We start from the raw sequence: 288,358 nt of genomic DNA, 5'->3' as shown, positions 1-288,358 counted from the left end.
GCTAGCCTTCAACCTCTAAGGAGAAGGAAAAGCACTCTTTCCTCTGAGAAAGCAATTCCCCTCCCTGGACTGGATAGTCCAACACCTTTGTAGCATGGTTAGACCTACCAGGGCATATGCCCCACTACCATAGCTGTCAGACAGCCAGGGTCACTGCTGCGCCACGATGAGGCGCTGAGGTAGGATTTTGCAGCAACATAGCTGTCAGATGGTCAGGGTCACCACTGCACCATGATGAGTACAATTATTTGTGCAAAAAGTAAATTAGTGCCAAGAGATTAAATAGCGCTAGTGAGAGAAGCAATACAAGATGTGAAAATATACATTTTGTTACCTTGTTTTTTACTAACAGTCCCATAATGCTTAGCACCTAGAAAGCAGTAGTGCTCTTGATCTTCAAAGCCATTTATAGACATTAACCACATATCAGGTTAGTGCTTGTGACTGTCAAACAATTGAAATGAGAGATTATCAAGTGCTTATGAAATATATCTTTATGCTGTGAAATTCCATTTTTTCCCTTTGTCCTGTAAACATAAAAACAGAAAGCCTAACCTGTAAAGAACGTCTTAAAAAGAAAGAAATTAGCAATTGTGTTGTGATCCTTCCTCTCCACTTTCTTTACAGACAGGGAAATAAAGGAACAGTTTCTAATACTTAAATAAACCCCTGTTATTGTATCCTCTCCCTAGTATTGTGCCCCTCACAGTATGGCCCAGTCTCAGGGAGCTTTTAAGAGGCAATGTATTCCTTTCCAATTGCTCCATCTTCACTTTCTTTGAGGAATCAGATCATGAGGATCCTTTCATTAACTTATAACCTCTAGATTTAAAAGTCTTAGATATTTCAGTTCTCCCCACAGAGCTGATGCAGTCAGATTTCTATTTCTAATGTCAGAACTTATGATCTTGAGCATCCCATTGTCATGTTAAATATTCTGCTCCAGGGTACAGTAGGAGCTGATGTGCAGAATCAAATGTGCCAGCACTAAAAAGAAGGTAGAGATTCCCTTCCACCTGCTGCTTTGAATTTTTGTTGATGTCATGAGCTACTTTAACTTAATCTAGATTTACACTAATAAAAAGTCTATGTTGAAAGTTGACCCCCTCCATTAGACTTCCCATGCTATTAACACATTGAAGCGCTTATAAACTCAGCCTTGTAGAAAATTTTCTCCAATTATAAAGATCTCCATGGCTCTTTGCTTGCTCAGAAATTCTGTCATTTTGTTTCCTTTTCCATTGTCAATTTCTATTCCAAACAAACCCATAACTCCTTTTGTTTTCTTTCCCCATAGCCACTTTTAATATTAAAGTCCAAATTAGTAATGTTCAATGTTTTAAATCAATCTAGCTGAAAATCTTAAAGTCCTTACATGTACTTTTCAAAACAGTGGTATTAAAACTACACTTCTTGATTTAGATCCCACTGTTGTTGGGTTTTGTTTGTTTGTTTTTTAAATATTGCTTATTTTTACTATGCTTTCACACAATGCTGAGTTTCCACATGGTATTTGTAAAGGATGAAACCATCTCATGCATTGCTGTCTGTAACAATAAACACTCTTTCTTTTTCTCCCTTAGATTATATCTTCTCTGATCATTGATTTTAATGCATCAGGAACAACATCTGTATTGCCATTATAGAGCAGACCAACAATATACTCAGTTCCTAGTCTTGTCTATAGTGGTAAGCCATATCTGATGTGTCAGAGGAACTTGAAAAAGCTTATAATGGACTTAGCCAGTGTTGCCTTGATACTAATTGGCAGAGGACAGAGTGTATAGGGTTTTACATGGATCTCCTGGGTTGGATAGCAGGAGAGTAGGTCACCAAAGGGTGGCATGTGAGGTCTCTACCAACAGCCAGCACCCAACTGGTCATTAAAATAATTGCAAAATGTATGGATAGATAATATTTAATGAGTTATACATCTATACTGGAAATCATGTTCTTAAGGTCTTGGAGTTAAAGCATGCCACTGAGAGGCAACATACCTTGGAAATGTTACTTTCATGCAGGAAATAACAGACGCCTATCTTCCTATTTAGCCATTTCTGTATTGGGTGGCTCACAGTATACGCCTATCTGCAGACCCAGCCAAGTGCAGACTGAAAGATTGCAAAATCTACAAGAGAAGAAATCTACAGAAATAAACAAACAGCCTGGGGTGTCCTGTTTATGAATAAGATAATGGATTGGTCTGTTAGATTTTGGAGTGCAGAGAGAGAAACTGAATCATTCACTGAGGAGGCAAACTAACAGTGTACTTATCTCATAAAGAAGGGTCACAGCCAGCCTGACTGTAAAGCACTAAATGGATTTTGGATGAACAACACTCTACAAGACTTAAGGTATCCTGTTAACTAAGTCTACGCTCAAGAATAGATGTTATGATTCAATTTTACATGCAACCATTTTCCCAATACTTCTACTTGCTACTTCCTGAATCTATGTTTTGTTAAATAGATTTATATTTGGTTTCAATATAAATGTATCGAGGTTCTGGGTGTTAAGCAGAGTGGTGATCAGAGATGGAACTGGTAAGCTGGGGTGTATTGTTTCTTTGAAAGCAGCAAATCTGTGAATACTGCAAGAGTACAATTGACTAGGGGCTGGATACTCTGGGAAGATGCTCAGAGGGGTCAGTGGTTGTGATGTGCCAATCATTAACCTCTAGAGTGACAGTGAGGACCACGAGGCCTAGAGGAGTGCTTGGGTGGCCCGTGGCCAGTGGAGTTAGGGAGCTGAGCCATGGCAGGCACAGACAAGGCTTCTGCACACTAAGGATAGGTGGTAGCAAGGTGCCTCACAATCCTGGGTACTCCCAGGAAGCATCACAGCCAGTTGCACAATACATAGCGAAACAAAGTTCTAACCAGCACCTTTCTTTCCCTGTTTTATGTCTGTAATGACAAAACAGGCCTATTCACTTACTGACAAACAAACATTGTTGCATAGCAGACGTAACTGCATATGCCTTTAGTTTAAAGAGGCCTGTTATAAACATACAATTCCTGGACTGTTCTGTTTCATGAATGCATGTCTGCTGCCTATTTTTTCCAATCGCCCTCTCCTCTCTCCCCTCCTTCCCCCTCCCTGCACATGTATCAACAATGCACAAGAAGCTGCCTTCTTTTAGATGGTTGCCCCAAGGCTGAAAAAAGAGGAGACATTTCAAGCAGTGTCAACCCTTTCCACTTTAGCTACACAGAAAAGTGAGGAATTCCTCTCTCACGTTCAGACCAGCCAGTGTTACAGAGACTGTAGTTTTCTTTGGTGTAAATGACAGAAGGAGAGAGACACTGTAGCTGTATTTCAAATTAAGTCTACATTTGCAAGAGAAACATTCAAGTAACAGAACTTTTCCTTCTCAGGTGGAGATTCCAGTCCTATTCTCCTCCATTCTTTCTCTTCCTAACAGAGGTTGCAGTTCTCTCTGCACTTTTTCCAACCTCTTCTCCTCCCACATCTGCCACAAGATAGCATAGCTGCAGCTGGGGTATCTTTGTCCCTCTATCCTAGAGAAAGAGGAACTCCATTATTCCCAGCACATTACAATAAATCCAGAAGACACGGTGTCAAGGTTCCTCCCCCACTCTGAACTCTAGGGTACAGATGTGGGGACCTGCATGAAAACCTCCTAAGCTTACTTTTACCAGCTTAGGTTAAAACTTCCCCAAGGTACAAATTAATTTTATCCTTTGTCCTTGGAATATCCACTGCCACCACCAAACTCTAACTGGGTTTACTGGGAAACGTAGTTTGGACACGTCTTTCCCCCCAAAATCCTCACAACCCTTGCATCCCACTTCCTGGGAAAGGTTTGGTAAAAATCCTCACCAATTTGCATAGGTGACCACAGACCCAAACCCTTGGATCTGAGAACAATGAAAAAGCATTCAGTTTTCTTACAAGAGGACTTTTAATACAAGTAAAGAAATCCCCTCTGTAAAATCAGGGTGGTAGGTACCTTACAGGGTAATTAGATTCAAAACATAGAGAATCCCTCTAGGCAAAACCTTAAGTTACAAAAAAGACACACAGACAGGAATAGTCATTCTATTCAGCACAATTCTTTTCTCAGCCACTTAAAGAAATCATAATCTAACACATACCTAGCTAGATTACTTACTAAAAGTTCTAAGACTCCATTCCTGTTCTATCCCCGGCAAAAGCAGCATATAGACAGACACAGACCCTTTGTTTCTCTCCCTCCTCCCAGCTTTTGAAAGTATCTTGTCTCCTCACTGGTCATTTTGGTCAGGTGCCAGCGAGGTTACCTTTAGCTTCTTAACCCTTTACAGGTGAGAGGAGTTTTTCCTCTGGCCAGGAGGGATTTTAAAAGGGTTTACCCTTCCCTTTATATTTATGACAGACGGTCCCTGCCATAAGGAGTTTACAGTCTAATTTAGATACAAATAAAACAATTCATACACATGTTATACATGGTGGTGAGTATGGTTGGGTGATGGTATCGGAATCTTACAGCAGTCAATGCTATTATTGACTTACTTCCTCTTTCCTGCATTCCTGGAAGGGGGTGCTGAGCTCAATTTGCTTTGACAACCCTTCCTGTCTTATGATAAGGAATGCTTGGGAGAAATGTACTGCAGTGGTCCAATCAAGGAGATGAGGAAGGCTTGGACAAGAATTTTAGTTGTGGAGATGGAGAAAAAAACAGTTGATTTTGAAGATGTAGTGGAGGAAGAAGTGAAAAGATATTGTGAGAACTTGGGTGAGAGAGAATGAAGGAATAAATCAGAAATGACCTTAGTGATGTGAGCAAGAGTGGAAACTAGTAAAGACAGTAGAGTTGTCAGAGTTGGGGAAGGATGCAAAGTTCAGGTTGTTTTTTTTAACCTGTTCCTTTGAGAAGCAGCAGGCATCCTTGAGGATACATTGTCGATTGAGAGATTCCAGGTGAGAAAATAGATCTCAGAGTCGTCAGCTCAAAAGTATAACTGATACCATCAGAACAGATGAGATCGCCTGGTGAGTGAAAAAATGCCATTTCATTCAGTTTTGCTTGTTTTGAAGTCTGAAAATTGACTCACAGCTCAATGACTCAAGCACCTTGGTTTTGATTATAAATTATCTATCAGACAGTAGAGGTGAACTACATTTTCCGTGAGCTACTCTACACTCAAAAAATTGCAGACTTCTACTAGATTCTGAATGTTAAGCTTATTTTCCCTCATAATAATTCTTCCAAAATTCATATGTAATATAATGGTGGTAAATGAACTTTATTTGTAAATGTGATTATCTGTGCCAATTCATGTTTTTCTCTGCATCCATATACCTATTTTTAGTAATTGGTGAATACTTTCTTGGACAGTACTTACAGATGTTGTAAGAAGGTAGTTTACTGAACTTAGCCTCCTAAATTGTTTTAATTAAATATAATAATACCTGTCACAGGGTGCATTCACTCATCACTGGTCTGGCAACTCCTCCTGGTTGCTCAGGGGATTAGCTCTTGAGGCCAATGCCCCCATCTGCGGTTTGTATGCCATCACTCTCTCTCTCCCTGTGCTCGGAAGCTCCTCTCCCACTCCAGCACCCTCAGCATCTCCTTGTGACTTAGCCCTACAGATCATCCAGCATTTCCCCCTTCCTACTGCCTCAGTTCTATGCCATACCCTCGGTGACAATCTGGGCCTACCCTCTTCTCCGGGTTCCAGTCCAGGGACCCTCAACTCAGCAGTTCTGGGCTTCCTCTCTCTGCCCTCACTACTCCTTCTCGGGACTGCTCCCTGCCACTCTGGTTCCCCTTCTCTCTCTGGGTGTACCAGCTCCAAGAACTTTCCTCCCTCTTTCCAGGGAGTGACTGCTGTCTGCCTTTCTGAAGCCTTTCCCAGCCACCCCATCTGTAGCCCTCTACCTGGCTTTCCTATATGCTGCTAAAAAAAATGAGCCTCTCTCTAATTAGTTGGCTCCTGCCTAATGTTCCTCTGTTTGCAGCCTGATTCATTAATTGAGTCCACCTGGCCCAATTCATCTCTTCCAGGGCTAGTGTGGGAGGACACCCCCAACACAATACCCCATACATATTGCCATTTTAAAAAGACAATTGCGGAAATTTATATGATATCACTATGAAACTCTGTATGAATTAAAACATTAGGGCCATCTATTTGTTCGATGAAATACTAAGATACTGTAGAAATATTTTGACTACATTAAGAGTTGCACTAGCCCAAGATTTCCAACGATAAGTCACTTCTCCACTCAAACAGATTATTACATTTATAATTGTAATAATAATGTAGACGTATAATGTATAATAGTTCACTATTCGTAAATTGCTAGGCAGAGATACATTATGTATCTAATTATTAGATCTAAAAAAAAAAACAACAATGCCTAAAAGCAGTGATCAAGGTACAGTTACATGATACATATACCTTGTCTATCAGCTGTGCTGTCATTTCTAGATAAAATGTGAATGATTGGGACAGCTTGATTTTATAAGGTACAATGTGCAATAAAGTAAAGGTGAATGATAATTAAGTATAGGTGACAGGATTACACGAGGGACTAAGTGGCTTTAGAATGGATTAATCTTCCCAGGGTTATTTAAATCAAGAGAAGAATATTGCCTATTATATTGTTCCTCACAAAAATACAGTTTTACCTCATGCTACTTCCTTATTAAGCAAACTACTACATTTGATCTACGCTAGTATGATTGAGATATTAAATGCAAAGAAAGTCAAGGAAATCCAAGTCATATTTTCTTTGGGAACCATAAATCAGCACCTTTTCAAATATGTAGAGTTTTTTATTACTCCAGTGCACAATATTACATGGGGTGCTAACTGGCATGGTTCTTATGTGTGTTTTTTTCCACTTGTATCCTCATGTATGCTGCATATGCTACTGATTGCTTTAATATATTCCAGAACAAAAAACTTTGTTTCAAAACTCCGTTATAAGGATGCTGAGTGAGAGCAATGTATCATCTGACATCATTTACAAACCCCAAGCACTTAAAACCAAGAAAATCAATAAATCAGAAGATCAGAAATGTTACATTGTCTACACAAACAGATTATTCTGATCAAATAAATTGAATAATATTGTATCACAACCTTAACTCTGACCCAAAGGGAAATACAGTAATATTCTTTCACCTCTAATCTTCATATAAAACATGCAAAAAAAAAAAACCTTTTGAAAAATAAAAACAACCAAACACCTAACTCCTACCCTGGGATGGCCTAACTTTTCTGTATTTAACTTATTTTATGCTCTTTCCTGTCCCCTACAGTTTAACCCCTTCAGGATGACTATCACCATGGCCACAACAATAATGCCCACAAAATGAGCACCCACTCAGCAAAGTGTACAGTCACCTTGTACTCAGAAGAGTCACCTCTGAAAACACCATGAGCACATAATAATATCAGCTCCATTAAGTGCACAACTTCACATTTAGATGCCTATCTTGGACTAGAAATCTGGACCTATATTTTTATTTTAAAGTCATGTCTGAGCACAAAGGTTGAATGCAATAAAGTGTTCAGCATCTAAGAGGTAACTGGGAACACTTAATTCCCATCTATTAGCAGGCTTTCAGCATGATGCAGGATGACACCCCTAGATTGCTTCTAACTTGAAGTGATTTAACACCCCCAACATCCAAAGGGCGTCTAGCTTTTCTATTGAGATAGCACTATTCAGATTTGAAATATTCCATTTTATACACTCAAAATGGTAAACATTTCATGATTTTCTTAGTTTTGGCTTATTCTTTGGGTCTCATTGAGATCTACGAAACAAACCAAGTTATATATTTCCATCTTCAAATGCCATTTTTGTTATCTGTGCTGAAAATTTCCAATCAGAGCATATTGGGAACAATATTTTTTCAGTGCCTACCTATGAAACCCCTAGGCAGCCTTCATTCTGAATAGTAGGAATGAAAATTTGTGCCCTGAGGAATTAGTTTGACAAACTTATGATCAAAAGTAAAAAGGAAGGATGAGAATGAAATTTGGAACTCAATCTCAACTATAGCCCTTTAACCCATTTCACCCTATATGTTTCTGCTGTTATAAGCATATATAGTAACCGTTTTTTTTTTTTAATAGATATAAGAGGGTTTTTTTTATTTTGGAAATAATACTAGGTTACGATATGAACAAGAGGATGAAAGAAAAGAAATTATGGTCTGGATAGCATTAAAAATAGGATAAAAGATAAATGAGCCAGTAGTATCCCAAAGGAAAGATTGACAATGATTTTACTAATATCCTTGATTGTTGTGCTATCATTTATAGAAATGGTTTATAAAAAAAAAACAAGATAAATATGTACTCTCTGATTGGTTGATGACTTTGCTGTGACAGAAAACTTAGAACTCTGATCTGCATTATTAGTAGATCAGGTCCTCTTTATAACTCGGGTACAATTTGCAACTTAGATTTTGCCAATTTCAAGCCCCATTAAGCTTTCTTGTTAAAGTGATAAATTATATGATCCACTTCGAAACACTCAATTCATTAATGTCTGTTTAGATATTATAGAGGTCAATAAAGCCCTATTTTCCCACAGAGGTAAGAGTAGATAAATAGAATAAGTACTGAAAATTTATATTTATCTTTTTGAACTGTCATTTTGCAAATTCTGTAGTGTTTTCTAAATAGTAAAAAGATTATTTTAGAAAGTAAGCTGGAAATAAACACTCTCCTAAATGTCTGACTAATACTAAAAAGTCATCATGGGAAGTGGGTTTGTTATCTGTTTGGTTTTATTTTCTTTGTTATGTAGCTTTTTTTTTTTCTTTTTTCTTTTTTTTTTTTTTTGGTTTCTAGCATTTAAGGGTTAGGAAATAATTGGAATTATTCTGAACATGATATATCTTCGGTAAAGTTACTCTTTTTTTACATTGATCTGAGAAGAGCATGAAGTCCAGTGAATCAAATAATATTGCTCCATGACTATGGAGATGAAATAAGTCAATGAATTTCAGTGGAGTTACTGCATATTGAAACTGGTTAAATAAAGCAGACTTTGGCCCAATCAGTCAAATTCTGTTTAATGTTTTGGCACTATGTATTGTTCTGTTTGTTTTCATGGATACAACCTGAAAGCAGAAGTACACCAAAGAAAGATTCTTACTGAGAGAGGTTTAGGTAGAACACATTTTATTGGTAATATATTGGAACAAAAAAACCCCAAAACCAACCAACCAAAGCAAAAACAAAGAACAAAACTGTCACAGCCAACAAAAGGTATTTCTTCAAGATCTAACCTCCTATGCATTCAAGCAACCAGAATTTATAACATTTTCTATATCAACCTCATCTCATAATTTCTGACAATGTTAAATATTGAAAATAATTGAAAGTAACGTTGATCCATTTTTTTAAGTAATAGCCCAAAAGACAACAATAAAAAGTTAGTTGTAAAGAAATACGTCTTGAATAAAATAAAATTAAAAATACTTACCTGCCAGATTGCCTTGCTATTAATATCATAGCACAAAACTTGAAGGCAGGAAGACATTTAATAATAATCTGACTTTTCTTGAGCACCAGAGACCTTTCCAGAGTCAGTGGTAGTATGTTATGCACTATTTTGAAACATTCCTGGAAGATTTTGTTTGTATTCAAGTTCATCTTGTATTTTTTATATATACAAATGACTCTTTCTCTGCTTAGCCCCCTTTGGGAGTCATATAGCCATTAAATCTAACAGGAAGGAATACAGTCACTTGTGAGGTATATTAAAGTTAAGGAATGGGTGAAAAAATGGGTATACAGAGTTGTTCATCAAAGTTTTCAACTCCTTGCATGTAATGTGTTCTTGGATGAAAACCACTGTTTATGTCTTAAGCATGATTTCCTTAGAGAATGTCACATCAAGATTATGATAATTAGAGAAAATTCCCAGTTATGCCATGAACTATGAGCCTCTAACCCACAAAAATACTAGCTGCTCAAAATATTAGGTAACTTTAAAGCACCAATGTCACAGCCTCATTCTGAATTAAGACTTTTGTTCTTGTGCACGTGAGTGCCTGTGAGGTTATGTGAAGGTGTCCCAAGAGGCCACGGCACTCACATCACTGGGGACCTGAGAGGCCATGGCATATATATATAGGATATAGGATAAAGTAAGGAGAAAATCCCCCACAATCTTTCATCAAAACAATGTTCCAAAGAGTCAGATAAGTTTAATGCCCAAAATCTCTTCGGAGGCAATTCTAGAGGACAAAATACCTTCCTTCCTGTAGTCCATTCCTAGATGGTCCCATTTCCCCAGGGAGACCTAGAGAGTCTCTGCATTCATTAAGCTTGCAGACATTTTGTATGTGCTAAAGAAAATAAGTAAGCTACTATCCATGCTTTACCCCAGGGAAATCTGGCCAGGGTTTCCACTCAATGTCTCAATTCAGCAAAGCACTGGAGGATGTGCTTCATGGTTGACAAATGAGTAATCCTGTTGGTTTCAGTGGAATTACTCAAATGTTTAAAGTTCAGCACCTGCTTTGGTGCTTTGCTGGACTGGAACTAAACTGAATGAACATCCTGTGGTCCATGCTCAGGGCCATCCTTAGCCACAGGCAGAACAGGCAGCTGCCTAGGGCACCACTCTGCCTAGGGTACCACTCTGCTGGAAGTCCAGACAGACAGGAAGCAGTGGAGCATGTAAGAGCAGTGATGCTGAGTCCTAGAGAGAGCCGCATGCAGCAGTCTGAGGGAGGGGATTGGCTGCTGGGGTCTCTGGGAACGGGAGGGGTTAAGGGTGGCGAAAGGAGGAACTCACCTGTGAGTGTGACTCTCTCCCCCGGAGTGAGGTGGGGCAGGCTCGGCGCCTGCAGTATCCTTTGTTGCCCCCCCCCCCCAAAAAAAACATCCATTCTTCTCCCCTCCCCCCCCCATGGAGCATCCCCCCTTCCCTCCTCCCCTCCGGCAGGGCTGGGTTGGGTGAGGGGAAGGGGGGGGCTGAGTGGGTGCATGCTGAGGAATGAAAGTGAAAGTAACTAACTTCCTCCGCAGCCAGCCAGGATTGGAAAAGTCACAGGCAGCTGGCTGGGCCAGATAGCATGTGTGAAAAACCAGTATGGGGGTTGGGGTAGGGTCACCAGATGTCCCACTTTTATCGGAACAGTCCCAATTTTTGGGTCTTTTTCTTATATAGGCTCCTATTACCCCCCTCCCTCTGTCCTGATTTTTCACACTTGCAGTCTGGTCACGCTAGGCGGGGGTAATTGGTGCCTCTATAAGACAAATCCCCAAATATCGGGACTGGCCCTATAAAATCAGGACATCTGGTCACCCAAGCTGGGGAGTGCGTCTCTCCCCTGGGCTGGCAGCAATCCATCTCATCCGGGGGGAGCTGCGCAGTGCAGGACGAGCTTCTGTGGCTCCGGGGTGCCCCGTCCCTGAGATCAGATGCTGCGCTAACTTCACCACGGTCTGTTGGGCTGCTGGTGGTGCCCATCGGTGTGTGATTGGACCTGAGGCTTTGCTGCTGCTCTTGCTACTCTGCCCCCCAAGAGGTGGATTTAGGGGTACTGCAGTTTTCCACCTATCTCCTCCTCTACTGCAGCTGTTGGACCAGCAGGCTGGGACGTGAGTGAGCTAAGCATGAAAGCAGTACTGTGTTGCCATTTAGATAGTCATTTATTTTTTTTTTTTTTGCCAAAAATGCTTGCTAACAATCCTGAATCCAATTTCAATATTTAAAAAATATATAAATCAATATCTTATCCGAAAACAGAAAATTAAGTTGTTGACAATTATTAGTGACAAGTTTGGTTTGGGGCATGGAGTGGGCCAGTTTTCATCAGAGAAACAAAAAATGTTGACTGGCTTTCCTATAGCCCTGTTACTGCTAAATGGAGCCCTTCAACAACTGTAATATGCTCAGCTCCTTACTAGTGTATAGAGTGACCATATGGTGTACGCAGAGTCTCTTGCTTTTTTACCCAGTGAATCAGTGTAGCTTCTGCCAGCCCAGAGGCTGGGCTGCCAATGTCTTACGTTTTCACAATGTTTTGTCCAACTTTCATAAAGTAAATACATGGTTAATATGAGTTAAAAAGGCCAGGGATGCTTCCTTGTGAAGAATCTGTGCAGCAGATCATGCTGGAGCTGTGAAAATGTCAGTTTTTGATGGAACTTTAGAAGCAGTGATTTGTCATGTATTTCTGGCTGTGCCCAAAATGTGCTGCTATTGCTAATGTCTTTCCAAACAAAAATAAGGCACAATAGGACTCCTGTCACATTTCTGTGCTGCCTTAATCGAGAGGAGATGATTCTGTGCTGACTTCATTTTGGTCACTTTGTGCTTTACCTGAAAGTAAAACTAGGGTAATATTTTGCCACTTTGGAAACCCAGCTTATTAAACTGGATAATGCCATTGACCTATTTACGGTGTAAGGTTGATAGAGAGTTGTAACTAACATTAAGACTGATGCCCACTATACATTTAAAACTAAAAAGTGGCTTTGTAAAAATGACTTGGGTTTCCAACTCTACTGTGTCTCAGTCAGGGCGGAGCGCCTTGTGAGGTGTCTTCACACTAGCTCAAGGTCACAGACTCACAACTATCCTATATTAGTTATTTTAAATAATATTTCTGATAATCTGATAATTTAAACAGCTATTTCTTTAAAAAAACCATCCATATAAGTTATGTCATATCGAAAACAACTTTCCAGGTCACAAAAAGGGAAATGGAAAGATGAAATAGGATTAGCTGTACAAGCACAGAAGGGTTCTATACTTAAGTTTGTACGTCATGAAAACAACAAAGTTGATCGAGATCATCAAGTAACTGCCGAAGAAAATATTTATGCAGACGAAGCTCAAGAAACGCAACAACACACAGAACAATCATTTAAACAGATACAGACACAAAACAAGAAATTACAACAGTTGAAACTGTACTAGCACGGGATATAGATGACATTGGCACATGGCCGCAATCTTTAAACAACGCATTCCATTCCATTATACTTGAGAGAGGCCGTGGGAGAATAAAAGGTCTTGAATATCCTAAAGACATTAGAGATAGGAAATTCACAGAAAACAATTACTACAAAAGACTTTCTAATGGTGAAATTGTTAACAGACGGTGGCTTGTGTACTCTAAATTCAAGGATGCTGTATTTTGTTTTCCATGCAAGCTTTTCAATAGTTGCAATTTTAATATAGCAACCATGGGTATTAATGATTGGAAAAATCTTAGTCACATATTACTGCAACATGAAAAGGCACAACACCACATTGAAAGTATACACAAATGGTGTGAGCTGAGTGTAAGGTTAAAAAATCAGACAACTCGTGATGCCCAAAATCAAAGATTGCTGGAGTCAGAGAAGCAGCATTGGCATCGTGTTCTTGAACGTCTATTATCTATTGTTGAATATCTATCAACAAACAATCTTGCTTTTAGAGGAAGCATTGAGAAATTATTCCAGCCCCAAAATGGCAATTTTTTGGGCCTTGTACAACTGCTGGGAAAATTTGACACAGTGATGAGTGACCAAGAATTCAAAATGAACTGATCATGCTAATGAGTGATAAAGTGAGAGACAAAATTGTTTCATTGGTTACTTTGGCAAAATATTTTGCCGTAATTCTAGATTGCATTCCGGACATAAGTCATCAAGAACAAATGTCATTAGTAGTGAAATTTGTCGCATTAGTGATTCAGCACAGATTACAATTAAGGAATCATTTATCACATTTTTAGACGTAGAGGACACTACAGGTTTTGGACTTCTTCAAGCTCTCCTTGATGAACTAAAATGAATGGGATTGTCCAAAATGAACATTAGAGGACAAGGCTATGATAATGGTGCCAATATGAGAGGATGCATTTCTGGCGTGCAAGCTTGCTGGCAGAAAATCCATGAGCCTTTTTTGTTCCGTGTGCATGCCACAACCTTAATTTGTTTTTGTGTGATATGGCCAAGTCTTCTGTAGAAGCTATTTCTTTTATTGGTTTGCTGCAACGCATTTAGCTCTTTTCAGCTTCCACTCAACGATGGCAAATATTCAAAGCACATGTCAATGGTATTACCGTTAAGCCTCTATCTGAGACACGCTGGGTAGAAAGTGCAAAAACGTTGAGATATCAATCTGAGGAAGTTTACAGAGCACTGGTTGCTATTTTGGAAGAAGCCAGAGATCCAAAAGCTAAAAGTGAAGCACAGTCATTGGCCTCTGAAATATCCAGCATCAAGTTTCTAACATCTGTTGTAATCTGGTATGACATTCTTGTTAAAATCCAAGTGTAAGCAAAATAATGCAGAGTCCAATGATGCAGCTTGATTCAACATTTACCTTACTAAACAACACACAAGACTTTTTAGTGAAATACAGAGAAAATGGATTCAAAGAAGCACAGGTTACAGCAAGAGAGCTTGCACAGGCACTTGGTATAGAACCAAAATTTCCATGTCCAAGTGTGACACGAGTTTCAAGGAAAAGACGGCAAGAGGAATACGAAGGCGCAGATGAGCCCACAGACAATCCAGAAAAGAAATTTGAGGTTGAGTGTTTTAATGTTGTGATGGATAAAGCAATATCTGCCATTGATGAAAGGTTTAATACCTTACGAGCACACCATGAACGGTTTGGATTTTTGTATGACATAACTAAAGTCAACGAAATAGGAAAACAAGAGCAGCAAATGACAAAGTGCAAGAACCTAGAGAGCCTCCTAAAGCACGGTGATAGTTTTGATTTAAATGGACTTGAACTGTGTGAAGAATTGAGTACATTGTCATCAATGTTGCCACATGCAAAATCGGTGACGGACATTATACAGTTTATTCATATCAGCAAACTTGTTGACATATATCCTAATGTGTACATTGCCACTCGTATTCTACTGTCAATTTCTGTAACAGTAGCATCAGGAGAACGGAGTTTCTCAAAACTAAAGCTCATTAAAAACTATCTCCATTCTACAATGAGTCAGGAATGATTGACTGGTCTTGCTATTCTTGCAATCGAACAAGACATCACTTTGTCTCTGTCATACGATGACATTATTACTGATTTTGCAGCCAAAAAAGCCAGAAAGATCACTTTTAATTAAAAACAAATCCTTGTTTCAATACCTCTTCGTAGAAATTTCTAATAAAATGTTGACAAATTAAAAAAATTATATTATTTGCATCATTCTGTCAATAAATCAGATTTTTTTCTGTTGCACTACTTCTTTAGTGCTAGTCCACCAGCATTACAGGGTGCTTAATTAACTTAAACTGTTTTTAATAAAGTGCATGTGGCAAGTTTTCCAATACTGTAAGCTTATATTTGTGTTGCTAAGAGCAAGTCAGGCATAGGGGCACCAGATTAATAATCCCGCCTAGGGCACCATAAATCCTAAGGACAGCCCTGTCCATGCTTCCCTCGGACTCAGCAGAGCCCCACTGAGCCTTTTCTTTCTTCTGGGCAGTGTTTAATATTCAGGCCCCTGGGATTTAGTACTATCAGACATAAAAGAGATTCTCCCTCTATCAGAGAAATTAGCATTCTGCAGTCTGCCTCCTACCACCTCTTTTTCACTGTTCCTTTCCTGATCATTCCATCTAGTTTGTTACGAATTATTCCAGTTAGGACACGTACAGTTCGTTTCTAGGCTGAGGCAAACAAATAAAGACAGACTGCAGAGTGTCTTAAAGTTTGTAGGTTTATTACGCTCGAGCGTGGTACCGCTCTGTTATGCAGAACGGGACCCCGATTACAGGTTACACAAAGATTATATACTGTTGGCAAAACATCCTGCCTGTGTGTTTCGGGGGGCCTAAACCAATAAACAGGCCTTCTCCTTATCTATCACCAATCCCCTGCAGCCACCTTCCCCATGCAAAAAAGTTGAAGCGGCAACTATTTCAGGCATGTCGGCTGGTTCCTGTCTCCTTTGTTTCCCTTATCTTGAAACTGTCCAGCTGTCCACCTTGAAAGATCCTTCCTTCCTTGGTACATGGTGTGCTCGCTTCTAGTTAATGGCTGACAGGAAACTCAAAATGGAGTCACATATGCTAAGTAGGCTGATTTCCCCTAACAGTCCCTCCTTTTCTTATGTACGTCAGTAAACTATACCAGGGCAGAATAACCTCGATGCAAGATTAAAATTTGCCGACAGCACATACTACAGCATACAAAGAATAATACAAAAACAGAAACAGCCATAAGAATGAGGTACAAAATACGCCTTCCCCAAGCCCCCAAGTCTGGCAGCCAGGAGGTGAGCCAGCTCCAGGCCTCATGGAATCTGGTACTGGTGTCATCAAGGGTGACACGGTGAAGCAAGGTGGCCTGCTGCATAAGGGTGTGGATATCGGTTTCCACCCTGCGGTGTTGATTCACAAAGACACAACAGCTTGAGTTAACAAGAGCACAACCCCCCGCCCACCCCACCCCCCACGGTTTGCAAGGAGATAATCCAAGGCTAAGCGGTTCTGCCGTGTGGTCTGAGATAACTGAGTCACCTCAATTTGAAGGGTAGACAAGGTGTCTGCGGTGGCATTTGCCATTAATTCTAAGGCTGCAGAAATATTAACTATAGCCTTTTCCAATTCACTCACCCCCACCCAGGGCAAAAACCAACTAACAAAGGAGTGAAAGGCTGTAGGCCGTTCAGAGAGAGGGTTTAATGGGACATTTCGTTGGTTCCTCCATACCAGGTTCTGAATCTCCCCTTGGCCAGGGTCTGGTGTACTGCAACAGCGGGTACTATGGCTCCTAACGTGCATGTACCACACCAACCTGCCGGGAGGACCTTATAAGTTGTGTGGTTGCACAACCAGAACCAGCCTGATCCCTCAGGGACCGGCCATGGCGCCCTGGAATACTTGGGGGAACTTGCTGCACCAGAGCCAATGCTGGTGGTATCTTTGCACCCTACAAAGTTACCCACAAAAACAGTATTTTTGAAATTGTTACGTCGTGACACACATAAAGCATAACTACCTTGGACCACCATATCAATAGACCAAGTTTGGATTGTAACATTCCAGTTAAATGGAGTGTCTGTCCATAATCCTACCTGGAGGGTTCGGTTGAGAGGGATAGGCACCCCTACCAATGGGATTCCCTGACCTATGTACGTGGGGGTATGAATACAGACTCAACACTGTGTTCGGTTAACCCCCTGTGCTATAGCCTGGATTAAATCCAGGAAGCTGTTGCCTTCCCATCCGTGTACCAAACTCGGGAATAGAGAGGGAATTCCACAGGCCACCCATACCAGTATTTGCATCCTCCCGTGTACCATGCAAAAAACAGGACAACAAATATAAGTCCGAGTAACAAGAAAACAAGAAGTCCTGATGGAATCTCGAGATCCCAATAGTTGGGGAGTTCAGCCCAGGGACTGCCAGAGGTGTTCATTCACGGGGCGGCTTGTCAGACAGCTCGTCGGGCCCAGGCGGGGGTCCCTGTGCCAACTTAGTGTGACTGTGATGGATCCAGGAACTTCTACCTGCAACTTTTAAAGCAGAATAAGTATATAACAGAACCTGGTATGGCCCCTCCCATAAGGGTTCCAAGGGGACTGTACGGGGGAATTTTTTTACCACCACCCAATCCCCTGGTTTGAAGGAATGATCCTGTAACCCCAATGGCGCAGTTTGAAACAACTGAGCAGCAGACTGGTTATTATTGAGCTCTATTTGTTCGATTCATGCGCTCCACCTGCCCTGCCAACTGGGTGTGATAAGGGTTGTGAAGTTGTCTCGCAATCCCCAGCCCCTCTAAAATCAGGTACAGCCCCTCTAAAATCTTTGCAGTGAAGTTGGATCCTTGATCCGAGACGATGACTTCAGGTACTCCAAATCTGGGCACGATGTCTTTCAGCAGAAATTTTACCACAGATCTGGCATCTGCTTTTCTGGTTGGTACTGCTTCGGGCCATCCGGAAAGTTGATCCGCTATTACAAGGAGGTGGCGAAACCCCAAGCTTTTAGGCATTTTTGCATAGTCCATCTGTAATCGCTGAAATGGGAAGTTAGCCCAAGGTCTCCCCCCAGTGTTGGCATCGAGCCAAGACCGAGCAGAGAAGGCCAGGCAAGTAGAGCAGGAGCCAAGAACTCGCTTCACCGCCAGATAGACATGAGATGCTGCCCAACATTTAAGAATAGCAGCTGCCATGGCCTGAATGCCGTCATGACCCAAAGAATGAAAATACTGGGCGGCTGGGAGCAGATAGTGACGGGGGAGAATAGGTTTGTTCCTGATTCGCCAAACCTTATCGACACCTTCAGAGCCTTCCCAACGTTTCCAGTTGTGGAGCTCATCAGGCGGCACATCAGCATACAAGTGCGTCCAGTCTGTCAGCGGGAAGGACATATCCAGAAGAAGAGTTGCTGACACTGGGAGGGGCTGAAGGGCAGCAGTCTTTGTGGCCGCATCAGCCAAGGCATTACTTTGAGAGACAGGATTCTCAGACTGCTGCTGAGCATAACAGTAGACAACAGCCAGTTCGAGAGGACCTTGAATGGCGCCCAAAAGTGCAGAGATTAAAGGGCCATTTGCAATCTTACTTCCTGAGGAGGTTAGAAACCCTCACTGTTTCCAGAGCTGGCCCGTAGCATGGCAAACCCTGAAAGCATATCTAGAGTCTGTATAAATGGTAACAGATTTCCCAACAGACAACAAGCAAGCCCTAGTAAGAGAGTGCAATTCCGCTCCCTGAGCACTAAAGGAAGGTGGAAGGGGGGCTGCTTCTACAACAGTTGTCTGAGTAGTGACGGAATAGCTGGATACCCACTGGCCCTCCAAATAGAAGGAGAAGCCATCGGTAAAAAGGGACAGGTCTGGGTTTTTCAGAGGGAGGTCGCATAAATCCAGGCGAGGCTTACCACTCTCAGCAACGAAGTCCATACATACATGGTGAGGCATGCCATCCTCCGGAAGGGGTGTCAGTGTAGCGGGGTTGAAGACGTTGCAGCGGCGAAGGGTGATGTTGTCAGCGGCCAGCAGAATCAGCTCGTATTTGTGTGCCCGCTGCGGAGACAGCACCTACATTGTATGCTGTTTTAAGAGAACCTCAACCTCATGGGGGACCCAGACTGTCAAAGGGTGCCCCAGAACAATAGGGCGTGACCATTCTACCATAAGGGCTGCAGCGGCAATGGACTGCACACAGGAGACTGATCCCCGAATGACAGGATCTAATTGTACGGAATAGTAAGCTATGGGGCGTGGCCGATCCCCTAGGTACCGCAATAGGACACCACTGGCCACTCCCCGCTGCTCGTGACTGAAGAGAAAAAATGGTTTACCGTAATCCGGGAATCCCACGGCGGGTGCAGAAATCAGGGCTTTCTTTGTGGATGCGAAAGCGGCTTCCATCTCCGGGGTCCAGAGAACAGGATCAGGGTTAGAGGTTGTGGTGGCCTGGACTAATGGTTTCACCAATTCCCCGAAGGCCACTATCCAGGGTCAGCAGAACCCCGCAGCCCCCAGGAAAGCCCGCAACTGCTTTTTGTAGTTGGGCGCGGGTAATACTGGATTGCCTGCACCCTATCAGGGGAGAGTAAACGCTCTCCAGGCCGAATCACAAAACCTAAATAGATCACCTGGGTTTGGCACAGCTGCAGCTTGGATGGAGATAGCTAATGCAGTAAGCAGAGTAACAGAATCAGCTAAACACGCATTATAATCAGAGCTAGCAATCAACAAATCATCCACATATTGAACGAGAACAGAGGAGCTAGCAAAACAATGTCTTTCAAATCATTGGCTAGAATTCAGGAAAAAATAGTGGGGGAGCCTGAGAACCCTTGGGGGAGGCGCATCCAGGTTAGCTGCTGACCCCCCAAATGAATGCAAACAGATATTGTGAGTCGGGGTGCAAAAGAATACTGAAAAATGCAGCACTCAAGTCTACAACTGTGAAACAAGTAGCCGACTGGGGAATCAGTGTCAGGATAGTACTCAGATCAGGGACTACTGGGTGGGGGGTTATAACATAGCTATTTATCGAATGCAGATCTTAAACGAACCGATAAACTGGGCACCCATCCAGGCCTGGTTTGGGTTTTTCACAGGAAGGATAGGAGTATTACAAGGAGAACTGCATGGAACCAAGACCTCCTGGGTTAAGTAGCTAGAGATAAGAAGGGAAATACCTTCCTCTGCCTCCTTCGGCAAGGGATATTGTTTTACAGAGGGAGGTGGCCCATCCCTCACCTGCAGACTGACTGGAGTACCTGATTTAAGGAGGCCCACGTCGGTGGAACTCACGCTCCACAAATTGGGTGGAATGCTGGACAATTCTGTGGGGAGATCGGGAACCGGGGTAACCAAGGCCATAAGAGAAGCAGCTGCCGAGTCCAAGACGGACATGCGAAACCCCTCAGGGGCACAATGTATGTGGGCTCCCAGCTTGCTAAGCACATCCCACCCAAGAAGGTTAGTGGGGCCTTCTGGCATAACAACAAATCTATGTGACAACTTTAAAAAACCCAGCTCCACAGGGATGTGGCAGGATAGGAGAGCTGAGCACGGGTTGCCCTCAATACCCTGCACCCAGACCTTGGTATTAGAAAGAGAGCCCGAAACAAAAATTAAAGTGGAAAGGGTGGCTTTGGTATCCACCAAAAAGGGTACAAACCGTTCCCCAATTTTCAAGTAAATTTGCGACTGCAATCCAAGATCCCACTCCAACTCTCCCACGGCTCCCAAAATCTCCGCCTCTAGTCACTGGGGATTAGCAAAGTCCTGGGGAGCGTTAGGGGGAAAGGAGGAACTGGTATCCGGCTGATCCTGCCAAGGAGCCCCTCTTGGAAGCAGGGGGCATTCCCTTTTCCAGTGCCCCAGTTGCTTACAATAATTACAGTTCCCATTCCTTGTCCCACCCCAGCCTCCTCCCCGTCCTGTCCCGCATCTGCGTTCCCTCCCCACTATATTCCCGTGTCCCTGCTGGTGCTGATTCCCCAAGGGAACCTGCAATGCGGCTACCAACATACTTACTTCCTCCTTCTTTTGCTTACATTTTTCCTTAGCTTTTTCCTCGTCCCTACCATTAAACACAAAAGTGGCCAGGCGAACTACTTCACTTAGGGGTTTCCCTGGCCAATCGGGAACGTGTTTAGTTAAATACTTCTTTATGTCCGGCGCCGCTTGATCGACAAAGTAAGAGACCATCATCGTGCGGCTAACCTCGGCTTCTGGCTCCACCCCTCCCCCATACATTCTAACAAGCGGGCCAAAAATGCAGATGGGTGCTCGTTTAGGTCTTGCTGGCACTCTCTAATTTTTGACCAATTTGCCGTCTTACTACCCGCCCTACGGATGCTCTACAGGAGCCCTTCCCGGGCAGCTGAGAGGCTGGCCCGGCCATTGGGGTTGTCAGGATTCCAACCTGGATTGGCTTAGGGCCAAGGGGTGCGATTCTCAGCGTCCCCCGCCCAACGCCGATTAGCGTCTAGAATAGAACACCTCTCGTCGGGGTAAATAGGGTTTGCAAAATAGCCTGGATGTCTGCCCAGTCAGGTTAAATGCCGTAAAGACTGAACGGATAGTCTGTAGGACTCTTTCCAGATCGTCGCGCAACCTCGGCATCTGTGACTGCCAGGTTACCAGGTCCCCAGGGCCAAAAGGGCGGTGGACCGTGATGATAGTGACACGGTCATTGCCCGTCGCAACGGGCTGTTGTATCAGGGGCGCTTGAAGCATAACAGGGGGTACGGTTAGAGACGGGTATTGAGGGGCAACAAGAGGAGGAGGAGGGGGAAGAGACGGAGGAGGGAAAGCAGCATAGGGTGGAGCAGAACCCGCAAGCGGCATGCAAACCTTAGATCTGGTACCAGAGCCCAAGTTGAGGGGCGTCCCTTATCTCGGGCGTATGCCCAATTATTCCATACATATCAATAATCCATTTGAGCTGGATGCTTGTCCTCCAGCTGTTGTCTAAGGCAGGTTAATTCATCCTGTCCAAAAGTTCTGTCAGGTGGCCATCCAAAGGGCATCTGAATAGTCAGCGCTGGCCACTCAACTTTACACAAAATTACAGCTCTCCTTTTACCTAACCTATGGGTACCAGAAATATTTTTGCAATTCTCGAGAATCTCAGCCAAAGGGGTTCCCCTGCTCACCCTCTGCCCAGAGCCCATTCTAGGGCTACCAAAAGAATGCCTAATGTGCCACCTTATCTCCTAAGCGATGGCCCACACTCCCGTTCCTTGGAGTTCTTGAAGGTGAACTCACCCGGTGCCAGCTGGAGTTGTCCGAGGGAAGGAGTGTGGCTTCGCTTACAAGGGCGAGCCTAGAGTCCCATCTGGGTCGCCAAAACTGTTACGAATTATTCCAGTTAGGACACGTACAGTTCGTTTCTAGGCTGTGGCAACCAAATAAAGACAGACTGCAGAGTGTCTTAAAGTTTGTAGGTTTATTACTGAGTGTGGTACCGCTCTGTTAAGCAGAACGGGACCCCGATTACAGGTTACACAAAGATTATATACTGTTGGCAAAACATCCTGCCTGTGTGCCTCGGGGGGCCTAAACCAATAAACAGGCCTTCTCCTTATCTCCTTATTACCAATCGCCTGCAGCCATCTTCTCCATGCAAAAAAGCTGAAGCGGCAACTATTTCAGGCATGTCGGCTGGTTCCTGTGTCCTTTGTTTCCCTGACCTTGAAACTGTCCACCTTGAAGGATCCTTCCTTCCTTGGTACGTGGTGTGCTCGCTTCCAGTTAATGGCTGACAGGAAACCCAAAATGGAGTCACATATGCTAACTAGGTTGATTTCCCCTAACAAGTTGGAACAGTGAATTTATTACATTTAAACAATGGACTAGTTATAATACTGTTCTTATTCTCTATATCATAACATATTGTTAGTCCTGCCTTTTTAATGGAAACAAAACCCCAACAACAACCATGAATGTCACTATTTAAGGAGATTCAGTATGCAGCTCCCCTTATGCAAATATATGTGGAGTTTATCTTTTTGTGGCACAAGAGTAGCACATATGAAGTAGCTAGTGGCAATTCTTTGCACAGAAATCTGGAGAGTTTGTTTCATTTTGATGAGCAACCAAAAGTATTATGTCACATCATTAGCATATTATTTTGCTCTTGGAATGTGTGGCGAATGAAATTGTAGGAATAAATATTTTCCCAGAGAGTTTTACTAGATAAGTTACATCTTTGGAGTGGTACAGTAGAAAAGTATTTGACTAGGTTAGTTTACCTTAATAATACCAGATGGCTGTGTGCATTGTTGAAAATGTTAGACACTTCTCATATAAGGTTTTTTGGAAGAACTCACTGATAGAGGAAAAGTTATGTTGAGAATAGATTGTTAGACTGGTAGTCAGAAAAACAATATTGTTTTCTGACCACATTACCTGTCTCGATTAACTTTGTCAGTATTTGTGTAGCAGCAGGAGAAATAAGGTTTCACAAATATTCCATTAGAATTGACCTTGATGATATAGAATAATATGTATATTATACAAAAAGGATAATGAATAAGTTGAGGGGCAGGCAGCTGGGTAGAGCTGAAGTCAATTAATTTACTTAATAAGATGCATATACTGCATATGAATAATTATGTATCTATAATGAAACCAATATATATATAATACATATAACAGTGATAACTATATAATGTAACTAATGCATACTATGTATATAAAAACTGCACACAGTTTGATTACATACTTCTCCATGCTTGGCTTGCATTCTTAGATTTTAAGCTCTGTAGGACAGGGACTATGTGGGCAGCATCTATCTGCAATAGTGCACAAAGTACGCAATTAGAATGGAGCCCCATTGGGTTCAGTGCTGTAAAAATCCCCAAGAAACACGTCACAGGGAAAAAAATCATTGTTATACATCTCCGTAAGACTAAATGAGCAAAGATGCATGATAGCTACCAAGTTATTGTGTGTACTAATTCATTCATAGCCCATATTGACAGAGATTGCACACCTTCATGAATGACCTACTCCAACCAAAAGAAAAGGAGTACTGCCACAAGACTACAGACTAACACAGCTGCTACTCTACTCCAACATTGCACCAAAGCAGTCAGTTCGTCAAGTCAAATTATGTTACTGTATAACTTATAATGTCAAGTTTGTTTCTGAGATAAACCTGTTGCTTTGTGATATGCCACATAATTACATTTGAGCCGGATTTGTGACTGCTTCATGAGTAAATATGTACAGGGGATGATTTTCTTCTACAGCAAAGTTTCAACAACACTGCTCACCTAAGGAATCTTTGAGTTAAACTAATCAGGAACAACTCAGAATATTCCAAGGCAATATGTTAAGTGATCCTGACACAACAAAATTGACAGGTACATATTGACAGATAGTATGTGTCAAGGTCAAAATCAATTACTTGTAAAAAAAACCCCTGTGTTTTCCCCTTTGCCTGATTTGACATCAGTATGTTGCCATATATGGATTTAATCAATATTTGGTGAGATAATTTAATTTTTATGTACCTAAATCTGTTAACTAATTTTATGTACCAAAATATCACCTCATATATTGTACACCTAGCAGTAGATTTCTTATTGGTTACTTTTTAGCTAATCAATTATACGGTTTATAAGGAGTGTATACATTTCTTTTCATTTAGTATGAATACTGCCATGCCCACATTTCCTGTGGAATGGCCAAAATCTACTGGAGAAAGTCAGGACATAGTTCAGGCAAGAGTCTCAGTAGATCTTCAGTAGTCAAGGCAGCCCACCAAATTACATCAGCTGAGGTTATAGCCTCAGACTTCTCCCAGAGGGACTTTGGCCCACTATGGACTATGGAGCTGAGCTATATGGTGTCTGACTCAGTGGTGCTTAGAGAAGAGAAATGGTTTGAACTGGATGGGGTAGGCTGTGCCCATGGCTCTACACTCCAGAAACTTACAAGTTACTCCTGACTATGATGATTTTCTTCCAAAGTTCTATGTGCAAGATTCATCCCTGTTACTCATTCTCTGTTATTATTTTTAGAGATTCATCCCATAAAACTACTAAATCTACATATGGGGCCTAATTCTTTGCTCTCAACTCAATGGAGCTACACCAATCTAATGTTCGTGTGAAATCAGAATCAATTCTGTATAAAATTATAGCTATGTATAAATAATAGTCTGGCTCTTATATAAAGCTAAATTTGACTAAATATATGCATGTCATGTCATAAAAAACTAGGCAGATTGATTGGTTTATTAGCATTTTGCTAATTACTGCCATATGCAACTTTTATAATGAGTACACCTGGAAGTAACAGAATATCAGACTAAATAAGATTTGCTTTCATATAATTGCAATAGGAGTCAAATTGATGTGGCTGAGCAATAAAGAGTAAGAGTATAGAAAAAGTTTCAGAGTAGCAGCCGTGTTAGTCTGTATCCGCAAAAAGAACAGGAGTACTTGTGGCACCTGTTCTTTTTAGTATAGAAAAATCCATTCACCAGAAATCAGATTCCCAGGCCAAATATCATTACTGAAATGGAACACAAGTTAGCCAAGGGAATGTGGGAATTTCAAATAGTCAAATATATCAAGATAATTTTAAAAACATCTTCAAATATAATTTACTTTAAATGGAATTACTGGTGCTTAGCACCTCTGAAAATTAGATCCTCAGTGTCTGAACTTTTGCACCTAAAATTGGAAAACACTTTTGGGAGATATGACCCCAAGTTACTTGTCTAAAGCAACACAGCAATTACATAGCAGAGACAGGAACAGAAACACATGACTCTTCTTCTGAGGATCTACTTTTTGCACACATATCTTCATTTCCTGGTTGTGTGAGTGGTCTGCAGCTGAAGTACCTCACTGCATCCAGAAGTCTGTTTGAACAACACATTTAGCTCAACCAAAAGTAGGGGGAAGAGGGATAAATAAATCAGAAGAAACTCTGTTCTTGTGTCACTTCCAGCTCAAGTTTCAAAACTCAGAGTGGCTAAGCATGCAATATTTTAGGTGTTTATGCAAATGAAATCACTGAATTTTTTTTAGATTCATCCATTGGTATTTATTTGCACATGTTAGCATGCATATATAGAGATGGAGCAGATATCTTACTTAAACTGAAGAACTTCTCCTTATGGTAATTATTTCAACATATTGAATTTATGAACTGAAATTTGGTAGAAATGTAAAATGTGTAGAGGACTGAGAATTTGACTGGGAGATAAGAATGCCTGGCCCTGATTCTGGTCCCATGTACACTCATGGGCACTACATAGAATCATAGAATATCAGGGTTGGAAGGGACCTCAGGAGTTCATCTAGTCCAACCCCCTGATCAAAGCAGGACCAATCCCCAACTAAATCATCCCAGCCAGGCCTTTGTCAAGCCTGACCTTAGAAACTTCAAAGAAAGGAGATTCCACCACCTCCCTACGCATTCCAGTGCTTCACCACCCTCCTAGTGAAAAAGTTTTTCCTAATATCCAACCTAAACCTCCCTCACTGCAACTTGAGACCATTACTCCTCATTCTGTCATCCGATACCACTGAGAACAGTCTAGATCCATCCTCTTTGGAACCCCCTTTCAGGTAGTTGAAAGCAGCTATCAAATCCCCCCTCATTCTTCTCTTCCGCAGACTAAATAATCCCAGTTCCCTCAGACTCTCCTCATAAGTCAGGTGTTACAGTCCCCTAATCTTTTTTGTTGCCGTCCACTGGATGCTTTCCAATTTTTCCACATCCTTCTTGTAGTGTGGAGCCCAAAACTGGGCACAGTACTCCAGATGAGGCCTCACCAAAGTTGAATAGAGGGGAATGATCACGTCCCTCGGTCTGCTGGCAATGCCCCTACTTATACAGCCCAAAATGCCATTGGCCTTCTTGGCAACAAGGGCGAACTGTTGACTCATATCCAGCTTCTCGTCCACTGTAACCCCTAGGTCCTGTTCTGCAGAACTGCTGCCTGGCCATTCAGTCCCCAGCCTGTAGCAGTGCATGGAATTCTTCCGTCCTAAGTGCAGGACTCTGCACTTGTCCTTGTTGAACCTCATCAGATTTCTTTTGGCCCAGTCCTCTAATTTGTCTAGGTCCCTCTGTATCCTATCCCTACCCTCCAGCATATCTACTTCTCCTCCCAGTTTAGTGTCATCTGCAAACTTCCTGAGGGTGCAATCCACACCATCCTCCAGATCATTAATCAAGATATGAACAAAACCGGCCTGAGGACCTACACTTGGGGCACTCTGCTTGATACCGGCTGCCAATTAAACATGGACGATTGATCACTACCTGTTGAGCCCGACGATCTAGCCAGCTTTCTATCCGCCTTATAGTCCATTCATCAATCCCATACTTCTTTAACTTGCTGGCAAGAATACTGTGGGAGACGGTGTCAAAAGCTTTGCTAAGTCAAGGAATAACACGTCCACTGCTTTCCTCTCATCCACAGAACTAGTTATCTCATTATAGAAGGCAATTAGATTAGTCAGGTATGACTTGCCTTTGGTGAATCCATGCTGACTGTTCCCGATCATTTTCCTCTCCTCTAAGTGCTTCAGAATTGATTCCTTGAGGACCTGCTCCATGATTTTTCCAGGGACTGAGGTGAGGCTGACTGGCCTGTAGATTCCCGGATCCTCCTTCTTCCCTTTTTTAAAGATGGGCACTACATAAGCCTTTGTCCAGTCGTCCAGTACCTCCCCCTATCGCCATGAGTCTTCAAAGATAATGGCCAATGGCTCTGCAATCACATCCACTAACTCCTTTAGCACTCTTGGATGCAGCGCATCCATCCCCATGGACTTGTGCTCATCCAGCTTTTCTAAATAGTCCTGAACCACTTCTTTCTCCACAGAGGGCTGGTCACCTCCTCCCCATGAGGTGCTGCCCAGTGCAGTAGCCTGGGAGCTGACCTTGTTTGTGAAGACAGAGGCAAAAAAAAGCATTGAGTACATGAGCGTTTTCCACATCCTGTCACTAGGTTGCCTCCCTCATTCAGTAACGGGCCCACACTTTCCTTGACTTTCTTCTTGTTGCTAACATACCTGAAGAAACCCTTTGTGTTACTCTTAACATCTCTTGCTAGCTGCAACTGCAAGTGTGATTTGGCCTTCCTGATTTCACTCCTGCATGCCTGAGCAATATTTTTATACTCCTCCCTGGTTATTTGTCCAATCTTCCACATCCTGTAAGCTTCTTTTTTGTATTTACGATCAGCAGGGATTTCACTGTTAAGCCAAGCTGGTTGCCTGCCATATTTATTATTCTTTCTACACATCGGGATGGTTTGTCCCTGTAACCTCAATAAGGATTCTTTAAAATACAGCCAGGTCTCCTAGACTCCTTTACCCCTCATATTATTCTCCCAGGGGATCCTGCCCTGAGGGATTCACAGTTTGCTTTTCTGAAGTCCAGGGTCCAGATTCTGCTGCTATCCTTTCTTCCTTGTGTCAGGATCCTGAACTCGACCACCTCATGGTCACTGCCTCCCAGGTTCCCATCCACTTTTGCTTCCCCTACTAATTCTTCCATTAGCTTTAATGCAGTTACTCCAGATTGACACCAGTGTGTATGAGAAATGAAATAGGGTTGTTGAGTAATGGGCTTCTGCTCAAATTATAAAAAGAGGGCTCTGATTTTGGGTTTTGGGTCAGGCCAGATGGCTACAGGAGAGTGATAGAAGGCAGATATATTAGCCCCAGGTTAAGTAGGTCCCTTTTCCCTGGGTAAGGTAACAGGGAAAGTTCCAGAACAATCAGGAACCTTCTGGAAACAATGAATACAGACAGGCTGATTAGAACACCTGCAGCCAATCAAGAAGGTGCGAGAATCAATTAAGGCAGGCTAATCAGGGCACCTGGGTTTAAAAAGGAGCTCAGTTCAGTTTGTGGTGCACATGTGAAGAGCTGGGAGCAAGAGGCGCTAGGAGCTGGGAGTGAGAACGTGTACTGTTGGAGGACTGAGGAGTACAAGCATTATCAGACACCAGGAGGAAGGGCCTATGGTGAGGATAAAGAAGGTGTTGGGAGGAGGCCATGGGGAAGTAGCCCAGGGTGTCGTAGCTGTTGCACAGCTGTACCAGGAGGCACTCTAGACAGCTGCATTCCACAGGGCCCTGGGCTGGAACCTGGAGCAGAGGGTGGGCCCGCATTCCCCCCAAACCTTCCAACTCCTGGACAGACACAGGAGGAGTTGACCTGGACTGTGGGTTCACGAAAACGGCCAAACTGAGGGCTGCTGTGAAGCTCCAAGGCGAGCAAATCCACCAATAAGCGCAAGACCCACCAAGGTAGAGGAGGAACTTTGTCACAGTACCTTAATTTTAGATGCAAAATTGTAGATACCCTGCGCCTCATTTTCAGAGGTGCTGAGGACCACCAACTCCACTTGCAGTCAATGGGAGCTGTGGATGTGATGTCTGAAGCTGGGCACCCAAAAATTCAGGATCTCAAATTTAGAGTTTACTTTGGAAAACTTGATATTTAGCCTTTCTGTGTTTCAAGTGTGCTTCCTATATAATAGGGCTAATGATAATCACCTCCTTAATAGGGATGTTATGAGGATCAAGTAGTTTGAAAACAAAATTGTCATTATTATCGAACAATTTTGTTGATCCAGTGCTCTGAGGACCCACTCAGGATCAGGGTTCCATTGTGCTCTGCAGACAATGGTAAGAGACACTGCCTGCCTCAGGGAGCTTACCGTCTAAGAAGACAAATAACATCTAAATAGAGAAGGGAGAGAGGAAACAGTATGCTTCAATCTATACAATGTTTATATACAGCTGTACAGATGAACTGTTTTGTTTGTTAGTTATCAAATTAGAACCAGTTATCCCTAAGAACCAGCAACACAGCCATCACTCATTGAATAATTTCTTTTAACCTTTAAGGCAAAGTTGGGTCTTCAGAAGGGATTTAAAGAAGGATAGCCCTATCGACTTATAGAGGAAGGAGGATTGGCCTTTCAAATGTAAGGGAAAAGAAAGCTTGGAGATTTTTGTGTGAGAAGCTGATAGATAACAAGTGGCAGAGTTCTTTGGCTGATGCATCCTGTTAGCCAATGCTGGAACTTCCTTGATTTCTACAGACAAAATGTTGTAGCTGTGATTTTTTTTTAACTCTACGATGCATATATAAATGGAGATAGGAATGGTCTTTTGGATAAAGGCATTTAATGTCTAGTCCACAAAAGTCCAATAGGAGGAACCCTAAGGACAGCCTGGTGAGAAGTCATGGAATATATACTGTATTGTTTCATTGTTAAAGCCAAACCTCAGGAGTTGGCGAGTTTGACCCTATACAGCACATACTGACTTTATTTGGAGCAGGGTTGGAACACCATTGATTCAGAAAATATTAAGTTCAATTACTTTTAGGAACAAGACTTTTTAGAGGCTGCAAAACATGTTTTGGTGGAGAGTCCTTATTTTCACTTTTCCCCCATTGTCAAAATTAGAATAGTGAAGTAAAACATGTCTGTCCAATGTGCACATAAATTGAAGTATGCCTTTTATTGTCAAATTGGGGGGGGAAACATTTCTCGTTAGAAGGAGAATGCTTATTAGAATGCTACAGAAAGAAATGTTTTATCTGAACTTATTAAAATTCCTCATTACAGTGTAGCTACTGAATATTTTTATTTAATGACAGAAACTATCATTTATTAATGGGGGTCAGGACTGGAAAAATACACATTTGCCATTTGCTGTTATGAATTTTGGAATATATCATTGAGAACATTGAAAGGTTATAATGAAGATTAGAACAAACCACAATGGTAAAAATGTGACAGTCTGAAGAATACAGAGATTCTTTATTTCAGAATACATTGTTTCATATTTGACATTTGAATGTAGCAGTCATATTGATACAGAGGTCAAATATGAACTTGCAAATCAGAATGCATGAATAAAATGTCTGAGTTAAATGTGTTTGAAAAGAGCTAAAAATGGGGGAGGAGAATGCCAACAAACTATTTTTTTAAATGTAAGCATACTGAACAGCCTGTATCAGAAGAACCTGACTGTTCGACAGTAATAGCCTAAAACATTGCAATATCACTACTGTAAGCTGTAATAATTTAGAAAATATCTGTAGAAAACTAAATATTTTATAAGAAAAGTAATTGTAACTTAAAGGGTGAATAGGAAATGACTACAGATGTTGGATGATGACATTGGCAACACTTGGTCAAACTGCCAAAAAGATATGATTTATTTTTATGAGATAAACTCTGAAGGAGCCTTTTTAGAGGGTTGTCCATAAAACGACAGCTACAGAATTTACTCTAACCTTGCAATTCGGAATTAATCCTAATATGTCTAGGTAGGTGATTGGTAGTGTAGGTGATTGGTAGTGAAGTTTGGCTAAGTTTGGATGAGGATCCAAACTTTGGAGCCCTCCTTGAAATGTTCTGAGCATTTCTTGTTTGAGCCCTTGTTCTCTGAAGGCTGGCTATTGCTACTGAAATGTGGAACTTGGGTGTACAGAACTGTTTCTACAAACATGCTACATATGGCTATTTAAAGGGAAGCAAGAATGGAAATAGTTAATATATATACAGAATTGTGTGCTGTTGTGGGGTAAAATATAAAATGTTAATTTTCAGATCCTTTTCCAGTATCATGGGAATTCAAACGATAGGTTGGAAATATAGCATTCTTGTTAGCGTGTTCTAAGTTCCTAGAAAATTCCAACATTTGCTGGATACTTTCAGCTTTTTACATATTTGTAGCAGGTAATTAGATGAAATTGAGGCAATCAATGGAATGCTTTGGATTCAATGCCAACATAATTTTTTACATACCTTCATAATATCAGCTGGGTATTCAGTTCCCTTACAGTTAACACTTTCTTCTCAAACTTTCTTGCTTTTGTAAAACTGGACCAACTGGCTTAAATTTGACTGGGAGAATAAGTTGCTTCAATTTACACTCTGATGCTGTGCTGTTGGATAAAATCAGAATGATTGACTTTTTAGGGTTTTATTCTTTTATCTGATGTTATTTAGTTATAGCAACCACAAAGTCAGTAGAGTTCTTGATGTATGTACAAGTTGATACATACATACCTTCTCATTGGAAGGGCAAACTGAGACAATTAAAACAAAAATCTATGTTCTAATGATATTTAAAAGTTCAAGAAGTTCATATAAAGGCCCTTTCCCTCCATATCTCAGTTAACCTTTCTACTGCTTCGCACCCTCAATAGACCCTCCCTTCAGCCTCCCCTACAAATCCATCAGCAACCTCCACTTTCCATATCTGCCCAGCAGCCTTTCCCTTAAGAGGAGACTCATGCTCTCTATGAACTCTTTCCTAACTGACCAATAGGGTACCTTCCTTTCCGATCAATGGGAGCCCTGACTCAGATAGATGTCTGTGATAACTGCTAACATCCACAAACAGCAGTTACCTCTCAGAATAATATAATACAACACCTTCTGAAGGTATCAACATCTTGTAGCTTTTAACACCATGTAGCACCCCACTGAACCCAAATAAATGTTTCATATGTATTGGGGGGAGCGGAATGTTAACCACCCCTTCCTCCCCACATTATAGTTTAAAGTTGATAAGTTGTGGCCTTCCACTTTGAGATACAGGCACAGAAATATATTTTATTGTCCTGAGTGTCCAGGCCAAGCATCTTAAAGAGTCAATGGGATTTTTGTTCCTAACTCCCTTAGACATTTTTGAAAACCCTAAATAAATCCACATCGTACAAATATTTGTAACACTCTCCCTTTGTGCAAATTAAATTTCTGCTACACAAATGTTCGCAGGAAGTGAATTTAAAGGGATTACAAATACAATCAATGTAAATTAGTCATGTTTAGTCAATAAAAGTTTGGATAATTTTGAAAATGAACACTTCAAGCTGGGTAAATTCTGCTCACTTCTTGTTTATGTTTACATCTGTGTTGTCAACTCAAACATCATGACTGTGGGGACAGCTGATCCAACATAGTATCTACTGAAACGACCACTGACTGGAGATAGAAACAAGTTTGCAATTAAGTTGTTAGGGAGTCACTGGATATTGCCCTAATCTTGGAGAATGATGGGTTGCTTCCTTTTTCTGACCTGCTTTATAGAAAAACAAGAGAATTTATGGTTATTTTTCTATGACCATAGTAACAATAAATAGTTTGAAGTGTATGATGGAGAACAGAGTAGTCTATTGAATTGCTATATAAAGTTAGATGGAAAAATACATTTCAGAAATCAGGACATCAAACACAAATACCAAACCATTGCTATACTAAAAATAAAGCCTATTCAGCAGAAAAACAATATACTATCCCCTTTTTTTGTAGCCACTCAAACAAACTGAACCGTTAACAAAGAAGATTGATAATCAAATGAATATAGTTCATGTATAATGCTGCAGTGTTTGCAGTTCCAGATCTTTGGACATACAGGGGAACCATTTTTAAAATGTGCAATATTAGGCCCAGGTCTCACATTATTAATTACAGAAGCACACTTTACATTAAAGCTGTTTGAATTATACATGGCCAGTTATTTACCAGATAAACTTAGCATCCCCTTTTCAATGTTTACTTGTTATCTGTGATCAAGCTGTGATTGTTATTAATGTGTTCCTTATTTATAATTGCTCCACTAATAGTTTGTGCATGCATTTGTTAGGCTATGGTTTGGTTTGTAAACTGGTTGCTACGAGTAAGTTGATTTACTACCCATGTCACATGTGGATCTAATTCACTTGATGGTGTTTGTGTTCCCTCAATGAATGACCAAAGCCTTGTAAAGAAGAAAAAAAAAAAAAAACCCTGGAAACCTCTGTGAATGCTTTGAATGTATGGTACAGATAATAAAAAAGAGCTTTTCAAAATGGCCCTGAGAGTCCTTGACTGGAAATATATGGGCCCATACTGAGGAGGACACAAGCAGCTTTCTCACCCACCCCTTTTATTATACATTCCCATGCAAAGGCCAGAGCAATTATAGAACAAAACTAGTTCACATAATTATTCCTGACCCTTTTGTGGTCCATGATTGTTGTGAGTTACAATTTAGTCATTTGAATATTTACAAGGAAGCTCATAAACCAGCCAAGGATGCTGGAAAAGTACTGACAGGTTTCTTTTGTAAAATTATTTGCAAATACAATTTTTCATCATGCACCTGCACTACTCTTTCAGAAGAAAATGTATCTCAGGGAGCTGCAAGTGTAAAACAGTACTTATGTCCTGTTGTAATAGCTGAGCCTAAAAATTTACCCTAATTGTGACATGAACTTTGAAAAAGAGAGTTCATAAAATGTCATAATAGCTCATAACACTAAACAAGGAAAGTTGTGAAAAAGAGATGGAGACTGAATTATCCAAAACAGAAAGAGACCTACTGATATAAATCAAGGACTGTGTCAAAATTATGCCCGATAAACAAGAACAGTGTGAGACAGGAAATCAAGTAACCAAAATTTGTGTGTTGGGAATTAGGCCTAATGAGTGGACAAAATAATGAGGGGATGGGCTACCCATCTCTCCCTTTTGGAGTTTATTTGTTTTTAAAAGGCTTTTTGTTGCGGGGGTTGGGGGAGAGCTGGCTATGGTAAATGCTAGCTGACTAAAAGATTGAGGAAAGGGAAGGAGCAGGCTTTACCATGCTTGCCACTCCTCAGTGTCTCCTGGCACCCCAGACCTTTATCACCTAATCGTGAAAGATGTCTTGACTAAACCGGGCCAAAGAGAGGGAAACAGATGAAAGTGCCACTCCATCAGTGCCACTAAATTCCAAACACCACCTGGGATGGAGACTTCATCTTCCCACTCCAAAATGTGTTCTTTTTCTTCCCTACCTTATTTCTTCTCTTTCCCATCTGTCATCTTTTCCCATCCATCTAATAAGTGTCTGGGTTAGCCAGCCACGATTGCATATTTTGCAACACTACTGCAAGCCTGTGACTAGAAAGGCCGCTCAGTGCAATACCCTGAACAGCCCAATGCTGGTACAAGTTAGTCAGCTCTCAGAGTGGCTGATAAGATTGTGTGCAGTGCCTGTGTTTTTCCAGCAGTGAGATTACAAGTGAGAATCAATATCAGAGATGGAAGCTGCATTTTCTGTCTTTGCTGTTCTCCTCTTTTCCCTTTTGTGTGTTTGGTTTTTTTTGCCTTCCAGGAAATGGGATCGGACTTTAACAACAATAGCAATAACAACAGTTCCAGCCCATCTCTACTAACTTCTCTTCTTTTCTCCTAAAAGGACAGTTATTACCATCATTTATACCATCTAAGAGACTGTCAAACAAGAGCTTTTTTCCCTTCTAAATATTCTTTCCAGCTAAAGGGAAAGGGATGTTGTTAAAATAAAATTCTTACTTAAGTTTAATTGTTTTTCCTTCCTTTTCTTTATATTTAACAGCAGATAAGAATAACGTTTAATGGCTTGTTTGCCATGGTGCTAAACAGGCTGAAGGCTCTGTGTATCAAAACCTGAACCTTGTTTAAAACGGTTTAATGTTGGATGTGACTGAGTCATGTAAACCCCTTTAACTCTTTGGGCCCATATATTTCAACTACATTAATACATCAGCCCTCTTCTGCCCTGTCTTATACTAATATGTGTAAACAAAGGACAAAGGCACTGTGTTACATCTGTCCACAAGCAGATGGGGTGAAGAGATAAGGTATAGAGCGAGTTAAAGTGTTACAGGGTATGGTGGGAGTGTACTATATGAGCATACACTGGAAGGCTGCCTGGCTCCTCTCTCAAACCAAGGTCAAGCAGCCAGTTAGGAGGGGCAAAGGGGGCGTGGGGGGGAGGCATAAGAAACGCTAAAAGCCAAAGAAAGGCCTGGCCTTGGGCAGAACACAACATCACTTCTTACCCCTCTCATGAGGTAGAAAAGGGGTGGGATGAAGACCACAGACCCATAACCTCCCAAAACAAAACATGACCATAAATTGTAAAAGGTCTGACTAGGGGCGTGCACTGCAGGTATATTTGGGCCTGCTGAGGAGGAGGAGGGGGATAGGGAAGGGGGAATAGGGGACAGGGACACAGGCAAGGCTCTGAGGCGTCAGAGTTGGGAAGAGAGATATGGAGTAAAGACTCTCTGGTGTCAGAGCTGGGAAAAGAGATAGGGGGTAAAGGCTCTGTGGCATCAGAGCTGGGAATGGAACACTGGGAAACAGACTCTGCCAGCGTGTAGAGCTATGGATATGCTTGCTTGGAAACTAACCCCAATAAACATTGAATTGCCTGCACTTCGGACTTCTGGTCTTCTGCTTTCTGTCCACATGACAAGAACCAAAGGAAGGGGATGAAGGGAAAGCTCTCTAACATCCTGTATTGTCACAATGGTCCACAATTCTTCTGAGAATTCTTCTGAGAACCATGAGTGGTTACTTTGATTTTGTGTGTGTGTGGTAATTTGCACACTAATCTTTTTTGTTAATGTCTCAGTTTAGGGGGTAATTAATGGAATGTGCCATAACAATGGTGATAATGGAAGGTTTCCCTGAATAAGACTGGCATATTCCTACCCTTTACCTGGGGGATAAAGTTAGCAGGGAGGGCAGGGGTTACCGGACCAGGGGGCCATGGCCCTCCCACTTTTTACCATAAGGGAGAGCGATGGGGGAGGAGGGATGAAGAGCAAGCAGGGAGGTGGGATTTGGGGGGGAAGGTGGCACAGAAGCAGGGTCTTGGGGGAAGAGACGGTGTGAGGGTGGGGCCTCAGTGAGAAGGGGTGGGGCACGGGGGGCCTCAGGGGAAGAGGCAGGCAAGGCCTCAAGGAAAGGGTGGCATGGGGAAGGGCCATGGTTTGGGTGCTAGTGGATCCCCCTACTTTTAGGGCACTTCTGCTATCCCACAAAATCCAAACCAAATCAAACCAAAAACATCCAAACACAGTTGCAGGAGATAATGCACATAGTTTCTCACAGACACATTAGACTATTATCAGTTGTATAATGGTCTTAGGACCTGATCCAAAGCTTGATAAAGTTAATTGAAATTCTAGTATCTGAATCTGGCCCATAGTGCAAAACTTTAATACCGCAGAGTCTTGTAAGTGCTCTGAGTCATACGGCAATCACAGCTCATCCTAATCATGTAGGGAAGGACATTACATGTACATTATGGGCATTTTTCACCCAGTGGATAGTCACATCACACAACAAGCACTCTTGGCTTGAGATCTTCATAGTCATTTCAATCACACAGCATACCAGGGTTATTTCACCATTAGATCATGTTACATTTATCATTTTATCTGATTGTACATTATGGTCACCTCAATCACAGTTATCCAGACTGTTCTCACTACAGATTTCAGATGCTTTCCACATACCAGTGTCCAGTGACTGGGCCTGATTCTGATCTCATTTTCACTATGCTAACCCCAGTGAGATCAGTGGACTTACTCCTCATTTCTACCTTGTAAGTTAGATCAGACATGAAGCCCACTCTTCTCACTGCATCTAGGATCCTCTACTTGTAGTGCTGTAGATGTGTAGAGATTGTCTCTCCAGTTTATGGGACACTGCAGAAATGTCTAAAGAATCTATAAAGTATATTATGTAGGTTTTATTCCTGTCTTTGCTAGAATATAGCAGATATTTAAAATGTATCTGATATCTATTATCCTCAATAATAAAGCTATAAACCAGAGTGAAAAAATACTTGTAATGCTGTAACCTACTGGTGATTGTATGTTACAGGTCCTCTCTGTGCCAAGTTGTAGAGGATATGAGTTGATGGTAGAGCACCCAACTGCAGTGCCTTGCCTCTTTAGCTCATGGGTTACACTGCCATACTTCATCTCAAACAGAGACCATTGGTACATGGTTTGTTTTCTAGTGCATAAAGCCCAGAACACCCCCTTTATCATGTGCAGAACCTTTCATCCCAAGAGGGATCAGTTCTGATCCATTCCCTCCCCCTGCCAGTCTATTGGCATGGTCTAAGTGATAGGACTAGTATTCCTATTAAATATTTTTTTCTCTGTGCAGAACAAATGTCCGCCAGAGCTAATTTAAAACTGATGAGGACAGTCTTTCCCATTCCAATTTCCTGCCCTTCTGATCCTCCTTTCCCCCCCATTTCTTCTATCCCCTCATTCGAGATTATCATTGTCATTACATTATTATATAATGTAGCATTGAAAGGTCTGTGTTATGCTTGTGTATTCCACATTGATTTTCTATTCACTGATGCCTTAAGAGTGATAGTATTGTTGGACTGAAACTGAGCATATTGGAAAGGGTATTAAGGTGCTGGTGCAGTTGAATGTTGTGAAGGTAGTGGAATAATACTTGAAAATTGAACGGCATTGAATATAGATATATGATTTCCTTGCTTTTTTTTTCCCCAGTGTGAGGACAATACATGAGAACTGAACATCATGGTTTACAATTTTTTTCTTCTGTGTGTGAATTATCATGTAGTGCAGTAGGCAACAAACGTTAAATAATAAAGGGAAAGACTAGCAATAAAAGCAGCACTGAGATCAACAATCACTTTCATTAAGGTGATCCATATCATCAGGGGAAGCTGGATCCAGGTTTCTGTTCTTTTGACCTGATATCAACATACAATATTTGAAATATACAAGTGAAAAGGGTAGGAAACAACCACAAAGGGTTAACTCTTAACAAGAATGATGTTCCTAAAGGGAAAAGGATACAAACCATAGAGAAATGCATCAGGAATAAATAATTCTATGTGTGATGTCACTGTATGTCAGATAATTAAACAATAACAAAAATTGAGAGTTAGCACGGCAGATTGCTCTCTTGAACAGAGCCCTGATTAAGGAGCCATGTGCTACAGACAATGGATACAACTACTACAATCTCACACAAAACACTTGGTCAACTAAGGCTGTGTCTATACAGTACCATAGTGGACCAGAGTATTGAGGTCTAACTGCCCTGTGTGGACTCTGCTGCCGCAAACTAAAAGGTACCTAGTTCATGTTAACATAGTCCTATTTGAAACAGGATTATGTTAATGCCATTCACACCCCTATAGTCTGCATGGTGGTGCAGTGTAACCAAACCCTTAGAGTTAAGGCTGCTCATATGCATGTCTATCAATTAAATCACTGGAAATTTAGAAAATCATTAGTTAAGGAAACATTAGCATCCAGATAACCCACATATTACCTATGTTTACAACCACACATACCAACAGTACACAACCACATTCATAGAATCATAGAATCATAGAATATCAGGGTTGAAAGGGACCCCTGAAGGTCATCTAGTCCAACCCCCTGCTCGAAGCAGGAACAATTCCCAGTTAAATCATCCCAGCCAGGGCTTTGTCAAGCCTGACCTTAAAAACTTCTAAGGAAGGAGATTCCACCACCTCCCTAGGTAACGCATTCCAGTGTTTCACCACCCTCTTAGTGAAAAAGTTTTTCCTAATATCCAATCTAAACCTCCCCCACTGCAACTTGAGACCATTACTCCTCGTTCTGTCATCTGCTACCATTGAGAACAGTCTAGAGCCATCCTCTTTGGAACCCCCTTTCAGGTAGTTGAAAGCAGCTATCAAATCCCCCCCTCATTCTTCTCTTCTGCAGGCTAAACAATCCCAGCTCCCTCAGCCTCTCCTCATAAGTCATGTGTTCTAGACCCCTAATCATTTTTGTTGCCCTTCGCTGGACTCTCTCCAATTTATCCACATCCTTCTTGTAGTGTGGGGCCCAAAACTGGACACAGTACTCCAGATGAGGCCTCACCAATGTCGAATAGAGGGGAACGATCACGTCCCTCAATCTGCTCGCTATGCCCCTACTTATACATCCCAAAATGCCATTGGCCTTCTTGGCAACAAGGGCACACTGCTGATTCATACCCAGCTTCTCGTCCACTGTCACCCCTAGGTCCTTTTCCGCAGAACTGCTGCCTAGCCATTCGGTCCCTAGTCTGTAGCAGTGCATTGGATTCTTCCATCCTAAGTGCAGGACCCTGCACTTATCCTTATTGAACCTCATCAGATTTCTTCTGGCCCAATCCTCCAATTTGTCTAGGTCCTTCTGTATCCTATCCCTCCCCTCCAGCGTATCTACCATCATCCGCAAATTTGCTGAGAGTGCAATCCACACCATCCTCCAGATCATTTATGAAGATATTGAACAAAACCGGCCCCAGGACCGACCCTTGGGGCACTCCACTTGATACCGGCTGCCAACTAGACATGGAGCCATTGATCACTACCCATTGAGCCCGACAATCTAGCCAGCTTTCTACCCACCTTATAGTGCATTCATCCAGCCCATACTTCCTTAACTTGCTGACAAGAATACTGTGGGAGACCGTGTCAAAAGCTTTGCTAAAGTCAAGAAACAATACATCCACTGCTTTCCCTTCATCCACAGAACCAGTAATCTCATCATAAAAGGCGATTAGATTAGTCAGGCATGACCTTCCCTTGGTGAATCCATGCTGGCTGTTCCTGATCACTTTCCTCTCATGCAAGTGCATCAGGATTGATTCTTTGAGGACCTGCTCCATGATTTTTCCAGGGACTGAGGTGAGGCTGACTGGCCTGTAGTTCCCAGGATCCTCCTTCTTCCCTTTTTTAAAGATTGGCACTACATTAGCCTTTTTCCAGTCATCCGGGACTTCCCTGGTTCGCCACGAGTTTTCAAAGATAATGGCCAATGGCTCTGCAATCACAGCCGCCAATTCCTTCAGCACTCTCGGATGCAACTCGTCCGGCCCCATGGACTTGTGCACGTCCAGCTTTTCTAAATAGTCCCTAACCACCTCTATCTCCACAGAGGGCTGGCCATCTCTTCCCCATTTTGTGATGCCCAGCGCAGCAGTCTGGGAGCTGACCTTGTTAGTGAAGACAGAGGCAAAAAAAGCATTGAGTACATTAGCTTTTTCTGTCACTAGGTTGCCTCCCTCATTCAGTAAGGGGCCCACACTTTCCTTGGCTTTCTTCTTGTTGCCAACATACCTGAAGAAACCCTTCTTGTTACTCTTGACATCTCTTGCTAGCTGCAGCTCCAGGTGCGATTTGGCCCTCCCTCTAGTTCATATCTATAGCCTCCCAAAAAGTTTATATTTGGTTACTGAAAATCAGATGCACATCCTTCATATAATATGAACAGGAAGTATTTAAAAGTGGAATGTGATGGGGGGTGACAGGAGGTTGGACAGGCAGAGAAAGGTGTGGGTCAGGAGGACATGCAGGGAGCTATGAAGCGAGTATTAGTGTCTTTAACTGGGAAGCCAGTGTTGGGAAGCTCAAAAATAAAGTTTTGACAACCACAGAAAGTGCCTCCTTAGCACAAACACCAGTCTCTGTGCCACACTTTCCTATCTCCCTTCTTAGTTCCAGTTCCACCAGTGAAGCACTTTATTGAGTTTATGGATTTACAATAGTCTGCCTCAATAGCTGCCCGGTCCAAAGAACCTTACTAAATCTGTTTGATTGGGTCCCCTTTGAAGCTTAGCAAGTCTGTGGGAAGCTGGGTGAAGGGGAAAAAGGAGAATAAACAGAGAAAACACAGAGGAAATCGAGGGGTGGGCTGACTGACAGCTATAGTTATGGAACAGGTCTGGAAGGGCAGTGTCATCAGCAGGACCAGCATAGACGGTGAAGCATACTATGTGCTGTTAACAGGTTGTTTTATGGAGGATACATCCTCTACTGGCTCCTTTGGCCTAGAAACAGTGAGATTTATAATGTTAATAACTTTAGTATTATGTAACTCTTCTGCCAGGTGGTTAATGGCAGCAAAAAGGGCCAGTCAGTAAAAAAGTTATGGGTAGGTTGAAGCTCTCTATGGCAGAACTTTTCCCTTTTCACCAATAGAGGGAGTAGAGAGTTCTTTCCCCTCTGGATCTTCTGGCCATTAGGCTTACCATTGTATTTTAATTAGCCTCCTCTACAGTTAAATTAGACTTAAATTTGAACTGCTATAACCAAGTCATTTGTTAGGTAAAAAACATTAGACTACATATCTAAATTTCAAAAAGGAGTCATCTTTAAATGCTTGTCAATCTTAAACTCCTGAAAGGATTTACTTTTATTTGTACTGCAATGGAGGAGTATACAAGGAACTGGTCAAAACATATGAAAAAGATTTTGTGGAAATTTTGAAATTTTGAAGGTGTTTGTATTTTGCATAGTTGTATTTTGCATACCTCAAAGAACATTTTCTATTTTTGTGAAATGTTCTGTTATTTTTTCACCATTTTTACTAAAATATTTTTTAGAAATGTGTGTGTGCGTGTGTGGAAAATTTCATGAAAAAACTTGAAATTTGGATAATTTTGACAATTTGTGTGAAACCTTTTGTTTTTTTGTGAAAACCGAGTTAAAAATTTTAACCAGATCTAGAGCTGAACAGTAAAGAAGAATCAGGCCCCAAGTCTCTATTCTAAGTGGAAGTATTTATATGTTTCCTGCTAATATATATTGATTTTCACACATAACAAAGGGACTTAATCCAGATGTAACTGCAAATCTCAATACAGCCTTAACAGTGTATCCTGCTCTTCTCTTGGAAAAGTTCCATTGATGTGAATGAAGTCTTGTCTGTTTAAGAAATGAGTTATAATTTCTGTCTTTGGCCATATATAAATGGCATTATTAATTATTATTATTATTATTAATATTCATCTTAATATTTATTATTAATGAATTTAGAATTATATCTGGATTCTGATCTGATATGGGCCTTCTTGCATGCCTTACCCCCTTGCATGGCCTCATAAAAAAGGCACTTGCAAAATGTTGGTCTGGGTTCATGCATTGAACCCCTAAAGATTTAGGGTTGTATTGATACAGGGATTTGACCATTTTCCATTTATTTTATTATAAAAAATTATATTATTTTTCCATTGGGAGTCAAAGTTTTCTAAAGGAAAACATAATTTCTGTTTTTCATGAAAATTTGATGTACATTCCTACTTTGAAAAATAACTGTAAAAATAGCACCTTCATACTTAGCTGGTTTTTTATTTATTTATTTATGTATTGCACATTTCACTGGACAAAAAAATGTTTAATATATTTTATTCCTGTTAGGCCTCCAAAGCCAACACAGGCCAGAGGGAAGTATTTAGAACATTTTCTTTCTTTTGTATCATCAACAGAATTGTTTATTAAGTTCTAACAAACCACGGCTATGTAAATCCTCTTAAGACAAGATGATTGCATGATTGTCCTGCAGAAACATTTACTTTTGATGGAAAGATCCTCAGAGCTCAGGCTCTTTATACAATTCTAGAAATTTGTGGGGGGAATCATCTTTTTGTTTTTTACTGCAAAATGAGTATATGTGTTATAGAAGCTTTTGAGATATAATTAATGTGGAACCTCATACTGGTGTTTTTACAAGGTTACTTTTCTGAGTAGGCACATTTTACTGAAAGTCCTTTGACTGTTACAAATAAGAATGGATTTTACAAAGCAATGGAAAATGTCCAGCTAATTTCCACATCCTGAGTTTGTACAGACTATATCATGCAGTGCATAATCCAATTAATCACCAGGGAAGTTGAAATCAGGAGGCATCAATTATTTGCTATTTTAAAAGATTTTTACTAAAGCAATAATTAGTTTTATTAAAACAGTGGTGATATCTGATATAAAGAGATTACCTGACATGCTGAAACTCTATATGTCAAACATAGTAAAGAATGGTAGCCCTTTCCACATTACAAGTTAATTGAATAGCTTTGGTAGTTCCTGTGTAAGGTCATTAGTTATTCTAATTTGAAGATACAGATAGAAAAGAAAAATAGTTAACTGACTATTTAATGGTTTATAATACAATCAGCTTGACTGAGAAAAAGATCAAAAACCCATACAGAAACATGAACAGAATGATGACGCTCCACAGTAACGCATGCAAAGCGAAGAGTTGAAAAAGTTAAAATTGAATCTCCAACCTTAACTCTGGCTGGTATACAGATTAGATAGATACATGGATACATATAGAGTGGGTGTGTCACCAAAATTATGCCAATAGTTCCAAAAGTCTGGCCCAGTGTTAATAGTCATTTGGGCTCCTACCTAAGGGTTCAAGTGGAGGTTGGGGGTCCCAGGGGATTTTCAAAGCTGGTGTTTGGCCATACCCAGTGTGATGTCCTGTTCCTCGGGGGAACACTCTACACCCCCATGTTCATCCTTACAATATGATTGTGTGGTATCTAATGCAATCTTTATCATGCCAGGTGTCTTTGGAAGGCTCATGCTGCACTGAGCATTGTTGTTACAATAATGTTATAGTAACTGTTGTTATAATAATGTTATAGGTTGTAATTTCATGTATATCGTTATGAGGCTGAAAATGTGTCCTCATGGTTTAAAGCAAGCCCAGGCAAAAACTCTCCAAGTGCATAGGGGCAGTTCACACCTCATCAGGGCATGTATGGCACAAACCCAGCCCAGTCTCAAAGGAACACCTAGGCAACAACAAAGGATATGTTTGACTCTCGAGTGAGTCACCCCCTTCCTTTGGTCAGTTTGGGGCTACGATGAGGTAATGCTCACCTGACTCTGAAGGGGGGGCCAAAGTCAAGAGGGAAGAAGGGACATGATAAAAGGGAGAGACATTTGCCATGCTCTTCCTCTCTCTTCTGCCTCCATCTACAGACATCACCACCAAGCGACTGAAGCACTGATCGATGGGGAGAGCCTGGCTGAAGGGCAACCAGCCAGCCTGTGGTGAGAAGCATCTGAGCTTGTAAGGGCATTGAATGTGTTAAGATCAGCTTAGAATGTGTTTTGCTTTTATTTCATTTGACCAAGTCCAACTTGTTGTGTTTTGACTTATAATCACTTAAAATCTATCTTTGTAGTTAATAAATCTGTTTGTTTATTCTACCTGAAGAAGTGAGTTTGGTTTGAAGCATGTCAGAGACTCCCCTTGGGATAACAAGCCTGGTACATATCAATTTCTTTGTTAAATTGATGAACTCATATAAGGACATGACTACACTGGCAGATGTAGAGCGCTTTCAGTTAAACCTGCCTTCGGAGAGCACAGTAGGGAAAGCGCTGCAGTCTGTCCACACTGACAGCTGCAAGTGCACTGGTGTGGCCACATTTGCAGCATTTGCAGCGGCTTTGGGAGCGGTGCATTATTGGCAGCTATCCCACAGAGCACCTCTTCCCATTCTGGTGCTGTGGTTTGTGGGAAGGGGGGGGGATTCTGGGTCCTGTCCCAACGCCCCATGATGCATCGGTTTTCATCCCAGCATTCCCTTTTCTTCAGTCCACATTTGGTGCCATCGTTCAACTTTTTTTGGACTGCGCGCTCTGTCTTTCCTTTCGGTCTGCGGGAATGGAGACTGAACTGCTGAGGAGTATGCTGATGAGCCTCACCAGCACGTCACGTTTGGCAGTCGAGTTACTCCTTATGATCCAAAGTGACAGTGAGGGCTCAGATGATGATATTGACTCGAGTAACGCATATGACACGAATTTGCTTTTGGCATTCACAGACATGCTAATACCGCTTTTGGGCTCAGGAAACAATCACTGAGTGGTGGGATCACATTGTTAATCAAGTCTGGGATGATGAGCAGTGGCTGCAGAACTTTTGGATGAGAAAAGCCACTTTCATGGGACTGTGTGATGAGCTCGCCCCCATCCTGCAGTGCAAGGACACGAGATTGAGAGCTGCCCTGATGGTGGAGAAGCAGGTGACTATTGAAATCTGGAAGCTGGCAACTCCAAACAGCTACCGATTGATCACTAGCCAGTTTGGAGTGGGAAAGTTGACCATTGGAATTGTGTTGATGCAAGTTTGCAGGGCCATTAATCCCATCCTGCTCAGAAGAACCATGACTTTGGGTAACATGCATGACACTATGGATGGCTTTGCACAAATAGTTTTCCCGAACTACGGAGGGGCAATAGATGGCATGTATATTCCAATTCTGGCACCAGCCTACCTAGCCTCCAAATACATTAATCAGAAGGAGTATTTCTCTATGGTTCTCGAGGTGCTTGTTTCAGAGTAACAGCCGTGTTAGTCTGTATTCGCAAAAAGAAAAGGAGTACTTGTGGCACCTTAGAGACCAACCAATTTATCTGAGCATAAGCTTTCGTGAGCTACAGCTCACTTCATCGGATGCATACTGTGGAAAGTATAGAAGATCTTTTTATACGCACAAAGCATGAAAAAATGGATGTTTACCACTATTAAAGGTTTTCTCTCCCCCCACCCCACTCTCCTGCTGGTAATAGCTTATCTAAAGTGATCACTCTCCTTACAATGTGTATGATAATCAAGTTGGGAAATTTCAGCATAAATCCAGGTTTTCTCCTCCCCCCACCCACACACAAACCCACTCTCCTGTTGGTAATAGCTTATCTAAAGTGATCACTCTCCTTACAAAGTATATGATAATCAAGGTGGGCCATTTCCGGCACAAATCCAGGGTTTAACAAGAACCTCTGGGGGGGAGGGTAGGAAAAAACAAGGGGAAATAGGCTACCTTGCATAATGACTTAGCCACTCCCAGTCTCTATTTAAGCCTAAATTAATTGTATCCGATTTGCAAATGAATTCCAATTCAACAGTCTCTCACTGGAGTCTGGTTTTGAAGTTTTTTTGTTGTAATATCGCAACTTTCATGTCTATAATCACGTGACCAGAGAGATTGAAGTGTTTTCCAACTGGTTTATGAATGTTATAATTCTTGACATCTGATTTGTGTCCATTTATTCTTTTACGCAGAGACTGTCCAGTTTGACCAATGTACATGGCAGAGGGGCATTGCTGGCACATGATGACATATATCACATTGGTGGATGTGCACGTGAACGAGCCTCTGATAGCGTGGCTGATGTTATTAGGCCCTGTGATGGTGTTCCCTGAATAGATATGTGGGCGCAGTTGGCAACGGGCTTTGTTGCAAGGATAGGTTCCTGGGTTAGTGGTTCTGTTGTGTTGTATGTGGTTGCTGGTGAGTATTTGCTTCAGGTTGGGGGGCTGTCTGTAGGCAAGGACTGGCCTGTCTCCCAAGAAGGATGGTGTTATCAGGAAGATCACCAATGGATTGTAGTTTCCTCAGGAAGTCAGTGGTGTCTCGAAGGTAGCTGGGAGTGCTGTTAGCGTAGGGCCTGAGGAGGGAGTCTACATAGCCAGACAATCCTGCTGTCAGGGTGCCAATGCCTGAGATGATGGGGCGCACAGGATTTCCAGGTTTATGGATCTTGGGTAGTAGATAGAATATCCCAGGTCGGAGTTCCAGGGGTGTGTCTGTGCGGATTTGATCTTGTGCTTTTTCAGGGAGTTTCTTGAGCAAATGCTGTAGTTTCTTTTGGTAACGCTCAGTGGGATCAGAGGGCAATGGCTTGTAGAAAGTGATGTTGGAGAGCGGCCGAGCAGCCTCTTGTTCATATTCCGACCTATTCATGATGACAACAGCACCTCCTTTGTCAGCCTTTTTGATTCCTGATAACACCATCCTGGCCACTATGGATGTAGAAGCCCTCTACACCAACATTCCACACAAAGATGGACTACAAGCTGTCAAGAACACTATCCCGAATAATGTCATGGCTAACCTAGTGGCTGAACTTTGTGACTTTGTCCTTACCCATAACTATTTTACATTTGGGGACAATGTATACCTTCAAATCAGTGGCACTGCTATGGGTACCCGCATGGCCCCACAGTATGCCAACATTTTTATGGCTCACTTAGAACAACGCTTCCTCAGCTCTCGTCCCCTAACGCCCCTACTCTACTTGCGCTATATTGATGACATCTTCATCATCTGGACCCATGGAAAAGAAGCCCTTGAGGAATTCCACCAAGATTTCAATGTTTTCCATCCCACCATCAACCTCAGCCTGGTCCAGTACACACAAGAGATCCACTTCCTGGACACTACAGTGCTAATAAACGATGGTCACATAAACACCACCCTATACCGGAAACCTACTGACCACTATTCCTACCTACATGCCTCCAGCTTTCACCCTGACCACACCACATGATCCATTGTTTACAGCCAAGTTCTGCGATACAACCATATTTGCTCCAACCCCTCAGACAGAGACAAACACCTACAAGATCTCTATCAAGCATTCTTACAACTACAGTACTCACCTGATGAAGTGAAGAAACAGATTGACAGAGCCAGAAGAGTTCCCAGAAGTCACCTACTACAGGACAGGACTAACAAAGAAAATAACAGAACGCCACTAGCCATCACCTTCAACCCCCAACTAAAACCCCTCCAATGCATTATTAAGGATCTACAACCTATCCTGAAGGATGACCCAACATTTCACAAATCTTGGGAGACAGGCCAGTCCTTGCCTACAGACAGCCCCCCAACCTGAAGCAAATACTCACCAGCAACCACATACCGCACTACAGAACCACTAACCCAGGAACCTATCCTTGCAACAAAGCCCGTTGCCAACTGCGCCCACATATCTATTCAGGGAACACCATCACAGGGCCTAATAACATCAGCCACGCTATCAGAGGCTCGTTCACGTGCACATCACGTGATATATGTCATCATGTGCCAGCAATGCCCCTCTGCCATGTACATTGGTCAAACTGGACAGTCTCTGCGTAAAAGAATAAATGGACACAAATCAGATGTCGAATTATAACATTCATAAACCAGTTGGAGAACACTTCAATCTCTCTGGTCACGCGATTACAGACATGAAAGTTGCGATATTACAACAAAAAAACTTCAAATCCAGACTCCAGCGAGAGACTGTTGAATTGGAATTCATTTTCAAATTGGATACAATTAACTTAGGCTTGAATAGAGACTGGAGTGGCTAAGTCATTATGCAAGGTAACCTATTTCCCCTTGTTTTTTCCTACTCCCCCCCAAAAGGTTCTTGTTAAACCCTGGATTTGTGCCGGAAATGGCCCACCTTGATTATCATACACTTTGTAAGGAGAGTGATCACTTTAGATAAGCTATTACCAACAGGAGAGTGGGTTTGTGTGTGGTGTGTGGGGGGGAAAGAAATCCTGGATTTGTGCTGGAAATGGCCCAACTTGATTATCATACACATTGTAAGGAGAGTGATCACTTTAGATAAGCTATTACCAGCAGGAGAGTGGGGTGGGGGGAGAGAAAACCTTTTATAGTGGTAAACACCCATTTATTCATGCTTTGTGTGTATTAAAAGATCTTCTATACTTCCCACAGTATGCATCCGATGAAATGAGGTGCTTGTGGATCACCATGAGCATTTCACTGACATTAACGCAGGCTGGCCCGGAAAGGTGCATGATGCACACATCTTTTGGAACACTGGCCTGTTCAGGAAGCGGCAAGCCAGGACTTTTCCCCCAGACCAGAAGATCACCGTAGGGGAGGTCGAAATGCCCATTGTGATCCTTGGAGACCCCGCTTACCCTTTAATGCCATGGCTCATGAAACCCTACACAGGGAGCATTGACAGCAGCAAGGAGTGGTTCAACAACAGGCTGAGCCAGTGCAGAATGACTGTGGAGTATGCTTTTGGCCATTTAAAGGGCCACTGGTTCTCTCTGTATGGGAAGCTGGACCTGGCTGATGACAGCATCCCCGCGGTTATATCCGCATGCTGTACCCTCCACAACATTTGTGAAGGGAAAGGTGAACTATTCATTCAGGCATGGAACTCGGAGGTTCAACACCTGGAGGCTCAATTTGAACAGCCAGAGAGCAGGGCTATTAGATGGGCCCCAGCGCAGGGCTGCAAGGATTAGGGATGCCTTGAGGGAGCAATCTGAGGCTGAAAGCCACCAGTAACATCTGGTGCCCTGCACAGGAGTGAAGTTCAGTGGTTCCAATGTTAGTAGGAATCTGTGTTTGCTATGCTGACTTGCAGTGCCTGTTTCTTTCCTGGGATAAGGAATTTTTTACTTTGTGCAATAATAAAGAATTTTTTCAAAGCCAAGAAATCTATTTATTGAAAAGAAAATTCATTTATTGAAAAGAAACACAAGTGCTTGCGAAACAGAAAAGTCAACGGGATGAGGTGGGGAACAGTACAATCACAGATTTGCATATGTCCTGTTCTCATACTCAGCCTTCCTGTCTGGAGTGCTGTGCAATGAGTGCTGCACTTCAGCATGGCTATACTGCATGGTGATGGGGGTTGAGTGCAGTCGGTAAGGGTCGTAGTTTTCAGGGCTGGGTGGTGAAGCTACAGGTGTTGGAGGCAGCTGGTGGTGGTAAGAACCCAGATGTTGGGGAAAGTGGGTTGGAGGTGACATGGGGGCACAAGGGAAAGAGTTTTGGGACAAGGGCTGCTGGTGGCGGTGGGGGATGGGCGCTGTAGTGCTCCGCCTGCATGGCTACAAGCTCCTGCATAGAGTCCGCTTGGCGCTCCATTATGCTTATCAGCCGATCCGTGCTTTGCTGCCGGAGCACTGTGCTTTTGTGCCAGTGCTCTTCACTCTGCTGGCGGATCCTCCTTTCACTGTCCCGCCACTTCTGCACTTTTTGATTTTCATTACTTGAATGCTGCATTACTTCATGCAATGTGTCTTCCTTGCTTCTATGTGGCCTCTTTCTGATTTTTTGGAGTCTTTCGGCCGGTGATAACACGGACAGCTGAGATCTCAAGGTTGCATCTGTAAAGGCAAAATGCAACACTTAACAGAGGCAGCATTGCTCACACCAGACAGAGCAATCATTCTCTCGTACTTAAGGGCAAGCACAGTCTACACAATAGCATAATTTGCCTGTCCCAAAGCAAGTGCACATAACCCCCAGGAGCCCCAAAATGGTGAGTCAGCACAGGGTCAAGTGTGACTGATTGATTGTTTCATGGCTGTACTGCCCTCTGGGTTTCTGTGCCTTGGGGAGAGCCAACAGTGGCAGGGGGCCCCTATACTGAACATCGTCCCCACATTTTCCACGGGAGTTTGTCCTGGAAGATATCTTGCTTCTGAGGGTGACCTCGGAAGCAAGGGAGGATCTTCTACTGCAATGCAGCTTCTGCCCTGGCCCATATGCAGTTTGCCTGTGTGCAGCAATGGTCCACCTGCCCCTCATGGCACAGTGGTGCAGACAAGTTAGCCTTACTGGGACAAGAACCACAGTGGTTCTCTCACAAAACCTGTGCAAGTGCATTGCACAAGTTCTGGATGAGACATTTGAAGAGATCACTGAGGCCGATTACCGCGATGTGAGAGAGCACATCTATTCTGCATCTAGACATGCATGCAGCCCTAACCCTCCTCACCTCAAGAGCCCGCACCGACTAACTTCCTTCCCAAAATAAAAGCCGCTTACCGGGAACCTCCTCTGGTGTTTGTCCTTCCCCAAGCACTGGCTGCCGCAATTGGCTACCTTCCTCCTTGCTTGAGAACAGCTCTTGGCTGCATGCATCTAGGGATTCTGGGGTGTCTTCCTCCGCCTCAGCACCCTCGCTCCTGCTTTGTTGCACTGGTCTCTGAAGTGTCCATGGTGGTCCTCAGAATGGAGGTGGGGTCACCCCAAGTATCACGTCCAGCTCTTTGTAGAAATGGCAGGTCGCAGGGGCAGCACCGGAGTGGCTGTTTGCCTTGCGGGCTTTGCGGTAGGCATTCCACAGCTCCTTCACTTTAATCCTGCACCGCAGTGCGTCCCGGTCATGGCCCCTTTCCATCATGTCCCTTGATATATGCCTGAAGGTATCGTAATTCCTACAGTTGGAGCGCAGCTAGGATTGGACAGCTTCCTCCCCTCAAACACTGATGACGTCCAGCACCTCGCCATTGCTCCATACTGGGGATTGCCTAGAGCGTGGAGGCATGGTCACCTGGAAAGATTCGCTGAGAGCACTCCACTCCTGGGTGAGCAAACAGGAAGGAGAATTTAAAGGGTGGGTCTGATGGTTGGTTACCTGAGGGCAGGGAAGTAGAGTTCAAAGTGATGACCAGAGTGGCTAGAACAGGCATTGTGTGACACTTCTGGAGACTGATCAGAGCGCACTAACAGACCAGGGCATCCACACTGGTGCCACCGTGCTCCAACAGGGGCACACAAAATGTTATTCCACTCTCCGAGGTGTTGTACCAGGAGTGCTTTAGCTGCAGAGTCAGAGCTCTCTGCGAGCCTTGCCAGTGTGGACAGGTAGTGAGCTAGTGCTCCCGGAGCACCTTTAATGCACTCTAACTCGCAAATGTAGCCAAGCCCTAAGCTTGCAGTATCCGGCGGGCATAACTGGACACTGCAAGATGGAGAGATACTGACAAGTATAATTTGGTTGTACAATCCATGGAGCAGCTTACATGCCAGAGGCTGTGGGTGAACAGCCCAGGAGTGGGGGTTCTCACAGCAGAGCAGGGCAAGGCTGGCTTCCAGAGTCAAGGATTGGAGTGACCTGCAGATCACTGGTCTGGATAACTCCAGGGAAACATCACACCCAGTTCCTGAGCACTCATTGCTCAGAGGGCTTTTCAAAAACAGTTATACAGATTACTGGGGGTGTTGGAACTGTGCAAAAAACACTCAGCAGGTACACATTCACATATGTTAATATATCTTTATGTATCTTAACAAGGACTATATTGAGACATATTAACTGGGGAGTAAAAACAGACTGTTTTCAAATGTCATTGGGAATAGCCAAACCCATAGGATTTGGAGCATAGGTGATGGGAGAGATTACAGAGAGGATGAGAGGGAGAAGAGATTCAGAAACTGACACCTCAACTACAGAAATGAACCCCTTAAGGATGAAGGGCTAGGCAACATCCTCCCCCACCCCCACCCTGCAAAAGTAAAACAAAAGTTACAGGATCAGGTTGTAAACTGGGTAAAGGCTATAGGGTGTATCTGGATATAATTCCTAGAATGATCCTGGACATATAGCCATCACTTCCATAAAGCCATCACCTTTGCATCACATACACCCATTATATTGATTATTCAGAAATGTATAGGTCATTTTTCTATTTCTGTAGCACATATTGTCTGACTTTATCTCCTCAGGGATATGGGAGACATCTACAGTTCCAATTAGAGATAGGAAGTTCTCCATGGCATGGAAATCTTGCCTAATTTATGGTCGGGTCTGCCTCCTTGTGTGCAAGTGAATGTGTTCTGTAGTCCTGCAAATAATAGAATTTATGAAGCCCTCTAAGCATAGAAAGGCAGCTAACTGGGCAATGCCAATAATATCCTCAATGGTTCTTTCAAAACACCCAAGACTGTTGAGTGCATTGCTGGCCATGCTTGAGACAGTGAGGTCATCTTTCTTAGTTGGCCACTCTAGCTCTCGGCTCTCCTTTTAGCTCCTCACAGTTATGCTAGATTACTTTAGGGATAAGCATGCATTTTGGTTTGATCTGTCCCTTAACGAGATTGAGGAATGTTGCCTAAGGCTCAGAGACCCTCTTAGGAGAGAAAAGGTGACTCCTTTCCTGATCTTCAACCTCCCTTGCATGATGCCTCTTTTTCAGCAAGTGATCTCATGATATACCTACAAACATGGCTAGCTGCAGTACTGAAACCTCTTCCTGGTGCTGCTGTCCATCCCTTTGACATGCAATCCACCAAATGATCTTCCTGTGCTGGAGCCCTGATATGTGTGCTCCAATTCTTTCCAAAATTGATGGGGAGAAAATTGTTGTGTAGTTTTAAACCTATGAAGGTTTAAACTTGGCAAGTTATTACTAAAGAGTCATTTTACAAAAGTGAACAGGGCAGAATTATTTCACTTCATCATTGTGTTGTTATGGTTTTGCAATTTAGAAAATCATCTACTTCTCTGTGTGGATAATTTATATGGCAATCTTCAAGCTTCAATGCTCAGCTATTTGTGTCTTTCTCCATCCTATAAAAACTGAGAACAATTCTTTTCCATAAAGAGAAAATATTTTTTCACCCTTTAACAACCACAAAATAGATAAGGCTTTTTTTACAGACATTTCAGCCCAACAGAACACGTTTCAGTTAGTCATGACCAACTGAAAACAGTGTTTATAATGGGAACTGCTTTGCTACTGTAAGTGCTAGGCAAACACTGTATTATAATCACAAGTTAAAACAATCTACCTATCATTGGAAATACAAACAGACACAGTTGAGTAAAGGTAAACCTGGTATCTTTGATATTCCCATTTCATGGTCTGAGCTGGTGGTTGATGATTCTGACAAGCTGTGATTCTATCTATTTAACAGAGCCCAAAGTATTCAAGCAGTTATACAACAGTGGTTTTCTGATATTTTTGATACAAGAGTAAGTATTATTAGAATATAAACTATCTTTGGGTACTGACATTCTTGTGTGTCTATAGATGGATATGACAGCTGGAAAAAAATGAGCCTACTGTAGTTCATTCTGTTTAAAAACACTAAATATGTTGTTAGTATGTAGCAAAAGAGAATGTTATTGTAATGGAGGGCTGATAGTATAGATGTTCTCTAGTTTTATAATATATGCCTGCCAATAAAACATAGGCCCAGGCCCTCAAGGAATTTGAGGATCCTTTGAGGATCTGGGCCATATAGTATGGGAGCACAATATCCAAAATAAGCTTCTAATTTGCATACATGGGTGCAAACAGGAAAAGTATGGGAAATATTCAGTTAAAATATGATCTGTTTTATATATGATCTGTCCAGTTATTGACTGTTTTATATGCCATAGATTCATGAAGTCAAGGAAATTAGAACTTGAAAAGACCTACAAAGTCATCTTAGGCCACTCCCTGCCAATAAAAGGCTATTCCTGTCATACATTTATTGCTGTTCTACCTTGTCTAGTTTCAGATGTCCCAGCTGATGGAGTTTCTACCATTCCTGTTGGGATAATATTTCATAACCTAATAATTCAGATTGTCGGGAATAGTGTTATGACGTCTTAATTTTTACTCTTCTTTATTTATCCCATTATTCCTTTTAAAATCCTGAATAATTCCTTTTTTCTGGTTGGTGTGGTAGCACCATTCCAATATTTGTAGGTGTTTTTTTTAATATACCTCCCTTCATCATCTCTTAGGCAAGCTATGCTTATTTAACTTTTGTCTTCCCTCCTCAATCCATCACTACAGGGTGCTTATCCATTATGCTGCTTTTCTCGAATCTCCCTCCCTTCTAATAATGTATCCAGAAATGCAGGTAATGTTCCAGATCTGATCACACCAAAGCCATATGGAGAGGAACTGTTTCCATTAGGTGACACATCCATGTTAGTAGCTCAGAATTGTATTAGGCATTTTTTGCTTTCAGATCACATTGCAAACTCGTATCTAATTTGTTGTATGCTGTGGCACCTGAATCTCTTTAGGCATTACTGATAACCATTTTTCCCTTCCATTGACTATCTGAGGTGTGGATTACCACCACCACCACCACCACCTCCATTAGTATGCATTTTCCACGCATACTTCTAAACTCTCAAGTTTCCTTTATATTTCTCGATCCTTCCTGGTGTATGTTTCACCTCCTAATTTAGCATTATCTATGCATGTTATAAATGTGCTCTTTAATCTGTCTTCCAGATCATTAATGGCAGTATTAAATAAACAAATCCTGATGGTGCCACACTGACACCTCCCTCCAATTTATAGTAATAATTTGCCGTTCATCATAATCCTTTAAAATTCCTCAGCCTTTATCAGTCCATATGACATTGTTCATATGCAAGATGATTTAAATTATTTTTTTCAAATAAGTTGTCATGAGACAATTTCAAATGCTTCAGTGAAATCAAAATACATTACTTTTAGGCTTTCCCTTTATCCAGTAATTTTGTAACTATCAAAAAAGCAATTATATGTATCTGGCAAGATCAGTTGTTTAAGCTTATTGCTCATAGTTCTCTTATGTTTTCTAAGAGTCTTGCTTACTCCCCTTAACTATTGCTTTAACAAATTCTGCTTTTCTCTCTCTCTTTTATTTCTGTTCATGGACCAGATTCTCACATGCTGTGGTACCAGGCCAATTTAGCTGAGTGAAAATTTGGTCCAACTATCTTTTCCTGTGCATCCTGCATGTTGAAAATTGATTCCTTACTAGTTAATTCAAATAACTCTCCATCACTGATGTTTCAGACTTCTTTAATGTTTTTTCCTATCTTCAATTGGTTCCTTGCATCAGTTAGCAGCAAACTGTTAGCTTTGCCACTCTTTGAAATTTCAAACTTCTGCATCATATTAGAACATTAATGTACTTAAACTTATCTATTGTTTTGGAACAACTCTATCTTCTGCTTCATTTTGTAGCGTGGGTGTATCAATTAGGTTATGTGAGTTAATCAGTTAACCAACTCTTCCTACTTAGTAAAGTCTGGTTAAGCGGAAGCAATCAAATTTTTTTTTAATTTTATTTTTATTATGGTCATGCCTAAGGGCTAGCAAAGAGTGGGACCCCACTATGCTAGGTAAAGTACAAGCACAGCATAGTAAATGGTCCCTGCTCTAAAGAGTTTACTATCTAATAGGCAAGACGGTCACAGGGTGTGGGAAGGGCACACAAGCAGAGTGGACCATGTGATGGCAACAAACATGTTAATTCCATGGGTTGTTTTTTTTGGACAGGTGGGGGTGAGTTGGGTTCACTCAGGAGGAGATCAGTTAAATTGAAGGAAAATGAGGTGCGGGGGACAGCAGAGGAGAGAAGAGGGCAGAAGGAGCAGGTGTGGAGTGAAACTGAGGTGATGAGACTATGAGGAAGCAGGGTTGGAACCAACTATAATCTCAACTATACATATAAAATGATGGGGTCTAAATGAGCTGTTATGTATCAAGAAAGAGATTTTGGTATCATTGTGGTTAGTTTTCTGAAAACATTTGCTCAATGTGCAGTGACAATCAAAAAAGCTAACAGAATACTGGAAATCATTAGGAAATAATATGACAGAAAATATCATAGTGCCTCTATATAAATCCATGGTACACCCACATATTGAATACTGTGTGCAGATTTGGTCACCCTATCTCAAAAATGATAATTGGATTTGGCAAATGCACAGAAAAGGGCAACAGAAATGATTAGGGGTATGGAACAGCTTCCATATGAGGAGAGATTAATAAAACTGGTACTGCCAAAAAACTAGAGTTTTCAAGTCCCTAAGTAGGCCCTGGAATCACGGGTAAAGTCCCCACCCCCACACACCAAAATCTGAAATGATGCCCCTGAAAATCAACCAGTGTGAATCCTGAATAGCCACCATAGCATGACAGAAAAGACACCATGTCATCCATGGAAGTGGGCTTTAAAGCCCTGGCAATAGTTGCACATTGAGTTTTCAGACAGAAATAAGCAATTTTACTTAGTAGTGGTTGATCCTTCTTCTTGGTGGCCAGAGGTGGGGCACATAACAACACCCTCTTCAATAAAAGCAGCTGAAATGCTTTGCAATATGTTTACTCATCATATCACATTGCAATATGTTTACTCATCTATTTGTTACTTAAGGACCTTTTTCAGATAACTGTCCATCAATTATTTCTGACATTTCTATGATAAAATCTAGTGAACCATAATAGGTCAGTGTGGTAGGGTGAAAACTCATCATGGACTGGAAAGTGGTTAATATTCCATGAATTATAGCATAGATGCAATGGGTGCATCTAATTAGTTGCTTCTTAGCCAAACGGGTGGGATGTGGAGCATCTGGTGATAAATTAATGGACACCCTGGGCCCCATAAGGTCTGACTGAAGGGAGGGACCGCAGGGTTTTCTGTGATGGATCCTATGCCTGCAAGAGAGCAGAGATCTCAGAGATACTCATTCTGAGAGGTCAGTGATCAATGCTGGAGCTAAGAGAGAAGACTCTGGAATAGATGAAGAAGGAGATGAACCCAGAAACCAGAGAAGGGTAGATTTTTTGAGAGACTCTGATGACTAGTTTGAGCTTTTGTTGCCTGAAAGGGATGGACTTGGATGCTTGTTATCCAGAGGACTGAATTCGGCACACAAAGATGACCATCAAGTGGTTCTAGAGATGCATCTTCTTGCAGCGTCACACCCTAATGCCACGGGAGCACTCTAGTCGTGAGTGTGGTATACAAAGTGAGATTGACAATGACCCCCCATCTCCACAGGAAAGGAGGCACAAGAGTCAGATTGAGGTTTATTTATTTTTATTGTTGTCAGACGATGAGCTGGCTAAATAGAGGAAGTCTATCTGTCACCCTGCATCAAATGGATTGGCAGAGCATTTTGAGGAGACATTGAAATGAGTATTAGACAAAAATGACAGAAGACCCCTGCCACATTGTGCTGCAGTTTCCCTGTTCTCATCTAGATCTACCCCATAGTCTGCAACTCAGAAGACTGCAGTGAAGTTGTTTATAAGGTGTCAGGTATATACTAGATTTGATTTAATTAGACAAGATTTACCAAAAGCAGATACCCTCAAAATTCTGGGTACTATGAATCCAAATCTCATCTCAGCACCATCTTTGCTCTGTATCTAAAAAAACCCCTCCATTTTTTATACATTTTTTCAGTAACTAGTGCCAGAAAATTGGGAACATTCTTTTCCTTGAGACATATTGAAACAGAACAAGAATGTGTATTATGGAAAGCTAGAGGGAGGGAAATCTTTTCTAACAACATTTTTCCAAAGTTCTCAATATGAATTAACCTCTTCCATCGGTGGATTTCAGTGCTGTGCTCATATTCACAAGGACAAAATGGCTCCTGCTATCTACTGTGTTATAATACTTCATACAGTAGATGTACCATTGTGAAAATGATAACAAAGTACAATAATCTCATGTCTTTCTTCATAAGAATTCTCATTACAAATGGCAAATTGATTTTTCTTTTTTTTTGTAAATAGGTTGTCTTACTGCAAGCATCTGCCTGAATTCTGTACTATTTTAAAGATTTCTACAAAGGACTCTGTTCTTGTCTATATGTAAAGTGGATTTATGCACTCCAAGTTCTGACAGCATAATTCAGCCAACTATAACTGTGACAGGGATAATAAAGTAAATTCTTAGCAATGCTTTCCAATAGTTCTGTACAGTGATCTAAAACAATTTATGTGTTTCTGTATAAATCTCAATTATTAATCTAACATTTATATTTTCAGGTAATATTCTGAATTTTCCTGGTCATTTCATATTTCCAGTCTTTGCTGTTCTGTTTTGCTGGGAATTTCTTTTTATGGCAGTTTATCTACTCTCTCTATTTACTTTTGAGAAGATTCCTCTAACTGAGGGATTTAGAAACTGTTACTTAACCTTTTACAAGATGTGTTATACTGTGATCATTACATAATCTGAGTCTATAGGGTGATGTACAGATCTTTGCTATACAAGATATGTTGTGCAGAAACACAAATTATTCCAAATCTGAAAATATTTTTTTAGGGTTCTCTGGGTAAACAGATAGAGGGGTCAAATAAGTTCTGACTAGCCATAGTTTTTTTTTTTTTTAATTTAATTTAATTTAATTTAATTTAATTTAATTTAATTTTATTTTTTTAATGACTAAATTGAATAATTTACTTGATATTTTTGTGATTTTTTCTAATAAATTATATTTATTCATCCCACTGATAGCCTTGGTTAAATGATTGAAATATTTGTGTGTACCTATTATACACTTTTTTCTAATACCATAGTTAACATTTCTCTCTTAACTGATGAATTGTATTCAGGATAAAGAAAAGGTTTTGCAGATACAGACTAACGTGGCTGCTAATCTGAAACCTGTAATCAGGATATAGTCTTTGAGCAGGGACATGAAGATTGTAACTTTGGAGCGTATATTGTTTATATTGGTTATTTGCTGTATTCAGTGTTAGGGAAGTTGTAGATGAGATGCACCAATAGGTGATTTTCACAAAATATTTAGCAAATTTTATTCATTCTTCAGTGTCCCTTTCGTCTTCTCTCACCTGTCAAGGCTTTCCAGTTGAGCTAGAGAGAACGTTTATTATAGCTGACAAAAGTGCCTTGGGCACAGAATTTTTCTGTCAGCCCTAAAAGTGGGGGGGGGAAGCAAATTAATTTTGCCAGATTTGTTATAGGTGTGAAGTTTTTCACACCTCTGGAATACATGTATTTTAAACTTCTCTTATCTCACACAAGGTAATTGTTTGTTTGCAAATACCTTACTCAAGTTTTCATTAGTTTAGCATCTGGCGTCCCATCTGCTTCTGGGTGGTGTTGGTTCTAATCTGTAAAGTCACAAAGGTTTTGGGACCTTGGTAATTCAGAGAACATCTCTATCTCTGTTGGAGATATTGTTTTTACTGTACACTGAGGCAGTTTAAACTAACATTTGTAACTTTAAATTTGAGTTGCACCTAGATTTCATGACTAACAATAGTTTTTAATTAAACTCAAGAAACCGTATCCATAACTATCCATAAAATGCTCATGTTTTACAACAAGATAAATTCTTTAGTTAAAAATCTATTTTAGCTCGTTCAAACCACCTATGCAAAATAAATGAGAAGACTATGGAGCATTTTCACCATTTTGGGGCATGTGCAGTCTCTGAAAGACCTGTGTGAATTTAATACATCTACAAACATATAGTGAACTGTGAATGTAAAGTCTCTAACATAATTTTAAATGTAGTTCTTGGTTTATCTGGACAGAGGCTGTTTTATGTTCAGTGGCAAACTGACAGCTGGTGTTTGAGAAAACTAGTCAGATTTTATGACAGTCACTCTTTCTGGTGCCCTGTTTCATAACTAGTCTTGATTAGGAAGATACATTTACTGAAGCTTCTGATTCTGATAAGATATATTAAATGCAAAGGGCCAGATCATCCACAATTATGTAAATTGACATAATTTCATAGACTTTAATCACATTATGATAATTTATACCAGTTGAGGTACTGGTCCACAAAGTGAGATACTATTAAGATTATGATTGAAAAAACTTTGTATATTGAGGGTAACTAAAAGCATAGATTACTAACAGAGCATTATTACACATTTAATGTAGCTGATATCTGCATACACTAGCCACGGCATGCGGAGTAAATCTTCACAGCAACAATTTTCAGGCCAAAAGTAAAAGAGAGCTCTATGTTAAGCTTAATTTCTCGTCACAATAGAAAGTCTCTGTAATGAGAAAAGGAAAAGCTACAATGGCATGAGCACCTCCAGTTTCCAAGAGGAACTCTGACCTCTCACACTCTCCCTTTCCCATCCTGGTCAGGTGAGACAGTAAGCAAAAAAATTAGGTTGTTTTTTCTAAATTTGGTTTTAAATTAATCTGATCTTAGTCTGAGACCATGCGTAAGGAATTGTAGTCAAAGGAAAGTGTTGTTATAAAACCTTGAAAATCCAGGTTCCTAAGTAGTAACTGTCACAATTCAGGGCAACTGTAACTGTATTTCCCCTGTGTGTTATTCCACAGGCACCCGCTTTAATCTCCTGGCTCCTCAGCCATCACCTCTCTTGGGCAGAGACCTGAGTCTCTCTCCCTCCTGACTGGGGTTTTTCCAAGTTGCACAGTTTCCTGCCTGCACCGCAATATTCCCAACAAACCAGACTGCATTGTGCTTTCTCGTCAGAAGCTAAGAACAGCACATCTTCCTTCAGATGCAAGTTACCACACAGCTCTTTATAAGCAAGCACTGTTATTCTTAAGATGAAAGCATTACCAAGAAAACAACATTAAAAATTATACACATGCTAAAAGCTTACCAGAAGTTACCCCAACTCCAAATTCAGGCTTTGATTGGTATCAGTTCTTCAAAACCCACAGCTGGGTCTCAGATTCAGAACAAGAACAGTTATGATTAGTTCAGTCTTTCCTTTCTATAGCTTAGGCCTTTGATCTTGGCCTCATGTAATGGTGATCAGCAGACAATGCCCTTTCCTCAGTGTGTAGCTTTAAATGTCTGGGCTTTTGCATAATCAAAGGTTGGGAATGCTTTGCATTCGTTGTCCTTGGATATTCTTCAGGAAAACCACTTAACATTTTTTGTTCCAAAAGTCCATTCTTGTCTGGCTTATTGTTCAATACAGTCCTTTAAACCTCCAGGTCTCACATCTGTTACATCTCCTCCCTTGAAAGATTACATACAATACCAGCTCACAGTAGTACAAATCATTCATTTAATAACATTCATTTAATATAATAAATGCCAAAGATACTTACAATTAATTCAGTAAGGTCTCCCAAGAGTATGGCAGGAGATTGTCATATCTGTCACAGCAATATTTATGATATTTCATATATGGAAGTAACAATAGATCCATATCTCTATTGGTACTTATAGACACAACTTTAATACAATACAATCATATCTGTCTTAGTACATGATAGATATTTCTCGTATATCAACTTGTCAAGGGAAAGACTGAGTATTCAACAGATTGGATGAGACTATGCAGCTTGTTCAGTCTCTGTTTTATTGTATTTCCTCTAAATTAATCTCAGTCTAAAGATGGCAAGGTGAACCTTCATTTTTGGAGGTCAAATAGATATTATTAAATGCATGGTCTACAAGGCATTCGATTTCCCATATAACTCTAATGATCTGGAAAAAAAAGAAATCTTAATGGTAAAGAAACCATTTTATGATGGGATTACTGGTTCTGTGGATGAAGGGAAAGCAGTGGATGTATTGTTTCTTGACTTTAGCAAAGCTTTTGACACGGTCTCCCACAGTATTCTTGTCAGCAAGTTAAGGAAGTATGGGCTGCATGAATGCACTATAAAGTGGGTAGAAAGCTGGCTAGATTGTCGGGCTCAACGGGTAGTGATCAATGGCTCCATGTCTAGTTGGCAGCCGGTATCAAGTGGAGTACCCCAAGGGTCGATCCTGGGGCCGGTTTTGTTCAATATCTTCATAAATAATCTGGAGGATGGTGTGGATTGCACTCTCAGCAAATTTGCGGATGATACTAAACTGGGAGGAGTGGTAGATACACTGGAGGGGAGGGATAGGATACAGAAGGACCTAGACAAATTGGAGGATTGGGCCAAAAGAAATCTGATGAGGTTCAATAAGGATAAGTGCAGGGTCCTGCACTTAGGATGGAAGAATCCAATGCACCGCTACAGACTAGGGACCGAATGGCTAGGCAGCAGTTCTGCGGAAAAGGACCTAGGGGTGACAGTGGACGAGAAGCTGGATATGAGTCAGCAGTGTGCCCTTGTTGCCAAGAAGGCCAATGGCATTTTGGGATGTATAAGTAGGGGCATAGCGAGCAGATTGAGGGACGTGATTGTTCCCCTCTATTCAACATTGGTGAGGCCTCATCTGGAGTACTGTGTCCAGTTTTGGGCCCCACACTACAAGAAGGATGTGGATAAATTGGAGAGAGTCCAGCAAAGGGAAACAAAAATGATTAGGGGTCTAGAACACATGACTTATGAGGAGAGGCTGAGGGAGCTGGGATTGTTTAGCCTGCAGAAGAGAAGAATGAGGGGGGATTTGATAGCTGCTTTCAACTACCTGAAAGGGGGTTCCAAAGAGGATGGCTCTAGACTGTTCTCAATGGTAGCAGATGACAGAACGAGGAGTAATGGTCTCAAGTTGCAGTGGGGGAGGTTTAGATTGGATATTAGGAAAAGCTTTTTCACTAAGAGGGTGGTGAAACACTGGAATGCGTTACCTAGGGAGGTGGTAGAATCTCCTTCCTTAGAGGTTTTTAAGGTCAGGCTTGACAAAGCCCTGGCTGGGATGATTTAACTGGGAATTGGTCCTGCTTCGAGATGACCTTCTGGGGTCCCTTCCAACCCTGATATTCTATGATTCTATGAAAGCAAAGCTTTGGATTTCTGTACCTCAGTGGCAGAAACTAATTAATTAATTTATTATTATTATTTATTATTTTTTGTTTTAAATTCTGGAGAAACATCTGTGAATATCCTGTGGAATGCTACAGTACCCAATCAAAACAAAAACAAAACACACACACTGTTTAATATTTTATCTCAACTCAGAAAGAATAAAGGATGAACATACTTATCCATATATATATATATATATATAAGTGCTGATAAATTATATAAAAAAATTGTGAAGTGTGTGTGTGCATAATATAGTAAGCAGGATGCAGAAATGATCTGGAAATAGTGGGCAGTTGATAAACTTATATTTATTCTGACTTCAGTTTTAAAAAGAAAACATGGGTAGGAGAATTCCTTGGATTTAGATTTAAAAACAGACATTTTGGATCACACCTTATTCACCATAGGATGTCCATCATCTCAATAGAGATAATCTGTAATCAACTATACATGTCTAAACATGGTACATAGGAATAAAGGAACTGCTAGACCAGAAGACAACTGTTCCATTTAATACATTGTATTCTGGGCAATCGTAATGCAAAAATCTAGGTGATAAAATCTGCAATTGTTTTCCTTATTTTTCCAGTGGCTAAAGTATGCTAGATGTTTCCCAAACAATTTAACTAACACACACAGCCCTTGCCATGAATTGCTTACAATCTAAAGACACAGGAGTAGTAGCAGTTAACAATGTGTAGAGGAGGACACAGATTATTATATGAGGAAGAGACCTGGGAGGATAGAGGAGCTGGGAAATTAGAACATCCACTCCCAAGGGCCCTGATGGGCACATGAAAAGGGCACATGTTGCTTAGGCAAAAATATACCGGAGTTTAACAAAACATCCAGCAAATGTTTCAATGAACCTGGTGGTATTTTGGACTAGGTTTCAAACCCTCAACCAGTCATATTTCACTTGCTTTTACACTACACTTTCGCCCAGACATATTAGGAATCCCTTTAACCAGAAGGGCTTTGTCTTTCCAATAGGCCCTGTGCTCATCCTTACCTAAAGTTGTCTTCTAGATAAAGTTATCTGAAGTTAGTTGCCTGTATCCTTTCTCCATCCTGCAGCCTCAGGTCTGGAAAGGCTGATCCTGGCTGTATTGCTGCCACTGAATTCTAACTGCACTATGTGACTAACATGCCCCCATAGTGTAGAAGTTCCTAGCAGTGTGATGCGCTCTAGGGCATCACACTGCATCCGATGAAGTGAGCTGTAGCTCACGAAAGCTTATGCTCAAATAAATTGGTTAGTCTCTAAGGTGCCACAAGTACTCCTTTTCTTTCTGGGGCAGTGGTTCTCAACCTGGGGTATGTGTACCCCTGGGGGTATGCAGAAGTCTTCCAGGGGGTACATCAATTCATCTGGATATTTGCTTAATTTTACAACAGGCTACATAAAAAGCACTAGTGAAGTTAGTACAAACTGAACTATCATACAGACAATGATTTGTTTATAGTGCTCTATATACCTTACTATACACTGAAATGTCTCAGTACAGTGTTTATATTTCAACTGATTTTTTTTTATAATTATATGGTAAATATGAGAAAGTAGGCAATTTTTCAGGAATAGTGTACTGTGTCACTTCTGTATTTTATGTCTAATTTTGTAAGCAAGCAGTTTATAAGTGAGTTGTAACTTTGGGGTACACAAGACAAATGAGCCTCCTGAAAGGGTACAGTAGTCTGCAAAGCTTAGAGCCATTGCTCTGGGGTATTTAAAGGAGTGTTTCCAAGTTTCCTTACAGCAGAGGGGTGAGTAAGGAAGCTGTTCCCGTCCCTCAGGATATCTGAGACTTTTGGGGAATAACTGGGTTATTGTCTAGCCCCGTGCAAGAGTGTACTCACTCCATATGCATCCCCTCCCTTGCCAAGAGATATGCTGACCCTGAAGTTATTTGTCTCTTCCTGTGACTTAGCACTTCTGGCCATGTCACTTTTTGTCCTTCCTCTTCCAGGGAAACCGAAGTCCAGTACGCCAGTGGTCTAGTAGCATCATACCAAAGGGTTTACTCTGGAGAGATATGTTTATAGAAGATTATAATTTAGAGACACTCCCTCATGAGAGACAGTATTATGAACATATGAATTTGGAAATGTGCCCTGGAGGTGAGGCCCGGGAACACCGCGTTACTATGTGCAGCAATTCACCAGAGAGGCTCTCCAGTTTGTTTTATTAAAAGTTTTATTCCTTTCTCATTCACTGGTTTGTTGTTTAATGAATGGCAAGATCATTACAGGTCCAATTTCAGTTCTTATGGTGTCTGCTAGCCTTTGGCTTTGGGGTTTTCCTGCTCCTGCCCTTGGTGGGATGGTAGAAGAACCCATCCCAGGACCCTGTACGAAGGAGAGAAGGTCTGTTTCTTCCCAGGGCTGCTTGCTACCATGCCTTCAGCTAGGTCTTTCCTACAATCTCTACCTCATCTGACCCTTCTTCAGATCCCAAAACAAACTGGTTTTGAGAACCAAAAGAAACAACAAAGGTCCTGCACCAGATCTAACTTTCCCAAGGAAGTTCTAACCCTTTGGAATCTCTGGTGAGGTTCTAGCCCCAGTTGTTCTTTCAACTCCCAGGCAGTTTCAAGGGCAGTTTCTGGTTAGGTTATAGTTCCAGCCAGGCTTTCCTTCCCATGGCTACATCAAGAAGTCTGTTTCCTCTCTGTATGTTGGCACTGAGCTGGAGTTTTCCTCCTTATATCTCCTCCTTTAGGCTTGACACCTTGCCCAGTTGTCATGGGATGGGGCTAATTGGACCCACAAACTTTAATTTACTCCTTCCTGGCTATTGTGAGATCTGAATAACTCATCACAGCTCCTAGAAAGAGGAGATATAGGTCAGTCAAACTTTCCTAAAGACAATGAACATGAAGAAAGGTAGTAGGTTTTCCCCAAGGATATCAAAATACTAAGTATAGAACCCTTGGGGATGGATCACTGTGTGTCGGAGGATAGTCTGGTAAGTTTAAAATGATTTTGTGTGGTTTTGTATGACTATTTAGTTTAAGATTTAGGGCCACCTTCTCCAGTCCAGGCAAACCATGTTTAACACATGACCAAAAGGGATGCGGGGTCAACGGTAACTTTGAGCTGGTCTCTGTCCTGCTGGGTCATGTCCACCAGTCCACTCATGGAAGATATTTTAAAATATTCAACTATTATTATAGTTCCAGATACCTTGGGTTATTTTTCTTTCTTATCAAGGTTAGATCATTTATAGCCTCAGCTGTAAGTAAAATATGAAGTAAATAAAACTCAGTAGCCTGCTTTTGATGATATGTCCCAAACCTGGCAGTTTCACAATAGCTTTCATTGAGTGGGCTTGCAAAATAGAAATATACTATTATATTTTCTTAAATGTTTCCTATTTTATTGTTACAGATTACAGTAAAAAAGCATGCAAGAAGTACAGATATCTGATATTTTCCCATTCTTTAAAAGCATGTTATGATATTTTGCAGAAATGTAGTATCTTTTGCCTGGATTCTTAAAGCACATTACAAATATCATTTAAATAATTGTGTGGAATAGTTATGTATTTTACCCATTGTATGGATGGTATTACTGAGGCAGTGCGAAGTAAAGTGACTTGCCCAAAGCTTCAAAGATGAGGTACAGATTTCTGTCTCTAGTTACTAAAGGAACAATTTTTTCTTAAAAAGACATTTCAAACTTTTAACGGAATAAAAAGGTAGAGAATGTTTGTGGAAATCCTCACAATTACCTGAAAGGTATTTTCATAGTTGAGAAATCTTTCTCCTCAACTTCCTTTCTACTTCAATTTCAAATAATATTGAATTACAATGAGGAAATTGAATCTTCCCACAGGAATTAATATTTTAATAGCCATTCAGCTTTTCTCATATGATAATGACTTTTCAAATTATGAATTATGTTTTAAGCATGTGGGCATAATGCTTTGATTTTCCTGTTCAAATGTAAACATTCTCAGTCGGTAGCTGAGACTTCCATACGTTGATGAATATTTATATATATTCATGAGGCCTGACATCTGTCATGTTGTGCAGATTTAGTTTCTATGTAAGAGTGCTTAAGAGAGATCAGATAAAATGAAGGACTGTTCACTTAGTACTGCAGTTTTTGAATTTCCCTAGATAGCTCTGGAACATATGACCTTGTTAGGCAAATATCAAATACTGGGAAGAGCACCTCTGGACATTGTCTGGCTAGCCTGATAAGGAAAGCTTTAAACTAGGTCTTTTGGAGTATGGTGACAAAAATCTGGCCAATGCACATCTAAGCTCCAGTAATGAAGACAAGGGAAAGGGACTAAATTCTGGAGAAGGGACTAGAAACCACAAATGAATTAAAGAGACAAGAGGAAAAGCAACAGGGCAGTCTGCAAATTATCTTTGATGCCTGATATCAATCCAAGGACTATAGGGAACAAGCCAGATGAACTGGAAGTCATAGTATATGAAGAAAATTATGACTTAATTGGCACTACAGAAACTTGGTGGGACAACTCCCATGATTGGAGTACCAGCATTGAGGGATATAGCTTGTTCCGGAAGGATAGAGATGGGAAAAAAGAAGGAGGCATGGCATTGTACAGCAAGAATGTATACACTTGCTCCGAGGTTAAAGAGGAAGTGAGCAGCAGATCTACTGAGATGACGATAAAAGGGGAAAAGAATAGTAGCAATGTTATGATAGAGGGTCTATTATAGACCACCAAATTAGGATGAGGACGTGGATGAGGCATTTTACAAGCAGGTAACAAGATTAGCCAAAGCACATGAGCTAGTACTAATGGGGCATTTTAACTTCCTTGATATTTGTTGGAAGACTATTAAAGCAAAGCGTAATATGTCCTACAAGTTCTTAGCATTGTAGGGCACAACTTTCTGAATCATACATTTTGCATATGGTTTTGATCAACAAGGATGAATTAGTTGTGAATGGGAAAATGATCAGGAACTTGGGAGGAAGTGATCAAGATCCTAAGGATAAGAGGACATGAGAACAGCAAAACAAGAAAACTGGACTTCAAAAGGGCAGATTTCAATCAATTCTAAGAACTAGTAGGCAAGGTCACATGGAAAGACCAATTAGGAAGAAAAGAAATTGAAGGGAGCTAGCATTTCCTAAAATATGTAATACTAGAGGCTCAGCATCAAGCTATTCTGATGCAGAGGAAAGATAAGAAGAACCGCAGGAGCCAATGTGGCTGCCCAAGAAACTTTTTAGCTATCTAAACCCAAAAGGGATATATACAGGAAACGGAAGAGGGGTGTGTCACCAAAGAAATATATATGGGAATATTACAAGTGTGTAGGGACAAAATTAGGAAAGCCGAGGCAAAGAATGAGTGGAAGCTGGCAAGGAATGTTAGAAACAAATATGTCAGACAAAAAAGAGAGATCGGGGATGGTGTGGGCCCACTGTTCAATGGAGAAGGTGAGCTGGTAACAGAAGATGTTAGGAATGTAGAGCTGCTCAATGCCTACTATGCTTCAGTTTTCTCACAAAAAATAACATGTGACTGGACAACTAGTGAAGCTACCATAGACAATAAACAATAGCTGGAGTTGGTCCTGCTTTGAGACCTCCTGAGGTCTCTTCCAACCCTAATCTTCTATGATTCTATGACAAAAGGGAAGGGATGCAAAATAGAATAAAGAATACATCAGAGATATTTTGATCAATTTGAATGAATTCAAGTCAGTGGGGCCTGATTCTGTTCTCCACAGGGTGCTGAAGGAATTAATTGAAGAAATCTCGGAGCCACTGGCAATAATATTTTCAAACTCATGGATGACAGGAGAGGTCCTGGAAAACTGGAGAGTGGCTAATGTAGTGCACATCTTTAAAAGGAGGTGGGAGGAGCTGGGGAATTATAAATCAGTCAGCCTGACCTCGATACCTGGGAAGCTACTTGTGTTACCTAGCAGCAATGTGTTCTTGGGGAACCATGATGCAGTACCCACCCTGTCTGACTCATGAAAGACCCACCCCGACAGCCTCTGCTTTAACTAAAACTGCATCAGAAGAAAGACTTACAAAAAGCAGTGAAAGGGCAGTTGGAGACACAAATAAACCTCTGGGATAAGGATGACAGGATTAAGGAAACTCCCGTAGCTTCATCTGCATCAAAGATGGGACAAGGAGACATCTCTATTAGCATACAGAATAGAGAACTGAGATTCTAAGGCAAAAACCGCCTGCAACTCTGGGACTAGAAAAGTAGGGAAGCACTGCATGATGGGTGATGTCTGCTTCAGATGTTAATGAACCCACACCTGCACACACCCTGCTCAGTAGTTATCAGACCAATTCTAGTAATAAAACCTTTATCGGTATCCAAAATAGTGAAGCTCCTTAATTGCATTGTGAGCTCCCTCCAAGGAACACCACCCAAAGACAGGAATGGTCAGCTCCCATGGTCTAGCCTGAACAAAACAACTTTGGTATACTCCCTTGTTTACATAAATACAAATCTAGTGTTCTCCCTTGAACCATTGTTGTTTCTCTACAAAAACCCCTAATTGTGCTCAAGTAAGTGTTCTGAAGCCTGGATCCAAAATCTGCATCAGTTCAATTGGGACTTCATCTTCTCCTGACTGATCATGGTGGGGGCTCTGCCTTCTCCAGCACTCCAGACCCTCACCTACGACCACCACTTGGGACCCTCGATTGATTCAAGCTTCACGGAGTGGTGAGAACCCAGCTCTCTCTCTCTCTCTCTCTCTTTCTCTCTCTAAGTATAGCCTTCTGACCCTGACTTGTGTGATCAGTTATAGTTTTCTAAACCTGACTTTTATAATCAAGTTTAAGTTAGACTTAATATTATCACTGTTTTGTTTGTTTGGCTCCCCTATGATTATTACCTGGCAATAAATAACTTTTATGATTAAGCTGGTTGCTTCTCTCTCTCTCTCTTTCTCTCCCTCTCATGGGTGTTTTTTTGGTTTCCTCATTCGCTCTGCAGCAACGCTTCCCGTACCTAAGCTGAAAGATCCCTGCAGTCCCCCAAAATCCTGTGGAGTTTGCTCATCAAGTGGGTAACAACCAGAACAACTGTAACGTGAAAGTGGGGATAGGGATGTGCTGAACCTGGGAAACATGTGGGTGGCAGCTTGGAAGTGCTGCTCGACCCAGCCTGCTGAGTCCAGGGACATACAAGGGGTCAGCTGAGGAGTGCTGATTAACCCGGCCCTCTCAGACGCTTTCTGTTAATGTGTGTGTGTGTTTGTCTGATTCTGCGGCTGGAAAAACCCATCCCTGGGGAACCTAGGTCCTGCAGGATAGCTTTATTGGGAGGGACCTTGCAGCAGGTAGAAGTAGAGCTCCGTATGAGAACTCAAGTGGCACAAGCAGTACATTAATAGAATTACAGAATCCCCAGCCCCAAAGAGTAACCCTAATAAATGATCAGAGGGGTAGCCATATTAGTCTGTATCCACAAAAACAATAAGGAGTCGGGTGGTGCCTTAAAGACTAACAGATTTATATGGGCATAAGCTTTTGTGGGTAAAAAACCCACTTCAGATGCATGGAGTGAAAATTACAGATACAGGCATAAATATATATTGGCACATGAAGAGAAGGGAGTTACTTTACAAGTGGAGAACCAATGCTGAAGGCCAATTTAGTCAGGGTGAATGTAGTCCACTCCCAATTATTGATGAGGAGGCGTCAATACTAAGAGAGGGAAAATTGCTTTTGTAGTGAGCCAGCCACTCCCAGTCCCTATTCAAGCCCAAATTGATGGTGTTAAGTTTGCAAATGAATTGTAGCTCAGCAGTTTCTCCTCGAAGTCTGTTTTTGAAGTTTTTTTTGTTGAAGGATGGCTACTTTTAAATCTGTTATTGAGGGTCCAGGAAGATTGAAGTGATCTCCTACTGGATTTTGTATGTTACCATTCCTGATATCTGGTTTGTGTCCATTTATCTTTTTACTTAGAGACTGTCCAGTTTGGCCAATGTACATGGCAGAGGGGCATTGCTGGCACATGATGGCATATATCACATTAGTAGATGTGCAAGTGAATGAGCCTCTGATGGTGTGGCTATACTTACCTACATGCCTCCAGCTTCCATCCAGGACACATCACATGATCCATTGTCTACAGCGAAGCCTTTGCTCCAATCCCTCAGACAGAGACAAACACCTACAAGATCTTTATCAAGCAGTCTTAAAACTACAATACCCACCTGGGGAAGTGAGGAAACAGATTGACAGAGCAAGACGGGTACCCAGAAATCATCTCCTACAGGACAGGCCCAACAAGGAAAATAACAGAACACCACTCCCCATAAGGTACAGCCCCCAGCTAAAATCTCTCCGGCGCATCATCAACAATCTCCCACTCTCACAAGCCTTGGGAGACAGGCCAGTCCTCACCTACAGACAGCCCCCCAGTCTGAATCAAATACTCACCAGCAACTACACAACACACCACAGAAACACTAACCCAGGAACCAATCCCTGTTGTCTTCTCTGTCCCCATATCTATTCTAGTGACACCATCATAGGACCCAACCACACCAGCCACACCATCAGAGGCTCCCCACAGCTCCCCAGTCTCCACTGGTGTAGGGGGAATCCCCCAGAACTCCCCAGTCCCCACGGGCAGCGGGGGATCCCAGGCAGCTCCTCAGACGCTGCCAGTGGGCGAATTCCCCACAGCTCTCCAGTCCCTGTGGGTGCTGGGGACCCCCAGAGCTCTCTGGTCCCCATGGGTGCTGGGGACCCCCGGCAGGTCCCAGCCACTGCTGGAGGTGGGAGGAAACCCCCTGAGCTTCCCATCTGCTGCAGGTGCAGGGGAATCTCCCGGAGCTCTCCAGTCCCAGCAGGCCACAGGAAACCCCGCAGCTCCCCTGTGTGGGGAGAATCCTCCAGACTCCCCAGTCCCTGGGATGTGGGGGATCTTCTGCACCTCCCCAGCCTTCCACAGGCAGGGATCCCTCCCAGCTTCCAGCCATGGGGCCGGGGCCGCAGCTCCCAGCCACAGCAGGGCAGGGTGCTGGACCCTTCTCCCTTCCTCTTTTTGTCATGGACATTTTTTAGTAAAAGTCAGGGACAGGTCACAGCTTCCATTAATTGCCCATGACCTGTCCCTGACTTCTACTAAAAATATCCATGACAAAAGTGTAGCCTTACCCAAAATGTATCATACTCATCTGGCTCTGACCTGTTACTCCCATTGAGAGTTTAATTATGAAGCAGAAAATTATCTGATATTCTATTTTGAGACCAGTAGCATATATGATGCATGAATGGACTAAAATTAGCACTTAGAGGATTTTAAAGAATATTATTTAATATTGCTATAATTAGTCATTTATGGAGTGCTGCAAATGTACAAGGTATTTTCCAAAAAAAGAATAAATCTGTAATTATTTTAAATATTGTCAAATGATTTATAGTTATATAGGAAAGATTTTCCTTGTGAAAAAGTAGTTTAAATTTTAGTAGGGATGAAACCAACATGATTCTATAGAAATTTAATAGATTTATATTGAAGTCACTCAAATATAATAGAGAATTATATCCTTTCTACAAGTCTTTTTACCCATCCTATAGAATTCTGTGGCATTCTTTATGGAATTCAATGTGATGGTTCAAAAAGGGTTATCATTTTCTGCTAAAATCTGTAGGACTTTACCTTCAGGGCTTTTTCCAGTAAGAATTTTTCTTTGAATAAATAGAACTTGGATTCCTAGAATATCTATTCAAGTTATAAAACAATATGCTGCCAAAGGTCACATCTACGGGTATTTGTTAGAAAATGCATGAGCAGAACTGCAGTAAACAGTTCAGGTAAGATGCAGTGGCATAATTTTGTGTCAGGGAAATTAATTAGACTCTATTTTTGGTTACATTTTTTACATAGCTTACTGATGTTTTCATCTTAGAAACGTTCCATCTTTGTCCATTTATATCATTTCACAGTTCTGGGGTTCCATTAGTCCCCCAGGAAGGAATAACAGCATAGCTGTCAGCATTATTAAGCATTGTTCTAAACTACTGAAGTATATTTTTAACTTGCTTGAGCCAAAAAAAGAAATCTAGCTAAACATTCTTTTCAAAAGAAATAAAATGGTTATGTTCAGATTTATGGAAATAATGTACACGCTGAGAAATAATGCAGGCTTGAAAGCATTTAACTGAATGTGTATGGAAACTAATAGTAACTTTTGGAGCCTTGCAGTTCTAATAGATGTCCAAAATTCCAACTACACAATTTCTCTTTATTTTGACACTGATTGTTTGATTTAATCTTTTCCAAAACAATTGCAAGGAAACATGATAGTGAGAACATCAGGATGAATCTTAGACATACCATCAACCCTGAAAGCTTCAAATGTAATTTGTTCAGAAATATTTACCGGTATATTAAAATAGGTTTCAGAGTAACAGCCGTGTTAGTCTGTATTCGCAAAAAGAAAAGGAGTACTTGTGGCACCTTAGAGACTAACCAATTTATTTTAGCATGAGCTTTCGTGAAGTGAGCTGTAGCTCACGAAAGCTCATGCTAAAATAAATTGGTTAGTCTCTAAGGTGCCACAAGTACTCCTTTTCTTTTTATATTAAAATAGTTACAGTATATAAAGGAATGGTTACAAAATAAGATACAGATGGTTTTAGGTGTTCAGAATAACTCAGATTATAAATTCATAAATTATCATAGAACAATTAAGAGAAAAAATCCTGTATTATCCCTCTTTACATATTTCATAAAGGGAAGCCATGTTGCTAAATATTTCCTGTTTCTGCCTTTCCTAAGCCAAGTGACTTTTTCCAATAATGTAATGTCCCACACTTTCATCAATTAGTTATTTCACAAAGGGGCATGCTTGGACTTCTATTCTTTGGCTACCATCAGACTCGTAGCCATCAACAGTAGATAAAGAAAGTGACAAGAACATGTTTGACTGGTTTACTCATCTATTCCTAGAAGAACAAGGCCAAGGGAATAAATGAATCCCCGTTTCTAGTATATGAGAGCAATGATGAAGAACTTGACAGCTGAATATTATTTATGCTGGAGGGGGGATGCAGAGGGAACACAGGCCCTCCCACTCCACTGCGTCCCAGCCTGGAGCCCTAGCAGTGGCAAAAGGCCCGCTGCTGAGTCAGTGGGGATCCTGACCGCAACACACTGACATACGCTCTGGCAGTGCTACAGCCAGACTAGGGTCAGCTGCCCCCGGGGCTACTTTTTAACTCCCACTGTAGAGTTACCTGGGACCGGATGGTGTCCTCCGGGGGGTCAAGCACCATGGGCTCCTCAGGGTAACTGGTGAGGGGCAGTCTTGACAGCTCCCCCAGGCTCTGATCAGTGTCAGGTGTTGTTCAGGTGGGTCAGTCTTTGGGTCCACCGCCAGTTGCTGGAATCTCCCAACCAGGAGCTAGGCTGCAGGTGTCTGGCCTCTCTGGTGGCTGCTCCTCCAGTGAGCTCTGCGGTTGGACTTTTATACTTCCTGTCTTGCGCCTTGATCTATGGGGGGGCGGGCGCAGGACTCATGGGCTCTGCCCACTTTGGTGTCCAGAGGGACTCGTCCCTCTCTGGGGTGGTGAGGGACCACACTGCCTCACTGAACAGCTAAATCAATGTAAAAAGTGTTTACCTGTCTTTTAGCTAAACCTGACCTAACATTGACCTCATTTTCTAAACTAGGCAAACATTAAATTAATAAAATAGAATGATAATATTACTTATTTCAGCATACCTTAAACATCCTCTTTGTTCTCAGCTCTAAATTGCACTGGATGCCTCTCATACAAGGGGCCAATTTGGCCATGGAGGATTACCAGAGTCTGTTTTAGCAGAGCCAACTGCACGGGAATTAGGAGGGAAGCTACTACATGGCTCTATGACACTCAGAGATTCCTCAACAAAGCGGGAATTCACAAGGTTTAGAGCACCTTTCTGGTTTAGAGCAATTCTTCCAGTACAAATTCAAAAGACCAGTACAAAATTAGGCTAATGCTGAGCTGAACCTGGCCTCTCCATTTATAACCATAGATGCTATAAAAATGAAATATAAATTTTAATTCTGACCTGTCCTGCAAAGTCTCTTCTGCTTGTCAGGTTTATGTAACTGAATAGAACTGATTAATGCCACATTACTGCACTGAATCATGTAATCAAACAATCCCATAATTTCTTTACAGATACTGAAGACTTTCATGAGTATTTAAATGATAAAGTGTAGGTACTATCTACAAAGTTTCTTCAATTTTTTTTCAAAATGAGCTACAACAGAGCCTTCATAGTACCAATATCAAGTTGGACACCAAACTAGGCCAACATGTATTATTTGTATCTTGGGTCTTGTCTACACTAAAGGGAAAAGTCGATCTAAGCTATGCAATTTGAGTCACGTGAATAGCGTAACTCAAATTGATGTAGCTTAGGTCTTCTTATTGTGGGGTCCACACTATGCGATGTCGACAGGAGACGGTCTCCCATTGACTCCCCTTAATCTTCTTAATCCACAGGAGTACAGGAGGCAACAGGAGAACTATCTGTGCTCAATTTAGCGGGTCTTCACTAGACCCGCTAAATCGACCATCGATGCATCGATCACCGCACGTAGATCCCCAGGTAAGTGTTGACAAGCCCTTGAAAAAATACAGTGTTGGGATTGGGGGAAGTACCTTGCTGAGTAAAACGCTTATTTTTTATGCATGTCAGGTCTCTGAAGAGAGATGAAATATAATCAGTGTGCTTTGATGGTTCTCAGCTATTTCCAGGTTTTGAAAGAGGTTAAAATAAGTGACATCTGACAATATTTTTAGCATATTAAATGCTATATGTATAAGAATGAGAGGAAAATAGGAGACAGAAGGAGACACATCATTAAAACCTTTTATTTTAAGAAATCTTTACATTTCACTTTTTTTGTATGCCAAGGAACCCATATTTAACTTTTAAACATCCAGATGTTTGGCTAAGCAAAATATAACCTTTTACTCTTTCCAAAAATCATGTGCAAAAGAATGCAAGAGATTGGAAATCTCCAGTGCTGCAAAACATATTGTTAAGATGTAGAATGTGATCAAATGGGGACACATTTTATCTACTATATTTCTTGATGCAATATTATAGAGAGAAGGTCAGTGAGATAATATATTTTATTGGACTACTTCTGTTGGTGAGAGAGAGAAGATTTCAAGCTTATAAAAAACTCTTCTTTAGTTCTGGGAAATGTATTCCTCTTAAATGCAGTTTTGTTACCAAATACTCAATGATCATCTTAGCTCTCAAATGATCTTGAAATTAGGTTAAAAATCATGAGGTTTCTTTTTTAAAAAAAAACTAATGAAAGTTCTGTAAATTTTATTTTGGTTTCTGAGCTTTGAGAGTACACTCATCTCATGTTTGTAAGCTCTTCTCCATAACCGGGAGGACAAGAAACTAACCTTTAAAAAAAAAATGACAGCGGAATGTCATGTAGTCACAAGAATCTAGAATTTGTGGCTTTATGGAGAACACTAAGTATCACAAGACATGATTAAATCATGAGACTTGACAACACAATCAGTAATGTAATATAGGAAGTTTGCTAGGCTATCAGGACATTGTGCTGTTTGGAATATGTTTTATTCCTCTAACATAATCTGAACATTAGATTACTTAGGTTGTAAATGCATCTAGATGGGAATTGTCTTTTCGGTATGTTTGTGCAGCAGCAAGTACAATGGTATCATGTTCTATGATTGGTGCCCAGAGGCACTACTGTAACACAAATATAAAGGTGGCAATTTTGCAACAGAAAAGCTTCAAAAACAGACTCCAATGAGAAATTGCTGAACTGGAATTAATTTGCAAACTAGATACCATTAACCTGGACTTGAATAGAGACTGGAAGTGGCTGGGCCATTACACAATGTGAATCTATTTCCCCATGTTAAGTATCCTAACACCTTCTTGTCAACTGTCTGAAATGGGCCCTCTTGATTATCACTACAAAAGTTTTTTTTTCCCCCTCCTGCTGACAATAGCTCATCTTAATTAATTAGCCTCTTAGAGTTGGTGTGGCAACTTCCACCTTTTCATGTTCTCTGTATGTATATGTATTTTCTTACTATATGTTCCATTCTATGCATCTGATGAAGTGAGCTGTAGCCCACAAAGGCTTATGCTCAAATAAATTTGTTAGTCTCTAAGGTGCCACAAGAACTCCTGTTCTTTTTGTGGGTACAGACTAACACGGCTGCTACTCTGAAACAAAGAATATATATTACTAGTAATAATATTTAATGGTCTTGCTATCACTGAACTCAATGGGAATAGAAAGCCCACAATTCAGTGTACGGTATAGGAATGATTAGCAAGTCTGTTCTAAATTGAACAAACAAAATGAGATAGAAGATAGCCACAAAATCACATGAGAAACCCAAGTATTGAATAATTGTGCCAGGAGGAAAAATAATGACCATGTTTTGTAGATCCCCTAATGGAAACTATGTTTATAATAGAGCTGTTCAAACCATTGTTATAAGTAGTATTTATTACAGATTTAGTCCCTCTTTAAATGAGTGAACCATGATTTCAGTGAATGTGTTTGTTATTCATATCCATTTGTTGAATAGTTCTAGCAAATTGTTTTCAGCCTATCATTCACAAACTGTTGGTTTGGGCTGTTTGGTGTTCATTATTCATGTTATGTGAATAGTCATCTATATGATACTGTTACCTGGTATTGTTTCATTTTCTTGATTTTTGGGCTGGATCCTGAACCAGCTGAAGTCAATGTAAAGCTTCTATGTACTTCAGTGGTGCAGAATGAGAAGCTAAATGACTGAAAGATTTTAAACAGGAGAATAATGAATGACACATTACATACTGTCATTACCAATTTATAGACAAATAATCATGCTGACATTTATCAGGTGAAAGAGGTACTCACAAATAATGAAAAATATGGTCCCATCTGTCAGTGCAAACTAAACTTGATGCTTTTATTTGTGTTTTTTACTGTTCAGCCATCTCTAACCCACAGTAATATCGAAGAACATCAATGTAGCAAAAGCAACAATAAATTCGATTACCCTGGTAGCATTCAGATATCTTTTCTGTATGTGATTGATTGTCTCTAAAACAGAATAATTTGACCATGAATCTGTATATTATCTGCTTTAAAATGTAACTAAAGGGATTTTTCCTGAGTGTAGATTTTGCAGTGTTTACCACCATGAAAAAATGTTTGGTATTTGCAAAGCTATAACATATTGTCCTGTATTAAATATATGCAATTAAAAGGGAATCTATTTTCATACACTTTGAGGCCCAGTCGTGCTGCCCTAATTGAGGCATAACTCCTATTGTTATTCAACAAGACTTTTGTGTAAGTCAAAAATGCAGGATCAGCCTCTCAATGGGGAATTTTTTATGGCTGTATCCATCTATCACATGTTTTAATATGTTTCTTTGTCTTCCCTTTAAATTTCTGAACATGAATGATAGTTTTCTAAACATTTAGAATCTACTATTGGTCAATATTTTGGACTAAGTATTTTGTCAGAGTTCTTCAAGTATATTGTAGAACAAATTACAATTACATTCATTTTTTGTTTACTATTGTTTGCTTTAGGAAAATACTACTGTAGAACAACTACACATCTATTCAGAGTCTAGTCCAGTGTTGAAATCAGGGGATTTTATCATGAAATGTACAATCCTTAGCTATTTTCAGAGGAAGGAGTCAAACATAAAACATTAATTTACCTTTTGATTATTGTAATTTCCAGGAAGAACAAAACAAAAACTTTATACATTACATTATTATAAATGCAATGGAAGTGCTAGCAAAGATTAAGATGTAAGTATATGATAACTATGGTAGAAGTAGAATCCACACCCCTGAGCGACGCAGTTAAACCATCCTAATCCCTGGTGTAGACAGTGCTAGTGTAACCCACACACCTCCTGGGTGTGGTGTTCTGTCCCATCTAGTGGCACTGAGATGGTTTAGAGAGAGAGATTGAGTCTGCTCTATAGCCTTAGGTAATAGGCAGCTGGCTTTTAGCTCATGCAGTAGAGGCTCATGCACTAAGCTCCAGAGGTCCTAGGTTCAATACCGCCCACCGACAATTAGGGTCTGTTGGTGTTACACTAGCTCAACAGGAGCGTTTTCCCATCAGCCTAGCTACCACCTCTTTGGGAGGTAGGGCACCTACACCAAAAGGAGAACCCCTCCAATTGGCATAGAGAATGTCTTCACTGAAGCATTACTGCAGTGCAACTGTACCTCTGTACTGGTTTATCTATAGAAATACCCTAAGTAGGAATAATAAGAAAGGATTAATTGTCATTTCTTTGGGGCAGGCATTGTGTGCTGTTCTATATTATGTAATAGTGCATCTGTGCATCTATTGATAATAGCTATTTATCATTACTACACCAACAAGTTCCAAGGCAATTAATGAATTGCAGCTAATTGAGTGATTAGAAAATATTATATACGATAGAAAAGTAAAAGGGGTTTTTCCTGCTGTCCTCACTAGGGCAAACAGGACTCCTATTGAAATTCAGTGGAAGACTTGCTTAAGTAAGTACTATAATATTTGCAAAATATTGTAGCTCACGAAAGCTTATGCTCAAATAAATTGGTTAGTTCTAAGGTGCCACAAGTACTCCTTTTCTTTTTGCGAATACAGACTAACACGGCTGTTACTCTGAAATCTACTATAAGATTAGGTCCCAAATATATATTTATCTCTGATTTATACCAGTTGATACCTATCAACCAGTAATGTCACAGCTTGGAATTTCTTGTATCTCTGTTTTCACATTGTCAGGCTGTATGGTACTCTATTTCATGAGTAGGAATAAGACTGCAGCTTTCTGGGTCAATGGCTTCTGCAGGATTATAGATGTCATAGTCTCACTTTCTTGGAAGAAGCATACCTCATGTAACAGAGCAAGAGTCAGCTACAAGCCATTCATTTGCCTGTTTGCAAAGCTCGGGTGAATTGTTTTATGATCTAGACTATACGTTGTGAAAGTTTAAATCCATGATCTCATCTATAAAGCACTTCAAAAATTATTTAAGACAAAGAAGACTTCAAAGGACTGTTAACTAAAAGATCATTTCTATAACACTTCATGTGTATCATGTTTGTTAGGTCTAGATAACCTCCTCCTCTTGTGGTCATTGAGTGCTCTTTCGATATTTTACCACAGAATGTTCTGAGCATATATTGCACTTTAATAACACTAAACAAGCAATCCATGGAAGACACATTCTCTCTTAGCTGAATGAACCAAACAGTGTGGAAATGCACTATGGCTCAGGAAAAGTGACTGCCTTACAGAATCCATGTACATGTATAAACACTTCCCTCTGGAGATCAATGGTAAGATGCAAAGTGGAATTCAGAAATGCCTTTTGGGGAGTGACTTTTCTCTGACATTCTGTTTTGAAATTTTGTTTTATCTGATACAAAGCAAAGGCCTCTGAACTCCACGTTTGTATCTGTTTGAAAGAAGTGTTACCGAGTTCCAGCCATACTTTCTGCTCCTTTGTCAACATTCTGATTAGATACTGAGCGTACTGTTCAGAGTGCACTCCATCCTACTGGGGGAAACCTTGTGCAACCTTAGCAGCTGTGCCAGCAGGTCCCATCCTGGCCCATTGGGAACATCCTCAGCCTACCCTGCCCTTGATAAAGGAGGAGAGGAAAGGAGAATCCTTTCCATTGACTTCAGTGGACATTGGATCAGGACCAGAATGGGGAGAGGAAACATGGAAGGGAGAAGAGTAAGAGCCAACATTGTAGGGAAAAGGGAATTAGTGAAAAGGATTTGCTACCAAGCAAAGAAAATAGATGGAAGGAGGGAAAAAATATAATAATTATACAGCAGCTAGCAACATATTACAGCACTTAATATGGGGGTCTGATTTTTCAAAAGCACAGAATAGCCAGTAGTTCCCATTTGAAAATCTTGCCAGCATGCTTTATAGACCAATGTCCATAGGGCCATATGCTCAAAAGGAGTTAGGTGCCTAAATCCAAGTTTTGGCTCCACTGTGATGCCCAAAGCTCCTGCCAAAACCCTGTAAGCTATGGGATATTCTGATATGGGAATCCTTGCATCTCTCCTCTTGAAACTGTTCCTTTATGGATTAATAGTTAAAGAGCGATTGGAACAAGGGAATTGGGCCCTGGGTTTTCTAGATCCTAGGGGGTGTTCGTACCACTAGACTAGAGCCATTCTCATTCTCTCTCTCTGGCCAAATGACTGATCCACTGTGGATAAATACATAGAGTGACTATTTCAGTATTTATCCACAGTGAAACTGCATCAACAGGAGAGGTGGAGGGAGACCCACATCAGAATATCACTTAGCTCAGTGGTTAGAGCACTCTCCTAAGTATGGGGAGACCCCTATTAAAACTCTTCTGCCCCTCAGGCAAAGAGAGGGAGGAGTTGAACCTTTGTCTCCCACATCCTGGGCAAGTGCTGTAACCACTGGGCTAAAAGTTAAAAGGTGGGAACATCCTCCGGAAGTTTCTTTCTAAAATGACATAAGGTGCCTTAGTCTAAAGAGGGTTCTCAAATTCAGAATCACAAGAAGAATTAGGCACCTCCCTGCAGCGCAGGCTTAGATGCCTATCTCTATGAGAGGAGTGGACCTTAGCACAAGCCCCTCTTGTCTGTATCTCCCATTGGCTAGCCTAAGCAGAGTGTTGGCTTTTGTGAATAACTGTCTAAGGCACTTATGTGACAGAATGACAATTTCTTACAAGATCCTGAATAAACTTTATTGAATTTAGTTAAACCTTATTTACTTAGTTTTAGTATTTTTGCAGTTCATTGGATTAAGAATACATCAGTGTATGTGTTATTGTAGACTGTGTAGGTAATTCCATGGGAAAGGTAAATAAGAGAACAGCAGGGGATGATTAGGCAAATTCACCCAGGTTGTAACATCTCCAGGAAAGGCACCTCTCTGGAGATGTGTGCATGTGTTAGATTCTCCAGGGACCAACAGACAAAGAAATGATTTTTGGATGAATAGCTTGTTTTTAAATTAACACAGGGCCTTCTTTCTGATCCAGCAAATGGACACTACGAGTGCTTCATTTGTGTCAGGGCTTGCCAGGGCTGAGCCCCAGCACCTCAGAGCTTGGCAGTTCTTAGCCCCAGCACCTCTGGGCTTGCCACCTCAGTTATGAAAGTAAAATGAAATTGCTTGAGCCGTGGCACCTCTTTCATTACAAATTAAGCACCTGTCTGTACTAGGAATAACACAGTGTAGGCAGGGAACTCTGCAGCCTGGAAATAACCCAGTCACAAGAGAGAGGAACATGTATCTCCACTGAAAAGAGGCAGCAGTGGGAGACCTGGAAATCTGGGAATGTGTGTCCTTGTGGACCACCAAGAGGAAATACAGGTGCAGTCACCCTGAACTGTGACAATCTATCTTTCTCCATTTATTGTATAGGAGCTTAGGTGCCTAACTCAGGCTTTGAAAATCACAGTGAGTTTTTCCAGGTGCCTAATTCTTCTGGGCATTCATCCCATAGTTCCTACCTCAGAAAGATTCCAGGCTAAACAGAGACATGATGTGACAAGTGATGATAAAACCCAAAGGAACAGGTAAATGGCATGGAAGGAAAGGTAAGCTTTGTTGCTGCTTGCCTCTTATTACAGTGAAATACACCCTTTAAGAATGGTGGTGCCTGGAATTGTTGTCTCCAGACAAAAAGAAAAGGAGTACTTGTGGCACCTTAGAGACTAACCAATTTATTTGAGCATAAGCTTTTGCGAGCTACAGCTCACTTCATCGGATGCATACTGTGGAAAGTTTAGAAGATCTTATTATATACACACAAAGCATGAAAAAATACCTCCTCCCACCCCACTTTCCTGCTGCTAATAGCTTATCTAAAGTGATCACTCTCCTTACAATGTGTATGATAATCAAGTTGGGCCATTTCCAGCACAAATCCAGGTATTCTCAAACCCCCCCCCCCCCAACTCACTCTCCTGCTGGTAATATTACCAGCAGGAGAGTGAGTTTGTGTGTGGGGTGGGGGGGTGAGAAAACCTGGATTTGTGCTGGAAATGGCCCAACTTGATTATCATACACATTGTAAGGAGAGTGATCACTTTAGATAAGCTATTACCAGCAGGAGAGTGGGGTGGGAGGAGGTATTTTTTCATGCTTTGTGTGTATATAATAAGATCTTCTAAACTTTCCACAGTATGCATCCGATGAAGTGAGCTTTAGCTCACGAAAGCTTATGCTCAAATAAATTGGTTAGTCTCTAAGGTGCCACAAGTACTCCTTTTCTTTTTGCGAATACAGACTAACACGGCTGTTACTCTGAAACCTGTCTCCAGACAGAGCACACAATGGAGAGAATCAACTAACTGTCATGTGACTGCCTTCTGAAGAACATATAATGGAATTTTCCTTGTTCTCTGTGTGTGTGTGAGAGAGAGAGAGAGAGAGAGAGAGAGAGAGAGGACTCTTGGGGAGGGGGACTTAGGATGGGAGAGGGGTGAGAAGTGTGAGGGGACTGTCTGGAGAAGAGGATGATTGAGGCAAGACACTGAGGGAAGTCTTTTTGTGAGGACCTGTCAGGAGGCCTACAAGATACCAGGGAAAGATATGCTCTCCTCGCAGCTTGGTGAAAGTTGGAAAGGCCTCTGGTGGCTGCGACCAAGTATTATGGAGTTATTTTTCTTGTGTTACAAATCCTTTTGTGGTGATAAAGCCAGCCCTGAGGAATCAAACTGCAGTTTGGATTCTGTTTTATCTTCCCCAGATGGTGAGTGTGCCTGCAGGCTTAGAAAAGTTACCATTACAAGATCATGAGTTTGCTTTGGCGGCTCTGCGGGTGTCTAAGGGGTATTCATTTTAGAGTTACAAAAAATGTTATATAATGAAATTTTTAATTGAGGACAGAATGAGTCTGAAAGAACAAGAGAGTGGGGAGATGCTATGCTCCTTAGAATTCAAATCAGATTAAATTAATGTAATCACTTTAAACTAGTGGCTGGCAAATTCAGTCTGCTATAGATTCTTACATAGATGAGCTGCACACATTCATCTGACAACGGAATGATAGCGTAAAGGCACTTCAAAAAGCTTACCATAAGAAACCATATGGGCATCAACACAGAAGGAAGGAAGTACTTTTAAATTATACCCCATTGATAAGAGAGTGGGGAGAAAGAAGCAGTGGGTTGTGTCACAAAAATAAGCAGCAGTAACAGAATGGAAGCAGCAGTGAGTGTAATAGCTCTGGTAATGTTTGAAGCATCAGATTTTTTCCACAGACTTTAGATAACCAAAACAAATGAAAACATAAAATACTGTGTATTATGGGTGAAAATATCTCATTCTTAACAGCAATATCTCATGGCTCTGATATTAGAAAGCTATATTCCATGGCTCTATCTTAGCTATTAGCTTTTTGACTCTTACATAGTAAGAACAACTTCAGTTTAACAAATAGGATTAAATGTCTTGAAGTGAAACTGTTCAGCATGGAGAACTAAATACTCATTGGTTTTTGGATTTGCAGAGCCTCCCCATAATTGTTCCACTAGAGAAATGAGAATTTTGCTTTTCAAACTCATAGACATTGGGAGATCCATTGAGACCAAGGCAATCTGTGTGAAGACCGTGTACCCCCATAGTGATGGCTGGTACTTAGGAGGGATTAGACTGGAAACACAATGAAAGGATAATACTTCTAAACCCTGTCAACTCAAAATGGGATGCCACTCAGCACATTTCACAGTTAAATGATCTTTCTACTTTCTTTCAAGTTTTGATCAGCAGAGTGTTAATTAACATTGATATGGAATTTGCCATTGTGCTTTGAGAGTTAACATCATTTCTAAATGATTAGGTGTGGCTTGTGTTAGAACTATTTTTTTTAAATCTGTTTGCAGACTCAAGCAAGCTTCAGTACATTTGGCTTACATCTTGTTCATATTTTATCGGTTATCTTGATAACAAAGATTAAAAGTTATATTTTGTTTGTTTGTTTAAATGAAAGATTAGACTCTGGAACCCAAAATTCAGGAACCAGGGGAAAATACCAGATCTCAGAGCCACTGCAATTTGCCCTGCTGGTCTCCTGCCCCCGCAACCTCCTTGACAGCACAAGTAGACATGCTCCCATGAACTTCTACATTATCTGGCTCCCCCAGTTGTCTCCCTGGATTTCTGATGCCTTAGTGCTGATCTTTAAATTCATCAGTGGGTTAGGATGCAGCTATATCTGCAACAGCATCTATATTCATTGCCTGCCAAGGTAACCACATTCTTCTGGTACAACATACATCAGATGGGATGAGGTGTTCTTCCTTCATGGGCTGTGGATAAGAAATTTTTGACCACCGTTAGAATATGTTGCAGAACCCATCTCTTTGAAAGCTTCCCACCACAGTGGAGAGATCATTTTAAACATGAATATATGTGTTCAATCCTCAGCTTTCAGTTTTGAGCACTAACAAGCAACAGATTCAGCCTGAGGCCTGGTTTACACTTAAAAGCTACATCAACATAGGATGTCAACCTAACCACAATTCTAGATGCAAGTAGGCTGATAGAAGAATGATTCTGCCTATGTAGCTACTATCCCCTGGGGAGGTGGTGTTGCTACACCAATGGGAAAATAACCCTTCAGTCAGTGTAGCCTTTGTCTATACTGGATGGTTATGTCAGCATTGGTACGGGTGACATAACTATGCTGATATAACATAGACATTCCCTGAGCCTCTGTCATGCTCAACAGTGCTCTAAGCCAGTGGTTCTCAAAGCTGGTCCGTCGCTTGTTCAGGGAAAGCCCCTGGCGGGCCGGGCTGGTTTGTTTACCTGCGGTGTCCGCAGGTTCGGCCGATCACAGCTCCCACTGGCCACGGTTCGCTGCTCCAGGCCACTGGGGGCTGCGGGAAGGGTGGCCAGCACATCCCTCAGCCTGCGCTGCTTCCCGCAGCCCCCATTGGCCTGGAGCAGCGAACCATGGCCAGTGGGAGCCATGATTGGCCGAACGTGCGCATGCAGTGGATAAACAAACTGGCCCAGCCTGCCAGGGGCTTTCCCTGAACAAGCGGAGGACCGGCTTTGAGAAACACTGCTCTAAGCCCACACTCTTTTCCTGAGCATTTCTCGTGGAGCTGACATAAACTAGAGCCATGCTCCTCCCCGCTTACTAGCATTTCAGCACTATTGATCTACTCAACTCTTTGTCCTTTTCTGTTCCTTGTTCTTCCCTGACTGGCAGGTGATTTTTGTTGTTCTGTTCTACCCCTTTGCCTCCTCCTGATGTTCTCTATCCAGGCCCTCTCCCCAGCAATTCATAGCCGTTTTGTTTGATGTCACTAAGCCCAGGGCCAGCCTACTCTGTTATCCTTGTCCAATGGGGAGAAAACAAAAAAAAAATTACTTACTGTACTTAAAAAAAGTACTTACAAAAAGTACTGCTACCTGTTCTTCACAACAAGATTTTTCCCAGCCTCCTACTCAATTCATGCCCACAGTCAGCTAGAGAGTAAAAAACCCACCATTGAATTGTGCCCACAAATGGAAGCCAACCTTTTGATAATGTGCCACATTAAGCATCCAGCTATTATTTAACTAAAATAGCACAAGTGGGTAAAAATGAGTGAGTGGGCTCAGGCAGTGAGTCATATTCTTCATTAGTGAGTACCTTCTGATGATGTATAAAGAATTTACTAATTCATTTTAAAAACTGTCTTATGACAAGGAAGAGGCATCAATTGTGTTGCTTCTATTCTTTTCAGTGGCAGCCTTTCAGGCATTAATATATATTGTTATTTGAATATGAATGTAAATTGGCAAACAAGAAGCAAAATGGAATTATTTGGTGACTGAAATTTTCTTTTTCAAGTTTTACATCAATATGATCACTATGAGTTATTAGATTTAGCTGCAGAGCAGAACACTCTAGCAAACAAAGCTTTCTTCCTCTAATTTACAATGATTTCTGAGAACCCAGGAGTGTTGTTCAAATGGTCTTTTGTAATTATATAGATTTTTCCCCCTTTATATCTGCAGGGAGTGTCATAGGAATATGCCTTAAAGAGACCCTTGTATTGTGAGAATACTGTGATGTACTAGGTAACCCACAAACTAGTCTGAGACCCAAATTGTTAGTGAACAATGTTTTTTTATTATTATTATTATTCTGTGGAATCCTTTCCACAAAACTAAAAAAACAAAACAAAAACAACAACAAAAAAAATACATTCTTCAAATACATCACTAAAGCATACTTCAATCAAATATGTGTCCTGATCCAGAGTGCATTGAAGTCAATATAAAGACTTCTATTTAGGGTTAGACCATGTTTCCTCTGAAACAAGTTTTCTTTAATATCTCACAGGACTACTGGTAAAGTCCCTGAAGAAAGAAAGTTGCAGAAGGTTCAAACAAGCAAACATAGCATATTGGCAGCTTTGTTATCACCCAGGTGTATAGCCATGTAAACCTCCCTGGGACCAAGTCATATAGCCAGTTTTGTTCAGCAAAACTTTGTGCTTAATAAACTCAAATTTTCTCATGTAATTCTCCCTTCTCCTCCAAAACTTTTCATAGTTTCATATTAATGTACAGGTTAGGTTTAATCCAGGCACATTTATTTATTTGTTTCTCTTACCACTGTATTACCTGAGCACCTAAGGCAGCATACAGCTAGAAATGGAATCAATCCTATAATCCTCCCCACATCCCATTATTTATTTGCAGTAGCATGTATGCAGTGTGTGAGGTTTTCCAAACATACAAGCAGGGATACCATGAAGGACTGAAGAAGCTTAGTCTATGGATGGACAGACAGACCAATAGACAGGCATCAAAGAAGAGGACATGGCTGGAGGAGAAAATTTTTAAGTAAAACATCAACCACATGGTCAGTGTTAGCTTTGGACCAGATGGCCTGTAACTCCACTCTCGTTTTTCCCACCATGTATCAATGAGCCATTCTGCTGAATGAGGAGAAACCATGGAGCAGCTCTATCTGCATGCAGTGGAAGGCTAGAGAGAAGAGCTCAGAATTCTGGTGGCCTCTTTGGCATTGTCCCTTCATGCCATCTTTCTGAAGCCAATGTAACTATTCACATAAGAGTTAGAAGGATAGGAACCTTTGACGGCAGTTTTCCTACTTCCTCCACTGATGCACAGTATATTTCTTTTCTTGGGATGGAGAGAGGGGATGATTGCTGCCTAGAATGCCTGAGGCAGACAGAAATGTATGCGTATGTGGGGTTGGAAGGGCTCCTTGCTATTTTGACTCATCTCTGGAGAAGGAAATGCTTGCTTGTTCAGCTTGTCTCCCACTGTGTTGAGTGAGAAGGGAATCCATGGTTCCCTATTTGGACAAAATTTTGGGCTCCTGCTTTGGTACCATTCCTTCTGCCACAGTGGTGGGCTGCCCTCTGCTACCCTTGGAGAAATCTGAGAGCTCCTCAGCTGCTTAGCATTGGCCAGGGCTTATTTTCTCCTCCATCTCTTTTTAAAAAGATGTTTAGATTGGGCATTGATTAACCTTTACCCTCACTTTTCTTGCAATGTGAGTGTCAGTGGAAAATTGAATATAACCACCCTTGAACATGACAGTGTCAATGGTTCAGACTTTTCTAATATGGTTGATCTTACAGGCCCTGATCTTGTAACTGGCTCTCTGGGCAGGATGGGACGACAGATAGAAATAACTGTTTTTTTCCCCCCAATGAGGTTTTTAAAAAATCATGAAGGCTTTGGCACTTTTATTACCCCTTTACTTCAGAAAAAAATGTTAATCTACAGCTTCGTTGCTACAAAAAAAGTTAGAAATGTTGATTAAGCTACAAATATGGAAGATTAACTCGATCCTGGTTGAAATAAAAGGATTCCCCGCCCCCAACCCCAAGCTACAAAATCTTTGGTGATGAATCGGCATTCTTCTACACCAGCGAGCTCCCATTTTTTCCCATTAATGCAATATATATAAAATATATTGAGAAGGACTAAAACAGTAATAAAATATTGTACATATGGAGAATAAAGTTCAAAAGTATTTTCCCTGGTTGAAACCAGGGTCCATCTGCACACATAATTTAGACTTCATAATTCTGTTGAACTGAGCTAAAATTTATTATTTCAATATTTCAATAGAGATTATTTTAGGGTGAAGTCTTGGAAATGTATTTATTGATTTGATAATTAGAGAAGAAAAATATTAAGAATTCATTATAAAAATGCAAACCCTAGGATTTCAACTCACAACCTTAAAAATGTAAAACAGATACTTTTGACATAATTGTGGAATAGCCATTAGGCCTGTAATAGAATGGCAGCCATTTTTCGACCCATACTATTAGCAGGTATTAAAACCCTGCAGGGAGCTGCTTATTGATTCCTTCTGAGTGCTGACTAAAGTGTAACTCATTAACACCCCCTAGATTTAAGGAACACAGCAGTGATTTCTTTGGTAAAAAGGGTCTGCACAGCTCTGCACAATTGTCATGAGCATTACAAGCACTGGGCGCATGATCCTGGAGCATTCGCAGAGCCGCAAGAACAGTGGTTCTCAAAGCCAGTCCGCCGCTTGTTCAGGGAAAGCCCCTGGTGGGTCGGGCCGATTTGTTTACCTGCCACGTCGCAGGTTCAGCCGATCGCGGCTCCCACTGGCTGTGGTTCACTGCTCCAGGCCACTTGGGGCTGCGGGAATGGCAGCCAGCACATCCCTCGGCCTGTGGGATGTGCCTCTCTACATCAGCCATGCCTCAATGCCATTTGTGGAAGCGATGTTACCATGTCAGCGTAATGGCACAGTTACATCAGTGGGAGACAAATTTAAGTGTGGATACATGTGCAACTGGGTTGATGGAAAGCCTAATGTTGACTTAATTTTGTAGTGTAGACCATGCCTCAGGCTCCTATTTCCCTTTGAGGGATGGGGCATCTCTCCTCAGCATCCTGTTAGCTAGGTTAGGCAGCTCCTATCTTAGGATTCTGGCTTTTGTGAATCCTATTCATATACACCTAAGGGTATGTCTATGCTTGCAATAAAAGACCTACAGCAAAGTCACCTCTAGCCCAGGTCAGCTGACTTGCATTTTCAGGGCTCCAAGTGTGGGGCTATACAACTGCAGTGTAGACGTTTGGGCTCAGGGACCTTCGGGGCCGCAGTGCCTGGGTTCTAGCCCAAGCCCAAACATCTACACTGCTATTTTGTAGACCCGCAGTGCAAGTCAGCTGACTCAGGCCAGTCATGTATCTCTTAATGTATTGTAAACATACCCTAACTCTTCCCATGCATTGTATAGGGAACCTAACACTGGGGTTGTGAACTCCATTAGGTAGCAGGGCACCTAAAAGTTAGGCATTGCATCGGTCAGTGCTGCAACGCCTTAGTCCCTTTGTAAATCTAGGCCTAGGAATGTAGATTGTCTTAAGAGTGGGTTGGGAATTCTGTCTTCTATCCAGCTAGAAACATAGGTGTCCAATTGCCATAATAAGTATCAATTTTTTTCTGTGTTTGAAATAGAAATATATTTTATACAAAGCCAAAACATGAAAAGCAATTGACTTGTTTAATTCTATAAACTGCTCATACAAATTTGACAAATAACTAACTTAAAACTGGCATGGCCCACTGTGTGACATCTTAATATAATGTGGATTTATATGTCCCTCTGCCTTGTAATTCTAATATCTGGGTTTGTCTCTGTGTATTTGTTCATTCTCAAACACAGAAGTATTTCGTACTCTTTGAAGCTTGTTAGCTTTGGTTTGCAGTTTTCTTTTCTTTTCTTGTTTATATACATCCCCTCTACTATCTTTATTTCAAAAGGGAAAGTAAAATAAATAAAAAGGGGGAAAAAGAATTAGCAGCTGACTGAACTGCAAAGTTTGAGTTCAAAGACTCAAACTGAACTTGATTCCATTAACTAGGGTGTCTAGAAATTTGTCAGGTTTTTATTCCCTTCTTCAGATTCAAGAGCAAATCCAACAGCTGTAACTATTTCATTTACCTCCATTTCTACCTCTTTATCTGTGAAATAGAGACATTATAATGTGATTTCTTCCAACAGTAAGTAAGAATGAGGACGGACCAACACTGAATTGCCTCTTTCCTGTCATGAACAGCTCCCAGGGTCAGTCTTAACAGAATTAAAAGGTTCATTTGTTTTTGAAAAGATATCTAAAAACAAAGCATGAATGTTGCGACATATCTTATTTTCAGTTTATCCTGGGAGCACTTGACTGCAGAAATATTTGTGTCTCAGCTAATAATTAAATGATTTTTAGAATTCAACAAGCATATTGTTCTATCAATATGCAAGTTCCATGCGACACCAAATACAGAATCATTGGTGTTGTAATCTAAATCCCCAGATTCTGCCACAGTTAATTTATTATCAAGTAATAAGCAACATGCCAATTGCTTGAAACAGGTGATTTTCAGGGAGAATAGCTATGATGTTTTTTCTCCCCCTTGGCTCATGTCCTTTTTTTATTTTTACAATTTCACATAGTCTTACTGTATATATTTTTCCAGTGACAGACATCCTTTTAAGAAGTGGGTTCTGACACCAATTCAAAATTGTCAAATTCTGGCAGAATTACATGATAATGAATCCCTCAGAATCGTCAGATATGTCATTGAAAGGGCACTTAGAATATTCATGAATTTCACTTTGGATAGCTCTTGTGGTGATGATACATCATATTCCCTTAAATATCTGTAAATTGCTCTAACTTGTTATGTTTTATACAATATAATTCATATGAAAAGTGTAACCGGAGGGTCTAGTCCAGGAGCCCTAATCAGAAGACCTGGGTGCTGTTCACAACCCTGTCACTGACACTGTTAAATCACTTAACTTATCCATGCCTCAGTTTCCCCATCTGTAAAACTGTGATAATACTTATGTCCTGCGCATTGAGACCCTTGGCTAAAAAGTACTGTATAATTGCAGTTAACTATAATTATTTTTAAATTACCATATCTTACTAAAAAAGCACTAGATTTTTTCCCAGGTTGGAGATTTAAAAAAAAAAATCTTTGAGTCCAAAAAGGTACGATTAAAGTTAATTGATCTAAACTAATTCTCTAGAATTGACATCTTATTTTGTACTCTCCTGTGGTGTTCAGGAAAAATGTTAACTCTACGTGTACCAAACTTTTTATACCTACTTCTAATCGTGATGTCAGGATCTTTCCTTTTAAATTATTCCACATGGCTAAGGTAGGCTGTATTCTGGTTGAAGGAGATTACAGTAGTTGTCCTGACTTCAGTAGGGTATACAAAGAGAAAGACAGTGTGTTAGGTCTTCACCATTTCTCTATATATTATGCATTACTTTAGGCAGATGCAGTTCTGTCTTCCAGCAATTGATGCCATCCAGGCAAACTTGATCGCCTTTCAGGGGAATTCTCAAATGTAGCATGCCGCAAGATGCTAATGCAATTATAAAAAGGAATGGGATAATGTATATTTTTGCTGGACAGGAAGCCTATCTTGTGGATGGTATGAAAATGGTTGGGTAGATTGTTCTTGCTGTAAACCAACACCATGTTTCTCATACAGATTTCTGCTGAATATATCTTACACCTCAGTTTTCATACTGGGAATACTGTTTTTGTTGTTTCAAGTTTTCATCAACAAAAAAGGGAAACTGAAGAAATCAACAAGGTTTCCTGAAACACTTCTATGTTGTTAAAGCAGTATTTTACGACAACATTTGTTTCATTTGAAAAATTTCAGTGTGCTCTACTAACAGGCAAAAAGGCTAAACTCTTCACACCATGAATGAGTCCAGGATTCTTTCAAAGAGGGAACTCCACATTAAAACAAGGAGTTGGCACCCACCCTATATGGAAGGTAGAACTTCTGAGCTTCACATCCGTCTCCAACTGGCCATTTTATACAATCCCATGCCTGAATATCAAAAGAAACTCTGTGGACATCATCAGTGTAGACTATTTGGACATGGACAGAATGGAGGAAGAATTTCTTCAGTGTTAATGTAAAAGAAAGTCACCCCCTAACAGAAAGCAGAGACTCAAAACTGGGGGATCTATAACGTATTGTACATAATACAAAGGAAGAGTAAGGAGACTGTGAGGACCCTGCTGAATATCTGATATTGTTTATAGTTTGGAAAGGTGCTGAGAAAATAGGACATTCTCTCTGAAACTCAACAAAATGGGAGACTACTCTCCTTTAGAGTAACAGCCGTGTTAGTCTGTATTCGCAAAAAGAAAAGGAGGACTTGTGGCACCTTAGAGACTAACCAATTTATTTGAGCATGAGCTTTCGTGAGCTACAGCTCACTTCATCAGATGCATTCATCTGATGAAGTGAGCTGTAGCTCACGAAAGCTCATGCTCAAATAAATTGGTTAGTCTCTAAGGTGCCACAAGTCCTCCTTTTCTTTTTACTCTCCTTTAGTACTCATGCAGAGTAGTATCTCACTCCACAAACAGTCCTATTGAAATCAAGGGTGGCAGAGAGTAATGGTGACAGATCTGGTCCAAAAGGAGTCAGTGAAGGTGACAGGCCATTACCAGTCCACACATAAAGCAGATATTACAAATTGCAGAGCATACAGCATTTCTAAACTCCTGTTTTTGTTTTTTTCCCTAATTATAGCTGTAGAAACTTTTGGGGGGCAAAGTTATATGCAGAGTAAAAACAAACGGCCATGAAAACTTATTGAAAAACTGCAACAGGACTTATTGTAAACATCCAGTGTAAGCACTGTAGTTACAAAAGATTTTCAGTTGATTTGCCTGATTTAAAAGCCTGTAAGATCTTACAAGCAGCTGCAGGACCATTCTTCCAACTGGAAGTAACACAAATATGCTGCTTCTCCCTTTCAGAGAGCTTCTCAGTAATTTAACATGAGGTTTCCTTGTCTCATAAAATCATGCAGTCTCATCAAATGCCATTTAGCTTTACATCACCTTTAGAAATGATCAGGCCTGGACTATATCACAGGGGAATAATGAGGGATAGTAGAGGTGATTATTTGTATCAGAATAGCACTTAGAGACCCCAAGTGAAATCAGGTCACCATAGGGCTAGGCATTGTACAAACTAAGAGTAAGGGTATATCTATGCTGCCAAACAAGATCCCAATAACAGACTCAGGGATCATAAGAAAAAAAGGATGGTCATAGTGGGTCAGACTAGCCGAGTATCCTGTCTTCTGACAGTGGCCAATGCAAGGTGCCCCAGAAGGAATGAACAGAATAGGTAATCACCAAGTGATCCATCCCCTCTCGCTCCTTCCCAGCTTCTGACAAAAGGAGGCTAGATCCTAATAGCTATTGATGGACTTATCCTCCATGAACTTATCTAGTTCTTTTTTGAACCCTGTTATAGACTTGGTCTTCACAACATCCTTTGGCAAGGAGTTCCACAGGTTGACTGTGTGGTGTGTGAAAAAATACTTCCTTTTGTTTGTTTTAAACTTGCTGCCTATTAATTTCATTTGATGACTCCTAGTTCTTGTGTTATGAGAAGGAGTAAATAACACTTCCTTTTTTACTTTCCCCACACTAGTCATGATTTTATAGATCTCTATCATATCCCCCCTTAGTCATCTCTTTCCAAGCTGAAAAGTCCCAATCTTATTAATCTCTCCACATATGGCAGCCATTCCATACCCCTAATTTTTGTTGCCCTTTTCTGAATCTTTTCCAATTCCAATATATCTTTTTTTGAGATGTGGTGACCACATCTGCGCACAGTAGTCAAGATGTGGGCGTACCATGGATTTATATAGAAGCAAAATTATATTTTCTGTCTTATTATCTATCCCTTTCTTAATGATTCCCAACATTCTGTTAGCTTTTTTTGCATATTGAGTGGATGTTTCAGAGAACTATCCACAATGACTCCAAGATCTCTTTCTTGAGTGGTAAGAGCAAATTGAGACCCCATCATTTTGTATGTATAGTTGGGATTATGTTTTCTAATGTGCATTACTTTGTATTTATCAACACTGAATTTCATCTGCCATTTTGTTGCGCATTCACCAAGTTTTGGGAGACCCTTTTGTAGCTCTTCGCAGTCTGCCTGGGACATAACTATCTTGAGCAATTTTGTGTCATCTTCAATTTTTGCCACCTCAATGTTTACTCCTTTTTTCCCAGATCATTTATGAATATATTGAATAGGACTGGGCCCAGTACAGACCCCTGGAATGACACCACTATTTACCTCTCTCCATTCTGAAATCTGACCATTTATTCCTGTCATTTGTTTCCTATCTTTTAATCAGTTACCAATCCATGAGAGGATTTTCCCTCTTATCCCATGACAGCTTATTTGCTTAAGAGCTTTTGCTGAGGTATCTTGTCAAAGGCTTTCTGAAAATCTAAGTACACTATATCCGCTGGATCCCCTTTATCCATATGCTTGTTGACCCCCTCAATGAATTCTAGTAGATTGGTGAAGCATGATTTCCTTTTACAAAAAATATGTTGACTGTTCCCCAACACATTATGTTTATCTATGTGTCTGACAATTTTGTTCTTTACTATAGTTTCAACCAGTTCTCCCGGTACTGAAGTCAGGCTTACGGGCCTGTGACTGCCAGGATCATCTCTGGAGCCCTTTTTAAAAATTGTCGTCACATTAGCTGTCCTTCAGTCATTTGGTACAGGTCCTAACTACTACAGTTACTAGTTCTGCAATTTCACATTGCAATTCCTTCAGAACTCTTGGGTGAATACCATCTGGTCCTAGTGACTTATTACTATTTAGTTTATCAATTTGTTACAAAACCTCCTCTAATGACACCTCAATCTGAGACAGTTCCTCATATTTGTCACCTAAAAAGAATGGCTCAGGTTTGGGAATCTCCCTCACGTCCTCAGCCATGAAGACCAATGCAAAGAATTTATTTAATTTCTCCACAATGGCCTTATCATCCTTGAGTGCTCCTTTAGCATCTCGATCATCCAATGGCCCCTCTGGTTGTTTAGAAGGTTTCCTGCTTCTGATGAACTTAAAAAAAATTGCTATTTCTTTTTGAGTCTTTGGCTAGCTGCTCTTCAAATTCTTTTTTTGCCTTCCTAAAAGTATTTTTACACATTACTTTCCAGAATTTATACTCCTTTCTATTTTCCTCACTAGCATTTAACTTCCACTTTTTAAAGGATTCTTTTCTGCCTCTCACTGCTTCTTTTACTTTGTTGTTTAGCCACGGTGGCAGTTTTTTGGATCCCATAGGCTTCTTTCCCTCTGTTCTGTCAGGGTCTCTCTGCTCTGTATTCTATGTTTGTTTCTGGTCTTCTCCTGCTTCTCCTTCTTCTCCTTCTCTTGAATTGACTGACTTTTGCCTCCTTGCTCTCTGCCTTTGATACAATTTTTGGCCTGTTCTGATTGGCTTGTTTCCCAATCCTAGTATTACCATACCTGTCAAGGTTCCTCCCCCACTCTGAACTCTAAGGTACAGATGTGGGGACCTGCATGAAAAACCTCCTAAGCTTATCTTTACCAGCTTAGGTCAAAACTTCCCCAAGGTACAAAATATTCCACCCGTTGTCCTTGGACTGGCCGCTACCACCACCAAACTAATACTGGTTACTGGGGAAGAGCTGTTTGGACGCGTCCTTCCCCCCAAAATACTTCCCAAAACCTTGCACCCCACTTCCTGGACAAGGTTTGGTAAAAAGCCTCACCAATTTGCCTAGGTGACTACAGACCCAGACCCTTGGATCTTAAGAACAATGAACAATCCTCCCAACACTTGCACCCCCCCTTTCCTGGGAAATGTTGGATAAAAAGCCTCACCAATTTGCATAGGTGACCACAGACCCAAACCCTTGGATCTGAGAACAATGAAAAAGCATTCAGTTTCTTACAAGAAGACTTTTAATAAAAATAGAAGTAAATAGAAATAAAGAAATCCCCCCTGCAAAATCAGGATGGTAGATATCTTACAGGGTAATTAGATTCAAAAACATAGAGAACCCCTCTAGGCAAAACCATAAGTTACAAAAAAGATACACAGACAGAAATAGTTATTCTATTCAGCACAATTCTTTTCTCAGCCATTTAAAGAAATCATAATCTATCACATACCTAGCTAGATTACTTACTAAAAGTTTTAAGACTCCATTCCTGGTCTATCCCCGACAAAGACCAGCATATAGACAGACACACAGACCCTTTGTTTCTCTCCCTCCTCCCAGCTTTTGAAAGTATCTTGTCTCCTCATTGGTCATTTTGGTCAGGTGCCAGCGAGGTTACCTTTAGCTTCTTAACCCTTTACAGGTGAGAGGAGCTTTCCCCTGGCCAGGAGGGATTTCAAAGGGGTTTACCCTTCCCTTTATATTTATGACACACCCCCCAAATCTGAGCTAGGGTGAAACACTGGCTGGGATTTCTTCCTGGAGCTCTAGGAAAAACAGAGTTAATAAGACACATGCATCTCTAAATATACTACCAAGTACATAAAGACTAACAATATTTTCCACATCTCAAGGACGATTTTAACCAGTTGATTCTGGGAAACTTTCACGGGAGAGTGCATCAGCCACTTTGTTAGAAGCTCCTGAGATGTGTTGGATGTCGAAATCAAAATCTTGGAGAGCTAAACTCCACCGAAGAAGTTTTTTGTTAGTTTCCTTGACGGTGTGAAGCCACTTCAGTGCAGCATGGTCGGTTTGCAGGTGGAAACGCCGTCCCCAAACATATGGGCGTAGCTTCTCCAGAGCGTAGACAATGGCATAACATTCTTTTTCAGTGACTGACCAGTTGCTTTCCCTCTCAGACAGTTTTTTGCTGAAAAACACTACAGGGTGGAATTCTTGATCAGGTCCTTTCTGCATTAAAACTGCTCCCACACCACGCTCGGATGCATCTGTGGTTACTAGGAACGGTTTGTCAAAGTCTGGGGCCCTTAGTACAAGGTCAGACATGAGTGTCGCTTTAAGCTTGTTAAAGGCCTTCTGACACTTTCCGGTCCACTGAACGGCATTTGGCTGTTTCTTTTTGGTTAGGTCTGTCAGTGGGGCAGCGATTTGGCTGTAGTGCGGTACAAATCGTCTGTAATAACCGGCCAAGCCTAAGAAGGATTGAACCTGTTTCTTTGACTTTGGGACAGGCCACTTTTGGATAGCATCCACTTTGGCCTGTAGGGGGCTGATAGTTCCTTGACCCACCTGGTGTCCAAGGTAAGTCACTCTGTTTAGGCCTATTTGACACTTCTTAGCCTTAACAGTTAGTCCTGCCTCCCTTATGCGCTCAAGGACTTTTTGTAGATGTTCCAGGTGGTCTGCCCAGGAATCCGAAAATATGGCCACATCGTCAAGGTAGGCGACTGCATATTCTCCTAATCCCGCTAGGAGACCATCTACAAGTCTTTGGAAAGTGGCGGGTGCATTTCGCAGCCCGAAAGGGAATACATTAAATTCATACAGCCCGAGATGTGTGATGAAGGCTGACCTTTCCTTGGCAGATTCATCTAGCGATACCTGCCAGTACCCCTTGGTTAAGTCCAAGGTAGAGATGAACTGGGCCCGTCCCAGTTTCTCTAATAGTTCATCTGTGCGTGGCATTCGATAGTTGTCTGGGCGAGTTACAGCGTTTAGCTTATGGTAGTCCACGCAAAAACGTATTTCCCCATCTGGTTTGGGAACTAGAACCACTGGAGATGCCCATGCACTTTCAGAGGGGCGGATTATACCCATCTGTAACATATCCTGGATCTCCCGTTCTATAGCAGTTTTAGCTTGAGGAGACACCCGGTAAGGGTGGACCCTAATTGGGTGAGCATTACCTGTGTCAATGGAGTGGTATGCCCGTTCAGTCAGTCCTGGGGTGGCTGAGAACGTTGGCGCGTAGCTAGTGCACAGCTCCTGGTTCTGCTGTCGCTGCATACGCCCAAGGGTCATGGAGAGGTTCACCTCTTCCACACCACCAGCACATTTCCCTTCGTAGTAGACACCTTCAGGTCACTCAGCGTCGTCTCCTCCCTGGGCTGTAAACTGACAAACCTTTAATTCTCTGGAATAAAAGGGCTTTAGAGAATTAATATGGTACACCTTAGGCTTTCGGTTGGAGGTGGGGAATGCTATGAGATAATTAACAGCTCCCAGGCGCTCCTGGACCATGAATGGCCCTTCCCACGATGCTTCCATTTTATGGGCCTGGAGCGCCTTTAAGACCATGACCTGGTCTCCTACTTTGAAGGAACGCTCTCTGGCATGTTTATCATACCAGGCTTTTTGCTCTTTTTGAGCATCCTGTAAGTTTTCTCTAGCAAGGGCTAAAGAGGTTCGGAGGGTGTTTTGTAGGTTGGTTACAAAGTCCAGAATGTTAGTTCCTGGAGAAGGTGTAAATCCCTCCCATTGCTGCTTCACCAACTGCAATGGCCCCTTAACCTCACGGCCATATACAAGTTCAAATGGGGAAAACCATAAACTGGGATGTGGTACAGCTCTGTAGGCAAAGAGCAACTGCTGCAACACTAGGTCCCAATCATTGGAGTGCTCATTTACAAATTTATGTATCATGGTGCCCAAAGTTCCATTAAACTTCTTCACCATGCCATTTGTTTGATGGTGGTAAGGAGTGGCAACCAAGTGATTTACCCCATGAGCTTCCCAAAGGTTTTTCATAGTTCCTGCCAGGAAATTAGTCCCTGCATCGGTGAGGATGTCGGAGGGCCAACCTACCCTGGCAAAAATGTCTGCTAGTGCCTGGCACACACTTTTAGCCCTGGTGTTGCTTAGAGCTACTGCTTCCGGCCATCGGGTGGCAAAATCCATGAAAGTCAGTATGTACTGCTTTCCTCTGGGTGTCTTTTTCGGAAAAGGACCCAGAATATCCACAGCTACTCGCTGAAATGGAACTTCAATGATGGGGAGTGGCTGGAGAGGGGCTTTGACCTGGTCTTGGGGTTTTCCCACTCTTTGGCACACCTCACAAGACTGGACATAGGTAGAAACATCCTTGCCCATTCCCTCCCAGTGGAATGACCCCCCCAAACGGTCTTTGGTCCTGTTCACCCCAGCATGGCCACTAGGGTGATCGTGGGCTAAGCTCAAGAGCTTGGCCCAGTATTTAGTTGGAACTACCAACTGTCTCTGAGGATGCCAGTCTTCCTGGTGTCCCCCAGAAAGAGTTTCCTTGTATAAAAGTCCTCTTTCTACAACAAACCTGGATCGATTAGAAGAGCTGAGAGGCGGTGGGTTGCTCCGTGCCGCCGTCCAAGCTCTCTGGAGGCTTTCATCTGCTTCCTGTTCGGTCTGGAACTGTTCCCTTGATGCTGGAGACATCAGTCCCTCATGGGATTGTGGACCTAGGCTTGGTCCCTCGGGAAGCGATATAGGGGATGGAGCTGTTTCTGTTGACTGTGAACCGCTCTCCGCTGGTGCACTATGTTGGGATTCAGGCTCCGGCTGAGCCTCTTGTGTAGGGTTATCGGCTGCTGCCAGTTCAGGTTCGGTGGGGCCCTCTGGTGTTGAGGTTGCAAGTACTGGATTCAGTGCTGACACGGGGTCTGGTGTTGGTTGTTCGGCTGGTTCCGGTTCTGGGACTGGTTCCGTCTGGGTCTCTGGGACTGGATCCACTACTGCTGTTGCAGACATTGGCCTGGGGTCCGGGTCCATCACCTCTGACCGGGTCCTGATAGAAGTTTCCGGAACAGAGCTAGGCCTCACGGCTTGTTTAGCCTGGCTGCGGGTGACCGTTCCCACCCTCTTGGCCCGCTTCACATGATTGGCCAAGTCTTCCCCCAACAGCATGGGGATGGGATAATCATCATAGACTGCAAAAGTCCACATTCCTGACCAGCCCTTGTACTGGACAGGCAACTTGGCTGTAGGCAAATTGAAAGAGTTGGACTTTAAGGGTTGAATCGTCACTTGGATCTCTGGGTTGATTAAATTGGGGTCCACTAAGGAAGCATGGATAGCTGACACTTGTGCTCCGGTGTCCCTCCACGCGGTGACCTTCTTCCCGCCCACACTCACAGTTTCCCTCCGCTCCAAGGGTATCTGGGAGGTATCTGGGCCTGTGGACCTCTGGTGTGATTCCTGTGCAATGAACTGTAATCTGTTGGGGTTCTTGGGGCAGTTGGCCTTTACATGCCCCAGCTCGTTACATTTAAAACATCGTCCAGCTGACGGGTCACTGGGGCGAGGAGGGTTGCTGGAGAACGGGGTGGTGGGACGATAAGGGGTCTGGAGGGTTCTTTGGGAGGTAGGTAGGGCCTTGGGCGGCCCCCGGTAATAGGGTGTGGTCTGGGATGGTCCCTTCTGGTCTCCGCTCCAACTGCGACCAGTTTTCTTCTTCTCTGCCACCTCCACCCATCTGGCTCCAATCTCTCCTGCCTCGATTACAGTTTTGGGTTTCCCATCTAGGATGTATCTTTCTATTTCCTCAGGAACACCTTCTAAGAATTGTTCCATTTGCATTAGGAAGGGCAAATTTTCTGGAGATTGAACCCTTGCTCCTGATATCCAGGCATCCCAATGTTTCACAATGTGGTAGGCATGTCGGGTAAATGACATGTCTGGCTTCCACCTTAGGGCTCTGAACCTCCGACGAGACTGCTCGGGTGTTATCCCCATTCTGACTCTCGCCTTGGATTTAAACAGTTCATACTTGTTCATGTGTTCTTTAGGCATTTCAGCTGCCACCTCAGCTAAGGGTCCACTGAGCTGCGGCCTCAGCTCTACCATGTATTGGTCAGTAGAGATGTTGAACCCAAGGCAGGCCCTTTCGAAGTTTTCTCAGAAGGCCTCAGTATCGTCACCTGCCTTGTAGGTGGGGAACTTTCTGGGATGGGAAGTGGTACCTGGAGAAGGATTGCTCGGGTTTGTTGGTATATTCTGCCGGGCCTTTATCCTCTCCACCTCCTCCACATGCTTCCTCTCTTTTTCCTTCTCCTCCTTCACATGCTTACTCTCTTCTTCCTTCTCCTCTTTCTTCAGCCGCATGAGTTCTATCTGTCTTTCATGTTCCCTTTGTTTTTCCTCAGCCTGAAATTTGGCTAATTCCAGCTGTAGTCGAGCTGAGGATTTGGTCATTCTAACCTCTCTGTTTTTAACTAACTTTACACCCGAGGTTTAGAAATAAACAAACAAAACTTGGCTGTAAAATTTTGCTGTGCTGGAATAGAATACCTATTCTCTGATCGTGATTGTCAGCCTACAGAAAAAGACAATTCCCTTGTCTCTGCTCTGGGCCCAAATTAAAGCAAAAAACCTCCAACTACTTGGAAACCTGCTTACCCAGCCCAAAGAAAAAGCAAATGGGTAGAACACACACCCCCTATTTACTTTTAGGAAGAAAGGAAAAAAAAGACTGGGTTGGAAGACTGTGAATTTCCCTGCAGGAGTTAAGTACCCTGACTCCAGGCAAAGAAAACCTGCAATTCACAAGATAATCCCCTTTTGTCTCTGCTTGGCCACAAAGCAGAGAAAAAACAAGCTGCTTTCAGTTTCAGCTGCTTTCTGGACTTCCTTTCCAAAGGAAAAAAAAATTCCTTTTTAAAATCTGTATTTCTAGTTCAAAAAATCTCAACTGGATCTCAAAATGATTTCAGGTTAATCCCACCACTATGCCACCATGTCAAGGTTCCTCCCCCACTCTGAACTCTAGGGTACAGATGTGGGGACCTGCATGAAAAACCTCCTGAGCTTATCTTTACCAGCTTAGGTCAAAACTTCCCCAAGGTACAAAATATTCCACCCGTTGTCCTTGGACTGGCCGCTACCACCACCAAACTAATACTGGTTACTGGGGAAGAGCTGTTTGGACGCGTCCTTCCCCCCAAAATACTTCCCAAAACCTTGCACCCCACTTCCTGGACAAGGTTTGGTAAAAAGCCTCACCAATTTGCCTAGGTGACTACAGACCCAGACCCTTGGATCTTAAGAACAATGAACAATCCTCCCAACACTTGCACCCCCCCTTTCCTGGGAAATGTTGGATAAAAAGCCTCACCAATTTGCATAGGTGACCACAGACCCAAACCCTTGGATCTGAGAACAATGAAAAAGCATTCAGTTTCTTACAAGAAGACTTTTAATAAAAATAGAAGTAAATAGAAATAAAGAAATCCCCCCTGTAAAATCAGGATGGTAGATATCTTACAGGGTAATTAGATTCAAAAACGTAGAGAACCCCTCTAGGCAAAACCTTAAGTTACAAAAAAGATACACAGACAGAAATAGTTATTCTATTCAGCACAATTCTTTTCTCAGCCATTTAAAGAAATCATAATCTAACACATACCTAGCTAGATTACTTACTAAAAGTTCTAAGACTCCATTCCTGGTCTATCCCCGACAAAGACCAGCATATAGACAGACACACAGACCCTTTGTTTCTCTCCCTCCTCCCAGCTTTTGAAAGTATCTTGTCTCCTCATTGGTCATTTTGGTCAGGTGCCAGCGAGGTTACCTTTAGTTCTTAACCCTTTCAGGTGAGAGGAGCTTTCTCCTGGCCAGGAGGGATTTCAAAGGGGTTTACCCTTCCCTTTATATTTATGACAATACCTATCCTGCAATCACCTTCAGACCCTCTCTGATTGGTGTATAAGTATGAACCAATCATAACTGCTAAGTCTAACTGTCACACAAAGCTGTCACATAACAAGTCTTAGTATTATGGGATGTTTACTATTATGATCGGTGGACCTGCACCTAGTTTTTGACTGAGCATGATTGACTAACTGCTCCCTTCAGTTTTGGAGTGACATTTAGCTAACCTCAGTCCATACTCTGCCTACCAACACACTAGGCATAGACTTAACTGCTTAAACTGCCAATTCATGGTTCTTGGTTGTGTACCAATATTGTATGCACACTAAAATTACCAAACTTTTAAACTAGAAGCCATCTATAGAAGGGGAAATAAGAACAACCCTGGAAATTACAAACCAGTCAATTTAACTTCAGTACCAGGAAAGATAATGGAGCAAATAATCCAGCAATCAATTTGCAGAGTCCTAGAAGATAATAAGGTGATAAGTAACAGTCAGTATGGATTTTTCAAGAACAAATCATCTCAAACCAACCTAATAGCTTTCTTTGACAGGGTGACAAGTCTTGTGGATAAAGGGAAGTGGTAGATTTTGAATTTAGTAAGGCTTTTGATACTGTTTCACATGACCTCCTTATAAACAATCTAGAGAAATACAGCCTAGATGGAGCCACTGTAAGGTGGGTACCCAGAGAGAGTTATCAGACTCAAGTTGGAAGGGCATATTCAGTGAGTTCCCACAGGGATCAGTTTTTGGTCTGGTTCTGTTTATTATCTTCATTAATGATTTAGATAATGGCATAAAGAGAAAACTTATGAAGTTTGCAGATGATACCAAGATGGAGGTCTGGGGGTGGTTTGAAAGTGCTTTGGAGGATAGGATTAAAATTCAAAATGATATGGACAAACTGAAGAAATGGTCTGAAGTAAACAGGATGAAATTCAGTAAGGGAGGGATAGCAAAGGGAGGGATAGCTCAGTGGTTTGAGCATTGGCCTGCTAAACCCAGGGTTGTGAGTTCAAGCCTTGAGGGGGCCATTTAGGGATCTGGAGCAAAAAATGGGGATGGGCCCTGCTTTGAGTAGGGGGTTGGACTAGATGACCTCCTGAGGTCCCTTCCAACCCTGATATTCTGTGATTCTGTGAAAGTGCTCCACTTAGGAAGGAACAGTCAGTTACACACATACAAAATGGGAAATGACTGGCTAGGAAGGAGTGCTGCAGAGAGGAATCTGGGAGTCATAATGGATCACAAGCTAATTAAGAGTGAACCATGTAACACTATTGCAAATAAAAAGTAAACATCATTCTGGGATGCAGTAGCAAGAGTGTTGTAAGCAAGACACGAGCAGTAATTCTTCCCCTCTACGCTGGACTGATTAGGCTTCAACTGGACTATTGTGTCCAGTTCTGGGCACCATATTTCAGGAAAGATGTGGACAAACTGGAGAAAGTCCAGAGAAGAGCAACAAAAATTATTAAAGGTTTAGAAAACATGACCTATGAGGGTAGATTGAAAAAAAATGGGATTGTTTAGTCCTGAGAAGAGAAGACAGAAGGGACAGAAGGGATTTTCAAGTACATAAAAGGATGTTACAAGGAGGAGGGAGAAAAATTGTTTTTCTTAACCTCTGAGGCTAGGACAAGAAGCAATGAGCTTAAATTGCAGCAAGGGAGGTTTAGGTTGGACATTAGGAAAAACTTCCTAACTGTCAGAGAAGTTAAGCACTGGAATAAATTGCCTAGGGAGGTTGTGGAGGTTTTTAAGAGCAGGTTACACAAACACCTATGAGGAATGATCTAGATAATACTTAGTCCTGCCATGAGTTCAGGAGACTGGGCTAGATGACCTCTCGAGGTCCCCTCCAGTCCTATGATTCTGGGATTCTATGATCACCTTATTTCTTTAGTATATTCTTAATTTTTAAATTCTGCATCTTAATGTTATGGTCTACTGCTACCACCCCACTTCTTACTAGTTTAGTTAATTTTTGTCAGTTCTTTCCCTATTTTGAATTAATAGTGGCAGAGCAATGTTTTCAGTGATGTGCTTGAGAAACAAATTAGAGGAGCTCAAAATCCTTTCATATCACCACAGTAGTGAGTCTCAGAGTCTGGGTCAACTTTTTCAGGCTCATAAGGCTCATGCTTCAGGGCTAAAAATAGCAGTTTAGATGTTTAGGCTGCAGCCCAAGCCTGAACATCTACACTGCTATTTTTAGCATGATAGTGCAAGCACAATGAACCTAAGTCGGTTGACCCAGGCTCTGAGAATCAGTGCCATGGGTCTTTTTTTTGCCATGTAGACATACCCGAAAGAGAGTCCCTACCCCAGAGCTCAAAATCTAAGTAGACAAGTTGTATAAAGAATGGGAGAGAGAAAATATCAATATCCCACATTTTACAGGGCAGGAACTAGAGCACAGAGGAATTAAGACCCAAATCCTCAAAGATATTTAGGTGCCTAAATGCCTTTGAAAATCTGAGCCTAAGTGACTTGCCCATTTCACAGGAAATCGGCAATACATCCAAGATCTGAGCCAAAATCTCCTGAATCCAAGTCCAGCACCTTACAAGGTCATCATCTGTCCCTTGCCTCATTGTCTTTAAATTGATCATCTTGCCTGAAATAATAGATAGCTGACTACTGCATGTTTCTGAGGCAATCTCACCTAAAACTGAATACCTGAGAGAGCCTATAAAATACATGCTAAAATGAATGAAAAAAGAGATCATTTAGAAGATAAGGATAAGAGTTTAACAGATATTCATTTGTTTTCTGTAACAGATTTATTAAGTAGAAGAGAGAATGGGAAAAAAAATCAGTAGATATGAACTGCCTACACAAAAGTAGAGTGGGAACAGGAACAGCCAATAGACATAATTAAATACAATTGTCTTGATTCTCTTCCAGTTGCAGAAGCTAGATTGTAGGTCCCAGACAAGGAAGTCTGCCAGGAAGTGGAGGGAAGAGGGGCTTGCAGATGTGCAATTTCTCAATTTCTCTACCCTTCTGGTGGTGAGGGAGTTAGTTGGAAGATCAGTTTAGCCAACACAGCAAATAAAAAGGGTGGGACCAGCTGGGCAAGGGACATAGCTGGGATGCCTGGGAAATGTGCAGATTCTTCTTGTGACCTCTGACTCTCTTAAGTGTGCTCAAACCCATGTCAAACAGTTCTAATAATTGCTGAGCTGATAAATTTCAATATGAAGATCCAAATTGCCCCATAATTAAAGATTTTGATGAACGTTAATTATATTTCAGAAAACAATTCAGAAAATACTAGATACAAATCCAGCTGACTGTTAGAGGGGACAGTTACAGATTAACAACAAAATATAAAAGGAATGAAGATCATACACTAGCTGAGAGGTCAAGTGTTTCAAAATTCCCAATTATTCTTCAAGTACAGCAGAAAATTGATTTGGAAATAAATAGCCATTCCAATTCCTTGAGAGCCATATCTGAGGTATTAACTAGGTGAATAACCAGCTAGAATTGAGGCAATAAGTAGAAGAAAATCCTCATCTGATTCATAAGCATGTGTTAGTAGTACACTGAAAATCTGTACCTCATTCTGAAATTTGATCATTTAACAATGAAGATTTTTTCTACAAACACCAGGTGTTGAAAGGCAGCCATTTTAGAATTCTGATTAAAACTAATCATGGCTTCTTTTGCATAAGGTGAGTGATTAAGTTGCAGTCAATGGGTAACAAATTTGAATAAATGTCCCAGTCTACATTCTTCTTACACATCACTCATTATAAGTAACACCAAGTGAATTACAATTAATGTAATATCATTTAATATGGCATTGAAATCTTAAGAGAAGACAAAAAAACATTAACATCCAGGATGGCAAAACTTATGGTCTGAGACCAAACAGTGCTTCGGGAGAATAATTCTGTCACTGTAAGAAGGACATCATGGTCCAGAAGATATTACACTAAATTAAAACCAGTAACTGAGTCCTAATTTATGGTGTCTCTATTTTACTGGTAATCAATCAGTCACAGATTGCTGTTCAAACAAATCATTGGGCTGTCCAATCCCAACAAAGTGTCTATAGTCTTAACTTTAACAGATGGTAAGAGAATTAAACCATATTTTCCTTTCATTCCCCCCCTGCCTACTCCCCACACCCATCCACACTGATGGAGGCAACCAAATATTACTCTCCACTCACCCCAGAGTAGGCCAGAATCCAGAAATAAGCAGAGTGCTCATTTGTACAATCAGAGTTTAGAAAACCCACCTGACTCCCTGTGTCCTTGCTGTAGCCAGTAAATCTTAGGAGTGTATTCCCTGTTTTTCCTGTGTTCCATGTTCTTGAGTCCCTGCTCCAACAATGGACAATCCAGCCTCAGGGACACTAAAAGTTACAATAATTCATCCCAGAACACCAACTGCTATGATCTTTCTCTTGAAGCTTCACTGTATTTGTGTTACACCTCCTTTGCTTCTGCAGACCTCAAAATCACCACAACTACTCCACGGCCGCGGAAATCCCTGCTGAACGCCACACTACTTCTACTACCCCCTACGCTCCTTCTGCACTCATGCTAGTCCTGGTCTTGCATCAGCAAGAGCCCCAAAAGCTTACGAGCGCTACTTATGCTGCACCCTCCTCACAGTGCGGTTGCTGCTCCTGCTACCAACCAAACCCCAGCTAGTTTCAGCTTCTGTACTATTGCTACTATCGCTGCCCTAGGTGAGCGCAGTGCTGCCATGTCTGCTTCAACTGCTGCCTCACCCTTACCTGAACTCAGAAATCCTGCTGCTCCTGCCATCATCTCCAACCCTACTGAGTTCAGGGCCATTCTGCAGCAAACTCAGCCAGTCTCTCTGCCTCTGCTGTTGCACCTGCTGCCACCTCGCCACTTCTCAGCCCCATTCCCAGCTAAGGAATCAGCATTTTCCTACTTTCCCCAGCCACTCTGCACTCTAAATGCCACCAACTCAGTTACAGCTAGTGGCCCTCCATCACTCTGTCACATATATTAAAATTTGAAACAAACTAAACATCTAAAGCTTTAATTTAAAATTGAAGTAAAGGTGAAACAATAAGAAACGCTATAACTACAGGTTTCCATGTTATATTTCTGACTCCTATCTGATGCCATCCTCTAATTATGATCTTAAGCATTATGAGTTTAACATTTGCGGAAGATATATGCACTGAATTAACATAACTGTCCTCATTACTGTGTCTTCCTGAAGACTATCCATTAAAATTTTATTTTTCTCATTTCCTTCTGATTTCCCCAATGACTCACTGGTTAAGGAGAGTCTGTCAAAGTCATCAACACCTGCTCCTCGACACCAAGCCTCTTCAGAGGTGGAGTCTCACAGGTCAGTCCTTCTACACGTTATCATGAGACAATTCAAAGAAAGCGTGAGACACCATGGACTTTATTAATATGTTATAGGCAACTATATATCTTCTCTTCAACTGATGGATTCTGAGCCACAACAACAATGTTGTCAGGGTTCCCTCCCCACTCTGAACTCTAAGATACAGATGTGGGAACCTGCATGAAAGACCCCAAGTTTACTTCTACGAGCTTAGGGTAAAACTTCCCCAAGGCACAAACTTTTTGCCTTTGGAGGGTACGCTGCCACCACCAAGTGATTTAAAAAAGAATTAGGGAAGAGACCACTTGGAGACATCTTCCCCCAAAATATCCCCCAAGCCTTACACCCCCTTTCCTGGAGAGGCTTAAGAATAAACAAGATGAGCACAGACCAGCCTTGGGTTTTTAGGACCCTAAAAACCCAATCAGATTCTTAAAAAACAATACTTTATTAGAAGAACAAAACAAAGATAAAAGAACAACTCTGCAGGATTAGAATGGAAGATAATCTCACAGGCAGTCAGATTCAAAACATAGAGATCCCTCTAGGCAAAACCTTAAATTATAAAAAGACACAAAAACAGGAATGCACATTCCCTCCAGCACAGTGAATTTCAAAAGCCAAAACAAAAGAAAATCTAATGCATTTTCTAGCTAGATTACTTACTAACTCTATAGGAGTTGGATTGCTTGCTTTCTTGATCTGTCCCCGGCAGAGGCATCACACAGACAGACAAAGCCTTCCCCCCGCAGCCCCAGATTTGAAAGTATCTTGTCCACTTTTTGGTCATTTTGGTCAGGTGCGAGCCAGGTTACTTGAGCTTCTTAATCCTTTAAAGCTAAGAGGATTTTGCCTCTGGCCAGGAGGGATTTTATAGCACTGTATACAGAAAGGTGGTTACCCTTCTCTTTATTTTTATGACAAATGTCCTTGGGTGTTTCTGTTTCTTTGTTTTTTTTAAAGGTAGCCCATTGATAAGGAATTGACTCGCTTCAATCCAGGGAAGACAGAATTAATAATGAGAAGGAAAAACAATTAGAGGCTCTCTAATACATTGACTTCACCACTGATTTAGAGATTACAGCCTCTGACCATCAAGTTAGTGTTCAACGTAGAGCCTATCTGAGACTCTTTAATGCTGCAGATAACAAAAATGGTAACAGTGGTGAAGAATGCTTTCATTTCCTTCAGCTGGCTAGGAGACTGTGACATTTCCTCTGTGATGAGGTCCTTACCCTTGTGATCCATCCATCCCTTTATAAGCTCCAGGTTATTTAACTGCAATTCACAACTTAACTGCATAGAGGTGAATGTGGACACCACATGAAAATGCCATTTCATGTTAAAAGAATCAGGGAATTCCTGAGGACAAAGTTATACTCTAGATATAGCATGTTAAAAATCTCCCTTGGAAATGTCTGTGAGAAGGAGTATATACATCAGAATATAAGGTTTAGCTTTCTGTAGCACAGCAGGATTGGATGTGATTTTGAAATATATTCAGAATAACCTAGATGATGAATTGTTCTGAACCATACTTTTTGCTGCTTTCGTTTCCTGAGCTTTTTTTTTAAAAAAACCTAATAATAGACATTTCAGATGGTGGGATCAGGGTGCTTACAAGTAATCATGCACTTTCCTGTGCAGGGGTAGATTTCAGCATGCATTTCCAGCTAAGCACATGTTTAAGTACTTTGCTGAATTGGGGTTACAGGGCACAAAACTGTCACAGGTGCTCTAAATACTTGAGACCTGATCCAAAGAGCAAACAATCCAGCTGGACAACTTACAGACCAAAAGTGTGTCAGACAGAAGGATCATAAGATTATATCAAATTTGCTCTTTTTCTCTCTCTAACAATACCTGACTGGTTTTCTTTTTTGCTCTTTCTGAGCCTTTGCCTGTCATACCATTATTTTTGTCAAGATCACCATTTTCAAATTTCATCATTATGTTTAACACCTTCTTAGTCCATTCCATGTTCTTCAACTGTTTATAATCTTTTCCTATATTAATTCCCTGCCTTTCATAGAATCCTCTGTTACCTTTAAATAATTCATTAATTTTACCTCCTTCATTTTTCTCTGCTCCCTCCCTCCCCGACCCTGAACCCCAGACCTCTGCAGCCTTTTCTTTTCATTAACCAACCATTCATTTTCTCTCCCCTAAAAATACAAACTTCTATACAGACTTGTCCTGCTGATATCAGTGGGCTTCCTAGTGCCGTGAAGCATGTCCCTGCTGCTGCTCCTGCCTCTGCTGAGGTTTTCTTCCTGGGGGACCTGCTGCCTTTCATGTGGTGTTGAGGGAGGTAAGTTGCTAGGGGCCTGGGGCCTTTTATTTAATAAAATATTTATCTCTCTTAAATGAAGATGTTCTCAATTAAAGAAATAGTGCTACTAAAAGGGGTGGGGGACCCATATAAGTGCAACAGTTTTTTCCCCATTATCAACAGGTATATGTTCTTTTGAAAGATGCCTCGGGATTTTTGTTGCTAAGGAAACTGCATCCTTGCAATCTGTATTTTTAGCCATTTATCTGTGGTGCTTTTTTTAAAAGAGGCTTAATCTTATAGATGGAAGGCAACAAGTTCTCCAGTCCTGAAGGGAAAAGGGAAAACAGTGATTGTAAAAAAATTGTATTCATGTGTATTAACAACTTAATGTCGTGTTGTGGTTCAAAACATAAGAGAATAGGGAACTAGTCCATCTAGTCCAGTATCCTGTCTGTTCCGGTGGCCAGTACCAAATGATTTAGGGAAAGTTGCCAGAAATGACATGTTGGAAAATTGGAGAGTAACTTTCCTATGGGGTAAGTTGCTTCTTACTCCTAAGAAATTAATGGGGTGGGGAGGTGGAGTTATGCCCTGCCTTATTATGTATTGTGTCCTTTTAAGCTCTTGTCTTCAATAGTATCTTGCTGCAAATAATTCTGCTGAATATTTATTAATCTGTTGACTTTCAATTTGATTGTTGTCTCCTTCACTCTTGTATTATGAGAGAGAGTAATTAGGAGTGCTGATTTAATTTATGTATACCATTCATTATTTAATATATATGTCATAGTTACAGGGTAACTGCACCTCTGCACTCATCATGGCAACTTGAGGGCAACTCCACTCTGGCCTCAGGCCTATACTTATCACCTTTCCTAGGGCAGGAACTCATATTCCTCTCCCTCCAGAGTCAGGAAGTAGGTGATAGTTCCCTTGCAGTTCACTGTGTTTATCCCAGGAGGTCTGATTGTAGTCCAATACTTGCAGTTCTGCCCTCTCTCAGGATCTATAACAAGGATTACCAATGATGTGCCAGGCTTCACAAAGTAGAGTGCATTTATGTAAACATTACAGAGAAAACATAATAAAACAATAAACAGTCTAAATGCTTGCTAAACTTACCAGGTATTATCCATTATCCTCATGGCATTCTGGTAGGTCTATACACCAGTTTGTCAGTTCTGTGTCCTAAAATGAGTCTCTTGAGTCAGATTAGGCTGACTCTTTACATAGTTTGAGACCTTTTTATCCAGTTCTCCTGAAACAGGTAAAACCAGTCAATACACCTTTCCCAAGGGTGTGAAAATTCAAAGGGCTGGGTTCATGCATAACCAACACTGGGACTTTGCATGAATCCCCTGTCTCCCCCAAATGATTCCAGACTGCACAGAAAACACATCCAATGATTGAGCAACAGAAAAACTCTTGCTCTGGATTTGAGGGATGTGTATACCCCAGAATGTGATCAAGCTAATTGCAACCATATTATGTGCATTCAGCCACCCTGAATTAATGAAATAGAACTCCACATAGCTAAGGGTTAATGTGGAGACACGCTTTCAGAAGCAAGGTCAAAACTAGCTACAGTTTCTGCTAATCAGAATGGGAGGAGGGGACAGACAAGAAAACAACTGAGACTGAAAAACCTTGTTGGCTGGAAAACCTTGAGTCTAGATGCCTCTGACATTAAAAACAAGAAGTCCTTGTGGCACGAGGAAGTGGGTTCTACCCCACAAAAGCTTATGCCCAAATAAATTTGTTAGTCTCTAAGGTGCCACAAGGACTCCTCGTTGTTTTTGCTGATACAGACTAACACAGCTACCACTCTGAAATCTGACATTAAGTTTATTGAAAAGTAGAAAAGTAATGATACAGCAGGGGTCATCATGACCTATGTGTTTTGCAGAAGTTAGTTATAAAAGATTAGCTAATAGAATGTATTTTGGAGCAGTCCTCTTAAGCCATCTCGAGAGATGTTTTTCCTGATGCTTTTCTTCCCGGTGGGTGAGAAACTGGCCACTCCAAAACTGCTTTTAATTACTCAATACCATTCCAGATATTAGGTAAATATCTGGGATGTTCTAAACCTATTGCTTATGCTTGTGTGTGCTTAAATCTAATAAACTGCAGTGTTAGATAGAGCATGCTTACTTGCATGAATCATATCAGACGGAATTACCGTGTTGCTGTTGATTTATTCCTTTTACTATCTGGAGTGAAACAGTTAAGTTGCTCCCGTTGGGGGTTCTGAAAACCCTGGGTAACAAGACAGATTCAAAAATGCATATAGATACAATAATCTGTGGGTATTTCTTATTCCCATAGCATCTGGCACATCTCAGTAAAATAGACTTTGGAGTTTCTATGTTGCGAAGGTGTTACATGTGTCAAAATTTACCTGTATCATGTTCCCTCTTATTCATCACTAAAAGGCCCTAACTATGTAATTCTCTTCTCCTATGGACATCTTTCCATTCCTCTAATCATATTCATCACCTGTCATACTCATCACTTGTCATTTCTGCTATATCTCTTTGAGGATGGGATGACCAGACTGAACACCATTTTCCAAGCAACCATTGATTTATCTAAACCATTATTTTTTTTTTCAGGATTGTTTTATACCCCATTTTTCATTCACCCTAATATTTAGTGTTGGTTCACAGAGCAAGACACAGTGGAACTGGTGACTGGGAGCGGTTCTGTGACAGTTTCTTTACATGTTTGTTGGCAAGTCCCTATAAAGTTTAGTTAGAAATAATATCTCTCATGTGAAAAAGCAGGTGGACTTTCATTTAACTTTGCAAAAATCTAAGCAGGTGTCCATCGAGCATGCTCAAAAAATGATTTATCAGTCACTTCAAGCTTTTATTTCTTTTTACCCCACAATGAGTTTTGGATTCCTAGTGAGCAAAACTAATTTTAAAAAAACTCTTATAACTCCAAAACTAGCATCAAATTTTGTACAAATTTTACACAAGCACTCACCTTTGGGTGAAATGAAGAATCATGCTGATATTTTGAGAAATTTATGAGCACACAAAATCAAGATTTTATAATGTACATAATCTAAACTATAGACTCTCTTGTAATACATGTTGAAAGTCATAGAAATGCTAGTAAATAAATAAATAGCTTCAGGTAGTAGGAAACACTAATATATATTAGTTGTAATTGATTAATGTTTTTTTCTTTCAGAGTAACAGCCATGTTAGTCTGTATTCGCAAAAAGAAAAGGAGTACTTGTGGCACCTTAGAGACTAACCAATTTATTTGATCATACGCTTTCGTGAGCTACAGCCCACTTCATCGGATGCATACTGTGCAAAGTACATAAGATCTTTTTATACACACAAAGCATGAAAAAATGGGTGTTTACCACTACAAAATGTTTTCTCTCCCCCCACCCCACTCTCCTGCTGGTAATAGCTTATCTAAAGTGATCACTCTCCTTACAATGTGTATGATAATCAAGTTGGGCCATTTCCAGCACAAATCCAGGTTTTCTCCCCCCCACTCCCCACCCCCCCACACAAAACCACTCTCCTGTTGGTAATAGCTTATCTAAAATGATCACTCTCCTTACAATGTGTATGATAATCAAGGTGGGCCATTTCCAGCACAAATCCAGGGTTTAACAAGAACATCTGAGGAGGGAGGGGGAGGAAAAAACAAGGGGAAATAGGTTACCTTGCATAATGACTTAGCCACTCCCAGTCTCTATTCAAGCCTAAGTTAATTGTATCCAATTTGCAAATGGATTCCAATTCAACAGTCTCTCGCTGGAGTCTGGTTTTGAAGATTTTTTGTTGTAATATCGCAACTTTCATGTCTGTAATCGCGTGACCAGAGAGATTGAAGTGTTCTCCGACTGGTTTATGAATGTTATAATTCTTTACATCTGATTTGTGTCCATTTACTCCTTTAAGTAGAAACTGTCCAGTTTGACCAATGTACATGGCAGAGGGACATTGCTGGCACATGAGGGCATATATCACATTGGTGGATGTGCAGGTGAACAAGCCTTTGATAGCGTGGCTGATGTTATTAGGCCCTGTGACGGTGTCCCCTGAATAGATATGTGGGCACAGTTGGCAACGGGCTTTGTTGCAAGGATAGGTTCCTGGGTTCGTGGTTCTGTTGTGTGGTATGTGGTTGCTGGTGAGTATTTACTTCAAGTTGGGGGGCTGTCTGTAGGCAAGGACTGGCCTGTCTCCCAAGATTTGTGAGAGTGTTGGGTCATCCTTCAGGATAGGTTGTAGATCCTTAATAATGCGTTGGAGGGGTTTTAGTTGAGGGCTGAAGGTGACGGCTAGTGGCGTTCTGTTATTTTCTTTGTTAGGCCTGTCCTGTAGTAGGTGACTTCTGGGAACTCTTCTGGCTCTGTCAATCTGTTTCTTCACTTCACAGGTGGGTATTGTAGTTGTAAGAATGCTTGATAGAGATCTTGTAGATGTTTGTCTCTATCTGAGGGGTTGGAGCAAATGCGTTTGTATCACAGAGCTTGGCTGTAGACAATGGATCGTGTGGTGTGGTCAGGGTAAAAGCTGGATCCATGTAGGTAGGAATAGCGGTCAGTAGGTTTCCGGTATAGGGTGGTGTTTATGTGACCATCGTTTATCAGCACTGTAGTGTCCAGGAAGTGGATCTCTTGTGTCGACTGGACCAGGCTGAGGTTGATGATGGGATGGAAATTATTGAAATCATGGTGGAATTCCTCAAGGGCTTCTTTTCCATGGGTCCAGATGATGAAGATGTCATCAATATAGCACAAGTAGAGTAGGGGCGTTAGGGGACGAGAGCTGAGGAAGCGTTGTTCTAAGTCAGCCATAAAAATGTTGGCATACTGTGGGGCCATGTGGGTACCCATAGCAGTGCCGCTGATCTGAAGGTATACATTGTCCCCAAATGTAAAATACTTATGGGTAAGGACAAAGTCACAAAGTTCAGCCACCAGGTTAGCCGTGACATTATCAGGGATAGTGTTCTTGACTGTTTGTAGTCCATCTTTGTGTGGAATGTTGGTGTAGAGGGCTTCTACATCCATAGTGGCCAGGATGGTGTTATCGGGAAGATCACCGATGGATTGCAGTTTCCTCAGGAAGTCTGTGGTGTCTCGAAGGTAGCTGGGAGTGCTAGTAGTGTAGGGCCTGAGGAGGGAGTCTACATAGCCAGACAATCCTGCTGTCAGGGTGCCAATGCCTGAGATGATGGGGCACCCAGGATTTCCAGGTTTATGGATCTTGGGTAGTAGATAGAATATCCCAGGTCGGGGTTCCAGGGGTGTGTCTGTACGGATTTGATCTTTTGCTTTTTCAGGGAGTTTCTTGAGAAAATGTTGTAGTTTCTTTTGGTAACTCTCAGTGGGATCAAAGGGTAATGGCTTGTAGAATGTGGTGTTGGATTGCCGAGCAGCCTCTTGTACATATTCTGACCTATTCATGATGACAACAGCACCTCCTTTGTCAGCCTTTTTGATTATGATGTCAGAGTTGTTTCTGAGGCTGTGGATGGCATTGTGTTCCGCACGGCTGAGGTTGTGGGGCAAGTGATGCTGCTTTTCCACAATTTTAGCCTGTGCACGTCGGCGGAAACACTATATGCAGAAGTCCAGTCTGCTGTTTCGACCTTCAGGAGGAGTCCACCTAGAATCCTTCTTTTTTTGTAGTGTTGGTAGGGAGGTCTCTGTGGATTAGTATGTTGTTCAGAGGTGTATTGGAAATATTCCTTGAGTCAGAGACGTCGAAAATAGGATTCTAGGTCACCACAGAACTGTATCATGTTCGTGGGGGTGGAGGGACAGAAGGAGAGGCCCCGAGATAGGACAGCTGCTTCTGCTGGGCTAAGAGTATAGTTGGATAGGTTAACAATATTGCTGGGTGGGTTGAGGGAACCATTGCTGTGGCCCCTTGTGGCATGTAGTAATTTAGAAAGTTTAGTGTCCTTTTTCTTTTGTAGAAAAGCAAAGTGTGTGTTGTAAATGGCTTGTCTAGTTTTAGTAAAGTCCAGCCACGAGGAAGGATTCTAGGTGGACTCCTCCTGAAGGTCGAGACAGCAGACTGGCTAACCTGGTGGCTGAACTTTGTGACTTTGTCCTTACCCATAACTATTTTACATTTAGGGACAATATATACCTTCAAATCAGCGGCACTGCTATGGGTACCCGCATGGCCCCACAGTATGCCAACATTTTTATGGCTGACTTAGAACAATGCTTCTTCAGCTCTCGTCCCCTAACGCCCCTACTCTACTTGTGCTATATTGATAACATCTTCATCATCTGAACCCATGGAAAAGAAGCCCTTGAGGAATTCCACCATGATTTCAACAATTTCCATCCCACCATCAACCTCAGCCTGGTCCAGTCCACACAAGAGTGGACTTCCTGGACACTACAGTCCTAATAAACGATGGTCACATAAACACCCCCCTATATGGGAAACCTATTGACTGCTATTCCTACCTACATGCCTCCAGCTTTCACCCTGACCACACCACACGATCCATTGTCTACAGCCAAGCTCTGTGATACAAACACATTTGCTCCAACCCCTCAGACAGAGACAAACACCTACAAGATCTCTATCAAGCATTCTTACAACTACAATACTCACCTGATGAAGTGAAGAAACAGATTGACAGAGCCAGAAGGGTTCCCAGAAGTCACCTACTACAGGACAGGCCTAACAAAGAAAATAACAGAACGCCACTAGCCATCACCTTCAACCCCCAACTAAAACCCCTCCAACGCATTATTAAGGATCTACAACCTATCCTGAAGGATGACCCAACACTCTCACAAATCTTGGGAGACAGGCCAGTCCTTGCCTACAGACAGCCCCCCAACTTGAAGCAAATACTCACCAGCAACCACATACCACACAACAGAACCACTAACCCGGGAACCTATCCTTGCAACAAAGCCCGTTGCCAACTGTGCCCACATATCTATTCAGGGGACACCATCACAGGGCCTAATAACATCAGCCACGCTATCAGAGGCTCGTTCACCTGCACATCCACCAATGTGATATATGCCCTCATGTGCCAGCAATGCCCCTCTGCCATGTACATTGGTCAAACTGGACAGTCTCTACGTAAAAGAATAAATGGACACAAATCAGATGTCAAGAATTATAACATTCATAAACCAGTCGGAGAACACTTCAATCTCTCTGGTCACGTGATTACAGACATGAAAGTTGCGATATTACAACAAAAAAACTTCAAAACCAGACTCCAGTGAGAGACTGTTGAATTGGAATTCATTTTCAAATTGGATACAATTAACTTAGGCTTGAATAGAGACTGGAGTGGCTAAGTCATTATGCAAGGTAACCTATTTCCCCTTGTTTTTTCCTACTCTCCCCCCAGAGGTTCTTGTTAAACCCTGGATTTGTGCCGGAAATGGCCCACCTTGATTATCATACACATTGTAAGGAGAGTGATCACTTTAGATAAGCTATTACCAACAGGAGAGTGGGTTTGTGTGCGGTGGGGGGGGGGAAGAAATCCTGGATTTGTGCTGGAAATGGCCCAACTTGATTATCATACACATTGTAAGGAGAGTGATCACTTTAGGTAAGCTATTACCAACAGGAGAGTGAGGTGGGGGGAGAGAAAACCTTTTGTAGTGGTAAACACCCATTTTTTCATGCTTTGTGTGTATAAAAAGATCTTCTATACTTTCGACAGTATGCCTCCGATGAAGTGAGCTGTAGCTCACGAAAGCTTATGCTCAAATAAATTGATTAGTCTCTAAGGTGCCACAAGTACTCCTTTTCTTTTTGTTTTTTTCTTTTTATTCTGCATATGTTGTGTTGGATTGTACATTATACAGTACAATTTTTAGTAAACATCAGTGGTTCTTACAAGTCATTTATTACCAGGGGAATGAAGATGCATAGAACACTAATGAACTTTGTACTTACTAAGGGCCTTAGAAATATGAGTGCTTGTAATAATTATGAAGATTAACGTGCTAACTTGTTCTTTTATTTAAAGAATTTGTCAGCAAATTGTTCCTTTGGTGTAATTTCTTCAGGCATATTTCTTGACTTGCAGAAGAACAGAAGAGTTTGGTATAGTAAATTGTACAAAATTTCCAGTAGCTCATTTTAAAATGTAAATAGTGACTTCAGTACGAAAGAAAGGTGCTGGTTTGACAGTTGTGGAGAATTAAATCCTGTACCATATCTAACATTAGAAAATATACACTGTAGTAGAATTGGCACAAACCTTTGCAAGCCATAAATGTGTATCAACTTTGAGTCAGAGGGACCATCTCTGAGAGTTTAGAAGATGATTCAGTGATTATGCTCATTCACCTCTCTACCAAGACTTCCAAAAAGCACACTATTTTGTGCCAGCAGTGTTTTTTGACATGAACCCATCTCCACCAGGAAGTGGACTAGACACCAAGTAATTTCACTTATGGCAGCCTCAGATTTCAATAGTATTTTAATCACTTATTTCCACAATATTGTAAAGGTGAGGGGAATGATAATGAATACATGGACTGATTCTCCTTTTAATCACACTTGTTCAAATCAGGAGTGACTCCATTAACTTCAGGGGAGTCACAGCTATATAAAACGTGTGAGACATGTTAGTCTCATATTCTCTATAGCAGTGGTTCTCAACCAGGGGTATGTGTACTCCTGGGGGTATGCAGAAATTTTCCAGGGAGTACATCCATTTATCCAAATATTTGCCTAATTTTACAACACGCTACACAAAAAGCACTAGCGAAGTCAGTACAAACTAAAATTTCATACAGACAATGCGTTGTTTATACTTCTCTGTATACTATAGACTGAAATGTAAGTACAATATTTATATTTCAATTGATTGTATAATTATATGGTAAAAATGAGAAGGTAGGCAATTTTTCAGTAATAGTGTGTTGTGATACTTTTATATCTTTGAGTCTGATTTTGTAAGCAAGTAGTTTGTAAGGGAGGTGAAACTTGGGGATACACAAGACAAATGAGACTCCTGAAAGGCGTACAGTAGTCTGGAAAGGTTGAGAGCCACTGCTCTATAGAATGCAGAAATATGTGCATTCCTCTTTGCATTATCACCTTTGTTGTCTTTAAAGCTCTGTAGCCCCTCCTCTCTGGAAAAGCTTTCTTGTGTTTTCCACACCACTGACACCATCCATTTTCATATCTTTTCTGAAACAAGATTTTCTCTCTGTCTCTATCCTCTGTAACCCTTCTCTTTTTGCTGTTGTTACTACACACAAGCATTCTATTAACCTAGAGTTAGCATTGTAGACATACTTCTCTGTATATATCAGAAAACATCAATAGAAAAAATAGAATCATAGAATCCTAGAATATCAGGGTTGGAAGGGACCTCAGGAGGTCATCTAGTCCAAACCCCTGCTCAAAGCAGGACCAATCCCCAACTAAATCATCCCAGCAAGGGGTTTGTCAAGCCTGATCTTATAGTTTAAAATCCTAACTCCAAAACAAAATCTTAAAAACCCTGGACATTTCTATTTAAGTCTCAAAGCCATATAAGTGCAAAGTGCTATAATGTACTGGATACCTGTAAGTTCTTGGATGTTGCCATGGAGTTTACACAAATCATGAATGAGTTATTTGCACACTTAACAGATGGCTTGTACACATTCTGCGGAAAAGCAAGTGAGTTGTGGTCATGAATCAACTGTTTTTTGGCTAACGGTGATTACACACTCCAAAGAGACACTAGGACCCTGATTCTCCAGTCTTTTCTCACATGACATTGCATTCATATCTACTTGGAATAGAAATGTCAAAATATTCTTATTAGATAGGTTTCAATGAGAACTCGTGCATAGATTGAATTGGATTCACATTATTAAAATATTTGAAAATGTTAAAATTCCCATTTCACTGGAGCCTGGATTTCACCGTAGAGGTGTAACAGCAGTGCTTTTAAGTGACACTATCCTGAATTTGCAGCATGAGGTAGGCTGCTCATGGCCTCTATACTCTCTGTTGGCTTTCCTGCCTAGTCTGTAGTAATAGTGAGCCTGGAGATCCTGGTTCATGACCATTATGAACACTATAAAAACAAATGTAAATACAACTGGTCCTCCTTAGTCTCAATGAGATCTCATCCATAAGAACATTGTAATGTTTCTAGACTGTACTGATCTGAGTTATGTACAAACAAAGAGAGCAAGAGTTGTCACTGGAAACATGTATGATTTTAAATGTCAATAATTAAGTCATATTTACTTTAAATTTAGTGGGGAAAATCTCCTTATGCTCAAGACTACAGTAACCATAAGAAATATCACATTACAGGGATGGTATTTAGGGAAAAAAATCAGAGTAGGAGGCTATCCAAATCAGATTTACAGTGAAATTTGTTTCAGAGTAGCAGCCATGTTAGTCTGTATTTGCAAAAAGAAAAGGAGTACTAGTGGCACCTTAGACACGAACCAATTTATTTGAGCATAAGCTTTCGTGAGCCACAGCTCACTTCATCGGATGCCTCAAATGCTCAGATAAATTGGTTAGTCTCTAAGGTGCCACTAGTACTCCTTTTCTTTTAGTGAAATTTGTGACATAACCTTACACATAGAATTACTATCAAGGCTTTACCCCAGACTTCTTTATTTAACTCTGCAATGATTTTGGGGATTCAGTTCACATCAAAGATGGTATGACAAATGGCTATGATTTAAAACAGATTGTGATGATGTACCTACACCAGTGATTTCCAACCTCTTTATGCACAAGATCACTTTTTGAATTTAAGATCAACCCGGGATCTACCCCACCTCTTCCCTGAGGTCCCACCCCTTCCCTGAGACCACATTCACTCCATTCCCCCCTTCCTCAGTCATTCACTCTCCACCACCCTTACTCACTTTCACTGGGCTGGGGCAGGGGGTTGGGGTGTGGGAGGGGGTTGGGGTGCGGGCTCTGGGAGGGAGTTTAATGCAGGAGGGGCTCCGGGCTGGTGCAGGGGATTGGGGTGAGGGAGGGAGAGTGTGAGGTGTAGTGTCCGTCTGGGAGGCACTTACCACAGGTGGGTCCCGGTTAGTGGTGCAGCAGGGCTCAGGCAGGTTGCCTGCCTGCCGTGGCCCTACGCTGCTCCTGGGAGCGGCTGGCTGCTGGCACCTCTCTATGGACCCAAGGGGGTGGGCGAGCTGCAGCGGTGGCGCTTGTGGGTGCAGGCAGCACACAGATACCCGCTGCCCCTCTTCCCCCCAGGGGCCGCAGAGGCGTACAAGCAGCCAGACACTTCTGGGAGCGGTGTGGGGCCACGGCAGGCAGGCAGGCAGCCTGAGCCCCACTGTGATGGACTGAGCTCAGCTCCTCGACTGATTTATCTGGCCCAGCACTCGGGCGAGCTCGGAGGGATTCGGGGCCATTCGGTCAGGATTGGAGGCAACTTTTAGCAGCCCGGAGATCACGATCGATGGGTGTGTAACCACTGACCTAGACTGTTCAACCGTCATTAATCACGTTTTTATGTGTTTTGGGAGTAATTAAATAATAAGGCATTTTTGTGGGGGGTTTATGCACAGTAAATGGCTATGTTCAGTTTGATAGTGCAGAAATTTTCTACAAGACATTTATTGGATTTACATGGATTTACTTAAATATGTTTGTGGGACCTTTTGGATATAAGCAATGACTATGCGTACAATCCTTTCTTTTCAATTGTTTTCTTCTAGAGCATTTATAAGATAACATAGATTCAAACAGCATTCATCTCCCTTTTTAATTTTTTTTAATAATATATCAAGAGACATTACACAATCGGCTTCCACTCAAAAGTATATTTGAAGACTAAGTCTACATCTCTTTGTCTGCCTACAAATGTAAAACTTTAAACCTTGTGTAGGTTTAAAGTCTGAACAGCTCAGTTAATGAAATAATTATGAATTTAAACATAATGCTTTTGTGACTTATGATCATATTACTGTTACAGTCAGAGGGATTTTCAGTCTATGTGCAATTTCTGTGCAATAAACAGTAGTAAGCAGTTTTTTTAAATTATTTGGATTTTTCTTGTACAACAAGTTGTTGGGTTTTTTTTATTAATGTGGTATGTAACGGTGACTGAAGGGATACATTATGCACAGATACACTCCTAAAAGAACTTTTTTATTTTTCACTTTGCATATAAATGGAAATGTTCACTATAGCATACACTGTAAGGCTCTAGCAGGTCACTTAGTGATAGATAAATGAGCATATGAAGATTTATCCTCAATTATATTCCATTTGTGTGTGTTCGTGTGGAATGAGTAAGGTAGGTATGTGCAGTCACTATAAATCATAGAATCATAGAATATCAGGGTTGGAAGGGACCTCAGGAGGTCATCTAGTCCAACCCCCTGCTCAAAGCAGGACCGATCCCTGACTAAATCATCCCAGCCAAGGCTTTGTCAAGCCTGACCTTAAAAACTTCTAGGGAAGGAGACTCCACCACCTCCCTAGGTAACGCATTCCAGTATTTCACCACCCTCACAGTAAAAAAGTTTTTCCTAATATCCAACCTAAACCTCCCCCACTGCAACTTGAGACCATTACTTCTTGTTCTGTCATCTGCTACCACTGAGAAAGTCTAGAGCCATCCTCTTTGGAACCCCCTTTCAGGTAGTTGAAAGCAGCTATCAAATCCACCCTCATTCTTCTCTTCTGAAGACTAAACATCCCCAGTTCCCTCAGCCTCTCCTCATAAGTCATGTGTTCCAGTCCCCTAATCATTTTTGTTGCCCTCTGCTGGACACTTTCCAATTTTTCCACATCCTTCTTGTAGTGTGGGGCCCAAAACTGGACACAGTACTCCAGATGAGGCCTCACCAATGTCGAATAGAGGGGAATGATCACGTCCCTCAATCTGCTGGCAATGCCCCTACTTATACATCCCAAAATGCCATTGGCCTTCTTGGCAACAAGGGCACACTGTTGACTCATATTCAACTTCTCGTCCACTGTAACCCCTGTAACCTGTAACCCCTAGGTCCTTTTCTGCAGAACTGCTGCCAAGCCATTCGGTCCCTAGTCTGTAGCGGTGCATTGGATTCTTCCGTCCTGAGTGCAGGACTCTGCACTTGTTCTTGTTGAACCTCATCAGATTTCTTTTGGCCCAATCCTCCAATTTGTCTAGGTCCCTCTGTATCCTATCCCTACCTTCCAGTGTATCTACCACTCCTCCCAGTTTAGTGTCATCTGCAAACTTGCTGAGGGTGCAGTCCACAACATCCTCCAAATCATTTATGAAGATATTGAACAAAACTGGTCCCAGGACCGACCCCTGGGGCACTCCACTTGATACCGGCTGCCAACTAGACATGGAGCCATTGATCACTACCCATTGAGCCCAACAATCTAGCCAGCTTTCTATCTACCTTATAGTCCATTCATCCAGCCCATACTTCTTTAACTTGCTGGCAAGGATACTGTGGGAGACCATGTCAAAAGCTTTGCTAAAGTCAAGGAATAACACGTTCACTGCTTTCCCTTCATCTACAGAGCCAGTTATCTCATCATAGAAGGCAATTAGATTAGTCAGGCATGACTTGCCCTTGGTGAATCCATGCTGACTGTTCCTGGTCACTTTCCTCTCCTCTAAGTGCTTCAGAATTGATTCCTTGAGGACATGCTCCATGATTTTTCCAGGGACTGAGGTGAGGCTGACTTGCCAGTAGATCCTCGGATCCTCCTTCTTCCCTTTTTTAAAGATGGGCACTACATTAGCCTTTTTCCAGTGATCTGGGACCTCCCCCAATCACCATGAGTTTTCAAAGATAATGGTCAATGGCTCTGCAATCACATCCACTAACTCCTTTAGCAGTCTCGGATGCAATGCATCCGGCCCCATGGACTTATGCTCGTCCAGCTTTTCTAAATAGTCCTGAACCACTTCTTTCTCCACGGAGGGCTGGTCACCTTCTCCCCATGCTGTGCTGCCCAGTGCAGTAGTCTGGGAGCTGACTTTGTTCATGAAGACAGAGGCAAAAGAAGCATTGAGTACATTAGCTTTTTCCACATCCTCTGTCACTAGGTTGCCTCCCTCATTCAGTAAGGGGCCCACATTTTCCTTGACTTTCTTCTTGTTGCTAACATATCTTCTTGTTACTCTTAACATCTCTTGCTAGCTGCAACTCCAGGTGTGATTTGGCCTTCCTGATTTCACTCCTGCAAGCCCGAGCAATATTTTCATACTCATCCCTGGTCATTTGTCCAATCTTCCACTTCTTGAAAGCTTCTTTTTTGTATTTAAGAGCAGCAAGGATTTCACTGTTAAGCCAAGCTGGTCGCCTGCCATATTTACTATTCTTTCTACACATCGGGATGTTTTGTCCCTTGAACCTCAATAAGGATTCTTTAAAATACAGCCAGCTCTCCTGGACTCCTTTCCCCCTCATGTTATTCTCCCAGGGGATCTTGCCCATCAGTTCCCTGAGGGAGTCAAAGTCTGCTTTTCTGAAGTCCAGGGTCTGTATTCTGCTGGTCTCCTTTCTTCCTTGTGTCAGGATCCTAAACTTGACCATTTCATGGTCACTGCCTCCCAAGTTCCCATCCACTTTTGCTTTCCCTACTAATTCTTCCCGGTTTGTGAGCAGCAGGTCAAGAAGAGCTCTGCCCCTAGTTGGTTCCTCCAGCACTTGCACCAGGAAATTGTCCCCTACATTTTCCAAAATCTTCCTGGATTGCCTGTGCACTGCTGTATTGCTCTCCCAGCAGATATCAGGGTGACTGAAGTCTCCCATGAGAACCAGGGCGTGCGATCTAGTAGCTTCTGCGAGTTGCCGGAAGAAAGCCTCGTCCACCTCATCCCCCTGGTCTGCTGGTCTATAGTAGACTCCCAACACGACATCACCCTTGTTGCTCACACTTCTAAACTTAATCCAGAGACTCTCAGGTTTTTCTGCAGTTTCATACTTGAGCTCTGAGCAGTCATACTGCTCTCTTACATACAGTGCAAATCCCCCACCTTTTCTGCACTTCCTGTCCTTCCTGAACAGCTTATATCCATCCATGACAGTACCCCAGTCATGTGAGTTATCCCACCAAGTCTCTGTTATTCCAATCACATCATAATCCCTTGACTGTGCCAGGACTTCCAGTTCTCCCTGCTTGTTTCCCAGGCTCCGTGCATTTATATATAGGCACTTGAGGTAACCTGCTGATCCCCCTTCTTTCTCAGTATGAGGCAGGAGCCCTCCCCTCTCACGCGCTCCTGCTCATGCCTCCTCCCGGTATCCCACTTCCCCACTTACCTCAGGGCTTTGGTCTCCTTCCCCCGGTGAACCTAGTTTAAAGCCCTCCTCACTAGGTTAGCCAGCCTGCTTGCAAAGATGCTCTTCCCTCTCTTCGTTAGGTGGAGCCCGTCTCTGCCTAGCACTCCTTCTTGGGACACCATCCCATGGTCAAAGAATCCAAAGTCTTCTCTCCGACACCATACAACATGCTGTTCTTCCTGTGGTGCAGTAGCTCTAAAAATATCTGCAGATGCTTATTTTATGTATGTTGGATGTACAATGGGTACACCTTTGTTCATTCCCACTTTGGAAGTATTACTGATTCCAGCAATATTCCTTATATTTGAAATGGGAACTATTGGTGGAACTGGTAATACCTCTAAAATGGGAATGAGCTTTCTAAGTGCACCTACAGTATTAGAATTAGCTTTTGTTTCAGTGTAGACCTTTTTTCCAGTTTAATAACTATTGGCACAGTGAGCAGGGGCTGGAAAATGAAGTATATTATAAAGCAGCCACTCTGCAGTCATCTGGCTTCCAAACTCTATGTGGCTAGGCACAGAAAATATTGACGCACTTGATGTCTTCTGTTTGAAGATCATGAGATCATAGAAAATAAGACTGGGTGGGACCTCTTGTGTTATCGAGTACGATTACCCATTGATGTGTGGGACATTTATACAAATGGGATGTCTTCTCTTTTTTTGGGTATCGGTGATAAGGAGGATTGTGAAAGTTTAGAAATAAATGTCTTGAAGGAATTTCTCTGTGCATGTGTATAAAAGGCTTTAGAAAAATACAAAAAAGACAACCCAAGAAAGAATGATTGTACATATTTTGTGTGATTCTTCTTTATCAATGTCTTATTAGCACCCTGATGTTGGGAGGATCTTTGTAATCAAAGCTATTCACTAGGGCCTGATGGCAAGACAGTGGGGAAAACTTGCACAACTTCTGCCTGTATGGTGTATGCTGTGTGCTGCTGTGTGGAAAGAAGGCTTTATTCTCCAGCTTTGTCTGATATGTTTGAACACTGTATACTTTGAAAAGAAAAATTGGAAATATATATTTCAGGCAACAAATTAGCCTCTCCAGTTTCTTTGCAACTGCTTGTAAAATGCACCACACTGCGAGATTTGGGGGATAACTCAGACCAGTAATAGAGTCTTTCACCACCTACCTTTATGCTGCATTGTTTTTGTGTAGATCCCTGACACCAGTAGACGACTGACAAACACAAGGTCTCACCCTGATTTCCACCAACCTAGTTATTCCTTGCAGGGTGACACCAACAACATTTCCAATCCCTCATCTCCCCAGATACATTCACACAAGAGTTCTTAGCTACCAGATACTCAGATTTTTCCTCTGTAGTTCATTACCCCCAAAGGAGTAAAACCAGCACCCCAGAGATCATCTTATTTTGGTGCACATACTTCACACCATTTGCACAACAGAGATGAGCTTGGGTTAAAAAATAAACAAAAGATTTATTTGATAGAAAAACCACAGATTCCAAGATGAACTAGTAAGGGAGAGCTCAGCAAACATATAAGTTACACAGAAAATAAACTTAAAGATGCAAACTCAGCCTTCATGCTTTCAAATTAGCTAAAAATCCCATTTCTAGAACAAGTTACCTATTACCTTTGAACAGTTTCTCAGGATACTGCCTGCCATGGAGGGGATCTAGAGTTTCACAGAAAGCATCAAACAAATGACTGTCCCTCAGTTTCTGTATGAAGACCTCTGTTTCAAGCCGTCTACTTAAAAAAGTGTTTTCCTTTCTCTCTTTCTCCTGGCACGGTGACTTATGGTTATTCAGGGTGGGGAAATTCTAGCTGTGATGTCTCAATGTCTTCCCATTAATTCTAGTGGCCCAACATTTGTCTTCTTCTGGGTTGTACACATGCTAGCTGCTTGGAGCTAGTCTCATCTGGTTGAGAGGCAACCCCTCCCTTCCTGACCGTGCCACAGATTAGGAGCGCAGTTTTCTATCTGCACAAATACATACATTCATAACCACAGTCTGCATACATCTTATAATGAGCATTAAGTTTAAAACATTACAAGCTTGCACAAAAAGTCCTTACTCAACATATTTTATAGCACAATAACATTGTATACAGTCAGCTGGTTCAATTGTTTATTCTGTGTGGTTCAAACTTCTTGTTCTCCCCTAGGGGTGTCTGGGTCCTGATGTTTCACACCCACATGTTGTTCTGAAGAGCCAAGGGAGAATAGTTGCCTGGAGGACAATTACATTTCACAGCAACATTTGAGGTTTCAAAATCTATTTTTGTTCCAAATTGGAATGAAAGCAAAACCTTTCCAACATTACTGAGAAAACAGAGTTGTGCTGAAATGTCCATTTTCTGATCAAAACCTGAGCTGTTTGATTTGGGAGCTGCCAGATATGTGTATTTAGCTTAGTGATTAGGACCCTGCCCTACACGGAGAAAACCCAGTTTCAAATCCCTGCCTTGCCCGATTCAGAGTGATGTGAGCTCCCACGTACTGGGGCAGTGCTCTAAACTCTAGGATGTGATTGTCTCTCTCTTTATCCCTATCGCCACACACCTAGAATGTTCTGATCAGCTACACTGGGGAGCATTGGGAAGAAATATAGATTGTTATGGCCAATTGCTTTTTTTTAGCAATCCTAGCAGTTGCTCTTTTCTTTTAATTTCTGGTACTTTCATCAGTATTTGGCTTAATTTTCTTGTTTTGTCATTGATTTTATTCTGGATACAAGAACATCATTGCCTTGCTCTGTCATACCATCAGGTTTCCAAATCTCTTTAGTTGATGTTAGCCTGCAAGCCCCTCAGAGTTCACTCCGCAGAGGGAAATGTGGCCTATCTTGTGGAGGGTAGATCTCTAATTCCAATGTTAATTTGATGCTCTAATTAGTGTAACTCTGACACAATTCTCCTCTGGCTTACTGATGCAAATTAGAAGTATATCCACAGAAGTCAGGGGGGTTACACCAGTGGAAAACTGATGTAAGTGTAAGGAGTATCAAGCACACTGTGAATCCAAAATACCATGTTTTTATTTGTCCCCTTCCATGCACTAATATTGAATTTAGAAAGATGCACTCTTCCAGGCAGAATGAAATACATTACCAGCTGTAATGTAGTGGTGGCTGTGACATTATCCAGGATACAATCTGGACAGATTGAAAGCTGTGTCCCCTCAATTCTACAGTTTGGGGTGCCTCTTACACTGTTTTTCTATGAGAACAACTACTCTTGGTCTGCACACACACAGCCTTCAGCATGTAAATAATTCCCAGATATATTATATGAGTGCTATAGCCAGCCACTCATGAATTATATTGCAGGACGACATCAGCAAACTCCCAGTCCCAGAATTGTCCCCAGAGAGGTGTGTCTTTTACTGCCCAGTACCCGCCCAGACAATACAAGATCATCTAAAGTCAGTCATTTCATTAATAGAAAATGGCATGCATAAATCCTGTTATCTGAAATGGAATTTCCCAAACACTTCAGTCCAAACACAATGATTTAGATAAAACAATAAAACAAGTTTTATTAACTACAGAAATATAGATTTTAAGTGATTACAGGTAATGAGGCATAAAAGCCAGAACTGGTCACAAAGAAATTAAAGGTAAAATACAACCAATAACTTAATGAGCTAAATTAATTCAAAGCAAAGATTTGTCTCACCACATGCTTACTGGCTGGATTCCTTTTAGCCAGGACCCCTCCCCAAGTCCAGTGATATTTTCCTTGTCCTTCAAATATTGTAGATGCTGTGAGCAGACAGAAAGGGAGGAGTACTTTGGGGCCTCTTTATAGTTCCCTTTTTCTTTGAAAATCACTTCCAGAAGAGGTTCAGGAGACAGAAAATCTGTGGGAATGGGAACCTTCTGTTGTTTTTCTGGTGCCAAAATTTAGGTTTCTTGCTCACACCCTTTTTCCTGATGAAGAATGGCCACTTAACCAGGTTATAGTCATTTGATATTGTGGACACCTTGTGCAGGTGTCATTTTGACTTTGTCTTTGAGGAGCTGGTTTATGTATGCCTTTCTAGACTTGGAACTTGTGTCAGCAAAGTCATACAGTTGAATCTTATAACTTTACATACTGTGTTTCCACACATATTTTACCAGGACAATAAAGATCAGCAAATTATGAGTTTTCAAATGATACCTTACAAGGCATATTTTGTACAAAATTCATCTGGCCCTCAGCCAATTTTGAAATGTAACTTAGGCTCCAGTATAACTTTGGCACTTTTTAAAATGTTACCCAACATCAGAAATTTAAACTGATAAATCTGTTTTATAGTTTAGTTTAAATCCTGCCAGAAATATATTTGGAGAAATCATATTTTATATCATGTCAGACACATTTTAATTAGAGTATAACAACCAACATTTAAGACAAGATTATGTAACCCTTTATTTTCACTAGTGTGCACTTACTCACTCAACTGATCGCATTTAGTTCAATAGGACTACTTGTGTGAGCAAGTACACACCGATGTGATATGTGTAAGAAGTGCACAAGCTATTACAGTATCCACATGAAAAATAATACAAGTTCAGAAAAAAATAAAATTGTAAGAAATTGCCAATATTTGAAGATCTGGCACAATTTGCTTGTCAGTTAGATACAGAAGGATCCTTATGTTTTTTTTCTAAGTTTCAGACAGCTAATAGAAAGACAGCAAGCACACACTTATACAGAGCCCAGTCCTGCTTGCACTTAAATCCGTGTTAAAAAAATGCTTCTATTAACCTCAATGGAAGCAGGATTGTACCTATAGCTTCAGTTTAAGGGCCTAATCTCACATATGTGTAAGTCTTTAATGGGAGTTGTATTGGTCCTTCAGTGAATAAGAACAGGATTAGGGCCCAAACTATCCATAAAAAAACATGTTAAACTTTGCTAAATTTTGTCAAATACAGATCACACATTAATTTCAAGGTGATTTAACCACATCAAAGATCTGACACTACATAGAGATTAATAAATATAAGACAAAAGTCAGTATTTCCAAACAACAATTTTTAATAACCTATAACTCAAAGGTAGTTTGACCAGTTTTACTCAACCTTTGTAGAAACATTTCCCCTTTACTTTCAGAACAAATATAGCCATTTTCAGCACCTAAATAATTGTTTAAGCCAAAATTTGTGGGGATACTAAAATAGAGGTTCATAATGGTTGCCTTCTTTAGGTGCCCTTAATATGTCTGTGTGTACGTATACATATAAACTACATCACTGTGCTATAAATAATAAAATCAAATTCACCATCAGCTCATTTGTCATAAAACGTCAAACAGCTACTACAGAATGAAGTTCTTCTTCATGTTCTATCAGCCTCTTGGCTAGATTCCAGCGAGTGGCCTAAGAAGAAAAGATTCAGTGTAGCCATCTAGCCACCAATCCCATAATCTAACTGGTCCTTTTATCTTTGCATTGTTGTCTTCTATTTCTCATAATCACTCTTGTAAAAGATGTATTTAACACAATTAAGATATATCTTCTGGTAAAACAATTGAATAAATCTTCTAAGATGCCTATAGCCTTTCTTTAACAACTAGTAATGAAATGAATTATACAGGATTAAAATGCCAAAGTGATGGTTTAACTTCTCAAAGTAAAAAAATCACAAGCTGATGCATTTTAATAATTTATAATTATTTTCATATTGGATGTTAAACATACAAGGCAATAAACTTCTGGAAAGAGAAAATATATCTCCATAAACCCTCATCCTTTCATTTAACTTGCAAGTTCATTCAGCTGCACTTCGATTCTGGCATGGAAATCCAGAATCAAAATATCCATTTAATTTGTTCTTTTAACTGAATTTAGTGCTTGTGAAAGGTAGCAGATTGACAAGAATAGAAACCCCCTGTTCTTGCTAAACACAGATAACCATATGCAATCACAGTACAAGCTTCCGTGTAAAATCCCTCTGATGTGTCTCAGCCCTGACCTGGAAGGACAATGGTGCAGCAGTGTGGAGGGATAATGTACAGTTCCCATGTCTGTGCACTTATTGATCTTTCTGCTAAATTTGTCAACAAGAATATTTAGTGCCAATTACTTAAAATTTGGTGGTGGTAGCTTATGTACTCTAGTTGTCTGTCCTCTGTAAAATTGACTGGGATCACTAACTCATTTTAAACTGAACACCAAACAAATCCATAATAAATTTTAGTAGTATATGAAACAGGCTAACTATCACATTCCGGGACGCAGTCCAAACTAGTGAGGGGTTGCCACCTTCTACCCTGTATCTTGGGTACTTGATAATACTTTAGTGTTGTAGATCCGAATGTGGGTGACTCTCAAAGAGCCAAACAGCATGGAGGTAATACCATGAATGTCTGTGTATAACTGCAGAACTTGTCCAGCAACTCTGACCCTAGAAGCTTGTCAGCAAGACACCAGCCCCACTCTGGCTTCTAGCAGCCTTGTTTATTACTGGGGAGGACCCCTACACACTTCCAATCCTGAATCTTCTCCTAAACCCAAATACATGCTTATAGCCAATTCTTCTTAACTAAATCTAAGATTTATTAAAAGAGAAAAGAAAAGGAGTTACTGTGGCTAAAAGATCATTATACATACAGAAATGAATAAAGTTCTCAGGTCAGTTTCACAGCAGAGATGGTGAGGCTGCTGAAGGTAAAAGACCTTCTAGAATCAATTCAATAGGTTATAGTGCAACAGGCTGTCCAAGTGTAGCATTTGTTCAAATTCTTCCAGGAGAATTTGCAGGGATAATCCAGGGTAGACCTGGAGCCCTCAGTCTTGAGACATGAACTTCCTCTGACAAAGTTTAACCAGATCTGAGATAAAACATGATCATCCCAGAAGCTTCCTTAATAGTTCTCTAGCCGGCCATTATCCTCTTGACAGCAGATGTCACAGCAGGGGCCTTCCTGGATGAAGAATGGGCAGTGGATATTGTTGCTTTGAAGCTAAACGTCTATTCCCTATGTATACACAGGTAAACTAGTAGTATTAATTAACGTAAAACAATTAGCCATTCATACTAGAAATGCATTCCATTATGGAATAGACAATTTAAGCTAAAGACAAGGTCTTTATTTTAAGGTTAACTGCACCATCTGCATGCAGAATATAATGTAATTAAGACATAATAGGGAATTATCATCAACAAGCTAATCTGGTTACATTGTTAAACTTCTAATGAGATATAGGTAAATACAGATAAATGCACTTAGTATCTATCCTTTGATTCTCTAACAATACATATATACATATTAAAGAATGTAGTCTGCTTAACTATCTACAAGGAATGGCCCTGTTTACTATTTCAGGACCTTTTTAAATGCCCTTAAAGGTTGGTTCTGAGTCACTTAGCCTGCTAGTTGTTTAATCCTCACTGGCTCAACCTCTCACTCTTAAAAAAAGATATCCAGTTAGTTTGACAGTATCTATTTCCATATACCCCAATTTATTGGCATTAATTATATTATATTCCTTTAATTCTTTATTAGCTGAGTCCTGTATTAGCTGTTGTATTTTGTTGCCCGGCATCGATATCTTATAGTTTACCTTATAATTTACCTAAATTACCTTATAATTTACCTTATATTTTCTTGCCCGGCATTAATATCTTATAATGTCATCCCATTAACCCTTTTAAAATATTGGCACAACACTACCTTTATTCCAGTCTTCTAGAACTTCCCCAGAGCTCCAAGACTCATTGAAAATCACATGAAGGGTCCCGCAAGCGTATCAGCCAGGTCTTTTAAAGTTCTTGGCCTGAAATTATCTGGACTTGATGATTTGAAGATGTGTAACTTTAATAATTGCTGTTTAGCATACCCCTCAGATACTAGCGGAATGGAAAGAGTGTTATCATTCTCATATGATATGACTACATCATCTGTTTTTTCCCAGAATACAGAACAGAAATATGTATTGAACACTTCTGCCTTTTCTAAATTATTACTGTTATTTTTATCATTTCCATTTAGTAATGGACCAGTACAATTGTTAGGTACAAATTATCATACAATCATAGAATCATGGATTATCAGGGTTGGAAGGAAACTCAGAAGGTCATCTAGTCCAACCCCCTGCTTTAAGCAGGACCAATCCCCAACTAAATCATCCCAGCAAGGGATTTGTCAAGCCTGACTTTAAAAACCTCTATGGAAGGAGATTCCACCACCTCCCTAGGTAACCCATTCCAGTGCTTCACCACCATCCTAGTGAAAAAGTTTTTCCTAATATCCAACCTAAACCTCCTCCACTGCAACTTGAGACCATTACTCCTTGTTCTGTCATCTGCTACCACTGAGAACAGTCTAGATCCATCCTATTTGGAACCCCCTTTCAGATAGTTGAGAGCAGCTATCTAACCCCTCCCCCCCGCCATTCTTCTCCTCTGCAGACTAAACAATCGCAGTTCCCTCAGCCTCTCCTCATAAGTCATGTGCTCCAGACCCCTAATCATTTTTTTGCCCTTCGCTGGACTCTTTCCAATTTTTCCACATCCTTCTTGTAGTTTGGGGCTCAAAACTGGCCTCACCAATGCTGAATAGAGGGGAATGATCACGTCCCCTCTATGCTAGCAATGCTCCTAGTTATACAGCCCTAAAAGTCGTTAGCCTTCTTGGAAACAAGGGCACACTGTTGACTCATACCCAGCTCCTTGTTCACTGTAACCCCTAGGTCCTTTTCTGCAGAACTGCTGCATAGCTGATCGGTCCCTAGTCTGTAGCAGTGTATGGGTTCTTCCTTCCTAAGTGCAGGACTCTGCACTTGTCCTTGTTGAACCTCATCAGATTTATTTTGGCCCAATCCTCTAATGTGTCTAGATCCCTCTGTATCCTATCCCTACCCTCCAGTGTATCTACCACTCCTCACAGTGCTGAGAGTGCAGTCTACGCCATCCTCCAGATCATTAATGAAGATATTGAACAAAACCGGTCCCAGGACCAACCCTTGGGGCACTCTGCTTGATACTGGCTGCCAACTAGACATGGAGCCATTGATCACTACCCGTTGAGCCCGACGATCTAGCCAGCTTTCTATCCACCTTATAGTCCATCCAGCCCATACTTCTTTAACTTGTCGGCAAGAATACTGTGGGAGAACGTGTCAAAAGCTTTGCTAAAGTCAAGGAATAACATGTCCACTGCTTTCCTCTCATTCACAGAGCCAGGTATCTCGTCATAGAAGGCAGTTAGGTTAGTCAGGCATGACTTGCCCTTGGTGAATCCATGCTGACTGTTCCTGATCACTTTCCTCTCCTCTAAGTGCTTCAGAATTGATTCCTTGAGGACCTTCTCCATGATTTTTCCAGGGACTGAGGTGAGGCTGACTGGCCTGTAGTTCCCCAGATCCTCCTTCTTCCCTTTTTTTAAAGATGGGCACTAAATTAGCCTTTTTCCGTCATCTGAGACCTCCCCCCATAGCCAAGAGTTTTCACAGATAATGGCCAATGGCTCTGCAATCACATCCACAACTCCTTTAGCACCATCAGATGCAGTGCATCCAGTCCCATAGATTTTTTCAGCTTTTCTAAATAGTCCTGAACCACTTCTTTCTCCACGGAGGGCTGGTTACCTCCTTCCCATACTGTGCTGCCCAGTGCAGTAGTCTGGCTGACCTTGTTTGTGAAGACGGAGGCAAAAAAAGCATTGAGTACATTAACTTTTTCCACATCCTCTGTCACTAGTTTGCCTCCCTCATTCAGTAAGGGGTCGACACTTTCCTTGACCTTCTTCTTGTTGCTAACATACCTGAAGAAACCCTTCTTGTTACTCTTAACATCCCTTGCTAGCTGCAACTCCAAGTGTGATTTGGCCTTCCTGATTTCACTCCTGCATACCTGAGCAATATTTTTATACTCCTCCCTGGTTGTTTGTCCAATCTTCCACGTCTCATAAGCTTCTTCTTTTGTGTTTAAGATCAGCAAGCATTCCACCTTTAAAGCAAGCTGGCAACCTGCCATATTTACTATTCTTTCTACACATTGAGGTGGTTCTTTCCTGGAACATCAATAAGGATTCTTTAAAATACAGCCAGATCTCCAGGACTCCTTTCCCCTTCATGTTATTGTCCCAGGGGATCCTGCCCATCAGTTCCCTGAGGGAGTCAAAGTCTTCTTTTCTGAAATCCAGGTTCTGTATTCTGCTGTTCTCCTTTCATCATCGACTTATAAAGTACACTTATAAAGTTTGCAGACAATACCAAGCTGGGAGGGGTTGCAAGTGTTTTGGAGGATAAGATTAAACTTCAAATGATCTGAACAAACTGGATAAATGGTCTGAAGTAAATAGAATGAAATTCAATAAGGACAAATGCAAAGTACTCCAGTTAGGAAGGAACAATCAGTTGCACTCATACAAAATGAGAAATGACTGCCTTGGAAAGAGTACTGCGGATAGGGATCTGGGGGTCATAGTGGATCACAAGCTAAATATGAATCAAGAGTGTAATGCTGTTGCAAAAAAAGCAAACATCATTCTGGGATATATTAGCAGGAGTATTGTAAGCAAGACACAAGAAGTAATTCTTCGGCTCTACTCTACACTGATTAGGCCTCAAATGGACTATTGTGTCCAGTTCTGCGTGCCACATTTCAGGAAAGATGTGGACAAATTGGAGAAAGTCCAGAGAAGAGCAACAAAAATTATTAAAGTTCTAGAAAATATGATCTATGAGGGTAGATTGAAAAAATTGGGTTTGTTTAGTCTGGGGAAGAGAAGACTGAGAGGGGACATAATAACAGTTTTCAAGTACATAAATGGATGTTACAAGGAGGAGGGAGAAAAATTGTTCTGTTTAATCTCTGAGGACAGGACAAGAAGCAATAGGCTTAAATTGCAGCAATGGCAGTTTAGGTTGGACATTAGGAAAAAACTTCCTAACTGTCAAAGAGGTTAAGCACTGGAATAAATTGCCTAAGGAGGTTGTGGAATCTCCAGCATTGGGGCTTTTTAAGAGCAGGTTGGATAAACACCTGTCAGGGATGGTCTAGATAATACTTAGTCCTGCCTTGAGTGCAGGGGACTGGACTAGATGATGTCTCAAGGTCCCTTCCAGTTCTATGATTCTATGATTTCTATGATTATTTTTGATCCTAATATACTTTAAAAATTCACCTAATTGTCCTTAATTCTATTGACTGTAGATTTATTTTTATGTCCCTTTGTTTTCCTTATCAATTTTCTACAGTTGCTATCTTCTGATTTATATTCTTTAATATCAACTTCCTCTTTCTTCCATTAGTTATACTTTTTAAAGCTTCCTTCACTTCCCTTCTAAATCAGGTTCATTTTTTTTTTTTATGTCCTTCCTGGATTCTGGGATTGTGGCTTTTGGGGCATCTAGTAAAGTGTTATTAAAAATTCCCAATGATCATTCCCATTTTGCTGATGAAATTCTTCCTGCCATAGGTAGTTCAGAGGTATAGTTCATCTGGGAAATAGGCCCATTTTAAAATAAGATTGGATGTTTTTATAAAAGATGGGCTCTAAAAAGTATTTTGGTGAAGTTCTATGGCCTGTGTTATATAGGAGATGATCACCATGGTCCCTTCCAGCCTTAGGATCTAGGAACAAAAAAGGGCATGAGGCACCTGAACTGCAACTCTTCAGAGGTACCACCACGGCATTTCCAAATCAAAAATTTTGGGGGGGCTATTGGCTATTTTTTTCTCCAGTTTTGGCTTTTTGATTTTCAGTTGCTCAGTTTTATTTTATTTTATGTAAAGGCAACGCTTTTAATCAAAACCAGACACTTTGCACACACAAAAATAGAAAAAAAGCCAAAATTTCCATGCATTTTTGATGGATAATTTTCAGTCATCACTACTAAATACCTAAACATCAAAGCAATTTATACAACTCCAGGATTCCCATGAGTGACAAGTGTATGTTCAGTGAAATTTCGAATGGTCAGGAGTTTTTAAGCCAAGGAAAATAATGGCTAAAAATGTACTGTATGTGTTGTGGGATCCTTAATTAGCATCACTGTACTAGCATCACTTAACAAGCCTCACTGTACTATACTACAGTACAGAATTCTGATAAACCTATTTAAATGTTAAACATTCCTTGTTTAAGAGATGTATCAGTTTGTCATGAGGTAACTTGAACAGAATTATCATAGTACCATTAAAAATGACTCACGGTTATCTCATTACAGCTAAAAACAATTGTTAATCACTTTTCATCGTCATCTCTCTTAATAACTTTTAATTGCCTTTTCTTTTAAGCTTTCTATCAACATAACAAAAGAATCATTACTGGTATGCAGCACAAAGAGCCAACCCACCATTATCAGCAAAGTAATTTTAAAAAAAAATAATAAAGGGCAAATAGCTTCTCATAACACTTGTAGAAGAGACATGCTATAACTCCTGAGAACAGAGCTTTGAATGAAAGGCATAAATACATTACAATATGAATAGCAAATCTGTTTCAGGAACTGCTTAGGCACAAAAATTTCCAGTTTGTCATGTAAATTAAAATCTGACCATTCACATACGTCTAAAAATCAAACAACCAACTTCTGCAATACCAACCTCGTAGATAAGTTGTACAGAAATATAGAACCTTCATCCTTGGCTTTTGTCTTTAGAATAATGAGTTTGGAGGGTGGGGGAGAAGCAACTGGTGCATTTGTTATTTCAGGTAAATCAACTAACTGAAAAAAAATAATTTACAGGTGTTGTCAACTTCTTCATGGTGGAGGGAATGGCTTTAGATAGAGACATAGCAGACACAGGATGTAAATCAATATGTTTTTCTTTTTCCATTTTCAAAATATAATAATTTTGAAATATGAATATGAAAAAAATAGAAATTACAACTTTCAGATTATGCAGTCAGTTATTGGATCAGATTTTTGGCTGGTATAGTGTTTTCTTTAAAGATCACTTTTACTAATAAAAGGTCCATTTCACTTGAAAATGAGCCTGAATATGCTCAAAAATCCATTTATTTTAGCAAAAAAATCAACAAAAATAAGCCCATTTTCAAGTTTATAATGAAATGCAAAAAAGATCCCTTGAATTTCAAATACATTTCCTTTTTTTTCAAGTATCTCACATCCCTTCATTCAAGACCTTGATATTTTCTAAGTATTCCAGTTTATATTTACAAAAAATACACAGAGGTTACAACATTTTCAGTTCTCAAACACTGCTCATCTTTCCTGTACAATATCACATGCACTTCTTAAATGTGCTTCTCATTGTCCACATAGTTACCTATTCCTTTTTCAAAGCACATAATAAGAATAGATAAATATACCAAAGAAATATAAGTGAATGCTGGAATGAATAATCTAGATCAGTGATCGGCAATCTTTGGCCCGCGGCCTGCCAGGGAAAGCCCCTGGCGGGCCGGGCCAGTTTGTTTACAGGAAGTGGTGGCCAGCACATCCCTCACCCCGCGCCGCTTTCTGCAGCCCCCATTGGATTGGGACGGCGAACCGTGGCCAGTGGGAGCCACAATTGGCCGAACCTGCGGACGCAGCAAGTACTCAAACCGACTTGGCCCGTCAAGGGACCACATGCCAAAGGTTGCCAATCCCTGATCTAGATGAGTTAGCCTAGCAAGTGGTGTTGTCCCCTCCCTACGCTTCAGAGACCAAACTGCAGCTTGAGCTGAAACTTCAAAGTGCTGTCTATGCAGCAATCGCTAGAATACTAGTGCAAGCCCTGCTAGCCTGAGTCTGTAGACCTTGGCTGGGAAGCTCACTTCAAAATGCTATGTAGACATACCCTTATGCACCAGGAAGCTTAGAGTCATATGAGTATGTATGAGGTAAATTCCATTTCAAGTTCCCCTTTGGATGGTACAGCTCCAGCTGTCTCCCAACTCAGATGGCACAATCTAGTCTACAGGGAGAAGAAATAAGCAGCTCCGACACAAACTCCAGAATATTATGGCTGAGTCTTATAAAGATCTAGGAATAATATAGCAAACAAAATATGACCTTTGAGCATGATGCAAAAAAAAAAAAAAAAAGGCCAAAGCTGTCTTCCAGTGCAGAGAGAGAACAGTGCTATGCTATATACCCTTCGGGGAACTACACATCATGTGTAGAGTTGGTTTCTCACAGTTTAGGAAGGATGTAGAAAATACAGTGAAAATGAAATGAAGGATTTGAAAAGTGATGTAAGGGTTGGGGTGTAGGAAATACAAAGAGACTGATAGAGCTAAACTTGCACCAGACTCAGTGAAGACACGATCACCACCTACAGTGTACGTTCTGACGACATAATAAAAATGAAATTAAGAAACTATTTGGAGTCCCTGAAAAGGATTGGACAAAGAGCAATGGCCCAAAACTAGAGAAGGAAAACTCTGGGCTATATAATAAAACAATGTGATTAACAATGAAAGCTACTAAGCAGTGGAATAGATTAGCAATGAAGGTGGGAGAAGCAGGACTGCCTGTATTTCAAAACAGGTTAGACAAAACAGTAATGAATATTTCTGCAAAATACTGATAGTCAGAATGTGAACCTCAAATTCTCCTTTCTGGCCTTGTCACTTTTGATTCATTAGTGTTTGTTTTCCTGTGCAATGTGCTGATTTCCTTTTATAATAGCCTCTGAAACAGCTCCTAGGACTGTAGTTTGATTGATTGATTGATTGATTTACTTATTTATTGCAGTGTATCACTCCTTAAAAAATGCTTCCTCCAATGAGTCTACTCTAGTATCCACTTTCAATGTTTTATATCATAGTTAGTATCAGTTCTAATCTCCGATCATTTAAATGCTTCCTTGTGTTATGAATTAGCTTATTTATACTCTCCACTGCCTGAACTGACTCTTTGAAATAGGATCCAAGAAATGCTATTATGGCTATAGATGGGAGCTTCAGATAATGAATTCTGGACCCCCGTAGGGCTGTCGCCTCTGTGTCTTTATTTTTTACAGGTTTATGAATGAAAGAACTTTTGAATTTCCCCTTCACTCTTTCTTCTTTGGAAACATGATCCACACATGACAGTGGCAATATAGTAGTGATACAAAGCCTGAGATCAAAAAGCTTTGACCCCAATGAGCCCAGTGGATCCATGTTTTAAAAAAAAAAAAGTCACTTCAGACATTTCAATATAATGCAGAAGTTTAAAAGAAGCATTTAAGAAAAAAAATGACTTTGAATTTTAAGAAGTATAACAGAAGTAAGAAAAAATGGAGAGAAGAATTTAATACTTAAGTTCAGAAGAGTTGCAGATTGATCAGGCATTGCCATTCTCCAGTACCCTCCACCAATCCTCATCTCATCTCAAAGGCCTTTCCATTTCTTATGACCCAGGCCAACAGCATCTAGGATTCTGGTAAGTTAGTGCCTGCAGAAGGCCTGAAGCAACTAGGCTATTGGTAAATTACTGCACAGAAGAAATCATTCCCCATCCCCTTCCCTCCACACACACTCCTGCCTCTGTTTCCCCATCTGCAAAGTAAGGATAATACTCCATGTAAAATGCTTGTAGTAAAAAAAAATTTCCCCACCCCACATACATATGGGACAATTGAGACGCAGAGATGTTAGGAAACAAGCCCGGGAGGCACTGTGACCTAATGGATTAGGCAAGGAACTGAGAGTTAAGACTAGCTTCTATCTCTCCTCTGACTCCTCCTCCCCACAGGCTTTCTATGCAACCTTAGGCATAGCATTTAACTTTTGAGAACCTCAGAAATCAGGGTAATAATGTTGTCCTATTCAGTTATGTTTCTAAAGTGCTTTTATAATGGCAACGCCTTAGTAATCCTGGTCAGTGGAAGAGGTCGTGGTAAAGCCCAGCACACCCACTCTCATAAGTTTTTGCTTCTTTGTAAACCCTTAAATAATAATAAAAAAATTACAACATTTTATTGAAACTGTTCAAATTTGGTAAAATTTGCTCCAATTTCATAAAACTTTCCCGAAGTTGAAAACAAGCAAATGTTAACAATACAAAATTGTTCATTACAAATATTTTGCCTAGTGCTAATTATAAGAATGTGAGTGCATATCTTTCTGCACCTACCAAACATACTCACTTAAACAATACATTTATATTGCCTGAACCACTAGTGTTTGCCCATTAGTTCTTCCATCCAATGGGCACCCAGAATAGTTACAAATAGTTTGTGATAACATGCAGTTGACATAGGGACCATAGCATGAGCTTTAAAGAAAGAGATGGATGCATTCCTCCATCCTCACTATTTACATTTTAGTGGATAAAGAGAGGAAGTTGATGGCAAGAGGGGGCAGCAGGAAGGAGCTCTGCTGTTACTCCCTAGAGAGGAGGGGACTTGGTAAGAGGCAAGGAAGAGATCTAGGGGGATAGTAAGCACTGGGATGCTGCTGTGAACTATAGACCCCGGTAAGAAGTCGAGAGGGGGTGAAGTAGCGACAGAGAGCAGAGAAAGCTCTAGTGGTAGCCCGGGATTGGACAGAAAATAAGGAAGGAGCCCAGGGAAACAGGAGAAGGGTCTAGGATTGAATAGACTTTGGTTGCTAGCCATAGGATCCCTAGGCTGGATTAGTGGGTGGGTTAGAGTTTCCTTGGCTGTGGAGCTGAAGACTGCCTGAGACAGTTTGTCCAGAGGACTTTGATACCCTGGAAGGAGAAAAGTATAGTGACCAAGACCCAATTAGGGAGTACAGTGAGTCAAGAAGAAGGAGCAATTGAGTCCAGAAGAAGAGACCACAAGGCAAGCAACCAGGAAAATGGAGTCATACAACTGTTTTGAAGAATGGAAAGTTTAATGGGGTTGTAGAACAGTACACCATGAAGACAAATCATGGAGGGAGGTTACCAGTGGAGTTCCTCAGGGATCAGTTTAGGGGCCAATCTTATTTAATCTTTTTATTACTGACCTCGGCACAAAAAGTGGGAGTGTGCTAATAAAGTTTGTGGATGATACAAAGCTGGGAAGTATTGCCAATTTAGAGAAGGACTGGGAAATCATACAGGAAGATTTGGATGACCTTGTAAACTGGAGTAATAGTTATAGGATGAAATTTAATAGTGAGAAGTGTAAGGTCATGCATTTAGGGATTAAAAGAATTTTAGTTATAAGCTCGGACGCATCTGTCAAGGTTCCTTCCCCACTTCTGAACTCTAGGGTACAAATGTGGGGACCTGCATGAAAAAAACCCTAAGCTTATTTTTACCAGCTTAGGTTAAAACTTCCCCAAGGTACAAACTATTTTACCTTTTGCCCTTGGACTTTATTGCTGCCACCACCAAGCGTCTAACAAATATATAACAGGGAAAGAGCCCGCTTGGAAACATCTTTCCCCCCAAAATCCTCCCAAACCCTACACCCCCTTTCCTGGGGAAGGCTTGATAAAAATCCTCACCAATTTGCATAGGTGAACACAGACCCAAACTCTTGGATCTTAAGAACAATGAAAAAGCAATCAGGTTCTTAAAAGAAGAATTTTAATTGAAGAAAAAGTAAAAGAATCACCTTTGTAAAATCAGGATGGTAAATATCTTACCGGGTAATCAGATTCAAAACATAGAGAATCCCTCTAGGCAAAATCTTAAGTTACAAAAAGACACAAAAACAGGAATACACATTCCATTCAGCGCAGCTTATTTTATCAGCCATTTAAACAAAACAGAATCTAATGCATATCTAGCTAGATTACTTACTAAGTCCTAAGACTCCATTCCTTTTCTGTTCCTGGCAAAAAACAACACACAGACAGAGAGAACCTTTGTTTCCCCCCCTCTCCAGCTTTGAAAGTATCTTATGTCCTCATTGGTCATTTTGGTCAGGTGCCAGTGAGGTTATCCTACTGTTGGAAATACTGGGCACTACTCTAAATAACTCAAAAGGGTAAAAAACCACAAGTGTCAATAAATAAATAAATAAATAAAAATGTTTAGCAAAAATTAAGGGGAAATATAACCATATACGGCACAGCATAAATAATGCTAATTAAAAAAAAATCTAGCTGCTTTAAATAATTAGCTGCACTATTGTACAAAGCAACAAATAATTAAGTATATATGCTTGCATAGTTAAATAAAAAAAAGGCATACATTGTACAGTGTAACCTGTCTCCAGTGAGCAGGATTTGAGACAGCTCAGTCTCCCTGTGTCCCTATTTAAAGCTTCAAATAAAACTCTCTGCTTCTCCACCCCATTGTGGTCATTGGCGCAACGCACACCGGGCAACAAACCCAGCTGTCGCTTGCCTCGGGCACTGTGTGCCAGCAACAGTTTTTGGCACCCAACGTGGGGCTCGAGGCTGCTATTTAGCTTTGCCCAGACCCCTCCCGGCAGTCAACAGACTGCGGCGAGAACCAACGCCCAGTGCGCACCGGTGACTTCATCGAAAGGCCTCGGAGGAGATGCGATTTGATTGACCCCGGAGGGCACAACGGTGCAACATGCTCATATAGTGGGAAAGCGACTGCAGGTGACGGTGGGGAACCGGTCCCTTGGATAAGGTAGGAACAGTCCAGTGGTCTGGATTTTTCTCTGTTAAGACCTGGGGATGCCCAGTGTCGTCCGAGAACATGGACCAGGGACAAAGTACCACAGGCAGGGCTCAGAGTACACCCCTAGAATGCATTCTAGCAAACTAAAAAGAGCTTGGGTCAAATCTAATAACTAAAAACAACTTTAAAAGATTCTGTACAGTAAACTGGCCTCAATATTAGCTAAAGGACCAGGAACGGTGGCCACTGGGAGGGTCAATTAGTTATAATGCAATCCTCCAATTGATCCTGTTTTGTTAGCAAACAGGTAAATAAAATAAATATATGTATGTGCAAGCGTTTATGGCTTTAAAAAATAGAACAAATATTTTGCAGCGGTGTAATTTGACTCCGGCAGGCTCAATAGTAACCAATGTTAGTCCCCAGAGCACCACCCCACGCTGTAATGGCAGATTCGGTGTCCCCTTTGGCCCTAACACCCCCACCCTCTTTGGCCAGGCTCTGGCCACGGACCTAAAAAAGTGGAACAATACGAAGAAGGCCCTCCTTCTGCAATTTGTAAATAATTTGTTAATTGCCACTGTGGGCCTATCCCCTTGCCTTAAAGCCACTGTAGGTCTCCTAAACTTTGTTAAACTCCAAAAATATCAGGTAGCATGAAATAAGGCTCAAATCGCCCTCCCAAAAGTCCGGTACCTAGGGTTCCACATATGGCAAGGGGAGCACCAGCTTTCAAACAAAAAAAGAAAAAGCTATATGCCAAGTTCCTACCCCAAGCAATCGTAAACGGCTCAGGGCATTTCTGGGTATGGCAGGCTATTGCAGAATATGGATCCCAGAGTTCGGACTATGAGCTAAACCGTTGTACAACTGCATCAAAAAAACAAATCACAACCCCTTTCACTGGTCCCCAAAAGCTAACAAAGCATTTAGTTTTTTTTTTAAAAAGCTAATAAAAGCTCCAGCCCTGGGTCTGCCGGATCTCTCTAAGTCATTTCAGTTATACATACATAAACAAAAAGGGGTAGCCCTGGGAGTGCTAACCCAGTTGTTAGGGACCTGGAAACGTCCCATGGCTTATTTTTTCAAACAACTAAATCAAGTTGCAAAGGGGTGGGTGGCATGTTTACGGGCGGTCGCGGCCACTGCCCTAGTACTTTAAGAAGCTAACACGGGGGGGGGGGGGGGCGTGCAAATGTATACTCCCCGTATGGTCCAGGCCCTGCTAAACACTAAGGGTGGTCTCTTAAATAGCTCGGTATCAGGCTAAGCTTTTAAAAAAACCCAAAGTCACCCTGAAGCCTTGCCCATCCCTTAACCCAGCCACCCTTTTGCCAAAAAACAAAGAAACAAAAACACAACTGTCTAAATATCATAGATGCCCAATACTCCAGCCGCCCAGACTTAAAAAATCAACCACTCCCAAATGCAAATTGTGAGTGGTACACCAATAATAGCACTATAATAAATAAGCAAAAAAGGGCAGGTTATGCTGTTGTGACCCTCCATAATACCGTAAAGGCCGAGGGGTTGCCCGCCAGGACCTCTGCCCAGCTTGCCGAGCTGGTAGCCCTGACCCGTGCGCTCAAGCTGTCAACAGGAAAGCGGGTCAATATTTTACCAATTCAAAATATGCTTTTGAAGTGCTACATGCTCACGCTGGCCTATAAAAAAAAATTAAATCTAACAATAAAACGCACTTCACATCAAAAATCATTCAAAACATCTCAAATGCCTTACAAATCCCCTAAAAACTCCATAAGCCCTGAAAACCGCAAGCCAGTGGCGTAATAAAGCATACCAATCAAATCCTTAAGCGACACCTCTCAAAAGTGTGCTAAAAAGCCTCCCTGCAATGGCCCAATGCTCTGCCCCTTGTCCTGCTCCGTGTCCGCGCTCTCCCAAAGGGTAAATTAGGGCTTAGTCCCTTTAAAATTATGTTTAAAGGGGCATGGTCTATAAATAGAACACCAGTTTTGGCAAAAAGTAAAAAATGGGGTGTGTTTTTTTGTCTCAGTATATGTGCTTTCTGTCTGCTGTTCTCTTTTCTCTCCACAAGTACACCAAAAACTTCCAGCCTCTTCCATTGGATGCCCCTATCCATTCCTTGCAGCCAGGCAATTCCGTGCTTGTTCATACCTGGAAAGACGAGCCTCTCCAAAAAAAGTTAAAAAAAACCCACACCGTCCTGCTGGTTTCCCACACAGTGGCAAAAGTAAAAAAACACAAGAAACTAAATCCATCACTCTCACCTGAAGGCGGTGCCTACTCCTCCGCCAGCAGAATGGTGAACCATCCAGCCCATCACCACTTCACCCTCCAAGAATCTTAAACTCAAATTATTATTTTAAAAAAATATATAAGCAACAAACAAAACAAAACCCTAAAAAAGCATATACACCATAAAGTCCCTCATAGTAGGTGTCATTTGCCTAGTGTTCCCCATCTCCTCTCTCTAATAAATAAATAAATAAAAACCATTAATCAAAATATAAACACCTACAAGGCCTTAAAAATAGCTTTTGCCCGTAAATTTAATCTTTCCAACTGCTAAATATGTTCCCAAATCCCCTACCATGCGGCCGGCTTCCCTTAAAGGGCAACCCCCCACAACTGGTCAAACCTCTGCAACTAATAGTTAAAAGTAAACGCCACTCGGTTGCAAACACAGCCCACCCTAACAAAAAACTATACTAAAAAGGCAAATTTTAGCAGCAATAATAATCCCTAAAAACCCTACTAAAATGCAACCCATGCCCCCAAACCAGTCCAGCTATGCGCCATCTCCTTGAGCCTCCTTTGTTATCGCCAAAAAGCCACTGCTAACCATACCTGGTTCTCCGGTAACAGTACCTGTCAGTTTTATTTGTCCCCTTCCGCAAATACCACTATTCTTCAATAGTTTTAGCCAAAACACAAACAAAAAGCTTCAATATTATTCCCCTTAAAAGCCGCAGTCAACAAATTGGGCCACAATGGCATAGTAGCTAACAAACAGTCCTTTTACATCTATAATAACTCAGCCTATAAATGGATACCCCACCGCTGGCACAAAAGCTGTTACCTAAAATACCTTACCCCTCCCCTTCGGGTCATGGCCCAACTCCCATCGGGCAATCTCCGGCATCGGCGGTCTTTATATGCCACCCCTGTAACCATTCATAAAAAAATAAATTCAATATAATCCTCATCCCAGCATATAAAATAAATAAATTGGCCAAGCTCTATCGCCAGCTCTCTATATTCCTCACTAAGTTTGCCAATAACACGTTGGCCATTAAAAAAAGCCTTAACTCAAAACTTTATCAACTCCAGTTGTTGTCCCTGCAAAACCGCCAGGCCCTAAATTATCTTCTGGCCTCTCAAAACAGGGTGTGTGCCCTCATTAAAAATAAATATTGCACTTATGTCCCAAAAAATGGTCACTGGTGCAACGCATACCGGGCAACAAACCCAGCTGTTGCTTGCCTCGGGCACTCTGTGCCAGCAACACTAGCTTCTTAACCCTTTACAGATGAAAGGGATTTTCCTCTGGCCAGGAGGGATTTTAAAGGTGTTTACCCTTCCCTTTATATTTATGACAGCATCAATTAGAAGTAACAGAGGAGGAGAAGGACCTTGGAGTATTGGTTGATCATAGGATGACTATGAGCCGCCAATGTGATATGGCCGTGAAAAAAGCTAATGCGGTCTTGGGATGCATCAGGCGAGGTATTTCCAGTAGAGATAAGAAGGTTTTAGTACTGTTATACAAGGCACTGGTGAGACCTCACCTGGAATACTGTGTGCAGTTCTGGTCTCCCATGTTTAAGAAGGATGAATTCAAACTGGAACAGGTACAGAGAAGGGCTTCTAGGATGATCCGAGGAATGGAAAACCTGTCTTATGAAAGGAGACTCAAGGAGCTTGGCTTGTTTAGCCTAACTAAAAGAAGGTTGAGGGGAGATATGATTGCTCTCTATAAATATATCAGAGGGATAAACACTGGAGAGGGAAAGGAATTATTTAAGCTCAGTACCAATGTGGACACAAGAACAAATGGATATAAACTGGTCATTGGGAAGTTTAGACTTGAAATTAGATGAAGGTTTCTAACCATCAGAGAAGTGAAGTTCTGGAATGGCCTCCCAAGGGAAGCAGTGGGGGCAAAAGACCTATCTGGCTTTAAGATTAAACTTGGTAAGTTTATGAAGGAGATGGTATGATGGGATAACATGATTTTGGTAATTAATTGATCTTTAAATATTCATGGTAAACAGGCCCAATGGCCTGTGATGCGATGTTAGATGGGGTGGGATCTGAGTTACTACAGAGAATTCTTTCCTGGGTATCTGGCTGGTGAATCTTGCCCATATGCTCAGGGTTTAGCTGATCGCCATATTTGGGATTGGGAAGGAATTTTCCTCCAGGGCAGATTGGAAGAGGCCCTGGAGGTTTTTCGCCTTCCTCTGTAGCATGGGGCATGGGTCACTTGCTGGAGGATTCTCTGCTCCTTGAAGTCTTTAAACCACAATTTGAGGACTTCAATAGCGCAGGCATAGGTGAGAGGTTTTTTGCAGGAGTGGGTGCTGATTTCATGGATATTAAGGTCAGAAGGGACCATTATGATCATCTAGTCTTACCTCCTGCACAACGCAGGCCACAGGAATGGGTGGGTGAGATTCTGTGGCCTGCTGAGTCCATATTCCCATTCCCTTGAAAGTGCCCAGATACTATGGTGAGTACCTCTCTAGAAATAGAGATAGACAGTCCACATTTTGAAGATCATAAAGAAATTAGATTGCTTAATATTATCTGATCTAGTATCAAGGAAACATGAATTTAAGGAAGGATTGGGCAATAAAGAAATTAAAACAATATTTCTTTAAATAGAAGATATATAATTATAAGTAGAATTAACTGGAAAGGGCAACTATATATATATATGACCAAGTTCAGCTCTCAGTTACACCCAGTGTCATTTGGGGCTGTATCCTGTGTGTACGATGGAGTTGCGTCACTGTACTTGTATTTTTATTTTTTGCAACTTCTGTGCAAGATTCTGAAAGCATTTTCTACAACACCAGGGATTTAAGCCTCACAACACTTTGGTTTTATTAAGACACAGGAAAACTGAGGCACAGATAGATTAAAATCCTCATGTGATATGAATACATCATTCTGCTTCTTTCTAAATGAAGAACAAACATAACTGTTGAATACATCTCCTTTTTCTGACCCATTATTAAGAATATCACCTTCCCCTAGTAATGGCACTATACTGTTGTTAGGATTTTTGTTGTGTGTTGTTCCTCATATACTTAAAAATGCCTGCTTATTCTCCTTACTCCTGCTAGCCATGGATTTTTCCTTGATCTATTTAGCTTCCCTTATCAATTTTTTACACTTCATAAGTTCCAATTTACATTGATAACTATCTGTGACTCAGGGACCTCTTGGTGCCAGCTGCCAGAAGGCATAGTGGTCCACAGGGCTATAGGAATCCCCTGGGTCTGGCCCCTATATGATAGTTCATCAAAGGGTGTCATGTAAGGTTTCTACTGAAATCTTGTATCCTACTCATACTTATAATCACTGTGAAATGTATGTATGTATAATATGTGAGGGGTATATACTGAAAGTTATGCTCTTAAGGTCTGTGAACTGAGGCTAGTTACCAGAAGCTTATTGATAAATAAGTTTATTTCAGAAGGAGACACTTATATATCTGTCTGGCTGTATGTAAATTGAGTATTGTATGCTTCATAAGGATTGCCTGTTTACAGTCTGACCAAAATGCTAAATAAGTGAGCAAAAGGCTAATCAAGAGATTGCAAAGTGTCCAAGGGAGTTTCTTTACAGGGAAAAAACAAGCAGCAGAGGGGGTACCCTGTTTACAAATGAAGGCAATAGATGATTGGAACTATATCTGGGCATGCAGAGATACACTCAAGTATCCTACACCGAAGCTGCTAGCTGGTTTGTCTTACGAATGGAGGATCACTGCCAATGTGGCTGTGCGATAATCGTGGGATAAAAACTTTGGGTGACCTAACCTTTATAAAGCAGGGGAATGTCTTGTTAGTTAAGTGTAGACTCTAGAAACCATGCTATGATTATATTGTGTGTGTAACCGTATGTTTGCATGAATTCTACTTGCTTCTTCTTGACTCTCTTTGTTTAATAAGCTCTTACTTATTTTCACTATAAACAAATCTAAGTGTGATGTATTGAGTAGAACAGGAATCGTGAGGTGAAACTAGTAAGCTGGGAGTAGCAGATCTGTGAATTTTGTGCATGCCTAGTGGAACAGAGGCTGGATACTCCAGGACTCTCAGAGGGCTCAAGGGTTGGAGTGTTCCTATCGCTTACCTGCAGACGGACAATGAAGCCTGTGTGGCCTGAGAGGGGGAGTGCTTGTGTTGCCTCGTGAAGTCAAGGAGCCGATCCCTGACAGATATAGAATTGTTTTTGCAATTCTTGTGAGGTACAGGTTCCCTCACTCTAAAGGCAGGTGGCAGTGAAGTGCCTCATAACATAACATAAACTCTATTTTCCGTTTGTTGTTTTTTATATCTAATCGCTGCCTTCACAGCCCCTCTTATCCAAAGGTTCATCTTTTAACCAAAGTTGTCTATTTTTGCAATTCTGGAATTGTGGCTTTTTGGCCACCTAACTTTCAAATCTATGAATCTATGAAAATAATGGCTTTCTCAAGAAACTCACAGAGCAAGCATTAGTAACAAATAAACCAGAGAGAGCAGCAAGTATTTCTGGCTTCAGTTCCATTTCTTTAATCACTGGACCATCGTAAGACAACTGGTAATACAAAATACATTGTATCTAAATGACTTTCCTGGCTTCTTTTCATCCTAACATTTCAAATACTCTTAACCACATTTGAGTTAATGAAGCATATTTGACAGACTGTGATAGTTACTTAGAAAGACATTACAGCTGAACCATGTTTAATGTGGGTACTGCCAGAAATCAGGTAGGATATCTACACATCATAGTAAAATCAATATAAAATCTAATTAGAAAATCAAAAGGACACATTTGTGTCTTATTTGCCGGCAGACAGAGCTCTCAGACTTTCAACAGTCATGAATAATTAAAATGTTGGGGGAAAAGATGCATCTTGGCAACATTTCTTGATCCACATTTTGAACAAAACAATCAGTTCACCATTCCCTCAGGAGCAGCCTTTAATCACTGAAAAGAGATTATTATAAACAATTGCACAGAGATGTCAGAAGCCATATATGACAAGTAGACCTTTGACTAGGATCTTATATATATAAGATTATATTATATATTATACCTCCCTAGGTAACCCATACATATATTTCTTATATGCTTGTTTTTTCTCTGAATCTGAAAACCCAAGAATATATATATATTCTTATGGAGCTGTAGGAACAGCAGAATTATACAGAGATGAAACTATATAGGAACAGTGGTGAATGCAGAATTTTTTCTTGTTAAAATGGTTAACATGATTTTGCAGAAACTTATCTTTCTTCAACAAGTGCTTTGTAATAATTGCTACATATACAGTTCTGATATCTTGTTGCTTTCACATATTATTAATTATCTTTAGTAGAATGATAAAAGTCAAATTTTCCAGTCAGGATCAGGGCTCCATTGAACTACTAACTGTAAGACTGATAGGAAAACAGCCGTCTGTGCCCATAACTGCCCAGGTTTGGTCTGTGCCTAAAGGGAATATTTTTGTTTCAAACATTCAAGCAAAGCAGCCCTTCATCCTTTTCTGAGTTTGTCAAATCTGAAAAAAATGTATACTTTTTGTCTTAGAAAGATTCTCACCATACAAAAATGCTACAGCAAAAATCATAGAATCATAGAATGTCAGGGTTGGAAGGGACCACAAGAGGTCATCAAGTCCAACCCCCTTCTCAAAGCAGGACCAAACCCCAACTAAATCACCCCAGCCAGGGCTTTGTCAGGCCTATCCTTGAAAACTTCTAAGGAAGGAGATTCCACCACTTCCCCATTCCAGTGCTTCACCACCCTCCTAGTGATTTTTTTTTCCCTAATATCCAACCTAAACCTCCCCCACTGCAACTTGAGACCATTATTCCTCGTTCTGTCATCTGGTATCACTGAGAACAGTATAGATCCATCCTCTTTAGAACTCCCTTTCAGGTCATTGAAAGAAGCTATCAAATACCCCCTCATTCTTCTTTTCTGCAGACTAAACAATCCCAGTTCCCTCAGCCTCTCCTCATAAGTCAAGAGCTCCAGCCCCCAATCATTTTTGTTGCCCTCTGCTGGACTTTTTCCAATTTTTCCATATCCTTCTTGCAGTGTGGGACTCAAAACTGGGCACAGTACTCCAGATGACGCCTCACCAATGTCGAATAGAGGGGAATGATCATGTCCCTCAATCTGCTGGCAATGATCCTACTTATATAGCCCAAAATGCAGTTAGCCTTCTTGGCAACAAGGGCAAACTGTTGACTCATATCCAGCTTCTTGTCCACTGTAACCCCTAGGTCCTTTTCTGCAGAACTGCTGCCTAGCCACTTGGCCCCTAGTCTATAGCAGTGCATGGGATTCTTCCTTCCTAAGTGCAGGACTCCTTGTTGAACCTCATCAGATTTCTTTTGGCCCAATCCTGCAATTTGTCTAGGTCCCTCTGTATCCTATCCCTACCCTCCAGTGTATCTACCACTCCTCACAGTGCTGAGAGTGCAGTCCATGCCATTCTCCAGATCATTAATGAAGATATTGAACAAAACCGGTCCCAGGACCGACCCTTGGGGCACTCTGCTTGATACCAGCTGCCAACTAGACATGGAGCCATTGATCACCACCCGTTGAGCTCGATGATCTAGCCAGCTTTCTATCCACCTTATAGTCCATTCATCCAGCCCATACTTCTTTAACTTGCTGGCAAGAATACTGTGGGAGACCGTGTCAAAAACTTTGCTAAAGTCAAGGAATAACACATCCACTGCTTTCCCTTCATCCACAAAGCCAGTTATCTCGTCATAGAAGGCAGTTAGGTTAGTCAGACATGACTTGCCTTTTGTGAATCCATGCTGACTGTTCCTGTCCTGTAAGTGCTTCAGAATTGATTCCTTGAGGACCTTCTCCATGATTTTTCCAGGGACTGAGGTGAGGCTGACTGGCCTGTAGTTCACCGGATCCTCCTTCTTCCCTTTTTTTAAAGATGGCCACTACATTAGCCTTTTTCCAGTCTTCTGGGACCTCCCCCCATAGCCCAGAGTTTTCAAAGACAATGGCCAATGGCTCTTCAATCACATCCACCAACTCCTTTAGCACCCTTGGATGCAGTGCATCTGGTCCCATGGACTTGTGCTCCTCCAGCTTTTCTAAATAGTCCTGAACCACTTCTTTCTCCACAGAGGGCTGGTCACCTTCTCCCATGCCATGCTGCCCAGTGCAGTAGTCTGGGAGCTGACCTTGTTCGTGAAAACAGAGGCAAAAAAAGCATTGAGTACATTAACTTTTTCCACATCCTCTGTCACTAGGTTGCCTCCCTCAGTCAGGAAAGGGCCCACACTTCGCTTGAGTTTCTTCTTGTTGCTAACATACCTGAAGAAACGCTTCTTGTTACTCTTAACATCTCTTGCTAGCTGCAACTGCAAGTGTGATTTGGCCTTCCTGATTTCACTCCTGCATGCCTGAGCAATATTTTTATACTCCTCCCTGGTCATTTGTCCAATCTTCCACTTCTTGTAAGCTTCTTTTTTGTGTTTAAGATCAGCAAGGATTTCACTGTTAAGCCAAGCTGGCCGCCTGCCATATTTATTATTCTTTCTACACATTGGGGTGGTTCTTTCCTGCAACCTCAATAAGGAATCTTTAAAATACAGACTGTTCTCCTGGACTCCTTTCCCCCTCCTTATTCTCCCAGGGGATCCTGCCCATCATTTCCCTGAGGGAGTCAAAGTCTGCTTTTCTGAAGTCTGCTGCTCTCCTTTCTTCCTTGTGTCAGGATCCTGAACTCGACCATCTTATGGTCACTGCCTCCCAGGTTCCCATCCACTTTTGCTTCCTCTTCTAATTCTTCCCAGTTTTTGACTTGAATAAAATGTTTGAGACTTGGAATAAAAATAATTCCCATTTAGTACCCACTGCCATTTCTTGATTTTAAAAATAAATCTTTTAAAAATGTATGTACGTTTGTATGTACATTTTACAATTTGCATTGTGAGCATGACCTGTAGAAGTATAGGTGCACTTTGCAGAGTTTACACAGCTATTTATCTTTTCACTTTCTCAAAGCCCCCTTGGACTTTAACTACAACAATCTTTGGATCAGACCTATAAAGCTCCCATTAATACAGTATCTGAGTGCCTCCCTTATCAATTTATCCTCTCCACACCCTGGTGAATTAGGAAGGTACTCCAGATCTTCAGTTTAATTAAGGTGGAGGTAGGGCTTGTCTACATGGACATCAAGGATAATTAATCTGAATTACCTAAAGGTATGAATTTGAAGTGGATTAGTAAACCGCATTAAATCCCTTTGTTGATGCTGTTATTAAAAATTAAAAGTGATATTTGTTTTGAAGTGAATTAAGCTAACCCAAATTAAGACCACTTTATTTATGAATGAGGGTGTTCACACAGGGGTTTAATATGGTTTAACTCATCCACTTCAGATTCACACCTTTAGTTAATATGGATTAATTTTCCTTGATGTTCCCGCACAGCCAATCTATAAGGTGCCTGACTGCCACTTCAGGTGCCTGAGTCCAACATTTAGGTACCATGGGTCAACCATTACTCAGCTGCTGCCTAACACTGTAGGCACCTTAGTGCTGTAGCCACCTAAGTTTCCACTGGTAATGTTCCTCCACACTTAAATTTCAGTTGCTGGGCATGTGTACAGCCAGTCCTGATGCTGATGAGCAGCTGAGCACCTAACTCACATTCATGCTCCCATGGGATTCACAAACTAGGTGTTCCCCAATCTCTCTTGCCTGCTTGGCCCGATCCAGTATGCATGTTCAGTGGATATCAAAGAGCATGCCCACCATACTGGGCCTGCACAAAACACAGCTGAGGAGAAGCTGGTTAGTGTACTCACCCAGGATATGAGATACTCTGGTTCAAATCCCCACGCTACTTGTTACAGAAGGGGGACAAAACTAGGTTCCCACTGTAAGAAACCTAACCACTAGGCTATTGAAAATTCTGGGATGGGGCTCTCTTAGTCTGTCTTGCTGGAAGCTCTTTCACTTTGTATAAAATAATTAAATATTCAACGGAGCAGGGACTGGAATCTGTGTCTCTCAGATGAGTTCACTAATCACTAGGCTACAGAGTGCTCATTCACCCTCTCTGATCCAATTAATATTTCCCTTTGAGGGGTAGGATTTAGGTAATGCTCAGTGTTACAACATCTAAGTCCTCCTTGTGAATTTAGCCCTCTGGGTCATACCGAAAGTCACACCAAGACCTAGAATTTGAACCAGATTTCCTGAGTCCCAGACCAGTTCCTCAACCACAAAGCCATCCTTCTCCCATGATGTACTCAAAGAAATGAGCAAGGAATATTTATGCAGAGCAATTTCAAAATCAGGCTGCTACTGTGCTCTCTTCACTTTCTGCTTTCACTGTTTCCAATCTTTGTTTTTCACATCTGGGATCCTGTGATCTCTCATGTAAAGTATTACTATTTACTGAGGACCAATACTAGGGTTTGCACATTAAATATAAAGGAACTCATGATCCCTGATGTGGGGAATTTACACTTAAATATGACTCATACAATCTATCACAAATACAGAAAACACGGAGAGATGCAAGAATCATGAAATGGTGCAGATCATTTTTGAAGGACTTCATGTCTTTTTCTCCACACTTCTGTGGTCTAGAAAATTCCAATTGTGCATACTTTGAGGATCTTCTATTCCCTAGAAGATTTTACCCTGCTATTACCTACTGTTGTATAGAAGATTAAAGCTCCCAAGAACTGTATCCTCTACTATGAGCCACATGTAGTACATCCAGTTATTTTCTCCAGCCACTGGAGAGAAAAAGGTTCAGAGAAATCCCAAATTGTTCTCTTATGAGGGAGGCTGGAGGCAGTGCTCTTATTCCATTCCCACATCATACAATAAAGTTTATCATTTGCTTTCTAACAAAAAGCATATATTTACATTGCACATATCTGAGCTAACTGCTTCAGAGCATATTGTGATTTTGTAGATGTTTGCTACATTTTAAAAAGCAGCAAAACATTAACTTGGAGAGAAAATATACCAGTTTACAGCCTTCCTAAATGATGTTATTTTTATATGGCAGCAAGAAAAATATAGGTAGAAATTAATTCATACATTTTAAAAACATTTAGAAATATGACAAAATATTCTGTGCTTCCACTTATCCTTAATAATTGCTCTTGTTTCTGTGACTTCATCTGAGTTATCCTATATGCTTGAAGAGCAGACCTTGACCCAGTCTGTCATGCCTTTACTCTCATGTCCTTCAAGTCATTCATTAAAACATGCTTCTTCAAGTATTGACAGCATAGATCCCACTCTTGGGGAACACATGTGCTGTCGGCAAGAGTATTGATATGCTGTCAATCTCCACTAGGAACTACAGTTACTAGGCAAATAACCTTTCTTCCATCTATAAGGCCGATGAACCTTGTCCTCTTCTCACTGACGTGCTAACAAAATCAGTGTAGAAAGTCAAAACAAAAACAAGAAGAAAAATAAAATGATCTGTCCTGGAACTAATAATGTTGGTGCTAATTGACATTGCTCAATTGCTTTGTTTTGTATTGATTTCCTTCCTTTATCCTTCATCTGCACATTATCTGTTTAGGCCCTGATCCTCAAGTTGTTCCATGCTTGCAGATCATTTACTTCACTAAGGCTTTGTATGGACCATAAGAAGCAAATTGTTAGCTTTTTGAGGTTGGGATCTTGCTTTCTTTGTTTACAAAGTTGCTCTTATAATTTGAGTCCTATATAAATAAACAAATGAATGGATAGTTATTTTAACCCAAGAAATACCATTTAGTCTTCCCAAATAGCCATTGCCTTCAAACATTTCTTTAGATATCTTATATTTAATTTAATCAGTTGAATTTATAATTAAGTCATTTAATTATTTATGAAATAGGTCAAAACAGCTCTAATTTTGGCAATTTAAAAAACAAGATATATATATCTTAAATATCTTAAATATCTGGTTGTGTAATCCTTTGACCTATTTTAATTATACAGTTGCCTTTTTTAAATAGAGATTTTTTAAACAGCTACATCTTCCTGCTTCCAAGGTAACTCATTATATATTAGTTTCCTCATTAGGACAGTTTATGCATCACTTTTTGCCTCTTCAAATCCTTCACTCCATTTGGAAGGGTAAGTGTAAGAGGACTGTGAACAACATAAAATTTATGCAGCTGCTTCAATAAAATGTGTAATTTATTTGAACTCAGTCTTGGTTCTACTTCTGCCCCCATTCTACTCCCAGAGAATTTTTTTTTCCATTTTGTCATATTCCGTCACACAGCCTATACAGCAGGGGTTCTCAAACTGGGGGTTGGGACCCCTTAGGGGGGGTCATGAGGTTCTTACATGGCGGGTCATGAGCTGTCAGCTTCCACCCCATACCCTGCTTTGCCTCCAGCATTTATAATGGTGTTAAATATATTAAATTATGTTTTTAATTGATAAGGGGGGATCACACTCAGAGGCTTGCTATGTACCAGTATAAAAGTTTGAGAATCACAGCATTACAGCATAAATATGAGTGAATACATTCTCCTCATATTCAACCCACAAATAATACATTTCCAACATAGGCAAAGGTTAGTAGTAGAATGCCACAAGTACTGGTGTTTATGAATGTATCAGTGACCTGGAAAAATGGTGAACAGTAAGATGCAAAATTTGGAGAGGATATGAAACTATTTAGGTGAGTCAAGATGAAAGAAAAGTGTAGGGAACTCCAGGGGAACCTCACAAAGCTAAATGAGTAGCTATGCTAAATGGCATTTAATGTTGATAATGTACAGTAATGCATGGTGGGAGGAGAAATTTGAACTACTCAGGAAAAAAAACATGCTTGTGGATGGATTTATAGAAACTTTTTCATTTACATAAATCTTCCAGGTGGGTGAATTTCTTCACATATGGTGACAGTGTAATGAAATCTCTTTAAATGTAGTGTGATGGATCTCCTCAGAAAATGCTCACCCTCTAAAACCACATGCAGAAATCCAATCGTTTGTGAAATGAGGACTCCTTAGCACCTTTGATGTATTTCTGCTTTTCTTTTTGATCTTGGAGTTCTGGACAGTGTTATATTTTGACACTGTAAGATACTGAATGTGAAAATGTTCAGTCTTCACCCTAAATATATATTATTTCATTATGATATAGTTATGAGTAGCACTATTAAAACTGAGTAAAGGGAATGGACAATTAGCAGAGTTAAGTAAACTTGTTATCGACCATAACTTTATATCCAATATACATTTTAAAATATTTTAACATTTTGCACATTTCAAAATTGTTTTTGTTTCTAAAAAGCAAAAGGCTCAGTGTAGGTTAATAAATTGCTAAATGACAATTATTTTAGGTAGGACTTGTCAAAAATGAGACTAAACTGGAATTGTCAATTATGTGTTTGCCACTCCATATTTGTTTAAATGGCTTATTGATTTTATTCCATGCTTTTTGAAAACAAGGCACATATAAGCTGACAGCTCATTTATCAAGCTTCAACCTGATGCAATTGGAAATGGTTGAGGCATTTAAAGTCCTCTAATGGGGTTGACTGTGGAAAAAGCCATATCAGCCTTAAGTATAATGACTCTTCTGGTACATCTGTAATAACAAAAGAGAAAAGTCAGGAAGGTAGTTACCTGCCATAGTCATACAGTCAGGGAGGAAAAGAAACAAGAAACATCAAGGTCTTATGCACAGTAAATATTATAGTGCAAAAAATATGTCATAGACTCATATAGTAAATAGCTGTCAACCATCTTGCATGCCAGTACAGAACTGCTGAACATAATGCCACCTAAGATCAAAATGTGTACATATTAAGTATGTCTATTATTACCCCAAGATATTGGTTTTATTGTTTGTGATGATTAGCCACCGAACCCAGTAAAAATGACATGGAGAGCAAGTAGCAATAAGAATAACATATGACCAAAAAAGTGTAATATTAAGCTTTATTGCAAAAAGAAATATACAACACAAATAGTGCTTTGCAAAACAATGCAACACCACACTCTCTGTTTTCAGATGAATTTTTCCAGTTGTAAATTATCCAGCAATTTTGGCTGACTATAAAACCTCCCATATGTCTCAAAAACAGCCATAGGTTTTATTCATTTTTGTGGCGAACAGGATATCGTTGAAAGTTTCACAGTTTTTCTCAGCTTTTCAATGAACATTAAAATTCTGAAACTGGAGCTTGACTAACAGACTACTTTTATAAGCAAGTTTAAATAAGGGTTAAGAGAAATGTTTGCAGTTGTTTACGAATTCAAAACTTAATAAGCTATTTGGGCCAAATTTAGAGTTAATGTGCAACTCTATTGACGGTCTTTCATCCCAAGTCTGAACTTGGCCAAATAATATTTGAGCAAATTATAATGCTATAATTATATTGTATAATTGTATATATAAGTATATAGTTATAAAGTTTAATTAAATTAAAGCATAACTTTAGCCACTCCTTGGAAAAAAAAAACAGCACAGAACTTGTTTAATACTACAAAATAGTTCAGACCAGAAAGTGAAAAAGTCCTTATCCATCTTAGACAACTAAAGAAAATAATTCTACATTGTTACTATTCATAGCAATATACACATAGACACACATCCTAAAATGGCTAGAACAGGTTTTTTTTATAGCATTCCTGCAAAAATATTCAAATGTCCTGTTAAGCAGACAAAAAGATTAGAAAAAGAATAAGTATTTGCTCTTTAGCTTGGTTGTATTTTGATGCTTATCTGAGAATCTTCCATGTCCTCTTGGCAACTGGGGCCTGTTGTCTTCCTGGTTATAACTTATGACCACAATCCCTTGATTTGCAAAAGTACAAACATACAAAAGTAGTTCCTTACCCATTCACACCCACCTTGTGCTCATACTTCCTTAAAATAGATAAAGGCTCATAAACAAAATAATAATTTGCAGAACTTTCACCACATCTGGGATACTGGGTGAAATGTTATCTATCACTCTGTCATGGTTCAAAATCAAGTTTCTTCAAAGCTACTTATTAATTCCATTAATATAAACTTTATTAAAATATAACAAATTAAAATTGATGTGTACAGGGATTTAAGATAGATATAGTACAATGTAATTATGCAAATTAGAATGTACCTCATGCACTAGGATTCTACTCTAGTCTATATAGGTTCTTATATTGTGCTCTTCACTGTACTACCAGAGCACAGTCGTGCATTAAACAACATGACTAAAGTCTCTCACATATTTGTTCTCTGATTCTCTCATATAACATGTATTGCTATATGTTTATGTTAGAGAGGCAGTCAGAGAAATGTACCTTGCACTTAAAGGACAAAGTTCATTCCACAGTCATGGGCTGGCTCCTGAGAAATCTGCTGTACAGGAGTAAAAACATTAAATGCCCTTGAGCACCTTTTTAGTGGCTACAGGTGGTCTGGAACTCCCTGTAAAAATGGCTGCATAAGCAATACAATATCTTCTACCACTAAATCAGGGGAAAAGTTACTCCACTGCCAGTAGCATATACACTGACCTTGGCTTATACAGGTTGTGAAGATCAAAGTCCAAGATGCAGCATACCATTTAAAATCCAGAAATGAACCTGTGTCACAGTTTTTTCCCATTACTTAATTTAAGTGTATACTTAACTTTAAGCTCCTGAGTATACCACTGGCTTCCATGGGGCTATTCACATGCTTAAAGTTAGGCAAAGGCGTCAGTATTTCCCTTCATTGGTGGGGGCCAGAGTGCTCACAATTTGTAGGATCAGGCCCAAAGATGATGTCACTGTGCTTTTTAATTAAAATTTCCCTGTGGTTATCATAAACACAACTGGACCGATTCTCCTTTCACTAATACAAGTATAACTCAGGAAAACACTCCCATTATATATATGAAATTACATTGCTGTAAAACTGGTGTAAGTGAGAGAAAAATCAGATCCAATGAGTATTACCAAATACTTAAAGCCATACTCAGCAGCAGCATTAACTCCTGCTGGCTCAGTGAACGTGTAGTGTGCTGTGAGATTTGGGTGACTTCAGCTTCTTATTTTTGGTAACTCATCTTATACACTTGTAATTCTAGCTATAGCACCTGTGGGAGAGCTGGGATGGCAAAGGAGTTACACCAGCTCTGTGCAAGCTGTGGGCTCCACAAGGCTGCGGGAATCCTTAGCTGGGGATCTGGCCTGTTAATAGCCCCTTTGTGTTTCTGAATCAGGAAAGAGAATCTGGCCGCATGTGTTTGTGAAGTGTGAATCTGAAAACCGTCCTTGCAGCCCCAACCATTCTAGCACAGAACTGCCAAGTCACAAACATTTGGCAGCTATCCCAAATCTGACCCAAGGGGGGCACTTGCAGATTCTTCTTTTCTGCTGAATTGGGCCGCATTCTTTGTAACCTTGGAGCCAACTTCCTATAGTCTCTCTCGGGCCTAATCTTATTCCCATTGATGTCAATAGAAAGACACATACATTCAAAGCCTGTTGAGTCAAGCCCTTGCTGAGGTCTGTTCTGATTCACAGGAAACGATTAATCTCTTCCTAAGACCAACATAGTACCCCTCCCCACTTCGGAAGGATGAAAGAACTGAACTCCATAATCTAAAGCCTTTATATCATTCTATATTATTTCTTATTAATTATTATTTGTTAGGTGCCAACAATACCTTTGAGATTGCTCAAAGTGAAAGGTATTGAGTGAAATACTTGCCCCATTAAAGTCGATTGGAGTTTTGCCATTGACATAAATAGAGTTATGATTTCACCAATTATTTTCATTTATGGTATATTATGGTCCATGTCCAGAAGGCCACCCATGGGATAAGAAGGCTTGTACCACAATATTGCATAGTGGTTTTACTCTTGAACATAGAAATTATCGTATTCAGGGAAAGTCAGGGTGGGTACTGTCTCACAGTACTGTGCATGCCCCATTAATCAAAATAGTAGGTTGGTTTTGGGTGGGGGAAATAGACCTGGAACTTAGGGCATGAGGATTCTAAACCTAAAATTAATCAAATTGCACCACTGGAAGCCTAAGTAACATTTTGGGGAAGCTTGCCACAGTGCACAAAATACTTGCATGACACTGTGTTTTGCTCCCTTTTTGGGAACATCTAGTAATTCATGAATATTCAGTTCTTAAACCTACAATACTGTTACATATTCAGCAACAGAGGTTTCTAGAAATCTAAGGGCATAATACAGTAGAAATTCTGTTATTCACAGAAAAAATATACTGTGCACATAATTCTCTCCATATTTTCTGGTTCTAAGGGCTAAATTATACCATTAGAGGAGTAGAATGAACACCTAGAGAGTGGTTTAACTGAAGGGTTTTTTGTTTGCTTGCAATGCACAACTGCGTATTCAGGGACTGTGTCAAAATGCATGCATATATAGGTTTTTCTGTGTGCATCTATTAGCACCAATTCATTTTCAGATTTCAATGTAAATCCAAACTAGAGTTTTATGCTGAATTCAGGCTTGGAATAGAAGGGAGTAGTTCAGTTCAAATGGGGATTAGGGTCTAAAACTGACTGTTTTATTCTTCAATTATTTTAAATGAAATTTGAGTTAAGTTATTTTAGCACTTAAGTAGCCAATCTTGGATGCAGCAGCTTCCTCAGATATGAAGATAATAAGCGGCCCATTGGAGAAATATATATATTTATACGTATATACTAATTTACACCCTGGTCAGGCTCCCATTGAGGTCAATGTAAAGGCTCCTCTTGACAGCAGTGGTGTTTGCATCAAGCCTATGAAGATCCTAATGTAAACATTAACACTCAGGAACATTACGGACATAATTGTCGAAAATAGGCATGCATATAGATTTGCCTATACCTAATTCTGAGAATCTGGCCCTATATAGATACTGTGAATCTATGGATATCATTTCTTAGATACTCTATAATAAAGTCCTGTTCCAGTAGATAATCACACAGTACAATTTTGTTTTCATATGTTTTATGTTAGTTAAAGGAGTATTACCCGCTTCTTCAAATGAGCTCAAGTGGATTCTAAACTTAAGAAATATGTCTCAACATAAATAGTCAGAAATCTCTGTCACTACTGTTCAGAGCTTATCCAGTGGCAGCTGAATAACTTTAGGATCTAAACCAAAGTCACTGTTAGAACCCAGGAGGAATTCTTAGAGTCACAGTACCACAAATGGATGCATTAAAATCGTTACATTCTTAACCAATTAAAAATGTGACATTATTGAACAATTCAGACAGTTACATAGCTAAGCACACCAGGGCGTTTAATAATTGTACTAAATTGTAGGGTTATAATAAACCCAATACATTAATAGAAATTCCTTGTAGTAATAGACACAATACTGGCCAGAATAGTGCAGTTTAACTTCTAATTCTGGGAAATTACTTTGATTTGCTAACAAACTTTGAACTGAACTGTGAATGTGCCTAGCCTGATCCTTTCCCTGGAGTGTTTTGATTTGTATCTCACAGCATTAATTAGTGTTACTTAAAAGATAAGGGCAAGGATTGCTCTAAACATCAGCAGTGTAGTTGAATCTTTTACTTTATTTTTTTCTTTTAAGTATCTTCTTCTTTCAAGGTATTTTTCATTTTTATTTGACTAGCCAGCAAGCAGGGTCAACTCTTAAGGGTTCTCTGCTAAACCAAAGAGTTGGCTTAATGATCTAAGACAATGTGGAGTACGCTATCTCGCTAGATCCTCAGGGTCAGTTTTGATAGGGATGAATTACTCTATCTTCTTTCTGGGGGAGAAAGTTTGATTAATCTATACTTTACTATGTCCATTTTTTCATGACACCTTAAAACCCCAATCTCTCCTCTCTGCACAGATATTAAAGAACTGGATTTTTTCATAAGCTTAGAGAATTGTTCAGGTGGATTGGGTAGAGTAGGACTTGAATCAAAAGTATGGATCCAAGCATACTTGGATGAAGATCTGATTTTTGGAAATAGCCCTTAATTTTTAATGGACTAGATCAAAATCATGTATCTGAACAGCCTCAAATCTTGGGTTGTATTCAGATTTGAAATTTTTAACCTTCTGGTATTTGACCAAAATTCCCTTTTCTATCCCAGAGGTGGCTGCCTTTCAGCAAAGCAATATATCTGTTGCCTGTTGAGAACAGAGAACTCTGCTTTGTCCTGTCAGGGAATTATTCAATGCTTGATGATCTCAGTTTAATGATGGTTCTGATGTTGTTTTGGGGTATTTTGGACCGATCTATAGCTATAGAGTGTTCTTAGTATTTAGCAACAAAATCTGCAATTAAATGGGCATGTATATACATTTGCCTATACCTATTTCTGAGAATCTGGCCCTATATAGATACTGTGAATACATTCAATTAAATAGATAACCTAGTACACTGTTAAGGAAAAGACAGATGCTGTGTGTCAGGTGATTGGAATGCAGGGGCAGCAACTGAGGGCTGTGTAAAATGCAACAGTGTCTAGAACTAGGAACCTGTGGTAGTTCCCTCCTGGTAATTTTCTGGAAGCATAGACCAAGGAGTAGTAATGCTGTGAGATTTATAGGTCACAAAGTATGAATTAGAGATAAGTAACTTTATTTTACACTGAAGTAGGACAGTCCTCAAATTGTTATTATATTGTAAGGTGTGATTTACAGTTCTGCAGCAAAGGCAATGCCTGCTCCCCAGCCAGACTGCAGAGCAATGTAGGTCTATTTGTATGCTAACGAGAGCAATTTTCTTTGTGCCCAAGGGAGCAGAATCTTAGCTTTTCCTTTCCTTTGTCTGCAGTCCAAGCATGGATGTAAAGGCCCTGTGAAGATAGTATGGGAAATTATAAATCAATGTTAACAAATGCAAACAAGTGTGGAGCAGAACAATCAGCTTGTCTCCATTTCAGCAACAGGAAGTTAGGAGGAAGCAAAAGGATCCTCCCTCCCCTTTTGACTTCTAATTCCCCCTGCTCTCCACATATATTTTTAAAATTTCATTAGCTGGGGTGTGTCCAAAAATCATCTTAACCTGTGCATAGAGGGGTGATCAGAGTGGAGGAGAATCAGTTATATCTGAGGGTTGGGAAAAAGCTGTGTCATGTCCCTGCTTAGAAATGCTCAGGCCAGTTCATCTTGCTAATATCTTCAATACTCTCTGGACAAGGATCGAACCAGCTGCTGCTTTCTGAGACAGCTGCCACACTGTGAATGCAGCTACCATTGCTGTGGACACAATGGCAAGTTCCCTCTTGCATTTCCACCAGCACAACTTAGGGTATGTATTCACTGCATGCTACTAATAGGATAAGCAATCACAAGTTAGTCGATATATGGTAGCCTAGTTCCCTGCAGGATGGCCACACTGCCAATATCAGAATGGCTTCTGTCATACCCCGCATCTGCCCTGCCCCTGTATCTGATCATGACGAGCCATACAGCTATCTGGGAGCATATCCCAGGATGCATAGTGTCACAACTCAGTGTGTACTGTAAGCTTTCATTGGCAGCGTGGTGTGCGGCCCACTCTGGGGAATGTGGGAGGAAATGGTCTAGACCTGGGAAATTCATTTCCTGGCAAGACCCAGGCAGGCGTGGGCTACTGTTATATGCTGAGGGTACAGATCATGCTTTCTTTAATAACCGGGATTTGCCATGGCGTCTTTTTCTGGAGGCAATGTTTCTCTGAGAAGCTGCTGCCAAGACATGGTGAGGATATTTCAGGGGCTGGTTTTGGCTTAGGGAAGACTAAGGCAATGGCTTATAGTTACTAGGAGAAGTCGACAGCATCAAGAGAATGGTGCCATATGGACATGGAGGTGTGAACTGAGCTGGTTGTGTTTACCATGGTAGTCTCCTGCTGTGCAGAGCACCACTTCTGGGCCAGGACCACAATGTGAGGCAAACCCACATGCAAACCACAGCAGCTTGCTCATCACTCAGGCATGGGGCAACAGCTCAGCTGCACTGACTTACTTTTCCCACAGTGTCTGCAGTGACTCAGCACTATCCCAGAGTAGAGCCTGGGTCAGATGACCCCCCCAGGCTCAGGTATTTCCCCAACCCCAACAGAACTGCAGATCAGTCTGTGCAAGAGCTCACACCTTTAGCTCTGGAGGTCACTGAGTCAGTCCCCAGTGTGTTGGCCAAGATGGTAGCCCCCCCTACAGGCATGAATTCATTACGGGTCTGTAGGCAGGGCACAGGGATTGAAACAGCGGTTTGGACTATGGGTGTGCAATACTACAGGTTGTTGTAAGTGTTTTGTTTATTTATTTATTTTAAATAAGAGCTCTCTGAGTATCATCATTTTTGTTCTCACTTAAAATGACAAAATAGTCCCTTCTGGCACTCATTTTATCTCTCTATACCCATAGTACACATTTCACATTGCTACCAGTGAACATAAAGAGATCCCTGGAGATCTTATTCATCTGAGGAAAAGCTATGTCATCGTCTTTTGTGAGTATGACTAAAAATATTAATCTATGTTGTTACCGCAGATGTCTGTTGGCAGAGGAGTTCCAGTCTACAAAAAATAAAATTCTGAATAATTAACTGTTCAAGATTATGAGATCACACATCCTAGATGTCCTTAGAATGAGAACTTGTATCAATTCAACATAAAATCAGATGGCAAAATGTAGATTTTCACAATATACACATACACAGAGAGAGAGAGAGAGAGAGAGAGACACAGTTATACAGGAGGATTGAAATAGATATGCTATTATTTCTTTTCCATTTCTCATTCTTATGATGCTATGATTTGTGCCCTAACTCCATGTGCTCAAAACTTCTCAGCCTATTTTGCCCTTGCCTTCAATGTCTTTTTTTTCTACAGATTGTATTATCATTTGCTAAATATGGCCCCAATTCTTCACAGAGGTAGTAGGAATTCAGTGGGTGAAAGATGCTTTGAGCAGGGGGTTGGACTAGATGACCTCCTGAGGTCCCTTCCAACCCTGATATTCTATGATTCCAAGTTCAGGCCCTGTGACATGGACATGGGTGTAGCTATCTTGGTCCACAGCTTACAGATTGTTGCTTCCCTATTCTCACCTTGCTGAAATGTCACTAATCAAGCACTGCCAATAGCAAAGGGCCCAATCCTGTGGCCCCCATTATTATTATTTGTAGTAGTATTACAGTAGTATACAAGAAACCCCATTATGTGCCAGGACCCCTGTGCAAGCACAGGAAAAAAAAAATGTTAGGTGCTATGCAAGCACAGAAAAAAAAATACGGTCCCTTCCCTCAAAGAGGTTACAATACAGAGGCACAACTCTCATTGAAATCAAAGGGAATTTTGTCTGAATAAGGAGGATAGGGTCAATATATCTTTCAATGTAATAGTTCCATGCATGTTATTGTGGTGTCTGAGGGCCTTACACACTTTAAAATTCAGCAAGATTTCTACACTTGGTTATTTCTCTCCTCCACCTGAATAAAACATATTGTTTTAGTAGATTGTTGTTATTATTATTTTGTATTGGCGTTTTGGCAAAACTAAGTTGAATAACAACATTTTATATTTTGCGCTGAAGCTGGCAAGATTTGTGGCTATTTTAGACCCTTGTAAGATTTCCCGATAAGGGAACTTCGCTCTCGGAGCTGACATTTCCATGAATGAGGAAGAAGGTGGACCTTGTGGAAAAACCTAGGGACCAAGGGAAAAATGAGGCTTTAGCATGGGCCAATCCCCTGCAGGGCTTTCAGATTAGGACCAAGCCCTTCAATTTAATGCAGAATTCAAGGGGGTGCCAATGTCGTGAGGTGAGTATTGGGGTTAAGTGTTCTCAGAGATCTGTATGACTAAGAAACTGGGTTAGTGCAGTACAAACCAAGTGACACCATTTTCAGGGTTACAATTTTCATTTCAAGGTAGAGTGCATATTGCAGTGATCAACCTGTATGTTGCAAAAGCATTGGCCATCCAGGCCAGTTCAGAATCTCCCAGGATGGGTTGCCACTTCTTGGAAAGCCATAGCAGGAAGCAGATATTTTTAGCAGAACTAGTCATTTGAATATCAAGTTGCAGTGAGGAATCCAGAAGGATGTTGAGGCTACAAACCAGGATGACCGTTTGAAGTCAGAATCCCTCGCTGGATGATGATAACTTCCCCTTTCCCACCACAAAGTATTTTGTTCTTCCTGTCAGCATAACCTCTACATAGTCCATATGTGACTTCAGCCAACTTGTCTTCATCCAAGTGCTGGTCTTGGCCATACACTAGGATACCTAGGACAGTGTTTCTCAAATGCGGCCACTGTGGAGGTTTTTCTTGTGGCCACAGAATCCTGGGTAGTGATGTGGGGGGGGGGCAAAGCAGCTACCCCTACCCAGGGCCGCCAGCAGGGGCTTGTCCCTGCCCCCAGCTGGAGCCACAAACACTGTAGGAACAGGCAAACAGTGTGAGTTCCCCACCTTCCTGGGTGCGGTGGGGCTTGCACTTCGGGCTTCAGCCCAGGGGTGATGGGAGGCAAGCTCTGGCCATGTGGTGGCGGGTTCCGTCCCCCATCTGCAGGGCTTCAGGCTCACCCCACATTGCCCCTGACCCTCCCTGTCTTCCTACCCACCTCCCCATCTAGGGCTTAATTTGTCCCCCAGCTTGCTGGGGCTGAGTAAGTCTGCTCTTAAAAGTGATATTAACAAATATACAAATATGATTTTTCACAGTAGTAGATTTACTCGTTAGCACGACTAAAAAATAATAAAGACAACTGTACATTATTTTTATTATTGAGGCTGAAAAAGAAAAAAAACTTACATAAATAAATTATGATAATTTGACATGTATATGTGTATATTTATTTGTTTTTCCTAAAGTTAATTATGTATTTTAGGAAAAATTGTCAGAGCGCCCACCAGCAAGAATTGGTGGCCGCACTCTGAGGCCACCAAAATATTTGTTGCGAGAACTCCTAACCTAGGAGATGGTAAAGAAGTTACCTATAACCTTCATATTGTTGGCTCTGAGTCCATGATGCCTTATGATTTCTAGCAATGGCATCATGTATATGCTGCATAGGATGCAGGCGTAGCACGCTACTGGTGAGAGATTTGGAGAGAGAAGAGCAATTACTTAACAGTAGTTTGTGTTAAGGTAGAAAAGAAAGAGTCAAAAGAAAGGTGACTGAGACAATTCAGGCCTAGAGTTATTACATAAAGGTTCTTTCATCTCTATTGCAGTGATATTGATATTGGGGGGGAAAATATAGCGTGAAGAATTAAACCCCAGCTAAGTTATCTTTATCAGAAAGGTTCAAGGGTTGAGGATTTGTGGGTAAACTCTCCTTGAAACTGCCCATGACAGCTGTTCTGCTGCTATGTTTTTGTATCCATTTAAAAGAGCTCATGTGGTTTTTAATATATCTGGCTCTGCAAAGCCCTGAGCTTTTAAAGCAGGACACAGCTACAGGCTCAGCATTGAACACGATCACCATTTGTCTCTAGGCTCTCTTCAAGCATCGTCCTCTCAGTGCCACATGTGTCTGGCATTTTTTACCAGCCCCAGGCACCTAAGGCTTAAAATAATAATAATAAAAAAATCATATAACTTCACTGACAATATTGAGTTGTCTCTGCCTCTAGCCACTGCTATCCCCAATGCCGCAGTTCTGTGACAGCTGTGCCATAGGCACCTAGAGCAGGTGTGCCAATATTTAATAATCTAAAAAAACCCTTACTTACTTACAAACTAATTGCAATGGGCAGACTTTCAATCAAATCATTTCCCCTCTGCCCCCACAAAATTGGGCTGCTTTGGGCAGGAGGAGAGAATCCAAAATATAGTCACAGCTGCACTTTGAAGTCCAAGCCAGAAGTCTCTACTGCTGAAGATTACACAGCTGGACTCAAATAAAAATAAGTGTCTTCCCATAAGGTGGGAATAAAAATATCTCTGGATTGACTAAGATGAAAGAAAGGGCCTCTGTGTTCTGGGGAGAGAACAAGGCTCCACACAACCTCTTCAATCCACTTCTCAGCATGAATTATATCTGTGCAGCATTAACTTAGGTTATCATTTCTGTTGGCAGGGAGGAGGGAGACGACTTTTAGAAAGGTTTGTGTTCCATGAAAATCACTGACAGGCAGAATTCAAGATTTTAGTTCAGATGACATACACTATGAAGATGTTTGGAGGCATATCCATACTTGTGGGGGTTTTCCACCTCCAAGCCATCCGTCCCTCAAAATATACTTGTTCCATTTCTGGCCCTAGCCCTCCCACCTCATGCCCTAATTACTTCCATGTGACCCCTGCCTTCAGGGATATTCTAAGCGGAGTGGGAGCATGCATGCTGAGAGAGGGATACAATGTCACGTCTAGTTTTGGCTAATTGGTCTAATTACATGATATTTTAGACATTTGTGGAGTAAAGAGATGCTCCAAAAAATTTAATGTAGCACCTGGAAAGTGCCAAAATGTGTGGAATTTGAATGTAGCAGTTATTCCAATAAAGACTGGGAGATTGATTTCAGGAAAGTCCAGAAAGGTAAAGGGGGACTTAGCCATGGAAGACAGGTCCATCAAGATGGTCAGGGATGCAGCTCCTCGCTATGGGTGTCCCTGTGCCTCTGACTGCCAGATGCTAGGACTGGGCAACAGGGGATGGATCACTTGATGATTGCCCTTTTCTGTTCATTCCCTTTGAAGTATCTGGCATTGGCCACTGTCAGAAAACAGGTTACTGGGCTAGTGGAACCATTGGTCTGACCCAATATGGCCGTTCTTATGTTCTTACATTATGTTATTCAAACTGTCTAAGTTAAACAAATTTTCAAGCTTCACTTTGTGACCCAAAACTCCAGCAAATGTAAATAGTTACTTATTTCTCCTAAATCTGAAGCATCAGCAATCAGTCCAACAGCATGACGATGTTGTGATTGTCATTCCTACTCAGGCAGACTCATGTATCTGGAATGTGATGACCTCTACTCACCCCCGTTCCCTTTTGTCGCCATGTGGTGGAACGCTCTCTGCTGGTCTGAAGATCCATGTGTAAGCAAGGAGCTGGAGGGGTTTGCAGCGTGTCTGTGATTAAATGTGTCATCCCCCACAATACTCCTTCAACTCCAATGTAAGACGTATGCAAAAAATACTTCAGTCCAAGCTGTATTACCTTTTCTGTGGCAGTCCCCTTTATGCTGCGGGAACCTCAGACTCCTGCCAAGCACCTGTGAGGATATCCTGGTAACAGGGCTCCAAGCGATGCCAGGTGCTGGGCAGAGCCAAAGTGGCTCCTGGAATCACACCAGGATAAACCTGGGCAGCCAGGGGATCTTTCAGTTTTGGGAGTAGGATCCCTGCTGCTTCTAGGAAGGGGAAGGGCAAGGCAATCATTTTGAAGAAACTTTCCATTAAGTTCTCCTATACATTTCATCTTTCCAGGCCCTATCACAAGAAATCCTGTGAAAGGAACTATCATCCCCCTGTGATGCTTTTTTTTCTTTTTCCTTTTACCCATACATGAAATATCAGACATACAATGCAGATGTCAAGAAGGGTACTTTTCTCTCACATATCCTACATGATTGTACAACTGATGGATGCAGAACGTGTACTGTATATCATTATTTATTCTGTTAAGCATCAGGTTTTGGTTACTGTCAAAGGTCTGATACTGGACATGACTGAACTGTGCTCAGATTTGGATGGTGAATCCTGTGTTTCAGAAGGAATTGCTGCCCCAGTTTCACAGCGTTTCTGGAACTACTTTTCTCTCTGCAGGAAACTACCTCAACAGCAGCTGATAATTCAGGGCCCAAATCATTAAAATAGCGTTCTGGCTTTTTCAGCCATCCATAGGTCTGTTAGTAAATTAGATTCTTATTTGGGAATATTATGACTCTTTCTAGATTCAGTTAATTATTGCTAAAAGCAGTGGATCCATGTGTTTTAAAATGTTAGCACCATATTATGATAGTTCAACTACAACAGTAAAATTATGTCTAGATTTTATGTTCACTCCCTGATTTACCCAGCACCCAGTGGATTTGTTTTTTAAGAATTCATGTAATGGGTTCCCTTTATGCAAAATGTTATGATCTTATTTTAGATGCTAACATTGCCTCTGAGTATTTAAGTGTTTTTTTATAAATACCCAAGAAAGCTACTTTAAGCAATTGATAATGTTTATCCAGTGATCATCCAAGCTACTATTATTTAGAGCACAGAAAAAGATGTTTCTCTTTCACTCTTCAAGCTGCTTTTGAAGAGATTAGAGGTCTCTTTCAGTCTTTCTCACACATTTCTGAAAAGTGTTGTTAAAGTGAGCTTCTTTTCTATATAGCAATATGGGGAGAGGGGGGACAAGGGGAAAACCCCTATTTTTTAAGGAAAGTGGATTTTCTTCTCCTTGAAGGAAACACAGGAAATGGTTTATGAAAGTTGTATTCATGAGTTGTATTTCTAATGTGGAACTGATTGATTTGAATCCTTATAAATAACATTCTTTTTAATTAATGCTTTCCCTGGAGCAGTTTTCTCTTTCTCCTCATTTTTTGTTATCTGTCAGCTTTTGTCATTTATCATTGTTTTATTTGTTTAAGCTCTGGAAATAGATGCCAGGATTGATATAAATATGTGTTTGTGTTTACATAGTAGGAGAGATGAAGAGCAGCATCTATTATGGACAAACTTAAGAAAAGTCTTAATTACTGTATCTGGTACATACCTGATATGGTGATCAAGGCCTTAGGAATACATGAATAAGTAAAAAATAGATGAATGTTGATTTCTTTTTTGATTCTAAAGCACCCCACATACCACTAGTGATGTAGAGATAATAGTTACAAGCTCTGCCCATTATCACAGCAGAAGCATATTCTGTGGCTTGAAACAGGTATCAAAATTTTGGAATGAAATACTGTCACTGGAGCTGAGATACCCTGATGAATGGGCAAAATCTCATAGTTTTCTTTCTTTACCTCAAAGTCTTGCTGCTTCCTTAGAAGAAAAGAGCTTAAAAATGGAGTGCAGGATCAGGATTTAACTTTTTCTAATGCTCAGTTTCCCTGTCTGTGAATAGTAATAATACTCTTAGGGGAGAGTGAAAACTTTGCAATGAGCAGTTTGTTCAGAGGTATCCCATCATTTTCAAATCTTCTGGTGCGGTTGGAACCAGCCTGAAACTCTTCCCACCCCCACTTCATCCCCTGCTCTGTTTTGATATGAGCCTCTTCACCCAACCACAGAAACTCATGAGGTACTAGCCAACTGCTCTCTCCTCTTGGGTGACTTCCCAGTGTGGATACTATCCCTTTCCAGTCCAAGAAAAGCTATTGAGGTAATCCCCCATCCTATTCCTGATACCTGTATTGAGCTTGGGAGCATTAATGACACATAAGCCCTTATAGCAGTGATAATGAGTGCTCAGTTACCCCTTTCCCTCCCACTCCAGCATTTTGAAGACTTTTCCTCAGAGTTGGGTCATATGTGAGGAGCTGCTATGTCTCACAGTTGCAAAGACTCAGGATGGGGGGTTAGCATTAGGGTTAGGGACACCCAGAAAAATATTACAGACAAGTGTATGAGGAGAGTTTCAAGGTAGGGCAGCCCTCCAGAAGAGTTCCGTGGCAAGAGAGACTAGGTACCAGAATATGTGTGTGGTGGGGAAAAGGACACACATTAAGAAACTGGAAAGGAGTACTCGTAGCACCTTAGAGACTAACAAAAATGGTGTTTATTGGGTAAGAGGAGCCAGTAAATGTAGGTATAAAACTCAGCCTGTTTTCTGATCTTTCATAACATTCCATAAATTCCAGCTCTGTTAACAAACACTAAGACATTGCAAATTTTGTGTGTTAAGGTTTGTTACATATACATCACACAGGTCTATTTTTATTTTATTTTTGTTGTTATTTATTTGCCTTTTTGCAAAATACTCTCCAGCTTAGCTTTATGTGTATATCTTTTTGCATAGCTCTAGAACAGAACACAGTTTTAGGACTGAAACCCTCCTGCAAGTCAAAGCAGTGGGGGAGGTTACAAATCATTTAAATGCATTCATAGAATCTCTTCAGGGAAAAAGACATAATTAGGCATTTCTCAGACTATTTGACCTCATGGCACTTCATCATCAGATAATGAAATATATCATTATTAGCAAGTAGACTTTACTCTTCAGTTTCTTGGTATCATTAATTATTTTTGGAGATATTTCCTAAAACATGGGTAATAAATGACAACAGCTCTAAATAAGTCTCATCACAACTAGCCTTTTTACTTTAGGAAGGAACAAAAGGGCATTGATAAGGTGAACATAAAAATAGCCCAAGGAAGGGGAAAATGCTTGTTGAAAACATGACAAAACTTAGCTAAGATAGAAATAAACCCCTTGAAAAGACTAAATAGTCAGTGTTGATTCATACAAGAGTTTAGACCCATTTTCATGCTGAAAGTTTTTGCATTCTTTGTGGAATAATAATACTTGATGGAAAAATGCAAGGTTGTATGTTCACTTCACCGTGAAATGCAGAAGGGATAAAATGGGGTAAAAAGACACTAAAAGGGAATGCAAAGAAAACAGCACTGAATGTGGCATGCCCTCATGATTCCCTAGAAGCCGGAAAAGCTCCCACCATTCAACTCTCCATGATCCTGGACTCTATTGTGCTGAAGGTGGGTGTCATTCCAAGGTGAGTTGAAGGCTACTCTTGGGGTACTTTTCCTTCCCTTTTCAGACTTCTGGAAGTATATCTGACATGACTAGCAGAGATTAAAGTAGAAGGCATGAATATTCCACTAGAAGTATGCATGGATTATAAAAATGGTGAGATCACTGAACTGCTCTTTGCACCCTTAATTTATTTTCTACAGAAGTATTTGAGTAGTTGATTCTGAAAGTATTTCAGAGCTAATTTGTGCCACAAAGACAAAACCCATAGTAAGAGGTGGAATAGTCCCAAATAATCTGAACAATTAACTCTACAATCTTCAATAACACTTACATTTATATAGATTTTAAATAAGCCACTATTAAACTGAAACAAGTATATCCACCCATTTTTCTGCAATCAGTTTATCTAAACCAGAACAGGTATACATTTCTGTGTAGACAAGGCCTATAGCACAAATGATTATGAAATATGCTATTTGTATTTTTCCTCGATATAGGCACTTCAGCACTCCAGCTAGCTGTCACTGTTGTGGAAAAATATCCTACTTTGAAACTGTATCAAGTTGCTCCTGAACCTCTTTGAAAACTGGGAGCACTGTTAGAGCTCTCTAGCTCTGTTTCAATGAAAGTGGCCTCAAAGAGAGTGAGGAAGGTATGCTAAGATTTGGAAGAATATATTGCCACTGCTACAATACTGTTCATACTTTTTCTTCTGCTATTAATATAATTGGGGTTTGTAAGGGCCTATTGACAGCTGTGTGTTTTAGAAAATTTAGACTATAGAAGTTATTAATTAATAGGGAGAACATAAAGAAATGCTTGGATTGAATTTCAGATGATTGGAGATTTATTAATTGATTTTAAAAAATGCAGTGGGAGTACCTTTAATAGGACAAAATATTGCTTAGAATCTGAGAATCCTTGCAACATTACATCACCTTCCAGTGGATCGTGGCAGGAGCATTATTTTACACATATCCTTCATAACCAGCAGTTACAATGTGTTGCTTCATAACAATTTATTTCAATCTGAGTTTCCTTACAATTTCCACTTTCATGGAAGTCAGCATGATCAGTTGAAAGCCGGACCTAATGAACATAAGCCCAAAGCAAGGCTTCATTGATGGATACATTCTGTACTAAATAGCAAGAAAAGTCCTCTTATTGGAACTTAAAAATAAGCTCTTTCATATTTGACATTTCATTATTTTAGTCCATTTTTATTGGCAATCAAAGTTGCCCCAATAAGAGATCATCCTAGCATGATGCTATAGATCTGTTATACTTGATTCTAAATGTTAGAAATATACAGTCCACGCAAATATAGTGTAGGTAAGAAAGCTAAATGGAAAGTACAAATCATGAACACAAATCTAACGATAAGTCAGAAGATAATATAAATGCACCCACATGATGCAGTACAGTAAAATCAAGCAAAATTAATTTTAAAATATGTAAGCATGAAGTAGAGTGACTATATTCTTAGAAGTTAAAGCTTTCAGTTATTATTTAATTTTGTTTACAATATGCAATCCATGACAACAATATGCATCTGTATTTGATACAAAAGAAATTAAATGTCTTCCATGGTTTACCACACAATCTGATCCACAATACATCCCTCGGCCCATGCCGCTTCCTGCAGCTCACATTGGCCTGGAACGGCAAACCATGGCCAATGGGAGCTGCGACCAGCTGAACCTGCGGACGCTGTAGGTAAACAAACTGGCCCGGCCCACCAGTGGATTTCCTGATGGGCCACATGCCAAAGGTTGCCGATCCCTTGTTACCCGGGGTTCTTTCAACCCAAAGCTCTTGGTAACTTTTACTCTGTGCGAGGTGGTACAGGAAATAAATTAGGGGAGACACGGCCGCCCGACCGATAGATGGCTGACACAAACAGGACATCACAAGAGTGCTTTCACTTAAAGCTAAACTTTACTCAGTGTCAAGCACTTATACACACGTCCGCAACAGGTTAGTAAAACACACCCCAACACTTGATAATTACCAAAGCTGAGTGTGGCTCTCGAGTGGCACAGCGGCAGCCTGTCTGCCGGTGGGGACCACAAGATGCATCCAGAGGGAGAGTCCAGTCCTGAAGAGTCCCACCACCTCAAACTTTTCCCCCTTATGTATACATTAGTAATAGAATGGCATGTCCTTTAAAGCAAACTTCTTAAGTAAGCAGTTTCAATGGTCAAGCAAGAGGTTCCTTCTGATTATTGATTAACCAGGTGTGGGTTTTTCCAGAGTTTGCAGCCTTGAGGCCCCAAAAGACATTCCTGGGGCACATCCTGCTCTTCTAAAATGCATGTGTAACCCTTCTGCCAGGCCGAGTTGATAGCAGCAAGGGCCGGGTTCAGTACACAGGGGTTCCCTCTCATCGAAGCAAATGCAAAACTGGCTCGAGCCCTCACCCAGTGACCTGGGAAAATCTTACACACACCCCTGGGCGCCTCAAAGAGGCAATACTTCTCCTCTCGGAAGCACAGAGTCTCGGTGTAGCAGAGAATCTTTAATAACATGAGGTAAACAACATCAGCATTAAATTGGGAAAACGCCACAACTCGGGTTCATTAACCAAACCATGAGCAAAGACCCACCCCAGCAAATTGGGCCATGTCCTTTCCCTCAGGTTCTTGAGTCCAACAACCCAAAAGTCCAGTCCCAGAGTTCAAAAGTTCATCTGCAGAGAGTTACTCCCCAGTCTGGGTGAAAATGTGTGTGGGGGGTGGAGGAGGGAAGAAGTAAGGAGCACCTTACGTGATCTGAAGCTGACTGCCCCGCAGCTCCATAGGGCTTCACTCCAATCCACTCCACGAGCCGCTCCGCTCCACCAGCCGTCCCACAAACCTCTCCACCTCCACAAGCAGCTCCCGCTGTCCCACAAACTGCTCCACCAGCCGGTCCACGAGCTTCTCCAGCTGTCCCACGAACTGCTCCGCTCTACTCGCCATCCCACAAGCAGCTTCCAGCTGTCTAATGAATTGCTCCACCAGCCAGTCCACGAGCCTCTCCAGCCATCCCACGAACTGCTCCACCAGCCCGTCCACAAGATGCTCGAGCCATCCCACAAACTGCTTTGCTCCACTCTGCAATAGATCATCAGGCTTCCCACTACTTAACACAGTGCTCAGTGATTTCAGCTCTTAGTAATTTTAGCTCTTTAGGGATTTTAGCTTGTAGTAGTGGGAGCCTCAGTGCTAGTAAACCATAAGTCCAAAGTGAATTCAGCTCAGCACCTGTAGCTAGACTCCTAATAGACCCAAAATTAGCTCTGATGCTCTACAGTGGAGCAACTGATGTTTCAGGTCCTCACAAAAGGGCCCACACCACCAGGTACTAATACCTGTCTCCAACTTCTCTACATTCACAGAGTTTTGGAATCCATGTCCCTTGCCTAGCGAGTGCTACTTAGTTGATGGCGAGTCCCTCCACCATAACAAAAGGCCAAGTACAGTTCCACTGTCCTTGATTACCATAATCAGGATAATAACAATTTATTCTTTCTGCCCCAATAACAGAGACACTGGGGATCCCACAGCAGCCAAAGTGACCATTTGGGCAGCTCTGGGCTCATTCTAGGCGGGGTGGATGTGCCTATGCAAATGAGATCAGCCCCTGAAGTTCTTTTCCACAACTTGCCACACCCCACCACCAGATGTCAGGGTGGAGCTCATCCTGACTCTGCTTACACATGTACCAGCAACTTCAACACAATTCTTATCAGGAATGACATGGGGTCAAGCTGCCCTCTCTGTGGCACCCAAAACTCCCCTTCCCTCCTGCCTTGGTTAAAATGAGACTGCTGAATGGTCAATTTAAGGCCTGCTGACTTGGCTGCTTTTAGCAATCAGCCATAGTGGTTTCAGGCACTATACTTGTTTGCCATACACCCTGACCTATCTAATGAAATCCCATGCTCCTATACATATCTGATATTTCAGGAGACCAATTTTAGGGTTCCGGTCATCCATATGAAGTATTCCAGTGGACCATATTTACATTTCCAGGAGTTAAACAACCATTTGCATCAGTCCTTTTCCCAATAGTTTTGAGACATCAATTAAGTTTAGCTCTTATTGTAAAAAGCACTAAGAAACTATTGTCTGTTTGCGGTTTACCTGTTTATTACAAAATGAATTGCTAAACTATCACAAGATACATATTGCTAAATTTTATAACCTTAGGTCAAGGACATCTCATTCCATAACTTTTGGTCAACCACATAGTACTCATGCTATTTTATGCCAACTGCTACTAGGCTTCACTCTAATCCCTTAACACTTAATACGTACCGATAATCAAGCCTATTTTTAATACCTATATTTTGATTCTTCTTTGTCATGTAGTTACAGCTTCAATATTTTCCATTATTATTTCTATAAGCATGCTTAACGGATACTTATATGTTACCTAAAATTATAGACCCTCCAAGATCAAGTTAGGGTCAATGGTATATACTCATGAAGCCTCTATACGTAGTGGAACGACCAAGATATATGCATAGGAAACCTAAGTAATGCTGTATGGGTGCATAAGAGGAAAAGTGTGAAACTAAATATAAAGAAACTGTAAAAAAAATAGAGAAGGAAAGAGAAATTATAGTAAAATAGTATATAGATCTTAGAAAGATAAATCATTTGTACCAGTATAGCTTGTAGTGCCCGTGTTTTATCCCAGGTAGACAGCACAGATTTCCGTTTAGCTGCTAGAAAATACATATATTTAGTCTGCAGATTTTACCAGTAATGAATACACTCAGAAATAAGAAAAATATGCTATTTTATTTGCGTAACCTACATTTTGAATGTATATCTTCCTTAGCTCTCTCTGACATTCAAACTAGCCAAGAAAACCACAAATGAAGACTAATAATATTAAAATTGTATACATTTTGAATGTATATCTTTAAGGCTCTATGACATTCAACCTAGCTAAGAAAACCACGACAAACAATATTAAAAGCAATCACAAACTCCACATACACCTAACACAATACATCTCTGCTATATGCTTCCAGTAAGTCACACTTAATAATGAGAGCTATTAAGCGTGACCTACAATAATTGTCGGTCTCAAATCAAAATGCACAGTAGGAGAAACATTTCAGAGCTGTGTTTTGTAGCTATGGGCTGGAATAGCAAACATGGAGGGAATCTCTCTGTGGGTTAAAAAGTGAATTCCATTTTCACCCACCCACCACAGAGATCCCCCTGAAACCCAGTTACTTAGGCTAATTAATGGTTGCTGCTGAGGGAAGATGATTAAATTTATCCTAAAGGCAAAAATCAGCCCTGACTCACATCATGAGGAACCCCAGTGAAGTTGATAGACTTGCACTGGATGTGACTCAGACCGAAATCAGAGTCTAAATGCATATTGAGTTCTTGAACTTGTGTTCTTTGTATTTTAACTACCTTGATTTGTGTATTCATGCAGTCTGACTTTACTCTTTTAGTACCTTTCATTGAATCACACTTCCTTTCTGCAATATTAAGTAGGAATGATTTATAAGGACACAGCTAATGGATATTCTTAACCCTACTTGAAATCAGATACAGATTCAGGTCAGAATAATGGAATTGCAACACAAGTGGAATGTTTATCATGCTGTGATGGGAGTTGCAGTATAGAAAGGCTTATTCTTGTACACAATGCAAAATGACAATTTCCAGATACCTGCATCTCAGGAATAATTAGCGCTGTCATAGTACAATATAGCATGTAGCAACAGACAAGGTCAGTCTCCACAAATATTTAGTCAAATTTGGTTCAGGCTTTTCAATTTTGTAAAGAGGTCAAGATACTGAGAGATATATGTATTCTCTGTGTTGTCACAATACATTAACAAGAATAAGGAACCACTGTCTATATTAAAACAGCAGTGTGCCATTTCTGAGTTTTCCATATAAACCAAAAAACTGCAACATAATAGACAACCTTAAATCAAACTAGCTAAATAATTGTGTACATTAAATCAGATGGTCATAGATGTACTATTTTAAAAGTTGCTTTATACTTGGTATAAAGAGAAAATTGATTGTGAATTTAGGTGATAGGGTTTTATTAAACATAATTATTAAAAATAACTATCCTGAATTACTTAATCAATGTATTGGCTAGATCCTGCTCTTATTCAAATTAGGGCTCAGAGCTACATTTTCTAAGTGCTGCGGAAGTAGTATCTAAGACCAAGTCATCAGATGGTGACTGGCTACACGACGCCAGGCAATTAATAAGAAGGGAGGGAGAAATAAAAAGTCCCACCCTACTTTGCACCCTTTTCAGCATCAAACTGAAAATTCAGTCTTCAGAATTCCTGAGTATGCTGCTTTCTCCTGCTCTCCCCCAGACACATGACCAGTGCATTCAGATACACATACATCTCTCCCTTCTGCCTCCAGGTTCCCCCATACAGTCCCCTATTATTTCTATCTTGGACCCTGTGATGGGGTGGCTGCCCCTCACTGGCAGAAAAAGGCATTAAAAGCAGCCCTAGGTAGGCTGTGCCAGAGGCAGCCAATTAGAAAGGGGCTAAGAGGAGCAACCGATCATGGTGTGGCAGGCTCATGTAAGAAGGGCTTCAGGGCAGAGCAGAGTTCAATAGCTGACTGGAGCTTGAGGGGAGAAGACCAGGCTCATAGCAGGTGGAAGGATTGCCAGCACCTGGGACATAGCAGTGCTGCAAGCAGGGATCAGGAGAGCTAGAAAGAGCTCCTGACTGGCTGCTAGGGCCTGCAGGCTGAGGTCCTGACGTAAGGACCTCAGCCAAACATTCCTGGGAGTGGTGCAGGTCCTGGAACAAAAGGGAGGAGGGCACCCTGGTGAGTAGACCTAATTTTCATGAGAACTGCCAGGAGGCACCAGAGTGGTGAGGAAACTCTGTCACAGACTCTTTTACATGAAACCCCATTCCTGAGTCTCTTCTCTCCATATGCTTCCCCCCCACCCTCCATGGATGCCACTGCCACTCTTTCCCTTCCCAATGGGGCCCACACAAGCTCAGAACTAACTTTATAGTGGCCCAGTAGATGGCAGTGGTACAGAGCTGAACTTCACAACAGTACCAGACCAGCAGTGACAGAGATGATGTCATGGAACTAAACCCAGTAGCTGAACATCGGAGTGACACTTGGTGGTGCTGACTTCTCTAGATAGTAGTAGACAGAGAGAGGAGAACTAATCCCTAATATCCTTGACTACCACTGAATAATTAAACTGTATCCATGAGTGAAGTTTAAAGTGGATGGGAATTATTTTATGACTAATTATGGACCTCAAGGAGCCAGACAATGAATTGTGGGGTTGATCAAACTGCAGACATATTGATTTGTGTGTATATGTCTGTCATGTTTCTTTTGTTTGTTTTTTCCTTTGCTCCCAAATAATAGGTATTTGTGGTTCTATGCTCCCAATAATCCCAAATGCTTGCTCAGAAGAGCCATCTGTAAAGGTGACCAGGGAGGTTTTATTTTAATATCCCAGAGCCAGAAGTAGAAGTATGGCTCTTGGTGAGGCCTTCAGCCATAGTTTCATTTCTTTTAGAGAAAGATCTTTAGACAGATTGAACTGAGCCCTTGTTTCTGCCATTGACACTTACAAGAAGGGTGACAACAATGGGGGACCCATTTGGGGCTTCCATCAGTCTGGACACATGTCAAGTGGGGGAGTGTGCTGCAGTCTCCTAAAGAGGTTAAGAACCCTGAGTGCTCATCTTGCCTCTTGTGTTGCTTTAGTTCTTGATCTCATGAAATGCTGACACTCCTTAACTCCCATTGAAGCCAAGTTTAACCATCTCCAATCCTAAATCAGGTTACTTAACCCCTGATTAATTTCTCTGTGGAATTTTTATTAGCATTTTAAAAGATTTTGATCAGTGTGTGATCATTTCATCAGTATTATAATCAATTCTCCAGGCTCCTGAATAGCCAATTTCGGTAAGAGTGCATGACAATATAATAATTTTACAATGTTCTAATGAGTTGTACCTATGCTATTAAATTTTAATTATTGATTCCAAGATGGTTCAGAAAGCTCGGTCTCCTACATTATTCCTAAAGTGACTGCACCTTGCCATATCAGTCCTAATAGCAAACCTAAATAAACTTTTCTGAACTTAGTGGAAATTTAGTTAAGGCAGTCTCATCTCCATGTCCTCCATGTCCTCTCAGATACTATGCCGTCTGACTGTTCCTCGACTTCCAACCTGTGGTAGCCAAACAGAAGAACAACCCACTGCTACCTCCAGCTACTTCCAGCATTAAGCTATTCCCTTCCCGCCACACCTTTTAAGTGATTTTTTGTTGCTGTTGGCTATTTCCCATCCAGTCCAATCAGGTCTTGCCTTTTGAAGTTTGTTTTTCCACTCTAATGACAGTCAAGCACTGAGCAGCGGAGCTGGTTGGAATGTTTTTGTCAAAACAGTTTTCCATCAGAACATGCCATTTTGACTAAACTGATTTTTTGGGTAAAATCTATATTAATTCTGATGAAATATCCTTGTGGAGGTGAATTGTTTCAGAGGTTTTTTTTAAAAAAATCTTTCAAAATGTACTGTTTAGAAAAGGTTTTCTTTTTCATTTTTATATTATTTTTATTTTTCTGCATTATTTCATGACGTCTCATGAAAATAAGTGGAATAATTTTTGAACGTGCTCAAACCCCAACAGCTACTATCTAGGTCAATGAGTCTAGTTAAGGAGTGAAGCAATACTCGTGGTAAATAAGGGTGCCAGATACTGACCCTTTAGACTTGATAGTTTAAACGATCTTAAATTCTTAAATAATTGTTGCCTGATTGCCTACCGAGTAACTTTAGAACCAGTATCTAATTAATTGCATGAGGATACCTTAAACGTGGAAGGCACTATAAAAAAATATTTTCTCTTCTCTGGGGATACACCTTGGCTACCACTGTCACATTCTCATCAACTATATTCAATTACAGTGTCAGTCTTCTAGCCAAACCATTCAGCATGACAGCAGGAGCAATAGTGAAGAGGCTTTCACCCTGCTATTTGCCAAAATAGGCTGACTGGAGGAAAACCATTAAAATTGTGTGGCAATCTTGATGATATTAACATGTAAATAATAAACTGTTCTGGCTTCCTTGAAGCAACGTAATACAAACCTGACTTCTTCTGTTTGAGTCATATTAAGAACAGTATTTTTCCTCTGCTATAATAAAATTGTATCTGAAGCCTTAAGGCTGTAACAATCCATTGCTCTGACAGAGAATGATTTATTACCATTCTGTAAAGCATGACTTAAATGCAATGATTAACATTATCCATATACTATACTACATGATAATGTTATTTACAGACCTTACCATTTATCTAATAGGGAATTTTTGTCACTACTAGCATCAAACTCAGTCATCACCAGCAACTTAATGTATACATTACCCTTTAATGTTTAACTAGAATTTCATTTGTTTGGACACTTTGTATGAATTTTCTTGCCTCTGAAAGCCACCAAATCAACAGCCCTCGAAAATCAATTCCCTCATTTGTCCACATATAAAACATGGGCAACTGCAGTGCAAGTATTTTTCAGCTCTAACCCAGAGAGATTTACACAGGTGAGATTGAGATTAGGATGGGCTAGATCCACAAAGGGGATTTAGACTCAGCTTTGAGGTGTCTAACTTGAGCTGCCGTAACGAAATCCACAGCCCTGAATTAGGTTCCCAGGCTCCCTATACAATACTTAGAGAGAGCTAGGTCCCTAAGAACAGATGTAAAAAAGCCAGCAATCTGAGCAGGGAAATAGTCAGTAGGAAGTTCTGGGGACAGAGGTGTGGCCTAAACCTCCCCAATTAAAGGGAGTTAGGTGCCTCCATCTGGGTCTTCTCTTCGGAGTCAGTCATGAACCATCTCACAGAATTAGTCATATAAGCACATTTTCCACAAAAAGAAAAAATGTCAGGAGCCTCACAACCTTTAGCCCAGTGGTCCAAACACTAACCCAAGATGTGGAAGACTGAGGTTCAAATCTACCACTTCAGCGGAGAGTGACGTGAGAACTAGGAAATGGGCTACTCTGGTGGGGCACTGAGACTTTTAAAACTATTTGTATAAATAATTAGTCATTGGAGCATAGACCAGAACATGGGTCTCCCACATCCTAGGTGGATGCCTAAGCACCAGGCTACAGTCAGTCTCATGCAGCCAATTTCACTGTGGGCCCCACAGGCCGGGGAATGCTTAGTTTGAGGATATTGCTAGGGCTTAGGTATGAGCTAGACATTAAGACTGGGTGGCTATATGCATGCTCAGCAGCAATTTTAGGTACCTAAGGGACTTTATTAGTGGAAACTTTATGTCCCTGGGGACTTTTGGAACTCACAGGGTTAGGTATCCTGCATCTTGGAACTGGGTTAGACTAGCTCACCCTTGTGGTCCCTTCTAACCCTATTATTCTAGGTAGCAGCTGAGCAGGGCTTTTAAGGATCTAAATTTTGTACTTGGCCATCCAAAGTGGTGTTTAGGACATACAGCCCTTAGTGGATCTAGCCCAATTTGCCCTGGATGTCAATGAACTTTGTTACCTTTGCAGAAAAGTTACTTTACCAAAATGAAGAGTTGGCAGTGTCAGGCATTGTCAACATTGGTATGTGTAACCTCATGACTGGTGCAAAAATAACCACCTTACCTGTGTTTCTTGATGGCAACAGATTAAGTCATAAACTTACTGAACCTACTTATTATCCCTTGAGTAAGTTTTATAAATGCCAGAGCCATAGTGGATGTGTTCATTTTACTGACATACAGCTACATTATGCCATTCTGGCACAGCCCTGTTTGTTCTCAGCAAATCAGCAGAGGCTGCCCTGTGTTGGGACCACACCAATCCACGGAGAGCTCCGTGAGTTCACCTTTCTGAGTATTATCTTATTTTCATGAGGTTGGCCTGATGCTTAGGAGGGCTAGAGCTAGGACTCCAGCTCTTTCCTGTCCTCATACACTCTGCGGAAACAGGAACAGAGCAGCCACTGCACTCCAAGAGCAGAGGTTGCAATTAACAATTTGGCCATCCTTTTTTTTGTTTCTAACCCTTACATGGGCTGCACTAGAGGAGGAGGTGTTCTTATGCCTTTCTTCCACTCCACGCCTAGGACCAGGCAGAATTTGCCCCATAAATAATAGCTGACTTTTGTTTTGTTTATTTACAATATTGTTAGTGTCATTTCTTTTTCTCAACCAAGTCTAGATATATTTTCATATATTTCCAAATAAATAACTAACGTCTGACTGTGACTGGAATTGATCCCTGGCTCTGCTTAATGAGTACTATCTGTAGATATTGGCTAACACATTAATACAATAAGCCAGTTTCATTAAACATGCAGTGAATGTAAAGCTTTGTGAAGGATCTACATTAGGAAAGGTGATATGAGTGCTGCTTTTTGGGGTAGGGACTTTTTGTTTACCATACAGCACCTAGCACAGTAAGATCCTAGCCCGTGCCTGGGGTTCCTAGTTGATACTGGAATACCAATACATAATAATCATAACTATTATATTACTATTAATCCATAGAGTATAATCTGGGAAATTCTCAGCTGTTTTCCCACGGTTTAAGCATTGAGAATATTACCACAACTATCTACAAGACAGTCATGCTTACTATCATTTACATTTTCAGTTCTTTCTGTATATTTCCCATTACCAAGAACAGCTTGGAACTTCCTCACATCTGTCTTATCATCTGGAGCTCAGCCTCTGCTGATTTGTTGAGAACAATTATTGTGATTAACTGGGGCACTCTTTACAATGGATTATTAGTTTCTCTGAGGTGCTGCAATATATCGCTTGACATTAAAATGAGTTTTATAATGCCTCATCCTTTAAAAAATGAAGGTAGTGACATTCTTCCACACACTAGAGGTAAGGCCTAGGGGACAAACTCCCCCCAAGTTTTTAAAGTGCTTATATACCAACGCTAGAAGTCTAAATAATAAAATGTGTGAACTAGAGTGCCTCGTACTAAATGAGGATATTGCTATAACAGGCATCACAGAAACTTGGTGGAATGAGGATAATCAATGGGATACTGTAATACTGGGGTACAAAATATATCGGAAGGACAATACAGGTCGGGCTGGTAGGGGAGTGGCATTATATGTGAAAGAAAGCATAGAATCAAATGAAGGAAAAATCGTAAATGAATCAAACTGTAACATACAATCTCTATGGATAGAAATTCCATGCTCTAATAATAAGAATATAGTGGTAGGGATATATTACCGACCACCTGACCAGAATGGTGATAGTAACTGTGAAATGCTCAGGGAGATTAGACAGGCTATTAAATTAAAAAAAAAACTCAATAATAATAATAATGGAGGAGTTCAATTATCCCCATATTCAGTGGGTACATGTCACCTCAGGGCAGGATGCGGAGATAAAGTTTCTTGACACCTTAAAGGACTGCTTCTTGGAGCAGCTGGTCCTGGAACTCAACAGAGGAGAGGCAAGTCTTGATTTAGTCCTAAGTGGAGCACAGGATCAAGAGGTGAATATAGCTGGACAGCTTGGTAATAGTGACCATAATATAATTAAATTTAATATCCCTGTGGCAGGAAAAACACCACAGTGACCCAACACTGTAGCATTTAATTTTAGAAAGGGGAACTACACAAAAATGAGGAGGTTAGTTAAACAGAAATTAAAGGGTACAGCACCAAAAGTGAAATCTTTGCAAGCTGCATGGAAATGTTTTAATAGAGGTTCAACTTAAATGTATACCCAAATTAAATTAAATCCTAGTAAGAGAACCCCAGAAGAGCCACCGTGGCTAAACAACAAAGTAAAAGAAGCAGTGAGAGGCAAAAAGGCATCCTTTAAAAAGTGGAAGTTAAATCCTAGTGAGGAAAAAAGAAAGGAGCATAAACATTGGCAAATGAAGTGTAAAAATACAATTAGGAAGGCCAAAAAAGAATTTGAGGAACAGGCTAGATGGACCTTTGGTCTGACCCAGTAGGGCCATTCTTATGTTCTTATGAGAATTTATTCCAGCTGAAGAACTGCCCCTAATAGTGACCATATTCTTAAGTTTCAAGGGCTTATTTTCAATTGAATAAACAATACACAAGAAAGAGCTAATAGAAATAGCCATGTGAGAGAGCTGAGTATTTGTTTCCTTTTAAACATGATCTTTGCCTCATAAAAATGGCAGTTACCCCTGCTGTCAGGCTTCTAGAAAGGTGCACTGCACTACTACAATTTTTGCTTGCCCATAGCATTCACAATGGACTAGGAACTGTACAAGCACAAAAAGGGGAATATCTCTGTCACCAAACAGTTTACCATCTAAACAGACAAATCAGAAACAAGACAAAACAAAGGGTCCTGACCAGGGTTATAACCTACAGATGAAGTGGCCCAGAAGTTAATTGGACTTATTTTGTAACTATGGTTGACAATACAATATGATTGTTGATTAAATATTGAAATTATCCCCCGTTAGTCTGACCATATCATTACAAATCAGCTAATACCTCCATCCGCCACAGTTTTTAAATATTTTTGTCCATGTATTTGTTCAGTTTATTGGATTTCAGATAAAAGACCTGGGAAGCAATGTTAAACTTTCCAGACCCAGCAATTTGTAAATTCTGCCCTGTCCTTTGTATAGTTTTAACTAATTTGTTTCCAGCTAACACTGTTTAGTGAGTAAGTTCTCATGAACATACTAGAACAAATAAACTAATTTCTCTCAGTGCCTCAGTTCCTCATCTGTAAAATGGAGACAATACTTCTTTTCTTCCACCTTTTGTTTGTCTTGTCTATTTAGAGTGTTAGGTCTGTGGAGCAGTGATTATCTTTCACAGTCTTTTTGTACAGTGCTTAGCAGAATAGGGCTGAAAGCTCTGTTTGGGGCTTCTACATGATACTGTAATTCAAATAATAATTAATAATAGCTAGATAGAAGGAAATGCCAAATTGTGCAGCTTTCAAAGAGAACCTGCCTGAATACAGAATAGAAGGCATTTGTCAAAGGAATATTGTTTCTGTAGTTTTATAGACGTGCACCTCATTTTGGTGACATGTTTCACTTTGATTTATTATCCAGTTGACAATCTTCTGAGTTTTGTTTGAACTATGAGATGAACAATATACCGCTCTAAATACTTCTGCACAGAGATCTTCATGGACTTTAGAACAGATTGCCAATAGATGAATAAAATGGTACCTTAGAATGGAAGACAGTAAATGTACAATATCAACAAATTGACTGCACTACAAAGTAAGTGTGTGATTCCCCTCCTAGTGTAAACATACTGACGCTAGCTCTCATTGAGCTAGCGTGAATATAAACACTAGTGTAGCCATGGGAGCACTGGTAGCGGGAGGGTATGTACTCAGCCCAGCTCAGCCGTGCCTCCAATGTGGCTACCTCTGCTATCACAGCTATGCTGCTCTTTGTACTACTGCTAGCCTGATAAGAGCTAGCACAAATGTGTATATGAGCAGGGGAATCAGACCACTACGCTATAGTGTAGTCATAGGAATAAGCAAAGAGGTATGGTTTCTTTCTCTTAATTGGAAAAAAGTGCATCCGAAAACTAAAGAGATTGGTATAGGCCACTCAAATGATCACCCTGTGAGCCTATGGACATTGCATATTTTACAGAGCAATTAAAAGTTGGGAATAACTTCAGAAATTGTAGAAATTACCCAATTATGTTTTTTCAAACTTTACATCAAAATGTATATAGAGAAAAAAATAGTAAAATGCCGCAGCAAAATATCTGTACTTACAGTCTTGATTTTTAGTCACAATGCACCAATTTAAGGGTAGGAAAAATCTATTATTGAATACAAACTTTGTGTGTGAAAATATGTATATTTTATATAATATGAAAATTATTGAGGTTGAGTTAGCCATTTAATTCAATTACCAATGGGGTTATCTAAGTAGTAGATATCTCAAAGCAGAAACAATTCTGTCTCTTGTCTTTTCTGCACAGTAGAATGGAAGACCGTTTCAGAATCACAGCTGTAATGGACACCCTGCAAAAAAACCCACCCCCTACATTAAGAAATTGTCACATTCTGTACTGGCCAACTGCATCAGCAACCACATGTGGCTATGACAAAGCCATGAATGAATATGGAAAGGTAACCACAGAAGTGGTAAGACTGTACTAGGGGTGCGTGTGTCAGGAATTGTGGTGTTTTTCAAGGTTCTGAAGCTGTCCCTATTATTCACCCTTTTAGTGTTGCTTGAATGGTGGTCATACTTACATTTTATTCAATTTTAAGTGTCACATTCTTGGAGTGCAATCCAGACTAGTGAGAGGTTGTGCTATCACCTGTCCTGCAATATTGGGTGCCTCTCAATGCTTTGGCTGTTTTTGAGGTTGGGAGCTACAGCAGCAAACACCATGCAGCTCACACCCTGGGTGTGTGTAGCTGCAGCCTATCAGTGACACAGCAGCCACATTCTGGCTTCCTCCAGCCTAGGTTACCATTTGCAGGGTACCCCAACACACTCCCAGTCCCAATTCCCCCCTCCTCCCGCCCCCAAAGAAAAAAAAAACATTGTTCTGCACTGTCCATCCCTCTCCTGGCCAGTTCCGATATTAGAGGTCCATTGCCCTTGTAAAGGGTCAATATTCAGTAGTTTAACTGTAGTTACCTAAACAGTTCAGTTTAAACACAACACTGGATTCATTATGATTAAAGAATAAAATACGTTTCTTTAACTACAAAGAGATAGATTAAGTGAGTACAAGTATAAGGCATTAAAGTCAGAAATGGTTACAAGAGAAATAAAGATAAAATGTTTCCTGGTAGCTGAAGTTTAACAAACTAGACTTGGTTCAAGGAAAAATCCTTACCACAGGTTCCCAACAAAATTGCTGATCAAATTTTCATGACAGGATCTCTCCTGAAAACCAAAGTCTGGTTCCTTTATCTTCTTAGCTAAAAAGGAGAGAAAAACAGAGTATTTGGGGTGTTTTTGCCCCTCACTTTTACAGTCCAGTCACCCATTAGCAAGCATCAACATGGAACCGCTTACACCGTGAGAGTCCATGTCTCCATCCTCACAGTGGGAAGGAACTTTATCTAAGGGTAACTCTCAGAAAAATGCATTTCAGTCAGGTCCTGCTCCCCCTTTGTTGCCAAAGAGTGGCCACTTGATCTCTAACTGCCAAACAACTTTGATGACACCTGGCTAAAGGTGTTAGATTGTCCATTGTCTTTGAGGAACAGGTTTACCCCCTCCCCAGACTTGTCTGGTAAACTTATTTCAGTAACAATTTCAGCTTATGTTCATAACTTTACATTATAATGTTGCCACACAGATTTCAACATATTATTGACCAGTGATATACAAGTTTTCAAATTATACCTAACAAGGCATATTTTGTACAGAGATTTTTACAGTAGCATTTAGGGTGTGAATACGGGGAGGGCTTCATTCAGTCACAAAAGGATTTTATTGGTTTGAATAATGTTTCCTACAGTTAAATAGAACCAGGAATATCAATCAAAGCAGAAGTAACTTTTTAAGTGTAATTTTCTAAGCCTCCAGAGGCTTGGTTTTGGCATTCAGTAGCTGTTGCAGAAAGGCCAGAAGGAGTGTTCCATTTAGAAATTTCAGCTTCATATGTTGTCAGATTTAACAGACTTACTCTGACTCACCAAGGAAAAACTCCTAAATATTCCTGCTTTAACCTCACTCATACTGCACACAGATTTAGTGTGGAATATTGGCAACAAATGGGATGCTTTTAAAACTTCACTGACCAATCAGAACATTTAGTGATGAGACCAAGTTCCTGGGAATGAGTGACAGTTATGAGATTCATATATTTTGGTGGCCTGATCATTTATAACTTATCCCAGAAAGGCCAGAATCATGTGTGAATTGAATCTGGTTTGGGGGTTCATCACCTCCTTAATATATTTTACAATACACAGTATTTATCTGAGCCTCTAATGCGGTCAGCACCCACCTCTCATGAGCACCCCCTTTTCTCTGGCTGATAAACCTGAAATCAGCCTTTTTTAGGGACAGCACCCACCTCTCATGGGCAGCCTCCTTTGGTTGGTTGGGTGTGAGTCTGCTTTTGGTTTTAGTTGTTATATCAGGGTGCCCCCCCCCCAGCTGATGGTTCTCTTGGTGGGTCTTCAGCAACTCAGCCCTCCAGCTGAGCTGTATACACTGGTCCCTCTTCCAGGGTATACAATCCAAGTTCTTATCTCAGCCCTGGTATGGGGCCATAGCTCTAAGCCTTCTCCCAGATGCACTGCCTTCTTCAACTACCCAACCGGGGCCCATCTTGGTACCCACAACTGTGGTGTTTCAGCAGGCCTGCCTAGGCTCAGTCTTCAACCAGACCAGCAGGGCCCAACCTTGTACCCTCTCTGGCCTGGCCAGGTTCTGTGCTCCGTCCCTCTGGGCTTCAGCCTGCCCACACTGACCAAACACTGGTCCTGTTGCTCTTCCTGCCAGTCAAGTACCCAGTCTTCAGTGGCCTTCCCTGGGATTCAATACTATCTGCAGTGATCTGTCTGTGGTACTGCTGCTCAGCCAGCCAGTCACACAGTCTTCACTCCCTCATTGAGTTCCACACAGCAACTGAAGGCTCTGCTGCTTGCCTTTTATCTGGTCCTTCTGGCCCCTTACTGGTTGTTCCAGAAGCCCCTCTGATTGGCTTCTCTTCTGCAACCACTCTAGGCTGCCTGGAGGACTTCTTGCTCCTCTATTCTGGAACTGTGTGATGCCAGGCTGTGAGGCCTCCAGCAGGAGGCCTCTGGACCTAGTCCACCCAACCACAGAGCCCTATAAATCTCTGGGAACATTTTGACTCTGTCTATTGAGACAAATATTGTACTGGTCTAACACTAAGCTGATTCATATTAAGTCTTAATATCCTAATTAGGAAAATAAGACCATGTGATGCTTCAGATGGATAAATGTGACACTAAAACCTCTAGCTATCTAGAGAAAAGTAAAAGATAGAAACCAATAATTAACATTCAGAAAACCAACATCTGCTACTCTCAGCTCTATCAGGCTGTCCCTTGTACAGGACTGCATGGATTTGATTCTGCTCTCATTTGTACCAGTGTGAATCAGGAGTAATGCCATTAAATTCAATAAAAAGAAAAGGAGTACTTGTGGCACCTTAGAGACTAACCAATTTATCTGAGCATGAGCTTTCGTGAGCCACAGCTCACTTCATCACAAGTACTCCTTTTCTTTTTGCGAATACAGACTAACACGGCTGTTACTCTGAAACCTGTCATTAAATTCAATAGTTACACCAGTGTAAAACCAATGTACATGAGAGTAGACTAAGGGTTTGTCTACAAAAAGCCTGCACTACCTAGAGCTCACTTACTCCCCATGTGGACACTCTTAGGCCTTGTCTACACTACTGGGGTAAATTGACATAAGTTACACCATGCATATATATGTTCAGGCTCAGGCTGGAGCCCGGGCTTCAAAACCCAGCAAGCAGGGAAGGTCTAAAAACCAGAGCCTGAATGTCTACACTGTAATTTTTAGCCCTGCAATGCAAGTCCAAGTCAGCCGATCCAGGTTCTGAAACACCGTGCTGTGTATTTTTTTTTTGTCATGTAAACATACATTTAATGAAAAGTGAGAGTTTCCACATAGGGAGTCAGTTTAGAGTAGCTAGAGGGCTTTACATTCACACCCTAGCCATACTAACTGCCCCATGTACACAAGCCCTTAGATCCTCTAACTCTAAAAAGATTTCATTTCAGCCTTGCTAGGAGAGACCTAGAAACAAACATTTAAGAAAGCTATCTACTGAGCTGTGAATCTATAGATGCCATGTAAATATGCTTTCAGATATCATCAAGACTGGATGTTTTTCTGAAAGATATGCTTCCAGGAATTATTTTGGAAAAGTTTTATGGCCTGTGTTATACAGGTCAGACTAGATAATCATAATGGTCCCTTCTGGCTGTGGAATCTGTGAATCTATTAATAGAGTTGAAGGATTAATTCATAGCCAAGCATTTATTGGTCAAAATGTGTCTGTCCTCTTTGTGAATTGTCTGGATCAATAACTGTGTTCTCCCAGCTGAATAACTTCTATGAATAGTATTTAGTATGAAATTTGTTCTTACGCAGGGCTTTGCAAATGTTTTAAATTCAAGCTGCTTTGACTGACCACATAGGTTACATGGAATGTTTGTTTCCCAACTGGATGAGAGTTACTTGTAGAATCAGATTTCCATTGCAATGAGTCATTATTACAGAATTTTCTTTCTGTGAATATTCTACAATATTTGCTGAAAATTCACTGTTTTAGTAAATATTCCTGACAGTAATTTCTGGACTATTCATGGAGATTGGACAAAAATGTGATGTGGAAACAACTGACGCAAATTGATTTATGGCTCATTTGTTCCCTGGTCTCCAACACAGCTCCATAGAACATAACCAGATTGCAATACAGAGGGGCAACGGGTGGATCAGGGGTTGCATGTCTGACACTCCCCCACCATTGCTCTGTGCTGCCTCCCCCTCTCTCCCACCTCTATATGCCAGGCATTGGTGCTGGCAGGGTACAAGGGAGTATGTTACACCCCACAAAGGAGGTGTAGTATATTAATCTGACCATCACCTCCACCCCAGTGCACAAGCAGGAAACCCAGGGAATATTTCTTCCTTTCCAGTTCTGTAGCTATATGCCTCCCTAGATTCTCGGCTATGCCTAATGACAGCATCTAACTCTTAATAGATTTAATGGAGCAAGACAGATTTTTTTTTAAATTTTGCTAAGATTTCAAAAAAAATTAAAAATGGAAAATGATTTAAAAAAACAACAACATTTCCCCTCCCTTTTTTTCAAAAGGCTGTCAAACTGGAGAAGGCGGGAAATCAAACTGTTGACATTTAGAATTTCAAAAAAGGGGACAATTTTTTTAAAAAATGTCCCCTCACTAGCTCTAAAAATCTAATGAACATATGAATGGAAAATGTTGTGCAGTATTCACCTGCCTTTCTTTTTGATTGAACAGGTCTGTATACTCACTGTAACTGACATTTAAACTGAACAGTTTTGTACAATATTTTAAATAGGTTTTATCCCAAAATTATTTGGACTTGTTTTTAGTTAGAACATTTAATTGAATTTATTTATAAAACTTTATACGGGTATTTAAATTCCTTTTAGTAATATTGTACACTATTTCTGAAGAGAATTTTGGATAGGATTTTAATAGTTGGAGGTTGTTATGTTTTTGAATGGCCACTGCACAATTTAAAGTAGCTTTATAATTTATAATTAATAATCTGTTAAAAGAAAACAATTTGGATGTTACTTTTGAATAGGATTTCAGTGGCTGGGCTTCAGTTTTTATATTTACTGATTTTTTTTTAATTGGGTATTGGTTGTTTTTTGCTTGTAAACCACACAAGCATTTGGAGAGAAAAAACTTACTGTGGCTTATTTTGGTGCCTTTATACTATTTTTAATTAAGTAGCATATTTTGTTTACTTTTTTTACTGTATGTACTGCAAGTTTGATAGGAATGCACACTTTTTATCATTTAACTTTTACTTTTTATGTTCTATAAATTTAAATATATGGAATATATTTCTTATTATTTATTTGCAGCCTCTTTATTTGTTGCTTTATTACTGAAAAAGGGATGTAGGGTCCTTTTTTACTATTTTGATTTTGGTTGGCTTTTTAGTTTTGTGTGTGTTTTTTTAATCTATTAATTTATTTAACATTTGCAACTTAATTTAAAACAAAGTTAAACTTTGTAAAAGCACTGAGATACCCAAAGGGTTAACAAACTTAGTTAAGACTGCTAGGAAATATTGGCTGTCACCAAAGAGTACCTGTTAGCTTTGTAACCTTGAATGAAAGATTTGAATGAATTTTTAGTAGAATTTTGTAAAAGCTCATTTATTTTACACATACATTTTACATTTTTTAAATATTTTTTTAATTGCAGCCCCTTACTATGCTGTAAACAGTTTATTATGAGAGACCAAATAAATATTTTAAACTTGCTTGTCTTAGTCTTGCCAGCTAACACTTTGACCTTTTAAAATTATTACAATTTCTACAATTTTACAATATCAAAGGTATGTTGGGGTTTTTTTTGTAAATTGCAAGATATGAGTAGATGACATTTAAGTTGCTTACATTTTTAAATGGCATTTTTTATTTTTCTATTTAAGTTTTGAATAAGGGTTTTTTGTTTTGTTTTTTTAACAGGTAAGAACATTTTTGGTCTGTGGTTTAATAATTTAGCAATGTTTTGATTTATTGCCATTTTTCCTTCCTTATTTTAGGAAGGAAAAATGTCAATAAATTATTTGTTTTGTATTTGAGATTTTAGTAAGCTTACTGTTACATTTAGCTTTTTTTTGACAGGCAGTTTTAGCTGTGATTTTTTTTATTTATTTAATTTAGCACTACAATTCATTATGCCCCTTTTCTATGTCCAGCTTACATCCTTACTAGTAGGGAAGGAGTTAAGCTATACAGAAATCCAATTTAAATTAGGGCTGTTGATTAATCACAGTTAATTAATAATTAACATAATTAACTCAAAAAAATTAATCGTGATTAATTACAGTTTTAATCATACTGTTAAACAGTAGAATACCAACTGAAATGTTTCTGATGTTTTTCTACATTTCTAAGTATATTTATTTTAATTACAACACAATATACAAAGTTGACAGAGCTCACTTTATATTATTTTTATTACAAATATTTACACTGTAAAAATAGCAAACAAAAGAAATAGTATTTTTCAATTCACCTCATACAAGTACTGTAGTGCAATCTCTTTATTGTGTAAATGCAACTTACAAATTTAGATATTTTTTTTTACATAACTGCACTGAAAAATAAAACAATGTAAAACTTTAGAGCCTGCAAGTCCACTCAGTCCTACTTCTTGTTTGGCCAATCGCTAAAACAAACAAGTTTGTTTACATTTTCAGGAGATAATACTGCCAGCTTTTTATTTACAGCGTCACCTGACAGTGAGAACAGGTGTTCTCATGGCACTTTTATAGCCACCATTGCTAGGTATTTACGTGCCAGATATGCTATACATTCATATGCCCCTTTATGCTTCAGTTACCATTCCAGAGGACATGCTTCCATGCTGATGACACTTGTTAAAAAAATAATGCACTAATTAAATTTGTGACTGAACTCCTTGGGGGAGAATTGTATGTCCCCTGCTCTGTATCACTCACATTCTGCCATATATTTCATGTAATAGCAGTCTCGGATGATGACCCAGCACATGTTATTCATTTTAAGAACACTTTCACTGCAGTTTTGACAAAACACAAAGAAGGTACCAATGCGAGATTTCTAAAGATAGCTACATCACACATCCCAAGATTTAAGAATCTGAAGTGCCTTCCAAAATTTGAGAGGGATGAGGTGTAGAGCATACTTTCAGAAGTCTTAAAAAAACAACACTCTGATGCGGAAACTACAGAACACAAACCACCAAAAAAGAAAATCAACCTTCTGCGGGTGGCATCTGTCTCAGATGATGAAAATAAACATGCATTGGTCTGGATGGTTATAGAGCAGAACCCATTATCAGTATGAACGCATGTCCACTGGAATGATGGTTGACATGAATGATGAATCTTTAGTACATCTGGCAAATAAATATCTTGCAACACCAGCTACAACAGTGCCATGAGAATGCCTGTTCTCACTTTCAGGTGACACTGTAAACAAGAAGTGGGCAGCTTTATCGCCTGCAAATGTAAACAAACTTGTTTGTCTGAGCAATTGGCTGAACAAGAAGTAGAACTGAGTGAACTTGTAGGCTCTAAAGTTTTACTTTGTTTTGTTTTTGAATGCAGTTATTTTTTGTACATAATGCTACACTTGCAAGCTCAACTTTCATGATAAAGAGATTGCACTACAGTACTTGTATGAGGTGAATTGAAAAATACTATTTCTTTTGTATTTTACGTGCAAATATTTCTAATAAATATATAAAGTGAGCACTGTACGCTTTGTATTCTGTGTTGTAATTGAAATCAATATATTTGAAAATGTAGACAATGGGGGGGGAGGGATAGCTCAGTGGTTTGAGCATTGGCCTGCTAAACCCAGGGTTGTGAGTTCAATCTTTGAGGCGCCCATTTAGGGATCTGGGGCAAAAATTGGGGATTGGTGCAGGGGGTTGGACTAGGATAACCTCCTGAGGTTCCTTCCAACCCTGATATTATATGATTCTATGAAAATATCCAAAACTATTTAAATAAATGGTAGTCTATTGTTTAACAGTGCAACTAATCACAATTAATTTTTAATCGCTTGACAGCCCTAATTTAAATTAGATTGTTTTTGTACCTGCAGCAGCCAGTAAAATCGATCATTTACTGGGAAGGGCCATTTCCTTCAGAATGGCTATAAAGGCTTCTGGGGGCAGTAGGGAAGCATACCAGCATACCAGTGGTATTTGTCCCCACCTGACTTTTCTTTGCAAAATGGGTTTGCTCACTGTGGATTTAACAGGCATGAACATATAAAGACATACTGTCATAACTAGGTTTCATTACCAAACCAAGCATTGAAGTCCTCTCTAACACTTTAACGCTGCATAGCTCAGAGGAGATTAAATGCTTGGGTGTAGTGGAAGTAATAATTTGTGCAAAAGTTCCTTTTAACTGCACACATCTTTTCTTAAATACTCACTTCCATTTGTTATAGTTTAATAAGACACTTCTAAAGTCCTTACTAGATACTAAATTCTGGGACCATAACTCTAGTTCATTTCCCAGAGAAACACATTTTTAGCTGACTTTTTTGGTGGCTCTAAGCTTATTTTTGTCTGGGTTTTTTTGCACTTTAAAAAAGAAACTTAATACACTTTGCCTGGAAATCTGTACTCACTAAATGCAGTCCTTGAAGGGCAGCTGCTTTTTACTTCGGATTTATACAAATACATAATAGACATTGTGTTCTGCCTGATCTTTCAGTTATCTTTTCCATTTAGTTTGTTTTCTCCTCTATAATTTTGATTTACTCTTTATGCTTTTTTGCATTAATCCCTCAAGGTGGCACATTTCATTTCTAAAGTTTTAGCCACCATAAATAATCCTTGAAAACTGCTGCCTAGACCTGGGCTTTATTTGCCTTAGGGTAAACAATTTTAGGTACATTTTTTTTTTTGCATGGATGCCAGTAGGTCCTATTTTTCAACATTTCAGTGGCATTTAACAGAGCTTTTCTGTGCTCTGTCAATTATTTGTTTATTTATGGCATTTAATACCATTCTCTGGAGTTCCTTTTTGCCCTGGTACCAGCCTCCTCATTATACTTTTCTAGGATACATAGCATCTACCCTTAGATTTAACCCACTTTTCCAGTGTGATACTAACTTCCTCATATTTAAACCCTTACATCTTTTCAATGCCATTTCCCCTAATGCTAGGTTGCAAGCCATAAACTAAGGAATGTAAATATTGCCTGCTCCACATGAGCAGATCGGAGTCATGGTACTACTATGGTGGGGTTCCCCTGAGACTTTTTCTACTTGGTTCACCAAGAACTTAGTTCAACTTTGGCCTTGTCACTTAGGTTCCTTTATTTGGCATGCAGCAAAACTACTCTGAGTTGACCAAACTCAAGCTTGATGGATGGACGGGGAGAGTAAAGGACACACCATGCATCCATTAAGAAATGGAGTACTTGTGGCACCTTAGAGACTAACCAATTTATTTGAGCATGAGCTTTCGTGAGCTATAGCTCACTTCATCAGCTCATGCTCAAATAAATTGGTTAGTCTCTAAGGTGCCACAAGTACTCCATTTCTTTTTGCGAATACAGACTAACACGGCTGTTACTCTGAAACCATACATCCATTGTTACACGGCAAACTTCTTCCTTTATATGCATTTACACAATCTATAATAAAGCCATGTAATGTATCACGTTTTGGGATTGGCTTGCTCACTTTGTAGGAACTAATCTCTGTACAGCACGCACTATCTATGCACAACTTACTCTTTACCTCATCTTACATTTCAGGCTTATCTTGTCCATTGTGAATGGTTCCTCGGGTATGCCCCCTTATCTTAGCTTCTTAGCTAGTAAAGACATTCTGTCTCCAGTCTGCTGATCCATTTACCTCCCTAATCCTGTCTCCCGAAAAATGAGGCCTCATCCATGTCCAATTATTCATGAGAAGATAGGCCTACACAACAATTTATATTTACCTTAATTTGGGGGGGGGGGCTGTGAAGGATATCATGCAGCAGTACTTTTTAATATGATAGATATGATTGTAATTAGTGTGCCAGGAACAGGACACTGTCTCTTCAATGGATGCTATACCTTGGTCCTGGTTAAACATAGCACAAGTAAATTCTGGAAGGTGTAGTTCCCAGAGGCATTCTGGGAATTGTAGGTTGCAACAAAGCATGCTGGGAAAGAGTGCCAAAGAATGTATGGAATAGCCTTACCGCAAAATAGAAAGAAATCAGACTTGTGGGTCTCTCTACACAGGATGTAGATCAGGGGACAGGCAAGACTTGGAATGTCTCTTTCTGTTGAAAAGGTATGGAAGGAAGCCTGAGAAACACAAGGGAGAAGTAGGCTTCAAGAAACAGGGGAGGAAGGAATGATCTGCAGGAAGGGGTAAGTGTTCAGTGCAGTAGAAGACTGCATGTGAGCCAGCAACTGAGATGACAATTTTGACTGGTAATGAAAGCAGAAGTACTATTTGACCTGGCACAAAAGAAGCTGTGTGGCCTTGAGCCCTAGTGTGTACTCACTCTTGTTTAGGGGTTCACAAGCTGGGGTTTCCACAGAGGGTGGAAGGAAATGGATTGTGGCGTGCAGAGAGCAGAGAACTATGCCTTGTTCTATGTGGACTTTTCAGTACTCTGGAAAGTACTTTGTGGCTTGACTAGAGGACTAAACTGTATGAAATTGCCCAACTATCCAAGGATGAGAGGGAACTGAGGCACAGCTGCATCTCAACACAGGAAAGGTAAGATCTGTGACAGGGCTACATCTGAATTTTCAGCAATCTGAAATATCTATATGTCAGGACATACAGTGTTAGATTTAATATATAAACAAAATTAGGGGAGAGCCATTTTGGGAAAGGTGGTGAGATAAATGCATAAAACACAGAATCATATAATCACAGATATGTAGGGCTGGAAGGGACCTCAAAGTCATCAGGACCAAGTAAACCTACAACATCTCTGACAGGTGTTATTCCAACCTGTTTTTTTAAAAAAACCCTCCAGTGATGGGGATTCCACAACCTCTCTTGGAAGCATATTCCCATGCTTATCTACCCTAATATTTAGAAAGTTTTCCTAATATCTAATGTAAATCTCCTTTGCTGCAGATTAAGCACATTACTTCTTGTCCTACCTTCAGTCAACATGAACAACAATTTACCACAGTCCTCTTTAGTACAGTCCTTAACATATTTGAAGACTTTTAACAGATTCCCCCTCAGTCTTCTTTTCCCATGACTAAACATGCCCATCCCCCCCCCCCATCCTCCCAAGCTTTCCTCATTGGTTACTGTTTTAAAAAAAACATTTTGACCATTTTTGTTTTCTGCTGGATTCTCCCCAATTTATTCACATCTTTCTCAAAGTCTGGTGCCCAGGACTGGACACAGTAGTCCAACTGAGGCTTCACCAGTGCTGAGCACAGCAGGACAATTACCTCCCATCTCTTACATCTGACATTTCTGTTATTATACCCCAAAATGATATTAGCCCTTTTTTGCAACTGCATCACTTTGTTGTTTCATATTCCAATTTGTGATCCACTGTAATGCCCAGATCCTATTCATTAGTACTACCACCTAGGGAGTTACTCATCATTTTGTAGTTGTGCATTTGATTTTCCTTCCTAAGTGTAGTGCTTTGCACTTGCCTTTATTGAATTTCATCTTGTTGAATTCAGATTAATTCTCCAATTTGTCAAGGTCCTTTTGAATTCTAATTCTGTCCTCCAAAATGTTTGCAATCCTTCCCAGCTTGGTGTCACCTGCAAATTTTATAATTATACTCTCCAACTCATCAGTGAATATATTGAATAGTACTGGACCCAGGACTGACTGCTGTAGGACCCATTAGATATGTTCCCTCAGTTTAACAGCACACCATTGATAACTACTCTTTGAGTGCAGTCTTTCAACCAGTTATGCAACCACCTTATAGTAATTTCATCTCAACTGCATTTCTCTAGTTTGCTTATGAGAACGTCTTTTCAAAAGTCTCACTAAAATCAAGGTAAGGAGTACTTGTGTCACCTTAGAGACTAACAAATTTATTTGAGCATAAGCTTTCATGAGCTACAGCTCACTTCTTTGGATGCATCCGATGAAGTGAGCTGTAGCTCACGGAAGCTTATGCTCAAATAAATTTGTTAGTCTCTAAGGTGACACAAGTCCTCCTTTTCTTTTTGCGAATACAGACTAACACGGCTGCTACTCTGAAACCTAAAATAAAGGTGTATATCATGTCTACTGCTTTCCTCCACATCCACTAGGACAATAACCCTGTTAAAAAAGGAAATTAGGTTGGTTTGGCATGATTTGTTCTTTGCAAATTCATGCTGGCTATTTCTCATAATCCTATTATCCTCTAGGTGCTTACCAATTGATAGTTTAATAATTTATTCCAGTATATTTCCAGGTATCAAAGTTAGACTGACTGGTCTATAATTCTTGGGGAGGAGGGGGGTACTCCTTCTTCCTATTTTCCAAGATAGCTACAGTAGAACCTCACAGTTATGAACACAGAGTTATGAATTGACCAGTCAACCACACACATCACTTGAACCAGAAGTACACAGTGAGGAAGCGGGAGAGACCAAAAAAAAAGCAAATACAGGCAAATATAGTACAGTACTGTGTTAATGTCAACTACTAAACAATAAAGAGAAAGCAGATGCATTTTTCTTCTTTATGGTAAAGTTTTTTCTTTATAGTAAAGCTGTAATCAGTCAATGTTCAGTTATAAACTTTTGAAATAACAACTATAACATCTTATTCTCAGTTACGAATATTTCAGAGGTACGAGCAACCTCCATTCTTTCTCTTTTTCTTCTTATTCTCTTTTATGTTCCTTGCTATGTATAACTCTTTTTGTGCCTTTTTAGTCTTTCTGATTTTGTCCCTACATGGTTGTGCTATGTATCCCTGAAAAAATTACCTTTTCTCAAGGGTTGCAGGACTGACTTTTGTTTACAAACAGGCATATTTGTGAACAATCTCATGACTAAAATTATAAACTGAAAGATATACTTATGTATGAGTGTATATAAAATGGTACGGGCAGTGACACCTCTAGTTAAGGCTACCTAACTATGCATTGCCTCTTACTCCTGGCTTGTGGGCTACAATCTAGTCCTTAGTAAGGCATAACTTAACATAAATAATAGTCAATTAGACCCTTAGGTATTAGTCATGAGTTCATTGTATGATTATTATACGTAAGCTCTCCTATTCCTACTGGAAACTTTCTTTAAAATGCAACTGCTCTTCTCCTACCATTGCTACTGATTACATTCATATTCTTAGTACAAGAATCCCTTTATCTGTTCTCTCTGTGTGAGTATATACACAGAAATGGTGTGAAGATGTTAACATACAATTTATCAAAGATGGATTAAATGCCATGTGGCTTCTTCTCACTTTGCTTTTGCTTATTCAGAAAATTATCCTTAATCTGGTCATTGATAATAAACAAAACCTACAAGACACCTAAGTACTGCATGTTCCAACTCTGCCCTTTAACTGCTGAAAAATCAAACCCAAGCAATAGACTGTGAATAAGCTTCCCTACACTCCCCTGTTGTGATAGTCTGTACCCTTATGTTCATCTTTTTTACAAGACTATGAAAATTAGGTACAATGTATGCCTTGTGAGCTATCATTTGAAAGCTCATAATCTGCTGAAATGTATTGTCCTGGTAAAATACATATGGAAACATTATATGTAAAGTTATAAAATTCTACTGTATAAGACATATTCCAAGTCAAAGGAAACAGGTTCAAACCAGTTCCCCCAGAGACAAAAGACTATCCAGCACCTCAGTCAGATGTCAGCACAACCAAATGGTGTATCACATGATTAAGTAGCAGGAAGAAGAGTGTGATGGAGAAATTTACATCTTGGCAGTGGAACAGCTGGGTTATTCCTGTGTAAGCTGGCTGTCACCTGAACCCCCACTGGAGATGATTCTCAAAGAAGAGGAAAATATAGAAAAATTAGCCTTTCTTCTTCATTTCTCTCTGCCCAAGACATCCACAATGCCTGAAGAACAAGAAAAGGAGCATTGGACTGGGGGACGCTTCAGGCTGAATGACATCCAACCATCATATGGGTCACTGTTGGGGTATTTGAACAAATGATCTAACAGTGTAAGGTTCTGAATCACTTGAGACATCCAATCTCCTTTCTGAAAATGACAAGACATTCCATTTATTCTGATCACAGTATCATAGGCAGTGACAATAGGTGAAATAGAGATTCAAGTATCTTCATTGACTCCCCAGTCCTGATTACATATGGCTTGTGTCTCAAATCCTTCACAAAGAGCAGATTTTTACATTTCTCTCAAACTCAAAAAATCCACAAATTCCTCATGTGACTGAATACTTATTGACCTTACCAAATGGATATAAGATTAAAGTCCATTTACTATTATTACTTATTGAGCAGTGTTCGAGATTTACAGTGAACATCCATGCTCTAGTGAGCTTACAGACTCACTTACAGAAAAATTTTTGGTGAAAGTTTAGGTGCAAACAGTGCCAGTGAGAAAATTACCTTCAGAAACTGAGGGAAAGTAGAGATTTAAACAAGTGGATTCTATGCATCCTATCATTTTTGTTACCTTACTTCCTCCCACCTACACAAATTATTTTTGTTTCTTGTGTGACTATATCTTGTTTATTAGACTGTAAGCAATTTGCAAAAGGAACTGTCATTATCTAATAATAGATGTTTTGGCAAAACAACAAACAAACATATTAAACCCACATGGAGCCTCCTATAACCAGGGGTTCCCTGGAATTTATTAGGGACTTTGGCATGTGACTACTACTGTGATGGGCGCTATAGCAAACCTGACAATGAACTGGGAATTAGATTCAATCATATTATACACCTGCTCAGGTGTAATGAGGAGAAAAATGTCCTTATGCGACATGCAAGCTTCCACACCTCAGATATACAGAGTGAAGCTGGTGCTGTACACACATTACTCCCAACCCTCACCCCCATACACACACACACCAACTTAGAGCAGAAGAATGTGAAAGATGGGGAGTGGGCAGTGCCTTGGCTCCAACAGCTGAACCAGCAAGGGGATACTGGCTCTTATAATTCGTCCTATCTTTCCTTTTCATCAGGCTAGTTTGCAGTTTTGCCTTCAATATTGTTTCTTTGAGAAACTGCCAGCTCTCCTGAACTCCTTTATCCCTTAGATTTTATTCCCATCGGTCCTTACCTACTAGAGCTCTGAGTTTGTTAAAGTCTGCTTTTTTCTGAAGACTATTGTCCTTATTCTGGTGCTCTCGCTTCTTTCCTTTCCTTGGGTTCATGAAAGCAATGAGATTAAATTCAAAGACAAGTGCAAAGTGTAATGCATAACTACACAAAATGGGGAATAACTGGCAAGGTGTTAGTACTGCTGAAAAGGATCTAGGGGCTATAGTGGATAACAAATAGAATATGAGACAATGTGATGCAGTTGCAAAAAAGGCTGATATCATTCTGGAGTGTATTAACGGGGATGTCATATGGAAGATATGCGAGGTACCTTTCCCGCTGTGCTTGGAACTGATGATGCCTCATCCGGAATATGTGTCCAATTCTGGGTACCACACTTTAAGGAAAATGTACAGAAATTGTGGAGTCCAGAGGAGAGCAAGAAAAATGATAAAGGGTTTAGAAAACCTAACCTATGAGGAAAGGTTAATAAAACTGAGTATATTTCATCTTGAGAAAAAAGATGGAGTTGGACCCTGTTAAGTCTTCACATATGTTAAGGGCTATTCTTAAGAGGATGGTAATCAATTGTCCTTCATGTCCATTGAAGGTAGAACAAGAAGTAATGGGCTTAATCTGCAGCAAGGAACTCTTAGGCTAGATATTAGGGAAAAAACGTTCTAACTATGTATAATTAAGCTCTGGAATACGCTTCCAAGGGAGGTTGTGGAATCCCCATCACTGGAGGTTTTCAAAAACAGGTGAGACATTCCAGGGATTGTCTAGGTTTACTTGGTCCTGTTTCAGTGCAGGGGGCTGGACTTGATGACTTCTCCAGGTCCCTTCCACGTCTACATATCTGTCATTCTTTCAGATACTACTAGAGTTGGTGTAATCAGACCGGCACAGAATGATCACCATTATATATCCCTTTAATTTTCTCTTTAGTATGTTTGTAGTATTTTCCTGCTTCCTTAGCTGTGTGGTTGGGATGATTATTATAATAACTTGAATTTAGCACAGGGAATCACTTGTGATGTGGGTAATTACCTCAGTTTTACAGATTGGGAAACAAAGGCAGAGCTGCCTCATTACAATGAAGATCAGAGAGGAAAATTTCACTCTATTTGTACATATTTTCATCTAGTAATAAATATCATGCTTAATCTTATGCTTCCTTAATACAGTTTAGCCTTCAGATATCTTCACAGAATTCCCAGTGAAATCCATATTGATTGGTTATGCATAGTGGAAGGCAGAATTTAGATTTAGCCCATAATTAATTACTGGCCTATCTGAAAAAGGCACAAGGCATTAAGAGAGTGTCTGGATGAATGATAAGAATAAATCATAATAAATGATAATAAATAAATTAAATAATGATAATAATAAACAGAATTTTGGCACAACAACCACAAATATTAAAAATACACAGTGGATGAATACCACAGACTTTGGGGGGAGGAGGTTATATTTGGGTGAGAAAGCATACTTCTTAATCTGAATGAAAAATTCACTACAGCTATTTTTAATATATAATCACTTTAAAACTCATCAGAATGCTAACTTAATAACTCGATGATGAGATTTCTGACCAGAGCATATTGCTTATAGCAGCACTTCTATTTCTGCTATACCTAACGGTTGCAGGCATATATATTGTACATGCTTTCTTCAGTTCTTTATTTTCATTGACTCTCTCATCGCTATTTTTTTTTTTTGACTTGATAGTAGCCCAAACTAATGGTCTCTGCTTCAAATATCGCTGACATTTATGCCTCTGCTCCTGCTCTGTTCTAAGGTCTTGCTCTCCACAATAAATTTCCTATAAAAGGCATGCATTGTTTTCCTTCTTGCTGTTCTCTAGGCATGTCATAGATTGCCAATCAGTGATTTTTTTTTTTCTTAGTAATGTTATTACATTGCATAGACTTGGTTCTGAACGGATATCCCCACTTTGAGGTGCTCGGACACTGCATCTGCCTTGCTTGTTTTATACTAAATACTAGCTGGCATGATTGATGTATATCCCTCTTCTGCTTGAAATGCAAAAGCAGTAACAAAAGAATTGTGTACTGGTCGATGCTGCAAGGTACTGATCAGCCGCTGAGCAGTACTGAGCTGTCTCTACTTCCTTTAAAATTAATACATGCAACTTGAGGATGCAATTTGAACACTCAGTCCCTAAATAAGGGTAAACATAATTTTGAAAACTAAAGCTTCCAAAATGAAGCAATGTATTCCAACAAAAAGAAACAAAAAACCCTGTCTTTTCATTTCTCTGACTAAAGCTTACAATAATTATCCAACTTCAGTCTCATGTGTGTTACACTGTATCCATAGTATCAGCCAATCTATTCTTCTTAAAAGTCACAAGAAGAGTGCTGGAGTGCTGCAGATTTTTCTAGTCTCAGCAGACTAACATTCTTTTTTATGGCCTCGCTATAAAAGGATCAAGAAATATTTTCCTATTTGTCTCATTGAGGCAGTGCTTTCCTTACACTATGCACAAAGAAGCAGTGAGATAATGGTTTTGGCCATATGTGATTGGTGAAAGCTGATACCAACACTCTTGAGGATGCTGTACTTGAAAGTTTGTTCTGATAAACGACAAAGGGACCACAGGTTCAATTTTATGATCAAAGGCACGAAAAGAGGATGACTCTTGATCAGCTTCACTTGTTCACTTTGGACAGTGTGCACTGAAGCTGACAGAGTTGCCTGTATGGTTAAGCTGGATAAGAAGATGAGCAACACAAAGAAAATGAGGGGCACAGAGAAAAAAAGATGGGAAATACATGAATACTCCAACGAGAAACTGCTGAGCTTGAATTAATATAAAAACTAGATACCATTAACTTGGGTTTGAATAGAGGCTGGGAGTGGCTGGGTCATTACACATATAGAATCTATTTCCCTAAGTTAAGAATCCTCACACCTTCTAGTCAACTGTCTAAATGGGCCATCTTGATTATCACTACAAAAGTTTTGTTCTCCTGCTGATAATAGCTCATCTTAACTAATTAGCTTCTTACAGTTTGTCTGGCAATTTCCAGCTTCTCTGTATGTGTGTGTAAATATATATTGTCTTACTGTATGTTCCATTCAATGCATCCGATGAAGTGGGCTGTAGCCCACAAAAGCTTATGCTCTAATACATTTGTTTGTCTCTATGGTGCCACAAGTCCTTCTGTTCTTCTTGCCGATACAGACTAACACGGCTGCTACTCTGAAACTTGTTAGTAGTGGGAATCATAGGATCTGAACAAAGGAGGTTTTTATATGCTCAACTAACCTCCACCAGAAATATTTCATAGATGCATTCCAGAGGCTAAAATGACATCTCCCTGTGCTGGTAATGCTCTGTCTGCCAAACCAGACTCACCCTCAGAGAGTGGAGGGGATGTTACTGCCACCACGTTCTGTATGCATTCCACCCAGAGCATCTTTATTCCTTCTGCAGTGCCACAGAAACTGTTGGGAGCTGCCTCAGAGAGAGCTGAACCTGACCCTTCCAACTGCACAGCTTAGTGGTTTAAGGCTCACTGGAGCCATAGTTGGGAATCTCAACAAGGTCACTTCACTTACATTCAGTTTACTGTCCGGTGCTTTTGGATGAGACCTCGCTAAAAACAGAGCTTCCGTCTTGTCTTGTGCACACTAAAGACCTTATATCCTTTTCAGTAATAGAGGGTTGCATGAGCCTCCTTGACCAATAATTTTCTTCCTCTTCCTCCTCAACTCTTGTACATTGGACTGGCTGCGTGCTGGTTGCTGGCCATTGGGGATTATCTTTCCTTTTAAAAATGACTATGTACCTACTGTATTTTTTATAGGTTTTTCAGATCCCACAAATATAAGATAGATAAAGCAATGTAATATTTATTTTCTTGCACTTTGCATATATATTGATTTTTTTTCCCTGTAGCATTTTCTCTGTCTCAATAAACATTACTGTAGATTAACTTCAGGACAGAGATAATGAGTGCACGGAGACAGTAAGATATTTGATTAAGCTTGGAGTTTTGAGAAACATTAGGAAGAGAATCTGATAAACAATGTTGGAAATATTAGACTTTCATTAAGGAACATCACTTAGTGCCATTCTTCTGTAAGCAGAAGCTGGTTACTACTTTGTATGAAGATTCACCCATGACTTTGGTGTACATTCTGCTGTTCTCTCTCCCGCTGATTAATGTTCTCTTGTTATGTTGTGTTTTTCCTTCCCTTTAACTGTTGCCCTGACAACCTCCTTTCCCCACTAAATTAGATAGTAGTAGCACCTTGCATATGTTTTCAAATACAAAGGAACAGGCATCCCAAAGATTAGTCAGTTTTAAAAGACTGAAAGCCAAAAGGAGACAGAATGTACTCCTTTGTAGAAAATTCTAGTATAAATGGTTTCCATCTCTGTTTAATAGCAGGTTTGGGGTAAATTTTAAAGCAGTCTGCATTGATTTATATATTTGAGATAGTGGAAGTTGCTTCGTTAAATCCTCATGCAATATTTAGAAAAAAATGTCCTTTAACATTTATGTCACATTCAGCTTAGCTTGAATGCCGTAACACTGATTAATGCAAAATGCAACATAATGGACTTTAATATATTCCTTTTGTGTGTTTATAAAGCTTACTTATGCATTAATAAAAATGTAAAATAAACAGTGATTGACTGAGTCTATGAAAAATTACTTTTGCCTGAACATATAATGGCTTTTAAAGAATTGTCACTACTTATATTGCTATTGTGTATTTTTACATTTGAGACTCTTATCTTAAAACTGCTTCAGTTGAGCTCTTATGGTACAGGATGGGTCACAAGCATTCCTAGCAGTCACCTTCCTCCAATATGCTTTTTATATTCCATTATTCTCAGGCTTTGCATTTCGGTTCATAGGTTGATAACCAACTGACATTCATGGTATTAACCTTAGTGTGAGATTTGTGTAGAAATATGCAAGGCAGATCAGCATCAGCCCTACCTCCCCATAGTAGAAATTCTAAGTGTAGGATGAAGGAACAAGTTACTATAGAGTTGCAGTGGTCATGGATGACTGCTCAGATTTTTTTGCTATTTTAGACTGTCCTACGTTATGGGTTCTATTACAGCTTTACAGTCCTGAACTATACTAGAAGTGGGGGAGGAATGGGAAATGGAGCACCAGTTGTAGGGTTGGCATGGTGATACTATGCATGTAGAAACAATTTACAAACACAATGCCTCCACAAGTGCCGGTGGAAGCACAGATACTTGAGGCACTTACTACATCTGATGAAGCAATGTCTATTAAGGTGATGAAGAACCTAGGCAAACAGAGTTAGAGGTATAACATGCACTCTCCCCCTCCCCTCCAGCACTGCTCTGTATAAACCATTTTGTATGTAGAAGGGGCCTGGATGTTGACTGAAGGTCAGATTTTTTTAGAGGTTTGATTTCAAAGGGTGTTGGGTTCTCTTGAAAATGCAGCTAGGCGTCTATGTGCCCTTTTAGGCCTAAATATATTTTAAAACCTGTCCTAATCTCTAAAAGAAGCAAGTATCCCCTCTAGGTTTGAACACTACAGGCAGCTTTGGCTCTTTGTACTCACCAGTTCTTGGCAGCCAAATTATGGCTGTCTTCTCTGCTGATATGAAATTTAAAGTATTGCCTTTCTACCTAATAGATATGTATAATAAAATCCATATTTTTCCAGTGAAAGGAATGTCGCCAGTGTTTCCAATAATGTATTGATACAAAATCAAAACTGATCTAAAACACAAACCACTTTCACAAAAGACTATCTTTTTGTTTAAAAGAAATCAAAACTTTTTGACACTCTCTAATTTTAATACTTATATATTTATTTTATACCAGATAATGAAGTATTTTGTGAGGTTAACTATATTGTCATCCTAATTAAATCTGATTTTTGTTGTGGACCAATTGATGTGTCAGTTCTATGGGTCAGATCAACAGTGTTAAAATTATTTAACTCCCTGAGCTGCTATACCATCCCCCAACTATCAAGTATGAGTTCTAAACAGTCCATCTGGCTGAAAAAGACTTTTGACTCCTTTAGAAAAGACTTGCTTTTCCCAGCTTCAAACATTACTATTAAGTTATTGCTACAGTATCTCAGCCTGCTGATTTATAAAGAACACGCTGTCCCAGTAGGTTTAGTATTGAGTACTGTACCCTTAGCTTTCCTCAGTTTGGCCAAAGTCAATTCCTATCTCTATACCTGGGCACACCTTACCATTTTCAATATCTGCAGCTAAAACACCATGCAATGGACAAGTCGATAACTGAGCATTTCCAGTCTCCTAAAAGTGTTTGAAAATTTATTGCCTCACCCACCTTGTTTAAAATCTTTCACTTTCATCCATCAGGCAGCAGCCAAAGCTGAAAATTATAAGAAATCTAACAACTCTACTCTGTGTGGATGAACACAATTTCTGTTCCCTCTTCCATCTAATAATGTTTCCAGATCAGTAAAGCATGTATAAGTATTAAAATTGTTTATCCAGCTAGCTCCAGTTTTTAACTTATTAGTAATTCGGGGTACTGCATGGAGAGCATCAATTTCTCTGAATTTTAAACTGTAATGTACATGAAACATAGGAATTACCATGTCAGATCAGACTAGATATCCATCTACTTTGGTTTTCAAATCCCAACAGTGATAGTGTTGCCAATTCACACAATTACCACAAGTAAGGTAATATTTGGGTTGGTTTTTAAATTTCACATGACATGATGCCGATCTTCAAATGTGTGATTTTTTATTTATTTATGTATTTATTTATTTATTTTGCTTTTCTTATTTAGTTCCAAAGGCTACCAAGTTCCATTATTTTTAAGTAGGTCTGAAGCCAGGCCACCATCAGAAAATGCCAGCCACTCTGTGGTCAGGTAGGAGACAGGGGAGCAGAACAGAGGCTAAGTAGGTTGAATGGGTGATGGAGTGCACATTCAGGAGAATGTGCAGGAGAAGTAGTAGAGAGGGTGCAAAATAATGTAAAGCTCATGGAAGGAGACTGAGCAGGCCCAACGGAATGTGTGGGACAGGGAGAGACGAAGGTGAATGGGGGGCATGCAAGGAGCTGGAGGGACACTGAGGGGGTGCAGAGGATAGCCATAAGGAAGGAGGATGGAGAAGGATAGAATGGCAGCTCCTCAACTCCTGAGGTTAGGGCAGGGTAAGTAAAGTCCCTCCTCCCCACCTATTCAAATAGCCAGTGGTGAGGCCCTCATTTTTCCCTGTGCATTAAGGTTGAATCTAGAACCTGATATGATACCACACATGTTGGAGGTGGAATGGGATGGGATGGGGTGGGGTGGTGGCACCTTCCTGATAAAAGCACAAAAAGCAGAAGGCAAACTAAAAGCCACCATGCATTTTTTTGTAAAAGCCATGAGACTTTTTAAAGTCAATATCATAATGGAGGGGGAGAGGGTTTGGACTCATCATTTTTATTGGCATTGGGAGAACTGCAATAGTCAGTCCTAGAACTTTCATAGAAAGGTGCAAGAGTACCAGAGATGGGCAATTCTGAAAGCTGTACCATGTTGTTTGCTCCCACAGAGTTCATTTAAACCTGAAACAAAACCAACGTATCTTGTGCAGACGGCCAGGTGCTTTTCCAGCATCACTTTTGGGGAGTTCTCAAATAACAAGGTAAATATTCTTAGAGTGTCTTGATTAAGAGAAGGGTGGGGGGAATAGTAACATATGAGAAAATTTAAGAAGAATAACCTAAAATTTTACTGTACATTAATCTTGTTATATAAAATTAACATTACTCTTTTAGTGCTAAAAAATCCTTTAAAGGACTAAAAGTCCCTTCAACCATCTACTAAGCTGTCAGCCAGTAATGAGAGTGAAAATGTGGTATGCAGTATAAATTACTTAAGTGGAACCTTTCATCTGCCCATAGTTCTGATACATCAGCTCTCAGTGAAGGCAGAACACTCAAAACAACTGTAACAATAAAAAAAAAATTACTATCACAGTAGGTAACGCTGAGCAATTACTAGGAGAGATGAGAAAAATTTGATCTCTAGCTATAAACCTCTATGTTGTCATATCTCTTGTTGTTTGAGGGGAGAGGGTCGGCAAGCAACTGCTAGCCCTGCAATAGATGGGGAACCAAGCAGCTTATGTTTGTTTATCTTACAACTACAGTCACTCTCACTGGATGTTTATTTTTCAGACTGAGTCATATACAACCCTCCTATAGATACACTTCTGGGAAGGGTAAAACATTCACCCCAAATTCTGTACCTTAGTGCTTGTGGAGATAAGGCTATATCCTCATTTCAGGGAGCAGAGAGGTGCTCATGGTTCAGGTGGATGAGTGGGTCTGTGAAGAACATGGAGATAGTGCTGTGAAAAAAAATAGCCAATACTTTTTAGATGAAAAAAAAATGAAGATTTGGTGGCACTAAAGCATTTCAAGAATTCATGTCTGTTTTGCTGAATCACTCATGCTGGGGCAAAAAGTCAAAATAATTTCATTTTTTTCAATGGGAAACAACTTTGCTTTGACATTTCCTTTCATTTTGTTTAAAAAAAAACATTAATGCTCAATGAAAACAATGCTTTAAGTTGCAAATTGACTGCTTTTTTCCCCAAAATTGCAAATGAACGGAAAAAGTTATTTGCACACTTCTTCTTGGATATAATGTATTCTGGGCTTTTTCTCCAAACCCCTCTGTTATCCATTGCACTGTTCTAGCTTCCATTTACCTCTATCACCATGGCCCCTGTCATAAAACTAAAGGGAAGGGTAACCACCTTTCTGTATACAGTGCTATAAAATCCCTCCTGGCCAGAGGCAGAACCCTTTCATCTTTAAAGGGTTAAGAAACTAAGATAACCTCGCTGGCACCTGACCAAAATGACCAATGAGGAGACAAGATACTTTCAAAGCTGGGGAGGGGGGGCACAAACGGTCTGTCTGTCTGTGTGATGCTTTTGCCAAGAACAGATCAGGAATGCAGTCTCAAAAATTCTGTTAAGTTACTAAGTAATCTAGCTAGAAATGCGTTAGATTTCCTTTTGTTAAATGGCTGGTAAAATAAGCTGTGCTGAATGGAATGTATATTCCTGTTTTTGTGTCTTTTTGTAACTTAAGGTTTTGCCTAGAGGGATTCTCTATGTTTTGAATATGATTACCCTGCAAGGTGTTTACCCTCCTGATTTTACAGAGGTGATTCTTTTACCTTTTCTTTAATTAAAATTCTTCTTTTAAGAACATGATTGCTTTTTCATTGTTCTTAAGATCCAAGAGTTTGGGTCTGTGTTCACCTGTACAAATTGGTGAGGAGTTTTATCAAGCGTTCCCCAGGAAAGGGGGTGTAGGGCTTGGGGGGAGGGATATTTGGGGGGAGAAGACGTCTCCAAGTGGGCTCTTTCCCTGTTCTTTGTTTAACACGCTTGGTGGTGGCAGCATAGGGTTCAAGGACAAGGCAAAGTTTGTACCTTGAGGAAGTTTTTAACCTAAGCTGGTAAGAATAAGCTTAGGGGGTCTTTCATGCAGGTCCCCACATCTGTACCCTAGAGTTCAGAGTGGGGAATGAACCTTGACAGCCCCACAGGGAGTCATGTGGATCTTAGATGTCCACTCCCACCCTTGCAGCCATGTTTCATTCTAGCCCTCAGATTAAGAAAGAAGGGGTGAAATCCTGGCTCACTGAAGTCAATGGAGTTTTACCATTGGCTTGATGGGGCCAGAATTTCACTCCAGATGTTCAAAGGGGGTAACTCCACATCTAACTTCAGTGCAAACTTTTTTCATAGGAATCTGCCTGATCCCCAGGGAAGCATGCCACTGAAGTACAGTTCCATAAGACAAGCGTTACAGGAAAACAAATGCATCACCACATGACAGACATGAGAGCCTTCCAGATATACCAGCTAGCACTGAATAGGGAAACAAAAATGAAGCTTCATTATTTATAATATCTTTCAAACAAACTGAATTCTAAAGCCCTTTCTGGGGTTAAATACTATAGTTAGTGGTAATCTCTCTCACCAGCTGAAATCTATTATTTTAGAAGCCATAAGATCAGAAGAGATCCTCTTAGGAGAAGGGTCTAGCAATGGCAATGTTAGATTGTGTGAAGTGACAGAGGGAGCCAGTGTTCTAATGACCCAAAGCTGCCAAGTGCTGAACACTGTAGGCTGACCAAGCAAAGTATTTAATATGCTTTAAGTTGAGCACTGTCAATGGGACTGTTATTGTGCTTAAAGTTAGACACATTAAGTGTTTCATTGTATTGGGCTAGAGGCCTCAGCAACTTGGAGCATAGAGCTGTAAAAGTGGAGTGAGCCCTAAGAAGTTGGGCCTGATTTTTCCACTACCTTGTATAGCCATTTACATGATGGAATGCCAGCATTCTGTACCCACTCTTCCCAGAATGGCTACACCAGTGCCAGGCAATGAGAGAGAGGCCCAAGGATAGGTGAGAGGAAGACTAGAAATCCATCAGACATGCAGTGAGGGGTAGAAGCCAATAACCATGTACTAGCCTCTAAGCTTGAAAATCAGTTTTTTATTGACTTGGAGGCCAAGAATCCCCATATTCCAAAAGAAGAAAAATGTTCAGTCATGTGAGAATGGATGTGGTGTAAAGTATAGTGAGGGAACCAACCATCAACCAAAGGGCCTTAGCCAAAGACAAGGTAAACATCATTCAGTGCACAAAACCTCAGAAGAAAAGCCCCATAGAAGTCAGTACATACTGCACCATCAGGACAAAGTGACAAGAGTTGTTTGGGACATTTTCCATGAAACCCTTTTTTGTCAGAAAATGTGGATTCATCAAAACCAGACCTTTGGATCTGGAAAAGAGGTTTGGGGGAAGAGAGACTCCCACCACGACCCCCTGAAGAGCCAACAGCCTCTGGTTGTTATAATATTTATGGGGGCAACACAAGTCCAATTTTCTGCTCTAGACCACATACTGATCCTGGTTCTCCTCCACACCAGGTGATTGTCCTCCTGATTCAGAGGGTCTCTAGTTTTTCCACTGAAAATCTTCACAAGGTCTTGGTTTCATCTTAGTATAGGACGGGAAAATCATTTCCCACCCAGCTCTAAGAGTGACTTTACATCTCAGCAAATTGCTATGCAATAATAGCTTTAAGTATTTATACGGTGTGCAACACAATAGACCCCTGATCTATGATTGCAATCTCTAGATACTACTGCAATACAGTAATTTAATAATTATTTGTATAAGAATAGTGCCTAGGCTAGAGGTGTCAATCAAATCATAGTACCAATATGTACTAAAAAAACCAATTCATGCCCTAAAGTGGTTGACAATGACAAGCCACAATAGGTGGAAGAAATGTGCATGAGGGGAGGGAGGAAGGACAAGGTAACAGTAATCTGAACATGTTTTTTGCATTGACTAGATTGATGCAATCTTGTTTTCCACCCATCTAGTCACTGTCAAAGCAGAAGAATATTATGAAGGGATTTTAATGGCACTTAGACATGACAGGTATTCAAAGGAGTAAAGTATTATGGCTAATGTACTATACTACTTGCCATACACAAAAGTCTTCAATATTTTCCAATAGCTTCACTGGTCTGTGAAGAAAAGCTAGAGAGTCTCCCGGAAAGTGGCCAAGTTGCAATTTTGCATCTGTACAATTTTGCTAAGACTGTCAATGTCTAGGGAGCTTTAAAAGCAGGGGCCTTCTCATCTGTTGTTGGACTGCTTCCCAGAAGCTGCCAGGACCTGTAAAAGTAATCAATCATGGTATTATACAGCACCTTTCATAAACAAATTCACAAACCACTAAACAGTTAAAAAGACCATCAAAGAAAAATGTAAAGCAAATATGAGTAAAAGCAATTAGTGCAGACAAAAACAATGCACTTCAGAGCTGAAGGAAATGGGAGAAACATTTTGTGAGGGAAGATCTGAAACTGCTCATATAAAACCAATTGCAAGTGTGCTCTGGAAAAAAAAATATTCCTTTTGAGTAAGAATTGCAATGGAAAATACAGGAAACCCATGAGAATTTAGGAGTTTAGGAATGCAGGCTTTAGGAGCAGATAAAAAAAGATGGATTGTGTGAAACTGGGAACCACTGGACCTGAACCCAGGGTCCTCACAGTGACTGAGGGTTCATCATTGGGTCAGCAGGGACTCCCATCTAAACACACTGACCTCACTTGGGTGGGAGGTACCACTCGCACACCCTCCCTGGCTCACTTCGTATCATGTTTCCAGGCATTGTAGTCCACTGAGCATCAGGGTTTCTGGGCTCCTCAGTGCGGGTGATTCCCAGCAGCTCCTTCAGCCACAGTCCTCCAATCCGGCTCTCAGGGGCTCCAGTTTCCAAAGGCAAAGGCTGTGATGGCTCTTCAGCTGGATTCTCCGCCCAGGGTCCTTCCCCTCCAGTGGTCAGCCCAGAATGAGTTGGGCTGCTCCCTTTTGTACTGAGGCAGAAGTTGGAGCATGCGCAGCAGGGTGTCTTGTCCAGTGTGGGGTATACACACCCTGTCACAGAGTCGTTGTGATAGTTCTCTGAAAATATTCACTCAATGTGCAGCAGCAGTCAAAAAAGTGAACAGAATGTTGGAAATCATTAAGAAAGGGATAGATACTAAGACAGAAAGTATCATATTGCCACTATATAAATCCATGGTACGCCCACATCTAAAATACTGCATGAAGATCTGCTTGCCCCATCTCCAAAAAGATATATTGGAATTGGAAAAGGTTCAGAGAAGATCAACAAAATTATTTAGGGGTTTGGAACACATTCTGTATGTGGAGAGATTAAAAGGACTGGGAATTTTCAGGTTTGGAGATAGACGACTAAGTGGGAATATAATAGAAGTCTATGAAATCTTGACTGGTGTGGATAAAAAGCATAAGGAAACATTATAGACTTCTTCATATAACATGAGGGGGTCACCCCATGAAATTAATAGGCAGCAGGTTTAAAACAAACAAAAGGAAGTATTTCTTCACACAACACACAGTCAACCTATGGAACCCATTGACAGAGGATATTGTGAAGGCCAAAATTCTAACAGGGTTCAAAAAATAATTAGATAAGTTCATGGAGGAAAGGGTCATCAATGGCTATTAGCCAGGATGGTCAAGGATACAACACCATACGCTGGGTGTCCCTAGCCTCTGTTTGACAAAGGTTGGGAGTGGAGGACAGGGGATGGATCAGTTGATGATTGCCTGTTCTGTTCATTTCCTCTGAAGCACCTGGCATTGACCACTGCCAGAAGACAAGATACTGGGCTAGATGGACCATTGGTCTGATCTAGTATGGCCATTCTTATGTTCTAAAGTCTGTCAGGTAGAGAGTAATGGTTCTGGCATTTTTCCCCTTGTTACATACTTTAGAGTCCTCTACTTAATTCTCAATTTGCCTACTCAGATCAGGCCACCTTACAGATTGTTCTGCCTGTGTCCTTCTCTTGTTTATACTGTGGGGTTCATCATGTATTTTGGAAAACATCTCTTCTGAAGAACCATAGGAAAAAGAATGCAATCTCCTTTCAGAAGCAGCTATTGACCATATGAAGATCATTCTAGTCCTGCTAGCATGGTAAAAGGTCTGTTGGAAGTTGACACCTTGGACACCACCATCTTTGGCAAAGTTGAGTAAGTGTCTGGCACATCTCATCCATTAGTTGTTCATCTCCAATTTACTGAAATCACCTAGCAGATGATGGAATTGTTCCCAGGACAAGGTCATTGTAGACCTTGATGTCTTTATCCAAAGACTTTTCTGCTACCAATAGTGGTTGCTTAATCAGGTCTCAGAATATGATGTCTGTTGATATAAGTACGTTCCCTGGTATGTGTTCCATTTTGAAAGAAATTTGCATCAGCCTTAGCTTAAATCTTTGAATCCTAGTTGGAAGGTCATCCAGTGGTTTTGAACCCAATAATGCTGCTTAGGGTTTGTGGTCTGCTGTATGTTAAAATTTAAGCTGAATACATACACAGTGAGCCATTCACAAGTCCAAGTGATTGCTAGAACTTCCTTTTTCACTGGCGCATACTACTCCTTGATTTCCATGAGGCTTCTTGACATGAATGCAACAGGTCTGTGGGTCTACTTCTGGCTGGTTTTGTGTGAGCATTGCTTTTAGACTATATGAGGATGTGTCCACTGCTACTGTCGGTGGATATTTTACCAAGTGTTGTACCAAAACAGGTGGAGATGTTTGTAGTTCTTTTATTGTATAAAACTTGTTTTGTTGCATGCGCCCCCCTCTCCCTCCTCCCCCCCATCCATGCATTGTGACCATTGAGAAGATCTCTTTAAGGTTGTGTTAGATGACCTGAATTTCGTAAGAATTTTCCCAAATGATTTGCCATGCCCAGGAATCTTTATCACAGAAACATCTTGTGGTTGGGTAAGGTGACTAATGCCTTCAGTTTGTCTGAATCTGGCTGAATTCCCAGTTTGCTAATTGCATGTCCTACACATTTTATTTAGTCTTTTCTGAATCCACATTTCTCATTCAGAGTGAGACTGGCTTGTTGGAAGCATCTACAAATTGTCTGTAGTTGCTCATCATGTTCGTTTTCTGCCATAAGCCAACACATCATCTGCATGGGAAAGGATGCCAGACAAACCTGACACCATCTGAGAGATTCTCTTTTGAAATTGATCTGGTACTGAAGATAAGCTGAATGGAAGCTGACTGAAACAGTATCTTCCAAAACGGGTGATGAACGCAGTTAAAGGTATAGATTTTTTTAGCAAGGGGGATTTGACAGACGCTTGCTGTAGCATCTAACTTTGAAACCATTTGGCCTCTGATAGCTTAATAACGTTTGATGAACTGCAGGAAGCATGTCTTTCTTTTCACAGGCTTTATTAAGCTTTCTGTAAGGTCCACATAAACACAGATTTTGCCTTTAGACTTAAGTATTAAACAATCCCGCCACACCAGTCAGTGAGTTCTTCTATCTGGGAAATAACCCACTATCTTTCATTCTCTATTTTTTCTTTGACTTTCCTAGTAAGAATATAGAAATGTGGTGTGGGGGCTATTTAGAACAAAGCGAGTCACTGATGGTACCTGTTTTATTTTGTACTCCCCTGAGAGCCTTCCTAGCCTTGTGAAAATGTTTGGATTACATCTCCCGTATAGTTTGCTTTTTGTATTCCAGTTTCTGTACTAGGTGTAGTCTTTGTATTTCTGGAAATCCTAGTAGGGAAGTTGTTAAACCTTATATTACATATCTGATTTGTTGAATAACTTTCCATCCTTTCTCCAGCTTTCCTAGAAAATGATCACAAACATCCAGTGTCGTTAATAATGCCAAGTAGAAATTTAGTTGATTTCCATCCTGGGATTGATGGTAATCTCTTTATTAATTTTATTGGTTGTTTTTTTTTTTTTTTTTGGGTGGGGGCGTGGAATTGCAGAATTACTGTTCCCCCAGTATCAATTTTAAATTTAAGGTTTTGTCTGTTCTTAGATTCAAACTGCACTAGTAAAAGTCTGAGCTGTTTCGCATTGTTCCTGGCACCTCTTATGAAATTTGGTCCTTCCATATGTAATATTTTGTCTGCCTATGAAATGGACATTAAAAGCTTCTTTCATTTTGGAATATCTCCCCCTACACCAGTTAGGAGATGGCACACAGGATGTCAGCCACAGCATCACCCTGTGATTAATTTGAACAAAAATATTGTCAAACTTGCAATGAACAAAGGTATTAGCAATGTTAGGCCTCAAACTTCCAGATGCTTCAACAAACAAGACTTGCAAAATTAAACTTAAACTTGTGGTCAGGATGTGTTGCAACCAGATAATACTTTGTGATGACTCCTGTGTAGTAAAGATAAGTTATGCCCCTAGGCATAACTTATCAAACCCACACTAACCACATTTAAGACAATTGGCTACAAGAAGATAAATAAGTATAACTTATACAATTAAAGCGACTATGCTGACCATACTGACGATTTGGCCCACCCTGATTGCTTGGTCTGTTTTAAAACACGGCCTACAGATAAGTTAAAAAGTGTAAAGACACAAGACTGAGTGTGTGTGTTTCGGTCAGAAGGAAAACCTGACCCACACCCCCGAACCAAAGGGACGTGCACTTCTCGACTGTCTTTACTTGTCCAGTGAGGAAAGTGGCCGACTGAAGGGTAACGTGTTATCAGACAAATACAGGGTAAGATTACAGAGTAAAGAAGTCTGGTTGCTCGAGCTGAATCGCCTCTGCCCCCCAAGTCTTCTGCCCATGGCAGGTGGAGGATCTGCACTGCAGTTCCTCACAGCTGCCTGCTTGGCTCTTACCATCAGATCCATGGGCAGATACAAAATGTGTATCCGCATCTGCACTGCTATCCGCAGAAATGGTCCACAGATATGAAGCAGATACCCATAGATTTTCAGGGCTCTAATGGATACCAAATTCTCAGCTGGTATAAAATGATATAGCTCTGTTGAAGTCAATTCAAATAAGCTGAGAAACTGGCCCCTATATACTATAGAAACTAATGAGTGATAGTTTATCATCCATAGCATCTAGCATGGAATGGCACAGAACATGGCAACATTATACAAAAATTTAGGATTGAAAATGCAGCAGTGAATACTATATCTAATTTTAACTTCAGGGGGCTACTGTGTACTGCAAAAAATTCCATTATGTCTTATGATCAAATGGCCAAGACCACTTTTTTTTAATTTAGAAGACACCAGGTCTATCATCTCACTTCACGGGGTCCTGCCATATTTTTAGAATGGACTGAGAGGGCAGAGTGAAGAATTTATTTGTATTGTGCCATTGATTTGCAGGTGATTTGTCGCCAACACAAGTCTTGAAGAATTTGTAACTAGAGCTGTGTGAATAACCTTTTTCTTGTTATGGTGGCCAAACTGAAACTCATTTTATCTCTAACAAAATATTTCATTAGACCAGGAACAAAATCTTAAGTTTTGTTTTTATTTTTTTAAAATAAAATTGAAGAAATATTCAAAAATTAAAAGACGTATGAAAAATCAAAATGTTTGAAAAATTTCAAAATGAAAAATTCAATTTCACTGGAATTTTGAGGGAGGGTTTGACCAAAGCAATTTGACAAATTCAACATGAACCAGTGAAATGTTCAGTTAATCCAAATCTGAATTATTCAGTGGGAATATTTTTTGTCCAAAATATTTTGCCTAGCTCCATTTGTAACCTAATTTATACAGATAACAAAAAACAAAACATAAGAGCAACAGCAAAGAAACCACCACCATCATTATTGAGGGGAAATGTATGCATGGGGTTAAGGGAATACCACTGCTGACAGAGTTTTGCAAAGAAAAACCCATCCCTCCATCCTTATAATGCTACTTGTTATCTACAGAGGGTTTGAATAACTATTTAAATGATAAGGAGTAAAAAGTGCTGGATGAAGATCAGTGGTGGAAACATAGGGCTAGTTCCTGAGATAGTGTAAAGCAATGTAGCTGACTTCAATAGAGTTATGCCAGATTATGATAACTGCGGATCTGCCTCTGAGCTTCCTGAGGAGTGAGATGGTAGTTTGCACATGGGAAGAGAAGTGTCATCACAGGCATATCAACACCTGGATAACTGACATAATTTGCCGAGCAACCTTTTGCAGCCTCTCATTGAAGTACTGACCAACTGTAGTTAACTGGTGAGATTCAATGAGATCTCAGTTTAATAGGATTTTGCAAATTGTTGAAGGAGGAAATATTATTTTAGACTTCTTGAGGAATAACCAGCAAATATTTTTCAGACTACCAATTTTTCCATTTCATCCTAGTGTTTTTTGGCCAAGTATGTCAAAGTATCTGTATTTGACATGTCAGTTTTGGTATAAGCTGCTTATTCTTCTTAATGTTCTGGAATTTTACAACACTTAAATTCTGTCATGAATATATCTTCCACATTGACTTTTAAGTAGGCATAACTACCTTTATCTTCAAAATTATGTAAGTGCACTCTTCATTTCAGGTATGAACTGCATGAATTATGGCTTCAATCAAGGTAATTACTTTCCATGTTAAATCTACATCTGTGACCTGAAGACTATTTGATTGGAATGACATGCCACTGTGATACTTCTGAAAAGATGTAAAAATATAAATTTAACACTTGTGAAACATCTGTTTCACAGCTTTTTTTTATCTCAGCTAAGCAAAAAACAACTTTATGTGATTTTTTTCGACCATATATAGCTTTCTTTTGGATGAAGTGAGGGTAAAGAGAAGTAGCTAGATATGTATGCCATAAAGCTTTCTCTGTTAATTTTTGACATTACTTTGAAAACAAAACAAAACAATTTTCTTTCCTTAAAAGTGAAAATAATACAACACAAGTCAAAAGAGCACAAAAACTTGTTTGATGCCTTTCACAATCTTTTAGCAAAAACTATAAATTTAAGAAGCTATGGAAGAACGGGCTGACAGAAAATTCTGCTGAAAACTTTATTGGCTGCCTGATATTCTGTGAATGGACATTGAAAATTACATTCGTTAAGGACAAAAACTGTACACTGTGTAAGGGATGGGTGGAAACCTTCACTAAGTGATTTACAGTATCAGTCACTTGCTATTCTTTGAATGGCACAAAATAAAATGGGACTGCTAGGTTTACAGTTAGATTTTTTCTCTGAAAAATACCTGTAAAACTAAGTTAACCTTCACACACCTAGTGAAAAAAATGGTGAACTTTTGTGCGTTCTGTTAACAAAGAAAAAAAAGGAAGAAAAATGGAGAAATGTTATTTCGTAGCCAGACTCCATGACTCTTTCTTTTTTTAAGATCATAGTTTAGCCTCAGTGGTTATGTGTATGTTTTGGGCTGGAGGTATAATTTCCAGTTTGAGAAGACATACAGTACCTGCACTAATAAAAAAAAAAGTGTAGCCACTGCACTGCTAGGAGCTAGCCACGCCCAGTACATACCCATGAAGAGCTCCTCCCACTGCTCTTGCCACCACAGCTACACTTCTTTTTTTAGCAGGCTAGCTCAAACTACCACAAATATGGGGTTTGCGCCGTTTATGCTAGGCCTAAATTGGGTGTGCATGCTGCCTGCAATGAATGTTGGGAAATGATAGATATGGACCAAAGTATGGGAAATACTAGACTTCCACAAAACCTTACTCTTTCATGGCGCATGAGTAGGGCCCTACCAAATTCAGGGTCCATTCTGGTCAATTTCCTGGCCACAGGATTTTCAAATTGGTCAATTTCATGATTTCAGACGTTTACACCTGAAATTTCAGGGTGTTGTAACCCTGAGGGTCCCGACCCAAAATGGGATTGTGGGGAGGTTGCAAAGTTGTTGTTGGGCAGTCCCAGGATTGCCACCCTCATTTCTGTGCTGCCTCGACAGCAGCCTCCCAACTACCTGCAATTAGAGGACATTCCCGGTGTTGCAGGTGTAGGATCTCCTCTATGCTGCTAGGAACGCCCCAGCCAGGGGCTCCTACCTACTAGTCCAGGCCAGTGACAGATTACGGCAGGGGCCCCCAGCCAATTTCAGATCCCCTGGAAAAATAGGTGTCCCAGGCCCAGAAGAAGCCCCAGGGTGGAAACCCAGACTGGGTCACCCCAATTCCCAGCAGCAGCTCTGGGTGAAGAAGCCCGAGGCTGAGCGCCCTGAGCCCCAGCTGGAACAGATGGGGGCAGAAGCCCCGAACCTGGGCTGCCCTGGCTGTAGCTGCCAGGAGCGGAAGCTCACAGCCCTGGCCGGAGCCACAGGGGATTTGGGGGAGCCAGAAGTCCCAATCCTGGGCTGCCCCAGCTGGGCGTGAGGGTTGGAAGCCCCCAACCTGGGCTGCCCCAAGGCCTTGCTGAAGCAGAGCGGAGGCCCTGAGCCCCGGCTGCCCAACTGCAGCTGGTTGGAGTGGAAGCCCTGAGCCCCTGGAGCCGCCAGGGGAGGAAGCCCAAACTTGGTGCCTGAAACCATGGCAGGAGTTGTGAGGTGGGGGCCGGCTGCGGGATTGGCTTGGCTGGAGCAGCGGGGGGGTGCCCTGGAGCAACCCAGCTGGAGCGACAGGTTACAGAAGCCCAGAGACTAGGCTCTCTCGGCTGTGGGAGGGGTGGAAGCCCCCAGCCCAGCTGCCCCAAGCCCTGGCTGAAGCAGGAGGGAGGCCCTGAGCCCGGGCTACCCCGGCTGCAACTGCCAGGAGCAAAAGCCCCCAGCAGGAGTGGGGGGGAGACAGAAGCCCAGAGCCCAGCTCCTGGGCTGCTGCAGCACAGAAGTGAGAGTGTACCACCCTCATCTCTGTGCTGCCTCTGGAGGTGAGTCTGGTCTCATCTCCCTACCAAGAGCAGCCCTGCTGGAGAAAGACAACTCCTGTCCCTCCACAGTGTGTCTGGACTAACAGCTAGGAGCCCCAGGGTCCCAGCAGCAAGAGAGATCAGATTTCACAGGGAAGGGCTGATTTCACCTTGCCTGACATGTTTTTCGGGGCTGTGAAATTGGTAGGCCCTATGCATGAGGTGGTGTGAACATCTTCAGAATTTGAACATTCACCTCCCAAGTTTCACTTTGAGTTTTGATTTCAAATGAAGCAAAAATTAACCAGAACTGCTGATTTTCACTGGGTAATATATTGAATACCGTTCAAACCCCAAATCTTTCAATATTGTGGAATGTAACACCAGAAACTGGCCCAAGCTTGAAAACTTACTGTTGAAGCTGGTCTGAAATTTGAGTTGGGAAGAGTTATTCTTAGGAACCTTTTACAAAACTCTGGGGCATATTTAATCTTTATCAGTTCCCTGCCAGAATCCATACGATGCATGACTAGTTGCAGGTGGAAACTTTGCCACAATATTAGCCATTCTGCATTTGCAATATTGTGATGGCATTTGGGTAAAAAAAAAAAATCTCTCCAATAATATACAAATTCGCAATGCCGAATGATTGAGACGAAACTAGGTAAAATCAAAGAGCTGGATCCTCAGCTGGACTATTGCTTTACTGATGCCAATGAAATGTATACCTATTTTCACCAGCTGAGGATCTGGCTCAAATTAATGTGGCATGACACCCCTCAACAGTCATGCAAAAGTTTGCATGACACCCCTCAACAGTCATGCAAAGTACATACTTAAAGACCAAGCATGTTCAATGCATTTCCATTAGTCAGCTAATATATCAGGTCATAGTTAATTGAGAGAGCTACTTGAAAGCAACATTGCTCTTGAAAGACCTTAAAATGGAATAGGTAGAAGCAGCAGCATCTTTTGTAACTTTTAAATTTTTGTTCCATGTTTACATTTGCATTTGATTTTCAATTCTATCATGTACACTATTTGCAAGGTTTGAAAACCATGATATGATCTGAATTAATTTACCGTGGTGGGGCATATCAAAAGTTCTGTAATACAATGATGCACATAACCAAGGTAAATTAGTAACACTGAAATGGGTACTTCTGGCTTTTGTTCAGCCTCAGTTAGGAGGCCCCTATCAAAACCTCATTAGGTCTGTCAAACTACAAGCACAATAGAATAAGTTTTGTGGATATTAGTGAGACATGAACACTTAGGTCCTCAAGTTTGGAATTTACTCTTCTCTTAGGTCTGAAATCTGTTGATTTCCAGTACATGTTACATGACTCATCTCTCTTTTGTCCAGATTTTGGTGGAAGAAAGGTAATGAGTACTAGTATTGGTTGGAGTTTGGATTTCAAGTATCTGGCTTGTTTTCTAATCTCCTGGTTCAGGGGAAGGTGCTGGCTTTATGTACTTGTGCTTTTAAATGTTAATTGTAAAGCAAATAAAATGGGTGGGTAAACAGAAAAATGCTGCAACAATGCTCACTGGGCAGGTGGGGAACTTGGGGTTTTGGCTCCACCAGAGTCATGCACTGAGTCAGTGTCAGAATTAGAAACCTGGACTTCTTGATTCCTAATTCTGTGCTACAACCTTTAAATCCAGAGGTGTCTAGAAAACAGTCTTTCCCTCTTGCCAAAAATGTCAAACTTTTGAAAAAACTCCCATCCTGGTTTCAGGAGAATAGAAATGGAATTTTTCGGCTTGCTCCCATGGAGGCATTCTACTTATCAGCCCACCAGGAGTTGGATCCTGGAATGTCAGGGCAGCCCAAATCTTAGATGCAAGGATGGTAGGCAGCAGCCAAGGGGATGGAAGTATGAGAAGTTGGGTATACAAGCACTTCAGGAAAGCTTCCTAGAAATTGATATGTTCAGCATTATCAGCCTACCTTTTTCTCTCACAGCCCACCCCAGAAGGCTTTAGAATGTCATAGATGGTTAGTGAGAAAGAAGAGAGATTTTGGGGATAAGTAGGAGAGTCTGCCAAGAAAGAATGGGGGAGAGGAAATCAATAAATTAGCATGCTCTGATTCACAGGAGTATTACCGATGTATCTGACTTTTCACAACTTCCTGCATATACATCAAATTAATACACTTTCAGCAAAGTGTCCCTGGGACTGGCTCCCAGTTCTTGGGCTGACAAAAGTGACAGTTTGGGGTAAAGTGCCTGAGAAATATGCCATCTCGAATGCTGAAGGCTTATAGATAAATACCTCACTCAAAAGAATGTCTTTAGTATGATGGTAATCCCAAATGACAGGTACAAGACACCTGCCAGACTGAAGACATCTTTTCTTGAACAACTGATCTTGCATAACAGCACCTCAGTGTACTGGCAGTCCCTCTAAAGCCTGGATTGCAACATGACATCATTTCTAACTCCAAATCGTCAACGACAGACTAATAACAATTGCAGGCAGTTGGAACTGCATATACAAACTTCTCTTTCTGTTGAGAAATCTTCACAAACACTGTCAAACTCCAGCAGTTAAGAAGAGTTGCCTCTTTGCATGAAAGGTCCAGCCTTGAAGCACGACAGTCAGTAGTGGAGCAGAGAACACTGGCTTTGGAGTGGAGGAGCTGGTGTTCGGAAATCTTGCCCTTGCTGTCAAATAGTATAACAACTCTAGTCCCAGAGATAGGATTGCTGTGTGGTTGCACGGTGAATTATGACAATGTGACTGTCCCCAACTATTGTAGATACCAGCATTTGATTTTTCATTTCATTTTAAAGACTGGCTCCAAGACAGCATCAAAGAATGATTAGCCTAATTTTCTAAAAGAACAAGAAGTAGTCAGGTAAAAAGTAGCCAGACCAAGGAACAGTGTGATATGGAGGAGACCTTAAATAAATGAGATCCATTTTCTCTTCATGTTCGCAGTTTTCTCTTGTCCTTCATGCTGCCTTTTGGTTTTTGTTTATGGAGGATTTTGCTTTTGTTTGTATGTGTTAATGAGGCATTTACCTCTCTCTCTCTCATGTAAACTGTCCCCTATCGATTCTATGGATAGGAGAGCTATGAGACTGTACATTGTGATATCATAAAGGGGATGAGGTTTCACTGAGCTCTGAAATGAAAAACAAACAAAAACCCACTAATCTTAGCATGGTCAGAAATGATTTTTTTCCCGTTGACAGTAACTTTATTATACACTCAGTTTTGTTCAAACTTGGCATCAGACAAATTTAATTAAAAAATTAGCTGCATGTCAAATTTCAAAGTTCATTTTTTGAATATTCGGTGTGTATTAGGGAGCAGGGGGAAGTATGGCAATAATGGTGTGAAAAGTGCATTTTATACTGTCTTGCATAATTCGAGAACCATTTTGTCTCTTTTTTCTTTTTCTTTTTCCCTTTTTTTTTTGTTGATACAAAAAAAAAAAAAAAGCTGAAGCTAAGCCTGGAAAATTTGAGCCCAGAAATTTCTGGGAAAGTTTTGAGTAAATGAAGATGGAGTGTAACTGAAACTGTTCTACAACCATCACTACAGTATTTGTTGCCAAAAGAATGGCACCATGCTAGACCACATGCTTAGTGGCATGGAACTCCTTAAAGTAAAAACACATTGTAAAATGGAGGGTGGGGAGGAGGGGAACTGCAGAAGGTGATGTTGTGGTCAGCATGTGAAACACTTTGTCAGGCACAAATCTTCTAAGCTGTCATTTTTTTATTGTAAGCTCATTAGGGCAGGGACTGTCTCCTCTTATATGTTTGTACAGGGCCTAATACAAAGGGGACCAGATTGGATGTGGCTTTTAGCGATTACCACAACATTAATGCTTAATAGCCCAGATGTCTAAGCATGTAAAGTACTAAGCATTAAGATAATATCTTTTTAGTAGCGTCAAAGAAAAAGGCAGGCAAAAATAACACATGCACAAAGCCCATAGATCCCAGTTCATTTGATAAATCATTCCATGAAAACCTTTCCTACCCCCATTCTGTCCCTCCTCCTCCCCATAAATCTACTGTTCTGACCTTTTCTGCCCTCTCCTCCCATCAACATGGCTCACCAATCTATTTCTCTGCTTCCCCATGGCTCCCCCTGTGACACTCCACACTATATTTTTCACAGTGATAGTAATATATGATTATAACATAATTGTAATGTATTATATGCAAGATAAGTCATGTGAAATGTCATTGAAAAGATTATGATTTGCTGAATATGATTATCCTATTTGAATGCATGTATATTTTTGTATCTGCAGTTATGAATATTGACTATGTATCTATATTTCAAATGTAGTTACACCTGGATAATGCCCACTAGACAAGATGTTTTCAGTCTAGATAGCTGGGTGGGAAGGGCCTATTCAGGGCAATGACCCATTAGGAAAAAACAATCGGCCTTAGGAGAAGTTTATCTCCCACCTGGGGAGCCTTCCTGAGAATACTACAAATAGCCTCTGAGTAATGGTTGCTATGACTCTACAAAGACATGTGATATCATTACATGTCTCTAGACTCCATCTTGGGATGTCAGTGTTTTTCCAGAGACTGGTCTGGGAACCAAGCTTTGGGAACAAAGGGTTCCCGCCATATGCAAAAGCTAAATCAGGAAGGGAGTGATATCATCTGGTGTTTTTTGCTCCCCACAGAAGAAGACTACTAAAAACACGTGAGGAACAAAGACTGAACTGGGGAAAATGCTGGACCCAGGCTAAAGGGATTTTTAGCCTGTGAATAGAATACCTGGGGATTCCAAGCTGTAAGCAAGGGCAGCTTGCCCCTTAAGGATCTGCAGCCTGCTTGCATCATCTGTTAGGATGAGAAACTGCTATTCATACCCAGTCTACTTAGCATATTAAGTTTAGTTTGGGTTTTTTGTTTATTTACTAGGTAATCTGCTTTGATCTGTTTGCTATCCATTATAATCACATAAAATCTATCTTTTTTTAGTTAATAAACTTATTTTTGCTTTATCTAAACCAGTGTGTGGGAACCATAACTCAGGGGCAAAAATCTGTTGCATATTGCTCTCCACATTGAGGGAGGGGACGAAATTTATGAGCTTACACTGTACAGTTCCCTGTGCAGCACAAGATGGTGTGTGTGCCTGAGGAGCTGGTAGTTGCCCTAGCTGTAGCCTTCCCTTGCAGGGGCTTGTCAGAGAGCCTGCATCTAACTGCAGCTGGGTATGTCCCTACCTATATGTATGCTGGTGAAACTGCAGGCTGGAGAGGGCTTCCCAGAAAATCCACTTGATGGCGTTATATTAAAAAAAGCACCTCGATTTGTTAGACATTTTGATGATATATGAGGCAAATGGTATCTGTGGTTTCACAACCCCCAAAACTCTTTTGGTGCATTATTTTTGAAAGAGAAAAACCACTGAAAGTATGATTATAAAACAAAGGCCAAAACATTGGTATAATCATATCAGAGCTGCTTATTCCAAATAAAAACAAAATTATGCTGCAATACCTGAGTAATTAATTTGGTGTTAAACTGACCCTAATACCTTTTGAGTTACTTTTTTCACTACATTAAATCCACAACGGGTATGCAGATAAAACCAGTGTTAACAGGTTGTCATCATCATAGTTTGAGAATATTTAAAGAAGAGGCAGAGCCTATCATGAAGAAGAGCCTATCCTTTATCTAAATTTGTATACATATTTGGTGGCCAAGAGATGCCCAAAGACCTTGGAAGTGTAGTACTTTCATTTTCCCCATTGATTAATATTGAGGGATCTAACGGTTCCAATTACCTTTTGTTTTTAGTGATTGCATTTTCTATACAAAAAACACATCAGATAGGATGATAAAATCAATGCAGAAAGATTGACTTCATCGTAGTTTGAGTATATGTTATTGTAGTGAGGCAGAGAGGCATCCCTCCTGACTGGAGAGCGAGGGAGCACTACACTCTTCTGGGTGGGTGGAATGGAACCTGCCCCTCCCCCCTCGCCAGAAGTACCAGGGCGGGGCAGGAAGTATAAAAGGAAGGCTCTGCAGCTCTGCTGAGCTGGAGCCAGAGGACAAGATGGACGCCTCTGCCTTGCTGTGACACCTAGGAGTGGAAGGGCGCTCTGCCACACCCTGCCCCCAGAAGAGATGAACCCAGATGAGGAGTTGCTGGGACTACAGTCATCTGTATACCCCGAGCAGCCCAAGGACCTGTGGAGGCCAGAGGTACCAAATACCAGGGAGGTAGGAAGTACCCAGGGGCAGCCAACAGGGTTGACTACATCTAAGTCTGTGTGTTGTGGCTGGATTCCTGCCAACCCAGTGGCATACCCCTCTGCCACTGTTAGGGCCCTGAACTGGGATGTGGTAGAGTAGGGCGAGCCTACATCCCCTTGACACCCCAACCCCAGGTTGGGCGACCTCCCCACCTTAGACCAGGAGGCCTGTGCTCCATCAAAACCCCTGCCAGTACCATAGACATTCTGTTGGGTGTGCAAAGCCCTTTCAGAGCCCCTAGACTGTGTGGGCTCTCCCCCTTACCTGAACCACTGAGACTATGTGTGTTTTCCGGCTGCCTGAGCTCCAGGCCTCGACTAAGCCTGCTGCCTGCTCTGCCCTGCACAAAGGGCTAATAGACGGTGTTGGTTTGCTGGTTGCCTGAGCCCACAAGCCCAGGCTAAAGCCTACCCCCTGCTCTGCCCCACCCCAAAAGGCTAGAGATTATTGACTAGGTGTATTTTCTGGCTGGGTGGTTTAGGATACAGCCTGCTACCAGCCCAGTCCCACTGGAGGGCTACGGCCCTAGACTGTTAATTGTGGTCAGCCCCACTGATGGACTGCGAGCTTGGGACTACACTGGGCACTGCTCTGCCCAGGGGCAAGAGCCCCAGACTACTAGTGTCTGCTTGAGCTCTAGAATGCTTACAGCTTGGCCCCAGCAGGGCAACGTGAGCCTGAGGACTAAACCCAAATACAATGAGGCAGAGTGGCCTCCCTCCCCACAGGACAACGAGGGAGCACTGCAGTTATATATGAAGACTCACAGGTTTGGCATAAAAAATGTATTTACATTTTTGTGTGCATTGGGGTCAGATAGCTTCCAAAAGTTTAGGATGGTTAAATGGCTGACAATAACTTAAATTACATCTCCATATACAGCAATTCATGTGGGAGTACTCAATTAAGTCATAATTACAAAAAATATCCTTGTCAGGCACTACAGGGCTATAGGGAAACTGAAAGACATGTAGAGGGGAATCTCATTATCAAAGATCTGTTCTATATAAATTAAAATTGACTTATTCCAAATAGGCTAGATTAATTGAAAAGCTTTTCTTTGTGAATTTACAAAGTAGTTCAAGCATTCCATAAAAATAGAGATTCAGGAATATGTTAATTAAAATATGAAACAGATACTTGATTAAGGGATAAAATCCATGGTTGATGGGAGACCCTAAGATGATCTCTAAAATTCTGAAAAACAAATAACTTTTTTTTTCTTTTTTTTTTGTCACTCAATATCCTCTTCAGGCTTATGGAAGGATTCTGTCCACAGTATCCTGAGCAGCAGGGATAGATAAGGTATCTTAGGCTTTGTCTATGCTGGCACTTTTGTTGTTAACACTTCTGTCACTCTGGGGTGTGAAAAAACACACCCTGAACGACAAAAGTTTTAGTGATAAAAAGTGCCAGTGTGGACATTGCTTCGTCCCGGCAACGAAGCTGTGTGCTTGTACAGCACCTAGCTCAAACCTGATCAGAGCCTTCTGTGTGATAGAGTAATATAAGCAATAACAGACAATGAAGCTTAGTACTTTACATACTCAAACATAGAAGTAATATTTAATAATTATAATTAATTATAAAATTATTAAGCTGCATTGTCAGTCTGCAGTATAAGCTCCTGTTCAACAAACATGTGAAACTAAGGAATTTTGGTGAAGGCAAAGTGGTAATTTCAGGAAATGCTTTGCACCTCCCAGGTATGGCTTCTTTGTGCAATTTCTGAGGAAAACCGTTCCACGGAATGAGGAATGGTGCTGTTGCACAAAATGCCGTGTTGCCACCTCTTGTGACAAAATCATGAATCTCAAATATTTTAATGTGTTTTTTTTTTCCCCTTAAAGTCCCAGGTGCTGAAATCATGCTATTGCATGAAAATCTCATCTTACTTTTTATTTAGATGAAAATTCTTAGCCCTCATGGTTGCAGAGAAAAGCCTGAAAATTAGAATCTAGTGTGTCCTAAAGTCCCGAAATAGAAGACAAATAAAAAACACTCAACATTTACTATCTTTAACAAACAAAACAAACAAATAAAAACGTAATGATTTTTAAGCCAATTTCATGATTTTTCAGGGATTGTTTCACTATTTTTGAACTTTTGGGGTTGGTAATACTGTGTCATGATCTTCGTAGATGTCACAGATTCCATGGCCAAAAAGATCACCTCCTGTATAACATAGGTCATGAAACTTCCCTAAAATAACTCCTAGAGCATATCTTTCAGAAAAAAACTTGTAACTTCAAACAGAAGTGGAATAGAATAGTAATAATCCATAGCGCACAATCTCACCCTTTGTTTTTTGATGGCCTAATACTATGTGGTACAGAGCTTCGTAAACTTCTTTGACATCAATTTTTGAGGGTATCTCAGCACTTTTCAGGATTATACTAGGAGTGAGGAGAAGAGTGGTTGTACTATTCTATGGGATGGTCCCCTTCCTGTTCCTGAACCCACTGGAGAACACTCACTGGGATCTATAAATGTGAAGAAAAAGGATAAAGTGTATCAGAGAGAAAGCATACTATCCATTGTGCATAACCCTCTCAGAGGCTGATGAGCCAAGCTTTGTTTATCTGAACTTTCAAAACCAATGGCAGTCTCCTGTAATCCGTTCCTACACAATTCACCACCCCAGAACAGGCATTTGGCAGAACCTTCCCTCAAACTCTTCCCCACCCCCAACCTGTTGTTGTCTTGCAGTGGAAGGAGTGGTGGCCTGCTACCCTTGTCAGTGTCTTGCCAGGTCATAGAGCAAAAAGAATAGGAGATAGGTGATATAGCTCCAAAAATGCACAAGTTGAAATGCTCCTGCCAAAACACAAATCAGGCAACAAAACCTAGGCAACCCACCTCAATTTGGAAATTGAATTAACATAGAAATAAACATTGCATTTTCATGGACATCCAGGCAGTTTACATTTTGGGGGACATAATTAAATTAATAGGAAAATACATTTGTGTCACAGAAGCTTAGAGAATGCCAAAGAGAATCTGAGGGATTGCCCCCAGGGTGCCACCTGGAACTGGGGTACCACTGAGCCATCTGACCTACCAGACTGGCTCCCTCTCACACTTTGCTGCTGTGACAAGCTGCAAAGCCTTCCAAGCTTATACTTTCACCAGCATTCACACAGGTAGGGATACACCCAGCTGCAGTTACACACAGGCTCTCTAACCACCAGCTTCCCAACCTGGGACCCCAGAGCAGTACCACCCTGCCCTCCTCAAATCTGGCCAGTAGATGGGTTTAATACCCCATCGCCACTCTCTCAATGTGAAGAGAACCATGCACACTTGTGGTAACCAAGCTGAGATTTTCTTCAGACACCTTAGTCAAACATTCACTGGTTTGAATTAAAACATAAAATAAGTTTATTAACTACAAAAAGATAGATTTTAAGTGATAGCAAACAGATCACCTAGTAAATAAACAAAACCACAAACTGATCTTAACATACCAGATAGGTAGGATATGAATTAGCAAATTCTCACTCTGAGTGATAAATCGGCTGGCAGATTCTTAAGGCACAAAAGCTGCCTTTGTTTTGCAGCTTGGGTTTCCCAAGTTTTCATACACAGGCTAGAAATCTCTTTAGCCTGAGACCGTCACTTCCCCCAGTTCAGTCTTTGTTCCTCAGGTGTTTCCAGGTGTGTTGTTGTAGGGAGAGTGTGGTACCACCATGATGTAATTTCCCCCTTTTATATCTTCTTCTCACTTGCTGGAAAGCTTTTTTGCTGTGACCTGGGTCAAACAGTTCCCATTGTGTAGTGTTAGCTCTGAGAAGTTTCTATTGTACACATTTCCGGAGGTAATGCTTATGCTTGTTTGTATTTTCTCAATAAACCATTAACATTGTTTGACCTTTTTACTGTTGTACCTGAGAGGCTGCTTGTGGGTGTTTTCAACCTCACAACATGTTTCAGTAACACATACATAACCAAACATCATAATGTCACATATGATGACAACACATACAATCCAATGAGATAGTAATGTCTAGCAGATCAAGACTTTTAGAATGATACCTCACAAGGCATACTTTGTGCAACCTAATTATATGACAGTGGTGAATAAAGGGGTGCCAGGGTGTCACAGAAAAAAAATGTTTTTTTGTTTTGAATGTAGCATATTTTACACAAATTTGCAACTGGGATAGGAAACTCAAAGATACATGAGTGCCAATGAACAAAGTATGCCTTTGTCTCTTCTGTAACAAGAAGTACTAAACAAATCTGTTATAAGTTTTATGAACTTGCTATTGCATATGCATAGTATATTAACACATGACCTCATATGTGGTAAAGAGTTTTAAAAAGCAAGCTTTCTGCATTTGCCTCCATGAAATCCATGACCTCATGATCAGAAAGTAATGTGAAAAAAAATCCAAAAGGAAAAACAAGTAAGTAGGTTGCAAATGAGACTTCAGAAGGGAGCAAGGAGATCAGTGAGGTACTGGTTTCTCAGTTTCTCTTGATGTCTCACTAGATTGCAAATGAGGTCGCGTTGCTCAACATACATGTTGCATGGAGCATGTAGATAACAAGGAAGTTAATTTAGAAGGAATTATTTCTCAGTTGGAGTACAATTTGCAGATTGGAACAAAAATAGGGTGGGCCCGCCTGGATTGAAACACAGCTGTATAAGTTGTCTTTGTAATGTTACAAACAACTACTACTGCTATGCATAGGTGATCCCTGAGGAGCAGGAAGAAGTTATCTTTCTTTGGGCTTGTCTACACTGCAGCAATGCAGCAGTGGAGCTGTACCAATGCTACCTAAGCCGATGGGAGTTCAGTTGGTATAACGGTCACTGAGGGGTCCACACCTTTGAAGTGACATGGTTATACCGACAAGTCTACAGTGTAAACCAAGCCTTAGACTCCTTAGCTGGTGACACTGACATTACTTCATTATTTTCAATTGATTTATACTTACTGAGAATCTGGCCCTCCATTCACACAGTTTTGCAATATGCTTCTTTATATCACTTCTTCATCAACTGTCCTGGCACCATGTAAGTTTTGCAAGCATTACACTTCACAGTTTGCTCGTCTAATTAAAACCAAGGAGGTACAGGCTGACAACTGAAACTGACAAACAGTTTCTAAAATCCGACTTGCTATTACTGAATGTAAAAATGTTTTCTAGTCTCATTCTTCCATTCAACTGCCTGCTTCTTATTGGATTAGGTCAGGGATCGACAACCTTTGGCACACACAGCAGTGCCTTGTATGATGGAGAACATATTGGGCAGGATTTCACCTATGGCACTCAATTATGTTTCAATCTGTTGTAATACACACAACTGAGTGCATCCTCATTGCCCAAACTGAATTGGTGTAAGGTTGGGGTTTTTTTTACACCCACACTAGCTATTCTGGACCATGAAGGTAAATTCCTAAGTCAAGGGGGCCTGGGAGACTGCCCTGCTGACAGCCCCCTCTTATAAACAAAGAGGTTGAAGTTTGAGGTGGCTCTGCAGCTCACAACTGATCAGTATCACGTGGCGACAGAGAGTGTGGCAGCCTTTCTAAAAAGGCCTTCTAGAGGAGTGGAATTGGCCCTCTTATCCAAGAGAAGCTCTTGTGTCTCTGAGGGATTTTTGCTAAAGGAGCCTGACACAAAGTTATTCATCTAGGTTGTTTAGACAGGCAGAAACTTAAGGCTAAAGGTGAAAATAGCACGTGCCTTGGTTCTGACTTGCATTCCTACAGACCATGCATATTCTGTATATCTTAATTTCCCTAATTTTATCAAGTCTCATCCATCTTCTTGAGTTTGCAGTTGTCTTATGGATCTTCTGGGTAGGACCATATTTATGTTATAAATTGATATGGCAGCAACTAGAGATGTGACAGATTGTGGGTTGGTTTGAAGGTAGATTGGCTTGTAAATTTTTCAGTTCAGACATATATGGTACTTAATTATAATCTTTAAATAGAAGATAATGGCCCATGGAAGACAATAAAACACATATTATTTAGAAAAAAAATCTGCCTGTCTATATCATAATTTTCCTTCTTTTATTAAAGTTAAAGGGAAAACTAAGGGGCTGAATCACTATTGCATTAATCCAGTGACGCACCATTGAAATTGAAAGAGATATGCCAGTGTAAAAAAGGAGTACACAGCAGTCAATTAGGCCCTTGATCTGAGTTTGTTCCTTATTTCCCTACTTAGAGTCTTACATTCTTTGCCCTTGTCTAAACTGGGGGGGAAGGGGGGGGTTGATCTAAGTTACGCAACTTCAGCTACATGAATAATGTAGCTGAAGTTGACGTACTTAGATCGACTTACCGTGGTGTCTTCACTGTGGTGAGTCGACTGCTGATGCTCCCCCATCAACTCTTCCTGCGCCTCTCATGGCGCTGGAGTACAGGAGTCGACGGGAGAGCACTCGGGGATCAATTTATCGCATCTAGACTAGACGTGATAAATTGATCCCCCCGGATTGATTGCTGCCCGCTGATCCGGTGGGTAGCGAAGACATACCCTTTGTTTTGACACAGTATCTAGAAATGTGTGAATTTTTGTAAGAAAATCTGAAATAGTTCTAAATTCAAGAATTTTTCACAAACACAAAACAAAACACAGTTCCACATAAAGCTTCATTAATTTATGTCACTCTTTTTAGAAGAAAAGGGGCAATTCTTCACTGCAGGTAGCCTAGTTCAATGGCCCTGAGCAAAAAATGGATGCAACTGGAGCCAATTTTAAGCAAAAAATAGACTTTGCCCTTAAAAGTATAAAACTTGATGTTTCTGCATATATTTAATACAGAAATAACAGAGCATACTATTTCCATATTAAAATTAACTTTCATAGTTGTTATTATTTGTATTACTGTGACCTTAAAGTCTATGAGTGCCTAGGATCCCAAATCAGCCCTATTGTGCTGGGTGCTGTACAAACACAGAACAAAAAGACTGGTTCTGTATGTCACAAAGAGCTTACAGTCTAAATACAAGAGTGGTAAAAGGGGCGTAACACACAAGCAGAGTGAACAGTGTGATGGCAGCAAATGTTTGTTAGGTGTTTTTTGTTTTGTTTTTTTGCAGTTGGTGGTTGGTTGGGTGGTTGGGATTTTTTGTGTGGGTTTAGTTAGAAGTGGATCAGCTAATTGGAATGAAAAGGGACATGATGAGGAATGGGGAGGGTACACAGGGCAGGTGTGGAGTGAAGCTGAGGTGAAGAGACTGTGAGGAAGGAGTGGAAGGAACAAACAGCCAATCAGTACAGGGCAGCGAAAGAAATAACATTCTACAGTTTTTCTTGGAATGTCCAGAGGTCCAACGTCCCTGTTTTTGCTGCTTCTATGCCTCCTGGATGGAGTCTCTGGCTGGCTGCTCTCCGCAGTTTTCCTCCAAGGACAAGGGGATGGCTAGGTGTTGGGAAATGCCTGAATCCATGTACCCCTAATACTGGTGACTGGTTTGCTTCTCGCATAAGCATCTCAGTGTTTTCTCTCAAGCTGACCCTTCTGGATGGCATTAAACTTCCTGAAAATATAATGCAGCCATTATTTTATCCTTCTGAAAATCTCTCTAAAGGTTCCTTTCTTCTGTGATGCCTTCTGATCGCTGACAATAGATTATGTCAAGGCAGGTAAGAAATGACTTTGTTAGCACAACTAGTCTAAGCAAACATATGTTCATATTATTATTACATTACTCACATCTACACTGCCTGTTTGTTTGTTTCATCCACCCATTTGTCTTGTCATTATTCCAGACTGTCATTATTCCAGAGTTCTTCGGGGCAGGGACTCTCTCTCTCTGCTGCAAGTGTGTACAGTGCAAAGCACAATGGGAAACTGATCCCTCTAGTGGAAGCTTTCGGCCTTCCAGGCTTCCGGCCAATGTGTGAAACAGAAACAGCATCTGACTGGGGAAAAAGATGTCAGTTCTCAGAGTGGTAGCCGTGTTAGTCTCGATCAGCAAAAACAATGAAGAGTCCTTGTGGCACCTTAGAGACTAATAACTTTATTTGGGCATAAGCTTTTGTGGGAGTGAAAAATACAGTAAGCAGAATATATATATTACAGCACATGAAAAGATGGGAGTTGCCTTACCAAGTGGGCGGTCAGTGCTAACGAGGCCAAATCAATTAAGGTGGAAGTGGCCTATTCTCAACAGTTGACAAGAAGGGGTGAATATTAACAGAGGGAAAATTACCTTTGTAGTGCTAACGAGACCAATGAAATCAAGGTGGACGTCACCCATTCCCAGCAGTTGACAAGAAGGTGTGAGTATCAGCAGAGGGAAAATTACTTTTTGTAGTGACCCATCCACTCCCAGTCTTTATTCAGGCCTAACTTGAAACAGTTTGCAAATTAATCCCAGTTCTGCAGTTTCTCATTGAAGTCTGTTTTTGAAGTTTTTTTATTGAAGAATTGCCACTTACGTTTGTTATTGAGTGTCCAGGGAGATTGAAGTGCTCTCCTACTGTTTTTTCAATGTTGGCCTCATTAGCACTGACCCCCCACTTGGTAAGGCAACTTCCATCTTTTCCTGTGCTGTAATATATATAATGCTTACTGTTATTTTTCACTCCATGCATCTGATGAAGTGGGTTTTAGCCCATGAAAGCTTATGCCCAAATAAATTTGTTAGTCTCTAAGGTGCCACAAGGACCCCTCTTTGTTTTTGTCAGTTCTCAGTTCTCCTCTCTTCCAAAGGAAGATCTGTCTTTCCAGGGGTTCCCTCTACCCCCAGGAGGAAAAAGGAAGGAACCTCTTCTGTATGAATCTAGCTAAGTTTCTCATACCATTTTCATTACCATGATATCTGATGACTTTTCACCACCTCTTTCTCTCCTCCATGTGGAGGCATTTTAATAATGTAATAATTTAATAATTAACAGTTTTCACAAAAGCTCTTTTGAAATGTCTTAATCATCCCAAATGCAGGAAATGGCCTTGGTATTTCAAACCTTTCCAGGGAAGAGTCCCCCAGAAACAGCCATCGCCCATCACCAATTTTGAATTCATACAGATTCTCCTATAGACTTAGCCACTTTTATGATCTGGTCAATTGTTCCACACTACTGGAAATGGGGTGGGAAGCTTCAGGAATGTGGTGGCACTATGCAACTCTGTTCACTGCAAACATACTCATATATTGCTGTTTGGCTTGCCATTGGGCATAGGGACTGAAACTCTTGTCTCCATTAGTTACCATTCTCTTCTCTTTGTTGAATCGCATCACCACAACATAATTCAATACCAAATCACCACACAACATCCAGCCCTGTGATAATTTCCAGCAAAATGTCCCGTTCCCTTCTCCTATCTTGAGCTACTTTAATCACCAGACTTAGCCACTTTTATGATCTGGCTCATGTTAATTTCCCTGGTAACCAACTATGAGATCACAAACAGGAGATTATTATTTTAGGAAGTGATCATCAGCAGGAGGAGATGAACTTTTAGAAACAAAGATTGTATTTTCTTGTAAATAGCTTTAGTATTGCAAAATGGGAATCAAGAAATTGAAGTAGAAACAGAATTGCCCCTAAAAACTATCTCCGCTTTTCAAAGTGTTCCATGATGCATCATTAGATGTTTAAAACCGGGTTTGAAAGGGTGGTAGAACAGACATACTACCAAGTACTGAGGTTTAAATTAGGAAGTTCTCACCTGACAGTGAAAGTGCTCATTAATGTTAAATATGAAAATGACTGGGAACTAGAGAGCAGATATTCTGGTATAGCTGGCAAAAAGGTCAGTGAAAAACTCTGTCTACAAAATGTCTCAGTGATACAGGTATACACAACAATTTGCAAGTACTGCACATCTCATATTTTGAAATTTCCTAAAATCTTTCCCAATAAGTTTTAGAGGCTTCTGGGATACTGAACTCTGAAATTAACATGTTCTCCCAAGGGGAGTTATAAATAGTAGCTCTGAAGTCACTTTAATCCCCAGAGCATGAATTTTCTGCTGTCCCTTGAATTTGAGAAATATTGGTAATTTAACAGGAAAGCTACGGAAAGGTAATTACAAACAAAAAATAAGTTTTTTTTTTATATAAATAGACACATCTTATGGAAATTACATAAATGATTAAGATCTTCAGTGTCCATGACTGAAATAAGTGCTTCAAACTTCATGTTCTCTATTACTAGAAGTTATTAATTACTCATTATAATTCAGATTTCATTTAGAAAATTTAAAAGCTAAAGCTGTAAACATCTCTGAGACCTTATTAAACCTGTACAATGATATTCAGCTGTGTGTGCACGACTTACAATATAAATCACCAAATTAGGAAACAAGTCCTATTATAGGTATGCATGTCAACTTGTGTCTTCTATGTAATATTATATTACTGTAAAGCAGGGATTGGCAACGTTTGGCACGCAGCCCACCAGGGTAAGCCCCTGGCGGGTCGGGCCAGTTTGTTTACCTGCCACGTCTGCAGGTTCAGCTGATCATGGCTCCCACTGGACGCGGTTCGCTGTCCCAGGCCAATGGGAGCTGCAGGAACCAGTGGCCAGCACATCCCTCGGCCCGTGCACTTCCTGCAGCCCTCATTGGCCTGGACCAGTGAACCGCGGCCAGTGGGAGCCGCAATCGGCTGAACCTGCAGACGTGGCAGGTAAACAAACTGGCCCAAACTGCCAGGGGCTTACCCTACCCTGGTGGGCTGCATGTCAAAGGTTGCCAATCCCTACGGTAAAGGGTCTTGGCAAGACCTGCTCCAGTTATGGCTATATATGTCTCAATTCTAATTCCTTGTTTTCTATTGGTCAAAATTTTCTGAAATTTTCCAGTTTTGATCTGAATTTTTCTAGCTTGGACTCTGCATGGAGGTGAACTTTTGGAGAAAGGGTGAGCAAAAATGATTCAGCCATTTTTTGTGTGAAAGGAGAATAGAAAAAGACACTTTATTCATTATAGGAAAAAAACTTACATCTTTTTTGTCTCGTTTTAACAGATCTACAGCTAAAATTACTGGGAGATGAAAGGTGAAATTGGGCACGGAATTCTCACTGAGAACTGGTATATTTCCTTGTTTTGTGGGATATTGGATTCAATTTGACTGAGTTATCAACATTCTAACATTGCATACTGAGCAAACACAGTTGACATTTGTTAAACTGATAGTGGCAGGTTTGCATCAGTGCAGAGACAGTTGCCACCTGTCTCTAGAGCAAACTGGGTGCTGGTGTAAGTCAGGCTAGGGCAGCCAATTTGCATCTTGAATTCAGTAGCTGCAGTGGGGTTTTGCAGGGGTGCAGAACAGCTGGGTGTTCGAATGTCCTGCCCACCCCTCCTTCAGACTGTGCATGCCCTGTCCTCTGTTCCCAGGGCTCTGGAAGACACAGTATAGACGTCTACACCAGGCATAGGGCCCACACCTGAGGTGGGGAAATTCTCAGGTGGCTTTTACTACTGCCGTGTGGCCCCTTTGCACCAGGGGTATAAAGGGGCTATAGGGCAACAATGAATTGGCCACCAAGTTCTAAGGCCAGGGAATCATAGACTCTGACCTAGCATCAGGAAGTGTTTGTGCAGTAAACAGGACGCCCCACAGTAGATGGTTCCTGGTGCAGGATAGAGACCTCCATATTGACCTTTTCAGTCTCTCTTCATTATGGAAGCTAAGTGTGTAAGGTACATGTTATCTGTACCAATGTTACCAATACACAAATGAAGTGTTTTTTCTGAAGTACTCTCTCTTAATCATCTCCTTTTAAGAAGGTGCTTTCCTCAACAAACCAATGTAATTCTTTCATAGTATTAACATGGCAAAGAAAAGTTTGTTGACAGATGCATGTTGGTGCTGATTTTCAATTTCACTCCAATAAAATTTCAAATAGAATTGGAGTATCGCATTGCATTGTAGATATTTATTTCAGCATTGTAGTCACTCTAAACAAGATAAAACACTTTATTTCAGCTTTCTGAAGCATGGCTGTTCAGAATGTAATTTGCTTGTTAATGGAGAGGCCTCAGGCATCAGAGCATGGATTTTCTCTTGTCAACTCCTGTAACCAAAGATGAATGAATGTATGAGGAAGACCTCATCTTCCCCAAGGAAGAGACACATTCCATAGGTCAGGCTGATGGGACTAGGTTTGTTGGAGTTTAACTTGCCTCATTTTCTTTGTTCCCAAAGGCTTTCATTAATTGCTGTTTCAGAGCTACATCACTATACTGCTGGGGAATATGTGGTTGATGGTGCTTGGCAGAAGCATATATTGCATACTACCTCCAACTGAGGTGTCACATCCAAAGTGCCCTTAGGCTCTATTAAGCCATTTAAAACCAGAGAAGGAAAGAAGACTAAGAATATGAATGTCTTCAGCACGACAAACCTCATACATATGCACATCTTGACCTGTGACACATACAGTACTTTACATGAACAGTCTTATCTCTAGCCAATTCCCAGTATCAGTGCTGTACAGTAGTTACCTTTGTTCCCATCAAATGATCCACAAAATATTCATGTGTGTCTATGAATCACAATTTATAACGCAGCTTTCCTAATAGCTCAAGTATGTTATTACTGTGGTGCACCTTACGGGTGCATGAGATATGGGGAAGGCAATGTCATCTAGAGCATAAGGCTCTGGATCAGGAAACCTGGGTTCTTTTCTTAGTTTGGCCACTGACCTGTTGTGTGATCTTGGGTTTCACCTCCTCATGTCTTTCCCTCCCACAATTTGGCTTATCTATTTAGAATGGGTATTCTCCAGGGCAGGAACAGTCTTTCATCCCACGTTTGTGCACTGTATCTCAACTGGGATGCTACCATAATACAAATAAATAATAATGTATATAGCATAAACTTAGGGTATTGTTTAGAAAGTTGCTGCAGTCATTACTCAAGTTACTCTATTTCTTTTCCCCATCAGACACTGTAGTTTACTTACGCTTAAATATATATATAAATTCACTTTAACATCAGGTTGGCAGAAAAGAAGGTTATTTTTGGATGCCTCAATGTGATTTTCAGTTTTATGGCTGATGTGGATTATTGCAGGTAGCACTAGGCGAGAGGATTTGTATTGAAAGAAAAGCTGGCAAAACTTGCTTTTTGAGGCAGAAAAAAATCACTTCTCACTTGGTGCAGTATTAAAAGTATTTTCTGTAAATTTACCTTTTCCTAAATGTTTTTGTTCTGTTGTGAGGGAAAAATGTGAAGTTGACAAAATGGTGGCACATTCAGTAAACATGGTGCTGGGGGGAGGGAATAGGGGAATGCTTGTCACAATAATGTGCAGAATGTATTAACTTTTGTTTAATGCTTCACTTCTACTGAGAAATTTTCATAATCAAAATCTCCCAAATGCTTCTGTATGGACTTATGAATATTCCTGTGTCATTGGACACTATGAAAGCGTGGAACTAAAATAGGGAATATACTGAGTGTTTACTTGCAAGTGAAATCTGCTTTAGACATTTGCTTTATTCGTTATGACAGCTTCAATACCATGGCCAGCAATGGATGCAAATGATCACAGAGTCATTGTACTTGACAGTTCTCACATAGGGCTTGATCCTAAACTCACTGATGTCAATGGGAGTCCTAAACTACAGTGGGGGTTGGATCAGACTCATAAGTAATTCTGAGTCACCTTTTTGATTCCAGCTGTCAAGGCTAATTCCCCACTCTGGTATTTTGCGTGCAGAAGGTCGGGGCCTGCAAGGATTCTAAAAATTAATACTGGCCACTCCAGGCTTGTATTAAACTTCCAAGGTTACAGCTTTCCTCTGACCTTGAATTGGTAGATGGGGCCACCACCCAAGTGCAGAACCCCCTTGAGAGCCCAGGAAGGCGCACTTGGGAATTCCTTCCTGTGAGGTACCTTCAAGCCCTTTCACTCCCGGTCTGGGAAAGAGCTCAGGGAAAAAAAAAAAAGGAAACCAGTTGTTGCCACCAGCTAATTAAACAACATGTGCACAAACCTCTTAAGACACAAAGATCTAATTCTGTTCTTAAAAAAGGTAAATTTTATTTTAAAAAAAGAAAGAAAATACATCTCAGAACTCAGGCTATTGCTAGATTTTAAAAGAGCAACTACAAGGATTAAGCACCAAAAATAGCTTTCTTGTGGTCCAGCTTAAAGGTTACAAGCAAAACAAAAGCACCTGGGGTTAGGATAGAAGAATCCACAGGACGTAAAGAAATAAAAGGGATAAACCTAATTGCGTCTTCCTAGACATTTCCTGATCAAGTTACATATCTGGGATTTTAAATGAGTAGTTTCTAGGTATGATACTGATGATAATTTCAGACCTGGCCCAAGCATCTTAAAGTATAACTGCTGCTTGTCCGCCTCTCCCCAGGAGAACAACAATGGATAGACAAAAGGGGAGACTTTTCTCCATTTTAAAAAAATTCTAGCATTCCCATTGGCTCTTTTGGCCATTTGTTCACTCACTTTCTTTTACCTATGCATAGCAGTGAGACTTTTTAACTCTTTACAGGTAGAGCAATTAGAGAACAGCTACTAAGAGGGATTTTATAGCTACTGCCTAACTGGGTGTCCATAAAAGGGAGCTCCTCCCTTCTTCATTTATCACACCAGCCCAGGTTGGAAATGATCAAAATTCCCTGTCATTTGTCTTTGGCAGTGGCCTATATGAAATATGTTGGTGGTTTCAGTCTCATTCATCCTGGATAGGATACATAATCCTGCTACAAATGAAAAACTATTGCTCTTTCAGAGTAGAATAAAGTGTTCACTTTACTTTATAAAAAACAACAAACTTCATAGTCAATCAATGATGGAAGGACCGATGAGACTAAAGTTCTCTCACTTCTAGAGATGTTCCATTCAGTTCATGTTTGAATCACATTTGAAGGGTCTGTACGTAAGTTACCTTTAGATTAGGTTACACTAGATTCTCGATAGTACTAATTAATAACAGTTCACATGTATGATTGTCAAGGTTCCTTCCCCACTCTGAACTCAAGGGTACAGATGTGGGGACCTGCATGAAAACCTCCTATGCTTACTTTTACCAGCTAAGGTTAAAACTTCCCCAAGGTACAAACTATTTTACCCTTGGACTTCCACTGCCACCACCAAACTTTATCTGGGTTCCTGAGAAAACGTAGTTTGGACACGTCTTTCTCCACAAAATCCTCCCAACCCTTGCACCCCACTTCCTGGGGAAGGTTTGGTAAAAATCCTAACCAATTTGCATAGGTGACCACAGACCCAAACCCTTGGATCTTAGAACAATGAAAAAGCATTCAGTTTTCTTACAAGAAGACTTTTAATCGAAGTAAAGGAATCACCTCTGTAAAATCAGGATGGTAGATACCTTACAGGGTAATTAGATTCAAACATAGAGAATCCCTCTAGGCAAAACCTTAAGTTACAAAAAAGACACACTGTCATAAATATAAAGGGGAGGGTAAACCCTTTTGAAATCCCTCCTGGCCAGGGGAAAGCTCCTCTCACCTGTAAAGGGTTAAGAAGCTAAAGGTAACCTCGCTGGCACCTGACCAAAATGACCAATGAGGAGAAAAGATACTTTCAAAAGCTGGGAGGAGGGAGAGAAACAAAGGGTCTGTGTGTCTGTCTATATTCTGTCTTGGCCGGGGATAGACCAGGAATGAAGTCTTAGAACTTTTAGTAAGTAATCTAGCTAGGTATGTGATAGATTATGATTTCTTTAAATTGCTGAGAAAAGAACTGTGCTGAATAGAATAACTATTTCTGTCTGTGTATGTTTTTTTGTGACTTAAGGTTTTGCCTAGAGGGGTTCTCTATGTTTTTGAATCTAATTACTCTGTAAGGTATCTACCATCCTGATTTTACAGGGGGGATTTCTTTATTTCTATTTACTTCTATTTTTATTAAAAGTCTTCTTGTAAGAAAACGGAATGCTTTTTCATTGTTCTCAGATCCAAGGGTTTGGGTCTGTGGTCACCTATGCAAATTGGTGAGGCTTTTTATCCAACATTTCCCAGGAAAGGGGGGTGCAAGTGTTGGAAGGATTATTCATTGTTCTTAAGATCCAAGGGTCTGGGTCTGTAGTCACCTAGGCAAATTGGTGAGGCTTTTTACCAAACCTTGTCCAGGAAATGGGGTGCAAGGTTTTGGGAAGTATTTTGGGGGGAAAGACGCATCCAAACAGCTCTTCCCCAGTAACCAGTATTAGTTTGGTGGTGGTAGCGGCCAATCCAAGGACAACGGGTGGAATATTTTGTACCTTGGGGAAGTTTTGACCTAAGCTGGTAAAGATAAGCTTAGGAGGTTTTTCATGCAGGTCCCCACATCTGTACCCTAGAGTTCAGAGTGGGGGAGGAACCTTGACACACAGAGAAAGGAATATTCATTCTATTCAGCACAGCTATTTTCTCAGCCATTTAAAGAAATCATAATCTAACACATACCTAGCTAGATTACTTACTAAATTCTAAGACTCCATTCCTGTTCTGTCCCTGGCAAAAGCATCACACAGACAGACACAGACCCTTTGTTTTTCTCCCTCCTCCCAGCTTTTGAAAGTATCTTGTCTCCTCATTGGTCATTTTGGTCAGGTGCCAGCGAGGTTACCTTTAGCTTCTTAACCCTTTACAGGTGAGAGGAGCTTTCCCCTGGCCAGGAGGGATTTCAAAGGGGTTTACCCTTCCATTTATATTTATGACAATGATAGATGTGGCTATTGCCATTAGTGCATGCAAAAAATTCACACCACTTCAGCAAGATCCAACTTTCAGTGTTATGACAGTATTAATTTTTAATTAGAGAGAGACCTGTGTTCAATAAAAGGAATGATATCATCTTCATCAATCCCCTTATTCAAAAACACATGAAGTTCACCTCTGCATAGAGGTGTATTTTGACTTTATGTGCAGATTTCCAACCTGCTAGTAACACTGCTTATGATGCATCCGATGAAGTGAGCTGTAGCTCACAAAAGCTTATGCTCAATTAAATTGGTTAGTCTCTAAGGTGCCACAAGTACTCCTTATGTTTTCTAATTGATAGAAAAATGAAATTAAGTAGCTTCTCCACAATAGAAAACATTATAGAAGTGGCAGGCAGATTATATTAATATCACATGCACATGCAATTACTTGTGCCTCTTTAAAGATGGGGAAGCGAAGGGGATGAGGTCAAATATCTCATTCCTCTGTTTTGCCACTAACATTCCACCAATACAAGATCAAACACATCCTTGCTGCAACATATAACTGTCAATGAGGAACTACATTGTTTCTTAAATAACAAAGCACTGAAACTAAAGTGTTTTTTTTTTATTTTTTGTTTTGTTTTGCTTTGGTTTTGTTTTTTGGCTAAAACCCAATAAATAGAACAGATTTTTATTTCTATAAATTGGAGACAACCATTCTTAATGCAATCAGTATAGAGGACAAATTTATTTTGCTTTTGTAAATTGATACCTTTATTTAACATGTGAAATCACTTAAATGGTTGTAATTGAGAAAAATGGCTGATGGACTTTTGGTGACATCTGTTGAAAAGGTGAGATTTAATTTTCTTTGTGTGCAGTGGCCCATAACAAATGAGTGAACCAAATTTTAAGATTCTAGCTCAATAATAATACAGAGATTAATGGTCAGCAAGTGACCTATTACAAATTTCTAATATACATTATTATGATTTTATTATGATTAATTAGTTAAGGTTTGAAAAGCTATTTGAACCGATAAAGTGACACAGAAGCTCTAAGCATTACACTCAATACGCAACCATCTATAGACAGTTTTTAAAACTTCATTTAACACTTTTTTATTTTTCCTTTAGAATACATTTGAAGATGTAAATGCTTCACAGTGAGAGAAAAAGCAGACGATTTAACTGTCAGGTTTATGGGAGAAGAAAATTCCATTTTAGTCACTGAAGTTTGCTCGGTATACCTTATGAGTGAAACAGTGAAAACTACTTCCTGATTTCAATATCTTCATAAATGATCTGGAGGATGGTGTAGATTGCACTCTCAGCAAATTTGCGGATGATACTAAACTGGGAGGAGTGGTAGATACGCTGGAGGGGAGGGATAGGATACAGAAGGACCTAGACAAATTGGAGGATTGGGCCAAAAGAAATCTGATGAGGTTCAATAAGGATAAGTGCAGGGTCCTGCACTTAGGACGGAAGAATCCAATGCACCGCTACAGACTAGGGGCCGAACGGCTAGGCAGCAGTTCTGCGGAAAAGGACCTAGGGGTGACAGTGGATGAGAAGCTGGATATGAGTCAGCAGTGTGCCCTTGTTGCCAAGAAGGCCAATGGCATTTTGGGATGTATAAGTAGGGGCAGAGCGAACAGATCGAGGGACGTGATCATTCCCCTCTATTCGACATTGGTGAGGCCTCATCTGGAGTACTGTGTCCAGTTTTGGGCCCCACACTACAAGAAGGATGTGGATAAATTGGAGAGAGTCCAGCGAAGGGCAACAAAAATGATTAGGGGTCTAGAACACATGACTTATGAGGAGAGGCTGAGGGAGCTGGGATTGTTTAGTCTGCAGAAGAGAAGAATGAGGGGGGATTTGATAGCTGCTTTCAACTACCTGAAAGGGGGTTCCAAAGAGGATGGCTCTAGACTGTTCTCAATGGTAGCAGATGACAGAACGAGGAGTAATGGTCTCAAGTTGCAGTGGGGGAGGTTTAGATTGGATATTAGGAAAAACTTTTTCACTATGAGGGTGGTGAAACACTGGAATGCGTTACCTAGGGAGGTGGTGGAATCTCCTTCCTTAGAGGTTTTTAAGGTCAGGCTTGACAAAGCCCTGGCTGGGATGATTTAACTGGGAATTGGTCCTGCTTCGAGCAGGGGGTTGGACTAGATGACCTTCTGGGGTCCCTTCCAACCCTGATATTCTATGATTCTATGATTTAAAAAAAATATAAAGAAACTTCCTTCAAAATTCTTCAGATGATTGGAAAACTTTAAAAATGACACAACGGTTGTAAAATGGCAGTGAAATTGAATTTAAATTGGAATAATTTTGCACAGTAATCAAACATTTTTAATTATGTTGTGAAACACAGGAGTTTCACACTTTGACAGTAAAGGCTTCCTGGTCAACCATGTGCTACTACAAAACATCAAAAAGCAAATTACTGTTATTTTAACATGGGCCAATCTCCTGTAATCTGATCCACATGATCAGATCTGTCTGCCTGTGCAGTCTCATTAGGCTAGATCCAAAAAAAGAATTTAGGCATTGCAATGCTCAATTTTGCTGCACCTAATTTTTAGATGCCTTGCCACCCATTGTAATCCACAGCCCTAAATGGAGAACACTTCAATCTCTTTGGTCACTCAATTACAGACCTAAAAGTTGCAATTCTTCAACAAAAAAAGTTGAAAAACAGACTCCAACAAGAGACTGCTGAATTGGAATTAATTTGCAAACTGGATACAGTTAGAATCATAGAATATCAGGGTTGGAAGGGACCTCAGGAGGTCATCTAGTCCAACCCCCTGCTCAAACCAGGACCAATCCCCAATTTTTGCCCCAGATCCCTAAATGGCCCCCTCAAGGGTTGAACTCACAGCCCTGGATTTAACAGGCCAATGCTCAAACCATTGAGCTATCCCTCCCACCCAAACTTAGGCTTGAATAGAGACTAGGAGTGGATGGGTCATTACACAAAGTAAAACTATTTCCCCATGTTTATTCCACCCCCCACTGTTCCTCAGACGTTCTTGTCAACTGCTGAAAATGGCCCACTTGATTATCACTACAAAAGGTCCCCCCCACCCCCCGCTCTCCTGCTGGTAATATCTCACCTTAAGTGATCACTCTCGTTACAGTGTGTATGGTAACACCCATTGTTTCATGTTCTCTATGTATATAAATCTCCCCACTGTATTTTCCATTTAATGCATCCAATGAAGTGAGTTGTAGCTCACGAAAGCTTATGCTCAAATAAATTTGTTAGTCTCTAAGGTGCCACAAGTCCTCCTTTTCTTTTAGCCCTAAATTAGGCACCTAGGCTCCCTATACAATGCATGGAGAGACTCAGGGGTCTAAGAATGGGATTAAAAAAAGCCAGCATGATGAGCAGAGTGCTGACTAAACTAGCCAATAGGAAATGCCCAGGAGAGGGGTGTAGCCTAAGCCTCCACCCCTCAAAGTGAATTAGGTTTATGTTTTCATATGGAATTAATAACCATGAAACTTCTGCTGGAGTAAGGCGCTTAAGCCTAGTCAGCTGTTTTTCAAGAAAAAAATGGAGGAGGAGGAGCCATTTATAACTTTTAGCCCAGTGGTTAGAACTCACCCAGGATATGGGAGACTCAGGTTCAGTTCCTCCCTTCTGCAGAGATGGGATTTGAACTTGGGTCTTTACTCCTCCTAGGTGAGTACTTGGTTATGGGGTATTCTGGGACTAGTCTCTCAGTCTCTCCCATTGAAGTTGTTTCTGTATACATAAATTAAATATTTATTTGAGCAGGAGGAGTAGAACTTGGTTCTGCTGCATCCTCAGTGAGTACTCTAATCACTGGGCTATGGAGTCATTCTCACATGCTCTGTCCCAATGACTGTTTCATTTGTACACAGTAGAAATGCTTCCACAGGAGAGATTAAGAAGCCTGCTCTAGAAAAACCCATAGCTCAGTAGTGAGGGAACCTGAAAGAGCTAAAGTCAGGAGGAGGCTCTGCCCAGTAAGAGAAGCAGATGGGGACTAATCACCTACCTCCCTATCCATCTCACTCAACCTCAGCACAGGAGAAGTGGATTGGGCCATGCTGAAGGGATCTGGTTAGAAGGAGGGATAGAGCGGGGCTGTACTCACAATATGTACTCACCCCCTAGAGACCTGTTGCTACAGTGGTCTGTGCTGCTAGGGCCAACCTCCCTGCTCTTCTTGCTGCAGCAGCCATCAAACCTGAGGTGTCAATCCTTAACCAGGATCTCCTCAGGACCTGGAAGTTAATCTCAGTGACTAAGTCTGGGGCAGCCATCAAGGGCAAGGACTTCCTTGCAGAATCCCTGCTACACAACCCGAGTATTCGTGTGCAGGTGGTGGAGTCCCCCTCAGTGCACTGGAGGATGGTCCTGGCTGGTTCCACCATGATCGTAGACTCCCTGGACTATGATTAGGGAGATGCGGGGGACCCCAGGTCACTCAGTCAGCCTTCTAACCCTTTTTTAACCACAAAAAAACCTTCAGAAACAGACTTCAATGAGAAACTGCAGAATTTGAATTAATTTGCAAACTGGACACCATTAAATTGGGCTTGAATAAAGACTGGATGGGTTTTACACAAAGTAAAAACTATTTCTCCATGCTAATTTTCCCCCTACTGTTACTCACACCTTCTTGTCAACTGTTTGAAATAGGCCATCCTGATTATCACTACAAAAGGTTTTTTTCTCCTGCTGATAATAGCCCACCTTAATTAATTGGTCTTCTTACAGTTGGTATGGCAACACCCATTTTTTCATGTTCTCTGTGTATGTATATCTTCCTACTGTATTCATCTGATGAAGTGGGTTTTAGCCCATGAAAGCTTGTGTCCAAATACATTTGTTAGTCTCTAAGGTGCCACAAGTACTCCTTAGTTTTTTTTACTACTATTAGTATTTACTATATTTATTACCAGGAGAGCGGTGAGCGAGTGGATGGCGAACAGCCAGCCAGCAAGAGTGGCAAGCAGGTGACCAGCGAGACCAGTGAGCGGGGGGCCGGTGAGACTGGCGAGTGGGTGACTGGCAACCAGGTGGCTGGCAAGATGATAGCGTGAAATTTTCCCACATTACTGGGTGAGGGCTTGAGATGGTTCTTTGTTATATTGTTGAAAAGGAACCCTCTTGATATTGAACCTGGCCCTTCTTGCTGCCCACTCCAACTGGCAGAAGGGTTGCATTTTGGGTGGCTCGTCCAAGATCAAAAATTTAACCCCGCCTGCTCACCCGCTCTCACCAGCCACTCCTGCCAGCCACCCATTAGTCACCTTCTACTGCCACCTGCCTCTCTGCTGTGACCTCTGCAGGTCAGTCTCTTACTGATTTTAAGCTCTTAGCAGACTGGGCAGAAACATGGTCCCACCACAACTGATTTCAGCTCTGATTGAGCATTTAAAATAACAAAGAGGCTCCTAATGAAGCCTGTTTAGCTCTATCTTTGAACAGTGGGGAGGAACAGGTTAAATCAGATCGGGGACCCTTAGGAATAGTCCATATCTCATGGCTGGGACACCTGTCCCCACCCGTCTTACTTTCACAGGGCTCTGGCATTCGAGTCCCTGGCTTAACGAGGTCCTCTCAGCTGAGGGAGACCCCCTCATTTGGGACAGGTTAAGCACAGTTCTGGTCCCCTTTTTTCATACAATAATGACAATAACATTGGTAACTGCATTTCACTACCCCTGCATTCAGTACTAAAGTGATTTGTAACCCAATGCCAACCAAAGTTACTTACTTTGAGCAACACCACTGAATATCAAAGCAGAGTAGGTGAGTTCATGTAAATTCAGTTTGCTCATGAAGTCTCTCCCCCTCCCAGCTAGTTGTCAGGAGAGAATTCATTCAGACCCTGCTTACACATTTAATTTGGACTGTCTTAGACTTTTCAATTTCTTTTTTGGCTCTGGAAGTGTTAGTGCTTTCATCCACCTATACAGTGGTTCTGGTAGAATTGGTACAGCGTCACCTGTGTCTATTTTATACTTTCCCTAGGTAATCAAAGTAATCTATGGTAGTTATTTGTGTACATATCCTGGAACCATAGGAGATGATTTCTCACTGTCTTTTAGATTGTTTCAAAAACAGCTTCCAACAGCATGTGATGACCCTTCCTGGACAAAGCTATTTGGAGTGAGGTGGTTTGCCACACCATGGACACACTTTCATGCTTTTGTTGTATTCCTTTTCTTTACTTCATGTTAGCATAACCCTCTTTGGATCCTTTTGTGCTCGTGCTGGTCTGGATGGGTATTGTTTCTCAGCAACTTGAGATATTTTCCTCCCCATGTGTTTGGGCTTCTCCTCAAAGTTACTTCTGAGATGTGTCTGTTGCTTCTTTATGTAATGACTTTGTAGGACTTGCTCTTGACTGTCTCAGATTTGAGGTCAACATGATTTTGAAGTTGGTGGTCCCTCAGCCCCACCACGTCTGTCTCTGATAAGTTCTTCACTCATCTCCCCATAGTCACGGTATTGGATTAGGTTATACAGGGCTGTTCTGCAAGCATTTACTGACTCACCCTTCTCTTGCTTGCCTAAATAATATAGTGCCTGCTCAAAAATCACATTGTGATATGGCATGAAATGCTTATCCAATTCTTATTTAACTATATCAAATTGTTTCATTTCAGCAGCTGTGAAGTTTCTGGCAAGGATAATGGACTCCGCTGTAGGTCCCATTGTATTGAGTAGGATATTAGTTTGTTTCTCCATTGACTGATGCTCTAAACAGGAAGCCTGACAGAAGTGCTGCAATCTGCTTACCCAGAGTGGCCATATTTCAAGGTCCTGGAAATTGAATTCTGTTGGGTGTGGTATTTGTAAAAAGGCTGGGTCAGATGTAGTCATCTCTGATGTTTTACCAGACTACAGATTTCCCCCACCCCGACCCACCTCTTTGTCTTTATTGTCCTTGGTATGGCCCTGTAAGGAAGCCTTTGGTGTGTCTCCACCCTCATCACAGGAAATGTAGGTATCAGTATCTTCACCTTTTAGATAGTAAAAGAAGCATAATAACGCTTAGTCTTTAAATACTAAGATTTGGATGTTATCTCATAAGGACCCCAAATAGGCATTGGTCAAAAAATGTTTTGAAAACATATTCCTAACCAGAGACTCCTCCCTAGACTGTGACAGTAGCCTGCCGTGTTTCCATATTCCTCATCTTTTGCATAGTCTCTCTACTATTCCCTTACAAACCACCACTACACATCCTGGAGCCCGGCATTTCAGTCCCTGCTCTTATCCCCCAAAGCCCTCATCCATACCCCTTCCTGTCCTCTTTTTTCACTGTAGCCTCACTGCCTCCTGGCCTTCTGCAGCCCCTCTATCCTTTAGTCCCTATATGACCAGATCATTGCAAGAGGATCCTGAAATACAGGACTTTAAGGGACAAATCTGAAGGGTATTTTTACATCCCATATTTAGTTTGTGGAAATAACTAGATTCACAAAGCTAGATTTGTACTCCCTCTGTGCATGAAAAATCCTGAATTTGCATATACTTGTGCTAGTATGCTCCCAACTGCTTTGCAGATGCTTGATCACATAAAAGAGACCTACAAGCCTTTGTGCATGCTAAAGTGGATGTGCAAAACTGAAATTAGAAGCTGAAAACTTCACTCTAAATGTTAGCAGTGAAAATAAAATTAAGTTCATCTGATCTGAAGGGAACTACTTACCTACAAGAGTGGAGGAAGCTATGCATTACACTTTGCCTTCATTTTGTGTGAAAAGAACCCGTTAGTCACACAAAGGAATTTAGATTCAAATGTATCTGCCTACACTGAGGAATTGAAATGCATGAAAATATCCTCTTAGTGACTTATCAGCCACCTGTCCACCTCCTAATCCCCACACCCAAAAAAGAGGAAAGGGAGGAGGATCGTGGTTTCCTAGGGTCCAACACAGTGAACAAACTTAAAGGGTTAAAGGTTAAATATGTGGAATTAATAGCATATATCTCCATCACTTGCTCTCATTCTGTCTTCCATTCAGATTTATCTTAAGTCAACTAATGTAATCACAAAAGATATAGCTTGTCACCTACTTTGTAAATGGCTTCTTTTATCATTAGTGACTGCACCACGATTAGAGGTAGTTTATCATTCTTCTTTAATTTACTCTTGTTTCTACCATCCTGATAGTTTTCAGAATATATTTTTCAAAGTCTGTTGTTCTTAAAACCAGAAGTGCCTTTTTCAAGGAATTTTTTTTTTTTTTTAAATTTTGGGCCTTTTTGTTTTGGGGAGCTAAAGAACTTTGTTTTTAACAGTTCTCTCAGGCTTTTAATAAGAGACTGTCTTACAGGCCACCTTTCCTCTTGTTTGCCTTCCTGGTGACAATGAGAGAAAATTCTTATATGGAAGAAGTAATATTAGAAAAATATTTAATTCATTTTTACCTGTCACATAGTGTAATATAAGAGCTGGAAAAAGCAGAGCCAGCACCGTGTGGTAAGTCAGCTCTCCAGATCACCAGCATGTGTTATATGGACCACTTATGGTCCACAGACCACAGTTTCAGAACTATCCTTCTAATTGATTATAGAAACCTACACCATTCTATGTATGTGTACAACCTACACATACATCAAGGAATTCTCTTTGTAAGTGTAACCTTGTATAATCTGATTGTGAAAAAGCTAAGTTTAAACGTTTAGATCATAAGAGAATTCCTTGCTCAGTGCCTAACATCAATGCTTCATTGAATTAATAGATGTGTATTACATCTACATTTAATGGCTAGAGTTTGTAGGGCCCGATGCTCACTTACACAAAGGCCATTGTTCTGGCAGTATAAGGAGCCCTCAAGTGGGCATGATTTATATTTGCATGGGTCTTAAAGTGGGTGTAAATTACACTGCCAGAATGGTGTAAAGGATCTTCTATGTAAATAAATGTCAGAACCATCACATCAGCAGCAATTAACTAGCTTCTCTGTATTAAGATGGCCTAAAAATAGCAAATACCTGAGACCCATTGCTAAATATGTGCCTCCTACCAGCAACATTAATCTATGCTTCTTAGCTCTTGTAACTCTGCTTGTGGATGAAGCCTCCTGTGCTGAAATAATTTTGTTAATTGTCAGCTAATCTAACCAATACTTCTTGAACTCTGTTGTGTCCTGGAGCGTGCTGAGCAAATGAAGCATGTATATGTTTTTTTCTCTCTGTGACCATTTATTAATAATTTGTAGATATCTGATAAGAAATTCTTCCAAGACTGCATGCAGGTGTGTGATACTAACTGCTGTAACTTATATTACTCCATTTGCAAGATCTTCAGTGAGAAATGAGAGCCCTCAGTACCCCCAGGAATTCTTCAGCACCTTGCAGTATTAAACCTTTATAGTTCTGCATCCCAGAACTTGACTAGAGGGCTTCCTAAAACGCAAGTGAGAAATTTAAATGTAAGCACCAAAAGGAAAAAAAATATATTAAACAATTGTCAGTAACAATGAAGGTGCTGAACTCTATTTATGACACTCACTTGTAGTCCTAGTCTATTACAATCTAAATATTCTTTCTTGAGAATATGTTCCTGGAAATATCTTTAAGGAGGATTTTTAATGTGCTGTGCAGCATAAGCAATATTTATTGATGTTTATTTTTTATTTATGGTGCTGTTTCTGCATTCAGTTCAGGAGGATAATAATGCCTAGGAATTGATCTATGCATGGTAATGAAAATAATCAGTACTATAGTCATGTTTACTGGTACAGAAGAAAGAATCATACAGCTGGTGATTTCCAATATCATGTTGCATAGCTGGCTTTCTTATAAGAAAAAACAGTTTTTTTATTTAGTGCAATGAGAACCTCAAAAGACAGAGTTCAGAATTGGTTCAGATAAACATCCAAATGTTTGGATGCTTTCCCCAAATTTATCTGAATTACCCAAGCATTTGCAACAGCAAGTTTTCTCATAGGGTTTCTGGCACATCTGATAACGAAAATCAGCCCATATTCACTGGGCCACAGTCCCATAGATCAGGGGTTCTAAATGTTTTCCATAATGTGGCCCACAAATTAATGGTGCTTTGAGTTATGGACCACCTGCCCTGCCTTTTGCAATGATCCAGGCCATCTCTTCTTCTCCTACTGGTGATCAAATAACTTCCCTTGTGAATTGCAGCATTTGCTTACATGGAAAAGTAACATTAGACAGTTTTATGTTGCAGTCTAACAACTAAAAACAAGGAAAGCTAGCACCTTCTGATTAGCTAGCAATAGGTCTCAGCTTTTTACAACTATCAGCAGAGTCCAAAGAATACTGGTGTTCTACAGTCCACAATTTAGAAATGCTGCTCTGATAGATGACTGACAAACTTCAAAGGGTTCAGAGGTCCTGTTAGAAGAAAACCCTTAAAGGAATAGATGCCTAAGTAGAGGTATATGCAAACCTTTTTAAAAGCACATACTTCTTAAGAAGTCAATCATTTAATTTCCAGTTCTGCCACTGATTCGCTGTGTGTGGCCTTGACCAAATCATGTAAACTTTCTGTATGTTACCCCTAGTTTGTATACAAATAGTTTCTCTATTGGTAACACAAGGACAACAGTAGTAATTTACTTCAGAGGGGCTTTTAGAGGACTGAGTCAGTAATGGACCAGTTTGGGTACATGTGCCACTTTATATCACTTGAGATCTTGACTGATATTAGTACAGCACTTTGTGAATGTAAAACATTATACAGCTGTTACTTTCTGAATTTATGTTTGCCGTTGGACTGAACATCCCAACAAATCCACAAAATTAGGCTTCCTTATGGCAATTTCAGTACTTTCCATGTGGGCATTCAGAAGTTTCTTGACTTTAGCAAAGCTTTTGACACGGTCTCCCACAGTATTCTTGTCAGCAAGTTAAGGAAGTATGGGATGGATGAATGCACTATAGGGTGGGTAGAAAGCTGGCTAGATTGTCGGGCTCAACGGGTAGTGATCAATGGCTCCATGTCTAGTTGGCAGCCGGTGTCAAGTGGAGTGCCCCAGGGGTCGGTCCTGGGGCCGGTTTTGTTCAATATCTTCATAAATGATCTGGAGGATGGTGTGGATTGCACTCTCAGCAAATTTGCGGACGATACTAAACTGGGAGGAGTGGTAGATACGCTGGAGGGGAGGGATAGGATACAGAAGGACCTAGACAAATTGGAGGATTGGGCCAAAAGAAATCTGATGAGGTTCAATAAGGATAAGTGCAGGGTCCTGCACTTAGGACGGAAGAATCCAATGCACCGCTACAGACTAGGGACCGAATGGCTAGGCAGCAGTTCTGCGGAAAAGGACCTAGGGGTGACAGTGGACGAGAAGCTGGATATGAGTCAGCAGTGTGCCCTTGTTGCCAAGAAGGCCAATGGCATTTTGGGATGTATACGTAGGGGCATAGCGAGCAGATCGAGGGACGTGATCGTCCCCCTCTATTCGACATTGGTGAGGCCTCATCTGGAGTACTGTGTCCAGTTTTGGGCCCCACACTACAAGAAGGATGTGGATAAATTGGAGAGAGTCCAGCGAAGGGCAACAAAAATGATTAGGGGTCTAGAACACATGACTTATGAGGAGAGGCTGAGGGAGCTGGGATTGTTTAGCCTGCAGAAGAGAAGAATGAGGGGGGATTTGATAGCTGCTTTCAACTACCTGAAAGGGGGTTCCAAAGAGGATGGCTCTAGACTGTTCTCAATGGTAGCAGATGACAGAACGAGGAGTAATGGCTTCAAGTTGCAGTGGGGGAGGTTTAGATTGGATATTAGGAAAAACTTTTTCACTAAGAGGGTGGTGAAACACTGGAATGCGTTGCCTAGGGAGGTGGTGGAATCTCCTTCCTTGGAAGTTTTTAAGGTCAGGCTTGACAAAGCCCTGGCTGGGATGATTTAACTGGGAATTGGTCCTGCTTCGAGCAGGGGGTTGGACTAGATGACCTTCAGGGGTCCCTTCCAACCCTGATATTCTATGATTCTATGATTCTAAGTCTGGTCAGTTCACATATTCTCCTGTTTCAGAGTAACAGCCGTGTTAGTCTGTATTCGCAAAAAGAAAAGGAGTCCTTGTGGCACCTTAGAGACTAACCAATTTATTTGAGCATGAGCTTTCGTGAGCTACAGCTCACTTCATCAGATGCATACCGTGGAAACTGCAGCAGACTTTATATATACACAGAGAATATAAAACAATACCTCCTCCCACCCCACTGTCCTGCTGGTAATAGCTTATCTAAAGTGAGCATCAGGTTAGGCCATTTCCAGCACAAATCCAGGTTTTCTCACCCTCCACCCCCCGACACAAATTCACTCTCCTGCTGGTGATAGCCCATCCAAAGTGACAACTCTTTACACAATGTGCATGATAATGAAGTTAGGCCATTTCCTGCACAAATCCAGGTTCTCTCACTCCCTCACCCCCCTCCAAAAACCCACCCCCATACACACACAGACTCACTCTCCTGCTGGTAATAGCTCATCCAAACTGACCACTCTCCAAGTTTAAAACCAAGTTAAACCAGAACATCTGGGGGGGGGGGGTAGGAAAAAACAAGAGGAAATAGGCTACCTTGCATAATGACTTAGCCACTCCCAGTCTCTATTTAAGCCTAAATTAATAGTATCCAATTTGCAAATGAATTCCAATTCAGCAGTTTCTCGCTGGAGTCTGGATTTGAAGTTTCTTTGTTTTAAGATAGCGACCTTCATGTCTGTGATTGCGTGACCAGAGAGATTGAAGTGTTCTCCGACTGGTTTATGAATGTTATAATTCTTGACATCTGATTTGTGTCCATTTATTCTTTTACGTAGAGACTGTCCAGTTTGACCAATGTACATGGCAGAGGGGCATTGCTGGCACATGATGGCATAAATCACATTGGTGGATGTGCAGGTGAACGAGCCTCTGATAGTGTGGCTGATGTTATTAGGCCCTGTGATGGTGTCCCCTGAATAGATATGTGGGCACAATTGGCAACGGGCTTTGTTGCAAGGATAAGTTCCTAGGTTAGTGGTTCTGTTGTGTGGTATGTGGTTGTTGGTGAGTATTTGCTTCAGGTTGCGGGGCTGTCTGTAGGCAAGGACTGGCCTGTCTCCCAAGATTTGTGAGAGTGTTGGGTCATCCTTTAGGATAGGTTGTAGATCCTTAATAATGCGTTGGAGGGGTTTTAGTTGGGGGCTGAAGGTGACGGCTAGTGGAGTTCTGTTATTTTCTTTGTTAGGCCTGTCCTGTAGTAGGTAACTTCAAATAAATTGGTTAGTCTCTAAGGTGCCACAAGGACTCCTTTTCTTTTTGTATATTCTCCTGTGTTTCATCTGCTTAGCTTTCTGAGGCTGTAACAAGACAGCTATGCTCTGAGTGGCAGACCAGAGCCTTTTGGTTGTCTCTTTACTTAAGGTTTGCCTACACAGAGAAGCTGTTGACAAATAATCAAGGGAGTGAATTTAAAAAGCAATAGTTACTGTCCATTTAACCCACTTTGGAAGTGACTTAAGCTAATCTGCAAAAAGGCATTTAGCGTGGAATACGGGTCCAGGGAGGGAGTTATTCTGGGTTATTTCCCCATGTAGACAAGCTCTAAGATTGAGTTAAAAAGAAGAGATAGGAACTAAGCCCAATTTCTGCAGCTGGTTATTTTGGAGCCTGCAGTGTGGATGTGCCTGAGTTTTGTAGGGTCAAAGAATGGATCATCATGACATTCAAGGCTTTTTTTTTTTTTAATTAAATGTATCCATTTGGAGTCCAGGTGTATAGAAACATTCTTGCATAAAACATTTGTGCACAAACTGAAAAAAATGTTGTAATTTATATCCCTTGCCTAAAGCAGTTATAAATTCTGCCTCCTGCACTTGGAGGGTTTTCCTATTGATTCAGGTGTAAGTGCTGTCCCAAAGTCACAGATACCACATGAGAGGTCTGATGAAATATGGCCTTGAGAGACCTTAAATGGGGAAAACAGAGAGCAATGAAGTGCTGGAAAACAGCACCATTATAAGTAAAAGGAATATGGAAACTCCTATTATCTGAATATAAGAGCAGGCTGAGGCCCTAATTCCCCAAACAACTATGCACATGGGTCATAAATGTAAAGGGAAGGGTAACAACCTTCCTGTATACAGTAGTATTAAATCCCTCCTAGCCAGAGGCACAAAATCCTTTTACCTGTAAAGGGTTAAGAAGCTCAGGTAACCTGCCTGGCACCTGACCAAAAGGACCAATAAGGGGAGAAGATACTTTCAAATCTGGGGAGTGGGAGGGAAAGGTTTTGGTCTGTCTGTTCTATGTGCTTGCCGACACAGATCAAGGAAGCAAGCAATCCAACTCCATTAGAATTAGTAAGTACTAGCAAGGGAATGTGTTAGCTTATTTTTGTTTTGGCTTATGATTTTCTCTGTGCTGAGAGGAAGGTGTATTCCTGGGTTTCTTTTTGTAACTTTGAAGTTTGGCCCTGAGGGAAATCCTCTGTGTTTTTTAATCTGATTGCCCTGTAAGATTATCTTCCATCTAATTTTTACAGAGGTGCTTCTTTTACCTTTTTTCTTTATAATAAAGTTCTGTTTCTTTTAGAATCTGATTGGGGTTTCTTTGTGTGTGTCCTAAAAAAAACGAAGGTTAGTCTGTGCTCATCTTGTTTATTCTCAAGCCTCCCCAGGAAAGGGGGTGAGGAGGTTTGGGGAGAAAGTAGGGGGGAGTAGAAACTCCAAGTGGTCCTTTTCCTGAGTTTGTCTAAATCACTTGGTGGTGGAAACGTTACCTAATCCAAGGTACAAGGGAGAATTTGTGCCTTGGGGAGTTTTTAACCTAAGCTGGTAGAAATAACTTGGGGGGGGTCTCTCATGCGGGTCCCCACGTCTGTACCCTAGAGTTCAGAGTGGGGACGGAACCCTGACAACACGCTTAACATAGTTCACACAAGAGGCCCTCAGGAGGACCTCTAGGTCCATACAATTTTTATTGCAGAAACACAAGCACCATACATATTCTGATTTGAAAAATACTCCTTGTTTTCTGTGGATACACTGAAGACTTCTGTTTCTAGTAGCTTTTCCATAGGAAACAGGTGAAATGAAGGTAATACAGTTTAAAAAATAACACATATACAGTATAGTAACAGCCTGATGTGTGTGATCATAGGTTTACAACTCCCACTGAACCTGAATTTGAATTTCAAAGATGGAGAAAACCTCTAATGTAGCCTAAAGTGTTTTGATTAGAAAATATTTCTTTCTAACTAAATGACAGTATTTCGAACATACACATACTGTAAGTTTAGCAGAGGAGTGTCCCTTTCATATTTTAACAGAGACTTTTTTTTTTTTTACTTTGTAGTTGAAATGCTTGGTTTATTAGCTGCCTGTAGGTGTTTCTGAAATGTTAACATTTTTCCAGTTGAATTGGCACACCGTATCTGTTTAGGGATTTCCTCTTAGATATATTGCAATGGACTCTGAGAATTCTAAACACAAAGCATGGATTTAAAAAAAAATACAACCTTAAATATGTAATCTGGCTCATTGCTCTTAGAAATAAGGTTCATGCTCTTAAGGAAATATTTCATCAATAAGGAGAGATGATCTACTTATCTGAGCATGGGAATAGAATTAATGACTCCTGAGACCTTATCCTCACTATCACTGTGCCCTAAATCTGTGGTACCTACTTTCTGTGCATTAGTTTCTCTCTTTGAAAACCAGGGATAACATACCAACATCCCTACTAGCAGGTGTGTTATAGAATTAGATAATGTGTGTGACTTTCTTTGAAGTTGAAAGGGGATAAGCATTTTTATTAAGTAATTTTTATTTTAAATAAAAATGTTAAATTAATTTGGCATGGTTAGTTTTCTGTAAAATATAAATATGAAGCTAACAATTATTTTTAAATTACAAATCCCTTATATGCCTTTCCACACTTTGAACTACAAATATGAATTCCAAGGGCCTGATTCACTACTGCATTACTTGCATTTTTATGGCAACATAACACTATTAAAATAATCAGAGTTACACCTTTGTAAAGCTTTTTTGATCAAATGTTGTTTTGGCTTTGAAGCTTTCCATGAAATTAGTTCTGATCCAAAGCCCATTCTAGTCAATGGCAATCACTCCAATGGGCTTTCAATCCGTCAATCATTAAATTAGAACCTTAGGACACCTTATCAAAGTGTGAAGCGTAAATCAGGCCATACTTTGCATTACTGTCTGAGTGACAATGCATTGCCTTATATCAGCCATTGTAAATGTGTCCCAGATATCTCTGTGATTAGATACTTTATGGATTGCCAGTTTCTCATTCTGAGCAGGATAATGTTATTTTTGTTATACTTATGCCTGATTTCTCCTTTGCAGAATATGAGTAACTCCCATTCAAATACAGTTCTCATATCCTGTGGGAAAGGAACAGCTTAGGTATTCAGCTGTGCTTTTTCCAGATTCAGTATTTATTGTGGGGAAAAGCTTATAACAGATGGTCTAGTGAGTTGAGGTCAGGGACACAGGAGATGTGGGTTCAGTTTCCTGCTCTGTTGCACACTTCATATGTAATCTTGGGTCAGTTACTTAATCCTTCTGTACCTTAGTGTTCCCCTCACAGGGATGTTGAAAAGATAAATAGAATTCCAAGGTGCTCAAATATTCCAGTGATAGGGACGAAGTACCATTGATATAAAAATATTACTAATTGCTTCCAAACTCTACCATCATAATTCCCCTTAAATGCCATTCTGTTAATAGATCTCTTATTTTTGGACTGCTTGTCAGTGTATTTGTCTAGGTCTTGACACAGATGCTCTCATTTTTTTTTAAACAAAAAGATGAGCTATATGCTCTGGCTGATTTATATGAACACTTTCTACCTAATGCAGACCTACAGTTTTTCAGATTTCCAAGCAGGTAGAGTAGAGAGAATGCAACTACCTTAATGATGAGTTCTTTTTCTGAATAATAGAAAAGACAAGCAATCAGTTACTATATAATTCTCTTCTCTTATTCTCTCAGTCTACCTTGCTCTTCCAGAGCTGGACTCTTTTTGTACTTCTGTCTTTTTCCAGAAAGAAAATCATCTGGAAGAATCATAGAATATCAGAGTTGGACCTCTGGAGGTCATCTAGTCCAACCCCCTGCTCAAAGCAGGACCAATCCCCAATTTTTGCCCCAGATCCCTAAATGGCCCCCTCAAGGATTGATCTCACAACCCTGGGATTAGCAGGCCAATGCTCAAACCACTAAGCTATCCCTCCCCCAAAATACTGAATGACCATCTGGATTGGGGTCGGCCATTTTCTTTCATTGGTCGATGGTGAACATAGTCACATATTTCAGGAATTGGGCTAATGTAGAAAAGCTCCTACTGAAATCAATGAGCATTTCTCCCGAAGAAGATGTTTCCCGTCCTAATTTGTTTTATTATGGAAAGATAGATGGTGGTCTTTAAGTTGCATTTCAACCACCTTCCTCTAGAATGCTTTATTAGCACTCCTATAACTTTGGCTTGGAAAATTGGTTTGACTTAAAGTGCTGATTTACTCTGAAGGTAAGGATTTTGTCTTCAAAGTATGATGAAAATTGTTCTAACTACAAAAGTGGCGAAAAATACTTTGCCAAACTTTTCATGTAGTTAAATCTCTTTGAAAATCCACCTATACAGAAAGGAAAAAAACCTGTCTAAGCAAAACTCTTTTCTCTAGATAGTTTGGGACCTAATCCTGTTTCCTTTGATTTCAGTAGAAGTTGTAGGTTCAATCCTGCTCTGAATGATGTTTGTCAATGTTTTTGCCATGGACTTCAGTGGGAGCAAGTAAAAATACAATAGCTCTGATTCTCTATTGCCTTCTACTTTGTGCAGTCATTCACAATTATGCAACATAAGTGTGAAATGCTAACAGAATGGTATTGTATTAAATCCATGTTGCACAAGTCTAAACGGTATGAGGGGAGAATCAACCCGTTATGTATGACACTATCACACAGCTTCAATTCAGATTTCACTGTGGTAAATAACATATCTTAAGCTCACCAGTGCACTAATATCTTACAGCTGTACAATAAAATTGCTGAGGTCAGAATGAAGATCTTGCATTATAATGCAGTTGTGAGTGTGGTGAATTACTCAGGTTACCATCAGTAGTGCCAACAGTCACAAAGTTACTGCAGCTCTAGCATGGGCTAGAAGGTTTTTTTAAACCTGTCTCATGAAAACATGATGAAAGACTTCCAACTCACAACATTTCTCTTATTACATATGGCCACCATCTCCTATTGCTGTCAATAGGGCTGAAGGCAGCAAGGCGGCCACCATTTCTCTAGAGTCTATCTGAACGTGGAAATGAGGTTTCCTTTAATAAAGTGGGCTACGTCCTCTCATTGTCTGCCCTGAGAGTGAAGCCATGACCACAGGCAGAGTGTCTGCCATTCTACAGTTCAGGGAACTAGACAGGGCACAAGGACTCTGTGGTGGCTGCATAGATACTTTGGCAGTTGGATGGGGAGAATGAAGGGAGCAGAAGGTAGACTTAGGGGGTGCAGGGAATGGGATGCAAGAGAATGTGGTGGGAAGAGCGGGGAGCTGAGTAGGGATTCCAGAGCAGGGTGAGACAGAGGTGGTGAGTGTGTTTGGGTGTGAGGCGAGTCTGTGCTGTCTCAGGCAGCAAAGTGTGCATGGTGGTTGGGAGATCAGGGAAGTTTTGCTTTTTGAAAAAGGCTATACCAATCCCATAGTGTTTTTACTGTGACAGTATTCTTTATATGATGTTTGAGATAAGTTTAAAGTTCTTTAATGTGCATATCTGTAACTCATCAACACTACAAAGTAATACAAATTCTATGTGCAAATCTGAATCATGGTGCATTATTTGGGTCAGTGGTTCTCAAACTATTGATCATCCAGGCTGCTTCTATCAAAGGAAATCAACTAGGAAGGGAGAAGGTCAAGACAGGGAAATTGCCATTCATTTCCTATTATTATCTTAAAGGTGAGGAGAGGGTAAGCGGAGTCTCCATCTGAGCAGTCAGTGAGAGGCTTTTTGTGTGCATTAAAGGTTGATTTTTCAACCTGAAATTGTCACACACACACACACACACAAAGAGGAATAGAGAGAAATTAAAAAGTCACAAGACACACTAAAGATATGGAGTTGAAAGTTTTTTAAATCTCATGATTCTTGCGGGTCTGACACTTGATCTCTTGAGGCTGGCAATATTGTATAGTACATGTTGTAGGTGTACTGGACTTATTTCAGAAGGCTGTAAGAGAAAGTGGTGATTTGTGTAGCGTGGGCTAAGGCATGTTTATAAATGCCTTAACTTGCTTCTAAAGGGAACACCCACTCACAGAAACCCCTAAACAACTTTAACTGTTTAACAACATTTTCTTTGGGGGATCATTAGTTAGTTTTCAAATAGGGGGAAATGGTATCTTTATCTTTTGCAGCACTATGAAATTGATACCTTTTAAAGTAAGGCATTGTAGAACTGAAGTCTTATGCCAGGAGTATGCAGCTGTATTCTAAGAATTGTTCAGAGTCATTCTTCAGTCAAGCAAAACTTCCTGAAACAGAATCTAGAGATTTAACAATAGACAAAAGTGTGTACTGAAGAGACTATTTGGTTTGTCATGTATTACACAAGAAAGAAAAAAAATTATAAAGTAGATTCTCATACTTAGACCCCAATGCTGCAAATATTTAGGCACATGTATAACTTTATGCGCTACTGATGCCAATGGGATTAATCACAGTGAATAAAATTAAGTATGTGCCTATGTCTTTGCAGTGTCATGGCTCTAGACCACAATCCTGCAAACATATTTGCATAATCTTATGCAAGAGAGGGGTCTCATTGAGCTGAATAGGAGTAATCAGAAGCATAAAGTTGCATGCATGCAGAATAATTTGCATAGACTGAAAATTCCTTGGGGCAGTGCCTGCATCATCATGTATAGTTGCATAGCCCCTAACGTGATGGGACCCTGATTCTGGGAGCTTTAGGGTACTACTGAAAAATAAATATCAATCAGTATTAATACAAACAAATATTTCTCACTAATTTATGGGATTCTTAGGGAGATAAATAACTTTTTTTCATAAAAAATGCCATACTGCATAATTTTTATATTCATGGTTTTGTATTTTTAAGTAGAAAAAATTATTCCACTAATAATCATAGTGATAGTTTCCTTGGGTTTTTATACTTATGATTACATATTCATCAAGGAAGGTATACAGAAACACTTTGATACTACAGAAAGCTATAAGCAAGGGAGTACAGAACAGACTATCTGGGCACTAAAAAGGTGAAACACGAGAATTAGAAATGGGAACTCAGTAGAAATAGAGGTAATAACTGAAGCCAACTGGAAGATGACCGTTCCATTTCACAGCAACTTTGGAGGTTTCCACAATGGAACAAAAACCCTTTTCAAACAACTTAATGAAGGTGCCAAAATATTAATTTTTGTTGTTTGGAACCTGAGTTTTTTGTTTCTGTGTATGTAGCCGAGGAGGTGAGAGACCTAGCTTCAAGTCCCTGCTCTACCTAATTCAAAGCAGAGATTTCCTCCCAGGACACTCTGAATCAGAGCAGAGACTCCCATAGCCCTGTCTAGAACCCTAACCATCATGTGGTGTCTATCTAATGAATGTGGAAACTGATACATCTCTGGAATGTTTCCACATTAAAAATCACAGCATTTTTTGATATTCACTTAGTTGGAAACCATTCATCATTCACACTGGTGTCAAGCAAGGCTGTGTCATTGCTCCATCACATGTCTCCATTTACCTTGCCATGATCCTGATTCTCATCCGTAACCACCTTCCTAATGGAATCAGGATTGAGTATCATATGGATGGCCAGTTCCTCAATCTCTGACATCTCCAAACAAAATCTAAGGCCATGAGACCTGGCATCACTGATCTTCAATATGCAGATGACTACATCATTCTCGCACACAGACGCTGACCTGCAAAACACCCTAAATCTTTTTGCAGATGCCTATCACAGCCAGGGTCTCTTTCTCAACATCAGGAAAACCAAGGTATTCTACCAGTCCTCGCCTGCACAAACTACTGTTCATACGCCACAAATCACACTAAGTGGAGAACCCCTGGAAAATGTGGACCATTTTCCGTACCTTGGCAGCCACCTCTCCCAAACAGCCAGCATTGACACAGAAATTGAATACAGGATCTGCTGTGCCGGCACATCCTTTGGAAGACTACTCAAATGAGTCTTCAGTGACAGAGATCTGGAAACAGGCACCAAAATCTTGGTTTACAAGGAAGTTGTCATCCCCACCCTTCTCTATGGGTGTGAGACCTTGGTAACCTACAGACGTCATCTCAAGAAGCTGGAGTGGTTCCAGCAGCGCTGCCTCAGGAGGATTCTCAGGATCAGCTGGGAAGACCGACGCACTAACATCAGCACAGGCACAGGAAAGCTGTAGGGCTGCCTCCCTGTGGACCCCTTCACAAATCCTGGTTTAGTGGGCATATCACTTTAAGAGCAGGGGGGCATTTCCGGTTCTGCTTGCAGGATAAGAGGCTTTGAATGTAAAAGAAAAAAAAAAGCATGGGATCACAGGAAGCCTGGAAAGAGGCCTCCTAAAGCAAGATGGGGTGGGTTGTGAATCACAGCCTAAGGGAGCAGCTGTTTTCTTCTCTCTCTGCTTTGGGGTTCTTGAATGTTATCGTTCTGACTTCTAATAACGTAGTGCAATGTGGCATCCTTCCAGCACACATATTTTTATTTATCTAACTTCTCTGTGTGTATGTTTATGCTGTGAACATAACTGGAGAGGTATGCCGGGGCAGGGCCACAGCACTTAGTGCTGAGGAGAGTGCAGTAACTTAGACAAGGCATCAAGGCTGTCTAAGCCACCAAGGCCTCCCTTCCACTGGGCTGAGTTGTGTACTATGCCTTAAGTGCAGCCACAAACTTATCCTAGGTTTCTTAATCCTCTAAAGGAGCCTTCTCGAAATCCCCTACTCTCATACAAGTACTGTATTCTGGACATCTATTCCCTAGTTAATCCTGAAGAATATCCCCTCGTCTTCCACAGACAGCAAACCTGAACCTTAAGTCCTGTGACCTTCCAGTTCTCCATCCTGAGATAGAATCCCTTCCCTCCACATAAATGAACACTTTGGTGTATTCTAAATAAATTAGATAAATAAATGGATTTAGTCAGCTAGTGCCTCATAGGCATTACACAAGGAGCTTCTACAGGATAAAGTATGATTTATGTATCATAAAGTACTATATGTTGAAGATGGCACTCAGATTACAGGCCTGAGTGACAGACAGGATGGTGGTGTTGTACACAGTGTTGTTGCTGTTTTCGGGGAGTGGGGGGAAGGGGAACAGAATTAGAAGCTCTAATTATCCATGTTTGTCTTGATCTGCTGGTTAGACATCCATGAGCAGATGTCAAAGACCTGGCATGATTTCAGTTTGGAGAGAAGGAGATGGGTCTGGAGTAGAGAGGTAAATGTGAGTCATCAGCATAGAGATGGAGTTGAGATTACCCAGAGACAAGATGCAGAGGGCGAAGAGAGGGGAACCAAGGACAGAGCATGTGGATCTGCCATAGAAAATTGGAGGGCAAATGAGGAGGATCCTCTGAAGGACATGCTGAAGGAGAGCTTTGAGATATAGGAGGAGAGCCAGGAGAGAACAGAGCCATAGAAGCCAAAGGAAGCCACTTTTTCAAGAACAACATAATGGTCAATGGTGTCAAAGGCGACTGCTATCTCAGGGAGGATGAGGAGGCAGTACTGGTTCTGAGCTTTTTTTCTAGGAAGAGGTCATTATAAACAGTAGAAAGAGCAGATGCAGTGGAGCTCAAAAGGCAGAAGCCAGATTGGAGAGGATCTAGGATGGGACTGGAGGGGAGGAACTCCTGGTAGCAGTTGTTAACCGCATGTTCAGTGAGCCTAGGGATGAAAGAGAGATGGGGCAGTAGTTGGAGAAGGAAGTGGGCTCAAGGGTGCATTTTTTCTTTAAACAAATGGGGAAAACTAGAGCATACTTATAGTAAAGAGAAGAGTAAGGGAGAGGATTGAGTGTGGGTGACAAGGGCAATCAGGAGATGGGTTGGGGTCACTGAGGCAGATAGTGTTTAGCTCCTACCCTGCTTGTCTTCACTTTCAAGGCCCTTCACACTCAATCATCTCTCTCCATTTGCTCTCTAATGCAAAGTTAAGCATCTTGTTGGAAACACTAATAATCTGTTAATTTAGTGAGTAAATTTTTAACTTTTAATGAGCTAATTTTGAATTAATAGGAGCATTAATGGAATCTGGTAGAAAGTTCTACTTTCCTCTTTTGAATGCCATGAAGTTTCCTTGCTATCTGCATCAACAGAACATTGTTTATAAATGTATTTCCCCTGTAGAAACCTGATTTTCCAGATCACTTACTATAGAGAAAGGTTAAGCAGACAGGTAAAAAAAAAAATCACTGAGGCCATGTTTATACCACACAGTTTTGCTGACTCAATTTACGTTGGCATACAGCCACTGCAGTTGGTATCATTTGTACATATGCATACTTGGCTCCTCACATCTGTGCAGAGCACACTCGCCAGGAGTGCTTGTATCAATACAGTGTGGTGCACCCGGGGTATGTATCAGAGTGTGCAACCCACCACTGTTCAGCACACTGTTTTTGGCAATGTATGGTGGGACAGAAACGACCCATGCAGTGGTGACCAGGAGCCAGGGATCAACTTCCAATAATGCAATGTTCTCCATCCCATAATATTCACACCTATTTTCAGTTTTCCACAAACATGAGGCACTTGTTGCTGTCCGCCATCTGTGACAGAAGAACAGAGCCTGCACAACTCTGCAGTATTGTAGTGAGCTTTGTAAACGTAGGACACACTGTATTCCAGTATTTGCAGAGTCACAAGAAGAAACATGATGGTTTCATGACAGCCAGTTTACTGAGAGAGATAGTGAGACCCAATTCAAGGTTGTAGGCAAAATTTAAAGAGCAGATGCAAATGGTGTAGCACCACTTCTGGACCTGAGAAATGAGCACTGACAGGTGAGATCTCATTGCAGGTTTGGGATGACTAGCAGTGGTTGTAGAACTTCTGGATGTGCAAGGCCGCATTCCTCGATCTGTGTGCCTTGGTCACCGCAGCCATCCAAAGCAAGGACACCAAATTGAGAGCTACATGGACAATGGAGAAGTGAGTGGCAATCACATTGTGGAAACATGCAACGCCAGACTGCTTCTGGTCAGTGGGAAGTCATTGTGGATGGGAAAATCCACCTTGGGGGCCACTGTCATGCAAATGTGAAGGGCCATTAATCTCCTACTACATAGGACTGTGCCTCTGGGCAATGTGCAGGACATAGTAGATGTCTTTGCAGCTATGGGGTTCCTGAACTGCTGTGGAGCAATAGACAGCATGCACATCCCACTTTTGGCCCCAGACTACCTTCCGACAGATTACCTCAACAAAAAGCAGTACTTTTCCCATGATTATGGAAGTGCTGGTGGATCACCAGGGACCCTTCACTGACAACTGTGTTGGCTGGTCAAGTAAGGAGCCTGATTGGTTGCATCGTTAAGAACTGTTCAGAAAGCCACAAGCAAGGATCTTCTTTCCTGACAGGCAGATTTCCACTGCGTTGTTGAAATATCAATAGTAGTGATCTTGGGGGACCCAGCCTACCTCTTACTTCCATGGCTCATGAAGCCGTACACCAGCCACCTTGACATCAACAAGGAAAAATTCAACTGTTGGCTCAGCAGGTGCAGAATGGCAGTTGAATGTGTTGTCGGTAGACTGAAAGGACGCTGACATTATTTATTCAATATCCTGATGTCTTTAGCTACCTGTTGTATTCTGCATAATATCTGTGAAGCAAAGGGGGAAAACTTGCTGTAGGGGTGGAGAGTGGAGCAGCTGTCTGTTGAGTTTGAACAGCCAGACACAAGGGCTATCAGATGAGCAATACAGCTTAGTGAGGCTTTAAAGAGCACTTCAACAGCAAGCCAGAATAGTGTGCTGTGGTGTACTGTGCTTAACCTGGGGTGGCAGTCTGGGGGCCTGTGATGGGGTGCACTTATCTTCTGAGAGCCTCCTGTTGGCCTGGTGTGATCCTGCGCTTTCCTTTTCCTGGAGCCTCCTGTTGGCTGTTGCCTCATCAGGAGGGTCTTCAGTGGCTCAGCCCTTCGGTTAAGTCACATACTCTAAAAGCATGAAGGAACCCTTCCGGGGTAATACAGTCCAACAAATGGCTCTCACTGTGGTCTTCGGAACCATCTCTGGGCCTGTTTAATTGCTAGCCCTATTCCCAGGCTTTTAGTACTGAGAATTATCCTAGGTCTTAGACCACTTGCCCAGTGAAGTGGTAGGCATAGACATGCTGGCCCTGAGGCCATGATGAATGCTGACAGGGGGTGTATGGAGGTAGTTTTATGCAGTTCTCCACAGACTGCAATGGGAGTCGAGCCCAGGATTGTTGAACATGGAGGTCCCCAAAAGTGTGCAGCATCTGAATTTGCTGTTGGATAAGCCCCATTATGTCCTGATGCATCTCCCTCTCCTTTTCCTGTGCTTTTCTCTTGTCCAGTCTTTCCTTCTCCATACAGTCTGCAATATTGGCCCTCTGGTCAAGGTTTGATGCAGCACTGGCTTGAAGGATATTGCAGAACATGGTCTTCCATATCATCTTTTATTCTCCACCTTATCTTGGTCTGTCATTACACTGATGTGGAGGAAGTCCCCCCCCCCCCCAAGGCCACAATGACTGCAGCTACAAAAACACAGAATGGTACCATTGTCAGTATAGTGGGAATGGAAAGCAAAACATAAGATTCAGAATTCCCCCCTTCCCTTGCTCTCCTAAAGTGTTAACAAAACTAGCTTATTGACCCTTCTGCTGTGGAGTTCCTGATCACCAGTGCCATTCTCAGATCGAGCAATGGTGAATATGACCTGCCAGGATGAGGGAAACGAGGAGGGAATTGTTTAGTTACATGAAATTGACTATAGGGCAATGGCACTAAATACTGGCACCATTTCCACATGTAGTGGTGGTGTTAGCTGATGTCTCACTCTTGAGGGTAACAAAGGCAGAGAGAGCACAGCTGCTTCTGGCATCCCAAAGCTGTCCAGGCCCTTATGCCTCTAGCCTGTTTACTGCAATCATGCCTGCAGAAGTTAGTGCCACATGGCATGGGAAAGTGTCCTACCCCAGAGAGAAGAATAATGCTGGGGAGGACTTGCAGCGATTTCATTGCAATGAAATGAAAGTTTCATTGAGATCTCCCAGGAAGATGCAAGGGACTGATCCACCTAACTCTAGAGGGGAATGAGAAGCAAATAGAAATTCTAACTCTCTCTTTGGGTGCCACTACCTCTTGTATTACATGTAAATGAATGAGAAGTTGAAAGCTGTGTCCTGCGAATTTGGGGGCATCATCACTATAATGGAAAATTTATTTACATCCGAGGTTCATTACCCGGAATCAAGCTTGCCTGTGCTCAACTGTGGGGACTGACTAGACCACAGTGGAATAGAAAACAGGGTCCTGGTCCTGTCTAGCAGCATATCTGGACCCCTTGTCACCTGTCCCCATATTCCTCCCCCTCTTCCTCATCTCCTCCTCCTCCTTGCTGTTCACAGCAGGGGCCTGTGTCTTGGGCTCCTTGGAGGTATCTTTGGTGGCATGCAGGGTGGTGGTATCTGCACCAAGTATGACACACAGCTCATTGTAAAACTGGCATGTTTGTGGCTTGGCACCAGATGAACTGTTGGCTTCCCTGGACTCCTGGTATGCCTGCCACAGTTCCTTGGCTTTCTTGTGGCAGTGCTTCTGGTTCCTATCACACCTCTTCTCCTGCATCTCTCAAGCAATTTGCTCATAGATGGCAACACTTTGACAGCTGTTTCAGAGCTGTGCCTGCACAGCCTCTTCTTTCTACAGGATGGTGAGAGCCAATATTTCCTGTCTACTGCATGCTGGAGTGTATCTGAAGCATGTAACTGGCATGGTCAGCTGGGCAATTTTACAGAACAATGGAGAGCAGATAAAGGTGTGCTTACGAAGCTGGACAACCAGGAAAAGGCATTTCGAAAATTTGCAGGACTTTTAAAGGGGGAGTGTGTATTTGTAGGGTGGCTTCTGGTCTATATGACCCCTAGCAGTGGAAGTCACAATCGTGACCAGAGCAATAAGTGTCAAATATTGTAGGACAGCTCCTGGAGACTGTTAGGATTGACATAGGTAACGTGGTTTCTACACTCGTGCTGCATTGACTATTGCACATTGACCATGTTCAATGCCATTTGGGTAGCTGGTGTTACTATGTTGGAGTAACTGTGCACTTATATCAGTGGGAGACAAATTCAAGTGTAGGGACATTGAGAACTAGATTGATGTAAGGTGGCTTATGTCGACCTAACTTTGTAGCGTAGACCAAGCCTGAGTCATTCGTTCCTTTATGGAGAGGGAAAAAGCAACAAAGAGTGCTACAAATATTTTGGATGGTGGTGGTGAGGTCAAGAACATCAGACACACAAACAGGAAAAAAGAAAGTAATCTTAGGATGTTCCTGATTAACTGAACCATTTATCCATACTGATCAAATGCCTGGGCTCTGGAGGATACAAAGAAATCAGATTAGATATGTGTTGCAAAACCAGACCAAGGCAAAAGCAATCACCTTGCTTGTGTACTATGTCCTTTACCTCACACTCTTTCTTTGTCTTAGACTTCTTCTAGATCGTATGTTCCAGGGGCTAGATCCAGGATGCCTTCTCTTCTGTAGATCATGACATTATTTTTTGCTAGTGATCTGCCAAGAAGTATCCTGTCTCTCCTCTTTTGCTTGAGCAAGGTTATTAGGAAGTGGCCAGCAGCTGTGGAAACTGACAGAGTGCTGTGGTGACTAAGTATGAGAATAGGAAAATAATAAAAAAGTAGAAAATAAGAATTTTTTTAAAAACCCTGAAAATAAGTAAAGGTATAAAAATAATAGATAGAAATACAGTACATAAATACCTAAGTGGGGCTCTTAGGTGTTATAATAATTTATCTGGTATTTGTAGAAATAATCAAAATGCAAATGTAATGTGTTAGGGGAAAGATTTCCAACAATGGTTAATAACTGAGTATCTCAATTTTCAAAGCCCAACTTGAGGAACAAGTATTGATTTTCAGAGATATTGAGAACCTGCAGCTCCCATTAAATGGTAAGCACTCAGTACCAATGAAATTCAGGTGACTTATTTAGGTGCCTGTTAAGATTTAGGTTCCTAACATTACAACTTTGAAAATTATGGCCTCAATTTCAAAAAGACACAGGCTAATAATAACAACTAGATGAAAAAGGAAAGAGCAGAGATGGAAAGTCTGTTTTGATATATTTACATACAGAAGAAGGAAAATGAAGTGAAAAGAGTATATGTATTCCTTTTGTTCCACTTTTTGGTCTGTTTGCTATCTAGCCTGTAAGTTCTTTGGCCTAGTTACTTGTCTTCTCCTATGTCTGTAGAACAACTGGTCTGGTCAGAACTATATTGATAATACTTAATTTTTTGTGTTCAGGAAATGTTACGGAGTTTAGTCCCTGTGAGCCCCCCTGCATCCCCTTCCTCCTACCCCAATCTGACCCCAAATTCTCAATTTTCATGAAAATCTCTTTTTGCACTGAGGTGCAAGTATTACAGCTGAAGGCAGAGGAAGGAGTCGGGGATATTGAATAGAGCACTGGGCTTATTCTGTATTTGACTTAAAAGTGCTACCAGATCTTGAACTTCTTCCTGAACGACCATTAGAATGGACAATTAGTCAAGGTTCTTTTGAGATTTTCTGGATCCATACAGTCTAGTACATATCTTCAGCTTAAGACAGAAAGGAGTTAATTCACTTATTAAAGGCATGAGATGGCACTGTAAATTGTTACCAGCTGTTACCCATCCAATTCCACACACTGATTTATGTGGAAGGAAATGACCTTAGTCATATTAAAAGGATGGATTAATTTAGCAAAGTAAAACTGATCCTTTAAAAATAAAGATATGTTACCCACTACAAGGATTATATACTCTGCCATAGCTTGGCACGATGTTCATCGGAGGCAGAAAAACACTTTCTTGCACTGATATAGCTAGACACTCTGGTGAATGAGGAATTGGCTTCTTTGAAGGATACAGCAATAAAATAACCCGAGCATGGAAACAAAATATAATCACAATTAGCAATCCAGTATGGATGGGGTACATTTGACTGATGAAAGCAACTTACTCTTTCAACAAGTCATACTACACCCAGGAAACAACTGTTCTACATCAACTATCAAAGGTTAATTCTGAGTGAACAAATTTTCTCATGAAAGAACTATTAGTAAAATCTTGTTAAGTCTTGGAAAAGGTTAGATTATGTAAATTTCCCATCCGTACTCCCATCAAAGATAATGGAAATGTGGGTAAGGAGAGAGAAGTTATTTTAAAGGCTCTCTTTATAATAGGCTAGAGGGTTGATCCTTCATTCCATCTCAGTGGGAATGTGGCCTAAGCATGGACTACAGACTGGACACTCTAACTGCACTGCTGCTTAAGTCCATGCTTGTCTCCCTAAACTCCGATATAACACCTACTGTGAGCTTTAATATAACTCAAACCAATTTGAATATGTATGAACCATCTAATAATTCTATATAAGTACAAAATACTGTCCAGTAGTAATTCCAGAACTTATCATTTCCCAACAAATTATATATATAGTGACAGACTCAGACCAGAAGGATATAAGAGAGTAGTCGAAGGCAGGTATATCAGCTTCAGAATGAGCAGGTCCCTGTTCCCCGGAGAGCCAAACAAAGGCTACTCCAGGCTCATCAAGACACCTTACTCCAATTAACCAGTTAAGGTCATTAGGCTAATGATGGCACCTGACCCCAATTAACTGGTAAAAGGTCAGTTAAGGCCGTTAGGCTAATGGAGACAGCTGGAACCAATCAAGGTCTCACTCATACTGCTTAAAAGCTCTCCTTCCCCTTCCCTTGGGGGAGGCCCAGGTGAAAGGAGCTGGAGGAGAGGAAGCATTGCTAAACCCTGAGGTAAGGGTGAAGTTAGGAAAAGGGGACCACTGCAAAGTGGTCCAGGGAATCAAAGCAATATCAGCGGTGAAGGGAAAACCGCCAACAGCTGCTACCATCAGGGTCCCTGGTCTGGAACCTGGAGTAGAGGCTGGGCCTGGGTACCCCCCTATGATCTACAGAGATCCCCTTGAGAGGGGAAGCAGACTTTGGTCCAGGCAGGAGGCCAAACTGCACCTTCTGAGCTCTAAGGAGCAACAGAGACTGTGGGTATTCCACCTTCCCACCTCCAATACTGGCCTGTGATGAAAGTAGCTCAATAAGTAGCTGTGACCTTTACTGCTATACTGAGAAAGGGAGGTCATATTGAGGGCCTTAGCATGCTTCTGAGGCCACTGAATCCACCTGGAAGCGCGGTTGGGTCCTGCTCCTACGTGGCCACACAGGAGTGAAAACCCTCCTTCTTGCCTCTGTGCAGCCACATAGGACTCTCTGGATGTGATGGGAAGAGCAGAGGCTGGTACTCTCCCCACCCCTTTAATGAGTAGTTGGGAAGGGAGGATACAGAGCTTTGGCGCTCTATATGATGGCCAGAACAATTGACAAGAGTATGCCATGCTCCATAAAAAAGGTGTAGTAAATTACTTCCCCACTGATGCAAGGGGGAGGATAGATGAAGAACTGTGACTCTCTGAAGTACAGATTCTTCCCACGAGAGCTGGTCAAAAATAGTCTATAGATGAACTATCCCAAACCCTAACCAGGCCTCCCTGGATGCCTACCTTCTGCATCTGTCCTTTTAGGAATCTCTAGGAGAACCTCCTAGTCTTCCTTTTCTGGTGTGTTCCCTGGAGAGTTTCCTGTCTCCCAGGAGCACATCCTGTAGGCTCCCTGCTCTGGTGAGCTTGCCTGATCACCTGTCCTACAAGGTCCTTTCCTCAGGAACTTTCTGTCTCATTGGGAGTGCCTTCCTTACCTAACATTAACATTTTCCCATTAAAAAATGCAGTTTTATCAAAATCTAAACATTTCACAGGCACATCTCTATGTCAATGACATTTTTGACGGGGAAAGTAAAACCACTTTATTTCAGCAATCAGAAAACACTTTTTAACTTTTATATTATTGGGACCATGGGGAGCAATCAGAGCAAACTGCCAAGAATGGGGCAGATGGTCCCCAAAACTGGTGGTTATTCTAATATTTAGAATCACCAAGATAGCAACAAAACAGCTTCTACAATATCTTACTCGTTATTCAGAAGCCAAAAATCCTGTTCACTTAAAGAAGTCTAGCCCTGGACTCCCACCCAGACACCAAGTCAAATATGGTGATGATTATTTAAAATCTTGTTCATCATATATAAAGTTCTACCAATCCCAAGGGATCAGACACATTACCCACCAGGTCAATGAATATTTCATATCTTACCCAAAGACATGCTTAAAGCCAATTTTTATTAACTAAACTAAGTTTTATTAAAAAGGAAAAAAAGAGAGAGTATTGTGGTTAAAGGATCATTATACATACCATATGAATAAAGTTCTTGGGTCAGTTTCATAGTAGAGATGGTGAACTGCCGAGTTGCAAAAAGTACTTTCCAGAATCAGTTCATCAAGTTATAGTTCAAACAGGCAGTCCATGTCACATAGGGTTATCCAGACTGGAGCTGGAGACCTCAGTTTTGCAACTTAACCTCCCCTTGACAAAGCTTAAGCAGAATCTGAGATGACAGGATCAGATCCTAGAGTTCTTTTATAGATCTCTGGCAGGCTATTATAGCTTCTTAACAGCATGATAACATAGCAGGCATTCCTTGAATGAAGAATAGGTAATGCACATCATTGCTTTGAAGTAAAAATCCTTATTTCCTATGAATACACAGGTAAACTAGTAGTATTAATTAGCGTAAGGCAATTATCCATTCAAACTGCCAATGCATTCCATTATGGCACAGACAATATAAACTGAAGACAATGTAAGTAATATTATTTCCTGCAATATCTTACATCTTTGATCTTAAGGTTAACTGAACCATCCAAAAGCATAATATAATATAATTAAGACATGAAAGGGAATTAGAATCCACAAGCAAATCTGGTTCCATGGTTAACTTCTAACAAGAGATAGATAAACATATACAAATATAATTATTATTTACCTCTAATTCTCTAACAATACAGGTTTGCATTTCAAAGATCTAGTCTATCTAACATAGCTTTGCTAGCTGTTTATAAGTAATGGCCCTAATTACCATGTATATACTTTTCTAATATGTCTTTTAAGGTTGAATTTGGGTCATTTAGCCTGCAAGTTGCTTAACCCTTTCCGGCTCCGTGTCACAATTATATTGAAATTAATGTTATACTATAATATTAAAAATGAACTTGAAAGGACAGTCTCATTGAAACACTTCCACGATATGAAAATAACACTGAAAGTTGTGCAGGTCCCAAAGTGAATTTGTGTGTGTGTGCTTGTTTTGTGGAAAATTCAGATATATTTTTTAAAAATTTCCAATGGAACAGAAATTCTGTTTCCAACCAACTCTGCTTGCCAATGCTCTTCCCGAGGCAGTGCAGCTATGTGTATGTTCTTGCTCATAGCTGAGTCTAAAAGCTCCATCTAGCCCTTTATGGCCACACTGAGTATAGCAGGGCACACATACCCCTCTGGCAGTAATCGGGCTGTCTTTCCAATAAGCAATGTAATTATTGGGACTGCTCAGTGGCAGAGTACAGCAAACCTCTAAGGTACCAGTAGCATGCCAGGTGTGCTGCAAGTCAGCAGCAATCACTGTAGGTGCTTCAGCAGTGATGCCTTGTAGCCCTAGTAGGTCCCAATAGCTACATATATGCCTGGTTAACTGAAAGGGTATTTTACTAAGGCTGGCAGGCAGGTGAAAGGTTGCAAATACACAGAGCCTGTGGGGGGTTTTTGGGAGGGGGAAAGGGCTTTTTTTGTTTTTTGGCAAATACGAAATAAAAATTAAAAAACTCATCCCACAGTGGCAACTCCTGTCCTGTAGGCCGGGGCTGGGCCCAGCTTAGTGCTTCAAATGTTGCGGCCTGACACACATAGTCACAGTGCCACTCACTCACTTGCTCTGGGTGCCCCTCCAACATAGCGGTGGAGGGTCAGGTGGGCCACACCTGAGCGGGGCTGCAACCCCTTGTGCCAAGTTACAATGCCGAGAGCAGGGAGCTGGGCCCGGCTCTGCAGGACAGGAGCTGCCACTTTGCCGTAAATGCGGGTTGAGATCATAGAATCATAGAAGCATAAGGTTAGAAGGGATCGCAAGGGTCATCTAGTCTAACACCCTGCCAAGATACAGGATTCGTTCTGTCCAAACTATCCAAGTCAGATGGCTATCCAGCCTCCCTTTGAAAACCTCCGGTGAAGGAGCTTTCACCACCTCTGTCGGCGATATGTTCTATTTCCTACTGTTCTTATAGTTAGGAAGCTTTTTCCTGAGATTTAATCTAAATCTGCTATGCTGTAGTTTAAATCCACTGCCATTTGTCCTACTCTTTGTGGCAAAAGAGAACAAATTTTCTCCAAATTTTTTGGCAGCCTTTCAAGTAATTGAAGACCATTATGATGACCTCCCCTTAATCTTCTCTTTTCCAAACTAAACATACCCAGTGCCTTCAGCTTTTGCTAATCTTTGTAACTCGTCTCTGGATCCTTTCAGTTTCTCTACATCCTTTCTGTACATTACTTCCCAGAACAGAGACCCCCATCGTGTAAGTATGGTCTACGTTCTTTGTTCCTGGATGTTGTTTGTTAAGCACTGACCCTGTATTAATCACTGTGTATGTCACACAGGAAAATACAATTGTTTCCCAAGGAGTTTACATACTAATGAGACTTGCAATGCAGCTCAGACATGAAAGCCAACATAGTCAAACTTGTTTGACTAAATCCCAGTTATGTGCTTCAATATATGCTCTGATTTCCAAAGATACTAAGCACTCTCAATGCCATTTATTATACTGGTGTAAGTATTCCCTACTTCTGAAAATGAGGCCACTTATAATGGGCCTAAACATGGATTTAAAGCATGCCATAATGCAATAGATAACCTAGCAGATGACTTTTGCTTACAAGCACAACTTTTAAAAAAAAAAAGTTTAGGTTTTTTTTTTTATTTTAATGTTTAGAAGGTGATAGCATTTTTCTGGCATGGGTTAGAATTTGTGCACTTCATAGAAGAAATTAATTGGAGGGAGGGAAGAATGGTAAAGGTGGGATATAGAGGCAGCTCTCATCAAACAGGGCAGCATAAAAAAGGCACAAATATGTAAGTGCATAAGCCTAATCATCAATATAAATAGCATATAAGTGCAAGATTCATCACAACATAATCCTATTGTTCCATTATTAATTTTGAATATCTGCATCTTTTAGATTTCCAGAAATTATATATCATTTTATATTTCACCTATTGTATTCACTGAGAGGCATAAGACCAGCTACAGGTAGTTCCAGTGAGGTCAGTAGATCTTCATAGATTCACAACAGCCAAGGATCTGTCCCATATACTCTGTTTAGCGTGGGGGGGGATTTGAACACATAACACATGCGGTTATGAAAATATATTCCTTCCTGTCTCCCTCTGAGATACAACCAGTTCTCTCATGATTTAGATATATAGCTTTAATGCTCAGCGATGCTCTATGGTATTTCCTTTGTTTGCTCTAATTATGTCAGCTGCAAAACTGTAGATTTTGGTGGGCACAGTTTCAGGAGAATAAAAGTCTAAGCTTTTTCATTATTTCCTCTCATTTAATTATATTTCACTTCCAGTTGCTCATTATCCAGTTACACTTATCCAAACCTTTTCTTCTATATATTATTTCCAGATGATGGAAAAATCTGCACACAACAACTTTCATCTGCTATTCCTTTTAAACAAACAAATAATTGTTTGTGTCCCTCTAAACCTTAACCATCCAAAATAAATTAGAGTTGTTACAGAAATATATTTCACTTGAAAACTGTGCCTAAGTGAAATTATACTTGTCTGAATGTTTAGCTTTAAAACAAGGAGAAGATGTGACAAGGTGCAAGTGTCAATATCCGGTCCGTAGTCCAAAAAAGGATTAACTCCAGCTCCATTTTATTTTTCATTTGAGATGCTGCTCAGCACAAGATCTGTGGGGAGATAATTGTTGGTAAATAGAAGGGCTCCACAGGCTTTGAGCACTAGTAAAAATCCTTAGGATGGCAAAGCACTTCAGTTTACGTGGTTACTCCTTTGATTGTTACCTTGTTTGTGATTATTATACATTCTCCTATAAATCTCCTGCTGAATATACCTTACTTCCTGTTGTTACCTTTTGTTATGTTGAATCAATTTATCAAATTGTACAGCTGGTTGAAATATTTCACACACTCAAATTTGGAGGGGGTTGGGGGTTTGGACAAATAGTCTTTTTTTTTCAAGGAATACTTTTCACAAAATATCATTGACATTTACATTTTACATTTTAGTGGGTTTTTTTTTTTACCAAATACATCATCAAAATTGTATCGGAATTTTTAGTTTAGTTTAAAAGCATGTTTTATTACTTAAAATAGGGTTTTCAACAAGCTAAAACAAATTAAAAATTGATTTCAATACAAATTTTGGTTAAAAATATAGAAAATTTTGATGACTTAAAATACTGCAAGATAGAAACAACCCTGAAATAGTTCATGAAATCATTTTCCCATTTACTGACTGGCTGTACCAAGGTACATAGCCTTCTGTGTGAAAGGATTAATAGCTTTCCAAAGGACCCCAGATTATTCAGGTGGCTCAACGATCTGTCTGAGGTGTTCACTGAAGCCACACAATTGTGTTTATCTCCCAAATCCCTAACCATGTTAAAAGTTTTCTTGATACAGATGAAACCTTGCTACTCTGAAACCTAACCATGTTAAAAAGATTGTATGTTACACTGGAAGGAAATGAAAAGCTTCTTTATCAAGAAATATGGATCTTGATTAAATGTGTGTGTGTGTGTTTGTCTGTTTTAGTAAATTATATAGGAGAGAACAGTGAATACTCCAGTGTTCGCAAAAAGAAAAGGAGTACTTGTGGCACCTTAGAGACTAACTACCACTGTCTACACTGCACAGAATGACTTCATATCTAAAAGATGGCAGAGATTTTTCACACCTTACATTCCCAACATATGCCCATATATATTTGCATGAAAGACATAAGCAGTGTGAAACAGTGGGAGAGCTTCACAGTGGGTATTATGTTGACCAGAGATGCTGGTTACATCAAAGGAACAGGAACTGTGAACATAAGGAGTATGCTACTTAAGCAAGGAATCCCTTAACCTGAGAAATGATATGCTGTATTCTTGACTTTTATTTTCATCTATTTTTTTTCTCTGACTAAACCTGTCTTTATTTAAAACAATTTGGAATTATTGGCTGTTACTGTGGGATATGTACTACAAGCTGATCTCAGAAATATGGAAACCAAACCATAACAGGCATACATCTGGGCAGTGGTCCCCAAACTTTTTCTCATGCCCCCCCTTATCCTTGTCTGGGCCCTCCCACCCCCACACGCCATGGAGCAGGGAGCAGGGACGTGGCTCTGTGAGGGAGGGATGTGGACAGGGGTCAGGTCCAAAGCTGGGGCCACAGCTGAGGGTGAGGGTGTGGGTGGGAGCGGACCCTTGGCCGGGGGCCGAGGCCTGCAGCCACGTCTGCCCATGCCTGGGTGAGGACAGGCAGCTGGGACCAAAGAAAGGGTTTGTGAATCTTGACAGGACCAGGCTTAGGTCCCACAGGGGAATGGGTTCATGAATTGGCAGATATAGTCTCTTTAAACCCTTGAGGAAGCAAATGGACATTTCATGAGGAAAAAAAAAAAAAAACAACCTACCATCTACTGGAGGGTGGAAGGCGCAAATAACCGCTATGTGTACCTTAATGGATGAAATGGTTAGGCCCTGGTGTTTCAGATGAAGCAGATACTCCAGCACAGACTGGAGAGGTGACTTATTGGGTGAGAGGCCTCACTGGGATGACCACATGCAGAAACACTTCCACTTGGCTAGGCAAGTCGCTCTAGTACATGGTTTCCTAATACCTAGCAATACCTGGCAGACTTGCTCCGAACAGGCCAGGTCTGCTGGATTTAACCATGGAGTTTCTACACAATCGGAAGGAAGGTCTTGAGATTCGGGTGGAGCAATCAGCCGTGATCTTGTGAGATCTGGTCTGGAATGGGAGGGAGTGGCATCAATGTCACTACTGACAGCTCCAGTAATGTACGGAACCAGTGCTGGTGTGGCCATGCTGGGGTATAAGAATAACTTTCGCTCTATCCCACTTGTCCTTGCATATACTTTGTGCATGAGAGGAATGGGGAGAAATGCATAGAACAGGTGCTTTGTCCAAGGGAGCAGGAAGGCATCAGTAAGTGAGCCCACTTAAGCTCACTTACTGATGCCTTCCTGCCTGCATAGAGAGCAAAACTGCTGACACTTTCTGTTTTGCCTAGTTGTCCCCACTGCTGGAAGATGGTCTTGGCTATATCAGGGTGACGGGACCACTTGCGGTGAGAGGAGAAAGATCTGCTGAGTTGATCTTCTAGATTGATCTGGGCTCCTGGAAGGTGAGAAACTTTGATGTGGATCAAGTGCTTCATGCAGAATTCCCACAGGTGAATGGCCTCTTGACACAGGGGGGAAGGCTGTGCCCCACCTGGCTTGTTGATGTAAAACACGGCTGCTGTGTTGTCCATAAGGACTCACACAACCTTGTGTGAAATCTGTTGTAAAAACACCTGGCATGCTAGGTGGGCCACTCTTAGCTCACTGATATTTATATGTAAGGACGATTCCTCGGGATCACAGGCCTTAAGTCCTGAGGTGCTCAAAATGAATCCCCCCACCTAGCTCAGGTGCAGCTGAGATTAGGAATACTGAGGGTTGGGGGCTGATAAAGGCAATGCCCAAACCAACCAACCGGGGTCCCTCCACCAATCTAGGGAGGCGAGGACCTGGGAGGGAACTGTAAGCACCGAGTCTAAATGATGATGGTTCGGTGAGTATGCCGAGATCAGCCACACTGGAAGGGATGGAAATAAACTGGAGAGTGTGACCTTCCTCTACTGTGCTCAGTAATCAGGGATCCAAGATGATGAGGGACCATACCAGGCTGAAGGGGGAGAGTTGGTCTGAAAACAAAAGTAGAGCAGGATCCAGTATAGCAACTCGTATAACGCCCGGGGGCACCCCATCCAAAGTTCTGCTTGGAGCCTCCTGAATATCTGAGGGTCTGGTAGTGAGGGTGAAGTTTGTGGGGGCAGTTGTCTATGTTTATAACCCCAGTTTTGCTTCTTTAACAGGTCTTGGCATGGCAGCGGAGCCAAGAACCAGATCCGTTGTTGAGGCCTCAAGTGTTTCCTCGAAGGTGCCAGGGCATAGAGATCCAGGCACATGAAGATGGCTCTAGAATCCTTTAGGCCATGAAGCTTTGCATCAGTTTGTTTGGAGAAGAACAAAGTGCCTTCCAACAGAAGGTCCT

The sequence above is a fragment of the Eretmochelys imbricata genome, chromosome 2 (genome assembly GCF_965152235.1).
Source record: "Eretmochelys imbricata isolate rEreImb1 chromosome 2, rEreImb1.hap1, whole genome shotgun sequence".
Lineage (NCBI taxonomy): Eukaryota > Metazoa > Chordata > Testudines > Cheloniidae > Eretmochelys > Eretmochelys imbricata.
Note: the sequence above shows the minus strand (reverse complement) of the source record.